Raw genomic sequence first — 288,358 nt, 5'->3', positions numbered from 1 at the left:
TTTACTAGGGATTTGAAATGTCAACAAAATTATTCAAAATGCCCTTTGATTGAGGAAAAATAATTTGCAAGTGCCACAGTGATTAGAACAATACATGATTGTCTTCTTATGTACCCTAAATTGTCTTTGTGAAACAGGGTCCAGGAGGCAGTACAAATGTATTACGTTCTTCTATGACACTAAACTGCACACAATTAGTGCTTTTTTTTTTTAAATGCTTCCTGACAATTCCCCCTATTTTATTATATTTGTAAAAAAGAAAGGTCTTGACCAAATGAGTTTGGCTAGTATTAACCAACCTTATAGAAAGGCAATGATAAACAGCAAATACAATTATCAAGACAATCACCAAAGTTACAGTTCTGGACCCGACGCTGTGGGTAATACTTTGAAACCATCCTTGTGGGTCTAGCCCGGATAATTTGTTCAGCTAAAGTTTCCAAATTAGTGGAAGAGGGCAGTACTTTAGAAAAAGTTTGAAAGATTTTCTTTTGCAGTAATTGTACAATCACAGAGTCATTATCATGTAAATGAAATTTGATTTGTTTCCAGTTGTAGGTACTATGATTGAAATGAACAGGAGTAACACAAAATTGGCAATTAATACAAGTTGCAGATTAAATTGTAAGTGGGACACAGGCCTGTATAAAATATGACTGATTATAGCGCAAGAAATAGTTACTGTGACCACGACTGGCCTCTGCAAAATGTCTAGTCCAAGTTTCAAGTTCTCTGGTGCTGACAGCAAGTTTCTAAACATCCCATTGTTCAGGCCCAATTTGTTTATCGAGGATGATTCGAGGAGGAGGAGGTGATGCCGTTCCACTGTCAAACCAGCCAAGAAGTCCTTTGTCATGGTAATGTTTCAACATAGCGTTAGTAATCTTTTACATAATGTTTTTTGTTCTTTCCCTAACTCTTTCCCTAAAGTTTCAGTAGTAAACATGGTTCACAGACAGAAAAAGGGCAGCAATGTCTGAAAGTCTTCTTCTGGAGGCAGGTCAAAAGCCCAAGTTTGTCAGCCAATGTTTATGCATAATTTTGCTGGGCCCATACACAAAGGAAGGACTTCATAACCTATAAAAATGTTAATTAGTTTTCCCTCCTCCCCAGGGTGTGAGGGTTCCAAGGAGGGGGCATATGTGTGGAGTCACTGATTGATACAATCATCTTTTCTCTGTCTACTTTATGATCTGTAATAAAAGGGGGTTGGGTAAGTAAGCCCAGTTAAGTTTGGGAGAAACAGGCTAGCAGGAAAATGTATTCAGGACTCTGAGGCATTCCCTGTTGAGAGACCAAATTTTCAGCTTCATTAGTAAGGGTTTTTATCTGTCCCCAAGAGGGGAGGTCGTAGAGTTGATGCCGCCAAGGGCGGTGCTTTCTGAAGATCTTTAGAGCCACCATGGCCCGTATTGGAATTTTCTACTTCCCGGGATTCTTGTTGTTTCATCTCCATTTTGAATGCTGGGGGCCCACTTGGGTCGAATTTTTCCGAGGAAAAAGTTTGTTGGGTCCATCAGCCTCAATAGGCCCTGGGGGTCACTCCGTCCGAATCTTGCCACGTGTACCAGAGTCCCTGTTTCTGGGCGCCACTTGTTGGTCCTTTAATGGACCGGAACCTCGTGATCCGGAGTTGGCGATAAGAAAGTAAGAGAGGGAAAGAGGCTGATAGCCCCTGGTTTACGCGGAAAGCCAACAGAGTCCTGTTCTTAGGGCTCGCGCTGCTGCACGTAGGCACCAGGTGCCCTCTCGAGTGGGTGAAGGCGCAGTGTGCGTTCTCGAGAGGGTCTTAGAAGCCCGGGCAAGAAAGTGAGCTCAGGGGGCCTCCGTGCTCAAAGAATTAGCCTGAAGTAGAGAGAGAGAGAGAAAGAAAGAAAGAAAGACACGGGGACCCAAGCTCTGATGGAGCAAAGGTCCAATTAGTACTTTTCAATAGTTGTTAAGCCATGTCTGCTTTTGGGGGCTAAGATGAAGATCTCTCTTAGTAAATGTCACATTGCACTTGAAATTACATGGGTTATTTCCAAGTATCTTTTGATATTGATTTCTGACATAATTCAACAGTGTTAAGAGAACAGACTCTGTATGATTTCAATACCTTTAGACCATGAAATCTTTGAACCTTGTTTTATGTCCCTGGATATGCTCGAGTGCCTCCTAGTTTATAGTCTATGGGAACTTGAATAGAATTTGTATCCTACTCCTGTGTGAAAATTATATAAATCTTAATTACATTTAATTGGTTCACAGTGCTTTTCAGGTCTACTATATCCTTTTATTTCTCTGTATATACATTGTATTAACTTTTGAGAGTTTGCCATTGAAACTCCCAAGTAAAAATCTTAATTTACCTAGTTAAAAAAATAATTGTAATCTGAAAGAGATGGGAATACCAGACCACCTGACCTGCCTCTTGAGAAACCTATATGCAGGTCAGGAAGCAACAGTTAGAACTGGACATGGAACAACAGACTGGTTCCAAATAGGGAAAGGAGTATGTCAAGGCTGTATATTGTCATCCTGCTTATTTAACTCATATGCAGAGTACATCATGAGAAACGCTGGGCTGGAAGAAGCACAAGCTGGAATCAAGATTGCCGGGAGAAATATCAATAACCTCAGATATGCAGATGACACCACCCTTATGGCAGAGAGTGAAGAGGAACTAAAGAGCCTCTGGATAAAAGTGAAAGAGGAGAGTGAAAAAGTTGGCTTAAAGCTTAACATTCAGAAAACTAAGATCATGGCATCTGGTCCCATCACCTCATGGGAAATAGATGGGGAGACAGTGGAAACAGTGTCAGACTTTACTTTTTGGGGCTCCAAAATCACTGTGGATGGTGACTGTAGCCATGAAATTAAAAGACACTTACTCCTTGGAAGGAAAGTTATGACCAACCTAGACAGCATATTAAAAAGCAGAGACAATGACAAAAACCACTACAATATTGTAAAGTAATTGGCCTCCAACTAATAAAAATAAATGGGGGGGGGATGAAAAAAAAAGAAATAAATAAAAAAGCAGAGACATTACTTTGCCAACAAAGGTCCGTCTAGTCAAGGCTATGGTTTTTCCAGTAGTCGTGTATGGATGTGAGAGTTGGACTGTGAAGAAAGCTGAGCGCCGAAAAATTGATGCTTTTGAACTGTGGTATTGGAGAAGACTCTTGAGAGTCCCTTGGACTACAAGGAGATCCAACCAGTCCATCCTAAAGGAGATCAGTCCTGGGTGTTCATTGGAAGGTCTGATGCTGAAGCTGAAACTCCAACACTTTGGCCACCTCATGCGAAGAGTTGACTCATTGCAAAAGACCCTAATGCTGGGAGGGATTGGAGGCAGTAGGAGAAGGAGACAACAGAGGATGAGATGGTTGGATGGCATTACCAACTCAATGGGCATGAGTTTGGGTAAACTCCGGGAGTTGGTGATGGACATGGAGGACAGAATCGTGCTGCGATTCATGGGGTCGCAAAGAGTTGGACATGACTGAGCGACTGAACTGAACTGAACTGATAGTGAAACCAAATGTAACCTTGTTCTGTATTTTCCAAGTTTCCTGTAAATGAGTTATCATACTTCCACAATTTAAAAATATAAAAGTTAAAAAAAAAAAGCCAGATGCTGGGCATGATATATAGAATGACCTCTTACCTAAATTACAGAGATAATCATGTATGTATGATTATACTTACAGAGATAATGTATGTATGATTAAAGAGATGACTGGATATTCATAGACATATTAATGGTATATTATAAAAGTATATATTATAACATATATAGAAGTAGAGCATACTTTTTTCTATAATGCTTGAATTTTCTCAATATGCAGGCAACTAATTTTAGAAAAATATTTATATGCAAAGATAAAACTGATTATAACTTGAAAAAATAGTCATTATGCCATTTCTAAAACAATAAAATCTAGTGACCATGCTGCCTGGTCTGCAGCACATCTCATATGTAAGCTCCCCAATGTGTTGGTTTAAATCTATATAAGGTATTGAAATTACAATGAAAAAGTTCTAAATGCAAAATCATCCACATTCAGCCATTTGGAGAAGCTCCTTTATTAAATTTCTCTCTAGCATCAGTAAAATCATGTGTGCAAAGTCTCATCCATTTTCAAGGGAAAAGATATTCACCCTTGGTTCATAAGGCTGGCCACATAGCCCTCCAGTCCTGCATTTAATGACAACCTGAGAATTACAGAACGAAAAAACTGCCGAATCTCTACTGAGGCTCTTCTAAGATGGGGACCAGAGAGATGCGGATAACTCAGGGTCTCAGATGTGATAAACAGTTAGAGGCAATTTCACAAGTCAACTCTAGAAAGAATAATAAATCCAGGAAGAGATCAGCTATAACATAAGCATGAGATTACTCTCAAGCTGTAAAAACAAAATCCAAACATTTTCCCACCTTCACTTTTATGAAAGAAAGACTGTTGATAATTTGAAAAGAAAAGCATTGCAGTTTCTGAAAATTTAAATCCCAGACTTTCCGCTCACTATGAAAGCAAAAGTGTTAGTCACTTAGTCAAGTCCGACTCTTTGGGACACTGTGAACTGTAGCCAGCCAGGCTCCTCTGTCCATGGAATTCTCCAGGCAGGAATACTGGAGTGAGTTGCCATTCCCTTCTCCAGAGGATCTTCCTGACCCAGGGATTGAACCTAGGTGTCCTGCATGGCAGGCAGATTCTTTATCATCTAAGCCACCAAGGAACACTCCCCAGAAAAGTAAAATATGCATTAGAGGCAGATTAAAAATCAGGGCTTTAATCTAGACCATAGCATTCTCTTTGCAGGAAAAGGAGAGGAGCATCTTTCCCTACATGCAACTGTTCAGAGGGTGCAGTCTTTAAATACATGTTGGACATCTGTTGATTTCGCCTTTTTATTTCTCATGTTCATGTTAAGAATGACCCAAATTTCCCGTGAGGAACTGTACCTCTGCAATACTGAGCTGTGTGATTTAGGCAAAATTGACACATACACCCCACCACCATCGCCCCCTTTAGCAATCAACTAGGTCACCAGGAGGGACGAAGGAGGCAACTAGCTACCACTGTCTTCATTCTGCTTCTCAAGGAAACCACACACTCTCTACAGGGAGATCCTCTGGGTTAGAGGAAGCACCCCCCGCCCAACCATGAAACTGAGCAGGACCCTATGGGACCCTCCCAGATACAAATTCTTTCTGTGTCCCTTGTTTCTTGTTTGTAGGAAAGAGGCTTCAGCCTCCTAGACCTTCCCTGAGTTCTAAAGGGTAGATTATTTTTTCTTAAATGGATATTTTGTCCCAGTTAAGTTACATCCAGTTACTGGACTAAATAACCCAGGTCTAGCCTGTCCCAGGTGCTAAGGATGCTGTTACCTTTTCATTATTATGTACATCCCTTGAGGAGAAACCAGAACCCTGCCCCATCGTGGCACTACTCTTTCTTGACTGCCTCTCCTTTCTTCCTGCATTCTCTCACTCCTCTAATTAGTACTAAAACAACTGTTTGCATCTGCCCTTTAGAACTCAGGGAAGGTCTAGATGCTGAAATATTCTTCCTACAAGCAAGAAATGAATGGCACAGAAAGGCTTTCCTGCCCAGGGAGGCTCCCACAGGGTCCTGCTTACTTTCGATTTTCCCTTCTCTGTGATATTCTTTAATCTTTAGGGAAACATGTGCCGGACAAGAAAGGGAATAAAATTTTGGATAGAGAGGTTAATTATAAACTCAGCAGAGGAACTCAGTTTTAGAGGGACTCAGTTTCACTCCCTGATCTCAATTCAGGAAGAGTCCAATGCGGAGAAAGGAGAAGACTGTACTTCCTGAGTGGACTAAGTCTTCAGCCCCACAGCACGACAGGTCCCTGGAGTCACGGGATGGAGGAGAGGTAAGAGCTTAAATCAACTATAACATTCTACCCAGGACGAGACAAGCTGAAAGGAAGTAAAGTTAAGGAATTTGCCCAAGATTTTATTAAAGGGCAGGAAAGAAGAAACTGACAAGGTATGGCTAGAGGCAATGATGGAAAGAAATAAAGACAATTTCTTGTTTATATCCCCACTGATTTTGACAGGTTACAGATTTTTTATATGAACAATAAAACCACAATAGCACAGAAAAGCAAGAAAGGCCATCTAAAGGTAATAAAATTTTTTTAAGCCCAGGAAGATAGCAGATAGAGCAGTAAAAATCAGAACTGAGAACATCTACCCACAAGAGTCCTGAAACAGTGAGACTCACCCCAAAAGCCATAGAAAATTTCAAAGTGGAGAAGAGAAAAGCCAAGCAGGAGTTGGTGGGGGTGGGGGCCGGGGGTGGGGGACACAACCAGGGAGATTTATCAAAGAACTGCATTCAGGGGACTTCCCAGGTGGTCCAGTGGGTAAGAGTCCTTGCTCCCAGTGCAGGGAGCCCCCGATCTGATCCCTGGTCAGGGAGCTAGATCCCACATGCCTGCCACAACGAAGACCCCGCAAGTCACGACTGAGACCCAGGGCAGGCAAAATAAATAAACACTTAAAAAAAAAACTGCATTTGGAATTACAGTGACAGAAAACAGATCAGTGCTTGCCTGGAGCTGTAGAGGAGGGTAGGGATTGATCTCAAAGAGGCACAAGGGAACTTTTCAGAGTGATGAAAATGTTCTATATCTTCATGGTAATGGTAGTTATGTAGCAAAATAGGTACGCTTCAAATTGGTACTTTTTATTTTAAACTATAACTTAGGTATAAATACGTGAAGATCAACCAAATGAGAAAAGCAAAGACTGTTCATTCAGAGCTTGCAGCCATCATCACTAGCATTTGGCAGAAACTCAAAAAAACAGGCAAATGTGTGGGAAAGCTTTATAGTGGGGGAGGGGGGGAGGGGGGAAGAAGGCTTCAGGTGTGCCCTGAGTGGTGGCTTTTGCATAGAGAAGAAAAATGCATACCATGGAGGCTGTTACCCCACTGATGCTTGCTAACAGGACTGACCCAGAGTCTATTGGAAGTTAAGAGTCAGCAGAGTTAGAGCTTCCTCCAGCAGAAATGGGTTTGGATGATAAACACTTATAAGCATGGGAAGGAAATGGCTCAGAGAACTGAGTGAGAAGGAATTTAGGATAAGAATTCAAAAGGCAGATAGAATTGTACTATTTGAAGTGAGGTCTGCAGTCCATTGCTTCCCAAGCGGCTCAGTGGTAAAGAATCCACCTGCCAATGCAGGAGACCCAAGAGACACAGGTTTGATCCCCGGATTGGGAAGATCCCCTGGGGAAGAGAACAGCAACTCACTCCAATATTCTTGCCTGGGAAATCCCATGGATTGAGGAGCCTGGCAGGCTACAATCTATGGGATCGCAAAGAGTCAGACACAACTGAGCGACTGAACAACACAACAACTACAGACCATCTATGTAAGTATCACCTGGGAACTCATTAGCAATACAAATTCTTGGGCCGTACCCCAGACCAACTGCATCTGTGGGGTAAGGCAAAGGATTTGTGATTTAACAAGCTCTCTAGGTGACTCTTATCCACACTGAAATTTAAGTACCAGTGTAGAGAACAGTCATGTTTCCTGACATTCTCCATGGGAGGGAGCAGAAATACACCCTTATGAAATAGAGTTGAGGAAGATTCAAGAGGAGCCTACAGATGTGTAGTTGGACACTTGGACCCAGAAGTCACTTTGGTAAAGAAAAGTCTGTGAGGGTCACAACACCAAAGGCTCAGCTGCACTGAGATGCTTGGAGTCGATATAGTTTGTCGTTCAGTCGCTAAGTCATGTCCGACTCTGCAAGCCCATAGACTGCAGCATATCAGGCTTCCCTGGCCTTCACTATCTCCCAGAGTTTGCTCAAACTCTTGTCCATTGAATTGGTGATGCCATCCAACAATTTCATTCTCTGTTCCCCCCCCTTCTCCTCCTGCCCTCAATTTTTCCCAGCATCAGGGTCTTTTCCAATGAGTCAGCTCTTCGAATCAGGTGGCCAAAGTACTGGAGCGTCAGCTTCAGCATCAGTCCTTCCAATGAGTATTCAGTGTTTTTTTCCTTTAGGATTGACTGGTTTGATCTCCTTGCTGTCCAAGGGGCTCTCAAGAGGCTTCTCCAGCACCACGATTCAAAAGCATCAGTTCTTTGGTGCTCAGCCTTCTTTATGATCCAACTCTCATATCCGTACATGACTACTAGAAAAGCCATACCTTTGACTACACAGACCTTTTTACCAAGGCGTAACCACTCCTGGAAAAGATCAGACTACAGAGACTTGTGTGCAGGACAGAGAATGAATCCAGGTCTTTTAGCTTCCAGAATGAGCCACACTGCCCAATAGCCCTAAGGAGCCCTCTGCTGTGTCTAACAGGTGACAAACTGGGTTCATACTTGGTATAACACTCTGAAACCAACATCGGGATACAAACCAAGGCTCTAACTATCAATCAACTCAATGGTATTTATGAAAAATTAAGGTGCAGTGTTTTATAAATGTTAAACCACTATTTGGCTGGAACCACTATTTAGTTTAACAGCTCTCTTTATTCTCAAGTGCAGATTCTCTTTTGCACCCAGTTTATTAGGAAAGATAGACAGGATCAGGGAAATTTCCCTGACAATGATCTGCTCTCACTCTGAAGACACTCTTAATCAATGAGCTGACAACATAATGGACTGCTCCTTAGATCTGTCGAAAATAAATACCAGCCAAGTGAGGGGGCTCTTCCTGAGCCTGAAATCAAGAAAACCACCGAGGAAGATGTGAAAAAAAGCCCAGAAGCTGCAGTAGATCTTCTTATAAAAGAACTGTCTGGGTGATGTACTTGATATTTCACAGAAGACAATCAGCAACTTTGAAAGCAAAACAAATTTCATTTAGGGTTCTTTTATACAAAGAAAAGAAGTAACAAATTTGGCGTTTTGATAAGGTAGCCTAAAAGAATACATTCAAATCATATATATGTTTTGAAGAGGAAGCATCAGTAAATTATTGCTGAGTAAACAAACCATCCCAAAACTCAGTGGCTGAAACAGTAACAGCTATTATTTGCTTACGCACCTAGGGGTTGGGGGAATGACTAGTCTAGTCTGTACTTAACTGAGACGGCGCTGCTCCACGTGTGTCTCTCGTGCTCCTTGGACCAGTCTCCCAGTCCAGGGACAGTCTTCTGTTTGGCCTTGGCCAAAGAGATTAAGTGGAAACCCAAGATCACTCGGCCTAGGCACAGACCTGGCACTGTCACTTCTGCCCCATTCTCTTGGCCAAACCAAAACACATAGCTAAAGGCAGTGTCCAACGGCAGGGAAATGTGTTGCACCTTCAAGGAAGAAATTCAAGGTCACATGGCAAAGGGCATGGATACAAGTGAGGAAAGAGTTGGGGTCAAGTGGGAATTCCCTGACGGTCCAGTGGTTAGGACTCCACACTCACTCCACACAAGTTCCATCCTTGGTCAAGAAACTAAGATCCCACAAATAGCACAGACAAAAATAAATAAATAAATAAACATTTGGGGTCAATAAAGCAGTCTACCCTAGGGAATGGCACATTTTTCTCATCACGCATATTAGTTGAAATTTCCCCCAGGATTGTACGTGGTACCTTGATTTTTTTTTAATTATGAAACTATTAATTTAAGGTGACAGGAATGCACATGGCTCTGAACTACCTTTTTAGTCTCATCTCCATGAATTCCCAGGTTTGCACAAACCTTCCACTGGAACCCAAATGGCCAAACTATTGATTTCCACATATACCCTATAATTCTATTTCTTCTTGCCTTGGAGCAGTGGTTCTCAGAGCGTGGCTCATTATATATATATAGCAGGTCGTCTTTATCCATGCCTCTGTCAGTGAACAATTAGATTACTTCCATGTCTTGGCTATTGTAAATAGTGCTGCAATGAACATTGGGGTTCATGTATCTTTTTGGATTATGGTTTTCTCTCGATATATAGACAGGAATAGGATTGCTGGATCATACGGTAGTACTAATTTTAGTTTTTTTAAGGAACCTCCATATTGTTCTCCTGGAGAAGGAAATGGCAACCCATTCCAGTATTCTTGCCTGGAGAATCCCATGAAGAGAGGAGCCTGGTGGGATACAGTCCGTGAGGTCACAAAAGAGCTGGACATGATTGAAGCAACTTAGCAGCAGCAGCATATTTTTCTCCATAGTGTCTGTACCAATATCCACCAACAGTGCAGGAGGGTTCCCTTTTCTGTACACCCTCTGCAGCATTTATTGTTTGTAGAATTTTTGATGATGGCCACTCTGACCAAGGTAAGTTTTAGTTTCAACTCAGTGTAGCTCTGATTTGCATTTCTCTAATAATTAGTGATAAGAGTAGAGTTCTGAAGGAGAACTCAGACCTCAGGTCATCATGGTCAGCAAGCTCAGTCCAATTCCCATGTGCCTGTCAGAAAAATGTGAAGACATTTAAGAGCTGCAAGTCTCTTTGAGGACATTGTCTCCTGGTCTTACTCCTCCTTTCAGTCAGCAATCCTCAGTCAGGTCAGTCACTCAGTCATGTCCGACTCTTTGCGGCCCCATGGACTGCAGCATGCCAGGCCTCCCTGTCCATCACTGACTCCTGGAGCTTACTCAAACTCATGTCTATCGAGTCGGTGATGCCATCCAACCATCTCATCCTCTGTCGTCCCCTTCTCCTCCTGCCCTCAATCTTTCCCAGCATCAGGGTATTTTTCAATGAGTCGGCTCTTCACATCAGATGGCCAAAGTATTGGCACCTCAGCTTCAGCATCAGTCCTTCCAATGAATATTCAACACTGATTTTCTTTAGGATGTACTGGTTGGATCTTCTGACTGTCCAAGGGACTCTCAAGAGTCTTCTCCAACACCACAGTTCAAAAGCATCAATTCTTCAGTGCTCAGCTTTCTTTATGGTCCAACTCTCACATCCATACACGACTACTGGAAAAATCATAGCTTTGACTAGACGGACCTTTGTCCAGAAAGTAATGTCTCTGCTTTTTAATATGCTGTCTAGGTTGGTCATAGCTTTTCTTCCAAGGAGCAAGCATCATTTAATTTCATGGCTGCAGTCACCATCTGCGGTGATGTTAGAGTCCAAGAAAATAAATCTCTCAGTGTTCCCATTGTTTCCCCATCTATCTGCCTTGAAGTAATGTGACCGGATGCCATGATCTGGTCCCATCACTGTCATTCATTTTTTGAATGTCAAATTTTAAGCCAGATTTTTCTCTCTCCTCTTTCACTTCCACTAGGCAGCGAGCCTAGTCCTCAATATAAGAAGGGGAGCACTCCGGACATTCAGCTGTCATATGAGTGCTATATGAGGACATGGTAATTATCAATACAAGCATGAATGAAAAGTTAAATTATCCTAGGTAAAATAATCCTCATCCAGGAAAGATAAAGGTCTAGAGCTTTCTGAGCTGACTCCCAGGCCATTGATGTTGTTCACCTTGGTCATCCTGTACTGTTAGTTAATTTGACTTCGTTGTGAATGCCCCAGAGGTTCAAGATAAATAGATGGTGACTCATCTAAAGCAACAAGGAAAATTAAAATGCCCCTAATTATAAAGGAATTTGAATTTGCTGCACCTAAGAATTTAGAGACTAAACTCTTATTTAAAATCATTACAGAGATAAGGTTTGTGAATTTAACCATAATTACTTTCACTCGATTCTAAAGAAATGCTCATTGTAAAGGTAGTTTTTGTAAAGAAATCATTACAGGTCGGGGGAAAAGGTTTAATCACTGTGCACTTGGAGACAGAAGATTCATTTGCTGGCAGATAATACAGGTGCCAGGACTGAATTTCTAGGGAACAACATAATTCTACTTTTTAAAATATTTATCACGGCAGTTCTGTGGAAATATTTACACCTTTCTAAAGAATGTCCAGACACTCGGAATTGAAAGTAACAGAAAAGGAGATGGTAATCCACTTTCCATTTCGCAGGATACAGGTTGCAGGTAACAATGTCAAAACTTCCGTAAGCCTTGTGCTTCCAGAAAGCAGTGATGGTTGAGAAATCCCACCCCCAACCCTGTGTTCTGGAAAAGGCCTGTTTACAAAGATCCAGGCTTCTTTAGCATATTTCAAGATACCACCCACCTCCAACCTTCCTTTATGACTCCCCTATTTTATAAAACCCTGTTTTTCTCCCTCTTCTTACCCTCATTAATGAACATTGTCCCTATTGCAATATCCTGGATGAAACCACCTCAGCTGTCCAGGGAATTTTGTCCTTGAGAAAAGAGTGAAAATCTGTCTATACAACTGAAAATCACTGAGTAAGTTGTTAACTCTGTGTTTATCAGGCACCAGACTGGGGTTTTATTAAATAGGGGAGTCATGGAGATATTAACACAAAGCTGAAGGTTATATTCCATGAGTCATCTCAACGTTCTATCTAGACCTAACTCTGAACCAACGTATTTACAATCATTTTTCAACTAGATGTTTTGCTGTAGGTATAGGCTTCCCCGGTGGCGCTAGTGGTAAAGAATTCACCTGCAAATGCAGGAGACTCAAGAGCCGGGTTCCAGCCCTGAGTCAGGAAGATACCCTGGAGAAGGAAATGGCAACCCACTCCAGTATTGTTGGGTGGAAAATTCCATGGTCAGAGGAGCCTGGCAGCCTACAGCCACAGGGTCACAAAGAGTCAGACACAACCGAGCGCACACACACACACGCGCACACACACTCACACACACACACACACACACACTACGCACTAGAAAGCTCAGCTCTCGGTTCTTCTAAGACTGGAGTGGAGCACTCCCTGATCTTATTAGACTAACCAAAGACAAAAGTCCTTCCAGTTTATGCCCTTCTCTGGTGTGGACTCCTGCCATCTCCTGGCCAATTTGCTCACTCAACACCACACCTGCTCAGGTTTGCTCCAAAGGAAGCGTTGCCAAGGCTCCCTGGCAACCATGTGACCATCTAACCTCCCCCTGCCGGGCCCTGCTGGTGTCTGGTTGGTGCGAAGGACAGAATTCCCAGAACAATTAAGGTGATGATTCTATTCAAGCTATTGTTATAAGGAAGATGTCCACTGATAAGAAGCATCTCAAAGGAACAGATGGAGGCCTGGGGTTTTCTAGCCGCAGGGAGACAGCAGAATCATCCTCTATTTTCATGGGAGTCATGGGAGGAAGTGTGGAGGTAGCTCTTGCCATGGAATATGCAAGAGTGGAGTGGTCATTTACAGTTACTGCTTTTTCAGAACCCAAAAGGCTGGGAGATTTCTCAATCAGCACTGCCCTACGGAAGCCCGGGGCTCAGACACAATTCACCACCATCACTGAGTCTCCACCATCTCACCAAAAACTAAGCCCCAACTCTGTCAAGCACCCTTGCAGGTCACCATGTGCTGAAGCAAAAACAATTATTTTATAAACAAAAACTGCCAACCTTCAGACAGCAATGCTACGATTTTGTTACCAGAAAGGGTCTGCTGCCCAATGCACTTAGTAGTCAACACTATGGCCCTTGCTTTTGAGAAAAGAGAAGGCTTTATTGCAAGGTGGACCAGAAAGGAGACAGGAGGTAGGACTCGAGTCTGTCCCCTGATCTGGGGTTCGGTCAAACTTTTGGGAGTTAGGGAGGGAGGCTGGTCTGGGGAAGCGCTGGTGGGCGGGTTATGATGAGAGGGCTTTGGAGCTGGCCACCTGCGGTTAGTGTGAAAAAGGGGTTCAACACCAGATCTTCTTGGACAACAGACCCTTCTCTCCTGAAAGGGATCCAGGCTCAGGCTCCAGTAAAGTTCTGGTCCTTTGGTTCCTTTGTGGGGAGAAACTTCTAGGTATTAATTAAGGGCAAAACTTTCTCCTCTGCACCTGCTTTGGCTGCATGACTTGCGGTTTTCTTCTGTTGTCCCTGAAAAACAACTGAGTATCTCGTTAGAAACAGGATAGAGCCAAGTTGGGGTGGTTCTGCAGTTATTTGGGGGGGGGTGCATTGGAGCTTGGCTAATTAATTGGCCACCCTGAGAACAATTTTTCAGCAAACTAGCTTTCAGAAAGTGGGACCTCTTCCACACAATGCTCCCTAGGATTGCACAGTCACTGGTATTTTTGTCTCTCTTCTGAAGCAAATGCTGAAGTCCCTGTGGGTCCTGACTACCTTTGCCAGTCCCCAACCCCCCATTCTTACCCCAGAGCCAGGGAGCCCTCAATAAATGCCAGCTGAGTTAAAATATTCTTTGATATAAATCTACCATCTATTCATCAAGCAGAATCATTTTCAAATAGTTTCCAGCTCTGAAACTCTCCAATACATCCATGTATTCAAACCTTACATCCTGGAAGGAGATAGCACCCAGAGGGCTGTTGATTCTCCCAGGTTTCCCTGGCTCGCCACCCGTGGTACTGAGCTGGTCCACACTGGGTGTCAGAGCAATACTCCCTTATATCACAACAAAGGCAGAAAATAGAAGAAAAACAAAATCCACAGCAGAAGTGGGAGTAGAGGCTCTACAGCTTTCAGGGTGGTGTGATTGATCAGCAAAGCCCCACATGTAAAACCCAAAGTTTAGACATCTGTGTTTCCTTAGGACAGGATGAGAACTCCCAAGGGGCTGTAACATCACCTCCATCTCTAGGAGAATGTCACACCACGTGGAAAGAAAGAGGCTGTCAGTAGCCACAGTGGGCTTGGATGGGAGAGACAGAGAGCTCCAGCATCACACAGTCATGGCAAAGATTCACTTACAGAGGAAACCAGAAGGAAGCCAAGCCAGCCACAGAAAGCCAGAGTCCCTTAATCTGCAAGGAGATCAAACCAGTCAATCCTAAAGGAGATCAGTCCTGAATATTCATTGGAAGGACTGACGCTGAAGCTGAAGCTCCAATACTTTGGCCACCTGGTATAGAGTCAACTCATTAGAAAAGACCCTGATGCTGGGAAAGACTGAAGGCAAAAGATAAAGGGGGCGACAGAGAATGAGATGGTTAGATAGCATCACCAATCCAATGGACACAAATCTGATGGTGAAGGACAGGGAAGCCTGGCTTGCTGCAGTCCATGGGGTCGCAAAGAGTTGGACATGACTTACGGCTGAACAACAACAACGATCAATACAAGCACAATCCTTCAAGCCACCCCACGGTAACCAGAGATCAATGGCAAACATAGCAAATGTCATTAGATAAGACCATATGGAAAAAGAAGAAATTCTGAGTTAGACCCAAATTATTTTTGTAACCACACAGGCTATAAGGGCTATTGTCTTTACTCCTCAGCAAGGATAACTCCTAATATACACCATCAGATTCCACCCTATAACATTTGTGAGATGGAACATACCAACAGGTGAGGGCTGGACAAAACTGAATAATAAAGCTTTGACTCGCAATCTCTGCAGTAACCTGCCCAGGTCGGTTAGGACGGGGTCAGCGATCACCAACTTCCAAGTCAGGACCAACCAGAGAAAGCTGGAGATCGGAATACACCAGGACTTCCCTGATGGTCCAGTGGCTGAGACTCCACACTACCAATGCAGCGGGCCAGGGTTCAATCCCTGGCTGAGGAACTAGATCCCACATACCACAACAAAGAGTTCACATGACATAACTAAAAATTCTGCATGCCTCAAGTAAGACCCGGCACAGCCAAATAAATATTTATTTTAAAAAAAAGAAAAAGAATATGCCACCCTAAAATACTCCACTCTGTCACAATGATTATTTTGAATTGGGAGGCAAATGAGAATCAACAGGTCCAGAAAGAAACCTTCCCAGACCTTCTCTTATCTGACAAAAAGCAGAAACTTTTGAGAACTTGAGGATGCCATAAATCCTCTCTGCCAAGGAAGTTTTATGGCCATGAAGAAGACAGAAAGTTGGCAGGGGAATTTACCTGCACATAAGACCCATTATCTTCCATTAGTTCCCCCATTTATTTACCTTCCACAGCTGATACCTTTAGAAGCCTAAAACCCTTCTCCTTTATCCTGTTACTTCTCAGATTTATTGTTTCTTTTTGAAGATGCTGTATAAGACCAAGTTCTAACCACTCTGAGTTACCCATCGCTGAATCTTCTCCCACGCGATAATAAACTGCTCCTGTCTTGTTAATTTGTCTTTTGTTAGTCTAATTTACAGAAGACCAGTCAGAAAATCTAAGTTGGATCAGAGGAAAAACATTTTTCTCCTCCCCTACCAAGCTTCTCAAACCAATTACTTAAGATGCTTGCTTCTAGTTAGCCGACCTCCAGCTTCCCTGAGGCCAACATCCTGCAGTCAAAACACACATAAAACCTTCTCCCTTTCTTCACTGTAAAACTTTCCTGTTCTCCTGCCTGCCTTGGAGTCTCAGCCAGACACAAAGATGGAGGTTGACTTCTTGCCCGCAGCAAGCTTTGAAGAAGTAGCCTTTGTTCTCATTTGAGTGGTCTTCTTTATTTCTGGCTTTCCCTGGTGGCTCAGCTGGTCAAGAACCCACCTGACAATGCAGGAGACTCAAGAAATGAGGGTTTGACCCCTGGGTCGGGAAGACCCCCTGGAGTAGGAAATGGCAACCCACTCCAGTATTCTTGCGTAGAAATCTCCTGGGCAGAGGAGCCTGGTGGGCTACAGTCCATGGGGTCACGTAAGAGTCAGACATGACTTAGCAACTAAACAACAACAGTTATAACCGGGAAGGGTTAATTTTAAATATATACTGGATCTGTTCTGTGACTTAAACCCTTTTTTGTTATTATGAGCATACATAATGGCCTGCTCAGGGAGATAACCTGCAATAACATATTGCCCTGCCTGAGGCTTGCCTTTCTAGGGAACCAGGTCCTGACAAGATGGTTATTTTGAGGCACTAGCCTGCCATCTTCTTGGGCATCTGGCTCCCCGATTAAAGTCTCTTCCTTGCCTCAAACCCTCATCTCATGGAACCATTGGCCTGTCGTGTGGAGAGCAGAGCGAGCATGGACTCAGTAACACAATGATTTCGATAGTATATGTGAACTTTGACCTGTATAGCTCCACCCCTACACCATCTTAAAGCTGCTGTGAATGGAGGAAGGGGCTAGAAGCTAAGGGATGCAGAAAGCTCTAGAAGTTGGAAAAGGTGCTGCAACTAAAGCACAGCCAAATAAATAAATAAAAATAAATTAAGAAAATAAAAGAAAGTAGAACTTTGATATGGCTAAGAGACATCTCTCCCTCTAGCCCTTTACAAATACCCAGCTGTGCAAAAGCCACATTTTCTTGAGTTACTTTTACACCAGCACTAGCAGCTGATTGTGAAATAAAGTTTTCACTGTTTCCCCTAAGTCAAAATGAGTAGACGGACTTCCCTGGTGGTCCAGGGACTAAGACTTTGCACTCCCAATGCAGGAGGCCCAGGTTTGATCCCTGGTCAGGGGACCAGATGCCACACGCTGCAACTAAGGCCTGGCACAGCCAGATAAACAAATATTACAAAAAAAAAACAGAGAGAGATAGAGGTGAAAGCAGAACTGGGCTCACCCACCAATTAAGGGCCAGGAACTGACAGTGACTCAAACACGTGCCCCAGTGTACTTGTCTATTTGAGTCATTAATAGATCTTATTTTGTATGGTCATTGTGAGGTCTAAGTGAGTTTATACAGGTCGAGAGCTTTGGTGAGTGCCTAGCACATTCCAGGGCTCTGTTACGATTGCTATTTCAGAGTACAGGCTTGTTAGCCTAACTTAGACGTTAGTCACTGTCATAAAGACCTCAACCAAAGCATTCCTCTGAGTTCTGCAGACTTGCACATGTGGGCTAGATGGGCCCTACTGAGCAGGTAGCACTCTCTCAGGGGAATCCTTCTCTGGTTTTGCCCAGTATGAGCACAAGTCTCTTGAATTCATCTCAGTTTGACTTAAATCTCTCGAGGCATGCTCCATATCACACTAACAACTGGGAATGGAAAGCATGGATGGTCTGTCTCTGGGTGGCTGAGTCAAAAGTGGGACCTGCCATTAGACCTGGGGATTGGGAAAAGAAAAGCATTCTGACCAGAGTGAGAAAAGAATGCGTTCTGTGTGTGTCCTGGAGTGGCATGTTCCTCTCTGTAACACTTGATGTTATGGGTTGAATTGTGTCCTCATTCCAAATGTTCAAAAGCTGGAGTCCTAATCCCCAAGACCTCAGAATGTGATCTGATTAGGAACGAGGGTCTTTGCAGATGTACTTAGTGAAGATGAGGTCATACTGGAGTAGGGTGGGCCCCCAATCCCACAGGACTGGTGCCCTTTTAAAGGGGAAATTTGGACATAGGTCTGCACACGGGGAGGATGCCCTGTGAAGACTGGGGTTATGCGACCACAAGCAAAGGAAGTACTAGATGTTCAGAGAGAGGTCTGGGGCAAACTCTTCCCCAAACTGGCAGATGTGGCATGGCTATGCCATCATTTTGACTCCAGACTGTCAGTCTCCAAAAAGACAATGTATTTGTGTTGTCCTGAGCCACAGTTTGCAGCACTCTGTTGTGGCAGCCCTAGGAAACAAATACATGTGTAGAAAACCTGTGCTGTTGTTTTTCAGTTGCTAAATTGTGTCTGACTCTTTGCGATCCCATGGACTGCATCGAGCCAGGCTCCTCTGTCCTCCACTACCTCCCAGAGCCTGCTCAGACTCATGTCCTTTGATGACATGTCCGGTGATGCTGTCTAACCATCTTGTCCCCTTCTCCTCCTGCCCTCAATCTTTCCTGGTCTTTTCCAATGAGTTGGCTCTTTGCAGTAGGTGACCAGCCAGAGTATTGGAGCTTCAGCTTCAGTTTCCAATATTCGCTGGATCAACATATTCCTTCCAATGAATATTCAGAGTCGAGAAAAGCTAGGTTGCTGCAAAAAGAATCTGCCTGCAGTGTCATAATGTACTATCTGAGGCCCTGTTCCACTCAGAGGGTGAGAATTAATAAAAACATGAAATAAAACTTGTCACCAGCCTTTAATAACCACTCCATAAAGCAGGACTTCCCGTTCCTATAAATTGTTGATGGGAATGTGCCCTGATGCAGTCTTGTTGGAGGGCAGTTAGACAGTATCTATCAATAACACACACATCGTTTTGACACAGAAATTTCATACACAGGACTTGATTTTATACACATGCTTACATTAATTGCAAAGATCCATGCACACAGATATTCAGTGCAGCATTTGTTGATAATAGCCAAAACATGGGGGAAAAAGAAACTCCAGGTCCTTTAGCAATTATGACACACCCACACAGAATAATATGCAGTGGATAGGCATTCCCAGAACAATCTCTATGCTGACGTTTAAACTCTCCAGGCCTAATTGTTAAGAAGGGAAAAAAACATAGATCAATAAGTATAGCATGTAACAATTCGTGTTTTTAAAAAACGAGAATTTCCTGGCGGTCCAGTGGTTAGGACTCCGCACTTTCACTTTCAGAATTTAAAGGACCAAGGACCAGAGTTCAGTCCTTGATCAGGAAGCTAAGATCCTGCAAGCCACGGTTTGATCAAAAAAACAAAAGAGTACCAAGATGTTAAAGATGGTGGGGGAGGGAAGGGAAGAGGCGTGACTATAAAGTGCAACACGACTCCATCTTTGCGGTGATGGAACAGTTCTGCATCCTGACTGGGTGGTGGTTACAGAAACCTACACAAGGGATCCAATGCCACTGAACCACACTGTACCAATGTTAATCGCCTGGCTTTGATATAGGGGTGTAGGGTGGAAATTTTTTTCCTTTTTCCCCTCTAGGTTCTTTGGCTAATCTAATAACTGAATATATAAGTCAGATTAACAGGAGAAAAACAAATTTAATTTTGTGTATATGGGAGCTCCATAAAAATACAAGACTCAAAGTGGCCGAAGCAGGGAACTTTTATATCTTTTAGACAAAAAAAAAACAATAATTTGTGGAGAGCTGACAAGACAAAGGGGTTCGAGTTTGGAGTAGTAAATTAGTGAAGAAGTAACAAGCTTTGTTCAAGCAGCTTTCTCAATTCTAAATTTCAGTCTCTGGTGGTAAGGATGCCATCTACCCTCTTGGTACCTTTCACAGGGGGATGAATTTCCTATTTCCAGGGGAACTAAGGAGGTCAGTGTCCTTCTTGCACCAGCTGTTTCCTAAGTAACTTGAATTCAAAGTAATCAATATGATCAATATGCCAGAGTGGGCATACTTTGCAGAGGCATATTCTACTCCCCATCAGGAGAAACTGGGTTAGGGTACAGAAGACATCTCTGCACTGTCTCTGCAACTTTCTATGAGTCTAGTGGTTTCAAAATTTTTCAAAATTTGTAAATAAAATAAACAAAAAATCATGTAGGACATTAGAAAATAACAAAACTATATACATGAGTGTGTATACATATAAGATATGAATGTCTATCAATGCACAGGAAACTGAAAGCAGGGCCATCTATTGTTGGTATTCCTTAATTCTGGGAGAGGAATGGAGTGAATAAGGCATTTTACTCTACAATTCTGTCAACTTTAGTATTGATAGAATGTTTTAAAGTTACTTTTTCCCTAAAAAAGTATGTCTTCCAAAGGGCCCTTTAGTTATCCATCTTTGAGGAAGAGCACCAAATTTTGTTTTCCATTCCAGAATTTAAAATAAAGCAAGATAGGGGACTTCCCTGGTGGTCCAATGGCTAAGGTTCCATGCTCCCAATGCAGGGGGTTCAGGTTCCATCCCTGATTAGGGAACTAGATCCCACATGCTGCAACTAAAGATCCCAAATGCCACAGTTAAGACCTGGCACGGCCAAATAAATATTTGTTTTTTAATAAGTAAAAGCAAGTTAAGAAAAGAAGGGAACATCTGAAATTGACAACCATCACTTCACATGCCAGCTCTTTGGAGTTCAGTGAACAGTGGGGCTTTTATCAGTCCCACAGAGAGGGGATTCAATGCAAAAGAGAAGGAAATAGCCAGAGGTGCCCCAGCCCATCAGCAACACACAGGCCTCTCCTAGGGCATCTGTGATCATGAACTGCTCCCAACTAAAGCTTCCGTGTGCATTATACTAATTGAGAAGAACAGGTTTGTTAAAACAAAATTATGCTAGAATCAAGAAAGTGGAGAACTTGTTTCAATCTATTTCAAAGAAGTTGTTTGGAGGGACTCCTGAAACCAGCTGCTTACAGAGAAGAGAAGTTCTCTCTTTGCAAGACAATCTATAGAGCCAGATTTGGGTTATTACAACTCAGGGCTATACCGTTTCCCTTTTCAGGACCTCAACACTTAGTATTGGTAAGAATTTCCCTTTGGAAAAGTAGATTTTTTTCTGGAAGAATGATGGAGGCATAGGTGCTCCCACAGCACCACTCTTTTTATTTTCACTTGTTCCCTAATGATTTGATACCTTATGGATGGCTGAAAACCCTCAGAACAACTCTGACTATCAAACCAAAAGATGGCATTCATTGTACAAACAGGGCATTGTCACAAACAAGGGGTCAAAACAGACAACTGACCACACTAGACAAGGGCTACCCAAAGGACTGAACATCAACCTTTCCAAAATCAACCTTTTTTCCTAATCATTAAAATAATTTATTGAGCACCAACTGGCTATATGCCACATTGATCACCAAGATATGACCCTTGCCCTCATCATTTCTTTTAACTGAGATCTAATTCACACAGCATAAAAATCACTCTGCTGCCTCCTGCTTTTAAGTATAACTTTTATAATAGCCAGGGCTTCCCTGATGGTTCAGAGAGTAAAGAATCCGCTTGCAATTCAGGAGACCTGGCTTCGATCCCTGAGTTGGGAAGATCTGCTGAAGGAGGGCATGGCAACCCGCTCCAGTATTCTTGCCTGGGGAACCCCCATGGAGAGAGGAGCCCGGCAGGCCCCAGTGATGGGGTCACAAAGAGTCAGACACGACTGAGCGACTAAACACACGCAGATGATACTAACCAACTCAGCGCATTTACTCATTGAGTTCCCTAACAGCATACTTTGCGACCGAGCCATTTTAAAGACGGCAGTATGATGCTTCCAGTTCAGAAAGCTCAGACAACCAAGACTGTCCTGTGTCCTGACCAGGCCTCCTGCACCAGGCCCCACTGCCTCTCAGCCCCATGTCAGGTCTGCTCCCACCGCTCCCGGGCTCCAGCCGCACAAACCTGCCCTCACTGCCTTCCCCACCAAGCCCTTTCTGCCTCAGTCCAGACTCCTGTCATTGCTCCTTCCTGAAGGCTCCTCTCCCAGACCTTTGCAAGGCCAGGGTCTTGTTCAGGTCACAGCCTAAAAGTTCCCTCCTCGGAAGGGCTTTCTCACCTCACCTAATGTGGTGAGCTCCCCTCACCTCTTCTTACCCTGTCCAAGCCCTTAGCACAGCTCGTCATTATTTTTTTTATTTATTCATTCACTTACTTCAAGGCTCTCTATCTCCCATCCAGCAGATAGCAAACTCCAGGAAGGCAAGGAATTCGCCTCTATTAATACTTAGCACAGTGTAGGACTCAACAATGCACACAGTGCATGAATCTGCTTTCAAGGTTTTCCTAGCTAAAACTAGGGCTTCCCCAGGGCTCAGCAGTAAAGACTTCACCTCCAATGCAGGAGATGTGGGAGATGCAGGTTCAATCCCTGGGACAGGAAGATCTCCTGGAGAAGGGCATGCAACCTGCTCCAGCATTCCTGCCAGGAAATCCCGTGGAGAGAGGAACCTGGCGAGCTACAGCCCACAGGGTTGCAGAGAGTCAGACACGACTGACGACTGACGCGACTGAGCCCAGCTAAGACTGACATAAAACGCTGGGGCTTTAGGAACTTCCCTTATGGTTCGGGGCTAAGATTCTGCACTCCCCATGCAGGGGGCCCAGGTTTGATCCCTGGTCAGGGAACTAGATCCCACATGCCAGAGCTACAACCCGGCATGGCCAAATAAATAAATAAAAATAACTATTAAAAAAAAAAGACTTTGGGACTCTAATCAGTCATTAGCCACATGTTACAACAGATCCTGGATTGCTCTCTAAGGGAAAATTTGGCCCTGCCAACAGGTACTTCTGTGACCCACCTCCATGGGCGGGCAGACCAGCCTCAGCACAAGCACGTGTCCTGGTCAGACTCCCAGTTTTCTTAAGAGGATGCCCATCTCATCTCCACAGCAAGGAATTGGCCCTGGAAGGTTGGTTTGTGCTATGTCTCTACTTGTCAGAGAGAAAACCATCAAGCTCAGTACTAGCCTATACTTAGCAACCTGAACTTACCTGCAAAAAGTAATATTGGTGAAAGACTGCTTAGAGAACACACCGCCCACTCTTTCCTTCAGTTTTAAATGCAACCTTTTAAGTCAGCCAGATCTTTGGAAAGAATAATTGAACCATTTTTGCTTCCCATATACGAGTTTTTACTAAACTATATTTTTTCACTATATTTGACCTACACTGAAAGACACTATGAAAAACAACCCTGGGAAGCTCATCATTATATATTATTATATATTCCATGTGGGTGTTTTTGAGGATATTATTTGCTACATCACACTGGGCCTCGTATTGAAGACCCACAGGAGAAATGTCTCTGCTCTCGGTAACAAAAATAGCTGCACTTCTCCGAACCACTGGTTTGCTTTTAATCTTTTACATGTCATGAATCTTATTTATTCCAGAGCTTTAGGGGTTGAGAAGCTCAGCCACACACTTGGGATCATAACAAGGGCACTTTATGTGCAAACCTCACCTTGGGTTTCATTGGGTCTTTCATATCCTTATTTTCCTTTGACCTCAATTTCTTTACTCATCTTTTTTTTTTAGTCTTGTTAAACTAAATGTATTGTTATAGAGATTCTAATATCTTTCCTGGAATAAGGCAGGCATCTACATTTAAAAAGTTCAGATTTGGGCAGGTTGCTACCATGTTACACAAAAGCAGTGGTATGGGGGCCCATTTGGGTAGCCTGACTTAAAATGCAGACCTCATAGCATTCCTGGGTTTGGTTATGAGGTTCCCAGAGTCACCCTCAGGACTGCTGAGACTCAGCCCCGAAGAGAAGTCATGTTAGTGGGGCTGAGTTTTCCATCTGTTGTGTAAGAGATGTTCCATGATGTCAAGAGCATAGAAAGCACACAGTGGCTTCCAACATGAGGACCAAATCAACACTGTCCTTGGGGTCCTCGCCACATCCATGCCACACTGTTCCATCATGAGAGGCAAGTACACCACACGCTGAAGTGTGAGCTGCACCCAGGACCTCAATGGTTCCCACAGCTTCCACCAGCAGCCACACCCTCTACGGGGCTAAGTCCCTGAATCCGAACCTGGACAGATCTGCAGGGTAGGAGCCTTGCTGTCCTCCTCAATCCAGGTTGTCCCTCAGCTCAGACACAAAAATCTCTCCTCCACCACTTCCAGTCCCTAGCCCTCTGCCCACCCATTATTACCCATGCCCAGACATGTCTGAACACCAGGTTCATCTCAATGTATACACACACACATACATGCGTGCACACATGAGCATGCATGCACACACACAGATGCACATACTTCTGAAACTTAAGTAATGAGAAAGAACCAAGGGAAAAGATTACAGGATATTTGGATCAGAAGGGTCAAGAGGAAGGAGATCCATGCAAAGAAAATGAAGAGAAGAATAAATATAATAACTTGAATGACTTTTACGAGCCTTAGAAAGGACAATAAGTTCTTCTCTTCAAATGCCAGCAAAAACATTCCAGCCTCTATTGGTATTCTGTGCAGCAAAATTTCTTCCTAGAAAAAAAACATTCCAGTCTCTATTAAAAAAAAAAAGCCAAATCATAATTTCATATGGTCTAATTCCTCGTCTAATTGGTTTCTGCCTATGATCACTCTTGAGGGATTGCCCTCCCCTCTCCATCCATAGACCTGCAGCGGCAGTGGTCATGTTCATACAGAAAGGCCTCCCTCCAGGTCCCCAACCACAGACCAAAAGCCTCTACATCAGGGATTTGGCATGAAGACCAAGAGGGGCCACCTAGCCTCACTAAGGTGGGTGTGGGGAGTTGGAAATCGCAGCAGATGTTGGCAGCAGCTTTCTACATACTCGGTTCCTGGCTCCAGTCTTTGTTGAGACCCAGTCAGGTCCCTTTTCTTGGGTTCTGTCGTAGATCCCAAGACACTTCCAAAGAATTCTATCTGCTGAAACTAGCTCAAACGATTTTTATTATCTGCAGCTAAAAGAATATTAATTAGAAGACATCTAATGAGCCAAAGATGATTGTCAGAGGAACTTGAAACGAAAATAACAAAGGATAATAAATAAACAATACATGTTAGATGGGTGGATTGATAGATAATAAACCAAATCTGTGTCTATAAGGAAGCAGAGATGCTGGAGGACCATGGGCACAGAATTCTCCTGCAAAACTGTTAATATCAAGATGACAGAAAGGAGAAGTTACCCTAAGAATGGAAACCAGCCCTTAACAAGTGTCTTGTGAACATGTAGAAAGACACCCCCACTGTCTCAGGAGTGGCCTCCCTTACTTACAGCTCAAAATGCATTCATGCTAAGTCGCTTCAGTCATGTCTGACTCTTTGTGACCCCATGGACTGTAGCCCATCAGGCTCCTCTGTCCATGGGATTCTCTAGGCAAGAGTACTAGAGTGGGCTGCCATACCCTTCTCCAGGGAATCTTCCCGACCCAGGGTTCAAACCCATATCTCATGTCTCCTGAGTTGGCCGGCAGGGTTCTTTACCACCAGCAACACCTAGGAAGCCCTACAGCTCAAAAGCTCCCAAATCTCTCAGCTAACAGCTCTCTTCCTGGGAGGAGCCTGAGATGACACAGCAGATAGGAAAATGCTTCGCAAAGCAGCAATGTTGACAGAAATCAACATTTATTTATCATGACCTCATTTTCTTATTGAACATGTAGAAGGACAGAGAGAGAGAAACTAATGAAAGAGAATCAATTTTCTAAAATTGAAGCAAAAAATTAACAGTACCCAAAATCTTGGCCTCATGGTTCCTATGTGGAAAGCTTTCCTGTGATTTCCTGTTACCTACATATGGAGTCCAAGGCTTGAAGATGTGTGGTCCCTGCCACTTGGCCCACGTCCTCTGCCATCCCCCCAGCCATCCCGCCAGCCTTCCCCCCAGTCACCAGGGACACCAAATGCTCCAGTTCCCCTGCTCACCATGATGGTCCTCACCCCTGTTCCCAGAAGTCATCTCCAGCACATCTCCTTGCTCAGTGAACTTGGGGTTTTTTGTCTCCTTCTCTCTCTCTCTCTTTGAATCACTTTGGTCTTTTCACTTCAAGTTCCTCAACAATCAACTTTGCCTCTTTAGAGGATTCTTCTTTGTCCTGTCAATTCCTCTTGAATTTATTGCTTCTTTGTCTCAAAATCATAAAAGCTGCTTGCTTTGGCCACTTCTTAGGTCATATTTCTTTAAGACTTCCATGTGCAGGAACTAAAATTAGTTTCTTTTTCTCCTGTTAATCTGTCTGGTTTAGGTGTACCAACTCTCTACTCCCAATGTGTCCTGCACAAAGTCAGACCATGAGCTCGCTGGGAACAGGAACTCTGCCCCTAGAGCCAGTGCTTTGTGTGGCTGATCTTAGAAATTCCATAGATGTTTGTTGGACGCACATGTGAATTGTCAAAAAGGTAAATTCTTGCTGGTAACCTATGTAATCATTATTAGTCATTGTCAACCATATTTTATTTTTAATTTCTGATCACTGTCAGCTATATTTTTTAAATTTCATTTAAATTTTTAAAAACATTCTTGCCCATGAAATTCTATTTCTCAGCAGTCAACTTCGGTCAGTTTCACACATTTTCATCCTGCTTAGAATCTCTGGCACCCCTTCTTCCAGCAAAGCAGACAAATTCCATTTGAATTTGCAATTGCTCCATTCATCAACATTATGCTGCTCTGAAATATAAAGCTGCACTCACTATCATGGTCTTGATGCTACCTGGTGACATGAACGCTTAATTCTAAATTCTCATATATTTCAGGTGGATTTTTTTCTCAAAGAACTGAACTTGAGTGACATGGTTGGCATTTATTTAAATAACAATAATATGGACCTTTTACTGCACCCTTAAGTAGCTAGGCCTGGGCTGAGCATTTTATGTGTACCACCTCACTTAATCCTCACATTAACCCTTAGGAATTATTGCCACCTTACAGATGAGATTGATATTTAGAGAGGTTAAGTAACTTGTTCAATGTGCTGCAGATGCTAAGTGGTAGAACCCAGAACCAAGGGCGTCAGATTAAAAATCACCCACAGTCCCTACCAGTGGGTGCCTAAGAAAGAGACGGACCGAGAATGGCGTGATCAGGACCCAAAAGGATGGTAAGAAAATTGAATAAAAACAAGGAGCTACATTTCATTATGTTCCCATGCACCTTTTTCATTGCTCTAAGAATATTTGTGTCTTTTGTTACTCTCTTGTTACCTGTCATAAAGCTGGAAACTGGAACCTGAGGCTAGGAGTGAATGGAAGAGCATTTATTCCTTGCTTCTCCACTGGAATTTGACATGAGACCATATATCTAAGACCACATTAGGAATCTCCTGAAAGCAATAACGTTGCAAACCAGATTACCAGCAGTAAAGCCAACCACCTTGGGGTTCATGAGGTCTGTATTCTCTGAGACAAGGATGTAAACTATAAATCACCAAGACTCGAGAAGATAATGAACAGCTCTTGGGGGCTCCCTCTGGAGGCAGATACAGAGGCACTGTTCTGTGCAACCACACTTGGGCTTCCCATGGCCACATGCCTAAAAATTCCATTGATGCTCTAACAAATGGCCAGTGAAGATTCTCTTCTGATTAACTGACATAGAGTGGTTTAAAAAAAAATCTGAATCTGAGCATGCAATCTGCCTGACTGGTTCTTATTAACGTGAATTTCTCCATTGGGTCAGAAAAGCAAAAGTTTTATAAGTGCTGAGTCCAGGTATTTTAAATGAATCAAAAGAGTGTATCAAATTTTGATGGCAGAAAATAGGTCAGCTCTTATCTTTTTGTTTTTTCAAGGGAAAGGTCTCAGTGGTAAGGTCTTAGAATATGCACCCCCCCTCCCCCACTGAAAAGTCAGCCATTGGAGGACTCAAAACTGAAGCCTAAGGATTCCTCCATCTTTGACTTCTTATCAGTATAAGTGAGTGAGAGGAAATGCAGTTTATTTGTAGAATTTCACTGTGGATTGTTTCAGGAAAGCTGACTTGATAAAAATCTATTGAAAAGTCTACTGAATAAAGACAAAGGTTTTGTGGCAGGCAAGAATACATATGAAAAAAAAATGTTTTTCTACTGAATTATGGACGATTTTTTTTAGATGGTAACTATTAAACAAGGTTCCCTGGTGGCTCAGAGGGTAAAGCAACTGCCTGCAATGCAGGAGACTCGGGTTTGATGCCCTGGTCAGGAAGATCTGCTGGAGAAGGGAATGGCCACCACTTCAGTAATCTTGCCTGGGAAATCCCAGGGACAGAGGAGCCTGGCGGGCTATAGTCCATAGGGTCTGAGCAACTAACACTTTCACTTTCCATGAAGCAAGGCAGGGTTGGAAATATTGCTAATCAGTGTATAACACACCTTGTCCAATCAATCTTGAGGACCAAAGTGAGTCAGGGCAAAGCCATTCCAGGCTCCATCACAGACTAGCCAATTACCAGGAACACGTTTCTCTTTCCATCTCCGACAGAACTATCGGTACTCCCTCGCTGTGTGTACCACGGAGTGAGTCTTCCTCAAAGAATCCTGCCATCATGTGAGTTGCCACATTAGTGCCCTAGGTTTCTAATTCCAAAACAAAACATTCAGCCACAGGTGAGAACAGCCAAAATGTCCATGAACAGATGAACAGATCAACCAAATGTAGCAGATCCATACAATAGAATATTATTCAATAGTAAAAATGAATGGAGTTTTAACACATGCCACTATGTGGATAAACCGTAAAATTGAATGGAGTTTTAATACACGCTGCTATGTGGATAAACTTCTAATAAAATATTAGAATAAACATTATTCTAAGTGAAATAAGCCACAAAAATGCCGCATCTTATATGATTTCATTTATATGAATATAGAGTAGATAAATCCACAGAGAGAAAACGCAGAGGGCTGCTGCCAGGATCTAGGGAGGGGGAATAGAAAGCAGCTGCTTAATGTGTCTAGTATTTCCTTGTGGGGTGATGAAAATGTTTGGAACGAGACACTGAATATACTAAATGCCACTGAATTTTTCACTTTAAAATGGTCAATTTTATGTCCTGTGACTTTCACTTCAATCAAAAAGAATTTTGCAATAAAACAAAGATTTTACTTTATGTCTTTTAAAGATGTCATATGGAAATTTTAATACAAAAGTAAGAGGACAGTGTGATAAATGCTTCTAATAAAACCAAAATTATGAGAGCAGGCCTCTCATCCTCCACAGCACTCAAAAGTGAAGCATAAAATCTTCTGGAAGGGTCATAATCTTCTGAGGCGATATGAATTTAATCAAAGAACTATGCATTTAGTGGAGCAGGAAAACTCTCAGCCACAATATTCTACTTTTCTATATTTTTTTGCAAAAAAAAAAAAAAAAACTTCAAATGGCAACACCTCCAAGAAAGTTCTTTCTTTTGCTATGTCTATCTCTTGTTGAGCCAGCTGAGGGTGGGAAATCAAAGCTGTCCCCCCACCTTAGATGGCTCCTAGGGTTCTTGCAAGCACTGGGCACCATAGAGCTCACAAGTTTATCTTAAGTCATAAACCTGCCTCTGTACTCTGGGTGCAACCTCGCCACAGAGAGAAACCTGAGCTTTAACTAAATTAGGGAATCTGAGAACCCTGGAAAGTTCACTTTGTACTGGCTGTTTCAAGCTTCATAAAATTTGCTTTATAGCATGCCTACACAAAACTCTAAGGAAAGTTCTATACAAGTGCATCAATTATGAATCCCAGGCTACTCATCTCATCTCTTACCTCCCCACCAAGTAATACCCTGCAGTGTGAAATACTTGACTTGTAAAGTGATTTATCAGAACTCTAAAATAACTCTGCTGACCATAATCAGAATGGCATCTAATTGATTTAAGTATGTTCAAAGCCAAATCAGTGGACGAAAGAGTGGGTGTGTTTTCTAGTCGAATTCTTCCCACATAGAATGATCTGGGAGCATTATTAGAACTTGCAGCCATTTCTCATACACACTTTCCAAGTCAAATATTTGCACAGGACAGTCACTGGAAAATAGACATATCTGAGGACACAGGCAAAGTAATCCATAAGCAATTACGCAAAGTTGGAAGCAGGAATGCAAACCTGAAAACTACACTGTGCAGCATCTTCTCTTAGAAATCCCTAGATATTGGGGGCGGGGGCAGGGCAGCAATCTAATTTATCAGCTTTGATAGGAAAACACATGTGATTATTCTAAAGACTCCTTTACTTAGGGGCCTATTTTCAGCAGATGTGGGCACAGATTTCACTATAAACCACACACTTCCGAGATGTTTGGGTTTTCTGACCAAATCTCCTACTGTTATCTTCCTTGAGAAGCAGGAAGGAAATAAACCAAAAAAATAAACATTCATACATCAAATTGATAACTAGATGATCTGTAACCAAAACAAGCCCTGAAAACTGGATACCACTATATTTGTCTTCCTCCGCTCACCCTAGAATATTCTGCACATCTTTGTAGGGGGAAGAAATCCATCAAAATAAGATACTGACAGTTCATCTCTACTTGCCTCCAGTCATGAACACAGCGTTCTTCTCTTTAAATATCTCCATTCACATCAAGGAACATGAGAAAGACAGAACTTTGCATTTAGATGCTTAAACAGAGATGGACAATCTGAGTTTATAAACTCTCTGGAATTTCTTACAATATGTTGTATTTAACTGCAACACCTAAAGAGATGGTTAAACGTTTCCTCAGGCTCTTAGAGAGACTAAGTTCCAGACTTCTTATTTTATTTTATTTTTTAATTTTTTTTATTAGTTGGAGGCTAATTACTTCACAACATTTCAGTGGGTTTTGTCATACATTGACATGAATCAGCCATAGAGTTACACGTATTCCCCATCCCGATCCCCCCTCCCCCCTCCCTCTCCACCCGACTCCTCTGGGTCCTCCCAGTGCACCAGGCCAGACTTCTTATTGTAAAAGGCTCCCACGAGAGGGCTTCCGTGATGGCTCAGTGCTAAAGAATCCACCCGCCAATGCAGGAGACACGGGCTGGATCCTGGTCCAGAGAGATTCCACATGTGGCAGAGCAGTGTGGCTTCCATAGTGTAATGGTTACACGTTCGCCTAACACAAGTGGCAGAGCAGCTAAGCCTGTGCACAACTATTGAGCCTGTGTCCCAGAGCCAGGGAACCGCAACTACTGAAGCCTGAGCGCCTAGTCCTGAGCTCCGCAGGAAGAGAAGCCACTGCAATGAGAAGCCAGCGCATCACAGCCAGAAAGTAGCCTCTGCTCAGCGCATCTAGAAAAATGCCCGCATGGCAATGAAGACCCAGCACAGCCAAAAATAAATAATTTTTTTTTTAAATAAAAGGTTCCCATGAGAAACTGAATGAGCAGAATCTAATTTGATTCAACCCAAGTTGCCGCCATCTTCACCATTTTTAGAATTTCATTCCATTCAACCAAATTTTGTTATCCCTACAATGTGTCAGAATGGAGGGTAGGGCAGAGAATCACCGTAAAATCTGAAACCAGGTCCCAGAAAAATAGGCAAACATTGTACAAGAGAACTCACGATGGGAAGAAACCACCTCAGGAACGTTTTACAAAAACAAAGCTTGCTCAAGCTGAACTGGCCCACTTGAGTTCAGATGGATTTTAGCTGGAATAAACCTCTTAAACCCTTCATCTTTCCTGAGTTTAAACTAGTGTTAGAGAGAAAACTATAGGGTCAAAATGGCATCACTTGTGCTAAAGCCCATGATGCCAAACTTACACCGAATACCTGACTTAATTGCAGTTTCAAACTTCCCCAGAAACATAATCTTAATCAACGCTTCTGGAATGTTCCAGTCAGCACCAATGAGGTAATCTGTCATGTGGGGGCCTTCCATCCTTCCCCTCACCCAGCAGAAGAGGCCATCTGTTCCATAAAATCCTTACCATTTCCCTCCCCCTCCTCTCAGAAAAGATGTCCTGGCCTAAAAACAATCTTTGCTCTTCTCTTGCTAACAGCCCCCTTCTCCCTATGAAAACCTCCCATTCTGTACATCCTTCTCCGAGGGTGCTCCCAGTGGCTAGATGGAATGCTACCCAGTTCATCAGTCACTCAATGAAGCCAATTAGACCTTCAAACTTACCCACTTGGATTCTGTTTTTAACATGTCACAGAGAGACATAGCATTGTGAGAAGGTTAGAAGTTAAATTCACATCACGTGTATGCAGACACTCACAAAACTAAATTCAGTCATTAACGTATGGTGGTCCCCAAGACTCTAGTCCCACGTGCAGCTTTTTGACAAGTTACTGCTGATTCGTCTCATGTGATCCCAAGCAGAACCAGTTCTGTTCTCTAGACTCTGCTCTGGCTAGCTTCTGTTTTATCCATCAAACCCAGAAAACATGAGTCAGATTGACATGGGCACTGTTTCCAAGATCACGTTTCAGCGTGGAGAACTCAGGTCCCCCTCCTCAGCAGGTAGGTCCTACCGAGATCTCTCCCATCCCCAATTCCAATGCATTTCTCTCACTTGCTGCTGAGAGACCGTTTAGGCTTAGAGATGCTCAAGTTCATCAGAAAGCGTCAGAGCTCGATGGGGACCCCAGCAGTGCTGCAGCTGCAAAACACACACTCCTAGACCTACGCCATCCTAGCAAGCTATTGGCCCATTTTACAGTTAGGAAAACAGAGGTATGTATTTGTCTATAAATGACTTAATCTCTCACAGAGGCCAGTTCTTTCCATTCCTCCATAATTGTTAGTCATAACAGTGAGTCGACCCCAAGGCAAAATTTCCAGATAAGCCCCAGGCAAGACGGTCAGCCTGGCTGCTTGCAGTTTTTCTCCCCCTCACCCCATCCGATCCCTCTCACCTTTCCTCTTTCTTCGCACCCCCCACCCCTTAATCAGTCACCAGAAGCTCATTCCTTAAGCAGATCCTCTGGGCTCTAAAAACTGCCCCAGCCCCTGGTGTGTCCTGACGGGCTCCGTGGGGCACACTCTGGGTCACTTCACAGGAAGCAGAGGTGCCCTTTTCCCTCCCTCTCCCTAAGTAAAGCGTGTGCACATCCTCGCCATAGCCTTGGAGACCACGCCTTCAGATTTGTGTGTCTGTCTGTCCTTACCATTCCTGAAGGCCCTACTAATGGTGCCAGGCCAGGCGCTGGGGGCTGACGCCAGCCAAGCAGGCCAACGAATCCCCTCTGTGCATCTCAGCTGCTGGTTTCAACCTTGCTCCTGCCAACCTCTCCTCAGCCAAATTCCACACGAGGTATTAGCTTCTTTTCTCTGCCTCAAACCCCGAGGGAGCTGTTAACAAACGGAGAACTGCTCAGAGAGCAGCAGCCACAGGCCAGGGAGACTGTGGAGCTGGAGGACTTCCAAAGGGGCCAGACTCCCAGGGGGTACCTGGAGTGGGGACACTTCAGGGCCAGCATAGGGGCAGGCCAGGGCCTCAGCTGCCTGCTGGCAGGCCAGGGCTCTGGCACTGTTGGCAGGCGCAGGGCTGAGTCTAGAATCTTATCAGGACAGCTTCTTAGCCAGAAATATAGGCGGCAAAAATTAACTATAATCCCTGTCGGTTTCCACTCTCAACACCATGCTCTTTCAAAGGCTCCCTGCAGAGGTAGCCGTGTTTCCCCTGCTCCCAGTAACAAGCTCTTCAAAAGCCCCCTGCAAGGTAACTGTGTTCCCACCAGGGCTGTGTATTCCCCAAGAGGCCGCGGGCGATGGCCAAGATTAAAGTGAGGTGTTGAAACCCAGTCCCCTCAAAGCTGAGTTTATGACTCAACTCCCTGTCTAAAATTTCGTTCCCTTTCTTGTCATCTCTGATCTCAACCCTGAGCTTACTGAACCTAATCCACCAGACAGATGACTAAAATTGCTCTTGTCCACACCACCACTATTGTACTAAAATTGCTTTTGTCGATAACATCGTTAATGTGCTGAAATTGCTGTTGCAGATATCGCCTTTAACCACAAACTCGGGTTGCTTCTCCAGGTCAAGATGAACTAACAGACCCCCAAGCCATGGACCACCTGGCCAGAGAATCATAAACCACAGGCAACCTGACTTCAAAATCTCAATTACAGAAAGTCATAGAAATGTCACATGATTGATCCTGGTCTCTTTGTTCTTTCCCTTTTGAAGAAAAAAAATATCTTAACTCAAAGACCAAGTTGGAGTGGATCTGAGGCTTGTTGCCCACTCCCTTGCTTGGTGTGCTGCAATAAATCCTGACTTTGCGGCAGACTTTGTGGCTGTCGGAGTCTGGCTTTTTGTGCTGCAGACGCACAAGCCCTTGCTTGGTTTCAGCATCAGAATCAACCCTGTGCCTTAGCAGCTGGGGATGAGGCTGCCTGCATTCAAGTTCAGCTCTGGCGCCATCTGCTGGCCGTTCTGTGCATCGTCTCGTCTCTGTACCAGTAAACGGGATGATTGTTAACAGCAGCCCCCTAGTGGGACTGAGGGGCCGTAGGATGAGCTCAGGGCTTAACAACCCCTCCTATCAGAGCAAGAACTAGAGACAAGATTTGCTATTTCTATCTTTTCCAGTTTCTTCTAGCAAACTATGTGTCAACTGTGTCCATCCAGTCACAAGACAGAAGTACATTTTGCTTAAAGGCAGGCAGCTAAGAATGAGGTATTCTCATGCAAACAATTCACTGATTCCAAAGAGAAAATACGGTTTATTCACAGATATGCAAGGTCGAGATGAAATAGCACGATTTATCGGAACTCTAAGATGCTTGGGACTCCCCTGGTGGTCCAGCGGCTAAGACTTCACACTGCCAGTGCAGGGGGACTGGGTTCAATCCCTGGTCAAGGAACTAGATCCCACATGACACCACTAAGACCCGGTACAGTCAAATAAAATAAATAAATTTTTAATTTAAAAAAAATTAGATTCTTAGCCTTGGTTGCCATTTTCAGACAAAATCCAAAATTCTAGTTTTGTTGATGTGAGGAACATTCATTTCATTGGTCCTCCTGAAGGAAAGCTGTGTCCATACTTTAAAGAAATCTATATAAGATTCAACCTTTTCTACCATATTAGTAAATGGAGAAAGAGCAACAAAACTGAGGACAAGGAACAGTAACTATACCCTTGGTAACCCTCTGTTACGGGTTGAATTATGTTCCTCCTGCCAAATTCATATTTCAAGTCCTAATCCCAGTACTTCAGAAAGCAACCTTACTTAGAGTCACTGCAGATTTAGTTAGTTAAAAGTCAGGTACCAAGCAAGGAGAACAGATTGCTCATGCCCAGAAGACCTAGCTCCCAGTGGCTTTCAGGGAAGAGTTTTTTTAATTTTTAGTTTATTTTTAATTGAAGGATAATTGCTTTGCAATGTTGTGTTTGTTTCTGCCAGACATCAACATGAATCAGCCATAGGTATACGTATGTTCTCAGGGAAAGTTTTTCAAAGGCAACGTTTAGGGTGAGGGCTGGAGGATGCATGGCTTTCTTCTGATTGGTTGGTGGTGAGGGAACACGGTGGTGTTTCAGGAATCTTAATCATCAATCTGGTTCCAAACAGTATGGAGTCCACAAGGTCAGCATGTAGTCATCATCCTCCACCCGAGTGGGAGGTCTTAGTGTCTGCAGAACAACTCAAAAATCTGCTTTAGATTGTTATGAAATCTCTTGAAGAGGAGCTTAGACTCTGTTTCATTATCTGAACTGTATTTTGTTTTTCAGTTTTTTAATTTTTTTCTGAAGATTTCTGTAGACAAATATTTTATTTCTCTTAGATAAATATCTAGGAGTGCACGAATGAATCACAGGATAAGTATATGATCAACATGATTAACTTTTAAGAAACTGCCAAACTGTTTTTCAAAGTGGTGTTTCCTTTTGTACAACGTATGCATGTGTAAGATCGCTCCATCTCCTTTCCAACACTTGGTGTTCTAAATCTTTTTTTTTTTTTGGCCATGCCATGTGGCTTGTGGGATCTTAGTTCCCCATCCAGTGATTGAACCTGGGTCCACAGCAGTAAAAGTTCAGTTTCTTTAAATTTTTAAATTTAATTTTATATTACATTTATCTGAACTATTGTTTAAGCTATCGTTACTTTTCTTGCTTGACTGATTTTCCTTTGTTTCTGCATTCCCTCACTTCCCTAGTTCATAACCTGTTTAAGTTTGCTCTCTGGAACTCAGGGAAGACTTGGAGACTAAAGCCTTGCTTTTTTACAAACAGGGAACACGGGGCGGGGGGGGGCTTTTGTACCCAGAAAAGCATCATAGGGTCCTTCTCAGTTTTATGTCCTCCAGAGCTGTGAGGCAGTTTCTGTCTCAGCCACCCCGTTTGTGCTACTTGGTTATAGAAGTTCTCAAAAATGAATGCACCCTTCCACAGCCAAAGAGCGTAGAGGTTGTGTGCAAGGTAATGCATAACACTGAGTGGTCCATGGATATAAATGGACCTGTTCCACCAGGATTTGGAGGTACCTGCCCTGGGCGGGGTGCTGCACTGGGTCCTGGGGTTGCAATGGTCCCACCACACAGGCACTGAATTCCCTACCCCCCGTGTGAGTGCTTGGAGAGGATGGGGGAGCTGTGAAGACTTTGATCATGGCCCAAGAGGGATCTGCACGTAAGCAGCAGCAGCTGGACGTAACTGAGGGAACCAGAGGTGGCCAAGGCAGCAGATGCAACATGATCAGGAGTCTGGCAGGGAGGGAAGAGGCTCCTGCCAGCTTTCTATACCCACGACAGTTGAAGCTGAATCCAGCCTCACCTCCATACCCCAGCACCGAATTAAGTCTCAGAGTTTTGGGGTGAAGTTAGAAGAGAATAGCTTTATTGCTTTGCCAGGCAAAGGGGGCCCCAGCAGACTAATGACCTCAAAACTGCATGTCTCCAGATCTAGAGAACAGACTTATGGACATGGCAGGAGAGTGCGGGGGGTGGTGGTCGGGAGAGGGTGGGATGTATGGAGAGAGTAACATGGAAACATACATTACCATATGTAAAATAGCCAATGGGAAATTTGATTATTTGCTGTATGACCCCAGAAACTCAAGCCGGGACTTTGTAAAAAACTAGTGTGGTGGGATGGGAAGGGAGGTTTAAGAAGGAGGTATACCTATGGCTGATTCATGTTGATATTTGGCAGAAACCAACAGAATACTGTAAAGCAATTATCCTGCAATTAAAAATGAATAATTAAAAAAAAAACCTGCATGTCCCTACTTGGAAAGCAGAAGTGTAGGAAGCGACAGAGACTTAATGATGCCACCAAAGGAAGCCCTATGTCTGCATCTCTTGTTATGTAAGATAAGAAGCTCCTTAATATTGAAGCTTTTGCCATTTGCAGCCAAAAGTGTCCAGTAGGTTCGACATGAAGCTAGCCTCCTGCCTGCCGAATGTCACTTGAGGGCAGAAAGTTTTTTGGGGATGTGGCAATGTGACCTCTGTACTCTTGCAATGACTCAGACAACTGGACAAGACACTCTTATGTTATTACAGCGCTCGTGTCACCCTGGGGAAAGCACATCATTCTACGTCATTCCTTTGTTCTTAGGATTTCAAGAAAAGTTTTCTTTTGTAAATTCATATGAAAATGATAGTGGGTCAGAATAGGCTGGCAGGAGGGTGTTGAGTCCTGCCCCAAGGCCACAGAAGCAGAGTCCAGGACCAAGGTCACCTCTGAAGCTGACTGACCCCTTTGTAACCTTGCCAGAAGCCCCCTGATCATCACTAACAACCTTCCTGACTCCCAATTAAGTAAAGATGCCCACTCCAGTAAATACCCTATAGCATCCCAACCAGTCACTTAACACCAAACTTCTAGCAGAAATTTGCTTTGTCCTGAAGCTATAAAAATTGGCTATTAACCCACGAAAACGGTCAGCTTTCCCTGGCCTGTCAGGAGGTTGGCCCACTGCATTTGCAGGGCCCATTTTATCTCTGCTCTTTGTTCTTAATAAACTCACTCCCTTTTGAAATGCTCTGTGTCTGGAAATTCTCTTCCAACCCGCGCTCGGACTGCATCAACAGAGGGAAAGAAAAATAAATGAAGTCAGAGCTTGAACCCACCTTTGTGGTGATCCAGAGCAAACTGGCATCTCTACACGGCCTGGAAGACAGGAGCCGTCCCTGCCCACACACGTCACTACTTGCCAAGTAAACATAGGCGCATTGGAGCGAACTTGGCTAAGCCCTCGCTTTCCAGGAGACAGCGTTCCCATGTTAGGGTAGTTTCTCACAAAATCCTAGAACCTCTTTAAATTGTGTTATTTTAGGGTCCTTAGGCTGTGAATGACTGGAAAATTATCTCAAATATGTCTCATGGCTCATGTGAGAAAGCCAAGGAAATCAGAGTCGGGGTATAAAACCCGAATGTCATCAGGACTGTCTTTTCTCTCTGCTTTTCTCTGCTCCTGGGCTCCACCCTCTCAGGCAACCTTCTCTACAAGGCTGGACTCATGATGCCCAGCAGCTCGGCCACAATTGTCTCAAGCAGAGAGCAAGAATGGGGACTTCCCTGGTGGTCCACTGGTTAAAAATTTGCCTTCCAGCGCAGGGGTCGTGGGTTCCACCCCTGGCGGGGGAGCTTAAGATCCCACATACCGTGGGGTAGCTAAGTCCGTGTGACCCTACACAGCCAAGTACATAAATAGATAAATACTAAAAGAAGAAGAAAGTAAGGAAGAAAAGGGTGGAAAAAATGATGTTCCCCAAAGCTTCAATGCGAGACTCCGACTGGCTCAGTTTGGGTACAGTGATTATCATTGGACCACTCACCATAGGGAAGAAGGCGTGGTGGGTTGAATTCTGTCCCCAAAAGACAAATTCAAGTCCTAATTCCTGATATCATGAGAATCTGACCTTGTTTTGAAACAGGGCCTTTGCAGATGTAATTAAGTTAAGAAGAGGTCACACTGGATCCGAGTGGTCTCTAATCCAATGGCCAGTGCATTTATATGAGGGAAATTTGGACACGGACATACACACACAGGGAGAATACCATGTGAAGAAAGAGGCTGAAATGAATTTGTAGATGAATCTACAAACCGAGGCATGCCAAGATCACCAGCACCTGCCAGAAGCTACGGCGTCCCAGGTGGGGCCATGGTCAAGAATCTGCCTGCAAATGCAGGAGGTGTGAGAGTCACGGGTTCTGTCCTTGGATCAGGAAGATCCCCTGGAGAAGAAAATAGCAACCCACTCTAGGATTCTTGCCTGAGAAATCCCATGGACACGCTGTGGTCCATGGGGTCACAGAGTCAGACACGGCTGAGCACACACACACACAAACACACACATGAGAAGCTGCATGAGAGTGTGCAGCAGATTCCCCTAGGGCCTCCCAGGGGTGCCAGCCTTGACAACATCTTGATTTTTGACTCCTAACGGTGTTATGGTAAGCCACCTGCTCTGTGGTATTTTGTTAGAGCAGTCCTAAAAACTCATACAGACATGTAGAACCCAGATTGATCAGGGACCCATGGTGGGGGGGGTCAGGAATTTGGAGTACTATGAAGGGCAGCCCCCAATACACAGTTGGAGGAGAGAAACGTCTGTACCCCAAAGAAGGGGGAGGTGCTCCATTAACAGAAAGTGAAAGTGTTAGTCAGTCGTGTCCAACTCTTTGTGACCCAGTGGACTATAGCCCACCAGGTTCCTCCGTCCATGGAATTCTGCAGGCAAGAATACTGGAGTGGGTAGCCATTCCCTTCTCCAGGGGATCTTCCCAACCCAGGGATCGAATTCTATCTCATCTCCTGCATTGCAGGCAGATTCTTTACCATCTGAGCCACCAGGGAAACCTCACTTAACAGAGGAAGAGGGAGAAGGGGCGGGGCAGACAAGAACATTAACATACGCTCTCATCAGCTTTGACTGGATTTCTTACAGGTGAAGAGAATGCAAAAAATGTTTATTCCCTCTTCCAAAGACGGTACAGATTCTTTGTTCCAAAGTCAAGAATTTACCAGCCCCTGCAATTTGAACAGTTTTATTCTTTAGATGAGGATTGAAGTCATCTGATTTGCTTTGACACTCAGGGAGTTCATGGATTCATGCAGTCATGCAATTCTGCTGTAAGAAATGTTTTATTAATTACACAAGGTAGATAAAAAATTAAAAGCTAAGTTCCCGTGATGCACATATTCTGTTTCAGTTACCTATCAGCTTTAACCTTTTATTTCAGCCATAAAATTCAAATTATGTATCAAATGAAATAAAGATCCATTCCAATGAATTAAAATTAGCTGTCATTTTAACATGCTCTTAAACCATTTTTAATTGATAACTTGCTGATATTAAATGGTCAGTTCAAAGATGGAAAAGTATTACTTATAAAGAGTAATCTTCAAGCGGACACTCTCAGATGGCCTGATGCTTAAAGATTCTATTTCAAGGCAGGCTCCACTGCAGTTAGAATTCTAACGAACCCCACAGAATCCTTTAACAGCCTAGGTGGCAAGGAATGTTCCCCACCACCAGGATCACTTTTTTTTTTAATTCCATTGCAATTTCTCTCAAAAAATGTATTTTTTATAATTGGAGGATAATTGCTTTACAGTGTTGTGTTGGCTTCTGCCATACAATGCATATCAGCATAATTATATAAACCCCCTCCCTCCCCACTCCCATCCCACTCCTCTAGGTCATCAAGGCTCACTTTCAAAGTGCAGAGCTTGCGAGTCAAAGTTAAAGGTAAGGAAACGAGCATGTGACTATGCATTCAAATCAGCCAACAAGCACAGAATCTACTGACCCCTCACTCATGGTAGCTGATGTGCCATGTGTCAGGTGCTGCTATATGCAGTTTGTGGGTATCAGTGAGTTCTCATGACACCTCTAGAAGTGATAGTATTGTTCTCCATTTTACAGAAGTAAACTGAGAAACAGTTTTACATGACTTGCCCAGATCACGTCACTAACAAAGTGCAGAGCACCAGGATTCTAAACCAAATGGGCTCCAGAGGCCAGGATCCTCACCTGCCCAGGACACAGTGGCCTTACCTGCTGCCTTCAAGGGGCTCACAAGATCTTCGAAGGAATAAAACCCATCCACGTGAAATCATAGAGACCTTGATTAAATCACTGCAGTGCTTGATGGCACGGGGAGAAATGGTTCGTACAGAAATCATTCCTGCCGATCAGTGAGGTGTCTGACAACCACCACAGCGGTCAGGGAAGGTGGGAAAGGTGGTGGCTGGGCCTGGAAGGACAGACTGGACTGGGTGTAGGGGAGCAGGATTTGGGCGCTCACAGCCCAGAGAGAGTCCCAATTTGTCTCTTCTTTGTCACAGAACAGACTTATCCGTTTCCTTTCATGTCACACAGGCCAGAAGTCACAGGTCACCAGGAAACAGGACAAAACCGTCCAGATGAAAAGCTGCAAACCCTTTCAGCAGGGTCACAAACTCATCCTGCTTTTCCTGAACTTCCCTGGTTTCCACCGAAGTCCTGAGTTCCAGAGATTCTGTGAGTCCTGAGCAAATAAGGGTGGCAAGTCAGATTCTAATCAGAGAAAGACAGCTTTTTGAAAAGAAACCGTTTAAAACAAAGCCTGTGCCATGCACTTTTTACACTAGGTAAGGAAACCCCTCAAAAGATTAAAACTGTGGAATCCCACCTCCTCTGGTCACTGCTACATAGAGGCTGTGGAATCTTAGAATGGTCACCTCACCACTCTGAGCCCAGCTTCCTCACCTGCAAAACTTAAGGTTTGAAGTTGGGTGAGCTTCAAGGTCAAATTCGATGCTAACAACCAGGCTAAAATTCTTTTCTTTTTTTGGCCTCACAGCATGTGAGATCTAGTTCCCTGACCAGGGATCGAACCTGCACCCCCTGCACTGAAAGAGTCCAAACACTGGACCACCAGGGAAGTCCTAGCCTGATATTCTTGAGTTAACATCAGTGTTGGGGAGAGCGCCCTGGCCATAAACACACACACACACACCCTATACAAACACACACCTATGCACATCTATACATAGTTTTCTTATTTAGGGGGAGAATCTCATGCTGTACATTATTTTTCATCTGAGATACAAATTCATTGGAAATGCTCTCTAAGATAAATTAAGGTTTCTCTTTTCACCACAATTCTTTCAGAGTTTTAATATTTCCTAATTTTACTTAGCCGTCTTAATCAATTTCACAAACAATGATGGGGGAAATGCTCTCAGAATAAACTGGCTGATAACAATCAGAAGCTAGTTTTCCTGAATGGTAGCCCTTATCGCCCAAAGCAAAATTTGTGTAATAGCTTGATTGCTGAAGGAATGCGGTGCAGGACAATTCAAGTCAACAAAAATCTATTAGCACGTAGACCAAAAGGAGGTGCAGCTCAGCAAATCGGACTGAAGTATAAGCAACTCAACTTCAATAAGTGGAACAAAACGGCTGTGAACACTCCATTTTCCATGTTGATATTGGGGAGGGGGGCAGCTGACTCTCAGGTAACTTGCCAAACAGTAAATCACGCAACCCACCCAGCTGTCCCGTGCGCCCTGCCGTGACACTCTTGCTCTGTGTTTTCCGCTGGAACCCAGGGTCAGCTTGGTTAATCAAGTCTTTGTCTCCTGAAATAGACCATATGCTCTGGGGAATAGATTCAGTCTATGAACACTGATGCCCTTCTGACCTGACTCAGCTTTGTGCTCGGCTTGAGTTCCACCTGCTTCTATGGAAGGCAGGTGGCAAATAAATGCACAATTATGTCGTCTTCTCTGCTGAAACTGGGATGCATCTCAGGTAAGGGTCACACTGTCAATCAAAAGACAGGAGAATGGGATCCTGGGCATCTGGTATAAAATCAATAAATATTTCTTCTTTTCACATCAGCAAGAGGGATATCCTGTCTTTATAAGAACTAGTCCTACAGAGAGATGACAACTTAACCCCTAGCAAGCCATCTCTGATGGGCAGCAAGCATTAACTTCCTGCCATTTTATATCTCCGAGTTCAGTGTCAGTGTCTCAGGTCTGATTTGTTTTGTTGTTGTTATTGTTATGGAGGAGGAAATAGCAACCCACTTCAGTATTCTTGCCTGGGAAATACCATGGACAGAGGAGCCTGGCGGCTACAGTTCATGGAATCACAAAGAGTCAAACAGTGCTGGGCAACTGTGCACATATACACACACACACACACACAAAAGAGGGTTAATGTCATAAAACTTACAAATTAAAGAAAACAAAAAAAAAATTTTAGGGTTTGGGTTAGGCAAATATTTCTTAAGTAAGACACAAAAAACACAACCGATGTTTTTAATGTTTTAAAATTAATAAATTGGACTGCATCAATATTTAAATATTCTGCTTCAAAAGCCATTTTTTATTGCTAAGACAATAAAAAGACGAGCCACAGGCTGGAAGAAAATATTTACAAAACTTATGTCTACCCAAAATATATAAAATAATTCTTACAACTCAATAAGAATAAAACAAATGGTCAAAAAATTTGAATAGACACTTCACCAAAGAAGATATATGAATGGGAAGTAAACACAATTATCATCAGGGAAATACAAATTAAAATCACAATGGAATACCACACACATCCAGCAAACAGCTAAAATTAAAAAGACTGACAGCAACAAGTGTTGATAAAGGTGGGGAGCAAGTTGAACTCTTACAAATTGATGGTGGAAGTATAAAATGATATGTCAGCTTCTTATAAAGGTAATGTACAGCAACTCCAATCCTAGCTGCTTACTCAAAAGAAATGAATGCATATTTCCACAGAAAACATGAATGCAGATGTTCAAAGTAGCTTTATTCATGACAGCCCCCAAACTGAAAACATCCAAATAGCCATGAGTAGGTGAACAGAGCAACAAATTTTGATATACCCATACAAAATACCACTACTTAGCAATAAAAATGAACACACTACTAATACACACAATATAGATGATTCTGAAAAATATTATATAGAATGAAAGAAGCCAGGCACAAAATACATATATCCTGTGTGATTCCATATATGTTAAATTCTAGAAAATGCAATCAACTCTAGAGTGATAGAAACGGATCAGTAATTGCCTGGGGCCTGAAGTGGAGACAGATTGACAATCAAGGACAAGGAAGTTGGACGTGGTGGAAATGTTCTGTCTTGATTTTTTGGTGGTTATTTGTATACATTTATCAAATTCACCACAATTAAAACCGGTGTGCTTTATTTTATGTAAATTTATGTCAATAAAGTTGACTTTTAAATAAAAAGGGAGGGACAGGAATTGCCTAGAAGAGACATTAGCATATACACTGGCAACAAATTGAAGTTTTCTTCCCAAGATAATCAGAGAACTGAGAGGAAATTTCTAAAAAGTTAACCTTTCATGATTTCAGTCAATGTTTTTAAATGTCTAAATGCAACTCTGAAAACACAGTGAAAAACACTGCCCTTTATAATTTCAACAATCTCTAGAAAGCCTTTTCCTTAAATCCATTTTGGTTCAGATTTTAATTATCAGCTAAGGATTTAGCAGGAATTAGGTGGCAATCATCTGAAAGGATAAGCTTTATAGAAGCAGAACAGAAGAGAGGAAAAGGCTATGGTTTCACCAGAAGATTCAGGAGAACATCCCCATGAGCTGTGGCAATGAGGCAAGTGAAGGAGCTGCAGGGAGGAAGAGAAAAGGCAGAAGGGTCCATCCTCTCAGGTGCCCAGCCTCTGGGTCATGCTCCTGGAGTTGATCCCTTTGTTTTCCCACGGGTCAACCCGGGCAGTTCGGGGTGAAGCAAGGACCTTGGCAAATGAGTGGTCCAGAGAAAACAGTCCCAGTGACCTAAGACGATGTGTTCTCTCAGACCCACCTCTGTTATGTACGAGACTTCAGGTTGAAAGTTCAGGTGGAGAGTCTTGTTCCTTAACCTAAAAACTCAAAGCTATCAGGCTGCTAAATGTGTTTTATCCTCCTACTCAAACAAGCACACTTTCATAATGACAAAACCTAAAGCACGTATAAAGTCAGGTTTGGGTGTTTTGTTTTGGCCACGTTGCGAGCCGTGTGCAGGGGTCTTACTCCCCAGTTAGGGATGGCACACACACCCCCTGCAGTGGAAGCACAGTCTCAATCGCTGGACTGCCAGGGGAGTCCCAGAGTTATGCTTGTATATGCCTGAAAGTTGGCAAAATGTCAAACACAGCTGGAAGTATTATTTCCCAAATCAGGATGTTCAATTAATGCTCTAACATTGATAAGTCAGAAGGATATGCGTTATTGTTAATTACCTTTTTTTCATAACTTTTTCTCAACTTCATTTCAGGGAAATCACATTTCTACAATTTTCACGTAATTTCTGTGCTATTGATAACAATGACCTAAATGATTAACTAATCAGAATGTAATAATATGCCAACGTACAAAATTGGGATATCTTTTCATTAAAAATACAAGTTAAAAGAAAACAATAAAACGTTTAAATTGAAATTATTTTATGCTTTTAAAATAGGGGTTTTTTCCCCTAACATATTCCAAAGTGTTGGGGGGAGGCATATGGGCAAAAATAAAATTTTTAATCAATGAAGATAAAAATTTTAAATCAAAAGTACTTATAACTAAGGTCATTTAATTTTTTGAAAATGTAATCAAGGCATATTAAATATATATTATAGAAGTAGAACTATTCATAATTTTAGCATTCAATTTCCATGCAGGTGCTTATATAAAAAAATAGACATCATGCTTCACTGGTTGAAAAATAATATGCAGTGCTTTGAGCTTCTCCAGTGGCTCAGATGGTAAGGAATCTACCTGCAGTGCAGGAGGCCCAGGTTCAATCACAGGGTAGGGAAGATTCCGTGGAGAAAGGAATGGCAATCCACTCCAGTATTCTTGCCTGGAGAATTCCATGGATGGAGGAGTCTAGCAGGCTACAGTCCATAGGGTCTCCATACTTTCCCTTTTTCTTCATGCATTGTTTTAATATTGCAGAATATTCTCCAGTTGTCATGTGTAACTGCAAATACCATGCTAATTTATGATACCCCTGGAACCAAGGTTTGGAACACAAAGAGAAGAAAATGAATGTTGGCACTACTGGTAAACAATAACTCTTTATGCAAGAATCTACTGTAAGTTAATTAATGATAAATTAATTAAATTATCTCTTCTTTACCTCAGCGCTCTGCTGCTCAAATCTTTATGTAATAAAGCAGCTCCCACGCAGGCAGCAACACAAGCCTCACCCTTCCTGGCATTTGGGGGCGGTTGCCTTTGTTCAAGGGCAAAAGACCTGCAGAATCTTTTCCCATGGACCTGAATGGAGCTCGTCACAAAAGCAGATGCTTGGGTTTTTAATTAGCATTAGATCATACCGATCCTAAGTGACAAAGCTGCCCACATGTTCTCTAAGATGCAGGACTGTCTAAAACACAGGGCTCAGGGCAAGATTCCCTCTGCCCAGGTCCAAGGGCAGCCCTGCTTATGATATTTGTCTTAAAATTTTAGTCAATATATCTGCTTTTAAGATCTATTAAATTCCTTTTTAATTATACAAGTAACGTGAACATATTTCCTTATTGCAAAAGTATTAACACATTAAAGATCTGGCTACAGCCCAATTCATCCATCCACCCCACCCCACTGTTAATAACTACAACTTCAGTACAAGTCATTCTAAATGCATTACATCATAGTAGTAGCTAACACTTTTGACATATTTACACTGTGTAAAATATTTGCACATATTTACATTGTTCTAGGAATTTTATGTCCATCACCTTTTTTAATCCTCATAACAACTTCATGAGACAGCTACTTTTAGTTCAGTTCAGCTCAGTTGTTCAGCCATGTCTGACTCTTTGGGACCCCATGGACTGCAGCATGCCAGGATTCCCTGTCCATCACCAACTGCCAGAACTTGCTCAAACTCATGTCCATCAAGTTGGTGATGCTGTCCAACCATCTCGTCCTCTGTCGTCCCCTTCTCCTGTCTTCAATCTTTCCCAGCATCATGGTCTGTTCAAATGAAGCAGTTCTTCCCATCAGGTTGCCAAAGTATTGGAGCTTCAGCATCAGTCGTTCCAATGAATATTCAGGATTGATTTCGTTTAGGATGGACTGCTTGGATCTCCTGGCTGCCCAAAGGACTCTGAAGTTCAAAAACTTCACAGTTCAAAAACATCAATTCTTCAGCACTCAGCTTTCTTTATGGTCCAGTCCAAATCTCACATCCATACATGACTACTGGAAAAACCATAGCTTTGACTATACAGACATTTGTCAGTAAAGTAATGTCTCTGCTTTTTAATATGCTGTCTAGGTTTGTCATAGCTTTTCTTCCAAGGAGCAAGCATCTTTTAATGTCATGGCTGCAATCACCATCTGCAGTGATTTTGGAGCCCAAGAAAATAAAGTCTCTCACTGTTTCCATTGTTTCCCCATCTATTTGCCATGAAGTGATGGGACCAGATGCCATGATCTTAGTTTTCTGAATGTTCTTTTAAGCCAGCTTTTTCACTCTCCTCTTTCACTTTCATCAAGAGGCTCTTTAGTTCCTCTTTGCCTTCTGCCCTAAGAGTAGTGTCATCTGCATATCTGAGGTTATTGATATTTCTCCCAGCAATCTGGATTCCAGCTTGTACTTCATTGAGCCCAGCATTTCACATGATGTACTCTGCATATAAGTTAAATAAACAGGGTAACAATATACAGCCTTGATGTACTCCTTTCCCAATTTGGAACTAGTCTATTGTTCCATGTCTTGTTCTAAGTGTTGCTTCTTGACCTGCATTCAGATTTCTCAGGAGGCAGGTCAGGTGGTCTGGTATTCCCATCTCTTTAAGAATTTTCCACAATTTGTTGTGATACACACAGTCAAAGGCTTTGGCGTAATCAATAAAGCAGAAGTAGATGTTTTTCTGGAATTCTCTTGCTTTTTCAATGATCCAATGGATGCTGGCAGTTTGATTCCTCTGCCTTTACTAAATCCAACTTATATCTGGAAGGTTTCAGTTCACATACTGTTGAAACCTAGCTTGGAGAATTTTGAGCATTACTTTGCTAGCGTGTGAAATGAATGCAATTGTGCAGTAAGAGTTTGAACATTCTTTGGTATTGCCTTTCTTTGGGATTGGAATGAAAACTGACCTTTTCCACTCCTGTGGCCACTGCTGAGTTTTCCAAATTTGTTGGCATATTGAGTGTAGCACTTTCACAGCATCATCTTTTAGGATTTTAAATAGCTGAACTGGAATTTCATCACCTCTACTAGCTTTGTTCGTAGTAATGCTTCCTAAGACCCACTTGACTTTGCATTCCAGGATATCTGACTCTAGGTGAGTGACCACACCATCATGGTTATCTGGGACATTAAGATCTTTTTTGTATAGTTCTGTGACAGCTACTTTATATCCATATATTCTTGTATTTACTTATAGAGGATCTGTAACTGTGTGTGTGTGTGTGTGTATCATGCTAAAGGCTTAGTCCTGAAACCTATTTTGTTGTCTTAACCTCAGAAGGGACTTCCCTGGTGGTCCAGTGGTTAAGACTCAGTGCTTCCAATTTAGGGGCATGGGTTCAATCCCTGGTCAGAGACTAAAGATCCCACATGCTACACTGTGTGGCCAAAAAATACTGATAATATTAATAAGGCAAAATATATCCTGGAGACTTACTCATGCAAGGACATTTAGATCATACTTTCTTTCATAATAGCAAAAGGTAACAGCAAAAGGTAAATGTTAGTGAAACTTGCTTTGGGAGGAAACAAAATTTTCCAAAGATCTTCAGAATGTCCCATTTACTGAGATTTCTAATTTTTCGTTTTCTAATTAGCTTCAGCTTCTGAGATCCACAGGCAATTAGCCACCAGGTGGAAAGTTAACAGCACAGCTGGCCAAGGTAAAAATTTCCCTGTGCAAACATCCAATTTGCTGGGCATCATCTTTCTCCCACCAGACAGCTCTCTAAATGAAAGAGCAAAAGTCCCACCAGGCTATTTCTGGATGATTTTCTAATAAACACATAGAATTATTCTACACAGGATCTAATAAATACAAAGGAGCAAAAATTATAATGTCCATACAATTATTCCCTAATTAAAGAAGCTCTTCTTACACTGGACTAAATCACCAGCCTCCTCGCTCCTCTCCCAGAGCCAGCATCTGGGCACCACCAGCCATTCTCTGGTGTGTTCTGAACCGTCCAAAGAGCCCTGTGGGCCACAATACCCTCTTCCTTGGCCCCACTCCCACTTCCTTCTCCACTCCCAAAATAGGTAAACCACTTCCTAAGTGTAACTTTCAACTTGGTGTTGGGAGAAAACTGGTATATTTCACACTAAAAGTGAGTGTCTGATACTTCCCCTTTCAGAACTGTCTCAAGATGACTTGTTTTTTTGTTTGCTTGCTTTTTTAATTCTCTTTGGAATATAGTTGATTAACAGTCCCATTAGTTTCAGGGATACAGCAAATGAATCAATTATATATATACATATACCATTCGATCTTAGATTCTTTCCCCGTATAGGTAAGCATGGCTTGTTTTAATCCAAGTCCTCTATTTGTGAATTGAGACTCATTTGAGGAGACATTTAGGCACAGAGAGAAGGCCCAAATACTTCCTACTCTTTATTGTTGTCAGTAGGAAAGATTAGCTCATTAATATTTAGGATGCATCAAACAAGTTGGGCCAGAGAGTGGTACAGAGTGGAGCTCAACATAAATAAACAAATAAAATGAACATCATGAACTAATCAAGGCTGCTGGGACCATAAACCTGCAGGCAAGAGATGAAAAGAGAAATGGAGCACAATACCCAGAGATTTAATCAACATGGATATTTTTATCCTTTCTTCTTTGCAGTAGCAAAGTAGAAATCAACCCCTTTATAAATCAGGGGTTTGGTCTTTAGCATGCTAGAGCTTATCTCTTTCTTCGTGAAAAGAAGTACCAGGATAACTTTTCTATCACTTATTTGTCTCCAGATTCTCATTGAGAGAGTCTCCCACTGTCACCCAGAGTCAGTTAGGAAAAGAAAATTCCTGAACATCCAGCCATGCAGGTCCTGTCTCTGGCAATTCTCCATGGTTTTAAGGCTCTCTCACCCTTATGCATGGCCAGGGAGGGGAAATTATCCCTTCGACCCCTCTTGAGTTCTTGTGGCTGCACTAATAATAAAATTGACACAAGGCTGATGAACAGGAGAAAAGAGAAACTAACATTAACTTGGGTGCATGGAGGTCTTACAGAAATGGGGCCTAAAAACTAGTCAAGGCAGGCAGCTTTTAGACTTTTTGGACAAAAAAACAATAAACGTGTAAGGAATTGACAGGACTAAGAAACTTAGGATTTGGAAGCTTAATGAGTGACCAGTCTAAATAGAAATTGGACATGGGGTAGTACATTAGAAGAATTACTACCTAGCTGGGTAACATGGACACTTCAGTAGGGCTCTGTGACAGAAGGACCAGGAAGGAGGTGACTCAACAATACCTCAGGTTTCTTCCAACTCTAAAAATTCTGTGATTCTACATGTAGCCCCTACCTAACCAGCTAGAATCAAAATACTCTTCCAGGGACTTCCCTGGTGTCCAGAGGTTAAGAATCCGCCTGCCAATGCAGGGGACATGGGTTCAGTCCCTGGTCCAGGAAAATCTCACCTGCCATGGAGCAACTAAGCCCATGCACTGCAACTACTGAAGTCCAAGCACCCTAGAGCCTGTGCTCCACAAGAGAAGCCACCACAATGAGAAGTCCATGCACTGCAACTAGAGAGCAATCCCTGCCCGCCACAACCAGAGAATGCCTGCACACAGCAATGAAGACTGAGCACAGACAAGAATTAAATAATTAATTAGTGAATTAAATAACTGCAGCCCATGAAATTAAAAGACGCTTGCTCCTTGGAAGAAAAACTATGACCAACCGAGACAGCATATTAAAAAGCAGAGATGTTACTTTATCAACAAAGGGCTGTCTAGTCAAAGCTATGGTTTTTCCAGTGGTCATGTATATATGTGAGAGTTGGACTATAAAGAAAGCTAAGCGCCAAAGAATTTATGCCTTTGAACTGTGGTGTTGGAGAAGACTCTTGAGAGTCCCTTGGACTGCAAGGAGAACCAACCAGTCCATCCTAAAGGAAATCAGTCCTGAATATTCATTGGAAGGACTGATGCTGAAGCTGAAACTCCAATACTTTGGCTACCTTATTCGAAGAACTGACTCATTGGAAAAGTCCCTGATGCTGGGAAAGACTGAAGGCGGGAGGAGAAGGGGATGACAGAGGATGAGATGGTTGGATAGCATCACCGACACGATGGACATGAGTTTGAGTAGTCTCCGAGAGTTGGTGATAAACAGGGAAGTCTGGCATGCTGCAGTCCACAGGGTCGCAAAGAGTTGGACATGACTGAGCGGCTGAACTGAATTAATTAAAAAAATAAAAAGCTCTTCCAAGTAAAAATATATGACGTACTTAACTGCAAAATGCTTGATAACTTACAAACTTTTTAAAGAATGAAACTGCATCCTATTCAGGTGATGCTAAAGACAATAGAAACCAAAACCTCATTTTCAAGTGCCATAACCTAGAGTTCCTCTAAAAGATTCCCAGGAGAAATGTAGAAGTGCTTTTTCTCATTATACAGACCATCATCCTGAAGTCTTACACATACAGTTTGGAATATTTGCCTTCAATAATCCCGAGCTAATTTATATTACTTTTTAAAGTACCTTTCTTTGTGCCAAGTCACAGTGAGAAATAGTGAAAATAAATGCCTTTAAAACTGTACAGAATTTAAGTGTTTCTAAGAACAGCCTCACCTTCAGCCCATTCTGTCCAAAAGTACAGATCTTAAAAAGCAGTACATTTCATAGTAATTATTGCTTCACAGTGGGATTCGCCAAGCATTTCTTTTAAACAAGCTCTTTTGTGGCATGATAAATGAAATTTTATATATAAACCACTATCTTTTTGTTTTGTTTTGTTTTGTTTTTTTATAAACCACTATCTTTACACAACTTTCCAGAAACATAAAACAATAATGTGTGCATGTGTGCATGCTAAGTCGCTTCAGTCATGTCCAACTCTTTGCAACTCTATGCACTGTAACCCACCCGGCTCCTCTGTCCATGGGATTCTCCAGGCAAAAATACTGGAGTGGACTGCCTTGCCCTCCTCCAGGGGACCTTCCCGACCCAGGGATCAAACCTGCGCCTCCTGTAGCTGCTACATTACAGGTGGTTTCTTTACCGCTGAACCACTGGGGAAGCCCAAGACAGGAACAGCTAGTATTTGTTCAATGCTTCATTTGGTAACAGCCCATATCCCTGGTGTGTTTTGGCTTATTAATCTTAAGAAACTCCCAAGCCAGGTACTATTTTTCCCCACTTTAGAAGGGAAAAGAATGGGCTCAGAGTGGTGGAATAAATCTGAATTCACACAAATATAAAGGGGTAGAGTCAGGGGTCCAGAGCCTGCACTACTATATAAAACAAGGTACCTCCAACAACAGAACCTAAGATACTGCAGGTAGTAAATCAGAAGCTAAGGTCAACGACTGACTGAACATTCTCTTCAGGCTCCCCATGATGCTAAATCATTGGGATTACCTATATTAATCTTTGAGGTCTATCTAATCCTAATCAGATTGAAATTTTAAAGTTAAAAGATAGTATCACCCTGGGACCTCTTTGGTGGTTAGGAGTCTGCCTTGCAATGCAAGGGAAGCAGGCTTGATCCCTAGTCGGGGAACCAAGATCCCACATGTCACAGGGCAACTAAGCCAGGCTGCAGCAACCACTGAACTCACACGCCCCACCAACAGGTCCCACAGGCTGCAACTAAGGCCCAACGCAGCCAAACAGAGAGACACACAAACAGTATCAGCCTGCTAGACCCAGGGAGACGCCATTAATTCACAGTTTCTCATGACGCGGTCATTTCCATTCCATGTGTATGCTTTTTGCCATATTCATGTATCACTCAAACTATTACTTACTTAATGCGTGTGTGCATGCATGCTAAATCGCTTCAGTCGTGTCCGACTCTTTGCGACCCTGTGGACTGTAGGCCATCAGCCTCCTTACTTTCATTTAAATCATCTACTTTATTTCAAAGAGTTATACAATATCTGAATTCATTGGTTTGGTGTTCTAGTTGTATTTTTTTCAACTACTTTAAAATAAATACATAGCCACCTAAACTTTAAAAACCGTTCGTGTTTCTCCTAAGATTATTTCTTGCTATATTTTTGGCAATATACATCACAATGGAAACATGCTGCGATTGAAAACCTGAGGCTTCTGGAACTATGATAGAGATAAAAGATAGCAACAGCAAGGTCATTATTGGCTGCTGACAGGAACCTTGTACTTAGAGAAAGTTTTTACCAATAGACACAAGTGCAAGTACAAATTCAACCCATCCATCTGTGACTTTTAAACCCTCATCAACTGTCATGAAGAACTGTGAAGAAAAATATGGTTCCAGGAAATAGTTTTTGTAATCCTCTAAGATATGGTTTGCTCTTATATTAAACATAACACTGCATAGCTTTTAGAATTAGATCTTATTAAACTCTACCCCACCCCACCCCCCGCCTGCATTAGAATTTTTTTTCTAATTGTCAGATATTGGAGTTGACTTTGGAAGGGAAACTTCCCACTGTTTTATAGAGGACAGGATTTCAAGGTCTTCACTAATCTGGGAACTAACTTACTGACACGTGGCGCCTCTGTACTTCTGTAAAAAGAAACTCCCATAAAAGAAATGGATTTTATCATTGCATGTCATCCCAGTGACAGGAACATAAAGGCATGAAGCCAGCGACTATGGCAAATTCCATTCACTCATTTTTCCTCTCATCCTTACAGAATCAGACTTATTCTTACATCTTAGAGTCTTGAGAGCCGATTAATCCCTCAGAAGGAAAAGATGATGAGCCAGAAAAATAGATGAATCAATAGTTAGTACTGACAGCTTTGAGACCACAATACATTTCCCGTGGACCTTGCAGGCAGTTTTAGAATGTACTGAGGAAGTAGGAGAAAGACATAGGGGGTGGGGAGCAGGTGCTAGGGAAAGCATCTGATGTTTTTCCCTATAATTGTCACCCTTATTTCATGCAGAAAAAGGAGCTTTAGACTCTAATAATGGAGAAAGGAACTATACAACCTTGTAATTTTGTCACATACACTACCATTTTACTCTGCTCAAAGAGATAAATAGCACCATAACACTCAAATCACGTAGGCTTGAATTTATGTTAGGGAGGTAAGCATGCCCACTGATATTTCCATAAGAAGTTTAATTTGGCCTCTCTTTACAAAACCACAGAATTTGTTCCTTAAATGAAATATCTTTAGCATACATTAAAAGCATCTTCAAAACAGTCACCTTTTGTTTTCAAGTCAATCCATGAGCCCTCTTAAAGAGTAAACTAAAGCGTGTTTAAATAAATACTCAGCTGATTGGCCTATAAATCACATGAGATAGCAAGATAAGAACTTTGGGATTTCAGAGAGAGATTCTCTGAAATTATGAAAAAACAATGTAACTCGATGGGGAGGTTGGAATATAGTCCTACAGCGCCATGATGTCAAATGCTAGCCCACAGATGTGGGTTTCTCCACCTGCCTAGAGTTTTGAAAAAGTCAGTTAATTAGCTGCATTTAACAATTGGGACAGCACGCAGAAAAGTGTGGGTTTCCAACTACACTGCGCTCCAGAAGGTCAGAGAGAGGGAGACAGGGGAAGCGGGGAGGGGCGGGGCGGAGGGTGCTGTTAAGTCCAGCTGATGACAGAATTAAGAGAGCGCTGGGAAGTCCCAAGTTCTCCTGTCAGTGGCCGAGCCAGCGTTAATATTGCCACGACCCTTCTTAGCAGGTGGGTAATGTCCGGAAGCAACATGTTGCAGGAGAGATGAGACGGGCCAACTTCTTCATGCTTCCAGACACCACCAAAACTTTTCAGACACGTTAGAAGCCAACTATCTTTCCAGAGTTTCTGGGAGGTTGTTCAAGTACAAGTTTGGAATTCATGTGAATGCTGCTGCTGCTGCTAAGTCGCTTCAGTCGTGTCCGACTCTGTGCGACTCTATAGACGGCAGCCCACCAGGCTCCTCTGTCCACGGGATTCTCCAGGCAAGAACACTGGAGTGGGCTGCCATTTCCTTCTACAATACATACAAATGTGCAACAACAAATGTTCAGATATAACATAGCTTTCATTTCTTTAAATCAACTTAAATACAGGTAGCATCTGCAAAGCCGACCATGGTCACCACACAGAGGCTCACTGTGACAGGGTGGGAATTATTGAGCCTGATGCCCTGAACAGGGAGGGTGGGGGTGGGGGACCCACCCTTGCTCCCAGGGTCCTCTACAGACATCCCTGTGAGAAGCTCTTTGTCCCAGAAAGTGGACAGTTGCTCTCATCCAGTATGCTGGAAACCATCCCATTCATGTTTAGAGGCCAGTCCCATGGTTGAGCCCTTATGGGCTGTGATTCAGAAGGGCGCTAGCCAGCTATTGAACCAGTGGCCTCAGTACGTTCAGCAGGGTGAACTCACTAATTGAGCCAATCAGGCACCAGGACAGGAAACTGGAAGAAGATATTGGAAATCTATGGCCAAGTGGCTATGAGAAAGAATAGATAAGTAAATAAAATAATTTGCAGGGAGCGTGAAGAATATATCTAGAAAGATGCACACCAGATATCCACATTGACCTTCCATGAGGTGGTTGGGGAGACCATCAGCTCTGCTCGAGTTTTCTACAGCAAGCCTGCATTGCTGTCATAATTATAAAAAGTTTCCAAATAAAATATTTATAAAACATTAAGTGCATGATATTTATATAATATATGCCACATGTAGGAATACGTGCATAGATAAAAGCTTATCTCTGGGTGGTGGAATGGTGGGTAATTGTTTTTTTCTTTATAATTGTCTGTATCCTCCAACTTTTCTACTTCTATTGTCTGGGAAAAATAAGTAACATTAACAATAAGTTCAAAGGTACATTTTGTATCTTAAATCATCTCTGAACTACATCCTCTCACTGCTAAAAATTTTCATTAAAACAGAAAGCATCCATTTGCCCCCCCTCACCCCACTCCAGTGATTTTCCAATCTTGTGTCCCCTCTTGCAACGTGTCATCATTCACAGCTATCCGCCTCATGACATCTGCTGACAGGGCCAATGAGTGACAACTTTCAAACAAAAGCCCCGCATTAAGACTGGCTCAGAAGTAAACATTTAAAGGCGTCTGACTCATGGCCATCATTGGGCTCTGTTCCTAGTCCCAAATGTCCACAGCTGCTGCGTTCAGATCATGACTGAAAGCATAAGTCCTACCAAAGATGACTACAGACCATCAGGTAAAGAGCAAATCCTCCCCCGGATAAGTCCTATTTTGTGAGAGCCCCCAGTCAGGGGTTGTTGGAGTTTCAAATGGCTTTATCTAGAATAGATTCTTGGTAAAGAGTATATGATAAGCTTACACTAGATAATATGGATATGATAAGTATATGATAAGCTGAAGCTCCAGTACTTTGGCCACTTGATGCGAAGAGCCGAGTCATTGGAAAAGACCCTGATGCTGGGAAAGACTGAGGGCAGGAAGAGAAGGGGGTGACAGAGGATAAGACGGTTGGATGGCATCACCGCCTCAATAGACATGAATTCCAGCAAACTCCAGGAAAGTGAAGAACAGGGAAGCTTTGTGTGCTCCAGTCCATGGAGTCACAAAGAGTTGGACACAACTGAGCGAATGAACAATGAAAGATAATATGGCTGAAACACCCACTACCCTCATTTATGAAAACTGTTCCTGAGCTTGTCCTAAATCCTATAAACTTCTGACACATGTTTTGGTGTAAAACATGGCCTATGGATTCTTGGGGAAATGTTCCCCCAAACTGTTTAACACAGAAAAATTCATACATGCTAAGACCTAATAACAGAGTATTATAGTAACTATATACCAAATAACAGAAACATACAACCACAATAGATTCTGTACAAAGGGACTTGGTGGAATGTGTCTCATCACATTAAGGATGTGGGACACAATGGAAGAATGGAAACACACACACACGTTCACTCCAAGCAATGAAAGGCAGCTGGATGACCCCGAGACACAGGAATCATGCGCTTTGGACCCACACTCCCTCCACCCACAGTCTCTTTGGATTATAAAAAGTGGGCTGCATTCACGTCCCAGAGGCTGTGGCCAGGTCATGCCCAGACAGTGGAGACAACAAATTATTTGCATCTAAGTGCAAAGGGTACAGTCCAAATTTTTAAAAATCTAAAGAGCAGTGCCATCTGGCAAAAGCGATTCCCCATCTTGTGCCCTCCCCATCTATTCTCTTACCCTGGAGCTAGAAAAGGAAGGCAGAGAGCTGAAGAGGAAGGGAGGGACCCAAAAAAGCCTGGCTTTGGGCTCTGCTCCCAGAAGAGAAGGTGTTGAAGGCTGCTGGCGGAGACCCAGATGGATTAGAAATCCCAGAGTGGAAAGAACCGAGCCTCACCTGTCCCACCTGGAGCACTGGGCATCTTCTGCTTTGTCCCCTGTGCTACAAAGCCCAAGAAATAACCACACAGGGAGAGCAGCAAGAATGGTCAGGAACTGAGAGGGTCCTCACAGTCCCCACAACCCTTCCAGAGATCCAGGAAGGCAAGAGAAAGAGAACCGTGCTTTCAAAGAGCCTCCAAAGTGAGTGGTCAACTGAGCCCTCTTCCCTGTGAGTTCAGGGCTTCCCATGACACCACAAGCCTGGGAGACACTGTGGTAAGAGTTCTCCCGTTCCAGCTGAAAGAGGGTTTTATCCCTAGTGACTGAGAGTTGACCAGGTCCTGGAAGATCCAGGGAAGATCCCAAGGGACCACCACAGGGTCTGAGGTTATTAACACTTTGCTTGGGCCCCTTCTGGGACAGTGAGAGGCTGTCAGAGGGCCAGGGGATCTACTGACACTCACAGGTGGGCAGGAACCTCTAGGCGAGCCAAGCTCACCATCCCACCATTCCTGCCTGGCTCTGGCCCTGCTACTGGCACTTCAGCCAGAACGGGACTGAACAGGAACCCAGGGGGTGCGTACAGTAGGTTCCAGGCCAACTGAGAGACTGTAGACAGGTAAGTTACCTTCTCTGAACCTCACTTTTCTTGACCATCGGAAGGGACACAGTCTCCTCCCAGGTCCTTGGTGAACCACATAGAAGGCCTCAATAAATGGCAACTACTACTTCCCACCCTGAACACCAACTGGAATTCTCTGTATCTTTGCCACAAAATCCTTACAAAGATCGTCAATGTAGCAGAGTGTTTGGCCAAACACTATTTCACTTAAGCCCATGGCTTCCTCTCTCCTCAAGTCTGCATTGAACAAATTTGCACATAACTCTTTATTTGCCTTATAAGTACATAGGAAATGTATGAGGAAATATTTTTAGAGACTTACTTCAAAAGGTGCTTAATAATGTTGATCTTACTGCTTACCAGGCATTTTGCAGGTGTTTTACAGACATCATCTTATGACCCTAAGGGGTCCTCATGTTATAAATGAGGACAAGAAGGTAAGTATTATCACCTGTGTCTTACATGTATGTAAACTGAGGCCATTGAATCACAGGAAGTTGTCGTTAAAAACAACAACAATCATAGGTAGTGTTTGTTAAATATTTATTATATGCCAGACACTATTTTCTTTATATACAAATTAAATAGATATATAAATATAGTTGTGTGCCTCGCACATACTAAGCATTAAATGTGTGTTAAAGACTTAATATTATCAGGAGTTTTCACTTAATCTCCTCAACCACTCGTAAGAAGTGGGTACTCTTATCCCATGGGAAATCAGGACACAGAGAGGCAAAACAAATTGCCATGATCTCATGGGTCCTGAGGGGTGGAACAGAGATTTGAACTCATAGAGCCAGATCTCAGCTATCACAGTCTTTTGCTCACAGCTGGGAAATGTAAAGGTAGAATCTGAACCCCAACATCAGTCCAATCTCACATCTCCCATCCATCTCGATAATTCATTTACCTAGAGAGAGCTTGGTCAGCCTCTTTGTTCTGCGTGCAAGCTGAGTGCACACTCACTCCATCTCCCCAGGCCCTCTGGAATGTCTGTCTGCTTTGCCCAAATCTAAAGGTAGCAACTTTGTGCCAGACAGACAAGCAAGGTAAGGCAGGCAGTTAAGGTACCATGAATACCAATATCCATGGCCATCAAACCCTAGAGTAATGCTGCTCTCCAAAATTCAGACATCCGTGGGACTTCCCTGGTGGTCCAGTGGCTAAGACTCCAAGCTCCCAATGAAGGGGGCCAGGGTTCAATCCCTGGTCAGGGAACTAGATCCCATGTGCCACAACTAAGACCCAGTGCAGCCTAATCATAAATAAATAAAATTATTTTTTTAACTTAAAAATTCAGACATCCTAATATCTAAAGCACATGTAATTTGCTCTCCTAATAGATTATGTGAACCCTCCCTCCTTCAAACTCTCAGAGCATTTATTGAACTCTCTCATGGAATTTCTCTCAACCTGGCATATATTATGGTTATTTAAGAACTTCTCAACCTTTGTGGGCTTCCCTGGTGGCTCAGATGGTAAATAATCTGCCTGTAATACAGGAGACCCAGGTTCAATCCCTGGGTCAGGAAGTTCCCCTGGAGCAGAGAATGGCTACCCAATCCAATATTCTTGCCTGGAGAACTCCATGAAAGAGGAGCCTGGTGGATGACAGTCCAGGGGGTTGCAAAAAGTCAGACAAGACCAAGGAACTAACAATTTCAACCCTTCTAGAGTTAAATGCCTTGAGAACTGTATGGTTGCAAAACAGATCTGGCTTCTGTGTAAGAAACATCTCCAAATAACAATGGCTTTAAAAAGATGGGAGTTCGTTTTTCTCTCATGTAATGCTGCAGGGGCAGTGTGGGGGCTGGAGGGCAGCTCTGCTCCACTGTGTCATGCAGGGATCCAGGCATCTGCCATCTGTGACTCTGCCATCCTCATCCTTTATCTGTCTACAATGGCTCTACATCTTGTCTACACTCCAATCAGTAAGAAGGGGGAACTGTGGCAAGGAGAAAGGAAGTCCCTCCCTTCTAAAGGCAGAACCGAGTTAAAAGTTCTTTCTTTATCATGACTCAGGGAACTCAAATCCAGTGCTCTGTGACAACCTAGAGGGGTAGGATGGGGTGGGAAGTGGGAGGGAACCTCAAGAGGGAGGGGACATGTGTATACCTATGGCGGATGCATGTTGATGTATGGCAGAAATCAACACAATACTGTGAAGCAATTTTTATCTTCCAATTAAAAGTAACTTTAAAAAAGTTCTTTCCCTGGCAAAGAAAGGGAGAGCCTGTAGTGAAAAAAAATGAACATCTCAAGGGACCATGTCATAGGAAATATATTCAAAACGATGTTATGTGCGTGCAGACAACATTTTTTCATCCATCAAATACGTGTAAAATGCCACCATATGTCAGACACTGAGCTAACCCCTGGGAGTCCAACGCAAGGCATTTACAAGCAATGGGTGAATAAATGAATGAGCCCTTTTATGGAAGAGCAATCTGGAGGAAAGACCATGAAAATTTCATGAGGGCAAATAATTTAAAATATGGACACAAGTAATTTCTTCCCACAGTAGGTCATAGATAAAAACAGACATATTTAAAGCTGAATTTTCCATGACTTGCTGAAAAATATGGAAAATCAATTATAGAGAAAGTGAACAAATAGACCTGATTTATTGGGCTATGCTGCCACTAGCAAAATATATTACAGAATCTCAATCCTGAATTTTTATTTTAATGACTTTTTCTGTGTTTTGCTCTGAAGCACATTTTTGCTTTTTCCCTATAGAAAATATACAGAAAAACAAAAACATAAAATGGTCACTCACTGCACTTAGATAAATAAACAGGTCTAAAATCAAGTTCTTTCTGTGTCTTCTATAAGATAAACATTTGAGGAGTTTAACCTGGGAGAGGAGCCAAAAGTTCAACTCCAACTTATATATTTATAGGCTTTAATAATAATGTCGGTTGGGCTGCCACTGGAAGGCATTTTCGTTTTCAGCCACAGATATCACCAGTTCGGCTTATCTCATTTCCCAAATTCCATTAAGATAGAACTTCCCAGGTGGTGCCATCAACCCTCCACCTCTCCCAACCGTGAAAAAGTCCAACAAATGATTTGCAATTAGCATTTTAACCAAAATGTGAGTAGTAATATAAATAGTAATATTAAAGAGTGAAATCTTAAAATTCAAATGTAAAAGAGATGGATGAAAATTCTGAAGTGGACTAAAATGAAACAGTATTTAATTAGAATAAAGTTTTCTGTGCTCAGGCTTTAGGTTTCAAAGAGGTAGAGGTGAGTGCTAGGAATCTGTATTTTCTTCCCCAGTGTTGTTAACTTGCAATGCTTTTCTCCACATACGTTGCTCCTGAGAACCTGACTTCAATTCTCCTTCCTCTCTTTGGCACCTAGACACACCCTACTTATTCAGTGTGCTGTTTCTAAGAGGGCATCTGCTGTGCCCATTTTAGCATCTTCCTTCCAACTGCATTAGGCTTGACTGAAAGGAATAACTCATAAGCATTAAATAAAAGCTACTCATCTGGAGGAAGCAGAGTATTGTGTCTTTGAATTTTGCGGTTCTCATCTTCTGTTAATTGCATGCTTATTTATTCTGCTATGGTAGTAAAGTATTTGGTAGTGTGTGGCAAACAGTTATTATTTGTTTAGGACTTACTCTAAGAAGGCACAATCCTAAGTCCTCTGAGGACTATGGAGACTCGATCATTTGTTTAAAATGCTTATGGGGCATCCCTGGTGGGTGAGTGGTAAAGAATCCGCCTGCCAGTGCAGGAGATGTGGGTTCGATCCCTGATTCAGGAAGCTCTTACACGCCAGGCTGCAGAGCAACTGAGCCCATGAGCCACAACTCCTGAGCCCACATGCCGCAGCCACTGAAGCCCGATGCCCTAGAGCCCGTGCTCCGCAACAAGAGAAGCCTCTGCCGGGAGAAGCCTGTGCACCACAACCAGGGAGTCGCCTCGCTCTCTGCAACCAGAGAAAAGCCCATGCAGCAACGAAGACCCCACCCAGCCAGAAAGAAAAATAAATAAGCAAGATTATTTTTTAGAAATGCTTATGGGATTTCCCCGGTGGTCCACGGGTAAGACTCCATGCTCCCAAATGCAGGGGGCATGGGTTTGACCCCTGACTAGGGAACTAAGATCCCACATGCTGCGGGATGTGGCCAAAAATTTAAAAGATTAATAATGCACCATTATCAGTTTATTAATTGTAACAAATGAATCATACCAGTGTAAGATGATAATAATAATGGGAACTGAGTGCTGGATATAAGGCAACACTACACCATCTTCTCAGTTTTTCTGAGATCTCCTAGATGCTCTCCCCAGCGTGATGCTTTTCAGCAGCTACCCCTGCCCTACCTTGGCAGAAAATGGGAGGTTTATTCATTTGAATGGGTATAAAAAGATGGGGGCACCAGCCCTAGTGGGGGGACAAAGTAAGATACTGTAAATAAGACTGATCTATATATTAATGTTGAAACACTCAGCTCTCCTCCCTGACTCAGAACCCAGGGGAAACCAGGTTTCTAACCCCAAGAAGGAGAATTTAAAATTCTGGCCAATTCAAATGAAAAAGCATAAAGACAGTTAGGAGAGAAGGAGGAATCCCCAATTAAATGGTCCTTCCACCCATGGTGAGGCTATCAACAAGCACAGTCCCACAGGGGTTCTTGGTGTGTCAAGCTTAAAAATAATTATCAGATATTTGAGTAAAATCCTTAACATGAAAGACACCAAAAATAAAAAAAATTTTTTTAAAAGACACCAAAAATAGTAAAAAGTAGTTTAGAAGAAGTAGACACTCTAAGAACAAAAGCTTCAAAGCCACATTTAATATTCTTGGAGCAATAAGAGAATAGTTTATCTCCATAAAATTAGAACAGGAAAAAATGGGGTTTCCCTGGTGACTCAGCTGGCAAAGAATTTACCTACAATTCGGGAGACCTAGGTTCGATCCCTGGGTTTGGATCCCCGGAAAGGTCCCCTGGAGAAGGAAAAGGCTACCCACTCTAGTATTCTGGCCTGGAGAATTCCATGAACTCTATAGTCCATGGGGCTGCAATGACACAGACATGACTGAGCGACTTTCACTTTCCCTGAGCACAAAGAAGAAAAAAGTGGAAGGGGGCCTCTTGGAAGTTAAATTTTTAGCAGCCAAAATGAAAAACTCAGAAAACAAACTCCAAAGGGATGAAAAATATTAGAGAAGAAGAATAGTAGACCAGTCCAGGAGGTTCAACACTCACATAAGAAGGGTACTCCCAGAAGGAGAGAACACAAAAACCAAAGGGGAGAACATTAACTTATTTATGTTTCAAGAACATTTTTCAGAATTTAAAGAATGAGTCAGCGGGTTGAAAAGACAACTGACAGTGGATGCAGATAGACGCACACCCAGACACAGGATCGTGACTTTTTGGAATATGAGAGCCAAACATAACCGTTCCACACCCTCCTTGCCAATGACTGGCTCAGGACAGGGCATGCAGTGCGATGCTAGCCGCTGAGACATGAAGGGAAGTATGCATCCGCTTTCTGGGAAAGTTCTCTCAATAACTCACATAGATCCAGGAAGAAAGATTCCCTTTTGATGCTTCTGGACATTTGGAAATGCCCTAGCCATCTTCGAACCACAGCCTAAGAGGACACATATTTAGTAAGTGGAAGAGCTAGGTCTCAAGTCTGCCTCCAAATCCCATGTTCTATCTTTTTTTAATAAATATTATTAGGCAAGCAGCATGTGGGAATCTTAGTTCCCCTACAAAGGATTGAACCCATGGCCCCTGCAGTGGAAACGTGGAGCCTTAACCACTGGACCATCAGGGAAGTCCCAAATCCCATGTTCCCATGTTTTTAGCTCACTGTCTACACTGAAAGACTATCCACAGAAAATAGCCTGAGGGAAAAACTGTATCTCCTAGTATATCACAGTAGTTTATACATCAAGCACCTCTAATTAGCTCACGGTACTTTTCTAGAACCTTTGCAACTTGAATTTGTATACTTACTAGTACTAGAAAGTAACTCTAGATCATAAGTTCTCAAATATCAATAACCTGGAAGTTCTAGTAACAGCAATTATCAGTTTAACCTACAACTCATTCAAAATGTCATCTAATAAACAAGTATAATAAGAAGACTTTCTCACTTTCAAGTTCATTTATTTTCATGCCAGATAGTAGACACAGATATTAAGTCTCTGGCTGGCTAAAGCAACAGTACTAAAGAGGCCAAAGTCATGAACCTGAACTCCAGGTAAAGCAGTTTAATTATCTTCACCACTGACTTCAATCAGTAGTTTTTCAAACAATGAAATGTGACTCTAAAACAAGAGGTGAGCTTTATCATGTGACAAAAAAAAAAAAAAAAAAAATGAGGTGGTCAAATTGGGGATGAGGGATCATCCTAGTCCTGCAAAAAAAAAAAAAAAAGAAATGCCAGTAGTTAGAAAGCATCTTTAGGAACAAAGGGAAGCTACTGTGCTTTATGGCTCAGTCTCACTGAACCAAATGATGTCAACTGCTTCCTATGGAATGATGATAAACTGACACCTCTGCCCAGGTCACCCTTCTAGATGCCAAGCCTTCATAGCCAACCACAACTCTACGGCTCCTCCTGAAGCTCCCATGGGTATCTCAGCCTCAACACAGTGAAAATAGGCCTAGACTTTCTCCTTCCCATCTTGACGAATGGCACCACCACGCAACAAGTTGGGAGACAAACCTTAGAAGCACAAGCACGCCTTGCCCCCCCAACAAATGTCTGCACATCCTTTCTTCTCTCTCAGTGTTTCTTCACTTTTACCCTCTCTCTAGTAACCCAAGCTAGGCATCTCTTTCCTGTTCTATTTCAGTGGCCTTCTAAATAGTCATTCTTTTTCTAGTATCTTCTCTCTCCAATCTCCATAGTTACTAGAGGTATACTAAAAGGCAAGCCTGATGAGAGGGAGCAAAGGAGGAAAGTGGAGAGGTGAGTGTGTGGCCAATCAGGCAGGCGACATGGGTGTGTGTGAAAGTTTTAACACAGGGGAGTGACATAAACATGAAAACTTTTTTTCTTTTTTTGCTGTCAAATGGACACAGGGTCTCATTTCTATTTCAATTTGTTTTTCTAACTGATGTTGAGCATCTCTTTGGATATGTATCATTCATTCAGGTTTCCTCTGCTGTAACTTGCCCATTCATGTAATTTCCCTTTTAATTCTTTTTCTTAATTTATTTCCCTTTTTCTAGACTGAGTTTTAGATGTTTTTCCCTACACTCTAGAAGTTAATTGCTTTCCAGTCATAGATGGAGCACATGCATATTACCAGCTGTCATCTATTTACTTTGATGATATCTGCCTATTAACAGCAGTCAAAAAGTCTGTTTTAAATACATTTGAGTCTATTGTTTTCTTTAGTGTATACGCTTTGAGCATCCTATTAAGAAATCTTCCACCACTCAAGGTCACAAAGAATTAGCTACATTTTTTTCTATAACATAGCACTTTTATCTTTAAAGTTAGGTCTTTAATCCACCAGTAGTTTATTTCTGTATATAATAGAGATGAGGATCCACCTTTATCTCCAGATAACAAGCCAAGATTGTTTACCAAATAATCCATCTTTTCCCTAGCTCTATAAACTACCAAAATCCCATTTATACAGGGTCTATCTCTAGATGCTTTTCTGTTCAATCGGGCCTGGTTTTATGTCTGGTTCTGTAATATATGTTACTATCTGGTAGTGTTAGTCACCTTTCTTTGCTCTTTTTGTCCCCAAGATGTCTCAGCTATTGAAGTTTTATTCATCTATCTAATTTGCAGAATCAGTTTATTAATTCCTCTCAAAATACTCTTGGAATTTTATTTGGAATCACATTGAATTTACAAATTAAGTGAAACCAATAGTTTTATAATGTTATCCTATCCACAGCTCTTCATTCATTTACGTTTTACTTTATATTGTCTAAAAGAGTTTCAAACTTTTCTTCATAAAGGTCTTGAGGCTATTTATTATGTTAATTCCTGGAAAATGTACAGGTTTGTAGAGCTCTTTTTTTTCATTTTATAGTGAGTTATTTCTAGAGTAAGAATGCTACTAATATTGATTTTGTACCCAATTTCTTTCAAATTCACTGAGATTTTCTTTGTGCTATGGTACATAAATCACTGTGTGCTTATTCTGTGTGTGCCCAAAAGATTGTATATTCTGTGTTGCTTAAATTCATCTTTGTTAATCTGAGTTAACTAGTCATGTTATTAAACTCTTCTATACTTTTTCTGCTCAATTTATCAGTTTTTGAGCATATGTTAAAATCTCCAACTGTAATTCTTGATTTATATACCCCTCACCTTAATTCTACTGTATTTTGCTTTATATATTTCAAGGGTATGGTATTAGGGGCATATGTCTATAATCATTAGATCTTCTTGGTTTATTGTGCCTTTCTTCAGCATGCAACACTTTATCTCTGGTGTTTTTCCATAAAATCGTTTTGTTTCATACTAAAATTGCTCCTTGAGCTTTATCTGCCTCGTTTATCTCTTTTCATCTCTTTCTTTTCAGTGTTTCTGTGTCCTTCTGTTTCAAGTATAATTTGGTGGATAATATGTCACTGGATCTCGGGATTCTCTCATCCCAGAACCTCTGACTTTGGCAGTCATCCCTCTTTCACAAGACTCTTGCTTCTCAGAGGTCTCTTTTTAAGCATTATTTAAACCTTTTATTTAATGCTGGGGTAGAGCCAATTAACAATGCCGTTTCAGGTGCACAACAAAGCAACCCAGCCATACATATACACATATCCATTTTCCCCCAAACTCCCCTCCCTTCCAGGCTGCCACATGACACTGTTCTATACAGTAGGTCCTTGTTGGTTATCCATTTTAGATATAGCAGTGTGTACATGTCTATCCCAAACTCCCTAACTATCCCTTACCCCCATTCTTCCCCACCCCGAACCATAAGTTCATTCTCTAAGTCTGTGAGTCTGTTCCTGTCTTGTAAATGAGTTCATTAGTATCATTTAAATTCATTTGTTTCATTTCTTTTTAGAGTCCACATATAAAGGATATCATAGGATATTTCTCTTTCTCTGTCTGACTTTCTTCACTCAGTATGACAATCTCTAGATCCATCCATGTTGCTGCAAATGGCATTATTTCATTCTTTTTCACGGCTGAGTAATATTCCACTGTGTATGTGTACCACAGCTTCTTTATCCATTCCTCTGTCAATGGACATTTAGGTGGCTGCTCCTCAGAAGTCTCTTAATGGTTCTTCTGCGTTCACCATTATTCCCTTAAGACTAACTATTCCTCGGCTAGTGATGGCTCTCTGGTAGGGAGAATAAGCCCTACCTTGCGCTTCTGCAGGTGAGTTGGAGATACAGGCAGAGAAGGTCCTAACTGGGGCTTTCCAAGCGCAAGCAGTTCCTGCCTGGCACCCTGCAGGCAGGCAGTGATAGGCGCTCTGGACACATGGCGGTGGGCACTCAGTCAATCAGCATGTTTACCTGCCTGCTAATTTATGAGCTGATTTAGACTTTAGGGTTTCAAACAACCCGAGTTCTGATCCAGCCATATAAATCAAAGGTTTGCTAATTGCCCTGATTCACTCAGGGTGATGTAAGAGAGAGAGAAAGCCCAAGTATAACCAGTCCCAGTCCACCATGATTTTGGCTTCCTGCCCTGAACCCACCTCTCCCCTTTCTCCCAAGAGTTTAGGGTCAGCTGTAGAAAGTTTTGAGCACCAGTCCCTCCCTAATTCCTCTCAGCATCTCCAGGGTCAGATTCAGAAGTTGTTGGTTTCCTTGACCAGAAAATAAATTCTCAATAGTCCATAACAGAGATGTGCTTTTTCTTGCAAGATACTGTGCAACTGTTTGTTGCCTGTAAATCAACTTAATTTAGATATTTAGCCTCTCCCATGGTCAGGCTGGTGGGAAAATACAAACTCTATCTCTCTTGATTTTCAAAAGGTGACCTATTCACAAGGTTTAGGAACAAAAAATATACCTAAAAAGTGATACTGTGAAAATCTTCCCATTCCCAAATATAACCACTGATAATGGTTTGTCATCATTCCAGAGTTTCATTATACAATACACACACACACACACACACACACACAAACAAGGGTAAGAATGTATTATACATACAAATACAAAACACACAGTCTTACTGCTCACTTTTTTCTGCAAAGGACAGCATACTCTATAATCTAACCAGCATTTCACCTATGTTATTTCACTTAACTATCTGGGAGATCTTTCTCTACAAAAAGGTCGAGCATCTTTTTTACAGCACTACAATCTCACACGGTGTGGAGAAGTGTGATTTATCTAAGCATTTCCCACTGATAGACATTGAGGTTGTTTATAGTCTCTGCCATTACAAACAATGCTGCGTTGAATAATACAGGACATTTAAATGAAGGTGAGAGGGAGGGAAAAAGCAGCCGAGGCATTGCATATTGTGACTCTTTCCCAGTAATTTCTTTCTCCACTAGGTGACACAGAGGGATGGGATAGGGAGAGAGGTGGGAGGGGGCTTCAGGATGCAGAACACATGTAAATCCATGGCTGATTCATATCAATGCATGGCAAAAACCACTACAATATTGTAAAGTAATTAGCCTCCAACTAATATAAATAAATGAAAAAAAAATTTCTTTCTCCTGTTGCTGCTGCTTCCTGCTGCATTTTTATTTTCCTGGAAGCTACATGTGAATGCTTGATTGCAGTTTCTACATTGTACAGGGTCATTTTAGCAGTTGGAATTACACAATAAAATAGAAAAATGTACATTTTTGAGTAGCAACAGCAGCAGCAAATCTTGCATTTGTCCAGTGCTTTCTGCAGCCACAAGTGCTGAGACAGCAAGCTGGTGGGGGCTTTGAAAGCTCAACACACAATGACAGTCAACTGAAGACCCCTCCTTTCTGCCACAGCAGTCAAAGATGCCCAGGGTCTGCTGGTCAGGCCGTACTTCCAAGGGCTACAGAAACCAAAGAAGGCACACATGAATTTTATCCTTAATGTGCTCTAGCTTTCAAAAACCCACTGGCATAAATACATTAAAGAATTGAAAGCAAAGACTCAAAGTGCTATTTGTTCACCTACAATCAAAGCAGAGCTATTCACAATAACCAAGGTGTAGGACAACCCCAGTGTTTACTGACAGATGAATGGCTAAACAAAATGTAGTATGTACATATTAATACACTAGGATGTTTTTCAGCTTTAAAAAGACCCGACAAATGCTACAATATGGATGAACCCTGAGGACATTAAAGTGTTAGTTGTTCAGAGGTGGTCAAGGCTTCATGACCCCAGGGACTGCAGCCTTCCAGGCTCCGCCATCCATGGAATTCTCCAGGCAAGAATACTGGAGTGGGTAAGCCATTGCTTTCCCGCAGGGTATCTTCCCCACCCAGGGATTGAATCTAGGTCTCCTGCATTGCAGGCAGATTCTTTACCGTCTGAGCCACCAGGGAAGCCTGGACATCATGTTCAATGAAATAAGCCAAACACAAAAGGACAAATAATGTATGTTTCCACTTACATGAGGTACCTAGAGTTATCAAATTCATAGACACAGAAAGCAGAACAGTGGCTGCCAGCGTTTGGAAGAGAGTGGCAAGTTACTGCTGATGGGTACAGAGTTTCAGTTTCACATGATGAAGAGAGTTCTAGAGATGGATGAAGCCGATGGTTGCACAACAAGGTGAAAATATTTCATGAGACAATACTACACAAAAAGTGGTTAAGATGGTACATTTTATGTTAGGTGAATTTTGCCACAATGTTTTAAGCATGTGAAGAGTTGGGGGAAAAAAAAACTATTAGTAACCTCTTGATTGATGTCAGTCTTTTTGTATCAGCAACTGTAAGTAGAGCCGTTTCTGATCAAATCATTTCTCCGTGATCCTTTTTCCCACAATCAGTGAAGGGAGTCATGCAGAAAAGATTTTATCGTGAAGATGGTGGAAGTGAGACTGCAAGTTAATATTAATCGAGCCCCCACTGAGCTCGGCACTAAGCTCAGCTTCTTTATCTTATTTGATCCTTATTAAAGCTCTGCAACACTATCTTCATTTCGCAGGTGAGAAAACCGATGTTCAATAAATATGAACAAAAAACAACTGAAAATTGTTAGTACTCATAAGAGTGAAGAGTTAGGCTACTGACATGAGATTATGAATAATAATCAATACTTGCCTGTGTACTAACAATATCCAACTGGAAATTGTTCTTTAAAAAATCATCACATCCGCAGCAACAAAAATTACAAAATAGTGAGGAAACATCGCAAAGAAATATAACTGAGAGAGGGACTCAGACAAGGGGATAGAGTGAAAAATGCACTTTTTACCTGGTGCAGCAGACTGAACATGTATGTTTCCCCCAAGTCCATACGTTGAAATCATAACCTCCAACTTTCTAAACAAAGGTCTGTCCAGTCGAAGCTGTGGTTTTTCCAGTGGTCATGTATGGATGTGAAAGTTGGACTATAAAGAAAGCTGAGCGCTAAAGAATTGATGCTTCTGAACTATGGTGTTGGAGAAGACTCTTGAGAGTCCCTTGGACTGCAAGGAGATCCAACCAGTCCATCCTAAAGGAGATCAGTCCTGAGTGTTCATTGGAAGGACTGATGTTGAAGCTGAAACTCCAATACTTTGGCCACCTGATGTGAAGAACTGACTCATTGGGAAAGACCCTGATGCTGGGAAAGATTGAGGGCAGGGGAAGAAGGGGACAACAGAGGATGAGATGGTTGGATGGCATCACCGACTCAATGGACATGAATTTGGGTGAACTCTGGGAGTTGGTGATGGACAGCAAAGCCTGGTGTGCTGCAGTTCATGGGGTCACAAAGAGTCGGACACAACTGAGCAACTGAACTGAACTGAATGTGATGCTATTAGGAGGTGGAGCCTTTAGAAGGTAATTAGGTCATGAGGATGGAGCCCTCACAAAAGGGATTAGTACCTTTATGAAAAAGACCCCAGGAAGCTCCTTCACCCCTCTGACATGTGAGGACACAGTGAGAAGACAACCATCTACAAATCAGAAAGTGGGCTCTCACAGACACTGAGTCCACGGACACCTTCATCTTGATCTTCTCAGCTTCTAAAACTGTGAGAAATACATTTCTGTTTATCATACACCCAGTCCATGGTAGTTTATAGCAGTCCAACAGACTAAGATATCTCATGTTACTTCCATATAATTTTATATTCATGGGACTTCCTTGGTGGTCCAGTGGTGACAACTCCGTGCTTCCCCTGTAGGGGACATGGGTTCAATCTCTGGTTGGTGAACTAAGATCCCACAGGGCATGATCTTTTGCAGTGAAGCCAAAAATAATAGTAATTTTATATTGTATTAAAATGAAATTTCTGCCTAGTAAAAAAAATAAACGATGCCGTGGGCCCAAAGTAAAGACCTCTCCAGGTTGCTGTGAAGACCAAATGAGATCCAGCACAGTGACGGCTTCTCCCAGTGCCTAATACAATTAGTGCTCTGTGAATGGAGATTTCTCTTAATTCTGTGAATGGAGAGCCAAATATCAGACAAGTTGATGCCAATAGTGATTAGAAATACTCCTTGAGTGAGATTTATTTTAATTTCCAATTTTATGCAACAATTTTTTGTGTAAATATGTATTTACCTAAAGAGGAGGAACACAATGAGAATAAACTATTTTGTAGTATAATAATTATAGAAAATGTGTATGAGTTCATATGCATATATTAAAATGCATCAGTCAAGGAGTTAACAGTAATCAGAAGACAGCTGAATCAGGAATACAGGATCCAAATTAGTGGAATTGTTATTAAAGAATTTTATAATAGAGAAAGTGCTGTATTTTATGCATTGATTTTTTTTAGGGCAGAAAGAGGAACCAAATTTAAATTGGGTCAGGGTAGTAAGAGTGGCAATGTTAAACAATCTAGGTGGTTTATTTGATCTTATCAGGATCTGATTTCTCTGGTTTTTCAGAAACTTTTCTAACTTCAGTGTCACTTCTTTTGAAAGATGAAGCTCACCAACTCTTGTACATACTTAAAGAGATTAATTTTTAAGCTCTCTCCTCTGATATAAAATGTATACCACCTCCTCTCCTTTCATGTTACTTCCCACTGGGATGAGCCAGGCACAAAAATCTGAAGAAGCCTCAGCTATTATTAAGGAAGGAATATGTGGCTGCCAATCAGCTTGAAGACATGGGTGGAGGAGATTTAAAAATAAACTCATTCACTAATTCCATTAATTCCTGTATGTCAAAAACTTTACATCCATGAACTCATCTAATTCTCATAATACCCCTAAAAAAAGTGTAAATAACCATTATCATCTTTATTGTACATTTTAGGACTGAAAAGCTTCAAGAAGTGAGATCACATGATGAGTAAGTGGTGGAACAAAGATAGGAAACCTGGGAATTCCCTGGCGGTCCAGTGGTTAGGACTCCACGCTTTCACTGCTGACCAGTTTCAATCCCTGGTCACGGAACTAAGATCCCACAGGCTGAGTGGCACAGCCAAAAAAATATGGGCAATCTGTTTCCAGCCCCTCAGTGGGAGACCAGCCAGGGCACGTTAGGCACTGAGCATTTCTCCCCTGGGGTCACAGACAAAAGTGCAGCGAGAGGAGAACTCCACCCTCTGGGTGCACAGAGACCTTAGCAAGGTCGAAAGCTGGTCCTTAGAAATTGTACCCCAAAGAGAGATGTGTCTGGTGAGAATTTAAAGGCAAAGCTCTGAAAAAAAATAAATAAATAAAGGCAAAGCTCTGGAAGCAGTTGTGGAAATTCATAGCCACGGTGCTGCCCACTGAGGTGAAGACATTCTTGCCAAATAGTGACTGAAGTAGTGATTTTAAGCCACCTAGCATTTTTACCAGAAGGCGGCAATGGCGCCCCACTCCAGTACTCTTGCCTGAAAAATCCCATGGACGGAGGAGCCTGGTAGGCTGCAGTCCATGGGGTTGCGAAGAGTCGGACATGACTGAGCGACTTCACTTTCCCTTTTCACTTTTATGCATTGGACAAGAAAATGGCAACCCACTCCAGTGTTCTTGCCTGGAGAATCCCAGGGACGGGGTCGCAGAGAGTCAGACACGACTGAAGTGACTTAGCAGCAGCAGCAGCATTTTACCATAATGTGCCTTAGTGTGTGGTTTTCCTTGTTTGTGTCCAGACAAGGGTTTACAGTGTTTCTTGAAATCATTCACCAGTTTTGGAAAATCCTCATTATCTCTTCAAATAATGCTCTCTCTGTCCTCCTGGCTTTGTGGACCCCAATTACACATATTTAGATTTTCTATCATATTCCATGTATCTCTTCTTACACTCTTTCCTGTGTTTTCTATCTTTTTCCTCTGTGAGTTTCAGTCTATTTCTTTCTGACCTTCTTACAAATCCACTATTCATCTCTTCAGTTATGTCCTACCTGGTATGAATTTCACTACTGAATTCTTATCTTCCATTACCATAGTGCTCAGTTCTAGAATTTCCATTCAGTTATATATATGTGTGTGTGTATTTAGTTAGAACTATATATAAAGTTTATATATATATATATATATTTAGAACTATATATATATAGTTCTCTAAATTTGTTAGTCACTCAGTCATATCCAACTCTTTCAGCCCCATAGACTGTAGCCCACCAGGCTCCTCTGTCAATGGAATTTTCCAGGCAAGAATACTGGAGTGGGTAGCCATTCCCTTCTCCAGGGAATCTGCCCAACCCTGGGATTGAACCTGGATCCCAGATTCTTTACCGTCTGAGCCACCAGGGAAGCCCAGTTCTCTGAAAGAAGCCTCCAAATTATCATCTATTTCTTGACAATATTAATCACTGCTATTTTAAATCTGTGTCTAAGAAACTCCAATGTCTAGATGTACTGTAGGTCTGTCTTTTCTTTTCTTTTCTTTTTTTTTTTTTTTTTGGTTTTTAGTGATATAGATTAGTTATCATGTATGAAAAACTATACAGAAAATTTGAAGCTCTATGATGTTATCTGCCTTCCCTGAAAAATGTGTTTTGCCTTTTGCAGGCAGTTTGGAGAGGGGTAGATCACTTTACAATCAAGGATTAAGCCAATGTGAATCTGGGCCATAGTCCTTGTGAGGGCTGCTTTGCTTCTATTTCATCCCCATCTGAAGGAATAGATTGTTAGAAGTCCCAGTTGAAATGTTGGGGGTATTTTTCAGAATCCCTTGTATGCCTTAAGCTATAAATGTGTCTCTGCAGTCATAAGAATGCCAGAGTGCTCACCTTAGTAGTATCTCAACTGGCACTTTCTGCTTCAGCAATAACCTCAAGGGGAGAAGTGGCACCAAATGTCAGCCTTCCCTTCTCTCTGGGGTCTTGGTCCCTCAAGTCCTTGCTTCTTTGGTAGGTCTCTGATACCTTCAAACACTTTTTCCATATATTTTCTAGTTGCTTTTAGTGGGAGGATTGGTGTACAATCAGCTAGTCTACCATCACTGAAAGTGGAAGTCTTCTTCATGGCATCACAACTGAAAAACGTGATGAGTTGGATGATAAAAATTGGGTGGGGAAAAAAGCTAAAAAGGAACAAGAATATTTTGGAAGATATGATTGCTTGGTGAGCGACAACATTAGGTGGGTTACTCTGCTCCCCTTCTTCCCTTCTCATATTCATAATTTGGATTTAAGGCTTTTAGAATGTAAATAGAGAGCCTGAACAGATTTGTGAGGAAACAATACACTAAAGCCAATAATTACGTGTTCTGAAATTAAAGTTTTATGTTCAAGGGCAAATTTCATTTTTTTAACTTTTTATTTTATATTGGAGTATAGTTGATTAGGGTCTTCCCTGGTAGCTCAGCTGATAAAGAATCCTGCCTGCAACACAGGAGACCCTGGTTCGATTACTGGGTCAGGAAGATGCCCTGGAGAAGGGACAGGCTATCCACTGCAGTATTCTTGGACTTCCATGGTGGCTCAGATGGTAAAGAATCCACCTGCCACTCAGGAGTCCTGGGTTCAATCCCTGGGCTAGGAGGAGGGCATGGCAATCCACTCCTGTACTCATCTGGAGAATCCCATGGACAGAGGAGCCTGGTGGGCTACAGTCTATGGGGTCGCAAAGAGTCGGACTTGACTGCGTGACGAAGCACAGAACAGAACGTAGTTGGCTTACCGTGTTGTGATAGCTTCAGGTGTACACCAAAGTGAGTCAGTTATCCATATACATTTATCTATTGTTTTTCAAATTCAACAAATTTCATTTTTAAATGAGTAAATAAGTGAAATGCACAAACACTACAAAAGAAATTTAAAATATTGCTGACATTAGCTACATAAGTCAGATCAAGTTCTAAAGTAAGATATGTGTCCCAAATGAAAACAAATGAATGCAATACAAATCATACACACAGCATAAACAAGACAATTCAAAACTTACTGAACTAGGAAGTCTTTCCAGAAGATTCTGAAGGGTCAGAAACTGGATCATTAGGTTTACATGATCATATATGCAAGCCATACTTAAATAGTATCCACTGGTGAAACCAGTTTGTGGTTTAGAAACAATTTACCCCCTTTTGATTAAAGAAAAAACTGGCCAGAAAGATAAACACCAATACAGTATACTAACACATATATATGGAATTTTAAAAGATGGCACCAATAACCCTATATGCAGGACAGAAAAAGAGACACAGATGTATAGAACAGACTTTTGGACTCTGTGGGAGAAGGAGAGGGTGGGATGATCTGAGAGAATAGCATTGAAACATGTATATTTTCAAGTGTGAAACAGATCGCCAGCCCAGGTTGGATGCATGAGACAAGTGTTCAGGGCTGGTGCACTGGGAAGACCCAGAGGGGTTGGATGGGGAGGGAGGGGGATGGGGGATCAGGATGGGGAACATGTGTAAATCCATGGCTGATTCATGTCAATGTATGGCAAAAACCACTACAATATTGTAAAGTAATTAGCCTCCAACTAATAAAAATAAATGAAAAAAAATAAAAATAAACCTTTAATAAAAAAAAGAAAAAACCGGTCAATGTGTTCTAACAAAGGAATGCCTTCTAGAACTCATGTTTCTCATCACTGTCTCATTTTTTTTTAATTTAGTTTTTTAGCAGAATTAATTTGGGGCTGAAAAAATAGAACCACCACTTTACTAGTAGCTAAGTGACTGAGTTAAATCTACTTGAAACATACAAGTTGGAAGATACCAAAACTACCATTCAGGAAACAGAATCTTGAAGGTGATTTTAAGGTCGAAAAGCAGTTGTATAAAGATTCAAACAAAGTCAAGTGAACAAAGTTTTATTTCCTTAGCTACTTCCTATATTATTTGACCTCTGAGACACCTTACACAGGTTCAGTGATTGAATTTAAAATCTAATTCACATGTTCACGAAGCTTCCTCTGAAAGGAGGTTCATCAAAAGGCTCATCACCAGGGGCTTCCCTGGTGGCTCAGTGCTAAAAGAATCCACCGGCCATAGCAGAAGACACAGGTTTGATCCCTGATCTCGGAAGATCCCACATGCCTCGGGGCGACTAAGCCCGTGTGCCGCAGCTGCTGAGCCTGTCCTCTGGAGCTGGGAGCCACAGCTGCTGAAGCGCACGCGCCCTAGAGCCCACGCTCTGCAACGAGAGAGGCCACGGCAATAGGAAGCTCCGGCACTAAAACTAGAGAGCAGCCCTCGCAGGAGCAAAGACCCAGCATAGCCAAAAATAAATGATTCATTTTTTTAAAAACAGTAAAAAAAAATTGATCTATCTGATCAACCTCTATAATGTTATGTATGGTGTATCTATCTATACACACACACACATATACATATGTATATGGAAAACTGAAAACAACAAAAAATATCAAGTAAAAATTGATTTGACTTTATGGAAAATTGTTCCCATAACAGAAAAAATTCAAAAAACAGTAAATGAGAAAAGGAAGTTCCAAATATTATAATGTGATCCCATTTTACTAAGGAAAAATGCAAAATGGTGAGAGTAAAATATGTGTGATTGTTATTTTCTCATTTATGCTTCTCTGCATTTTCCAAATTTTCAGTCCAACACAATGCCAAGAGCTATTTCATGTTTATAAATTTTAAGGCCTCGTGACAATTGCCTGTGCTGACAAATAATGTACTTCCACACAGAAACAAAATAACACCACAGACAGAGAACTGGACGTTGAGGGAGAAGACTTGAGTTCAAGTCCCAGCTTCAGCGCTCACTCCTCTGAGTCACTTCAGAAAAGTTACAGCCCCTCTGGGAATGTCGGTTCTCTCATCTAATTAAAGATGGAGATGCTCATCCCCAGCTTATCTTCCTCCCTTCATTAGTGCAAATATCAAATGCAAAAAGTTCATGGAAGTCTTATGTCAAGAGGAAAGTGAGGTTCAGCAAAAGGAGTAATGGTAACTATTAAAGCTGCTTGTAAAGTTTTTTATGGATCTGACTCAAGTTTATAAAGTTTTAAGACTGTATTTTGCACTGGAAAAAAAAAAATCCATCATCACCACCACACCTGTTCCCTCAGGTGGGACAAATGCAGGATCCTGTAACACCAAAGCAGGAGAGTTGGACAGGTAGGTAGTATCAGCCCACACGGAGAAAAAATAAAATGTTTTCACAAGTCACTAGAGTGAAGAAACAGCTGTCCTGGGTCCCCAGTGGTACCTTATCGACAGTTACATGAGGCAGAAAAAGACAAGGGAAGGATACTGTGGGAGACACAGCCACACGTGAAGAACAGGAGAACTTTTTTTTAGATGATAACACACTCCTCTCTCTTCCAAATCCACTAAAGAAAAGAATATTGGTCGGCAACCTCCAAGACTTTGTCCAAACATTGGAGGAAAACTAAAAGCTTAAATTTTCATCTCATTTCTTAAAAAAATTTTCTTTTCTCTACTCTGACCACAATGCCATCAGTTACTTATAATGTGATCTTGGATAGGTCACTCCATACTGCTGATCTCAGTTTCCTTATCTATAAAAAGGGCTTATGCCATTCTGATGCCACAAATGCCAGAGTCACATATAAAGAAGCTCTTCTCTTTGGGATTCAAAATGGACACAAATGAACTTGGGCTCAGGAGACTGCAATGCTGGTGTTGTCACTATCTGCGACCCTGAGCAGGCCCCCTCCCCATTCTGATCCTCAGATTGCCGAGGACGTGTTAGGAGGATTCCTGTGCCCCCGGCTCCAGCCACAGTTCAAGCTATGCACATCCCCTGATCTCCAGACGGGGCTACTTGTAGCTAGCATCATCTGTGCTAGGACAGCGACCCTGTCTGAAAAGCTGACCTTGTACAGGTAGCGCTGCCATCCTGCCTGGCAGCGATACAACTGGGCTGTTCTTATAGTGACAGAAATACAGACTTAAGTCAAACTGTCCATGGGCTCTTATTGTCTAATAACTCTTCGTGGTCAAAACTAGAAATTTGTGAATTTCCAAGTCTTCTTCCCACTTCTCCTCCAACTTCTTCCTAAACTGACCATGTAATTTTGTTTAAACTACCCTAAACATTTGTATCCAGACTTTCACTCTATAACTCTCCCAGGATGAACAATCCAGGATATATAAAGCTTTGTCCATTTTTTTAAAGATTTTGTTTCTCAGAGTGAAATTACTGGGTTAAAAGGTACAGACCATTTTTAAGGCTCTTGATACATATTACACCAAATTGTCTTCTGGAAAAGAAGTATCAGTTGATATTTCTGCCAGCAATGGATGAGCTTTCATGCCAATTTTTTTTTTAACTTTGGCATTATGAGCAGTTAAAAAACAAGTCCCTTCTTTTATATTTTAATTTGTATTTTTAAGGTAAGTAATGAGGATGAACATTTTATTTCAAGTGTATGAGTCTGTTTTAGTGACTTATCTGTTCATGACCTTTTCAGATATTTTAACTTGCTAAAAATTCATCAAAAAAAATCTGTGGAGTAATTTCTTCCACAGCTAAAAAGAATGAGACAGTTAATTCCAGACAAAATTAAAACTGTGAAATTTATTAATGTGAAATGAACATTTTAGCCAAATATTGTTAACACATACATGGTTTATAGAAATTAAAGCATATATACTCTTATTTTTGTGAAATGTTTTCTTGACTTAAAGCAGTTTTAAGAAAAACTGATCTTATTCTCTACTTCGCCATACTAAATATGTCTTATGAAAAACGGTGTCTTTTCTTTAGATGTGACACTCTTAAAATGAACTAAAATTCAAAAGCAAAAAAATAAAACAACACTTTAATGTTGGTTGGGATCTGCACTTTGCAAAGCTAAACAACAGCTATAAAATAAAAACGTCTTTAAATATTCATTTCCCTTTGGGGCCTGGCAAGTGCGAATTTCGTTCCAGCTAACTGCACACACTCACTCTTGCAATTCAAGAAAGTTCTTCCCAGAACTTTAAGATATGCCAGGAGGAGACTTCATGCTCCTTTTTCTGCTCCAAAGAAAGTGATGACAGACGTGACTCTACAATCCAGCCAGCAGATTGGATTTAATTCTCTGCAGATAAGCAGCACATGTTCAACTATCAATGCCCAAGGATTCAGAAACCTTCATCTTTACAGATTTCATCTGGAGGGGACTGAGAGTCAAAGTCACCCATTCAAAACTCATCGTGTACAGTCGAGGTAAACTCTCATTTTCAGTTGGCAAAATATTGTCATTTTCTAGAGAATAAAACTCCACAGGCCCCAGACAATAGGAAGTAATGATAGAGCGAGATAATCACACACAGTCATCCAAAGACCACAGCCTGAATAGACTCAGGTGTTGACAAAACTGACTGGGAAAAGAGGGAAAAAAGTGGAGGCACTGAGGGCTTGATTGAAATTTGTTGAAATGAAATTTGTTGAAAAATGAAAAGTGGCATCAGAAAATGAATTTTAACAGAAGTTCAGTGAAATGTACTTGAACTAAAAGAAATGAGACACAACCTCAAAAAATGAACAACTTGCTATTCCAAGTGTATGTTTTGAATTATAAGACTGAAGAGCTGGCCTACCGAATGCCGAATAAAATAAACTCCCTCCCTCTCATACCCATGACCTACCTAAAGAACTTCTGATATAAATGACAGAAACTTTCAAAACAGACAAGTTAGGAATTTCTGGATGGTATCCAGAAAAGTCTACCTAATAAAAGGTATCACAGATACTATTTAAAGAAACTAAGTATTTTGACCTGAGATAATACTTTGGGGAATGATACTTTGGGAAAAATTACAGTTTAAAGAGATGGGAATACCAGACCATCTGAACTGCCTCTTGAGAAATCTGTAAGCAGGTCAAGAAGCAACAGTTAGAACTGGGCACGGAACAACAGACTGGTTCCAAATAGGAAAAGGAGTACGTCAAGGCTGTAAATTTTCACCCAGCTTATTTAACTTATATGCAGAGTACATCATGTGAAATGCTGGGCTGGATGAAGCACAAGCTGGAATCAAGATTGCTGGGAGAAATATCAATAACCTCAGACATGCAGATGGCACCACCCTTATGGCAGAAAGTGAAGAAGAACTAAAGAGCCTCTTGATGAAAGTGAAAGAGGAGAGTGAAAAAGTTGGCTTAAAACCCAACATTCAGAAAACTAAGATCATGGCATCCGATCCCATCACTTCATGGCAGATAGATAAGAAAACAATGGAAACAGTGACAGACTTTATTTTGGGGGGCTCCAAAATCACTGCAGGTGGTGACTGCAGCCATGAAATTAAAAGATGCTTGCTCCTTGGAAGAGAAGCTATGACCAATCGAGACAGCATATTAAAAAGCAGAGACATTACTTTGCCAACAAAGGTCCGCCTAGTCAAAGCTATGGTTTTTCCAGTAGTCATGTATGGATGTGAGAGTTTGACTATAAAGAAAGCTGAGCACTAAAGAATTGATGCTTTTGAACTATGGTGTTGGAGAAGATTCTTGAGAGTCTCTTGGACGGCAAGGAGATCCAACCAGCCCATCCTAAAGGAAATCAGTCCTGAATATTCATTGGAAGGACTGACGCTAAAGCTGAAACTCCAATACTTTGGCCACCTGATGCAAAGAACTGACTCATTCGAAAAGATCGTGATGCTGGGAAAGATTGAGGGTGGGAGGAGAAGGGGACGACAGAGGATGAGATGGTTGGATGGCATCATCAACTCAATGGGCATGAGTTTGAGTAAACTCCTGGAGTTGGTGATGGACAGGGAGGACTGGCGTGCTGCAGTCCATGGGCACAACTCGCAGAGTCAGACACAGTTGTGCGACTGAACTGAACTGAACTGATACTTTGAGCGGGGCGGGGATTTTATAATGTACCTTTTCACAGGAAAAGTTAGATGCTTTTTTTATTAAATAGGAGGAACAGAAAGCATTAAATCCAGATCCTTAATATGAATATGAACTTCCAGCCTATAAAGGACACCTCACCAGGTAACTGCATGTTTAGAACCATGCACCTCCTTCCCTCGCCAGCCACTTGCTGAAATCTACACATGAAGCCTTTCTCTTACCTGACGGATGCCCACGAGGGTCAAGATGTAGCTGTGAGATGAGAAACTCACGTTCCCGCTGTGTTTGGGGAGGGGTGCAGGTGGATGGAGCACAGTGAGGCAGAGGCAGCAAGCCTCAGGGAAGAGGAGAGGAAAGGCATTCTTATCAGCCTTTCTGTGTCCTGGGGCTTTGCCTCCCTTCCATGCGGAGGCTGGAATCCCGTACTTGTCATTCTTCCCTGTTGAACGGTGCTCTTTGAGTTAAGACACCTGCGGCCAAACCAGGGTAAATGTTGACTCAACATCACCGGGGAGCACTGGGGAAGCCGCCCCACTTAGGGTTTCTGGAGTGCAGAGGTTTTGCGGAGAAGGTGGGAGCCCAAGGCTCTGGTCTCCTGCAGAGGTCGGGAAAAGGAAGAGCAAACTGGGAGAATGAATAGCCAGCTTGGTTCATCCTGAGGGAGCGGCAGGAAAGGCGGCAGAGAGGCTGGGGCAGCAGAGAGAGGAGGACAGGAAATTCTGAACCAGAGAAAGCCCCCAACAGGGATCGGGGAGGGCAGAGGGCGCTGGAGGGCTGCACGGTGTCTCGGGGGCCTGGGCTAAAGGAAGGCCAGGGTGATGGCAGTGAGAATGGAGAACCAACCCCAAGGCAACATCTAAAACCTGGGACCGGTCACTGAGACGTTCAGGTGGGCACACGAGCCAGGGCACCTCTACACTCTTTTTTTAAGGACAAAAGGCCATCTTTCCATTTATTTCTCTTTTCAGTTCAAAGGGTAGTTATGCAAACATTTAGGTCTTGTTCAGACCAATATTTAGGAATCTCCTCTAATATGAAAAAGAAAAAGCATTCCAGGTGCAAACAACAGAAGCAAATTATAATCCACATCTCCTAAAACTTACCCTTTTCTTTCTAAGGATCCTTTGAAAATGCTTTTGCTTGTGGGAGGGGAAAAAAAAAAAGCAGGGGGAGGTAGTGTTGTGACTACCTGGGTGTTTCAAAAAGAGACAATTTGCAAGTATCTTTCTATAGTAGAGATCTCCTTCTATTTTTGAGTCTTAAGTACACTTTATTCTTCCCTGCCATTAACTGTGTGGCCCTGGCAAGACAGCTAGCTTCTGTGAGCCTCGGTTCTCTCATCTGTAAAATGGAAGAATAAACCTACTCCCGTGGGGTTTCTGTAAAGATATGAAAGAGCTTGCATGACGCCTGAAACACAGTTCACACCCCGAAGCAAATTCCTCTCCCCAGTTCTATTCTAAGGAGTAACGTTCAGAACTATTACAGCCTCCTCCACGTGAAGCTTCTCCAAGAGTGAGAAGTGCTCTCCAAAAGTTTTTTACCTCCTGACTAATAAACATTCCTTGGAAAGAGAAGCAGGCAGGTCTCAGAGATACAGCTGGGCACAGCCTCTGAGAAGGACAGGGAGAAAGGAATGCCTCTTGGTTGGCAGTGAGCACTTTCCTATATTCCAAACCATGTTCCTTTCAGCAAGAGTGAATGCCAGCAAGTGACTTACAGAAAGAAAAAGCACCACTAGAAATGTTGTCTTCAAAACAATTTTAATGAAAACTGTACTCAATACGTTCAAACAGCTCTTATTGTGTTCCATGCACAACCTGCTCTCTTCCAGTTGCCCCACTGTGTGATGCCGTTTCCCCGCTCAGGTCTTTACACATCATGAATGCACTTTCTCTCTCCACTTGGCCCTGGCTGCCACTGCTCACCTGTCTCTTGGGTTACAGCGAGGCGGACCCTGGCACCACCAGAGGCGAGGGCAGGGGTCCATCCCTGGCAATTCATTACACATTCTCCACACTGTGGAGTATATGAAAATCTCTACAGTATAACTTCCCAAAAGTCGATCTTTAATAGGTTGAGTGAAAGAAAAACACGGTGGGTCACCCCAGGTACACTGATCCCACCTGTCCGTGAACCTGAACTGCAGCTCAGCCCCTAGCAAATACGCAGCACTGGCCGCAGTCTCCAGGATGCGTCCGCTAATCCCTGGTCTGTTCTGCAGGTCACTCTGAGGTTTCCTGTAATAAACATATACCGTGACCGCTTACTGTCATGAAGTGTGAATACTGTCTAAACACATTTCACTTGCTTTCAGACTTGCAAGCAGGAAGCATTAAATGAAGAGGCTGCACTGTCTCACGAGCGCCCACTAGTGTTAACAACATGAAGTCATTCTCAGAGCTCTATGGGGCCAACGCTGCGTGCATGCCAAGTCACTTCAGTCGTGTCTCTTTGTGACCCCATGGGATGTAGCCCGCCAGGCTCCTCTGTCCATGGGGCCAATAGGTTTGAGAAAATCTGCAGCAGAGTTTGTGTTTTAGAGTAGAAAAATAAAATATCAGGGAGAAAAGAAGGCAGAATTTAGGAAGGAAAACATGTTTTTTCGATCCTTATACCAAAAGTGGAGATTCCCTGGTGGCGCAGATGGTAAAGCGTCTGCCTACAATGCGGAAGACCCGGGTTCAATCCCTGGGTCGGGAAGATCCCCTGGCGAAGGAAATGGAAACCCACTCCAGTACTCATGCCTGGAAAATTCCATGGATGGAAAAGCCTGGTGGGCTACAGTCCATGGAGTCACAAAGAGTTGGACACGACTGAGCGACTTCACTTTAACTTTCACTTTCATGCCAAAAGGAGTTAAAGAATCAGGGCACGTAGAAGTTATTCAAAAGGGCTTTCTTAGTGTCCCACTGACCTGCATGCAGACAGACTCATGAGCATTCCCACCCCCCGCCCCTAGCCCATCCCAACCGGCTCCACATTTCCTGTATCCTCCCCAGTCACCTGCACCTCTAGGCCTCACACCTGCTGACACCTGGCGTCTGCGGAGGGCGCTCAGCCTTCCTGGCATCCCTCAGGGACAAGAAACCTGGCCAAGTACAGCCCAGGGAGGACTGCACGTGGCACAAAGACAGGGGTCTTCCCTGAGTCTGAGTGCTCATGATAAAAAGAGCAACAGTAGTGATAATTAGCTAATGTTCTGAGTGCTTACTAAAGCCCAGAACCACTATACTCTCTTTACTCATATTTTTGTTTAAGCCTCACAACTGTGAGGTTGAGGAATTTCAGGAAAGAGGAAACTGACCAGTAACACTTTGCCAAGAGCTTAGGACAAAACAACCTTGCGTGGGTCCCACAGCTAAGAGGTAGAGAGAGAGCTTGGACACAAAAGCAGGTGGGCAACCAGAGCTCTTAAACATACTGTCAAGATTCTGGTAAGCTCACTTTAGAGGTGAAATACCAGAAAAAGACTAATACCTGTTGTAAGTCTTATAGAAATAGCAAGGAGACAAGTCAACTGACGATCCATCCGGTGCTTTGCAGGGAGACACACAAGAGCAGAAATGCCATGCCAGCACCTCAGCTCGTTGTTCAGTCTCTCAGCCACGTTGACCCTTTGTGACCCCACGGACTGCAGCATGCCAGACTGTCCTTCACCATCTCCCAGAGCTTGCTCAAACTCATGTTCATGGAGTCGGTGATGTCATCCAACCATCTCATCCTCTGTCGTCCCCTTTTCCTCCCGCTTTCAATCTTTCCCAGCATCAGAGTCTTTCCTAATGAATTGGCTCTTCGCATCAGGTGGCCAAAGTATTGAAGCCTCAGCTTCAGCATCAGTCCTTCCAATGAACACCCAGGACTGATCTCCTTTAGGATGGACTGGCTTGGTCTCCTTGCAGTCCAAGAGATTCTCAAGAGCCTTCTCCCAACACCACAGCTCAAAAGCATCAATTCTTTGGTGCTCACCCTTCCTTATGGGCCAACTCTCACATCCATACATGACTACTGGAAAAACCATAGCTTTGACTAGACAGACACTGTCAGCAAAGTAATGTCTCTTGTTTTTAATATGCTACCTAGGTTTGTCATAACTTGGAAAGGAACTAAATTCCATCAAGTCGCCTTAGAGGACCTGCCCTGGGGAACTATTAATAACTCATACTAACCAGTGCCAAATTATTGTCACAATGAGAACCATTAACTTGGAGCAAAATCAGAGCATTCAGTGTCTGCAGCTCAAGGCACCCTCTTCCCAGACGGGAAGATCTACATGGAAAACAAGTCACCATGAGAATGCTGTTCAGTGAAATGAGGCTCAACACTAAGGAAGTTAGATGCCTCAAGTCAAAAACCTGAAACAACAGTAAAATAAATACCAAGACCGACAACGCTGGAATTTCCAGGACAGCCCTCATCTCCAGCACTCTATTTACAGTGCTGTGAGTTGCTATGTTGAATAGAGCATCATCCCTGTGAGGATAGTGCTGTCTATGCTTTATGTCCTCATTACCAAGGGTCTATGTAAAGCACACCTTTCCAGGAACATATTCAAGACTTACCTCAAAAACCAATATAATCTGTCAAGTTTTCTTTTATCAATACTGAGGCCACACTCTGGTTTTGAGAAACATCCTTATCTGGTGAAATCACAAAACACACAGGCCCGTCAGTCTTGGAAGGTAACTTTCCTCTTACTACGGCCACGTTAAGAAACCAGACCTATTTCACACTTGATAATATACATGTTTCAATGCTATTCTCGGTTCATCCCATCCTCACCTTCTCCCATGGAGTCCAAAAGTCTGTTCTATACATCTGTGTCTTTTTTTCTGTCCTACATATAGGGTTATCGGTACCATCTTTCTAAATTCCATATGTATGCATTAGTATACTGTATTGCTGTTTATCTTTCTGGCTTACTTCACACTGTATAATGGGCTCCAGTTTCATCCATCTCATTAGAACTGATTCAAATGTATTCTTTTTAATGGCTGAGTAATATTCCATTGTGTATATGTACCATAGCTTTCTTATCCCAGAGGGATGCAATGGGGAGGGAGGTGGGAGAGGGATTCAGGATGGAGAACACATGTAAATCCATGGTTGATTCATGTCAATGTATGGCAAAAACCACTACAATATTGTAAAGTAATTAGCCTCCAACTAATAAAAATAAATAAAAATCATATCTTAGGAAGCAAAAATAAAAGAAACCAGACCTAGGTTATCCTTATCAGTTTTACAACTCTTTGACCTTCAATTTCAGACACTGACACTTTTCGACTTTAGTCCCAAACTCTGCATATGAAAAGATTTCAGGATCAGTAGAGACTTGACTTCCCTCATCAGAAGAAAATGAGAGCATCAAACCAGGTTAAGGCTGGGTAGGAGGATCCTAAGAGAGGACAAGCTGCTGGGGAAGAGGAGAGGTCAGGCTTTACTCAACAGCTATAATCTCATCTAAAATTTTTAAATGGGGAGCTTTCCTGGTGGTCCAGGGCTTAAGAATTCACCTTTGCGGTTCAGGGAACACGGGCTCAATCCCTAGTCTAGTAAGATTCCACAAGCCTCAGAGCAACTAAGCCCGTGGGCAGCAACTACTGCAGCCTGAGCACCTAGAGTCCATGCTCTGCAACGTGAAGTCATGACAGTGAGAAGCCCTTGCACCACAACTAGAGAAAGCCCAAGAGCAGCAACAAATACCTGTGCAGACAAAAATAATAAATATATTAAGAAGAATTCAAAATTAAAGAAAGTATGTAATTTGTGAAAGGTTTGGTCTGAACAGTCATTCTAAGGTCTCTATTTAATTCTACTTCTAATTTTTAAAACCGTTTTATTCACAAATATCTGCAAAGTGCCTTACTTTGTGACAGGACCGTGCTAGGCAGGGTGGCTGTAACAGTGAACAATACACTGATAAAGAGAAGCTGCCCTCAGACCTACTTACTGCTTTGACTTTAGGTTTTTTTTTTTCTTTAAGAAACTGAAGAGGGATATAAATACACGCCCCCAAATTCTACTTTATATCTTCTAAAGTGTTAAAATCGCAAGATTCCTAAAACTGCACTGGTGTATGTTTCTACTATGGACACTGGTTCAAGTGTTTCTTCTCCTCTGCTCAATGTTCAGAAGATATAGGTTGAATAATACAGACAAAACCAGTTGTAAGTTGAAAAATCAAACTGGATTTTATTAAAATATACATAAATAACTCTTTATTTTTATTTCATCAGTTGGGGAAGTTAGGAGGAAATTAAGTGAAAAGTAATAGCACTGGTGTCGAGAAATGAAGGCCAAAAGGGAGTGGGTGGAACTGTACTCCAGCCCAGATCTGCCACCAGCAGCCTGAGAAAGGCATTTAGTGTCGTGTCCTTGGATGCAGAATAAGGTTGTGGAAACGATGCTCTCTGGGGTCAGCTGCAGTTCAAAACCTCTACTGTCCTAATTCTATTATTAGGAGCAAATGCTATAGTTAGACATTAGCTATAAAGCAGGAGCTCACAATGAAAAGTAAATAAACACTGAACTGAAAGGAACCCTTCTAAGGAAGACAAGAAAACTACAGAAGTTTTCTGCTTTAGAAAAATGCACTGATGCTACTGTTTTATTCACACTAATATATATACACAAAAAATGTGTATCATATGTGACTTTCAAAAAATTCTATGTTCCATGAGAACTATGTAAACAGTGTAAAATGTTCCTACTGCATAACAAAAGCAAATCAGCATTCCCATGTAGTATTAGGAAAATATTTAGATAATCTGAAGTTACAGTAAAACAAAGTAAAATATCACAGAACAGTCTTTTCATGAAATAGAGCTATAGTCTAGAAGTTCATATAGTTCATACTTTCCAATACTTTGGTATAAGTGAAATTAATAGAAGGCCAAAAAACCCAAAACCCAAAAAAATTCTACTGTGGTTCTCATATTAACTGCAACTTCAGCAATAAGGCGATTGCACAGCTACCATAGTTGATAAAATGGAGAAACTTCTTGCTTGCTCCCCGCTGCTAGCGGAAGCGACGCTGGGAAAGAATTCACAGGACTTCCGTGAAGTGAGAAGCGTCTCACTTCCTCTCACCACTCTCATCCCGGTAACGGCCTGGAAGGCTCCAAGGCCACAGTGGAGCTTGGAACAGCAGTGATTTTGGTTACTTCCGCTAACAAATACAAATAACCCTGCATTAAAGCAGCCCAAACTATAACTCACATTTAAAAAGTTGAACATAAACCTTTAAAAAACTGTATTATTATAGTTTCTTGAGAAGTCTGTAGAACATACTACATTAATTTAAAAATGCAAGTTTAATAGACCACTAACAATAGTTTAGGAAAAAGAAACAACCGTTTGCATGCGACAAATATTCTTCATTGACAGCACATATTACTTTGACAACTATACAATTAAACTGATCTGAGGAATTTTAAACTGCATCATTTTAAACATTTCTTTTTCTCATCTACACAGTCCAAATGCGGTACTGATTTTTTTCATTGTCTTTTTGTTCTGCATTTTTCTTTAAAATGAACCCCTACATCTGAGAATGACAGCACAGGAACTGTCGATGCATCACTTCTCTATCAGCCAGCCCAGGAGAGGACTGGGAATGTCCTCTGAGGATTTTCTCGGCACTGTAATTTAGACTGCAAGCTTCTGTAAAGACAAGAGAATCCTGAAAAGAAAAGAAGAATCCTCGGTCAACTTTACAGACTTTACAGATATAACACAAAAACTCAATGTCATTCCTTTCTGAAATGAAAGAACACACTGTCAAGCAACAAACGAACACTGCAAACTGCCTGAAGAACACGGCCCGTGAACACGAAGTCCTCAGACAGGCCTTCTTGAGGGACAGAAGGGCATCAGGGAGTGTTCAGTGAGGTCAACTAGCTTAATAATCTTCATAACAAAATGAGTACAAAAAAATAAAAGGCAAAACATAAAGTGAATTATCTGTCAGGTTAATCTGAGGCTTTTTAAAGAGTGATTCTAAAATTAAAGGACAGAAAAAAAATTCAGCAAAACTGTCAATGCTTGAATGAACCATGTATAGAAGGACTGTTAAGATTTTAAATTACTTTATAGTGTCAGTATACTGTTAGGAGCTAAGCTCTTGCCTAAGTTTTACAACCATGTATAAGAAGAAATAAAACAACTGCAATGAACAATCATGTGTAAGATGAAAGGGTCTTAATTTTTCATAGCAGGTGATGATGTCACAGTCCTAGAACTGTTTGTTTGGATTTTGTTTGTTCTGCTTTGTTTTGTGCAGAAATAATGTCAGGGGGATTTAAATCATTTCAAAATTCATTTAGAATAATATCCAAGACTATGGTATACTAAGAAAGTGGACTATCAGATATTAAAAACTTTCACTGAATCTAAGACATTGTCAATTGTAAGATGCAACATTGTTTTATGCATCATGCAAAGAAAAGGTGCCCAGGGTAGGGAGTCTAAAAGGCACAGAGACCCTCACAAAAAGTGGGGATATCAAATCCCAAACAGCCTCAATGAGGGGTAAAAATATAATAATAAAAATAATAATGCTTCCTCCAGAAAGAACGCAAAGATGCTGCAGACCACTTCCCTGACAACAGGAGGGGGAGAAATTCCTTGACACTGACCTGGTGCCTCCGCCCCCACGAGCCTGCAGATTTTATGACCTGAGTGCACACCACCAGCACAGGTCAAGAAAATCTCAAGCAGAGAAGCTCGTTCCCAAAGACTCAGACTAGCAGGCCCCGTGACTGGCAGAAGAAAACGCAAACCCTCTCAGGGAGAACTCAACTTTCACTAAGGCAACAGCTGCTTTTTAAGATGCATTCCAGATGTAAAGATGCTGAGATGCAAAAAATACGTAACTTGAAATCAGTAAAATATGGTAGACAGATAAATAAGTCAAAAGAAGAGATGTCAGAAAACCCAGAAAACAAATATTGGGTGTATGGATTAAAAAAAGTCAAAACAGCACACGTAAAAAACATCAAACCAACAACAAAAAGGTACATTATTCAATATATGGCACAGGCAAAAAAGATTAAATATTTAAGAAAAAAGTTAAATTCCTCTCTATACCATATCCTTCAAAACTATAAAGTCAGGTGAAAAAACAAAAACATATAAAAACTAAAAGAAAATAAATGTAATTACCTAAGTAATATTAAAAGACTGGCCTTCACATTTTTAAAACATGCTCCCTGATCCTACCCCCAAAAAATAAAAGGGAGTATTTATTTATTAGAAGGCAAATGCCAAACTCAAAAAAAACTGTAATGACAAAATGTTAATTTCTTTAACTATCATAACTATAAATCAGTAAGAAGGCAAAAATATCATACCCCCCACACCTCCAGAAAAAAGCATAAAGGTCAAAAACAGGCAATTGACAAAAAAAGAAATGGCCAGTTAAAAACATTAAATATGCTTAATTTCACTAGTAACAGAAATGCAAAATGAAACAATGATGTAAACAGCCTCTGGGCTTCCCAGGGGGCGCTACTGGTAAAGAGCCCCTCTGCCAATTAAGGAGACAAAAGAGTGGAGAGTTTGATCCATGGGTGGGGAAGATCTCCTGGAGGAAGGTATGGCACCCCACTCCAGTAATTTTGCCTGGAGAATCCCATGGACAGAGGAGCCTGGAGGGTTATGGTCCATACGACTGCAAAGAGTCGGACATGACTGAACTGACTTAGCATGTACGCATAACAATTTCTAGCTATCAAATTAGCAAAACTTTAAAAAACAGCAATACCCAATATGGACAAGGTGAAAGAAAAACTAGCACTTATCTTGACAGCAGCTATGAAACTTCTGCAACCCTTCTGAAATACAACTTCCCAATAAATACAGATCAAAAATCTTTTTAAAATGTGACTACTCTTAGATTTAGGAATTTATGCCAAGCAGTCAGAAATGCACAAAAGTAGATACAACTACATGTTAAGAATTATTTACAACAGAGAAAAATTGGAAAATCACCTAAACATGCAACAATGGTAGATAAATTAAGGATTTTAATAAAAAGAACTATGAATGAAATACAACTATTAAATATAATGCATGTCTGGTATGGCAAAAACCACTATAATACTGTAAAGTAATTAGCCTCCAACTAATAAAAATAAATGAAAAATAAATAAATATAACGCATCTCTGAAGCACTGTTCATGCTAGTAAACCCATATGCCCAACGGTAAGGAATGGTTAAAACAAACTGGTGGAATCACTAAAAAGGATGAGGCAGCTCTTTTGCTCTGATATATATTCTGTCTGAGATGATCTTCTTCCCCCAGATATCTACCTGGCTCAGCTGCTTCAATGACATTCTATCACTAAGGATGACCCCTGCCATTTTACATACAACAGCAACTTGTTCCCACCTCAGAGGTATTCCCTCTACCCTTATCCTGATGCTCTATTTTTAACCATCTGACTCACTTCTATTGCTCATTTACTGTCTGTCCTCCCCTAGAGGAAAGAAGATCCTTGAGGGCAGAGACTGTGTGGTCCAAGGCTGTTAACCTCAGGGCCTAGGCACTTAGCAGGTAAGTAAGGTACTCAGCAAGAGATGGAAAGATGCTGGGTGGGTGGACGGATGGACAAATGGATGGGTGGGTGGATGCGGGAAAATCACAAAGACACAAAGGTAAGAAGAGTGGGTAAAGCTGGTGGTGGTCAGAGCGGGGTTCTCTGGCTTCTCTCCGAAGTGTGAGAGAGTAGGGTCACGGTCAAGGGCTGTGGGAAACGTGAGCAGAGAGAGGAGCAAAATAACAGTCACCTCAGTGTGGGGAAGGGAATTTACCAGCAAAAGTGTGGCAGAACAATACTGCAGGCTTGACTGCCCACTGGATGCTTTGGTCATAGATTTGAAGCGAGTACGGTTAGCGCAATTGCCTGACTTTTCTCTGGCCATGTGCTGCTACTTGAGTGAGGTTCAGAGTAAGGGTTTACTAGGATTTAGGTTTTGCCAGGTGAGTAAGAGAGGAAGAGAAAGACATGGGACTCCCCTGGTAGTCCAGGGGTTAAGACTGCTCCCAACAAGGGGGCCCAGGGTTGATCCCTGGTCAAGGTCCTATGTGCAGGGTGCAGTCAAAAAAAAAAAACCTCAGAATGAAGCCTGCAGAATTTATACACGCAATAAAGATAAACTCACACTGTGAAGCTGAAGTCCAATCAATGCTGGGGCTGTTCTGGACTAATGTTCATTGTTCGATAAATTTCTTTAAGTAATAACAGAGCAGTATCTTCTGATTCCCTTTTAAAAAGAAAAGCACATTTACTTAAGAGATAATGAGAAATTAACCTCTATGCATAAAGGTGGAAAGGCAGCTTTGGTTCTATTCAACTTTACCTAAGGAGGGCAAATGAAAACAAAGTTGTATAATCTCAGAGCTGTCCTTAAAAAATGGATAAAGACTGATCAGCAACAAAACAGCTGTGCTGCCGTTCCCCTTGGTGACAGAGGATATATGTAAGGATGGCATTCAAAGTCCCTACCATTACCACTCTGAAATGTATCCCAACAATATGTGCAAGTACCAAAGGTCTTTGGTCAAACACAGGTGACATGCTGCCATCTTGTGGATAACTAAGCTAAGGTGGTAAAACACTGATTCTGAATATATGGGCATTCAAATTAATATTCCGTAACAAATGGTAATTCAGCAAGAATCCACGGACTGCAGTATGTGCTGGCACATGAACACTATCAGAGGCAGATACTCACCAATAGCACAAGTGACTCTGAAGAGCGAAAAGATACTCATTAAAACTCTCTATCGGCTTTTCCTGAAGGACGTAGTCGATTCGACGGCCTCCATTCAACATTCCAACCTTTCCTAAGTAGTCCTCATCCTTGGAAAAATCTGGACTTTCAACAATCTTTTCTGCTAGAATTCAAACCATTTCAATATCAAAGTCAATCACTTAATCATTATCCTCTGACTTTAGCTGACTTTCTGGGCTCAAGAGAAAATTGCTTGACACACGCAGCAGCCTGGGGAGCTACCAGGCTCACTTCCCATTCCTCCAGAGCCAGGGGAGAGGGGCTGGCTGCCCGGGAGAGAGGACAGACAGCCAAGCAGCTGACAGTTTTGAAGAAAAGGGGTGAGAGAGCATTGTAGAGAGAAAGGAAACAGAATTAGAACCTGAAAGAATCAAAGACGTCATGGCACAGCGAGCTGACACTGCACGTACAGTCTACAGTGACAAGTCAGACAAACCAGGAGGGTTCTGCTCACAGGGGCCACTCAAACGCCTGAATACCAACTAGTTCTCAACTCTGACACTCCACTCTGGCCTTATGAAGCTCAACAAGATTTAAAGCCTGTACAGTAAAACCCGGGCTTCCCAAGTGGCTCAGTGGTAAATAATCTTCATGCCAATGCAGGAGATGCAGGAGACGCAGGTTCAATCCCTGGGTCAGGAAGATTCTCTGGAGGAGGAAATGGCAACCCACCCCAGTATTCTTGCCTGGAGAATCCCATGGACAGAGGAGCCTGGCAGGCTACAGTCCATGGGATTGCAAAGAGTTGGACACGACTTAGCAACTAAACAGCAGCAGAGTAAAACCTGCAACTATCAGCCCAAAACCCAGTTTAAAAAGAAAGGATGACATGCATTTTGAAGTAGTTTGTCCAAACAGATTTTCCTTTATAGGAAGAGCCTCTACATTTCAACAAAAAGGACCATAATGGAAAAGCATCATCAAATAATTTATGTGTGCTTTGTTCACAAATAATTTTTGCACTGGAAAATGCCTTAAATGTCAAATTTACCTTCAACTACTTGCTTTTCTTCTTCTTCTTTGATCTGATTAGCTACCTTCTCCAATTCTTCTTGCAACTGAGTTGAAGAGGTATGAGCACGGGCAAACTCGTTTAATGTCTGCCAAGCACTTTTCAGAGAGCTAATGAAACCCTGCTTCAAATCAGATCCCATACGAGAGAGACTTTCTTTCAACTCTAAGGAGATTAAGATGACATAACAAGGTATTAGTTACTGGGTAAAATTCTGCACCACAAAAATTAAAACACAGGTTACACTATTCTCAAACGAGATAAGACCTCTTATTCTTCTCTTAAATGTCAAATACACGGGAGTTCTCAGACAAGAACTCTCAACATGTTAAAATGTTCTGTGGAGTCTTATTCAATCATTTTTTTAATGACTAAACTTGATCCAGCTTAAACCTATACATTTCCTCTCTCCAAAAAAAGAAAAAAAAGACAGAATTCAAATACCATAAAAATGTATAAGCACATTTATGGACCTTTTTTTATACTATAAGTCAAAAAATGGGCCCACAAGACTAAAAAGATGACTGTTTTTCTAATATGTATTGGTGAATGGTTTTGAGAATTTGAGATTCTGATATAATCACAATTTAAACTAATTTAAAGATGAAGAAACTACTGCCCCTTTACTTTTTCTACTTTTGTCTAATAAATAATATTTTAATTCAAAATTTTAAGAATATCAAAGTATCAAATTTCTCATTTTAACTTCAAAAGTTAATTATGTTTGAAAAGCATAATGCAGGCTTAAAGAAAAAAAAGAACAAAAATTTTAAGTAAGAGGGCATGATCATTTTTCCTTCTTTTAAACCTATGAATAAGAAGTAATATACACCATTAATAGGCATAAAAGAAACCTAAACCCTACTTGGAACTATTATCAATCCATTTTGTCCAATAAAATTTTTTTAAAAGAAAAAGTTTATTTATAGTTACCAAGGAAAAAACAGCTCACTTGACTGAGCATCAAAATTTATTTCTTGATGGTTTGGTCTTTAGTTCAAAAATTACTCTGCTTCCCAATTCCAAAAACTATTACCAAATTTTATCAAAATGTATGCATCTCACTTTATTACCAACTTCCCCCATTCCTCATTATATCTTATATCAACAACTAGAATATTATCAAGAAGAAATCATCAAGGAGAAGAAACTCTTTCATAACTTTATAGCTGCTCCAAATATTTAGTAAACAGGTTCTGAACATAGTAGGCACTTAAATAAGTAAGAGCTTAGTGTTAAAATGCTCATAACTTATTACAAATGACAGGAAGAACATAAATCATTAAATGAGAGATCACAAAATGACAGGAAGGAAAAAGCATTGGCTTTTTACCTAAATGAAGTCTTTTCCTGCCTTTGTGATGTGGAATGAGAACTGCCTTTAGGTCCAAATCTGGTACAATCATAGGTTCTAATCGGTACGCCACTGGATCAAGCTATAAACAGAAGAATTAGAAATTTATGGAAAGCTGTTTTGAGTTATATATCTTAGTTAAGTGAGCAAACAGATAACTGGCAAACCAGAGATTTTTATTTTTTTTCACACCTTATTCAAATACTGGTAATTATAAGAAGACTTTTCAGTTTGTGAAGAAAATTACTTTGCAAACAAAGTGAAGGAATCATTTCCTTGAACAAAGGTTTTCTGGTAGAAAAGTTTATCGCAAAGTATCAGACTGTATTTTTTAGGTCAGAGGGCTGAGTTGTACAAAATCAAAATCAGTATTAATTCCTACGAATCTGAGACTCTACCAGGATAGAGAGGACTAGTGCTTTGTCTTCTTCAAAGCAGAAGTAAATGCAAGTCACTCACTGGGTGATAAATATTGAAGAATCCTTTGCAGGTAGGAAGCCTGTAGTTTTCATCTATCCTATCCACTCCTCGAATAGTGAGAAACATACCAATTGGAGATCCCAAGGCAAAGAAAATCTCTGGTTCAAAGTCTAAGGCGCTGTAAACAACAGAAACCTAGGAAGAATCAGAAAACAATGAAAGACAGTCATTTCAATGTCATGAAGTACAAATCTCAAAGGTTCAACTGAAACTGCACTTGATTAAAAGCACCCCAACACGGACGATGCTGTCAGGTGTGGCTTACGATGCTACTGATCACTGTGATGGACAGCTGCTGCTGGCACAAAATGACCAAAAAATTTCCCTCTGAAATCTTTATCCACTATTACATCCTCTGACTAGACTTTCATTTATTGTATAAAGCATAAAATATATAGTGTACAGAAGTACCAACTCTATGTCAGTTATAAATGTGGTCAAAACTGCAGACTCCAGAATCAAACTGCCTGGGTTTGAGCCCTGACTCCACTCCTCAATGTGTGTCTTCAGGCAACTTTCTCAATCTCTCTTGCCTCCACCTGTTGCCTCATCTATAAAATGGGAATCATAACAATGCCAAACTCATAATGTGGTTGAAAAACCACACTTAATAACCAAATCCACATAAGGTGTTTGGCATATTTTAAGCAACCCATGACTGTGACTTCTATTATAACCACCATCCTCATTCACTGCGCATGTTTCTCTCCATCAGAAAGATGATTTATCCCCAAAGAGCTCCTGTGTGGGGGAAGCACACATGTAGCCTTTCAGCTCACAGAGAACTGTTAGTGTAAGAGAAAGCACCCACATTCGGACAGCTCTCTCTAGTTTACAAAGCTCTTGTTTGCTGCTCAGTGACAGAACATGTGTCTTCATCATTTCAGTATCCTGAGAATGAAGAACAATGAATGGCATAATCAAGGGTATTACAGAGGTCCACTGAGAGCAGAGGGCATGGCAGGGACCCTCATGCCCACGTATCAGACAAAGACAGTGAAGCCCAAGTAGGTGACGTCACTTACCCAGGAGCACACGGTGAGTAGCAGAATGACGTGACGTCTAACCCCAAGTTCAAAGCTCTTTCTACTAACTAGGCTGCCCCTCTAACAAAGTCTAGACTTCACAACCCTTGGTTTGCCCCTAAATTTGCAAATTCAATAGTTTCTGCTACTGATGGGGACCACAAAGAAGGTGCTCTCAAGATTATGCATCTTGCCTCAGTTCCAGAAAAACAAATAAGGTTAAAAAAATTATAAACTGGAAAAAATATTTACATGAAGGGACCAATATCCCTAATATATAAAGAATTCTTCAGTACCAGTAAAGAGAAAAGCAACCCAATAGAAAAATAGGTACTCTAGTACATCATCAAAAAAAAGCATTAAAAACAGATGACAAAATATCTAACCTCTCTAGTGCTCAAAGAAATACAGTGAGATAGTTAGCACAGATATAAATACTAAAAAAAAATTTTAAACTTCTATTTGCATGTGAAAAAATTATTTCTTTAGAAGAAGTTATAAAAGTAAGAATACGACATTTTTAAACAAGAATGATAGTACTAGCAAGGGAGAGGAGAGAGAGGCAGTCTTATAAGCTGCCAGTGGGAGTACAAACTTTCCAGGAGCAAGTAGCAGTAACTATTAACATTCTCGTGTTCATGGCTTTTGGCCCAGCTATAAATACTTCCAGTTATATAACTGCAAGAAAGAATAAAAAATGTTCACAGAAAATTGATTTAAAACTGTTTATCACTGGATTGCTTAATAGAGTGAAAAACTGCCTACAGGTCTAATATTGTGGATTGAATGTGTTCCCCCAAAGAGAACTGTACCAGTACCTCAGACTTTCTTTGGAAACAGAATCATTACAGCATTAAGGTGGGCCCTAAATTTATAGTGTCACTATAAAAAGGAGAAACCTGGACACAGAGAGAGGGAAGTGAAGTGAAGACAAAGGGAGGTGGCCACGTGAAAATGGAAGAATGGGGCGGGGCGGTGGGGTGAAGCACATAAACCAAAGGATGCTAACAACTGCTGGCAAACCATTGGAAGGGAAAGAGGCAGGGCAGGGTGCCCCTACAGGGCTTCAGGGGGCAGCAAGGACCTGAGTCGTGGACTTCCAGCCTCCAGAACTGTGAGACAGTAAGTTTATGGTGATTAAGACCACCCAGCTTGTGACTGTTTGTTATGGCAGCCTATTTAAAAAATGGGCTTTGTGTTGGGTAATTCTGCCCAACTGTAGGCTAATGTTAAGTGTTCTGAGTACATTTAATGTTTAATGTTCTGATGCTGGGCAGGTTAGGTGTATTAAGTGCATTTTTGACTTTGGGTATTTTCAGGTTATAATGGGTTAATCAGGACATAACCCCATCATAAGTCAAGGGAGACCTGTATAATGTCCTAGTATTTTCCATTTTTATTAAAATAGATATGTAAATATATCCTCAAGAGTCCAGAAGGCCTTGTTCAAACTGCTTATGGTAATTAGTCATGGTTAAGGAGATTATGAGGTTTTTTTTCCTCTCATCTTTTCCTTAATCAGTATTTCCTGGCTTTCTGGCATGAATGATGCACATTGTGGATTTCCACAACAACCCTCTGGCTAACAAAGGAGATGGCATGTGACCTGGACTGGGTCAATCAAACCATTCCCCACTCCCCAAGCAATAAGAATTGGTCCAGAATGGACTGAAGACTCAAGTCAGGTCTTGAGTCTCAAGTCAGAAACTTCCTTAAATTTCTTATCTGGACCTATTAGGTAGATTCCTTCACATCTATGGTGATGAAGCTATGAAGAGGGGAGTCCAGAACCACCAACACCCACAATTCCACGTTCACAGAGGCCAACACTTCCTAGGAGAAGCAGGCGGTGAGTGTCCCAGTGATGGGGAGGCCCTGGTTCCACAAACCTTCTACACTCCAGCCTTCACATGCAGCTGAGAAAGTATGTCCTTTCTTTATTTCCTAGACTCTGTTCAGGTTTGCTCATGCTTTAAGAAGACATTTTTGTGGACTTTCCTGGTGGTTCAGATGGTAAAGAATCCGCCTGCAATGCGGGAGACCTGTGTTGGGAAGATCCCCTGGAGTAGGGAACAGCGACCCACTCCAGGACTCTGGCCTGGAGAATTCCATAAACAGGGGAGCCTGGCAGGCAACAGTCCATGGGCCCACAAGAAGTTAGACACAACTGAGCAACTTTCACTTCACTGGTGACCCAGTGGTTAAGGATCCACCTTGCAAGCCTTGCAATGTGGGGAACGCAGGTTTGATCCCTGGTCAGGGAATTAAGATCCCACAGGCCATAGGGCAACTGAGCCTGCCAGTCGTAACTACTGAGTTCGTGCATTCTGGAGTAGGCAAGCCAAATAAGTAAGTTAAATAAATAAATAAAAATCCTTTTAAATGCAAATTTTATGAATGAATTAGGTTTAAAAGCTTGAATAGGCTATATCAAACATCCAGCAATATTTTCTGCCTTCTTTAAATTAGTCATGAACTCACTTAAGAGATTAGAACCATACAACTATAAGTATATTGAAAGTAACCATTAGAACCATACAACTATAAATATATTGAAAGTAACCTTCTCTAAAAAGATTTTAATACTTTTAAGCCACTGTGAAACAAGTTTATCATTAAATGCAGCATTATCAACTACTTGGTAGCCTTTTACAGAAACTATTTCCCTCAGGAAAGAACTGTGAGTAGTAAAAAAGTTTAAGCATACTCTGAAAATAATTTTCTATCACCACTTCTATTACTAGTGGCTGAGACAGTTAACACTATAAAACTGAGGGGTGAAAAGACTTAGAGACAATTTCAAAGGCGAAGTGATATGTTCGGTACACATTCAATCTCTTATTTCTAACATTATGAAAGCAAGCCGTTTTTATTAAGAGAAAATCAGTTTTCTTCACCCTCCCCTGAAAAAATTGTTGAATAAATATTTAAAAAATTTAAAGTCACCCAAATAGCCCAGGCAAGTGATTCCAACATAAACCACACAGCCTGAGTCAGTGTGTTGACTTGCCTGTCCAGTGCCAACTTCAAAGGCCTCATAATCAACACGCACAGAGGAGACGGACGCTCCCAGCGGGAGCCTCCTCTTGGCCTCGTTCGCGTCTGAGGGAGGAGAAGCCATGTCTTTAGCTTTCTGAGCACTTTCCTCCTGTCCTTTTGTCGACGTGGCCACCACTGCCTTCTTTTCCGATGCTGCTTTTTTCTCTTCCTGTGAAATACCAAAATTTCATAATATAACTAAGGGAAAAAAGTTATCAGCTATCACTATGAAATATCCATATCAATATTAAGGAATGATTAGTAGCTTCTTAGGCATAACAATGAAGGCATTGTGGTTAATTAGAGAAATGTCCTTTTAGAGACACATAGTAAATATTCAAGGAAAAAAATGCCATGATGTCTATAAGCTACTTTAAAATTCTTAAGAAAAAGAAAATTAAGAACAAAGAAAAATGTGGCAAAACAGCTACAATTAAATCTAAATATTAGCTATTATTATACTCTGTGCCATACACTTCTTATATAATTTAAAATTTTAATAGAAATTTTTTTTTAAATGCCAACTTCTTCCTTCATGATCTCAACTTTAGCCAGATAATTTAGAAGTACTTTATGTAACTGTAAAAATATACTTCCTATAAAGAGGTGTAACTTAAGAAATTTATTCATTCAACATGCTTATATTCTTACGTCTGTATGAAGCCACTGCTAAGTTTTCCTCAAAAGCATTCTGGGAAGAACACATTGTGGTACATTCATACAATGGAATAATTGTTCAGAAATAAAAAGGAGTAAACTGCAAATAAAATTACAACTTCATGGATCTTAAAAACATTATTTTGAGTAAAAGAAGAAAGATACAAAAGAGTTTTCAGTGTTGGTTCCATTTATATAAACTTCTAGAACAGGCAAAACTATTCTACAGCGATCAGATTCAGAAGAGGAATTCTCTGGCAGGAGGAGCTGATCAGAAAGCAGCATGAGAGAACTGAGTGACAGAAATGTTCTATTTCTGATTTTGGCTGGTGATTACACAGGTGCAAAAATTGTCAAAGCTTATAGAATAGAACTCTCAAGACCTTCATATTTCATAAGTAAGTCAGTAAAGAAAATCTTTGGGAGCATCAACACAACAGGTGTACCACTACAGGAATGAGACAAAATCCGCCCGTGCTGGTTTGTGATCGCGCCCCAGGACAGCGGCAACAATGTCAGGGGAATGTGAACGGCCATCACGGTGGGTCTGACTTCCCACGGGCACAGGTCTCAGAAGTCCTCACTCCCAAAGCTATGAATGCCTGGGCAAGTCTCTGAACATTACTGACACTGCCTAAACCCAACAGCTAGTCTAACTGCCCTTGTCCATCAGTGAATTCCAAATACCAGGAAACCTGGAAACAGGCCCAACTGGTTAATTCAAAAGATGATATAGCAAAAAGAAAGCTCTCCGCCAGCCGTCTGGGAACTGATCCCACCATGAAGGTCTGGGTTGGCCTCGTTATCTCTGCCCTTTGGAGACACCACAGGATTAAACCTAAAACACAAACTGAAGAATGTGACCAACGTTCTTCAGTTTAAATTTTCTTTCTTGCTTTGAAGTACTTCCCATTATAGTCATATAACTTAACAATCTAAATTGCTAAGAGAACTGTCTAAATAGATCCTAAACAGTCCTACTGCAAACTGCTGTTTTGTTTCCCTCTTAGACACAGGCAGTAACGTGAAAACAAAGTGAGCCCACATACACATACTTGACAATCAATATCCCCAGCACTAAGAATTATTTCTTTTCAAAGGAAAATGACTAAGATGGCTTACAAAGGGGAAAGAAAAGTTCAGGTCACAAATACTTGATCTCCTTATTAAAAATAATGGGCTAACTTTTCAGTTACAGTAAATCAACAGGATGCACCATTTTATCTCATTATTGATCCAGCAGTACCTTGTTAACGATGAAAAACAGAGCGATCAATGGTAACACAGCTGAGAAAGTGTCATGGTTCATTCAGAGGCAATTATTTTTGAATTTAAAAAATAAGATGACTTTATAGGTTTTTACCCCTTTCAAAACATTCTTGTAAGTGCCATAACTGATATATCCAAGTTACTACAGGAGCCAAACCAAACTCCTTCTAGAGATTTTTCAGGAACTATAAACAGAACCTTTTTATCCTTTTTTCCTTTTATTGAAACATAAAATCAAGGACAGATGCAGGGCCTCGCAATCTAGCTTCTCATTTTTTGCCTGTTTTTACAGGCCTGTGCTTCACTGACATGCACATGCAGACGAACGTGCTTACACGTGGAGAACACAGGCTGGTGTCCAGTGTGGACACACTTGTGGGGTCCTGGTTTTGGTGTGACCATGTGCTCACCAGAGATGCTGCCTCTCAACTCAGTCTTCATCATCACCTTCAATCAACCACCACAGACACTATCCTGTGTCTAAAATGTGTTTTGAGTCTCACCCTTCTTCTCCATTTCCTATTATACCCCAACCATTTCTGAGTCACCGCGTTATTACAGTGGCTATGCTGAGACTCCCAGGAGCCTCTAGCTTCACCCCTTCCCACCCCATCCCCACACTGCAGCCAAGTGAGCTCTGACACGCCAGCCCAGTCACGGAAGTGCCCCGACTGCCCCACTGACCCACAGCAGTGGCTCTCCCGCAGTGTCCCTCAGAACTGACCCAACGCCTTTACACTGAAGGAATCAATGTCTAAAAACTCATTTATTATTTATTATAAGCACATTTGCTCATGGTTGACATTTTATAGGGATTTCCCTTATAGCTAGGTTGGTAAAGAATCCACCTGCAATGCAGAAGACCCTGGTAATGTGGCTTATAGCACATAGCTTTAAATTTTAACATTTCTGAAATAAAAAATTAAAATTTAGACTAAATTTAGATTTGGTACTAAATCATAATTGTGACAAAAATTAATAAGCAAGTCAGCATTTCATGGTGTTAAGTTTAAAAAGGACCATGCCTTTCACGGCCATGAGAATACACTTGAGGACCAGCTGCCACTTCCGCCGTTCGGGCCTTTGGGACCCTCTCCCCTACCCTATTCTCAGTCCCCTTGCTGTTTCCACTGCAGAAAAATACTTGCCCCCTCCTGGAAAGCCATTTCCCCTGACCCCACTCCTCCTTCAAGTTCATTCACCAACACCTGGGGGAAGTTTTCCCTCACCAGCCCCGTCCCTTCTCCCACGGCCAGGCCTCACCTGGCTCTGACAGCAGACAGCACTGTCAGAGGACCGATACTTCCTTTGTGGTCAAATCTCTCCCTCTAGTTAAGACCACAGACCATACAGTTCATCTCCAGATCCCAAGGATCCAGCACGTGCCTGATGCAAAAGATACACTCAGAAAATGCTGAACTCAACTGCTTAGCTAATCACAACTCTGTCCTAAGACTTTATAATCTTATTACACATAAAGGGGCATATTAAGTTCTTTCCAAAGTAAAGAACCACAGACGTTTAAAAGATGGAAGGGTCAATGAAGACCATGTTAATTAATATACAATACAAACAAAATAGCTACCTTAAATGCTAAGTTTACAGAAAATCTCTATATAGTTAACTTAATGAAAATTAAATAAAACGAGTTATTCCCAATTGTTTTACTTCTTCTGAAATGCTTTTTAGTTGTTGCTGTTACTGCTGTGTTTTGGATTGCTAACAATTTTTGCTTCTTGGTTATTATTTAGTGAGATGTATGTGTGTGTTCTTTTTATCTCTTTAGATGGTGAGAAGGATTAGAAAGACAGAAAATGAGCTAATCTTTATTGGGTGATTAGCTATACATGCATGGCTTCATCCACTCTGCAATCCTGTAAGGAAGGCATTATCACTCCCACTGTAGAAATGAAGGAAACCAAGGACCAGAAAAGTTAAGCAAATTGCTCATGAATACACAGTTAATGAGTAGGTGAACTGGAAATTAGAGTCACCAGCTCATCTATTTGTCTAGGACTTCTCCAGTGTTGCACTGGGAAATACGCACATACCAATTTAAAAACTGCAAGTCCTTTAACCCGAACTATGATCAGCCCCAGGAAAACCAGGATTTAATTAGAATTTAAACCCAGTTCTGGCTGACTCCCACATCTGGGCTTCCATCAACTCGATTACTGTTCCCTTGGGCAGGGAGCACAGTAACTGGACTAACCATAATGGTATGAACAAAATTTTCCAAAATATAAACAAGCTAGTCAGACATAAGTTGTGTTTTCTTTTAGGAGCAGAAATGAACCTTACCAGTTTGACAGCTTTATGTTTTACAAAGTTAGCTATCTTCTTTCTGGGTCCAAGTGGTATCCCCATTTCCTTCAGATCATCCACTGTACACATAAGCTTTAAAAGAAAACAGATAAGCACATTAGTCAATCTAATGATACATGAACTGAAACTGAAAAAAGGGAATTTGAAAAGAAACTGTATCATCTAAGGTAATTGAATATCTTAGTCAATTTAATTTTTTTACCCCCAACCTAAGTAATTTTTAATTATGAACTAATTTAGGTGGTAAAATCTTCAGCCTCCACATCTAAATCATTCTCTTAATTTTTAAAAGAAAATACACACATGGTTGTATAGTATCAAAAGTTATGTCAAGCATAAAATGAAGTCTCCTCCCTCCACCCACCCCAACCACCCAGTCCTCTGAGCAGATACTGCAGGCAACTTGTTCTCCATCCAGAGATATCTTATGTATACACAGCATCTCGTGTATGACTTATGACTTTTTCCACGTGTGTGACTTATAAGCATCACCAACTCAATGGACATGAATTTGAGCAACTCTGGGAGATAGTGTAGGACAGGGAAGCCTGGCGCGCTACAGTCCAAGGAATCGCAAAGAGTAGGACATGATTTAGTGACTGAGCAACAAACCTATACACAAACAGGTCTGAATTTTGGTCTTTTCACATAACAAACCTGAGAGATCATTCCACACCAATCCCTCTGGCACTGCCCCATTCATTCAATAGCTGCAGGGTTGGTCACTGTGTGCATGCACCATAAACGATATCACTGGCACCCTACCAGTGAACACAGGTATTCCTAAGGTGCTGCTATTACAAACAGTGCTACAGTGAGTATCCTTGGAAATACTATGTATTTTTTCAAAGGAAATACCCTTGGCAATGAAATTGCTGGGCTAAGTGTATGCATTCTTTTTATTTTAAAAGATAGGACTTCCCTGGTGGCCCAGTGGCTGAGACTCCACGCTCCCAATGCAGGGTACCCAGGTTTGATCCCTGGTCAGGGAACAAGATTCCACATACTGCAACTAAAACCTGGTGCAGCCAAATAAATATTTTAAAAATAATAGATATTGTTAGACTGCCCTCCACAGAGGTTGGACCAATTTATGCTCTTACTCCAGTATGTATTAGTACCTATTTCCTGTTATCCCGGCCACACAGTGTATTAATATCAAACTTTTAATATTCTTGCCAAACTGACAGGTTAAAAAAATCTCACTGGACTTGTAATTCATATGTTTCTTGAGTTTCTTGATAAGAAGTTGCTTCTTATTTTATTTTCCATATATATGTTCATATCCTTTGCCTATTTTCCTATTGTGTTGATGGTCTGTGTGTAGTTAATTTGTAGCAACTTTGAATAACAAAGAAATAAATGTTCTGTCTATAAGGTGTGCTCCAAATTATCTTCTTAACCTATCACTGGCCTTTAGATATTGTTTATGGCATACCCTACCACACAATTTTTTTTTTCCTTATGGCTTGTGGGTTTTGTTATACTTAGAAAAGTCTTCCCGGATTATTTTAAAAAAAAAAAAGGTCTCCTGATTTTTTTCAATTTTTTAAACATTTAAGTCTCTGTTTCCACTGTGATGTAAAAGGGTTTAAATCTTAATAATTTACCATCTCATACACAGGAAAAACAGTTTCAGACAAAAATGAATCAAACTATCATCAGTACCAGAGATTCCATGTCAATCTTTTCCTTTTCAAAAGTGCTAACATATTCAGAGAGACTGAGTGCTTCCAGAGTTTCTTGCAAGGTCAGGACTTCTTCATTTTCAACATCGAGGTCACAAGACTCATCCAGCGTCAGCTTTGGTTCTTCGGGTATCTTTTTAAAAAAAAGTTGGGAGAACATTACAAAGTTCAGAAAAACTCCCATAAAACATCTTCTGATTTATGGAAAAATCTTAATTCTGTTCCATACATAAATCATAATTTTTGGCAGTTTGTTATTCCAAGTTTGAATATTTAGAAAATTACTAAAATTACTAAATTTGTATGCCTCCATTTCCTACAATAATTTACTTCACATTTTTTAAACAAACCATAAACATTCTATCACATTTAAATGTATACTCCATAAGGAAGACAAGTGAGAAACTCAAACGAGCTCTATGGTTCCATCATACTTGTAAACCTCAAGTTTTGTTACATAAAATCAGTTCAGATTTTGAAAAGCTCTTTGGCTCAAACTCTAAATCTAGATGTTAGTGGGCCATACCTGCTTTTCCTGAAAATGTGGTTGCTTCAAAACTCCATTAGCAACAGCTAAAGGCACAGGAGACTTTGATAAGCTCAAATCTTTTTGATTAGACAGGATGTCAAACAATATTAAAGAGCCTTAAAAAAAAAAAGAAGCATTTTGCTTTTTTGTTTTATAATGTATTAGGTGCTTCTATAACACTAAGTAAATTCTCCTACTCTTTTTGTTCAAAGTCCCAAGTGCAAGTCACGTAAAGTTAGATGCTAATCAAGATCTGATAATCTATATTCTTGCTTTACCAAATAGCAGAATTAAAATATAAAGCATTCCTAGGCAACATGAAAGGTGAATAGCAAAAGGCAGAATGTAAATTCAAACCATTCACTTCTACCCTTTATAAAATTGAAAATCTGTAATTCTAGATCTTTAACAAACCATGTTAAAACAGTGATGACACAACAAAAATTGTACTTTAAATGTGGAAATTTAAAAGTTTCACCTAAGCTGTGACCAGCAACGGAGACCCCTCCTCTGAAGTCAGGGTTCCGACTCATGAAGAGTGCATACAGACGGTTTATCTCCAATCCCACTTTCTCCACAATCGTCTGACAGTAGGTGGGGCTGTTGTAAAATAAAATGTCCAGCAAGGTCTCATTGGTAAAGTGACGAAATCGACCAATACTTGGTAAAGTGATTTTCTTAATATTCCTGTTTAGAAAGAAAAAAGTATACTTAGTAACCACCTTAAATATGAGTTTATAAAAGTTTTTATTTTGAATCCTGAAAATACACTGAGGAAAAAAAAAGCCTCACAGACAATTATGAGTTGATTTCAGAGTTTCTGTAAATAAATCAAGATAAATCAAAAACGTTATCAACTTGTGCCTATAACTATATTATGAATTTGTGGATTCTCTAAAGTTATCATAAAAAAAATAAGTAAAATAAAGTTATCATATAAAATAAGGCCAAAACAAAGACCTTTACTTCATTTTTAAAGAGCAAAGCCTACCTTTCATTTTTCTTCCAATCTACTGGAAATCAGGATACTTGACAAAAATTGTGGGTGGCAAGGACAACAGAGAATGTAGCAAGAAACTAAGAAAGGAGTTTAAGAGAATGAAAGTCTTTCCTGATCTGAGATGGTCATATTTCAGGACACAACACAGCATATTTCAGGAACACCCAGAGAGAAAGAAAACAGCCCCACAACAGGGCCTCAGGTCAGTTCAGTCGCTCAGTCGTGTCCAACTCTTTGAGACCCCAAGGACTGCAGCACACCAGGCCTCCCTGTCCATCACCAACTCCTGGAGTTTACTCACACTCAAGTCCATTGAGTCTGTGATGCCATCTAACCATCTCATCCTCTGTACAGGGCCTCACATGATAAAATGTTTGTAGGTTAGTTTTATTAAAACACGTGCCCTGAAACACCATGACGTCCACTAAAATCCAAGTATGTTATCAGCTCTGCGTCCCTGGCAGAAATACTTCCTAAGTCTATGGTTCCCAGCTGGCAGCAATCACAGTTGACTGGAGGCCTTTTTGGTTGTCACAGGGCCCGGTAAGAGCTGCCGGCAGTTAGTGGCGTTTAGACTAAGGACATTAATCGGCCTACAGTACACACAACAGTCTTTCATGACAACTATCCTGCCAGAGAGTCTCCAATGAGAAACAATCATCTCAACCAGCAGCTCTCAACTAGGGGCAACTCTGCCCCCAGGACACATCTGGCAGTGACTAGAGACATTTTTGGTTGTTAAATCAGAGGTGCGGTTGAGTGACTCTTATCTGGAGGGTAGAGGCCAAGGGTACTGTTCAACATGCTACAATGTACAGGACAGTCCCATGTCTGAACCACTATAGAAAAAAACCCGCTATAAGTAAGTATTTTAAAACCAGTTTAAGTTTGTTAGATTCTCTTAAGTATTTGCAATAGAAATATACACACCACATACATATATAATCAGTCATGCACACATACAAAGTAGCATATAAACTTAACAGCATTTAATCATATATAACAGCAAATATACAATCAAAGCATTTTAGTGTTACTTGTTGAAGTCATAATAAACTACTTTATACAATAGTTTAAAATTTGAATCTAAGCCTGACTAATCTGAAAACCAAGTTATCAAAATCCACAAACCTGTCAACACCTGTGGCATCTCCACCCAAGGAACTGTGCCAGTGAACTGGAAGGAACTCCACTCTGCTTACTTTCCGATCATCTAAAGATTTCTTGAAATGTGTCTGCAGCAATTTGAGAGAAACCACTCTAAAATCATCCACTTAAGAAAAAAAAATCGGGGAAGACAAATGTGCTTGATTAAATTTTACTACCTTGGTAAGCAGTAAGCAATCACCTCAATTATACCAGTATTTTTTGTAACACTAACTTTTCAAAGAAAAAAATGACAAAATTTAGTTCCGAAAAGAAAAAAAAACTTTAAGAAGTTCTTCCATTATTTTACAGAAATAGATAAATGACTGAAAAATATTAACTCAACTACCACTACTGGCAGGCAGAAATGCACTGTAGGTAGACTCTGGAATCAAATTAACCTGCTCCAGAACCTCCCAGACTGAGACACAGGAGAGGTTAACTCATACTCTGGGCCTCAGTTCCTTACCTAATAGTAAAGAAAACAGTAACAACACCTATACATCAAAAGCTTATTATGAGGGTTAAATGATACAAAACATGCAAGATACTTGGCACGTACCAAGTATTCAATAAATATGAACTATTACTACAAATAAAAAATAAAATTCATAGCTTTTTATTTATGTAAAACAAACAAATTCATAGTTCTTTTAAACAACTTCTCACAACTAATTCACCAAAAATTAGTTCAACATGTAGGTGTTCCTAGTAGCTGAAAGTGTTCAGGCAGAGGCTGTCAGAAGGGCTAAATTATGTCCAAGATCCCTGCTCATTCTTCACAGACTAGGATTTTATGAGTTACAAATGTCATAAGAGCAAAATAAGTACAAATTAGTATCGCCCAGTGATCAGTTCCATCTCCTCTGACAGTACATCAGCCAACAATATATAGCTGAAAACACTTTAAAATGAAGGCTTCAAGTTCTTCTAATAGTTTTCAAATCATTTCATGAAATAAAGTGACTAACACTTACCACATTCAATAATGCTTCTAAAGCGCAAGTCACACACAGGTCCAATGCCATGTACCATGAACACCAAATGGTCAACCTGAGGCATTTCTCCTGCAAAAGACAGACAGACATGCACACATCCATACATACAAACATACACAAGCTGGAGACTAATTTAGGTTTTATTAAACGAGTAGCAATATTCAATATCCCTTTTGTCATCACAAACTTGCCAAAATTAGATGAACAAAGCTCAAAGTCCATCTTGGCATAAATCAGTGAACTAGACCAAGGAGTGGAGAAAGCAGCTCACTGGAGAGGCTATGAGCCAATAACAACCATCAGTTTTGTACCTCCAGAAGCTCCATAACCTTGTCATTTCTCCAGAATTGCCCAGGGCACTAAGCCCCATGTGGAGAAGCAATCTGCCAATATAAAACTTACAATCTTTTCCCAAAATCCTTCTCTTTGTTAGATTTATACACACTATAATGAACATTTTCAAGCTAAATCCACTATTTTACTCTGATTATCTCATTCAGATTGTAGATTGATTCAGATTGTTTCATTTCATTCACTATTTTATTCAAATATAGCAGGTAATCCTAATAAGTGTTTGCTTTTCTCATCATTTTGAAGTAGAAAAGTTTACAAATGATCTTGATCCTAAAAGATTATACACACCATCAGGAATTTCATCAAGGTTATCATCAATTCCACGCTTTACAACCCTAGGCCTTGTCTGTCCATCTTGTGTGGTCCCCCATTCATCAGGCACTGAGGAAGGTTGGAACTGAACAATAACCTTCAAGATACAGAGAAGGATTATGACAGAGCTCACTACCAAATTCATTTCCACTATAAATTAAGTAATTTATTTCAATACACGATAAACTATAGTATAGCTTATAAATCAAGTACTTATACTGCTCCTCCAAAATCACTTTTCTAGCAGTTTTGCTGGTGTTCAGTAACCATTAAGATTAAGCAAGTCAATACCATTATTTCCAATGCTTATGTTGAAAAATAATACAATTAAATGAGAAGTAGTTTGTCTTGATTTAAAAATATAACAAATTTCCAGGTTTACATGTAAGAAATTAAAGAAAAGTTACCTGCAGTAAGGAATCTTTGCTTTATAAACACAAAATCCTCTAAATAAACAGTGCAAATTCAATTTCAATTTCAATGTCAAAAACAGACTTACCTACCACTTTTCAGGAAGACATACACTATTCTGTTAAATCAACTGTATTTAATTTAGTCATATGGAAAAATCTCAAACAACCTAATCTACTATGTAAAGGAATCAGAAAAAGAAGAAAAAATGAAGTCCAAAGTCAGCAGAAGGAAAGAACTAATTGAGAAAGGAAATAAATAAAACAGAGGCCAAAATAATAAGAAAGAGCAATGAAACCAAGAACTGGTTTTTTGAAAAAGATAAACAAAATTGGTAAAATGTTAACCAGGTTTACCAAGAAGAGGGCACAACTAAACAAAATAAGAAATGAAAAAGGAGAAATAACAACCAAAATTCAACACCCATTCCTAACAAAACTCTCATCAAAGTTGGTATAGAGAATATATCTCAACATAACAAAGGCCACTTATGAAAAAACCCACCACTAACATCATACTCAGTGGTGAAAAGCTGACAGTATTTCCTCCAAACTGGAAACAAGACAAAGATGCCCACTGCCGCCACCTCTATTTAACATAGTATTGAAAGTCTGGCCACAGCAATCAGATTAGAAAAAGAAACAAAAGGCATCCAAACTGGAAAGGAAGAAGTAAAACTGTCACTATTTGCACGTGACATGACAGTGTATACAGAAAATCCTGAAGTCTCCACCAAAAAACTATTAGAACTGATATACGAATTCAGTCAAGTGGCAGAATACAAGAATTAATATACAGAACCCTGTTGCTTTTCTATACACTAATAATGAACTAAAAGAGGAAGAAAAAGAAAAAATCCCGCTTAAAATCTCTTTGAAAATAAAATACCTAGGAATAAACTTAAACCAAAAAACTTAAAAGTTCACAGCAGTACTAGTTACACCAGCCAAGATATGGAAGCAACCCAAGTGTCCATCAACAGACAAGTGGATAAAGAAGATGTTGGACACACACACAGATATAGACACATACACACACAATGGAATATTAGCCATAAAAAAGAACGAAATTCTTCCATCTACAGCAACATGGATGGACCTAGAAAACATGTGCAATGAAATTAAGTCAGAAAAGACAAATACTGTATCACTTATCTGTGGACTCTAAAAAATAAAACAAATTAATGTAAATAGAAAAACAGACTCATAGATTTGAAAAAAACACAAACAGCAGAGCAGTTTAACAAGTAAGGGGAGGGAGAGGAATGAGGCGAGACAGAGGCGGGGGAGTCAGAGACACAACCCACCATACAAAATAGACAAGCTACGAGGACGCACTGCACAGCACAAGGGATCACAGACATCACCTTGTAATGGCTTCCAAAGCAGTGTAACATCTATAAAAGTACTGCGTCGGAATGCTGTACATCGGAAACTAATATACTGTGTAAATCAACTGTACTTCAATTAAAAAGGTAAAATGCTAGTTTAACATCAACCTCTCCCTCCCCCCAGAAAATGAATGCATGTAAGGTGGTATGCAAAGTTTTGTTTGTTTATTTAAAAACAAGAGTTTAAAAAAAAACAGTTAAAAAAGAGTAAGCATGGTTACCATTAAGAGGCAAAACTAGGGGAATGTAGAAGTAAAAGGCTTTTATTTTTCATTTAATACCTTTCAACACTTTAAATTTTGATGGACTATGGGTATGTTTTTATTTACTTATTTCAATACACCAGTAAGGACTATAGTGGTGGTCAGAATATAGATTATTTTTTTCTTTTACATTTTTCTGTAATAAATAGCCTATGTTCTGAGAAACTACACATGCATTGTGCTAGATGCTTTTGCACAAACAACCCCACTTCATCTAAAATATGACCCTAGAAGATTGTTGCAGTTGAGAGACCTGGAGCTTAGATTAAGGATGGTAAATGGAGCAATTTGAACACCACACCCGGTATCTTTAAAGAAACAAGAAAGGTTCCTGGAGACAATATAAATAAAAAGAGGAAAAATGTATTTTTACTGTAAAGGTTGAAACAAACCACTCTCAAGGGCAAGGTAGGCAAACTATTGCCGCAGGTCAAACCTGGCCTACCACTCATTTTTATAAGCAAATGAAAATACTGAAATATTGTTTTACTTGAAATATTGTTTGTTTTATTGAAAATAGCCATGCCCGTTGGCTTACATAATGCCTAAATACCAATAATCTTTCAGAGACTACATGGCCTACAAAGCCTTAAATATTAACTCTCTCACCCTTCACAGAAAAGTCTGCTCACCTTGGGTCAAGTATAAAAACCTGTCAAGCTTAATTTCAATGATGCATGCTAAGCTTTAGCTAACGTGCTACCATAAACAGAAACTTGGTGAGAGAAATTTAAATTTCATTTATTTTTCTATCATCCATGCAAGGTACTTGTTATATCCCTACTGCAGAATAAAAATGAACACTTATCAAACATATTCAGCAAAATAATAATTTTTTAAAACCTAAACATTTTAATATCTTAAACAATATCACTACCTTTGGATTGTGCATAACAATTGTCTCTCCACTTGGAAACTCTAATCTTCGGTGCCACTGATTTGTGGTTACAGCTTTCTTATATTCAGCCTACAACGGAAACGACATACAATCCAATAAGACAAATTTGTGTCACAGTCCACTTAACAGAGAGTGTGGAAGAAAATTATTAACAATGATAGTAATAAAAATAACAATCGCAGATCTCATTTACTAAGTGGTTACCAAACTTAACATTTTACATATAGTACCTCATTTGATTAACTGCTTTTATTCAGCCCTAAATAACATTATCCCCATTATACAGAGGTGAAAACCAAAGTTTAGAGTTGTCTATTAATTTCTGTTGCTGTTGTTGTTCGGTTGCTAATCCAACTCTTTGCAACCCAACAGACTGCAGCACACCAGAATGCCCTGTCCTTCACCATCTCCTGGATTTGCTCATATTCATGTCAGCTGAGTCAGTGATGCTATCGAACCATCCCATCCTCTGCCTCCCCTTCTCCTTCTGCCTTCAACCTTTCCCAGCATCAGAGTCTTTTCCAATGTGTCAGCCCTTCACATCACGTGGCCAAAGTATTGAAGCTTCAGCATCAGTCTTTCCAATGAATATTCAGGGTTGATTTCCTTTAGTATTGACTGGCTTGATCTCCTTGCTGTCCAAGGGACTCTCAAGAGTCTTCTCCAGCATCAAAATTCGAAAGCATCAAGTCTTCAGTGCTCAGCCTTCTTTATGGTCCAACTGTCACATTCATATATGACTACTAGAAAAACCACAGCTTTGACTAGACAGACCTTTGTTGGCAAAGTGATGTCTCTGCTTTTCAAGACACTGCCTAGGTCTGTCATAGCTTTCCTTCCAAGGAACAACAGTATTTTAATTTCACAGTTGCAGTCACCACCCACAGTGATTTTGGAGCCCAAGAAAATAAAATCTGCCACTGCTTCCACTTTTACCCCTTATATTTGCCATGAAGTGATAGGACCAGATGCCATGATCTTAGTTTACTGAATGCTGAGTTTTAAGCCAGCTTTTTCACTCTCCCCTTTCATCCTCTTCAAGAGACTAGTTCCTCTTCGTTTTCTGACGCTATTAAAGTGGTATCATCTGCACATTCGAGATTGTTGATGTTTCTCACAGCAATCTTGATTCCAGTTTGTGCTTCATCCAGCCCGGCATTGTGCATTATGTACTCTGTAATATAAGTTAAGTGAGCAGGGAGACAATATACAGCCTTGTTGTACTCCTTTCCCAATTCTGAACCAGTCCACTGTTCTATTGCTTCTTGACCCAAATACAGGTTTCTTAGGAGACAGGTAAGGTGGTCTGGTTTTCTCATTTCTTTAAAATTTTCCAGTTTGCTGTGATCCACATAGTCAAAGGCTTTAGCTGAGTCAACAAAGCAGAAGCGGATGTTTTTCTAGAATTCCCTTGCTTTCTCCATGATCCAACAAATGTTGGCAATTTGATCTCTGGTTCCTCCGCCTTTGCTAAATCCAGCCTGTACATCTGGAAGTTCTCAGTTCACCTACTACTGAAGCCTAGCTTGAAGGATTTTGAGCACAACCTTACTAGCATGTGAAATGAGAGCAACTGTATGACAGTTTGAACATTCTTTGGCATTGCCCTTCTTTGGGATTGGAGTGATATTTTCCAGTCCTGTGGTCACTGTTCAGTTTTCCAAATTTGCTAACCTATTTGGTACAGCACTTAAACAGCATTACCTTTTAGGATGTGAAATAACTCAGCTGAAATTCCATCACCTCCACTAGCCTTGTTCATAGTAATGCTTCGTAAGGCCCACTTGACTTCACACTCCAGGATGTCCAACTCTACGTGAGTGACGACACCATCATGGTTATTCAGGTCATTATAACTTTTCTGTGCAGTTCTTCTGTGTATTCTTGCCACGTCTTCTTAAAGGATCCCCTTCACAGATCACAGCCCTGTCCCGGCAAAGGGGCTTGCATAACTCAGTGAGGCATGCCATGCAGGGTCACCCAAGACAGATGAGTCAGAGTGAAGAATTCTGACAAAACATGGTCCACCGGAGGAGGGAACAGCAACGCATTCCAGTACTCCTGCCAGGAGATCCCCATGAACAGTATGAAAAGGCAAGAAGGGACAACAGACAGGTTTACTGACTTGTTTGTGGTGGTGGTTTCACAGGTGTGTGGATATGCCCAAACTTTCTGAATCAAATACATATCATAAATATGTATAGTTCACTGCCTGTCAATTATACTTCTAATGCTACCTGAAGCCCACTTGACTTCATACTACAGAATGTCTGGCTCTAGGTGAGTAAACACACCACAGTGGTTATCCAGGTCATTAAGAATTTTCTTGTATAGTTCTTCTGTATGTTCCTACCACCTCTTCATAATCTCTTCTGCTTCTGTTAGGTCTTTTTCATTTCTGTCCTTTATCATGCCCATGTATGAAGATGAATTAATTTAATGTATTTCAAATATTTAAATACTCAATTATTAAGAAAATTTTAACAAGTAACACTATTATGTAAAGCAACATTAACCACCAGTTTTAAGATGGTTAAAAAGTCTGACAACATCTATTCCTATTCTTATGTTTATTTTCATAAACCCTTTAACTGAGTATTAATTTGAAAAACATCCATACACTTGGCATGTATTAGTAGCAGCAGATCCCAGCAGCCTAAGTTCTTTTGAAGGTTTGATACAATATCTTATTATATTAGATCTGTAATGTTCCCCTGAAAAACATTCTATCTTCAGACACTAAGACCACAATTAAATGCACTTCAAAAAAGATGACACTAAAAAAAAAGATGACACTAGTTAAAAAGTAGTCTTCTTTGTGAATAGGATCAAGATGAGGTGTCCTGTAAATAAAGTCTGCTCCTCTGTGAGAGGTGATACATGAGGCTCCAATGTATAAAGAGTCTATGTGTTTTAAAGAAAGGCATAAAAGAATAAAGCCCACGTACCTCTAGCTTTTCACTGAACTCCTCTGTATAGGGAATAAATCTGCTGTCTGCGTCGCCTTTGTAGAACCAAGTACAGCGTCTCACTTCGGCTGGCTCTTCTTCCCAGTACACGGCTTTCCGCATCCGGTCATAGAGGTAGACATCGTAGCGCCCTCCATCAGTGGCAAGGACCACACTCTCAGGGTCTGGCTGGACTGGAGAACGAAGTCCACATGTTAACTGAACAGTTACAAGGTAGATTTAAAGTAATAAATAATGAATGTGGTGACTCGTCTAACATTAAAGACAAAGAACGAAGCTCATTTCTATTCAAAAACAGAATTTTAAAATTATTATGTCCATGGCTGATTCATATCAATGTATGGCAAAAACCACTACAATATTGTAAAGTAATTAGCCTCCAACTAATAAAAATAAATGGGGGAAAAAAAGAAATAAATAAAATTAATATGTGCTGCTCAAAATGATGACTCTTTCTTTTAAGTGGAGAAGACATAACCAGAGTAAATTACAACAGCATCATGAAATAATTCCAGTAACTGGTAGGCTTTTTCTCTATATACCAAAGCAGCAAATGCTCCATGAACATACTTCTAAAGAATAAGTGATTTTTAAGTCCTAAGATGAACTATCTTCAGGATAAACAAAAAAACCTATTTCTATAGTGAAAACTTCTCAGAGTCTTAACCTATTCCTGTTCACCGCCTCAAGAGATGGATGTTCTTGCTACAGAAAAAAAAAAGAGAGAGAGATGTAGTTATAGCATTTTTAAAACTCTTATCTGAAGGAACAAGAGTTCCATAGAAAATGCTTTATAAATGCCCTATGAAGTGAAAGTTAAAGTTGCTCAGTAACAACCGACTCTTTGTGACCCCATGGACTATAGAGTCCATGGAATTCTCCAGGCCAAAAATACTGGAGTAGGTTGCCTTTCCCTTCTCCAGGGGATCTTCCCAACCCAGGGATCGAACCCAGGTCTCCCACATTGCCTCTAGCTACAAACAAATAAAGGAAATAAGAAAACTGACACCTGGATTATATGAACTACTTTATTTCTTGGATTTAAAATACACAAAAAATTATTAAAACATGTCTTCAAATACCTTACTCAAATAACCAGGAACTTAATAATACAAGTGTATTATTGAAAGTATCATTACCTTAAGGTACAGAGGCTGGTGAGGTCTACGGGATTAAAGAAAGTGACATTCATAAAAAGGAGGCCATGGATACTTATTCTTCATTCCACTCTTCCTCAAATCAGATACAAATGATGCAGGACCCACACTTACCTGAATTATAGATTTCTTCAAGATTCAAAGAGTCAAAAACACTGAAAGGCATCCATAGTTGTTTGTATTCTATCTCCTTGCAGTAAAACCAGTGGGGCTGGACAGGTTCATACTGGTTTTGAAGCAAAATAGGAGGTGGCGCTTGCACAGGGGGCCCCGCAGGTCTGGCAGGTGCCTGCTGCTGGACTGGAGGGGGCAACCCTGCCTGCGCCGAAGGAGGGCTCTGGGGGGGACAAAAGACAGGACCATCAGTCAGTCCAAGGAACAATTCTGTGTATGCTGCAGACCCAAACTGACATTAGTAATAATTATCCTTAATATTTCTCTAGACAGCTATTTAATAACTAAGCTCCAGAGCAATTAAATTTTTTAAAAAATCTTAACAAAATCCCATGCCAGCTGGGAAGTAAACAGGGTTTTCTCACACTGATGGCAAAGTAAACTAATACCTTTATAGAAATCAATCCAGCAGTATACCTCCTGTCATTTACTTCATCTTTAAGACACGCATAATCCTCGAGAATTCTGTGGCAGTCCAGCGGTTAGGACTTGTTGTTTTCACTGCTAAGGGTCTGGGGTCATCCCTGGTCCGGGAAGTAAGATCCCACAAGCCATGAGGCATGGCCAAAACAAATAAAAAATAATGCACATTCCCTGACATAGCTATTCCATTTCTACGAATTCATCCTAAAGACGTAACTGTAAAAATGTACCCACAAGGACATATACTGAAAGATTACTTATAACAGACAATCAGTGGATACAATCTAAAGACCTACCAGAAACCTGATTAAACAGATCATCTTTTACTCATATACTGGAATTCTCTACAAAGATTAAAAATGTTTCAGAAAAAAATCTTAACCTCTAAAATATGTTGACATAAAAACATATATAATGCTTGTCAAGGAAAAACTATGTTTATCTAGAAAAAAGGTAAGAAAGACATAATAACTAAAAACAAGATTTTCTTGTGGCAATTTTTACTCATTTGGCTATTAGTCATTTCTCAAATTTTGTGCAGTAAAAATACTTTTAAAAGCAGAATACAATTATTTTTTAAATTTTATTAAAAAATGATTTCAAAATATTCCATCAATGTTAAATTTACTGAGGTTGATTACTGTAGTCAAGCAAAAGAATATTCTTTTTCTTAGGAAATAACTAATACACACTAAAGTATCTAGGAGTAAAGAATCATAATGTATATAAGTGAAAGTCTCTCAGTTGTATCCGACTCTTTGCGACCCAATGGACTACACAGTCCACAGAAATCTACAGGCCAGAATACTGGAGTGGGTGGCTGTTCCCTTCTCCAGGGGATCTTCCCACCCCAGGGATCAAACCCAGGTCTCCTGCATTGCAGGTGGATTCTTCCCCAGCTGAGCCACCAGGGAAGCCCTATAATGTATGTAACTGATCATCAAGTGTTTCCCCCAAAACTGCACATATACAGCTTGAGAAAGGAACGGGGGAGGAGAGAATGCTCCAAAACGTGTCAGTGTGCAAGTTCACGAAGGAGAGAACAAATGTTCATGACAGGGAATCTGGGTTAGAGTACTAGCGTGTTCTTTGTCCTATTTTTTTTTTTTTTAATTTTTGCAACGGTTTACTTAAAATTATCATTTAAAAAAATTTTAATCAGAACTCTTCAAAATTTTATCAGCAAACAAGTATACTAACTTATATTACATGCTACCAATCTGCTGAAATCCACCATTACCAAGAGTTTGTGTACTGGTATGATTAAGATTAGATGGTAAAATGAAGCCTATTCTCTATCACCACTGACTACAGTACCATTATCCCTGCCACACTGGGTTCTTAAGATTCTTCCTTCCAATCATTTCCCTTTTTCTTATTCACTTCACTTCCCTTTGGAAGTCAGCTGAATAATTGGGAGGGTGGGGGGAGCATAAAGGAATTTCATAAAATCTACCCAACGCAAAAGTTATTCCATCATCTATCTGAGGTAGTCTGTCTAGATCCAAACTTTATAAATGTAAATAAATTATTGGAGTAATCAATTTTAGTCCCAGTAATTGAGCGTTTTGATCGAACAGTATAATTTAAAAAAGAGAAGCCGATAATAGTTTTGTCGACTCTCACACATCTCCATACGACATTTGTTACTGGTATCTTACATTAAATCTGGTAATACTGGCATACAGTTACTGCATTTAAATCAATTATTACTTCCATAAATAGAAATATAACCTAAAACGTGAACCATTCAATGAGCTACTTTGAAAAGATTGTTTACTTCAAAACATTTGGCTTACCAAAAAAAAAAAAAAAAAACCCCTCTGAAAATAATTTGTCATCAAAGCACAGGTAAAAATGAGAGAGGGATTAGAATCACAGTGAATATAATTTTAAAATTATATATATCAAATTTATAAAGATATAAAAGCATGTCTTCATACCAGTGGCAAAGATCCTGGAGGCACCTGGTACATCTGAACGGGGGGTGCGGAGGGTGGAGGATGGGAGGGATGGGCTGGTGTCTGGCACTGCTGCAGCTGCGGTGGTGCAATGTAAGGATTAGCCCTGCTGCTTATAGCCGTGTGGCGATACGGATTGTATCCTTGTTGGGGTGTTCCTTGTGGTGGGCTCCCAAAATTCGAAGGAGGGAGATTACTGGGCTGAGAAGGCAGGTAAGGATTTATTCCCATTTGTGAAGCAGGTGGAGCACCATATTGCGCCTTCGAAATGGATGATGAAAATGCATTCGACACATCTTGGGATCCAGTTGTAAAAGGCAGAGCCGTTGGAGGCTTGGAGTAGCCTGATTGTCCAGCTGATGCTGCTGCAGTTGTTAACGGGGACTGTCCAATATTCCCAAAAGGATCACTACTGCTTGATACCTGAGAGAAGTAACTAAATGTCTGTGGGGTAGATGTGTGAGCAGAAGTCTGCCCAAGGAAGCTGTCCTCCTCACCCACATCGGTGGAATCCTCTGCAAGGGAACAGGAGGACACACAGTTTAAAGGGATGCTGTTACTCTGTGGATAAGATTCTATATGGCAGGTCTAGCAATTATACCTCTTATTTTGTTGTTCAAACTTACACTTCTGCCCTAAAGACAATAATGAAAAATTTGCTTTTCTTTTTTTCTTTGAAATGAAAAACTACAAAATACCAGTAAGAAACAACAAAAGGAGGGAAACCTTGCAACTCGTTCATAAGCTCACCTCCTAGGGACAATCACTGTTAATGCTGTTAATACGTTGATACATACCTTTCCATACTTTTAAAATAAACATAAATAGTTACATACTATTTATTTGGTAGATATGTATAAATTATGTAGACATATTTGTTTATAACCCTGGTTTCCTGCATTTCTGCAGATTCTTTACCATCTGAGCCACCAGGGAAGCCCATATTTGTATATAGGAGAATTTTTCAAAAATGCAAGCAAAATTTGTACCTACTAGTTTTAGATGTTGTTTTGAATGATTTTTTTTCCTAGTAAGAAACAATTCAAACATTATTCCGCTACCCAAATACACAGAACTTTATTTATACAGCAACGACAAGAAACTCAAGTACAGATATTAACTCTGTTGACAAGAAGAGGTGTGTCAGGGCTCTTACCTACAAAGCACTCATTATACAAGTGAACATGAGGTGATGGCATTCCGGAGGCAAAGTAGGTCAACCATTCATTACCATCCCTAAAACCACACAGTATCACAACCAGGTAACTCGCCATTAGAGAATGACAATCACTAAAAAGAAGTCATTTCTAACAAAGGGAAGGTCTCCTCACTTCCCTTTGTCAAACTTGATCTTCACTGTGGGTATTTTGGCACCAAACTATATTATTTTATTCTCTCTTTCGCTACCAAGTTGTAAAATAATATTTTCCTTCTACACGGCCTAAAAAGTTGTCTAGTTTTCCTTAGAAACTCTTATAAGAGTCCTTAGCTTAGAACATCACCTTTCTCTTCTCAATCTTTTCTTTCTCCCATCTCAACCCCTTATCTTCAAATCTCTCTAACCTCCCACCACTGGAGACATACAGCAGATGAGAACGGTGGACCCCTTCCCAACACATAGGCAGGCTGTGGTCCCTGTCCTTGAAACCTGCCAAAGTGTGACCTTTCAAGCTCTGAGCTCCTTCCTGACCTCTACTGCTGAATGTGGCCTTCAGCTGTTAGGCTGCTCCCAGTTATATTTCCCACATCAACTTAACTGAGATACTCCACTATTCAAAATACCCCTCTGAACTGTTTCTTCGTAATTAAAATATCACTTCCTGAGCAAGGCCCCCTCTCTGCTTTTATCATTCTACTTCTCTGATACATTTCCAGTTCCTATCCTCTCTCCTCATTCCCATGAACCTCACCTGGACTCAGACTTCAGTTCATCTCTCAACATCTGAAAGCAGGGGGAAAACCTCTGTGGTATCCTTCATCTTTTAAAGCAACTTGGGATCAATCTGATATAAGAAACTTTTCTCTGATTAGCATCATTTACAAACAAAATACTGATCTCATCAAGCTTCCAGTCTCACCACAGGGGCACTTTCTAATTACATGTGGACACCTTTGGCATTAAGACCCGTATCTTTAATAAGCACCTGTATACTTGTGACACTCCCAACTCTGTCCCAAACTGAGACTGATCGTATGTGTCCCAGTACCTATTTTCCAACTGCTTCCTCAGTACTTGTGGCGGGTTCAGACACATACATCTCAAGCTTAGTAAGCCTAGACTGTCATCTTAACTGTCCCCCTTCATGTACTCCTTTTACAATCTCACCACCTCAGCGGATGTCTACCAACATCCATCCAGACAGGAAAACCAGAAACCTCCTCTCTGAGACTCCTCCCTCTCTTCCATTTAATCATTTAGATCTTCAATTAAAGAAGTACAAGTATCTACTGTATGCCAGGTGGAGCTGTATCTTGGAGCTGAAACTGAACAGATAAAGAGCCTGCACACTGGACAGTCTGGCCCTCAGTGAGTCACTAAGTCCCAACAATTTGATGGTGTAAAAATCTTACTTCTGTTTCCTGCTCTTCACATCCCACATGGCTGACCAGGGCTAGAGTGCCACTCACTCCTGCCTGAATCACAGTGGTGGACTGACTGGACACTTCTGCTACAGTCAGCTTTACTCCTCTGGTGCAATCTCAGAAAACTCCAGTCTCTCTGAAATACATCTCTAATGTCACAGCCCTGTTTAGAACCCTTCAAGGGCACCCACACACCACACAGGATGTACTATGAACTCCTCAACGTGCTGTATGAGGCCCTTCATGACATGGTTCCCCCACTAACCACTTGAGCCACTCCCCTGTATTCACTCTAGTCACATGGACTTGGGGGGGGGGTGGGGGTGGGGAGAGGTGGGGACTGGCCAAGAAGGAAAGAGTTGGAGGGGAGAGAGAGAGAATGTGAGCACCTACCTCGAAATCCCACCAAATCTGCAGGTTTCTCTCACACCTCCAGACTTTTCCATATGCCTGTCTCCCCAGACTTCCTAATTTCTATGTATCCTTCAACACTCAGCTCAAGAATCACCTCCTCTGTAAAGTTCTGAAGGTCTAAGGGATGTCCGCTCCCTGGTCAGTCAGCCTATCAATCCCTCTTTCCAACCATCACAAACCTGGACCACAACTACCTACACAGCTGGGTACAGTGTCTGTAAAACTGTGCAGTCATTGAGGACAATGCTATCTGCTCCTCTGTCTCTCTGACACCTGGAACAGGGCCTGACAAACAAGCTGCTCGATCCAGGTTTGCTGAGTGAATGAAACTGCTTCCTGTATGTCTCTTTCACTGACATTGATTCATCACTGCTTCCAATGCCACAGGTTCTCCTTTGGTCTCCGGAAATTCACTGAATGGACTTCCAATGATCAACTCTTTTTTAAAGACAGAAAGACTTTTGTTAAAGAATTTCAGTTCTAAACCTTATTAATTTTCTTATTACAAAATAAACCATCTCCAAGAAACAACAGCTTTCAAGACAGGTAAGTTACCCTGTACTTGACAAGGAAGATGCTGCTGCTGCTGCTGCTGCTAAGTCACTTCACTCATGTCCGACTCTGTGCAACCCCATGGACTGCAGCCCACCAGGCTCCGCCGTCCCTGGGATTCTCCAGGCAAGAACACTGGACTGGGTTGCCATTTCCTTCTCCAATGCATGAAAGTGAAAAGTGAAAGTGAAGTCGCTCAGTCGTGTCTGACTCTGAGCGACCCCATGGACTGCAGCCTACCAGGCTCCTCCGTCCATGAGATTTTCCAGGCAAGAGTACCGGAGTGGGGTGCCACTGCCTTCTCCAGACAAGGAAGATGTTTACCATCTATTGACAGTGACAGGCACAAACAAAATATTTTAAAGGAACATGAGCATGAACCAAACATTTGTGAAGCAGAGGATGATAAGAGAACCCCATGTACAGCCTTATTTATTTCTGCAACCTCCAAAAGCATTCTGCTCCAGCCATGCTGGTCCTCCACCAAAAATGGCAAGGTGGAACTTTTCAGCCACACTATCATAACGAGACATATTCCTAACTTCCACCTTTTCACTCATTCAACAAGTTTCTAGAGAAAAAAATCTGCCTACAGCATACCAGGCAGTGTTCTAGGCATAAGCTCCTGCTCTCACGGAGCTCACTGTGCTAGCAGGACAAGATAAACAAAGATGTGGACATGTCAGGTGGTAAGCACCAAGAAGAAACATGACACCAGAGAAGAGCCATCACGTACTGCCCGGGTTCGCCCCTTTTCACCTCTCCATGAAACTTTCCTTGGTCCTCCAAATAAGAATAAATTATTCAAGAGAAAAATATTCACAATTTTCCGAGGAGCTATGTGCTGGGCACTAAACAAGATTCTAGAAATAAAAAGGTAAATAAGTCATAGCTGCAAACTTCATATAGCTCATAGTCCAAATAAACAGGCAGACACGCTCACTTTACAAACGTTTACGCAACATGATGGGCCAGACGCTATATTCAGCGCTTCACAAAAATCAACTCAATTCTCCTGACAGCCCTGGGAGGCTGTACATGTATGGAAAAAGAAGCACAGAGAGTGAACTAACATGCCTGAGATCACACAGCAAGTTATTGCCAGGGCTAGGGTCGGAATACAGTCGGGGCTCCTAAACACCAGCTCTGGGTTATGCCGCATAATCATGAAAACGCAATCTCCGTAGACACTAATAAAGATATGTACAAAGTGCTAAGGTGCACATAGGAGTGGGTACCTAAGAAAACAAGCAAGAGCTTCTAACAGAAAATGAAAAAAAAAAAAAAGAAAAGAAAATGAGGCACGGCCTTGAAAGATGACTGTGTTCTATACCTCTGCTTTGCAAGTATTACGAGCGTATCCGAAGAGACAGTCTACTATATCCGAGGAGAGGGGGCACTAATTTATTTTACCTTCTCTGCAAGCGCCTGGCTGACCAGTAGATGTTCAACAAAAACGTGAGGAATGCCAGTGCAGGAGTGCCCAGCACTTGACCAGTCCCTTCGACGAAGAGCTTGGCCCCCGCCCCCAAGACCCCAAGCTACTCAAGTCTGGCCACTAACTGCCCTGAGAAGGTCGTGGAGGGTCGGATCCAGGCAAAGGAACAACCTCCTGTCCGACCCTTCACCTCAGGGCCCCCGCCCACCCTTCCCAACCGGATCTCCCATCTCCTTACTACCTCCGGGCAAGAGCAGGGAGGCCGAGGCAGCGGCGGCTTGGGTGACTGGGATAAAGGGCACGTTGAAGCTGAACTCCGTGGCCGAGGAGGAGAAAAGTAAGTTAGTGCCCGACGAGGAAGCCGAGGCGGCGCCGCCGCCGCCGTTAGGTTTCCTCTCGGCCATGGCTGCGGTCCACCGTCCGTTACACGTCTACGGGTGGCCGGTGCGGAACCACCGGCCGGAAACTGAGCGCTGTCGGGGCCAACACACTTCCGCACTTGCGCACAAGGACCGGAACTCCGGGCGGCCGCTCAGCTTCCCTTTGCCTTCTCCAACGGGGCCGCCAGAAAGTAACATGGCGGCACCGGCTTCGCGCCCGGGTCCAAGCACGTGACACCTTCGGCCACTGCCCGGGCGGGGCCGAAGAGGGGGCTGCAGCGTGGGAGGTGGGGTGCTGCTGTTCGTGAATCCAAGTACGAATCGACACTGCAAGTCTCGGGTTGCGGGGGGCGCTGTGTGCTTCCATAAAGTACCCACGGGAGCGTTTAACTAGGTAAGATTTTGAGGAACTGCGAAAGCCCGCAGGTGTAGGTAACAGATTGCTAGCAGCTGACCGAGGGAGGACTAGAGATGTGTGGGCCATTTGTAGCCAAGGTATAGACCAACTCACCCACTCTGACCAAATATCCGCATCTTACCCATCCACTTTCTGCACTGAACTGAATTCTTGTCATTGGTCCAGAAATTGAAATGGTAAAACTTAGTGGATACTGTTACAGAAAATACACCAGAGGATTTCTCATTTGTTAGCTAATAATGTCTCGTGAATGCACGATCTGCAGAGAAACCCCTGTAGTTTTTACCTGCTGCTGCTGTCTGTTGGAGAATAAATTTTGGATGGTTCTTTGTTTTCACCAGAAGGGGGGGAAAAAAAAAGAAATGGTAAAACTTTTGAAGATTTTTAAGCCAAAAAGCGAAAAGAGGGAATTGATGTTTGGGTGTGTGACTTTTTAACAGCTTTCTGTAGCGTCGGTGAAGGTTTAGTGGCTAAGTCGTGTCCACCTCTTTACCTGTCTACAATAATCTGACTAGTTTAATCCTAAAATACACTGTGGATAATTTGGATATGATCATCTTTCATATAGTTAGATTATGAAAGAAAAAAATAACATAACTTGGAGGGTGAGAGAAAGCGATAGGAGAAACCCCAAAGAAAGCTATGAAATAATGGAACTATCATGTCCCTCAGCTGTCACCAGTTCAGTCGCTCAGTCGTATCCAACTCTTTGCAACCCCATGGACTGCAGCAGCCAGGCTTCCCTGTCCATTACCACCTCCCAGACCTTGCTCAAACTCATGTCTATCGAATCGGTGATGCCATCCAACCATCTCATCCTCTGCCCTCCCCTTCTCCTCCTACCTTCAATCCTTCCCAGCATCAGAGTCTTATCCAATGGGTCATTTCTTCAAAACAGGCAGCCAAAATATCGGAGCTTCAGCATTAGTTCTTCCAATGAATATTTAGGACTAATTTCCTTTAGGATTGACTTGTTGGATCTCCTTGAAGTCCAGAGGACTCTCAAGAGTCTTCTCCAACACATCAAGAGCCTTCTCCAAGCATCAATTCTTTGGCGCTCAGGTTTCTTTATGGTCCAACTCTCACATCCATACATGACTACTGGAAAAACCATAGCTTTGACTAGATGGACCTTTGTGGGGAAAATAATGTCTGCTTTTTAACATATTACCTGTTTATTACTTAATTTAATAACTAGTATGCTTACTGTCTAAAAAAAAGGAAAGCACTGAAGGGTTCCGTGGGTGGTTGGTACATGTGACTAGGCCACCCAGGTTTGTTAACTGGCATTTATATGGAGGAGGAGTTAACTTTCCGTATCTTCATGACAGGCAGTGGTACAAGGTAAAGCAGGGTGCCCACCAGGCTTCCCAGGTGGCACTAATGGTAAAGAACCCATCTGCCAATGCGAGAGACGTGAGACGTGGGTTCGATCCCTGGGTGAGAAAGATCCCCTGGAGGAGGGCATGGCAACCCACTCCAGTATTCTCGCCTGGAGAAGCCCACGGACAGAGGAGCCTGGCGGGCTACAGTCCATGGGGTCGCAAAGAGTCAGACACGACTAAGTGACGTAGCATGCATGCTGGCATGCACCAGGCTGGGAGGAGGTGTCAAGTCCTTGAGGATACAGTTCTGGGTGACAAAAGATATATATCTCAAAGGGGCAGAAAGAAGATTTATAGTTGGGACTTTCTAAAGTAACTACTTAAAGGAGATTCAGGGGCCTACATACCTACCACCTGGTTTGGGTAGGAACTGTCAATTCTCCCTGCATTGTTGAACTTCCTCATGCAGGCATTTTAAGGGGGACAGGGTTCATCCTGGGGACATGGCCTTAAGCTGTTAGTAGCCATGGCAGAGTTTGGTCAAGGGGTCTTTGCCATTACTGTAGGTGGTCAAGGTGGTGTACTAAACGCTGGGGATACCATGGTACATAAGATAGACACAGGACGTTTCCTTCTTGCAGCTTACAGTCTGGTCAAGAAGACAGACACTAAACACAATAACAATAAGGTGTGATGAAAGTGATACTGTAAAATTTCCAAAAGTGTCTTATGTGGAATATTGACACCATCAGGAGAGGGAGTTGTAACCTTTCTAGGGGAGGGATGGCAAGTATTTAGAACAATCAGACCATCAACAAAGGGCTCACCTTGTCTGGAGCCACATGAAAGACTTTCCTGAAGGAAACATACTTAAGTTGACACCTGAAAGTGAATGAGTAGAAGTTAACCAGAAAAGCTGGCGGAGAGGTGTTGGAGGATGTGGTAAGAGACAATTAACAGATAAAATTACAGTATGTAGGGATGCCTTAAGATGCCGTATTTGAGTGTAATAAAAGAAACCTGAGTTAGAGCATGGCTGGAGCCCAGTGAGCAAGTGGGAGAAAGCCAGGAGATAAGAATGAAAAGTAGATCAAGGCCAGCTGATACACGGTCCTTACAAGTTAAGAACAAAAGGGACTGAAAGAAAGGCTTAAAGGTGGGTGGAGAAATAATATTTGTTCTGCAGAAAGTTCACTCTGACTTCAGTGTAATAAAATAGATAAGGAAAGAGCAAGCCTGAGAGTAGAAAGAACAGTTGGCAGCCTGCTGCAGTGACCAGCTGAGCAATGATGGTGATTCAAAGTAGAGCAATTGCAGTCGGAATGAACAGAAATAGGAGTGATTTCTGGGCAAAGATGTCAGACTGAGCTGCTGGATCTTCATTTTCTTCCTGAAACTCAGTTGAAAGCACAAATGGGTTTGTTTGATTTGTTGTTGTTGTTGTTGTTGTTTGTTTTTTTAGGCATACACCCATATGGATGAGGAGAACGTGGGAAGATTTGACAGCAACAAGATTTTGAAAGGCACCAAAAAAAAGAAAGGGCAAGTAGAAGATGATTTAGCCAACCAATAATGGGGAGAGCTCAAAGGCAACATTATTTGCACCCTAGGATCACCAAAAAGTTTAGGACCTGATAACCTCGGGCACCTCTGGAAGTGGCAGTCCAGTGGAAAACAGAGGTCCTGGAATTAGGAGAATTGGAGAAAACTTTTTAAACAGATCCCCCTCCCCCTGCTCTCAGTAACTAGACTACTGACCATCCCCCTTAAAGGAAAAAAGACTGAATTTTCCTTCTGGACAAGGTAAAACAGAAGGAAGATTAAGCAACTATGTACATACTAAGTAATAAAACACTTCCACAACCCTAGACTGTAGTCCATCAGGCTCCTCTGTCCATGGATTTCCCAGGCAAGAATATTGGAGTTGGCTGCCATTCCCTTCTCCGAGGGATCTTCCCCACCCAGGGATCAAACCTGGGTCTCCTGCATTGCAGGCAGATTCTTTACTGTCTGAGACACCAGGGAAGCCCAAGACAGGAGGAAGATTGAGCAAATATGTACATACTGGGTAATAAAACACTCTCTTCCACAATCCCACCCCCATTTTCCACTTAGCTCCCAAAACAATAGCTGCCAGGTCTTCAACCTCTCAGCAGGAGGTTAGAAGACTCTTCTTGGGGTTGTGTGAAGAAACATCTAGAGATAATTAAATCAGGGCTCCCCAGTAAGACAGCCCAGGCAGCATGTGCTGTGCTCACTTGTTTAGTCACATCCAGCTCTTTGCAATGCCATGGACTGTAGCCCGCCAGGCTCTTCTGTCCATGGGATTTTCCAGGCAAGAATACTGGAGTGGGTTGCCATTTCCTCCTCCAGAGGATCTTCCAGACACAGGGATCAAACCTGCGTCTCTGGCATTGGCAAGCAGGTTCTTTACCCCTGAGCCACCTGGGAAGGCCAGGCAGATCACCCCATAATTTAGCTCACAGTCAGCTAGCCCAGAATTCCCCTGCCACTAGCCCAAATGTCTCTTCTTGGCCACTGATTTGGACATCTAGCCTCAACTCAGCTCAAAATGAACCCTGAGTGCTCGTGAGCCTCTGGTACTCTTAGTATTTGCTCCTGCAAATGCACCTCCCGCAGTCAGAGCTGCTGCGCCTGCCGCCCTGTGGGCAACGCCAAGTGTGCCCAGGGGTGGGTCTGCATAGGGGCAGCAGAGACGGGCTGCTGCTGAGCCCGATGTTGGGAGAGCCTGATCCCAGATGTAAATAGAGAAACACCTACAAATCTCCACTTACAATTTTTTATCCTACTACCCAGACCCTCTTGCTACATTCCTATTTCCATGAAATATTCATATAAATATTTTTATACAAATTAATAATTTTGAACTGTGGTATTGGAGAAGACTCTTGAGAGCCCCTTGGACTGCAAGGAGATCCAATCAGTCAATCCAAAAGGAAATCAGTTCTGAATATTCATTGGAAGGATGGATGCTGAAACTGAAACTCCAATACTTTGGCCACCTAAGGTGAAGAACTGGCTGATTAGAAAAGACCCTGATGCTGGGAAAGAATGAAGGCAGGAGGAGAAGGGCACAACAGAGGATGAGATGGTTGGATGGCATCACCAACTCAATGGACATGAGTTTGAGCAAGCTCCGGGAGTTGGTGATGGACAGAGAAGCCTGGCATGCTGTAGTCCTTGGTGTTGCAGAGTTGGACGTGACTGAGTGACTGAATTGATTCATATAAAAATAAACTCATCTAGACAAAAAATAACCACCAGACCCATTTACCTGCTCTGAGCTCCCAAACACCTTTTTAGTCCCCACACTTTTTTTTTCAGGCATTCATTCAGCAAATTCTATTATGCGAACTTGCCCTTGTGCCAGACATGGGGGATACAAGGATGGCCAGACCAGCAGAGTCCTGACAGTTCACACACTAGGGAACAGCAACCCTCTCTTCCATACTCAGGTCCACCGGGCAAGGCACAGGCGACCGGAGGGAAAGTGTGCTAATTTCTGATCCAGGGAACCCAGAGCAACAGGAGGACAAAATGGAACATAAAAATGGAGATACCCAGCAATTAGATAGATGGCTCTAAAACTGAAGAAAGAAGTCCGGGCTTAAAATGAGATGTAGGAGGCATCAGTTCACATGTGACTGATTTGGAATTTGGGGGTAGTGGGCAAACAGCCTCATGCTCTGTCGATGTCAGAAATGGCCATTCTTTTGGAGGAGGGTTTGTGTTACTTTCTATACAAGGTGACATGCTGGGTATTAATTCAGGCTGACAGGTATGATCAGAACAAGCACAGGTGGGAGGCAGTCCCCACACTTTAAGTATATTTATCACATGATTGAGAAGAGTCATTAACCTGAAAAGACAGTGATCCAAACATAACCCACAAAAGGAACAGGAAATGGTAATGTAGAAGAAATAACCCACACAGGAAGGCAGGGACTTTTAAAAAATCTATCGGTAATATCTTCAGAGGGATCTGCAACCAAGAAACAGGATCAGGGTGCTGTTTAAGAAAGAAAAGAAATATTTAGGGAACAATCAAGAAAGTGAGTATAAGGAAAATAAATACAAGAAATTTTCTCAAAAAGGAAAACAAAAAGACAAACAGATGGAAGCTAGGCAAGAAACCTGAGAAAATTAGAGTACCAGGCAAGAAAAACCAGTGTTTGTATTTTAAGAGCTCTGCTAAAAAAGACAGAACATGCAGGGGAGGGAATCATCAAGAACAACATTTATATCCAGAAATGAAGGATACAAAGGCACTCCCTCTGGGTACAAGAAGAGCTGAGAAATACACTCCACACTTGGGTAGCCACAATTCTGGTGACTACAGTTCTATAACAAAGGAGGAAGAAGGTTTTGGTGGGCAAATGACAATTGCCATGCCAGCCATCCCTCTGGCCACCATTTACCAAGCCTTCTTCCCAAATGGAACATACTCATGCCCCAAGGGTGGCAACCAGCTGCCTTCAGCTTAAAAGTCCAGGATCTCTGGGCAGCTCAGCTTTTCCCAGTGATTCTGGATGTGGTTCCTCAGGAGCTGTGACTACAAGACACTCGACAGAGGGTTGTGCAGCAAGAACAGGGTAACTGCAGTGGAGACTCCCGCTAGGAATCAAAGAGGAATGGAAAGCACAGTAATCCCTGTTTCATAGAAATGACTGAGTCCTGCTAAGCAAAAACTGAAAACACCCCTGCCCTGACAGTGGAGAATATTTGTGGTTAGTCCTGGCTGTCTCTGGTTTGGTTTTCTGTAAATAACCCCCCACCACCATCCACAGTCCTTACTGGCCCTGGCTTTGCCCTCTGGGGGGCTCCTCCTTGACCGTGGTCATCCAAGGCCATAAGTGAAGTGGCATTGGGAAGTACATCCTCATTAGGGGCAATACAGCTTTGGCAGTTTACTTCCTGTTGGTATGAGTTTGAAGCCTGAGACTTGCTTTCAGGCTTGAACAGTTACAGACTCTTTCCGGCCAGACCCTGGTTTGCTGTTTCCAGTAAAGTAACTTCTGTGTCTGACCTGAGCTCTTTTTTTCTCTGAGCCCTAACGGTGGTTACTGTGGCTTCGCTGATAGCTCAGTTGGTAAAGAATCCGTCTGCAGTGCAGGAGACCCCAGTTCAATTCCTGGGTTGGAAAGATCCCCTGGAGAAGGGATAGGCTTACCTACTCCAGTATTCTTGGGCTTCCCTTGTGGCTCAGCTGGTAAAGAATCTGCCCACAGTGCAGGAGTCCTGGGTTCGATCCCTGGGTTGGGAAGATTCCCTGAAGAAGGGAAAGGCTACCCACTCCACTATTCTGGCCTGGAGAATTCTACAGACTGTGTAGTCCATGGAGGTCACAAAGAGTTGTTCACAACTGAGTGACTTTCAATGATGGTTAACTTGAGGTCATTTAAAACCAAGCTACAATCTTGATCTGACCTTTGCTATGAAGCTAGATTCTTTAGTTTACCTGAGAAGTCTTAAAGGACTGATTCTTGAAAACACCTTTGAATAAATTCTCCTTGAGTTTGAATACCACATTGATTGTTTTTTTTTCAATCCAGGAAGGCCGCAATTTCTCCTGTGCTTATAGCTCTCCTGATCTTGTAGCTGTTCCCACCTGTGGTTACTAAGCATTAGAAATGTGGCTATTTGAATTGAGATGTGCTATTTGAATTGAGATTTTGAAGAATTAGTTTAAAAAAGATAATAGTCTTCACATGGATTATTTGTACAGATTACAATATTTTTATATGTTAGGTTAAAGTGAAAGTCGCTCAGTTGTGTCTGACTCTTTGTGACTCCATAGACTATACAGTCCATAATGGAGTGGGTAGCCTTTCCCTTCTCCAGGGGATCTTCCCAACCTGGGGACCAACCCGGGGATCGAAGCCAGGTCTCCCACATTGCAGGCAGATTCTTTACCATCTGAGCCACAAGGGAAACCCATATTGGGTTAAATATATTGTTAAAATTAGTGTTACCACTCTGTGCCAGAGCAATGGCTGTTCTTTTTCTCTCCATTGAAAGGACTATTTATTCTTTTAAATGTATTCAGAAAGTCAGCTCATTTTTTTTAAAAAAAAAGTGTTACTTGTTTCTTTTTACTTTTTAAAATGTAACTTTTAAATTACATGTGTGGTTTGCACAATACATCTGGAAGACTGAATACACAGTGATCAGACCGCATTTAACAATAGAACCCTGACCCATATCCTCTGACAGTAGAGCAATGGGTTGCTAAGTGCCAACTTTCCTATTTGTTTCCCTCACTCCCCAGAAAATAGGGATGGTTAGAAATTCATCCTTGGAAATTCCCTGGTGGTTCAGTGGTTAGCATTTGGCGCTTTCACTGCAGGGGCCTAGGTTCAGTCCCTGGTCAGGAAACTTAAGATCCTGCAAGTCATACAACATGGTCAAAAAATAAAGCAAATTACTCCTCCCTTTTGTTTTCTAAGAAAGGGCTACCTATAAAGGACCATCTTGCTCTTGCACATACCAAAATAAGACTAACTCCATCCTCAGTGACTCTTTTATAAAATCTCCAATTTTAACTCTTTAAAATGTTCCTGAGGGAGGTCACTGGTGGTCCAGAGGTTAAAAATCTCCCTGCCATTGCAGGGGATAAGGGTTCATCCCTGGTCCTAGAAGATTCCACATGCCTTGGGGCAAGTAAGCCTGAGAGCCACAACTATTGAGCTCACATACCCTACAGCCTGTGCTCTGTAACAAGAGAAGTCACCACCGCAATGAGAAGCCTGCACACCGCAGCTAGAGAGTAGTCCCCACCCACTGCAACTAGAGAAGCTTTGTATACAGCAACCCAGACTCAGTGCAAAAAAAAAAAAAAAAAAAAACACCTCTCCTGAATGTGTGTTCTCTCTATCGACAACAGCCTGAATAAATGATCTTCTGCATTCCCTGGGGCATTTTGTCTTTCATCTGTTGTCATCCACTATCCAAGCACTAAACTAGAGCCACGTTATGCAGTTTCTCTTTGTTATGGTAGCACATCACTTCTGAAAATAATTTCTTATTTAGAGTATTATTTAGAGTAATGCTAGCAGCTGTAAAAAAAAAAAGCTATCTCAGAATGCAATGTTTATATGAAAATCTAGGTTGGCTTTAGCACATGGTCATTCTAGACATCACCATCCCATCCATCAGGAGAGAACAAAGAACATATCCAAGGCCAAATTCTTAAGAAATCGAAGTGGAAGTTCCAGATACACTTTTCCTCATGCTTCTTTGGTAGACCTAGTCATATATCCCTGCCTAGGATCAAAGAAGCCTGGGAAATGTAGTTCCTAGCCAAGCAACCAACCTCCCCTACACTTCGTAGCTAGGAAATGCAGTTCTTCCTAGGACAACCTTTCCACAATCCTGAAAGGAGAAAACATTTTTTTTTTTTTTTTTTGGTCATCCTTGCGCAGGGGCCATGCTAATCTTCTCTGTATCGTTCCAATTCTAGTATATGTGCTGCCGAAGCGAGCACGAGAAAACATATTTTTTTGAAGTCTCAAGGAAAAGATGACTCCTAAAGAAGAGAATCTTTAGGATAATGGTGGTGGAAGATCCTAAGAAGACAGTTTAACACCAGCAGTAGAGGGCAGCAACCAGACTGAAATAGGACAAAGGACTTTGGGGAAAATGTCCAAGAAAATAATGTATATAAAATACCTGATGTGACTTCCCTGAGGAAGTGGTTAAGGATCCACTTGCCAGTGCAGGGGACACAGATTTGATACCGGCTCCAGGAAAATTCCATATGCCATGGGGCAGCTAAGCCCATAATCACTGACGCTGCTCATGCTAGAGCCTTTGTTCTACCACAAGAGAAGCCACCACAATAAGCCCACATACCTCAACTAGAGAGGAGCCCCCGCTTGCCACAATGAAGACCCAGAGCAGCCAAATTAAAATTAATTAATTAAAAAATACTCAATGTGTCTATTTAGAAAGGAGATTTAGACAATTGATGGAAAGTATGCATTATCCATTCAGCAACTATTTATTGCACATCTATGACGTCAGACACTGTTCTAGGAACTTGGGAACAATACAGCATAAAAACACCAAAATCACTGCTTCAAAGATCTCATGACCTAGTGGAAATTTCAGTGCAGCTGAGGTTGAATTCATGCTAAGTATATAGAAAATAAGCAGATGTTTAAAAGAAACTTTTACCCCATCCTGGAGGCAATGACATTCAATTCTTTCTGCTGATTGTTTCAGTATTTCTATATTTTCAAATAAACATTGTCACTTCTGATTTTTCCTTTTTTTCCTTTGAATTATGTGTTGACTTCCCAGGTTTAAGATGAGGTTTAAGTCTTCTTTATCCTGTCACATATATGAATCTTATACATCCTCATCCCCTTAGTTAAATTATAATGTTGCTTAGATGAATATTCTAATTTAACATTATTATGCTGTTAAATACTCTTGAGAGCTTTGTCATGGCATAAGTTGTGACTCTTAATTTTCTATTCAAGTTTTTGTTTTCCTAGCCTTAAGATTTGGAATAATTTTCCCTCATGCCTTTCACCTAGCTAACTCTTATTTATCTTTCAAGTCCTAGTGAAAATGTCACATTTTCAGGAAATCCCTGAAGGATCCTTTCCCCAAAACCCTCTCTCACTAGACTAGATGGTACTATTCATTCCTTTTATAGAACTTCACTTTTTCTTCCCTGGTACCTATCATGGTTGTAAGTGGATAATTATTCAGTAAGAAGTCTCTCACTGAACTGTATATAACACGAAGGCAGTGGGTCTTTGTTGCAGTCCATGGGGGCTTCTCTTGTTGTGGAACACAGGCACTGAACAGAGTGTGTGGGCTCAGTAGTTGTAGCCCACCAGCTTAGTTGCCCCTCAGCATGTGGAATTGTAGTTTCCCCACGATGGATGGAACTTGTGTCCCTGCATTGGAAGATGAACTCTTAACCACTGGACCATCACAGAAGTCCCTTAATACCCTTCTTAAAAATACAGACTTAAGAGTGAGGGAAGTGTGATTGCCAGCAGTGGGAAAAAAAATCTTGCCATGGAGAACTACTCTCATGGACCTTCCCTTGGCCTTTTAAGTTTTCATAACCACTCATTAGTAGTGTCAAAACATCTTGCCACAGGAAAATTAGAGGGTGAAATTATTCACATTATAAAGTAATTACATTTCAGTAGGATCACAGTGTCTCTTAAAGTTAAATCTGAACAATTGTTTATAAATCACTGAATACAGAGGGAGAAACCAAAAGCTGAAGTGTTCTTAGCCACTGCTGAATTGGTGTCCAGCTACAATTTCACATACAACAAATTGAAATTATTATACTCTAAAAGCAGATGTCCATGACATACATTTAATTTGCATTTTACTGGCCACAGAGCTAAATAGGAGATCTCTCTATTCAATACCAGGAATCTCGAGCCTTTCTCTGCTAACTGAATGAATGCAAGAAGTAATGCCAAAGATTTGAAACCGTTTTCTCAGCTCACCTAAACTCATAAAAGCCAGATGTATAGTATAATATGCCAATCACAGTCATTCCCTGGTATCAATTGCAGGGAATTGGTTCCAGGAACACATATCTGTGGATACCAGAGTTCCTTATGTAAAATGGTAAGAAATAAGACAGACGACCCCGCGTGATCAAGTCTCCTTGGCATCAGTTTCCACATCCGGGGATTCAACCAGCCTTGCCCACCAGATTCAGACGAATGTAATTAGTTCACAGTGACAAATACAAAATAAACCCTTTTGCCCTAAAGAGGGCTTGAGATCTGAGTTCAGTTCTCCAGCTCCCCACTTTATAGATCGCATTCAGATCATCCTTCTGTTAACACGCTGTATTTCAGGTTATGAGAGGGAGGTTTTTCTCCAATATATTCCAGATCTAGGGGCTGTTTCATTACAGAACTTGGATATTTTCCAAATTTCCTCATTCAAAGGTTACTATTAACCACATCTTTTCTGTGTACTGATGCCACTGTCTTGATCCAGTCGAGGGAAGACTTGATCTAGTGGAGGAAAGTCACTACATAGGGTTTCTAGCAGGGAGACAAACAAAAGAGTTGACATTGGCCAAAAAAAAAAAAAAAAAAAAAGCACCAAGAGGCGGGACGAGGCGGGCTGACACCAGAGGCGACGTTACCTTCTAATTTTGCCCAGAGAACTTTGAGGTCTCTTTGCGCTTGTGCTTTCGGACTGTTGCGGTCTCCGACCTGCGCAAGGCCTCGCCACTGTAAACAGATAAACCAGACTTAGGGAGTTTCTCCTTTCGAGTCTGCAGAGGGACACCGAGCAACACGCAGCCCTCAAGCCACCACGCGGCATGCTCGCGATGCCGCGCCTGCCCTTCCTCTCGCCCGTCTCCAAGATGGCGACCGCCCCGCCGCCGCGGCCCCGCCCCGCCGAGCCCCGCCCCCCCGGAGCAAGGCCGCCCCGCCTCCCCGCCGCGGGGCCGCGCCGCGCGCCCCCGCCGCCCCTCCCCGCACGAGCTCCACCCAGGTCGCCGGCAGCGCGGTCGGCGGCGGCGGCGGCGGCGCCTATTTCCCGCCATTGTGCGAAGTGGAGGCTGGGGGCCCGCACGCGCCGCCTGCCTGTCTCCGGTAGCGCTTCACAGCCGCCGCCACCGCCGCCGTTCCCTGAGGCGCGGGGAGGCCGGGCGGCCCGCGCCGCGAGGTTTCCCCTGCGTGGGAGGGCGCGAGCGAGGAGCGGCCGAGCCCCCGACGAGGAGCAGCGGCGCGCGGGACGCCCGGGCCGCGCCGGCTCCGGCCCGTCGGCGAGATGCCCTGTGGGGAGGATTGGCTCAGCCACCCGCTGGGCATCGTGCAGGGCTTCTTCGGTGAGTGGCGGCGCCGAGGGGCGGGCGGGGGCCGGGCGATCCGCCGAGTTCACTGAGCCCCCGGGGCCCGAACCCTGCCGCGCGGCCCCCATGCGGGCCGCCTCGAGGGCTCGAGCGGCCGAGACGGTCAGCCGGGCCTGCGCCGGCCGGCGCTCGGCAACCCCCTCCCGCCCGGAGACTCCGGGCCGCGGGGGCCCGGGCCCGGGCCGCAGGTGCCTCCCACCTGCCCGATTCGCGGCTCGCGAGCGGCCAAGGTTACGCCGCCTGGAGCCGGCGGCCGGCCGTGATTGACGGCCTCGCTTCCCCCCTCGTGGCCCGGCGAGCGGACCCCGAGCCCCGCGTGCGGCCGGACTCTGAGGTGGGGGGTCCTCGAAGCTTTCGGGAGGACCCGCAGAGATGGGCTGAAGGGAAAAGCACTTTGCCTATGGGAAGCCCGCAGGACATTTCAAAACTTCCGGTGTGTGGGGGGAGTGCTTGCTCGCTCGCTCGCTTGCTCGCTGCAGAAGTTGGCTGTAACTCCTGTATTACACACATCCTCCCTTTTCGAGATAAGATTTAGTGTGATAACTTCGATTTTTTTCCGTTAGGACACCTTTAAAAGCTGTCTCGTCTCCCCATCTCCTCTTGGGCCAGAGCTAGCAAGAAATGGTGAACGAACTCAAATGCGTTCCTGCATAGAAAGAGCTTAGCATGTGGCAGGCAAGCTCAGGAAATTTCACTTGCAGTCAGGGTTAATGCCACCTTTCGGGTAGGGTACACTAAGGAAGATTTAGGTCTGGTTGCCGTTCACTAGGCGTTTTGGCCCCACCCCGCATGTCTTTTGCACTTCGGAGTGGTGGAGGCAAACCCAACCAGGAGTCAGTGTGTAAGATCAGAACACCTGACTTGTCAGGAGGTAACTTGAACTCGTAAAGTGGCCGTCCTCACTTAAGACGTTGTGGAATATTAGTGTGAACGTTTATTAAGAAGCGAAATAATCCCCAGCAGCCAAAACGGATGGCAGAAAATGTATTTATCGCGGGAAAGGCTCACTCAGCAACTCTTTATTCATTTTCCTTGTAATTTGAACTTGATCAGTTATCTGGTTTCCCAGGCTGAAACTAGAGGCAGCAAATTAGGAAAAGCCCTGGGTAGGCATCCAGATTGTAGCTAGTGAACACTGACAACCTATTAAAGGAGAAATTTCAAACTATGTATATAGTGTTTAAAAAAATTTTTTTAACTCCCTGTATATCCACCCAGGACCCTTTTCAAAAAGGGGCATAGGTCTCTACTAAATCCTGGTAATTGATGCTCATAATGAATACTAGAACCCATAATTGATTTCCAGAATAATGGCCTCAAAATGTGGAGTGAAGATTAAATTGCACAGTAGGTTTAAGAGGGTTCAGACACAGAGACGCTTTTTAGGGAAAATCATTCAAAAGTAAGTTTTGGTGCTTAATTGATGTTTAGAAAATTTATGAGAAATATCCCTGTCCTAGTCTGGCTGGATAAGTGAGATGATTTTATATTTGGTATATATTTGAATGTATTTGTGTCAAATTTTGTCTCCTGCCTGTAGGACCCTAAGAGGCAAACAACTCATTATAGTACAGAAGGTGTAATTTGGAAATAAAACGCTGGCTCTACAATATTTTGTGAAGGTTGTGTATTGTTGGTGACCTGGACCCTGTTGATGTGTTTTTCCTCTAGAATGTCTTATTCTCATACAGGTTGTGTCTTGCAGAGAAGAAATTAATCCTGTCTTACAATCATATGATATTTTTGTAGAAGCTACTTTGGTGTATAATGTATATTTTTGCTATATTTTCCTATTATTGTGAATGTATGGGATTAGATAGCTTTATAATAACAACATTACAGGTATATTTGTGTGAGAAGTGAGGTGTTAAACTTGTAGACTCTTTTTTGTCTAATAGGAAATTGTTTTAAATCCATTTTTCCCCCAGAGAGAAAAGTAATACTCATCTGTTGTGGTTTGTGAGGCTTTTTGGCTCCACCTCTGCCCGGCTCTGGTGTCTCAGCAGTAAAGAATTCACATGTGACGCGGGCAGCCCTGGAGACGAAGGTTCGATCCTTGGATCAGAAGATCCCTTGGAGGAGGAAATGGCAACCCCTCGCCAGTATTCTTCCTGGTGAAATCCCATGGACCGAGAAGGCTGATGGTCTGCAGTCCATAGGGTCGCAAAGAGTCAGACACAACTGGGCAGGCACATTGCCCAGCTCTCAGGCCTCATCACTGTATTCCCCCTCACACTGAACCTTCTTTCAGTTCTTTGATCTTGAACCGCGCCACTAGGCTTTCTGCATAGGCTGTTTCCTTTGCCTGGTCACCACTTCCTCTCCCACTTCTAGTTTCCTGGCTAAATCTTACTCTTCTTTGGGAACCTGAGTTAGGTAACTTCTGCTTCATCTAATTATAGGATCCTGTGAAGCCTGGAAATTAACTTGTAAAGTGTGTTGTTGAAATCACTCGTTTCCTGGGTTCCTTGGCTATGTTTTAATCGCGGGGATTTTAGGGTGTATATCTGTTTTATTTGCCTAGAATATACCTGTACATTGAAAATGCTCCATGAGGGATTTTCTGGTGGTCCAGTGGTTAAGACTCCACAGTTGCAATGTACAGGGCAGAGGTTCAATCCCTGGTTAGGGGACCAAGATCCCACATGCTCCTCGGCCAAAAAATAAAATAAGATTCTTTAAAAGAGAGTGCTCCGTGAATATTTGTTGAGCAGGGGCAGTGAAAAGACTGATTAATCAATAAGAAATGGTGTAAACTGGGGTGGTTACTGTCACCACAAATCTTAACTAAAGACAGTTTTGGTGGACATTATATTGGTTTAGAGAATACGATCACACCAGGTATGAATTACTTTCACATGCAAATCCTAATTGTTTTTTCTTGGTTCAAATAAGAAACTTTGAAATTCTCTTAGTGGCCAGTCACATCTATATGAATCATTATTCATCTTTGTGAACTAATGCGTATTTTGAATTTGTATCTGCCACATTACAATTGTTCATATGTAAATTTTTCCCTGTAAGCTTTCATAAAATGCTTTTTCTGTCTCCGTTCCAGTTTCTAAAAGATTTTATATACAGAACATTGAGGTCCATAGACTTAAGATTTAGAAATACTTTATTGAGCTCTGTGTGTGTGTGTTAATCGCTCAGTCATGTCTGACTCTGCGACTTCATGGACTGTAGCCTGCCAAGCTCCTCTGTCCATGGGATTCTCCAGGCAAGAAGACTGGAGTGGGTTGCTGTTTCCTTCTCCGGGGGATCTTCCCAACCCAGGGATCAAACCCCTGTCTCCTGCATTGCAGGCGGATTCTTTACCTTCACACCCACTGGGGTTAGCACATATTGAGCTCTATTATGTGCATAATGCTGATGGCTTGGTCCCCGCAGTGATTGTTCATTAGTCACCTGTAACAACTTGCTTCCCTTAAACAGAACCAGACATCATAAATGAGAAAGAAAAAAAATTGCATACTTTTTTCTTTTAATCTTTTTTTTTTTTTAATTTTAAAAAAGGGGAGAAGGAAATGGCAACCCACTCCAGTGTTCTTGCCTGGAGAATCCTGTGGGCAGGGGAGCCTGGTGGGCTGCTGTCCATGGGATCGCACAGAGTCGGACACGACTGAAGCGACTTAGCATGCATGCATTGGAGAAGGAAATGGCAACCCTCTCCAGTGTTCTTGCCTGGAGAATCCCAGGGACACAGGAGCCTGGGTGGGCTGCCATTTGTGGGGTCGCACAGAGTCGGACACGACTGATGTGACTTAGCAGCAGCAACTTTCAAACAAGAATCTAAATTTGTACTGGATTTCATTTCTTAAAAATAATGAACTAAATAAAAATTTAACTTAAATTTTAAACAAGGAATTTTTTTTCACTTAATAACTGTGTTAATTTCAGAATAAGTAGGAATGCTTATCAACTCAGATGTCTTTATGTTCAGATTGTTGGTTGGGTCAAGATCATTAGTTTCAGTTATATTCAAGGCACTTTGGTCATATCTAACAGAACTAGAATTAGACTAGCACATGAAGAAAAAGGTCATTGATGTGTGGAGGAGAGAAGGGAGTAATATCTTATCACTAGCATTTTAGAGAATTTAAAGCAATAGTAAAATCATCTAAAAGTCTGTCTGCTTTTTTATTGTCACCATGATTCTAAACCAACAGTTCACTCCTTTTTGTCTGTACCCACCTTGGACATTCCTACCACCTGGCCCTTGTTCGGTTCAGTTGTTCAGTCGGGTCCAGCTCTTTGTAGCCCCATGGACTGCAGCACACCAGGCTTCCCTGTCCATCACCAACTCCCAGAGCTTACTCACACTCATGTCCATTGAGTCAGTGATGCCATCCAACCATCTCATCCATCCTCTGTCGTCCCCTTCTCCTCCCACCTTCAGTCTTTCCCAGCATCAGGGTCTTTTCAGATGAGTCAGTTCTTTGCATCAGGTGGCCAAAAGTATTGGAGTTTCAGCTTCAGCATCAGTCCTTCCAATGAATATATTCAGCCCCCTGTTAGGCCGTTGAAAAAAAGTAATTTGTTTTAAGGCTATAGAACCCAAAGGCAGGGCAGGTGGTTTGGTAACCCAAGAGACTACTGAGTGAAATTGGAAAGCTAGCAGAAACCCAACCAAACGCACACCTAGGTTTTCTCCCCTAGGCTATGTTCATCTCTGCACACAAACTTTACCTTTCTCTAGTCCAGGGCTCCCAGTTTCACTTGTCAGTTCTAACCTGCTTGAGCTAGCATCTTTATTTTTTCCAAAAATATTTTTTTGGCTGTGCTCGGTCTCAGCAGCATACAGGACCTTCAGGATTTGTTGCTGCATGCAAGTCTTTAGCTGAGGCATGTGGGATTTAGTTCCCCAACCAGGGTTTGAACCTGGGCACCCTGTATGGGGAATGCAGAGTCTTAGCTGATGAGCCAGCATCTTTATCTTAATCCCAGGTTTTAGGGTTAGAGGATCTGCTTGGCCCCGTGTAGAGTCTGGTTCACTCATGGTCCAGTCAGCCGCTGCCAGGGCAGTGTTCTGTAATGGATGGTCACAACTAGTGAGGCCCACACCTCAGCACTGAGGGGAGTTCTCAGGGAGGAGTGGGTTGGAGAGCCATAGCAAAAGGCATGTATGTGTGTATATATACACACGTACACACACACACACATATGTATAGATATATACATGTGTAGTATATGAATTTTTAAATTGAATAGTAACTTGCATATGGTTAAAAAAAACAGCGTTACAGTATAAAATGAAGGGTAAGCGTGTGCTGCTCTTCTCCCACCTGAGGGTCCCACTTTTTTAGCTTTTTCTGATTATAGTTCCTTTCTTTTTTTGGAATTAAGATATAACATAAAATTCACCATTTGAAAACGTACAGTTCAGTGGTTTTTAGTTTAATCATTGTGAGTGTGCAGCCATCAGCACATCGTTACCATCACCCCAGAAAGAAGCCGCATACATGTTAGCAGTCACTCCCGATTGCCGCATCCGCCATCCTCTTAAAACCACTCATTGACTTCTGTCCATGGTTTACCTAGTCTGGACATTTCATGTAAGTGGAGTCATGCAACTTATGGCCTCTTATGTCTGGTTTCTTTAACTTAGCATAATGTTGTCCAGGGTCATCCGTGTTGTAGCATGTGTTAGTCCTACATTCCTTTCCATGACTGCACATAGTACTCCATAGCATGAATATGCCGTGTTTTGTTTATCTGTTTCTCCATAGGTGGACACTTGGCTATTGTAGATGGTGCTGCTTTAAATACACACGGTTTTTGTGTGAATACATGTTTTCAGTTCTCTTGGGAATATGCCTCGGTGTATGATTGCTGGGCCATATAGTAATTTCATGTTAGAACTTTTCCCCAACGTATCTGCACCATTTTACATTTCCACCAGCAAAGTGTGAGGGTTCCAACTTCTCCAGTCCACTTCAACATTTGTTGTGACCTGGCTTATTAATAATAGCCATCCTAGTGGGGGTGAAATGGTATCTCATTATGATTTCGATTTGCATTACTGTAATGTAATAATATGTTGTATCTGTTCATATGCATATAGGTCTTTTCTATATCTCATTTGGAGAAATGTCTTTTCAAATTCTTTCCAGATTTTTATTTTTTGACCACACCATGCAGCTGCTTCCCAAATCTTAGTTCCCTGACCAGGGATTGAACCCATGCTCTTGGTGGTGAGAGCCCAGAATCCTAACCACTGTGCCTCCAGGGAATTCCCCTTTGCAGATTTTTAAATTGGGGTTTTGTCTTGTATTGTTGCATTATAAGGGTTCTTTATATACTATATTCTGTACATAGACCCTTATTAGATATATGTTTTAGAAATATTTTCTCCTGTTCTATAAATTGTGTCTTTGCTTTCTTGGTAATATCTTCTGATGCAGATTTTTAATTTTGATGATGTCCAATTTATTTTTCCTTTAGTTGCTTATGCTTTTGATGCCATATTTAAGAAACCATTGTCTGATGCAAGCTCACAAAGATATATATCTGTGTTCTTTCTTAGAATTTTGTAGTTTTAGCTCCTTACATTTAGGTCTTGGATCCATTTTGAATTAATTTTTGTGGATGATATGAGGTAGGGATTCAAATTCATTCTTTTGCATGTGGACATCTAGTTGTCCCAGCACCTTGTGTGCGCGTGTTTCAGCTTTTACCAGTTTATTTTGAAGGATCTCATGAAGTGCGCAGATGAAGAGGGACGTAGGGCAAGGTCTGGCAGGGCCCCTTGTGGACAGCTTCTGTCTCCATGGAACTTGGCTGTGCTAACTTCTCAGCATGTGATTGCCTTCACCATCCTGGAAGCTCCCCAGCACTTTTTGTTGAAAAGGACTACTTTTTCCCCACTGATTCAGGTTGGCAGCTTTGATTTTTAAAAAACTGTGTGTGTATGTGTGTGTATCAGTTGCCCATAGATGTATAGCGTCATTTCTGAACTCTCAATTTCATTCTATCGATCTGTATGTTTACCCTTCTGCCAGTACTGTGTTGTCTCAATTACTGTCGCTTTGTAGCAAGTTTTGAAGTGATGAAGCATGAGTCCTCCAACTTGGTGGTGGTTCTTTTTTTTTAAAGATTGTTTTGACTTTTCAGAATCACTTGTATTTCCATATGAATTTAGAATCTGTCACTGCTGCTAAAAAGGCATTTGGCATTATGGTGGGGATTGCATTGAATCTGTAGTGCATTTAGTTCTTTGGGTAATAGAGAATAGTAAAGATTTCAGATTCTAAAGCCAAACTGCTTCTTAGGTATGGGGCCATACCCAGGGCATTTAGCTCTAATCAATTTTTAGTACTTCTTTTTTTTATACTACAGAATTATTTTCAGTAATAATCATGAAATGAAGCTATGTGCAGTGTTTAAGGTAATTACATATTTCAGATTCAATCTAGACATTGCTTCTATCAACTTCTTCCTCAGCCCTGCTCATTTTAGAATTTTTTTGTGGTTGTTGAGTTCTCTTATCACGATGTTGTTTCGTGTTGGTATGGGTACCACACTTTAGATTTGAGTAATCTTGTATTAATTGTATAATTAATGAATTTTTTGTATTAAGAGAAACAAGTTTCTGTAGACAAAAAAGCTCAACTATTTACTCAATAGTGTTTATACCTACTAAATAGTTTGAATTTTGGTCTTTCAGTTGTAATTCAATATAATAATATTGTATATAAACAGTTCAATTATAAATGAATTTTGATAAAACTGAAACATCTGCAAAAGACACAAATTAGAAATCTTTCCACTGAGGTTACTAATATTTTCTTGATTCATTCTTTACTATAAAACAAATAGCTATTTAAGAAAATGTTCTGTGCTTAATTGCTCAGTAATGTCTGACTCCTTGCAACCCCATGGACTGTAGCCCACCATGCTCCTCTGTCCATGGGGATTGTCCAGGCAAGAATACTGGAGTGGGTTGCCATTCCCTTCTCCAGGGGATCTTTGCAACCCAGGGATCGAACCGGAGTCTCGTGCATTGCAGGTGGATTCTTTACCAGCTGAGCTACCAGGGAAGCAAGCCCTTAAGAAGAATACATTTCTGTATTAAGGTACAATTCGAATTCGGTAAACTGTTCACTTACGAGCAAAATTTGCACCTACTGCACCTCTCACTTCATACTATTTCACTGTTTAAAATGTTAAACCCAAAAAGTTGTTCAAGTAGTCCCGTGGAAGATATAATTGAAGTAATTCAAGTTCTCCTTCATCTTTACAATCACTGGGTTATTCTTTATTTGTTTAAAATCTTTCATATACCTGTGGGACTCTAAAGTACCATAGGGTCTGGGGATGCTAACTCTTCTAACCAAGTTTGGACTATTCTGTGCCACTCAGAGGGCTTCCCAGCTGGCTCAGTGGTACAGAATCCGTCTGCCAGTGCAGGAGATGCAGGTTTAAGCCCTCAGTTGGGAAGGTCCCCTGGAGAAGGAAATGGCTACCCACTCCAGTATTCTTGTCTGGAAAATTTCCTCAGGGAGAGGAGCCTGGCAGGCTACAGTCCTTGGGATCGCAAAGGGTCAGCCACGACTGGGCATGCACACACGTACCACTTAGAAATTTACTGTCAAGACAAACGCATGCGGCTGAGTCTATTTTGGGAGCTAAGTATGTAACAGAGGATGAGATGGTTAGATAGCATCACCAACTCAATGTACATGAATTTTGAGCAAACTCTGGGAGATAGTGAAGGACAGAGGAGCCCGTCCATGGGGTCACAAAGAGTCAGACACGACTTAGTGACTGAACAGCGACAACGAGATGTAACAGGTTCTTTAAATAGACTCTGTAGAATGTGATATTTATTAAAGGATAAATAGTAAAAATGTAGTAATTGCAGCCCTTTGGACTGTAGGCCCTCCAGGCTTCTCTGTCCGTGGAATTCTCGAGGCAAGAATACTGGAGTGGGCAGCCATTCCCTTCTCCAGGGGATCTTCCCGACCCAGCGATTGAATTCGGGTCTCCTGCATTGTGGGCAGATTCTTTACCGTCTGAGCCACCAGGGAAGTCTGTGTTAAAACTCAGCAGTAGTCACAATTGTTTAGGATTTATACCAGCAAAAGATTTTCAAAGGAAAAATATTTTATCACTGACATTGTTTAGAATGGTTAATTCATAGTGATAGTAGAAGTGGAATGGACTTTAGTTGGTTTTATTATTTTTAAATTCTTTGCAGGAAGGGTATCTCCTGTTGCTAGCACTTAGGCTACACTATTCCTACCACTTCTGTAGTAGGTCACTGCTTGACCCCTCTACTTCCTAACCTTGAGTGTGAACATGTCAATTAACCTTTCTTTACCTCAATTTTATCATCTGTAAAATGGAAATAAGAGAATCCTTTTTTTTTTTTTTTTGCCATGTCCTCCTCCAGAGGAGGCTCAGGGATTGAACCTGCGTCTCATGTCTCCTGCGTTGGCAGGCAGGTTCTTTATCTCTAGTGCCACCTGGGAAGCCCTTGTATGAAACTGCCAAACTGTGTTCCAAAGTCGCTGTACTGTTTTGAAAGAGCAGATACCATTAGAGGTGTGTGAAAGAATAATACAGACAGGAAAAGAATAGTACAAACAGGTCTACGGATATAAATTCAACAACTTGAATGAAACAGACCAGTTCTTTAAAAAATACACTATTAATTTCCTATTTCTGCTGTAATAAATTACCACAAATTTAATCACTTAAAACAAAATTTTTTTTATTGTAATGTGGTTGCTTTACAATGTTGTGTTAATTTCTGCTGTATAGGAAAGTGATTCAGTTATATATATAATATATATATTCTTTTTACTGTTCTTTTCCATTATGGTTTATCACAGGATACTATATCTTTTTGAACTATGGTTTTGTCCCAGTATAGCCCAGGAGTGGGATTGCTGGCTCATGTGGCAACTCTAATTTTTAGTTTTTTTGAAAAACCTCCATACTGTTTTCCATAGTGGCTACACCAACTTAACATTCCCACCAACAGTGTAAGAGGGCTCCCTTTTCTCCACACCCTCTCCAGCGTTGGTTACACAGATTTATTATCTTAACAGTTCTAGAGGCCAGAAGTCTGATGTGGGTGTCACTGGGATAAAATCAAGTTGTCCATAGGTCTGCCTTCCTTTCTGCAGCCTCTAGGGGATACTCTATTTCCTTGCCTTTTTTACTGCTTCTGGAGTTTGGCTAATTTCTTGTGTTGTGGCCCCCTTTAGTCTTCAAAGTCAGCAACAGCAGGTCAAGTTCTTCTTGGATCTTAGTTCTCCTCAAATCTCTATATGCAATATATAATCAAACTGAAACTTAAACATCAAAATATAATCTGATAGAAATTTCATCAGTCGTTTTGAAGTGTTCCTCAGAATTACTTAGAAATGTTGAGAATCTAGAACAATCAAGACAAACTTGAAAGCAAAGATGAAGAACATCACTACCTAATTTTAAGACTCTCTATCAAGCTATAGTGATTAAGACAATATGGTATTGGCATAAGGATAGACAACTTATCAGTTTAACAGAATACGGTAACCTAAAAACAGGAGTTGAGTTTGACAGTAGTACCACAGCAATTTACTTACTTATTTTTAAAAATCTCATCTGTTGCTGCTGAGGGCCAGCAAGAAGACTTTGCCCAATTACAGCATCTATTTCTCATCAAAGATGGACTGGAACCATTCTAGTTTGCTAATTCTATAGGAGGAAAGATTGACAGTGTATCAGTTAAATTCCTCTTCTTTAACCATGGTTTTGTGGCTTATGTTGAGTGAGTGGTTATTTTTTGCATGTTTCCTCCTTGGTAATTGTGTGACAGTTAATTGTTACTCTGTTTGCCAAAGCAGTTTACCACTAGAAAGTCATTTAAATAAGGCTGGAACAAATATCTTTCTGGAAAAAAATGAGCCTTGATGTCTATTTCACACTAGAAACAAAAACATTAATTTGGTATATGATGCATATTAAAAAGATTGACAAGACCAAGTATTGAGGCAGAACATTGGACCTCTCATAGGCTGTTGGTGAGAGTGTAAAAGTGTGTGTGTCTTTTCTTCCTCAGTTCCTCCGACCACTTAAACTAGGGCGAGAGAGTGCAGGGGTGCCCACGTTCAGACGGCTGGGAATTCATGAGAAATATGATAGTGATAGGTGCTCAGCAGGATTCTTGGTTGCCCGTGGCCCAACTCGATTCTGCATAAACCAAGGAAGATTAGCACATTGTTTCAGGTAACAGTACCTTAGTGGGCTAATGTCTGACTCAACTACAGCCAAATACTTCAAACTATCTCTGTAGAATCGCCCTCTCTACTCCTTTCCCCTGGGGTGGCTTCGTTTTCAGACAGACCTCGGTCACTGTGGCCACAGGCAGCTGTGGGATTTGTTGGACCCAGCTACTGAGCCTTATACCTGGGGTTGTCCTTGGCTGAGGCCCCCCCAGCCTGATCGTCAGGTCCACCCTGGGGCTGAGAGTGCGGGTGCTGTGGCTCCTCCTCAGAAGAGGCACTCACTAGAAAAGGGGAAACGGGTGCTAGTCTTGCGAAACAGCCTGTTTTTCTCTATGTTTTGTCTATTCAATGTTTATTTCTCTGACTCCAGTAGCTGTGTCCCAGGCCCTTGCTAGAGTCTGGGAGTATAAAGGTGAATTGTTTATGAACTCAGAGCAGATCTGTAGCCTGGCATTGAAAACTCGGTGATGTGTTTGGTCTCATCTTTTGTTCGTTAGCTTTCTTCTTTTCCAGCCACTTTGTGCTCGCGTATTTGAATTTCTGGTATGTCCATCCTTGTCTTTGGCTTACTATTACTGTTCCTTCCCCCAGAATGCCCTGGGTCTGCAATATGCCCACCCCTCAGACCTCAACATGGTTCCGTTCTGCCCCTCTTCCCAGGCCTGGCTCAAACACCACCTCTTTCAGAAGCCTTCCCTGAGATATTTTGACCTTCATTATTTTCTCCTCTTTGCTTTTGCCTGTTGTTCTGCCCATAGCTTATCTTAGCTCTCATGTGCTTGCATGCGCCTCCAGGAGATCTTCCCAACCCAGGAATCAAACCCGCGTCTCCTGCATTGGCAGGAGGATTCTTTACCACTGAGCCACCTGGGAAGCCCTGTCTTAGCTCTGAGTTCCTTCAATTCTAAGGATTCTGATAGCACCTGGCAAGTGCTGGGCATAAAGTAGGCTTAATGCAGAAGGGGTAGTTATTGTACTCCTGAGCATTTTGGAATTCTCTGTTGCAGTCTTTAAATTGTTCAGCAATACCAGATGTTTTGTTTAACATTTCATAACATGTAAGTTACTTCGAAGTAACTTGCTGCTTCCTAGTCACTCTTTGATGTAACTTCATCACCTGTGATGTGGTGTATTCAACCTTCTTACCCAGATGTAGTCAGAATAGTAGTGTTGGCGGTCATGTCTACTTGTAGGTCTTTTTAAACATCCATTTTGACTAGAAGCAGAAATACCCAGTCTAGTCCCCCACCCCCCACCCCGCATTCAGTGATCCTTTATTGGCATGCATTTAGTAGAGCAGTGCTCAAATTTCAGGGTGCATCAGAATCACCTAGAGGGTATTCTAAAGCATGAATTGCTAGCCGTCACCTCCAGAGTTTCTCATTCAGTAGTTCTGGGATGGGCTGAAGACTTAGCTTGCGAACAACTGCTCAGGTGGTGCTAGTGTTGCTGGTCTGCGGAGCTACACTTTGAGGACCAGTTTACTAGTAGTAGATTTAACCCTTGGGGGCTTTGCTGTAGCTCAGTTGATAAAGAATCCATCTGCAATGCGGGAGACCTGGATTGAGACGATGCCCTGGAGAAGGAAATAGCAACCCATTCCAGTAGTCCTGCCTGGGAAATCCCATGGATAAAGGAGCCTGGCGGCTACAGTCCGTGGGGTTGCACAGAGATGGACATGACAAAGTGACTAACATAGGCACAGAAGGATTTAACCCTCATTGCAGTCAGTCACTGAAGGTGCTTGCACCACCATGAGTGCTTTTTAATAACTATCCTTTGCTCAGTTAAGTGAAAGCATTAGGAATCTCTGCTACAGCAGGTGTTAGCAGGATCTTATGAATGTTTCTAACAGAATCAGCTACATAACAAATAAAGACAAGATTCCTTTACACCACATTTCCATAGCACTTGTGTGATGTATATGGTACCTGTGCGTTGTTGGAAGTATTGACCATCTCTGGTTAGATAGTTCTAATTCATGAAAACATGCGGATATATATTCCTGGTTTTGGAGTTGTTTTTTTTTTTTAATGTTGATTCACTTTTTAGTCTTGGCCAATTCCCATAATTTTTCAAAATCTGGTTTCTTATCTTTAATATGACATTAAAAACACCTTTGTCTTATTTTGCAATCATCATTGCAAGAGGTGTGCTGAATCTTAGGAGCAGGGCAAGTTTCATGAAAATTACTTGTTTGGTCCTGAGGTGTCTCCTGTAGATTGCTTACTAGAGGGGAGAGGGGGAAAGTGACTACTGTGGAGAACTTGGCTGGCACTTTTACTGGGTGGTGAAACTTAGCGTCGTGCATGAAGAGAAGATGGGCATCTCCTGTCTAAATGAAGCACGTGCAGCTGCAGGGACACTGCATGCGTATGCAGCACTCTGGTAACGTGTAGCCGCAGTCTACGAATGACCCCGTGAGGAACAGTCTGTTTTTTTATAATGGGTTTGTATTCTTCATTATCAGCGTCATAAAAGATAAAGATTGAGGAACTGTTCCGGAATTAAAAAAAAGATAGCAGAAAGCAGCATGTGATTCTAAACTGGATCTGTACTGAAGTGGAAAAAGTATAATAAACAATAGTGTTGGGTCGAGAGACAAGTTGGAATATGCGTGGTAGACTCGATAAAAAGTATGGTATTGATTTTGAATTTCCTGAGATTGATAGCAAGTACCGTGGTTATGTAAGATAATCTCCTTATTCTTAGGAAGCACACTGTACTATTTAAGTGAAAGTCACTCAGTTGCGTCTGACTCTTTGCAGCCCCATGGACTATGCAGTCTATGGAATTCTCCAGGCCAGAATACTGGAGTGGGTAGCCTTTCCCTTCTCCAGGGGATCTTCCCAACTCAGGGATCAAACCCAGGTCTCCTGCATAGCAGGTGGATTCTTTACCAGCTGAGCCGCCAGGGAAGCCCAAGTACTATTTAAAGGTAAAAATAAATGGTGTGTGTATCATGTAAGCTCAAGTGAGAAAAATGTGGGAGAGGGAGAGAGAGCAAGCAAATAATAAAGTAAATGGGGGCAAGGGTACAGGTGTTCTTTGTAATTTTCATTGTGACTTTTTGGAAGTTTGAAATTATTCCCAAATAAAAAGTTTTTTTTAAAAAAAGAAGATGAACTTGCTCTGCTTTCATTTCAGGGTAATTGTAAAAACTTTTTAAATCTGTATAAAAATGTTCTCACGGAGTAGAGTGCTTTTCCAGTGATGGTTCCTGTGCTGCTTTGTCTGGGGCCTCATCTCTCGCTGTGGAGGAGCTCTCAGGAGATGGCACCCGAGAGCCTGCAGGGGCGGCCTCACCCCACTTGTAGTTCCCAGCCCCCTGCAACCCGGCAGCTTCTGGTGTCTTGCACAGTGCTCCCAATAAGGCACCCTAAACTAATGTGTCAGCAGTCTTTTATTATGGATTGTACCTTCAGCTTTGAAAAGTATATTTTTCTTTCAGCTCAAAATGGGGTTAATCCTGACTGGGAGAAGAAAGTAATAGAATATTTTAAGGAAAAGCTGAAGGAGAATAATGCTCCTAAATGGGTAAGCTTATTGCTGTTTGCTGGGGGTGGGTGGGCGGGTGAGGGTTGGGCAGACTTCCAATTTCTCACAGTAGTGATCCACATATAATTTAAAAATATATAAATTAACGTGTACCGCCCTCTGCCTTAAGTGCATATGTATTAAAAGATTTTGGTCTTTTGCAACTTAAATTCAAGCAAATAAATGCTTCTATACCGGCACCTCTAGGTGGCAGTAACTGACCGTGGGGAAAAAAGGTAGCTGTGAGCGCTTTGATGATCTTTTATTACCTTCATTTTAAAGAATTACTTGTACAAGTTTTAAGAGAAGAGCTCAACAAAGCAAATGCCTTTCTGCTAATTAGAAAGTGTTCTGAAGGAAAAGCATTCTTTGACATTATAATCAAATGTGATCATACAAATTGAACTTGCAAGAATGCAGAAAGGACTTTTGTTCAGCAGTCGTGTCGTTGACTGTTGAAATGATTTGGCTCCCTGATAGTGCCTGATTTTGTATGTGGGGTGGTGGGTGGGTCGGTGGGGAATGGCAGTTTGTCTGGATATATATGTGTATGTGCTTAATTAATGTTTTATATACAGACTATCTTGACTTGATTGTTTTCCTTTAAGGTCCCATCACTGAATGAAGTTCCTCTTCATTATTTGAAACCTAACAGTTTTGTGAAGTTTCGTTGCATGGTTCAGGATATGTTTGACCCTGAATTTTATATGGGAGTTTATGAAACTGTTAACCGAAACACAAAAGCACGTGTATGTATTGCTTTTTTCTTGAAACTTAGTGTTTACAATTAGTAGGATTAGCTTTGTCCTTGTGTTGTCTATGGCAGTTTTGACTCTGATATGTTGATATAATACTGTTATTTTTTGTTTTGGTCATAGGTTCTTCATTTTGGAAAATACAGAGATGTAGCAGAGTGTGGGGTATGTATACTTAAAATATATAAAAAACTTTTTAATGAGCATTTTTTTCCTGGGCAGAGAATATTATTTTCCTTTGGTTGACCATAAATTTACTTACCTTGTATATAAGTTAGTTCTAAGAAGTCATGTGAAATGTTTTGCTTATTTGCCTTTTACTTGAGTTTCTCTGATATGATTTTTTTTGATCTTCTAAAAATGCCTTAGAAGGTGGAATATTGTAAATGACAAAGTTAATTCCTTTCTTTTCCTAATATCTGTACTGTATACTTGCTTTTAAAAACTACTTATGATAAGTTCTTTTAAAATAAGAAGTAGAAGAAAAATGAAAGACTATTACTTTAGGGCTTTGCATGCGCTTAATTTTTTTATACCTTTTTTTTTTGGCCATGCTGCACAGCATGTGGGATCTTGGTTCCCTGACCAGGGATCAAATCTCCACCTCCTACATTGGTAGCAAGGAGTCCTAACCGCTGAACTGCCAGGGAAGCCCCTACACGTACTTAATTATGTTTGATTAAATCCTGCCCTCTTTTCCTGGGAAGAAAAAAGTAGACTTAAGCCGTCTTTGATAAAGGGAAGTAATAGAAACTCTCCTACATATCAATAATGGGAAAGGGAAGAAGAAAGAAGACAAAATCCTGGAATAAATATTCTAACTCAGCAGGCTGATCTGTATGGAGGAATGGCCCTAATTAGGAAGGTTTCTGTAGAGAGAGAAATATATTACTCTACACGTAGAGTAATGGACTTGTGAAAGATGAATTCCTTTAATCTTCTGATGACCTCCAGGTCTCCCAGTGTCTTTTTTCTTTTAAGGGTGTTTCCATGACATACTAATACATTGTTGTGGTGAGTCTACTGAGTCAACTTTGTAAATGTTTCCTGCATTCCTGTTTATGGAGCCCTAAGTTACATTAGGCTGATAAATTAATACATAATTTTTCTTCTAGTACACGATAATGCAGTGTCTCTCTAACTCAGTAGTCTCAGCAGCTGGAAATGGGAAAATAAAATAGATGAGGGTGTCCATCTGTGACACTCCCAAAGGCAAAGAGTTTGTGCTGTGTTGCTGAAGAGTCATAAGTAAGAACACCATGCCAGGAAAAGGGGTCTTTGGCCTTGGAAAGAAAGAAGCAAAAGCCAGCTTGCTTGTGCATACCATCGCAGACTCAGTTGACGTCTCTGGGATTCTTTCTTTTCTTTCTTTGTTTTTCTCTTACAGGAGAGAATATAGATTTTGTTTACTTGTAAGGGATTTTTTTTTTTTTTGTACTGTAAAAGTAATATGAGTATGTTGAAATAATTTCTTTATAATATTACATCTTGGGTCCTCTACCTATCTGTGCTTAAGACTTTCTAAGTATATTTGAAACAGAGAATATGCCTTTTGTAAGGAATAATATCTGATTTTTAAATCTCATCTCAGAGCAGCCTCGTAAAAAGTATTTCATTAAATTCCTATTTGATAGGCTAATGCTAATAGCATTCCTGTGAGAGAGAGAGTGGAATTACCATGAGTGTTGTCTTTGAAAAAACGTTAACAAAACTTTATTTTAGGAATTTGATTTTGTAACATAGGGTATTATGTATTTTGGATTTGAAGGAAGGTGCAGTATTAATTGGGCTTCCCTAGTGGCTCAGACGGTAAAGAATCCACCTGAAGTGCAGGAGACTTGCATTCAGTCCTTAGATTGGGAAGATCCCCTGGAGGAGGGCATGGCAACCCACTCCAGTATTCTTGCCTGGAGAATCCTCATGGGCAGAGGAGCCTGGCGGGCTACGGTCCATGGGGTCTCAGAGTCAGACACAACTGAGCAAGAGTTTGTGCTGTGTTGCTGAAGAGTCGTGAGTAAGAGCACCATACCAGGAAAAGGGGACTTTGGCACTGGAAGGAAAGAAAGAAAGAAAGAAAAGCCACCTTGCTGACACATACCATCTCAGGCTGTACACACTGTATTGATTATTGCATTTGAAGTGATTTTATATCAGTTTTCTTTTCAAAATTGATAGTTTGGATTTAGTAGTTGCTTGTTAGTTAACTCAATATGAAGTATTCACTGTGATTTTATAAACAACCTGAAAACATAGTTGCTAATTTTTTTAAGTTTTTTAATAAAATTATTAAAAATAAAATTTTGTGAACATCACAGCCTCAGCAAGAAGTTGATTTAAACTCTCCACGAACTACTACTTTGGAGAGGCAGACATTCTACTGTGTTCCAGTGCCTGGAGAATCTACGTGGGTAAAAGAAATATCCTTTATCTCAGCCTTCTTATGTGTTGAATGCTTTCTGATAATTTTCTTAATTGAAGAGACCACAATTCACTTTTTTTTGTTTTTAAGCTTAGTCTTTTTACCTCAATGAAGTTAGCTGGAAAAAATAATTCTTTTATTCTAGATTTGTTTTTTTTTAATATATTGAGGTATAGTTGGTTTACAATAGTGTATTAATTTCAGGTACAACATAATGATTCAGAAATTTTGATAGATTTTACTTCATTCATATTTATTATAAAATATTGCCTGTATTTGTGGTGCTATGCAATATGTCCTTGTAGCTTATTTTTTGTATACATCAGCCTTCTTTTAAAAAAATATTTTTATTTTAACCAAGCTACCAAAGTAGTAAGTAGTCTTTTATTAGTCTTAGAGGTAGCATAATTTTAGCATAGTCTCCAGGTCATGGAAATCTTTCTTTAACCCTTCATTTAACGCCTATGTTAATGCCAACCAAGCTCGAGTCAGTCCTTCAACGTCTTACACTCCCAGCCGTCACAAGAGGAGCTATGAAGATGATGAAGATATGGATCTGCAGCCCAATAAACAGAAAGACCAACATACGGGTGCCAGACAAGCAGGTAGCGTATGCCATTCCGCTTCCTGGAGACTGCTCTCTCGAAGTGGATTCGTATTCAGAATTCATAGTTCTGTAATGTAGCTGTAGGTTTAGGAGCTGGCAGTGATTTGACAACTTTGCTTTCAGGTTTACCAGAATTATAGACAGTTCTGAGAGTTTTAACAGTGACTCTCTGCTCAGTCTGTACTTCATAGTTGAGCAACTAGGCATCACTTGGAAGTCCCTACTCTGCTGTCAGGTGTTAAGGGTATCAAGTTGGAAGCTAGAAAAGGGCTTTTGTGTTTCTTCATATATATTTTTTATCTCAGCCTTTAAGTAATATGAAAGCATAGTACTCTACTCTAAAAATGACTTGTTTGTATCTGAAAACATCCTTTTTTTTTTTTTTTCTTGGATTAATGATGAGATTAACTTATTTGGAGGAAATACGTGAAGCACATTGGAGGAAAAACGTGAAGTTTTGTTACGCTGGATTACTTATTCCTAAACTTTAGAGCAAATAACCCTTAGAATAGCCACAGTTCTGTTTTTTCTATTTAAGGTAGGTTTGTAGTAGTTTATGTATTAAAATATAATTAAAATGCAAGTAATTCTGATTATACAAGGAAACCAAAAGTTAAAATTTTCTAAGAGAATTTCAAAATTGGTATATATCATTATTGATTTGCCAATCACAGTTGTTTTGAGCAGTGAATTCCTTCATATGGTAGGTAGATAAGTTTGTCTTTATTTCTCCTTTTATGTCCTGTCACTTCTTAAAGGCAGAGGAGGTAAAACAAATTAGTTAATTTAATCTGAAGAGTGGGTTGAGAGAACAAATATAGCAATCAATGGTAAACAGAGATTTACTACTGAGTTTCATTTAACCATAGATTATTCTACTTTATAAGTTCATATTACTGTATTTCTTTAAGCTAAGACATATTTTAATATTTTAAAAACTGGAATGTTTTACACCAAATATATACAAATGTAATAGTATTCTTTCTTTTTCTCTACTCACTCCCAAATGTTTATTAAAATTAATGGTGCATCATAATAATAACCTAAATACATATTAGAATCCAGGACATACGGTAATTCTCTTTCTTAACATTTAAGCTGTTGATGCTTCTTTCTATTTCTTGCCCCTTTTGTTTGAATGTCATACTTCAGGGCTTTAGAATACATTTGAGTGCATTAGTTATGTAAAGTTTTACCTTGTTTGTGTCTTCCCTTGTGTTTCAAACAGTAGAGAATCTGCCTGCAATACAGGAGACCTGGGTTCAGTACCTGGGTTGGGAAGATCCCCTGGAGAAGGGAATGGCAACCCACTCCAGTATTATTGCCAGGAGAATTCCACGGACAGAGGAACCTTGAGGGCTACAGTTCGTGGGGTCACAAAGAATTGGACATGACTGAGCGACTGACATTTAACCTTGTTTGTTGGTTTCTAGGCAGTCTATCAGACTGTGTGTGTGTGTATGTGTGTGTATATCTTTTTTGGAGATAAGTATAGATTCACATGCACTTACAAAAAAAAATAATATAGAGATCCTGTATATATCCCTGATGCAGTTTCAAGTGGATCAACATCTTATATAACATCTTGTATAATTATAGTAGAATATCATAACCAGGTAATGGATATTGATATGGTCCATAGACCTTACTCAGAATTCACATTTTTACATGCACTTATTTTTGTGCATTAGTTTCATCACATATGTAGATTCATGTGACCACTGCCACGTCAGGATACAGAACAGTTCATTACCTGGATCGCTTATGTTGCCCTTTTATAATCACTTCTGCCTCTCTGCCTCCCCCGTTGGCAGCGACTAATTTGTTCTTCATCCCTATAATTTTGTCATTTATGAATGTTATATAAATGGAATCACACAGTATATAGACTATAGATTAGCTTTTGTCATTCAGCATAATTTCCTTGAGGTCTGTCCAAGTTGTTGCTTATATCACTAGCTTACTCTCTTTATTGCTGAGCAGTATAGTGTGGTATGGCAAGCTGTATTTTAATTCTAACTAGTTACCAGTCCTAAATTGTAACTACTTTAGGGGTATAAGCTATCTTTAAATGATCTTTGTAGCCCCAACAATTAGTCTGATTCCTGGTACATAGTGCAAGTTAATAGTTGTTTGGTAAATAAGTTTATTGCTATGTGGTTTTATTCTGCTTAGTAAGTAGAAATAAATATATTCTATCAAAGTGTTTTTGTTGTCTGTAGACCCATATACTCATTGGGTCAAAGACGTTAAATAACCCTATTAAATATTAACTTTTAAAGTTACTTCTAGGAGATTTGATGGGGGCGAGGGCGGGAATCTGTTGCTGTTTTATTGTGGGGGGGGTGGGGAGTGATCACACTTCCAGATCTTCATCATCTTTGTTCCCTTTGTAGGTCAAAAGAGCTTCTAGTGTGTGTTACTTCCTTTAAAACGGCAACAACTTGAAGTTTGCAAGCTCAGAAACATCATTTCAGTCAAATGCAAAAGGCTGTTTAGGAATGTTCTTTATCTCCAGGAAGCCTTCGAAATGACGATGTGCAATGCTGTCCCTTTGAATTTAGGGAATGTTGGTGGTCTTCAGTGGTGTGGCGAGCCAAAACGTTTAGAAACTGAAGCTTCTTCTGGACAACAGCTGAGCTCCCTAAACCTCTCTTCTCCTTTTGATCTGAATTTTCCATTGCCAGGAGAGAAGGGTCCTGCATGCCTCGTGAAGGTAAGAAAGTCTTTGACGGGTCTGATGCTGACAAAGATGTGCTGAGTGTCTCAGAAATTAAGACAGAAAAGTCTTAGCATTTGTGTTAGCCAGTTTTCTCTTGCTGCTGTAACAAATTGCCACAGATTTAGGGGGCTTAAAGTAACAAAATTTACCAGCTTAGAGGCTTTAGGTCAGAAGTCCAATGTGAATCTCACCCGGGATAAAATGAAACTGGCTGCAAGACTGGTTCCTCTCTGGAGACTCTTCCAGCCTTTTCCAGCTTCTAGAGGCTTGTGACCCCTTCCTCCATCTTCCACGTCAGCAGTAATACAGCCAGCCCTCTGACCATTTTCTCATAGTCTCACCTCCCTCTGGCCATAGGTAGGAGGATTTTATAATTTTAAGGACATGAGTAATTAGATTGAGCCCACTCATGCAGTCCAGAGTAATCTCCCCATCTTAAGGTTCTTTAATTTATATTCCCTTTTACATGTAAGGTAACATATTCAGGGATTCCAGTGGGATGTGGATATGTGTATGGCAGGGAAGGGCATTATTTTATGTACCACAGCATTGTCTTTTTTAAAAAAATGAATATTTCAAATAGAAGTGAAACAGCGTTTAAATTAATATCTATATTCTTCCTGAATCATTTCTAACTTACTAATTTCTGCTTTATTTTCACCATTCTTTCTTTTCTTATCAATTAGATTTAAAATAAGGTAGAAGAAAATCTGTTAACAGTTTGTTCCCCTATCTTGCTTATTCTGGTTTTTTAATCCTGAGCAGTGAACAAGTGATACAAGTTTCAGAAACGATCAGTGAGAATTTCCGTTCTTAATTGTTATGGTTTAAAGTTAAATGGTACCTCGGCTATGCAGCATAGGAACCAGAATTAGCGTGTTTTTCCTTCTGTGCTTCTCTTAGGTCTCACCAGTAAGAGGCTGTGACAGTTTCTAATGTCCATCTTGATAGACAGCTTTGAAGGTTTGGCTCTTCATTGTGAGAAGCCTCATGGCCATTTGAAGTCTGTGTCAGTGCTAATACTGCAGAGTTTGAGGTTAATACTCAGTTTTCCCCTTCTCTCTATGTAGTTAATATATTTTGAGATAATTCATGTTTCTAGTTTTAGTTCATCGCTTGGGAAAAGCTTTTCTCTGAAGTAGTGGGAAAACAGACATTGGTCAGGAGTCCCGTGTTTTAGTTGTTAAACTTACTTGCTAACTAGCAAAATGGCTTCAAGTAAGAGCCTTACCTCCCTTGGCCTCCATTTATCAAATAAAGGAGATGCTGTAAGGTTCATTTTCTGATTATTATTACTTCAAGGCTAATATCTTATGCTTTTTTGATGTCATTGAGTCCTAACTGTGATTTTGTGTGGCCTCTTGTTAGGTCTATGAAGACTGGGATTGTTTTAAAGTAAACGATGTTCTTGAGTTATATGGCATACTCTCTGTGGATCCTGTGCTAAGTATACTGAATAATGATGAAAGGTGAGTCTATTTTGTAATAATTTCAACTTTGAGAAAAGTTGGAGGATGATTATATAAAGAACTCCCTTTTCCCTTCATTCAGATTTACAGGTTGTTAACACTTACACTCCATTTGTTTTGTCATTCATTTGTGCTTTTTTTTATATACATACATTTTTATACATGTGTAGTTTTTGGAAACACTTGAGTAAGTTGCGTATGTCATATCCTAAATACTTGCTGTGTCCGTATTTTCTGAGAATAAAGACCCTCATATATAATCAGAGTATAGCTACAAAGTTTGGAAATTTGCCGTGAATACATAGTACGCTAAGCACAGTCCACGCTAAATTTCGCTAGGTGTCTCAGTGCTGTTCTTTCTGACAGTCTTTTTCTTGGTCCAGGACATAGGATCACTCGTTGCATTAACCTGGAGTGGTCTCCAGCTCTGAGTTGTCCTTCAGGGCCTTGATACTTTTCTTTTCTTTTTTTTTCCTGTCCTTCAACACATTGACACTTTTCTTGACACTATGAGGAAATTCATTTCTCATAGTAAGGAAGGCACCAAGGTTGACACCAGCATTTAGTAAGGGCCTGTTTCCTGGCTTGTAGATGGCTGTCTTCCTGCTGTGTCCTCACATGGCAGAGCAGACTCGCGAAACTTTTGAAGGGTACAGACAGTTACTTTGTAGGACGTCTGTCCCTTTGGGTTTATCTGATGTTTCCTTGTGATTAGTTTCCAGCTGTGCATTTTGGGCAGAAAACTACAAAGTGATATATTCTTCTCAGTGCATCATGTCTGGAGGTACAGTGTCCTCTTACTGGTGAAGTGCTTTTTGATCACTTTGTTACATTTGGTACACACATGTACTTGCATATACCTTTATCATAATATGACATAGGTAGGTAGCCTGAAATCTGTCGTGTAACAGTTTATGACGAGGAGGAGCATTTTCTGTTCTCTCAGAAGTACAGGTGGAACTTTCCTCGGCTTGAGTTCTCATTTCATTTTCAGAGACGGATGCTATTTTTACGTGTGTACAGCTGCTGCCTCTGGGAACTGAAGCTCTGTCATCTCTCGGCAGGGACGCCTCTTCGCTGCTGGACCCGATGGAATGCACGGACATGGCTGAGGAACAGAGGGTGCACAGTCCTCCTGCCTCCTTAGTGCCAAGAATCCATGTGGTCTTAGCCCAGAAGCTGCAGCACATCAACCCCTTACTGCCTGCTTGCCTTAACAAGGAGGAGAGCAAGACCTGTAAGTGTAAGTGCTGACGCCTCGTGACCCAGACACTCACCCGGCATGCGGGAGCTGCATTTTGTGAAGCTGTCGGTCAGATGCTCAGTCATCAGCCAGCAGTCACCATCGCTTTGCCCATTTTCCTTTGTGTTAATTCTCTTCATTAAAATGAGTCCACCCCACCCCCCCCACCCCCCGCAAAAGATACACCCCTTTGTCTTGTCTTGGCAGTCGGCATCACTCACGGGCCAGTATTTGAAGCCCCTGCTAGTTGTCTGCTGACGTGCAGTGCTTCGTCCATAGTTACTTTTTAGCCAGAGAGACTCGAGAGGACCTGGTGTGTGGGCTGAATCTGGTCACCCTTCTCTCTCCAGTTGTTTCCGGTTTCATGTCCGAATTGTCTCCAGTCAGAGCAGAACTGCTTGGGTTCCTCACTCATGCCCTTCTGGGAGACAGCTTGGCCGCTGAGTACCTTATATTACATCTCATCTCTACAGTGTAAGTGCTGTGTTCCTGGGAGTTTGGTGTTTTGTTGAGAGGGACAAGAGGAAGGTTTCTGAGATAATTTGTTTTGTTTATTAGGCTTCATCACCAGATGGTTTTTATTTGTTCAGTGCAACAGCTGTTACACCTAATCACAGATATTCCTTTTTTCAGCTTTTCTCAGGGTCATGTGTACATTTTGATTGTATCTCCTTAAATTTAAGAGCTAAAGCTAGGTATAGAACCTAGCTGATGAGTAAGATAAGCTGTCTTGTCACCTTTGCAGTCTGTAAGTCCTCTGTTTATACATCCTGAGGCTCTGTCTGCAAGGCCCACTGGCTGCACGTCTCACTTGTTACTGACGTGAGCCCCTCTTCCTCTCACCTCACTATAGCTCTTTGTTTTCCAATTTCAAAGTAACATTCGTTGGTACCTTCAGTAAGTTCCAAGAGCATAAAGAAGAAAGCAGAAATTGTCTGTAATCTCACCACTTAGAGATGGTATCAGTTAACAGACCTTGGTAGCTGATGATATCATCTTTTTTTGTTTGCATATGTATACCTCCCTACTTGGGTCTCAGTTATATTCTGAATAGGTCATTAGCTTGCTTTTATCATTAATAAATACTAAACATTCTCCCATCATAATTCTCCTTGAGCCTTTTAATGGCTGTACAGTATATTTCATTATAGACAGTTGTACTTTCCCCCTAAATGTTAGGCTTTTCTAGTTTTTCTCTGTTTAAATAACTCTGTAGTAAAAATGTTTGTCCTAATAAATTTTTCCTCAGGTAGGATTTGAGACAGTGGTACATAATGGTTGAATGCATAGATACTGGAACCAAATTGGCTGTGTTCAAGTCCAGCTCTACCACTTCATGGCTGTATGAACGTGGGCATATTATATAAAATGCCTCACATTTCTCATCTGTAAAATGAAAATAATATTACCTACCTCAGAGTGTTTGGGAATTAAATGATAAAGTACTTAGAACAGTACCTGGCACATGGTAGAAGAACAATACCAGCACTTAAGTATTGGCTATTATTTTTATTATTGTTTCTGTTTTTTAAAAAAAGCTGATCAGAGTAATCTGCTTTATTTTTAATGACAGTATTAAGCTAATTTTTCTTTGTTTGCTTTTGATGGGGATCAGGAAATCACCTGAGTGTCTTATTGGTTGATACCTTTTATTTTTTTCTAGATATACAAGAAGAGATGTTCTTCCACTAGGAAAATTTACGGTTAACTTGAGTGGTTGTCCACGGAATAGTACCTTCACGGAACACTTATATCGAATTATTCAACATCTGGTTCCAGCAGTAAGATCAATATAAACACGTGTTAGAAACCTAAGTATACTTTAAAAGTCCATCTAATGGTCTTTCATTCAACCCAAATATTTAGCTTTTAGATTTTAATAGATCTCATTAAGGGGAAACAAAGCCTGCCCAGTTTCATAATTTAAAATGTACTTACTGCTAAACATTTCACTTTTCCTTTGTTGCCTTAGCATGAATTTCTTTGAATAACAGTTAGTACAACTGTAGTAATTCCTTTAACATTGTACTCTCTTTTGATGCCAGTTTGTTTGTACAATTTGGTATCCTTTGTATGCTTTAAAATTTTAGATGTCAATTAACTGTAAATTGTAGGAGTATAATTCTTTTTAGTTGAGGAAATAACTTTATCTCTGCTGCCCAAGTTTAATTCCTGTTTGAAAGTCAAGCTAAACTTTATTTGCCAGGGCATCTGGAATGAAGTGTTTGTGTGGTGGTATGATCTTAGGGGAATAGCTTCTGATTAGTTGTGTGCCTGGCAATGCTGATCACACCTTACTTTGGAGATTTAAGAGATTGAAGTAGATCATTCATTTAACCAGTGTTTATTCAGTGTCTTCTGGGCCCTTAAGAAACACAGCAATAGACCAAATAGACCAGCATTCCTCACTCTCCTTGACTTACTTTACACTCTTAAAAAATCATTGAGGACTCAAAAAGATATTGTTTGTGTGGATTGTTTGTATCCTCAGTTTACCATGTTAGAAATTAAAAACATACTAAGATAGTCATTGAAAACAAATCAATTATATATGAACATAAGTAAAATGTTTTTGTGAAAATAGCTGTTTTTCCCAAACAAAAAAAAGTATCAGGGATAAAAGTGACATTGTTTTAAATTTCTGCCAGTCTCTGTAGTATCTGGGTTAATGGACAGCTGCATTGGCGTATCTGTTTCTGCATTCAGTCTATTGTAACATGATGTTTTGACTGAAGTATACGAAGGAAAGCTGGCCTCACACAGATGAAAAAGTAGTTGGCGAAGGAAGGACTGTTTTAACAGCCTTTTCAGATAACTGTAGATGTTCTTTTTGGATATTCTGATACTGAATGAAAACTGTCCATGTGGTATTTTCTTCAAAAAGAGTTGGAAGTGTGAAATCTGAGATCTGATCAGTGAGCTTTTTATAAGCCCTGCTGTCGTAAATTCGTTGGTCTCTCTTGCACACTGAATGGATCTTTTATCTGGGATTTTGACCTCATGAGACCCCGTAAACGGGTCTTAGCAAGCTTCTGGCGATATCTTTTTTTTTTAAACCTCTAGGTATTTGAGATACATATACCAATATATATCTCAGTTGTCTATGATTTGTTTCTGGTTCACTAGTAAAATAAAAATTATTCTCCAGGAATACTGAACAGGACATTTGAGAATAAAGCAGCTCATAGAATCAGAGAAATTCTTCCTTAAGAGAGGGAAACTCGCTAATTAGAAAACTTCTCTTTGCAGTCTTTTCGTCTGCAGATGACTATCGAGAACATGAACCACTTGAAGTTCATCCCCCACAAAGACTATGCGGCCAACCGCTTGGTCAGCGGGCTCCTGCAGCTGCCCAGCCACACTTCGCTTGTAATTGACGAGACGCTCCTGGAGCAGGGGCAGCTGGACACAGCAGGTGTGTGCGCGGACGTCCCCACCATGTCTGCGTCCCAGCGAGGCCAGGCTGGGTAATGGTTTTCTAAAAATACAACTGTGAACAAGGGCAGATTCACACTTCACAGATACTTAAGATAAAGGCTTGCTCTGTGAATTTAGTTAAAGCTTATATGGTAAACAAAGAAGTCGTGTACATCAGCTATGTTTTATGATGGTATGAACATTGTACCATGATACAAGGAACTAACATAGCTTTTTAAAGGCTGCAAGGGAGGAGGCTTTGCCTTTAGTCCTATATTATCTCAAAAGAAAAGTTGTAGAACAGACCTAATAAAACATTTTTCCACCAACCAATGTGATTAAACTTTTTTCCCAAATAGTCAAAATATTTAGTAGATCAAATGACTTGAACTAAGTGTTATGCTAGTCATCAGTTCAAGAGGTAAACATAGAAAAAGCAGTGTTAGACTGGTAGAATTAAGGCAAAAATGAGTATAAATTCATTAAAATTCAATAACCTCATCTCTGTATAAAAATTGTTTTGGTCCTGCCAGATTATTTTAGCCCTGTGAACACATCACATACAAAGTAATCTTTTATTGGGAATTATTTTATGTCTCAATGCACACCAGATGCTTGATGATAAATTTGGGTGGGGGGGTGGGGAATCTTGGCTCCAAAAATATGTTTTATCTGTCTTGACAAATATTGTCTGTGAACCCTCTTAGTTAATGGTCATTTAGAAAATTGGACAGTGCCTCTCATACTTTTTTAAAGCAGTAGAAATCTCCTGTCTTATTATCAATGTCAGCAAAACTAATTTAAGTAATTAAAATCAAGCGACTGAAAAATTATTTTCTTGCTTTTGTAGGTGTTCATAATGTGACTGCCCTGAGCAACCTAATAACTTGGCAGAAGGTGGATTATGACTTCAGCTACCACCAGATGGAATTTCCCTGCAACATTAATGTTTTTATTACTTCAGAGGGGAGATCGCTCCTGCCGGTACGAAGGGTCACTTTGAAATGGAGGGCAGTTACTGGACTTTTGCTTTGTTTCTTAGCACTGCTTATTATTAATAAGCTAAACTTGTTTCAAAATTGTGGCTGATTATTAATGAGGAAATTGAATATTTTGGTTCTCTGGGATGAACACCTCATATCTAGAAAGAAAATCACAAGGCAAGGAGAGAAAGCTGTTGGCAGCAGAAACCCCCACATGTGGGGAGAGAAAGCAGAAGCTGTCTGTAAATGGCCTGATTAACATCCAGACCTTGGTTCTTGTTGCCTTTGTTCCACTGTTTTCTGCCAATCTTTCGTGAGAAATATTTGAGAGTTCCATTTAGAATGTTGCTAATCAGCCTAGTAGTTACTTCAGCGCTTCATGGAAAAGCACTTTTACTTTTGAGTCTTTTTATGATGAGAAATTATGCCCAGTTGCTTGAAAGACATCTAGCAGCTCTATATAATGTGCTCACCCGTGATGTATGAGGAACTGCCTGTGAATGAGAACAAGGTGGCCCAGTGGTGAGTTCCTGTGGTGAAAGTGTGATTTGCTTTATGTGGTGTCTAGAAATACAGTTCAGTAAGATACAGAGAACATAGTCCATGACGAAGGAAACATCTAAAACATTTTAATTAGCCACTTTGTACAGATGCACTCTCTATATGCTTACTGATACCACTGAGGAAACAAAAGTAACCAAGAAAAGGCTTAGCTTTGGTAATTATTGCTGGGTAGTTACAGTGCACATAAATTAATATTAAAAAGTGACATCCCCCTAATAATAAATCATATTTCCTATTTCCCTCAGGGATCTGATAGAGCTGAAGCATCCCCTGAAATTTTAGATTAATTTAGGAACTTGGAAAATACTGTGTGCTGTTTCTCTTTTTAGGCAGACTGCCAGATCCACTTACAGCCACAGCTAATGCCACCAAACATGGAGGAGTACATGAACAGCCTTCTCTCAGCGGTGCTGCCCTCTGTCCTGAATAAATTCCGCATCTACCTGACCCTTCTGAGGTTCCTGGATTATAGCATCTCTGATGAAATAACCAAGGTGTGTTTGGGTTAAAATAAAGGACTTCTCTGTCTTAATTGGAATAATCGATTTACATTTACTGTAATTACTGATAAGGTAATTTTGCTATTTGTTTTCTGTGTCATAATGTCTTTTGTTCCTCTACTGTCTTTTGTTTGAAGTAGATATTACTAGTGTACAACTTAATTTTGTCTTCTATGATACAAATTTTTTTTTGTTAGTAGTTGCCTTGGGAGCTATTAACATCTTAATTATGATAATCTGGGATTAATTTAGGATTAATGCCAGTTTACTTATAATAGTATGCAAAAGCTTTAATCCTTCATAATTGCATTCCTTCCTTTGTGCTTTATTATCATTCAGATTACCTCTTTATATTGTATGTCTGTCAACACATTTATAATTATTGCTTTATGCAGTTGTCTTTAAAGATATTTATACTACCTTTTGTATTTACCTGTGTGGATACCCTTACCAGTGATCTTCACATGGATTCGAGTTACTTTCACTTCAGCCTGGAGAATTTGGATATTTCTCAGGGTTTTTCTGTAAGGGAGATATGCTTGTGCCAAATTCTGAGTTTTTGCTTATCTGGGAATGTCTTAATTTCTCCTTAATTTTTGAAAGTCAACTTAAATATGCTGGGTGTGGAATTCTTAAGTTCATAGGCTTGTTCTTTCAGCACTCTGAGTAACTCCTCCAGCTGCCTTTTGGACTTTGTGATAAGAAGTCAGTTTCCAGTGAGAGGATTCTTTGTACATTACTGAGTCATTTTTCTCTTGTCATTTGAAGATTCTCTCTGGCTTTTGACCATTGAGCTGTGATGTGTCTAGATGTGGATCTCTGAGTTTATCTTACTTGCAGTTTATTGAGTTTTTTTGGATATGCAGATTAATGCACATTTTGGGAAAGTTTTCAAGACATTTGGTAAAAATTTGACCATTATTTAAGTTTCTTCCTTCCCCTTTTTCCCTCCTCCCTGGCATTTCCAGGTATGTATGTGGTACACCCGATGCGTCCCACAGGTCTTTGAGACTCTGTTCAGATAATCTTGGTCATCCTGTCTACAGATACTCTGAATCTTCTGCCAGTTAAATTCTGCTGTTGAGCCTTTCAAGTGAATTTTTAATTTAAGGTGTATTTTTCAACTTCAGAATCGGTTTGCTTTTTAAATAATTTCTCCTTATTGATATTTTGTTTGATATCATTCTCATGCCTTCAGTTCTTTATTCCTGGCTCCCTTTAGTTCTTTGAATATATTTAAAACAGCTGATTTAAGGTCTTCGTGTAGTAACTCCAATGTTTCGGTTTCTTCAAGACTTTCCCACGAAGCGGGCCAGGCATTCTTGTTTCTTTGTGTCTTCCAGTTTTTGTGTTGAAAGCCTGGTGCTTTAAATAATATAATCTGGCACCTCTGCTCTGGCAGATTCTCCCTTGCCTTAGGGTTTGTCATTGCTGTTTGTTGTTTAATGACTTTTCCGAATTGATTTCTAAAAGTCTGTATTCTTAGTTGTATATGGGCACAGAAGTCTCCCTCGGTTAGTTCAGTAGTCAGTGATTGGAGAGAAATTTAATTTACTTAGATGCCTGCAAGCAGTCTCCCAGTATAAGCCAAGGGCCTCTGTGTCCATGGTGGGGCATTTAGATCTTCAGCACTCAGCCATGCAATTCACAGCTCTGCCCTGGCCTTGCTTTCTGCTCGCACAGAACCTCAAGGCTGTTGAGGAAAGAGCTTATGGCCTGCCTGCTCAGGCTCAGATCTCCTGCGCACGTGCACAGCCCTGTCACGTGTATGGCCTTGTAAATTCCTGGTGGTCAGGGGACATACGGACATTTCATGCCTCGATTTTCTTTTTGATGGTTTTGGTTAGCCTGCTGTTTGTCCCATCTACTATCCAGTGTCTGGGGCAGCTGAGGTGGTTGATAACTGCTTCTTATTGTTTCTGCTAAACACTCAGTGGGGGGTGGGGTGGGGTGCAGGGAGACAAGCTGTTCACACTGAACAAGCTCCCAGTCAGGTGAAGTAAAGACAGCAAGACAGTAAGGCAATTATTCTTCAAAAAAAAAAAAAAAAAAGACAGCCTTGCGAATGTGTTCTTCCTTGGAACCACCAGGCAGTCAGGTAATGACAGTTCTCTGGGAATGGTGCTTTGATAGAGCTCCAGCCACACCAGCCTCTCCAGTGGTTGCCAGACTTTTCATGGCTGCTTGGAGATGGGGAAGGGAATAGGGCAAATTTAAATGCCTCAAAGCACAATGTTCTTTGGTCTTTCTCTGAGAACATGCTCCCCAGTTTGTTTCAGGGATCTGGTTAATTTCTAGTATTGAAGGAGCTGATTGTCATCATTTTTGCCAGCTTTCTTGTTCTCTTTAGTGGTGGGGGAGTTTTCAGAGGTTCTGACTTGGCCAGTTTTGCTGACATCTCTCTTCCCTGTATTTAAAGGCATCATGTTTGCTATGCAAATTGCTGGCTTGTATGTGTCTGTCTGACCTTCTCAAATGAGTCTTGAGTTTTGTTATTTTGTTTCCAGTACTCTCCTCAGTGGTATAATTTAGGTGTAAAGTTTGGTTTTTGGTCCTTTTACCCATACTGTCTCATTTGTCCAAGGTGCAGGGCTGACCTTATTTTCACATCGGGCAAGGACAATCTTACTTTAGCTTGGTAAAGAATCCTTTTCCCAAAAAAAAAAAAGAATCCTTTTCCCTACAAAATGCAAATATCATTTCCTCATAAGGAATAACTTCAAAGTTCATTTACTGTTTTGATAAAGGCAGTTGAAGATGACTTTGTGGAGATGCGCAAGAACGATCCTCAGAGCATCACTGCTGACGATCTCCACCAGTTACTCATCGTAGCTCGGTGAGTCAGCCCCTGTCCACTGTTGCCTTTTCAAGGACTTGTGGCCTTTTCAACGACTTGTGGCTAATTCTCCTTATTTAGGATAAACTGAGGCAGACTGACAAAAATGGAAATGAACTGTCCCCTTCTAAAAACCCCCTTTTGAAATGGCTCACGGAGGGGGAATTACATTTGGCCAGAGATTGCTTCAGTGAACAAGGCATGCTCCTTGTTCTCCACTCAAAGGGAAGAAAGTGGAAGTATCAGCCACGCAGTTGTGTCTCTTTGCAACCCCATGGACTGTAGCCTGCCAGGCTGCTCTACCCATGGAATTCTCCAGCCAAGAATACCGGAGTTGGATAGCCATTCTATCCTCCAGAGGATCTTCCCGGCCCAGGGATCGAACCCTAGTCTCCTGCATTGTGGGCAGGTTCTTTACCATCTGAGCCACCAGGGAAGCCCCACTCAAAGAGGGGCTCACCCTCCAAATCTGACTCTAAAAGGATTCCTCTGCAGAAGTCTTAACTTGGCTATTGAGTTGGGTAGCTAACAGATGGTCTTGTCTCCCACAACATTTTTAAAAAAACTTCTAAACCAACAGTTTTTTTTTAAAGGCCTTATTCTAGGTCTAGAGTCTAATTTGTTTCCGTATTTCAAACCAGGTTTCTGTCTCTCAGTGCTGGTCAGACTACGCTGTCAAGAGAACGATGGCTAAGAGCCAAGCAGCTGGAGTCTTTAAGAAGAGCCAGGCTTCAACAGCAGAAATGTGTCAATGGAAATGAACTTTAAAGGTCTGACACCTATTAAAGAGTAATGGGCAAATTGTAGCCACATTATTGTAAAATTCAAATACCATTTATATCACATTGTTTTGTAGATAATTTGTATCAAAGAAACTGATGACTTTTCCTGAAATCACGCCTGGTAACATCTAAAGTTTATATAATATTCAGTAAGGGCTTTTACCTTACTGATTTTATGGAGCTTTTGAATTTTGTTTTATAATTATATAAATTAGTAACAATGTATAAAAATGTATTTGATATTAAAAGTTTAATATTGATGATGTTGCTGATATACATTTCCTTAGTTTCCTTGGCTTCAGCTAAGTCATAGGCCAGACTCTGTTGAAATAAGAAATGTGAACATCACTTGAAGAAAACTGTTGCCAATTCCAAAGTCAAAGGAATTGTTCACTTCAGATTTTTGTCTCTCCAATGAACAGTGGGTCTGAATATGTATAGTGGTCCATGTTTGGGGAATGGAGCATACTTGCCATTAATTCACACATGTAGTATCATTTCCCAGACATTTGACCACACCTTTTTTCCATTTATTTAATAGTTGTTAACAACATGCAAACCAAGTCTTTAAATGGTAGTGGTTCCCGGACTTTTGGGTTTCATGGACCAGCAGTATTTCCAAAAATTGTGGGGGATTGAGAGTTGCCAATTTATTTTGCCAAGTAATCTGAAAGAAGTCACTGTATTATCACTTTTTTTTTCCTATAAAAGAGCAGTCTCAGAACAAGAGAGAGTCCTTTAAATGGAATAAATGTAGCTTTTTTTGAAAGGAAAAAAACCCACTATAATTGTCCTTATTTTTCTCATTTCACTCCAGTGCATTTGGGAACCACTGTTTATGGCACTCACGTAAAGGGAATGCTGCCTGCCCTGTGAAGTTGTTTTGCCCAAAGAGGAAGAGAACAAAATAATTTAACTTTTTAAAGAATGCCTTCTTCAGAAAAAAATGGGTTTTTATTCTTTTCCTAATAAATGTCATTTAGTTGCTTTGATGATTACCTTGCATTTTGAACTTATGTTTATCCATTAGTTCCAGATGTATTAGATCAACTAACATTATCTGCTAGTCCAAGAATGCCCTGATAAAATTATATGTAGGTAGGTTATCACCAAATTACAGTTTTAACAAATTTTTAAAGGAACAAAAATATTATCCATAGCTAAAGCAAATTGATACAGCATAGTAGTTTAATTGTGGCATCCAGAATCTTTGGAAAGGTTAGAACATTACTTTTTTAAGCTACCACTGGTTACATATAAAAATTAGTTTCTTTAGTCAGTAACATAGAAACATTAGAGATCAGTTAAATGATTACTTAAATTTGGCATCCCCCTGGTCCGAGGCCTAAACTAAGAAAACAGGGTCAGCCTTGAAAATGGGGAGCAATCTACTATGCCTCATGAACTGAAGTGGAAATTATTAGTTCTTTAACTTTTCCTAAACTCAAATCTATTTTTATAAACTAATGTAAATAACCTGTTTATACTTAGAATTCTAATTGGTTTTCATTTTTTATAACTGGTAGACTAGACTTTCCTTAAACTTTTAGGAATAAAGGCTCAGCTGGACTTGTGAGAATAAACTTCAACAGAGTAGATTAGTCACCTTGTGTTTACTGCGCCATTGTGGACTGTAATTTACCAAAGAGAAGTGCATCATTTGCCTGGTCTTACAGAAAAGTTCCCCTGAAAGGAAAACCCTCTTTCAAATAAATAAAATTACCAAATTACTAGTACTTTGGGCTGTTTTTCATGAATTATGAGACTTACCCCATGTGATCTTCTGTGTGGAAAATCATTACCAGAGATAAACTTCACTGAGATGATACAGCATGGTGTCCCCCGACCCCGAGGGCCCACTCAGGTAGAGGTTGGTACTCTGGGCTTCAGAAGTCCTTTTCTCCATGGGGACAATTTGTTGATCTAATGAAATATTAACCTGATTTGAAACACATGGAAACTGAATAGGCATCTGTATTACCCTGACTGGATTTAACCATCACCTCCTTAATTTTAGTTTTCAAAAATCTCTGTGGAATTAATTTCCTTAGAGCTTAAAATACATTTTTATCACCTGACCTTGACTTTATTTTCTCTCATGTTGTAGGACACCTTAATAGTTTCAAGAAAAGATGGTAAGAGAGTTCATGTTCAGTTTTGATGTTAGCTTTTAAAATCATAACACTTTAAGAATGAAGTATTTGGAAAGGCTGGGACAAAGAGTTTCAGTTATAGCTAACTTAGTAACCTTTGCTTCTGAATTCTTCAGTCTGACTTATATCAAACCGTTATCTTCAAAATGTTATTCAAGGAATTCTCATACACATTGTCTTAATGATATTTTATTTTAAATAGTCACAACATCTGACACTTCAAAAAAAGATACCACTAATAAATAACAAAAGTGGAATTACTTATCAAAGTTAAAACAGACATAATGTTTAGCTGAGAATCACTTCAACAGAGTAAGGCTGTAAAGATACCAGACAAACCAATACTTGTTTGGAATAAGATGTGCAACTTTCTTACTGCATGGGCTTACAGACAAGGCCCTGGTTCCACATGGTCAACGTTACAGTCGTGCTTCAGGCTAAAATTTTCAGTAGTTTTGAGAGCCTATACAAGATGTTATGGATTACACCTTGCAAAAAGTTACAACTTGAAAACTTCTTTCAAGCTTTACTAGTATCCAATGTGTATATTTTTAGCATTTCTGAAGAGAGAACAAAATTAACAGGTGCTGGTATTCACATCTGATATCTCAGGTTTCATGGCAGACAGGTCTTAATGCTCTTAGACTTTGGGGTGTACAAGGTAGGAATATTTTAAATTTACTTAAGTAGAATGTGGGGGAAATTAGGATCAAACGGGCATACATTCCTTGACTCCAGTGCCATTAGCCCTAACTCTATAGGGAATGGTTAAGTCATCAAAAATTAAACCAATAGTTTTTAACATTAAAATGCTTCTCCATACTAGTAACACTTAAGAGTCACTAAACTAAGAATTTACCTTGTAGCGGTTAACACACAGAAATGAGCTGACAGAACAGTAACAATTATGAACAATGCTACTCATCTAAAAGGATCCACGTCCACCCTTTGAGTCTACTTCATACATTCTACCCACCCACCCCACTCCAAAAGGTTTCATATTATTATGTCCCAAAGTAATCTATTCCTGAATTACTTATGAAGAGACAAACTGCCCTGTAGTGTATAAGCTACTTAGGTCCTATTCTAGGATGATGCGCTTCCACTGTCCTAGCTCTCAAATTTGGAAATCTGTTCAGGTTCAGTCTTGTAAAACCTTTCCAAACTAACAGAATTTGTGATCCCAAGATTCATATATAGTACACGCTCTGTGACACCTCTTTTTTTGAGGGGGTTAAATAAAAGTCACAGGATTATGTGTGACTAAAAACTAAATCTGAATTATTCGTGTCTGGCATTGTGTAAACATATTTTTAAGTTCATTTTGCTGGACTTCATTAACTACTTCAGGATCTGCAGGGCTCTTCTGAACCTTTGCCACTGCAAAGTTTATCCCCTGGGTTAACCCAGCCTGCGTAATGTTAGCAACCTGGACCATAGAACTTCGAATCTTTGCAAAAGGAGAGACTGCTCTGCTGCTACAGCTCTCTGAAGGAGAAGGAGTTACATGAAGCCCTCTCTCAAGTTCAAGCGTGCCAGATTCAGAGCCGGGGGTCTTTTGAGATACAACTGAATGCACTGCTTCAACTGACAAAAACTGTGGGCCTGCTGCAGAAAAAGACACGTCTAATTGAGAAGGTCGAGAAGGTAGCTGTTCCGTCGATTCAAACGGAGTTTCTTCGCTAGAAACTTGATTGGTCATTTGATTTCCTTCCTCACTAGCTTGCTGAGAAACAGAGCTGGTTTCAGATGGCTGGGTCATTTTGTTTTGTGCATCTTGAACGAATCTGTGGCAGTAAATATCCACAGGCTTGGCAAAGCCAGTCAATGTGTGTATGTTGTCAGCAGAAGGACTCTTCTTCAAAGAAGACTCATGGCCTTTTCCAAGCCCATTGTCATGAGCAATAGTAACCTCTGAAGGAACATGAATACTGATATCAGTGCTGCTAATAGACTGGGATCGACTGCCTAATCGAGGTGCTGAAGCAATAATACCACAACTAGGAAGAACATAGTCTACTGGCCCTACATTCTCTAAAGAGTTAGTTAGCTGCCTGTCTTCATCAGACTTGGAATTTGTAAGGAATTCATCAGAGTGATATGAGTCATTATCTGAAGACATTTCCCCTTCTGACTCTGCCTGGGCTTTATTATCCATCACACTTGTGTTTTCCATGGTTTCAAGACTACTATCTGATTTCCAAAGATTTACTTTTAAGTTTGGTTTTAGAAAGTTAACTTTCATTTCAGGTTTTGTGAAGTTTCCTAGCTTTCGTAGACTGCCAATGTTTACATTGGATTTGGTCTGTTTCACTTTTTGATTTAGAGATGAAAATTTGCTCATTAAAAATTTTTTTCCCTGGGCCAAAGAGCCTTGGTTTTGAGATCTGATGCCAATGATGTCTTCATGAGGTTTACTGCTCTTCCTACAGATTAGAAAAGAAAAAAGTTAATTTCCTATGGAATCCAATATGGCAGTTCCAATTATTAATGTAAGTGAAAACTCAAGTTGGTCTCAATTCCTTAAAAGTAGCATACTGCTAAATGATAAACTAGATAACTCCTTGGACTTGATGCTAGAGCATTAATGTCCAATACAAATGTGGGCTATATACAATTTTATTTGTCATTTCAACACATAATTAGTATTAAGAGATGATTAATTAGGTATCTTCATCTTTCTCAAACTGAAGTCTGAAACAGCCAAGGAAGAGCATTTTATAACAGGGCAGCAGAAGCCTTTGTTAAGTGACACTGATGAGCCATCCGCAGGCACTGAGAGGGAACAGGTGACATGCTATGTGACCTTAACCCCAGGTCCAAGCAAGCAGGCCACTGACATCTCCAGCTTGAGCTGTCTTTCTCAAGCAGGCCACGTGGGGTACTGAAGAACCACCCTGGAGGAACACCACCTCCACAGTATCTTCATCCCACCTCTTGAAGCTCTTCACAGTAACTGGATGAGTTATGTTGAGTTCTCTTGGACCAGACATTCTGTCTTTACAACTGATCCTCATTTGTGATGGCATGCTTCCTTCAACTGTTCTCCCTGGCATTCAGAGAGGAGGGGAAGCAGAGGAGGAGGCAGGGAAGCCTAACGGTAGCCTCCACCTGTTTTTGCATTATTCTGAGAATTTGTTTCCCCAAAAACCTCACACCCAAAATTTGAACTAATCACATTTCGAAACAGCCATATGTGGTGACTCAACTACAATTTGGGGGAGCATAGATCCACCACATCCACGATCTAAACCACCAGCAAAGGACTGACTATAAATGGATATTTACAGCATTTTAACTAAAGCCGGTCTACACACATTGCACTTTGCTTGAATTCAGGCAGAGAAGGGAGGGGAAGGAGCTCCATTTCCTTGTTTCCCGTGGGTTATCTGAATTTGAGAAGACTTGGGACATTTAACATAAATAACTTAGTGTTTTCTCCTTAGCCAGCCCTCCTGGCTGCAAAAAATGAGAAAAAAAGGCAGTCCTATTTACCACACATCTCAATACACAGGTCATACAGGATCACTGGTCATGAGAATATTTCATAAAAATCATGTTAAAGAGTTATTGAATACACTACTGCTTTTTTAAAAAGCTACTGAAGAGGGAGGGAGGATCGGGATGGGGAATACATGTAACTCCATGGCTGATTCATGTCAATGTATGACAAAACCCACTTCAATACTGTAAAGTAATTAGCCTCCAACTAATAAAAATAAATGAAATAAATAAAATAAAAAAGCTACTGAAATAATTATTTCTAACAGAAGACTCAACAATTTTTCTTTAGATGACCAGATTGTTCTTTCTAGTGAAATTTGGACCTTAAAACCTCATTAGATGGAAAACCCACAAATTTAAAATGTAAAATAATTTGTTTATATGCTTTCTTTCCCCAAATTAAAAAACCTAGTGTTTAAAACATATTGGCTGGTTATTCTCTCTAAAACGTTATTTAAATTTGAATGCTCAGGAGTTTTAAAACATATATCACTTTTGACCATAATTTAAACAAAATTATTACTTTTTGATCCACAAAAATATGATCCTTCCCCCTCTAAATTAATCAACACAATATCATAATGTGATTTCCCTCCTTTTTGCAGATACTTTAAAAGAAGTAAAACTAATTTTCTCTGGAGAATAAAAGACACTTCTGTGCAAAGTGGTATACTTACCTCTCAAGCTTTTTCTCTATTATAGGTACATCTAATCCCATGGCTTGCTTGGTGATCTGCAGCATCTCCGCAATGCACTGAAGGGTATCTGAAACCCAAATGTAATTGCTTGCCACTTTATCAAAAACATTTAAAAACTAGCAGTTCTAACTAGAACTCTAAATGGAATTTTTAATCTTCTAATAATAGTTTGTTATAACTTACAAAAATATACTACTTGTTCTTCACTCCCCTCACTAATTCAAAATGTTCTAAAATGTTAACAGAAAACTAAATGAACAACAAAGGAACCAAATCAATTGGAATTAAAAGTTTATTCGGGAACTCTCATCTGTCCAAACACTGTGCCAGACACCGAGACAAGGGGCACGAACAAGACAGGCGCTGTCCCTGACTATTATCCAGGAGGCAGATGTGGCAGGAAAAGCCATCACACTCAAACGGCCAAACACACTGAGAGTTCCCACAACAGAGTCCCTTGCCCAGACTCTCTCATCGATTCAGTGTCCCTGCACTGCTGGGAACAAAGCTGCTATTTCAAGATCTCAATCACAAAGGTATTTCTCCTGATCACTCACTTGTATAATAGTACGTACAGTCCCCAGTTCCACGTGGGCTTATAAAAGCAGGTAAGTTAGAACTGAATACTTTCACCTCTATTACCTTTTCCATCCTCTTCTGGGTTGCGCATTACAGCTCTCAGTGTGTGGAAATAGCCACTTGCTTCTTTATATCTGTAGTGCAATCGCATGCAGGAGAACTTTGGCTTACCAAAAAGAGTGGGTTCAGGACCTAAAGACCCAAATGAATATATGTTAATCTTTCATGTAACATTCACTCTCTTCTGTATCTTCAAAATACTGATATTTTTGATATTATCCAAAATACTTCAAAATACTGATCTTTAAAACATTGATGATTGAGTCATCAATCATTTAGCACTTTTATTCATCTGAATAAGCACACACACTTATCATGATGACTTGGTCTAATAAGACGATAAATAAAAATTCTTCAGTCTCAAATATTTAAACTTTCTAGACCCCAGGCTTGATCTTCACAGGACGAGTAATGAAAGAAACAATTATTATTAGACTATATCCACCACTCATCTCTAAAATATAGAAGGGAATCTTAAGAAATGGACTACTTAGACCACTGCTTTCTGATTCCAATAAGATGTTATACCAGTTGCTTAAGTAACAACCCACTCTTGGAAGAAACAGTATTTGCTTTTTATGACCTGGTTAATGTCTTAAAAATTTACCTATTTCTATTTTTTCCAGGTCTTCTAGACTTAGCCGTTGATACTGGTTTACTTTGTCAACTTCATCATCATAACTAGACAAAGGGAAAGGGAATAAGAAGAGGATTAAAATCAAAAGCACATTTGGCTGGTCAGCTGAGGCATAATAGCAACAACCATTATGCAGGTAAAGTCTTCCACAACACAATACATTCTGAGGTAAAGAGTTAAATATTTTAAAAACTAGATGAAGTGTTATATACACACACACACATATATATAGTTCAATAGCTAAATGAAAATCAGTGTATAGATCTTACACTAAAAGAAATCAATTACAAAGCAAAATTAAATTCAGTTTTACAAAAGCTCTTACAAAAACTAAAACCAACAAGCCTAAAACTTAACCTAAAAGGAAAGCAAAACACATACTGAAGCTGTGTATTCCTGATTTGGCAGACAAATCTGATATCCCAAATAGAAAACGATCAATGCCAATAGGCACCTGGGCCAAGGACTGAAAAATGACAGTTCATACCAGACCAAAAAGAAAGTGACTATGTATTTGAAAAAAATAATTCTGGTTAAGGCTGTGACGAAGTACTTGTATTTCTGCTAGTGGCATTGTTAACTGGGTGTCATTTCTAAGGCATATAAAGTCATAATTCATCATATCCTTAGAATCAGAGAAGTGCATGTGTACACATACACAATTATCTGCACACAGCTGTCTCATTCATCATAGCAAAAAATATAAAAGTATTTTAATGCCTAACAATGGGGAAACACTTAACTATGGTATCATAATAAAAAGTCATGGTATACGGTCAATTACAGTAAAAATATGTAGAATACATCAGAACTTGAGATCTGTAGGAGATACTATCAAATACTCAACACTATTATAAAAATACACTGACTATAAATAACTAAAACCACATTTTCAAATTGATAAAAGTCAGAGTGATGTAACAATTATGTAAGATAAAGGGGTTCAGTGAAATTTCTTAAAATATATAGCAAAACTAGATTCTTAATTTTTTGTGTTACAAAATCTAAAAAGGATATTTACTCACATTAAAAGAGAGTAAAAGCTTTAAATCAATAAGCAACTTACTAGGCCACGTAGTATGCCGAGTTAGAAAGCAGTAACAGCACATCCACATCTCTGTGAGTAGCATCAATGAGGCTAAACAAACATGACACAAGCAATTAAATACTTTCATTTTCATCTACATTTTTTCTATAGCAGATCCCCTTATGATAAAAGATTGGTGGGGGCTAGGGTCGGGGGAAAAATCAAGTAATCAACGAGTCCTGCTTCTGAAGTTAAATGTACACAGTCTATCCACTTGGAAATTAAAAAAACCAAACCAAACCAGGAACACAGTTTAGGAAGGTGGGGTAGGTGGAGGGAAGGACTGGAGCTGAGGAGTAGCCAAGGAGAAGGGAGGGTTCAGGAAAAAAGGATAATAGTATGTGGGGAGGAGGGGGAATTGCATGATGGTGGAGGGGGTAAGGATTGTAAAGAAAGGAAAATATCAGGCTGAGAAAAGAGAAATTATCTAGATCATCTCACATGACCTAATCTTCAAGTTACACTGCACATTTACCTTATGTTTACACTCATGCAGAATGTATCCTTTGAAAGACTTTTACGTAAATACATTTATGTGCAAAATAGAACCAAGCCCAAACTATTTTGCTTTTTTTTTAACTACAGATTAATTTACACAGCCTTTAGATAATGAGTAAACATTTCTTTATTCTAAGTCCACTTTGCTCTATTTTATCTCCACTCTAAAGTCAAATATCAGAATAAGGGTTAGAAACAGTACTGATGAACCATTAGACCAAATACTAATTTTTTAAAAAAAGATCAATATATGAAATCCACAAATACTCAACAGGTAACATGGGCAGAATCTGAACTCAACCTTTTAATCAAATATTCATCTACTATTAAAACAGCTTTCCAATCAAAAGATGAAAATTAATCTGCACACTTATATTGGTTCTCAAAATTCCACTGCTTAAGTAGATATTTCTATCTTAGAATAGAAATACCTTAGAATTTCATAGCTATTTGCAAAAACTGACCAAATGCTACTGGAAAACAATAGGGGGAAAAATGGCTAGTAGATGGAATTTAAAGTTAGGTACATAATCTGCCTAAGAATGAGGTCATTGTTTAACAGGTACTGCAGAGAAAATTTCACCAAGACCTTAAATCGCAGTATTTTACATCAGGGGCATCTTGTTGCACCATAACTGGAACAATCTTAATCTAAAATAACTGACCTCAATTTTCGCCAAAAATAAGCCCCCCAAATACAACTAATTAGATTGAATAAGTCAGAACCCAATTAGTACACAGATTGATCCAAAATACGAGCAACAACTTAACCAACCAAGCAACCGGCAAGAGAAAGCCATCTATTCCACGATCTTGGCAGCCTCACCGAGAGTAACGCAGACGCACAACTCAGTTTCGCGCACTGCTGCTTACCTGCACTCTTAGAACCGTCGCTTGAGCCAAGCCATAAAAATTTCGTCACGACACGTAGTTTACTATGAAAAAAATCTCTACACCTACTAAGTAGTGCTACTTTATCACAGCGTCTATTTGGACACGAATATTTACACTGGTCAAACATGATCTCAGTCAAAAGCATTACGTCTAGAAAGAAAAGCACTTGGCACGTCACAGGCAATCGAGAAAGAAGTCAGCCCTCCCCCCACCCGCATTTTTACTTAAGTATAAGCTGCAGTAAATACTTAATTTCCCTCCCCACCACCCTCTGCCCCACTTAAAGAGAAATAAAACCTAACCCCCACTTTTTTTTTTTTAAACACAGATGAAAGAAAACCCCTTTCGGTGCTCCCCCGCCCCTCGCCTGCAGCTCGGAGGGAAGGGCTACGCTACTCGTTTTTCTCTTCCCGCCAGTCAGGCATGCCCTCCTTCCACACGATGAACACAAACACCGCCAGCACCACATGCAGCCCCACCACCGCGACAATGGTCGCGTAAAAGCCACTGTCATCAGGGGACATTAACAGGAGGCTTTGGAAGAGCAGCAATTTGCAGGAAAAATACAACCCCACAGGAACTTTAACCATCAGTCCTGCAAAAAGAAGAAAAATCTTGAAAGTGGTCGCCAGGCTGCCGCCTTCGGGCTTGGGCTCGGCAGCGTTGCCGGCAGCATTGCCTGTGGCGTTCGCCTGCCGCTGAGCGGTTGGAGGCCGGTGGGAGCGCGGCATCTGGTCGGTCGGTCGGTCGGTCGGTCAGTCAGTCCGTCAGTCCGTCCGTCAAGCAGTCGAAGCTCAGCCAGAGAAACCTACGCCAGACCTCACGCCTGCAGCCACTGCGGCAACTGCAGCGCGGCCGCGCCAAGTCCCGCCCCAAACACGGTGCACTTCCGCCGCCCACGCTCGCCGCGGTGTGCGCCCAGTGCGCAGGCGCAGCACGTCCAGCACCGCCCACGTCCGGAGGAGGGCGCGGCCCCAGCCATCCCGGAGGGAAGCGGAGGTGGGCTCTGGCCCCGGCCCGGGTCCGGGGAGGGCCACTGGCGGGAGTCTGCGGCACCGTGACTAAGCACCTCGCCGCACTGCCGTGCGCCTGAAAGCAGGTTGCCGCGCGCCTCGTGAGTCCGCTAACACGGGTACCAGGAGTCAGCTGCTCTCAGTGTAAGAAAATGCGAGTCCGAGTTGGACAAAATTAAGAGTGGGCTTTGTGCAGATGCTGAAGGGCACTTGGACGGTTCCCCAATTTCCTGTCACATTAACGATTCCTCCTCCAGCCACAAGTGCACCACCCGGCGCTTACAGGCTGTCACCTCAGTCAGCTCTCCCCGCGGCAGCGGCGGCCGCGTGGACGGGAAAGGGTGCGGGACGACCCATGAGGTCTAATCTGTGTACGCCAGCAGCTGTCTGCGGGGAATTAACTGAGCTGTGCTCGGGGGTTTAACATAAAAAGGCCCGAGGGTGGGCTCCAGGTGGCTGGACAGTTCCAGCTGAAGCCCTGGGAGAGCAAGGAAAAGGGAAGGGCAGCCATTCTTGCTGCCTGGGCAGGACTGAGCATTTATAAACAGTTCCCCGTAACTGTTTTTCTGCCGTATGTTTAAAATTAAACAGGACCATAACTGCAGTGAAGTCAGTGAGGCACTGGTTTCTGGCGCAAAATTTATGGGGGTGCCAAAAAAACCCTGACATCAACGAAAGTTTTTAATGCAGTATTTTCAAAAAATCAAAATTAATGCAAACATACCATGATAAACAAAACATCCAACATATGCATGAGACAAGTGCTCAGGCCTGGTGCACTGGGAAGACCCAGAGGGATCGGGTAGAGAGGGAGGTGGGAGGGGGGATCCATGTAAATGGGGATGGGGAATACATGTAAATCCATGGCTGATTCATGTCGATGTATGACAAAACCCACTACAATATTGTAAAGTAATTAGCCTCCAACTAATAAAAATAAATGGAAAAAAAATCCAACATTTCAAATAAAGATAAGATCCAACTCTGCAACCTGTCCAACCCTGTCTCCCTTGTCTCATCCTAATCCCAGCTCCGTTTCAGTGAAGCTTTTTTGACAAAAACATGTGGCCCAACTCAACAACAAAAAAAGAAACCCAGTTTTTTAAATGAGCAAAGGACTTGAACAGACATTTTTCTGAGGAAGACATACAAATATCCAAGAAACCCAAGAAAAAATTTTCAACATCATTTATCATGAGGGAAATGCAAATCAAAACGCAATGTGACAGTACTTCACATCCACTAGGATGACTACAATAAAAAACATGGGGGGAAAAGGAAAAAAAAGTGTGGGTGAGGATATGGAAAAACTGGAACCCTCCCACATTACTCGTGGAAATGTAAAATGGTGCAGCCAGCAAAGAAAGTAGTTTGGTGGTTTCTTAAAAGTTAAGCATAGCAGCCTGACAATCTCCCCTCCTCCGTGTACACTCCAAAGAAAAACAGGTGTTCAAACAAAAACTTGTCTCTAAGTATTCACAGCATCACTGTTTGCAACAGAAGAGCCAGAAGGTGAAAACATAAATGCCCAAAAGAAGAGTAAAGACAAACATGGTCTATCCATACAATGAAATACTATTCAGCCATGAAAAGGAAGGAAGTTCTGCTACATGGCACAACACCCATGAACCATGAACCATTACGCTAAGTGAATGAAGCCAGTCACAAAGGCCACATAGTACATGATTCCGTTTATATGAAGTGTCCAGAATTCACATATCTGGAGAGAGAAAAGTAGTAGATTAGTGGTTGCTTAGGGGATGAGAGTGGGGATAGAGTACAAGGATTCTCTTTGTGGTGATAAAAATTTCTAAAACTGACCAAAATGATGGTCTTACAATTCTGAGCATATTCTAAAAACCACCCAATTATATACCTAAAATGGATGAAATGTATGCTATATGAAGTACATCTCAATAAAGGTATTTTGGGGCTTCCTGGGTGGCAGCAGTGGTCAAGAACCTCCCTGCCAATGCAGGAGACACAAGAGACACGAGTTCGATCCCTGGATTGGGAAGATCCTGGAGGAGGGCATGGCAAGCCACTCTAGTACTCTTGCCTGGAGAATCCCACGGAGAGAGGAGCCTGGCAGGCTACAGTTCACAGGCTCACAAAGAGTCAGACACGACTGAAGCAACTTCACACATACACACACACACACACACACACACACATTTTTAAAAACTATACATGCAGCTGGAGGCAGACAGGTGCAAACTGCTGCAGCCCCAAGCCTGAGGGACTGAGGCCACCACAGGCTGTCCAGGATCTGAGCCTGAAAAGCCACTCCCACAGTTACTCTTGCTGTCCTCAACCAGGGGCCACCTGTTCTGAGTCCACATCTCTGACTCAGTAGATAGACTATACAAAGGCTCTCTAGCAACTTCAGATAGACCAATGGCAGATTTCCAAACATCTCCCTTCAAGAGAAAGGGAAAACTATCCACCATCCAGAAAACCTTTAAGCCTTGCAAATGATAAATACCAGTAGCAAATTTAAATAAATTTTAGCAGTAATAGGAAGGATGATAACCACAAAGTATCTCTCATAAGAAGGACGGTTCTTAAAGAACTGTCTAATCAAGATGGTGATATAGGGACTTCCCTGGTGGTCTAGTGGTTACAAATCCGCCTGCACTGTGGAGAATACGGGTTGGATCCCCGGTCGGGCAACTGAGCCTTCGCGTCGTAACTACTGAGCCCTCGCTCTACAACTGGAGAGTCCGAGGGCTACTTTAACAAAAGCTCCCATGTGACACAACGAAGAACCCATGTGGCAACTAAGACCCAAGGCAAAAAAAAAAAGGCAAAGAAAAAAAAAAAAAAAAAGGCAAAAAAAAAAAAAAAAAAAAAAAAAAGACCCAAGGCAGCCTAATAAATATCAGACAACAACAACAAAGAAGATGGAGACATATAATTAACTTTGGAAATTCAAATGGGCAGAATACCTCACCTCTTAAGAGTCCAAAAATTGCATCCGTACATTCAGTACTATCAAAGTGAAATAATCCATGAACTTGAAGTCATGGAAGGACTCCGTATGAACCTATGATCAGTATCATTTTTTATTCATTATCATATATGTAAATACTCCCTTGCATTCTATTGTTCTTGCAAACTTGTTTTATGCCCCTTTTATTAAAAAACATATGAAATGTAAAAGAAGATAAAATCTAAATAGAGCCTTTTACTCTCAAAGCTTGGTTTAGAATTTTCTGAAGTGTTTCTGATTCATAATATTGAAAATGATCATTTTAGATTTTAGCCTGAAAGCAAGCAATCTGGTGGATAAATTTAGATCCTGCCATTCAGTTGATATTTTAAAGAACCACTTGAAACTGGATGGTTTCTGTTTAAAAAAGAATGTAGAGTATTAGTCGGCCTATTTATTTTATGAAAGACCAGGCCCACTTAACAACCCATCAAAGTAATTAGCATCATTAAACCTCCTGGTGCACTCAGCTCTGTGTATTAATACAATAAACCTAGCTTCTGGGGCATGGGTGGGCTTGGGGGCAGGGGAGGACCCATGAAACAAGCTTTGAATTGTAGTTTCACAATTTGGGTTTTTAACAAATCAGATATTACATTATATCTTACCTCATTCCTGAGTTTTTTAGTGCCCCTCTAACAGCCGAGTTGAGTGCCTCGCCAGCTTGCCTTCGTACCAGCCCTGTATTTGAGAACTGCCATGCGCTTCGCAACCATGCACACAGCTTTATGGACGACTGCTAGCAATCATTAGGACAGCGTAACATCAGAAATTTAAGCACACTGGGCACCAGGACACCGCGCCAGCTCACCTGGGGTCACAGTCAATGAGGGCCCAGCCGCCGTGGAACTTCTCGTCGCCAGGCAGCAGCAGCTTCATGTAGCTCTGTAAGAGCTGGCTGATTAGCTCCTGGTGGCTTCTCTGATTCTCCTTCTGCAGAGCTTCGTGCTCTTTTTCCTTGGTGAATATGGAATAAAGATCCTCTGTCACCGGAATGCCTTGCATCAAATCTAGAGTAGAAAGTGTTGATATCTATCATCATCTTAGTTTACTAATACATTTTTTAAAAGCAAAAGAGAATACAAGACCTAAAACAATAACACTCTAATTTTAAAAAATAGGCACAAATCTTTGTGACCTTGGACTAGGCATGGTTTTTCTTGTTTTTTTTTTTTTTTTCTTTTTTATTATATGAAACTAAAGTCACAAGCAACAAAAAGACAAACTGGACACCATCAAAATTAGAAACTTTTGTGTTTCAAAGGAAAACGCCATAAAAGTTAAAAGGCAACCCACAGAGTAGGAGTGAATATTTTAAAATCATCTATAAGGAACACGTATCCAAGAATATATAAAGAATTCCTGAAAGTGAAAGTTAGTTGCACAGTCATGTTTGACTCTTTGCAATCCCAGGGACTGTAGCCCGTCAAGCTCCTCTGTCCATGTGATTCTCCAGGCAAGAAAACTGGAGTGGGTTGCCATTTCCTTCTCCAGGGGATCTTCCTGACCCAGGGATCGAAGCCAGGTCTCCTGCATTGCAGGCAGATTCTTTACCAACTGAGCTACTAGGAAAGCCCTACAACTCAATAATAAAAGAATTATTATTAATTATTATCAGTAATAAAAGAATTCCTACAACTCAATAATAAAAAGACAAATAAGCCAGTTTTTAAATGAGCAAAGGAACTGAACAGACAAGTTAACTTCTTCCTGGTGTAGGATGCAGCTCAAGGCTTATTGACAAAATCATTGTAATCCCACTCCTTACACATGTTTGGGACAGTAAGGCTAGAGGCTTTTCGAAGAGAACTGCCAACCACTGGCCTTTTATGGAGAAGCAGTGAGCCCAGACTGCTACTAACTAGCCCTTCTCTCTCAAACTTGGAAGAGATTTAACTTCAGGGTTAGGATGAAGCTGATATTATTGATGGTCAAAACGAGAGAGGAACAAACTCTGGGTCCTCAGTGACCTAACTGAATTGCTAGATCAACCAACAGAAAAAAATGTACCAATTTTTCCTTGAAAAAACTGCTAAAATCCAATTTTCCTATCAGTACATACCATATCTGGAGCAAACGAACCAAACTTAATCACACCAGACTTCTCAAATTCCTAAATTGCTTATGGGTGGGCCCTACTATTTCATATATAATAAATAATTAGGTTAAAAAATTAGGATTTTAAAAATATTCCTAGAGACCATATGACAAGCTATTATGTTTGGTTCTAGTCCATAGAATACTTTAATCCTAAAAGGTAATATTTTCATGGAAATTAAAGTCACATTAAAAAAAATATGCTGTGGCATGAATTCCACTGGGCAATCCACCCTCCATTTTTTCTCTTAAATAATGATAAGAATTGGTTAGGATAGTCTGATATCCTAAAAACCTGTTAAATCATGCTTATAAGGAAGGACAGTGTATTTGTCCAAAGCAAGAACACATGATAAACATTAGACAAAAAAAGAAAATCATTTTGTTTTATCTCTCAGGCTTGAGTAATAGGAAAACAGAATATGGAGTTTTTACTTGATGAGGTTTTAGGGCACTATATTCCATAATCCAGGAGCAACAACCTTGCCTTCTGTTACATGAATAACAAATTGACAAATATGTATGGAAATGAGCAGTTTCTTTTGCTGCTCCAGCCTAAAAAATTTGTCAGATTCTAATCTTGTAAAAATTTGATTTATCAGGTAAGATGTTCAATGTAGAAACACAAGTGTATTATAAAACATATGGATTATATTAATGAGACTGGTTACTGTAAAATGTTAGTCACAGAAAGTATAACAAATTTTAAAGAAAGACCTTTGTGTTCCTTACCTATAACAGCTTGCCTATAAGCATCCTTAAATCGATTCAGGTAATACCTATTTGCCGAGTTAACACCATCTTTCATAACTCCTGCTAACTTCCTTTCTCCTGTCCTTGTAAAGTCACCCTGTCAAGAAAAAAAGTCACTCTGACAATTTATGCAAACACAAAAATGTTCCTGAAGTCAATGTGGGTTTTTGATTCAAGACTGGAATTCTACAGGCTTTTACGATTTCCAAATAATGTAATTAAAATATCTAGTAGTATTTGACTCAGATCCAAGCCTGGCAAACAACTAAACACGCTATTGGTGTTATCCACCTTCACAATTAGATAGTGCTTTAAGGTAAAGCCATTCTTGGCAGTCTGTAGAATATCTAGAATTTATAGGTCAAAACTTATATATAATAAAACAAAAAGATTTTCAAGCCTCCAACAGGTATGATATTCAAAACACACAAATATCTGATGTGAGAAAATGTGGCCAGTTCCCTAGAGCTTATTACAACAATATTTAACCTGTGTATGTGGTTGAGTGTAAATACAGACAGAGCAGGTTTCCATACCTTGCTGCACATTACAATCCCTGTAGAATGATCCAATGAAGATTTAATTGTTTTGTTTCTCTTGGTTTTCACAACAAAGGTGTCAGAGCAAGTCCCTAGAGAGGTAGGGAAAGCACAGTCTCTTTCTTCCCCCATCCCAACCCCACTATTTCCATCCAATGCAATCTTAGAAATAGGCCCTGTCCTAAAAGTGACAATTTAGGAAGAACATGTTGCCAGTTGGTTAGGTCATCCACAGAAAATATTAATTTAGCAACAGGAATCTATTATGGAAAAGAGAGACATGAATGCTGCATCCAAAGAATTTTAATATCAAAGGAAAAAAGTATTCCTCTTTGTCCAGCTTTGTATAATTAAAAAGTACCCTTGCATAAGTTTAAGGTATACAATATATTTTGTGTGTGTATATAGTATTGTTAATTATTGTCACCATGCTGTACTTTAGATCCCCAGAACTTATAAGTGAAATTTTGTACTCTGACCAGTCTCTCCCCATTTACCCCATCCTCTGGTAACCATCAATCTCAGTGTTTCTGTGAGTCTGACTTTTTAAAATTCCACATATAAGTGAGATCATGCATTATTTTTTTTTATTTTGGCTATGCTGCGTCTTTGTTGCTGCACGCAGCCTTTCTTTAGTTCCTGTGCACAGACTTCTCTTGTCGGAGAGCATGGGCTCTAGGGGCCAGCGTCAGTAGCTGAGGCACACAGGCTTAGTTGCTTCATGGCCTGTGGGATTTTCCTGGACCAAGAATTGAACCCTTGTCCCCTGCATTGACTGGCAGGCAGATTCTTAACCACTGGACTACCAGGGAAGTTCAGAGATCATGCATTACTTGTCTTTCTGTTTGCCTGATTTCACTTTTTCACTTAACATAATACCCTCAAGGTTCATCCATGTTGCTAAAAATGTCAGGATCTCCTTCTTCTTTTAAATAAATAAACTATTTATTTTTGGCTGTGCTAGGTCTACATTGCTGTGTGCAGGCTTCCCATTGCAGTGGCTTCTCTTGTTGTGGAGCATGGGCTCTAGGCACCTGGGCTTCAGTAGATGCGATTCACAGAGTGGGTTCTGGAGTTGTGGCAAACGGGCTTGGTTCCTCCTTGGCATGTGGGATCTTCTTGGACCAGGATCAAACTTGTATGCTTTGCATTGGCAGGTGGACTCCCTACCACTGAACCACCAGAGAAATCCCAGGACTTTCTTCCTTTTATGGCTGAATATTCCATTATATATATATATAAATTTGTATGACTGCTTCCCTTGTCAACATCTTCTTTAGCCATTTATTTGGCATCAGATGCTTAGGTTCTTCCCAGATCTTGACTACTGTGAATAGTGCTACAATGAACAAGAGTACAGGTATTTCTTCCAGATATTGATGTCATTTGCTCTGGATATATATTTATAAAATAGGATTGCTGGATCATATGTTCCATTTTTAATTTTCCATTTTTAATTTTTTGAGGAACTTCCTTACCATTTCCCATAATGGCTATGCCAATTCACATTCCCACCAACAATGTACAAGGGTGAGCTTTTCTGCCAACCTTGTTATCTCTTGCCTTTTAGATAACAGCCATTCCAACAGGTGATAGCTCACTGTGGTTTTTGTTTGCATTTCCCTGAGGATTACTGACACTGAGCATCTTTTTATGTACCTGCTGGCCATTTGTATATCTTCTTTGGAAAAATGTTCAAATCCTTTGCCCATTTTAAAATCAGTTGGTTTTTTTGGGGTTTTTTTGCTATTGAGTGACATTACTTCTTTACATATTTTGGATATTAACCCTTTCTCAGACATATGGTTTGCATATGGTTTTCTCCCATTCCATGAGTTGTCTTTTCATTCTGTTGATTACTTATTTTGCTATGCAAAACATTTTTTGTTTGATGTTGTCCCACTTGTTTATTTTTACTTTTCTTCCTTTTGATGTCAGTCAGAAAAATTATTGCCAAGGCCAATGTCATGAAATGTTTCCCTATGTTTTCTTGTAGGAGTAAAGTTTCAGGTCTTACATTTACGTCTTTAACCTATTTCAATTCAATTTTTGTGAATGGTGTCCAGTTTAATTATTTTGCATGTGAATATCTCAGTTTCCCAACACCACTTAGTGAAGAGATCATCATTTCCCTATTGACTATTCTTGGCTCCCATGTCAAATTATTAGTTGACTGTACACATGTGGGTTTATTTCTGGGCTCTCAGTTCTGTTCCATTGGTCTTTGTGCCTGTTTTTATGCCAGTACCATACTGTGTTGATTACTACAACTTTGCAATATAGTTTGAAATCAAAAGTAGGATGCATCCAGTTTTGTTCTTTCTCAAGATTGCTTTGGCTGTTAGGGGTCTCATGTGTTTCCAAATCAATTTTAGGACTGTTTTTTCTATTCTATTAGAAAATGCCAATGGAATTTTGATAGAGATTACACTGAATCTGAAGATGGCTTTGGGTAATATTTTAATACTAATTTTTCTAAACCATCAACCTGGGCTATCTTTCACTTATCTGTGCTTTCAATTTCTTTTATCAATGTCTTAGTTTTTAGTGTACAGATCCTTTACCTTCTTGTTTAAATTTATTCCTTAGTATTTTATTGTTTTTGATGCTATTATAAATGGGATTGTTTTATTTCTTTTTTAGATAATCTCTATTAGTGTATAGAAACAACTGATTTTCATAGGTTGATTCTGTATCCTGCAACTTCACTGAATTAATTATTAGTTCTAACAGTTTTCTGGTGGAATCTTTAAGATTTTATTCAGAATTTTTTATAACAAATGTTTTGAGGTAAACTATTTACCTTGAGGGAAAATAACCATAAACCTAATTTAAACTAATTCAACCACTTCCTATTGCCAACAGAGGGAGTATTTAGTGACCAGTGATTGTATTTACATTTACATTAAATTCTGTGAAGATCAGCTTGGTAGGATCCTCAAAAGATTTTATGTAAAACAATCACAAAAAGATAATAAAACATTTCTTCACCCTTTACTGTGTGTCAGGGAATGATCTAAGCTCTAATGTATTAACTCATATAATCCCACACCACTTTTTTTGAAGTAGGCCTAGAATTATTCCTATTTTATAAATGAAGAGACAGACACAGAGAATTTAAGTGACTTGCCCACAGTCATAGAGCTAGTAAGAGGCAGGGTTGGGATTCAAATTTAGAGGAGGCAAATTATACTAGGGACCCAAATCCCACCAACAGACATGTTTTATTTTGTCTGTATAAAGTTTTAGAAACCAACTATTACATACAAAAGTCCAGGTTTCCAAACTCCCTTGAAAACTGGGAGCTCTGGCAACACTGGGCCTCTACCCCCATTAGGAAGTAGCAGAACAGCACCTTCCTGAGTCATCATATGCTCTCTCTCAGGTACACACCGCCCATCTCTCCCTTTAAGCTAATGAGTGGCCAGTTCAAGTCACACGACTTGGCACCTGCAGGAATTTGGAAGTGTGACCCCTGCCTTACCCAAACATTCCAGAGTCAACTATGTAGACCTACCACCTGAAACCCACATGCTTTTCCCTCAAAAACCAAATTGGTTTTAAACCACACCCTGTGTCCCACAGAATGACGCACAGATGCTGGCTACAGATACTTACCTTCAGAGCAGCTGTCCCAGCATACTGTCTGCTAATGGAGTCACCATTGTTGGCCCACATTATCTGATAAATCCGATTGCATTTCACCGGTAATGGCTGCTCTGGAGGCATCACACCTAATTTTTTCAGCTAAAATGAATACATTGGTAGATTAACTGCAGATAAGCCAGGAAACCATAGCATAAAACATATACTGCAGAGAAAGGAAGCATATGCATATACAATTTAGGACCCTTCAGGAAACGTTTTCAGACTTTTTCAAAGTAAAGTACCACTTGAAAGACAGCTTTATGAACTGCTACCTCTGAATAAATAGGATAAAAAATTCATACTGTTCTGGTGTTATTTTTAATGTGTAGACTCATACTATTGTACCTTTCTTTTAAATTTGGCTATGAAGTGAAGCTAACTATCAAAAAATCATATAGAAACAACAACAATATTAATAGTAGCAGAGCAGTAAGTGCTCAGTAAAGGTTAAGTCTGGTGCCATATGCTAACAGCTTTCTAAAATAAACGATCTCATTTATTCCTCATAACAAGTCTATGCAATCAATACTGTTAGTGCCCTCGTTTTATGGATGAAAGGAAAGAAGCCTGGAAAGGTTGAGCTCTTTGCATGGGGTCAACATCTAGTATGTGGTAGGGCCAGAGCTTGATCACCAAAGCCTAGCTGCTTCAATGCAACAGAAGACGACTTCCTCTAAGGATAGTCACAAGGCTCTATCAGGAAAACAAAACAAAACACCATGCTAGGAATATCAACCTTGGGAATTCATTACCCAGGTGTTGGAAGGATGAAAGATCTAAAAGGAGACACAGCGGTAAGAGATATGATAACTACAGGAAACAGTTGCTACCAGGAGGGTTGGGGCACAAAGGGAAGAGGCTGGTTCTGTGATGCCAAAGGACTCACAGCCCCAGAGAGGGTGCTGATGATGGGAATATAACACAGGTGAACAAACTTGTCCCTTTTCCTCCTTCAGCCTCAAGTCTTCTTTGAAAGCCCCTACTGGCAGAGCCTGACATGGAAGCAGGTGGTCGAGCAGAAAGGTGGTGTGCAGACCCCATGCCCCAAGAACAGGCGAGAGGGTGTATAGCTGAGAGAAAAAAGTAAATGACTACACAGTGCCACCCACTACATTATTAAATTTTGAGCCTCACGTTTTTGAAATGAGTACTTAAGAAAACACCACCTGATTCAACTGATTTCTAGCAAAGGTTGTACTTTCCAGGTTTTAAAGCAACAAGAATGGTTGCATGCTGTAAATGTTCTATGGCAGGAAGATTTTAGCTACTGTTTACAAGTGAAAAAATCAGAAATGAATATTTACAATCCAGTGGGCTCCAAATTACCTGTTGTTCCATGACCACTCGTGCAATGGCCGCTTGGACCACATTGGTGCGATCCAGGCAGTCCATGCAATTAACACGAAAAATCCCTTCTTGTTTACATATTACTCCAGCTTGATCAACCCTTTTCAAAAACAGTATAGAATTACTTTACAATAGGAAATACTTTAAAAGTTTTCAAAACCAACAATTCTTTACAGTATAATGATAACAACAGCAACACTGGTTATCTATTTGCTTGGAATATCATGTGGCAGGCATTACTGAGACCTTTGTAGACTTTATTGTTAATTTATACAATAACCTGACAAGGAAGATATTACCCTCATTTTGAAAAAAAACAAAAAACTAAGATGCAGAGTGATTTTCCTGAGTCATACAAGTACTAGGCAGAGCTGACACAAACCCCAGCTATGCTTTTCTACACATTTAAAACCAGAAGGCACTTTAAAACAACATCCTGTTCCCTGCTTTTTTCCTTCAAGCAGAAATGCATCTAAATGAGCTTGTACAGACTAATTCACTCTACCACCTAGGGTGGAATCGTGAAGCTTGCCTCACTCATCTAATTCCTCTGGCCACCTGTGGCCTTAAAATCTAATCAAATGTTCTCTTCTGTCCTTTGAGCCAATTTCTCCTTCCTACTCCTCCCTCCTCCTCCTCCTTCCTCTCCAACAGTTTTTAAATGTCTCAAAACTGAGACCAAATACCTCTAAGCTTTCCTTCCCATGTTAGGGACCAAGAAGAAATGTAGAGGACAGAGCATTAGAAGGAATTAAATAACAGTCATAGAGCACTTTGCTCCATTTTGCCAATCATCTGACACCTTCCTGTTCAAAGCTAACAATACCTAACAACTAATACTTTTCAAAAGGAGAGTAGGAATCTGGAAGTGAAACAAGAAAAACAAAAATTCTTTCCCAGCCTTCTATTATTTTAATGCTTACTGGTACTAGGCAAGAACATATGATTTGACAGACCAAGAGTTTGTCAAACTGATTTCTTATGAAATACCTACCAACACCACTTCATGTCAAGAATAATGTCATGAATGGCATCTGTTAGTGTTTGGACATTCTCAAACTTCATTCCTCTGCTAAAATACATGCCAAAAGAAATAAAAACATCTTTAAGAATATTTTTTAAGCTTAAGATATGATATCTAAGATTGCTTAGAAAAATTAAAATTATGAGATTAATACTACTTTATATGGGAAATTATATAAATATTTACAAGTAATCTGCATTATGACAGAAAATATGCTTAAGAATACACTGAAACACATCACAGCCACTGGAAGCTTCCTTCCCCACCGAAGTTTTCAATACCTAGGTAAATGAACCAAAACTAGAGCCAGGCTTATGACAAAAGAAATGTGCTTTCAGAAAACACACAAGTTAAAACTACCATCAACATGATCGTTGCTTTCCAGATAACTAGTGAACTGATCCCAAGGGAGAGCATTACTACTAACGGAGTATGAAGACAAGCCAGCAGGATGGGTTTTAACTAAGGGAACGCTATTACTTCTGCCAGGCTCAAACTCAAGCAGAAAGATAAAGCTCCATTAATTAAGTGAAGGATAAAAGGAAAAAAGGAATTCTAAGTCTTGAAGTCATTTTGGAACAAAAAGACTGAATATTTCAGGAAGAATTAACTTTTATTAATTTTTAGGCAAAATAAAACCAATATGAAAATGGAACTAAGAAATGATCGTCCTCTCCTTTCTAACAATGAGAACAAGATTTTCTCCCCAATAAAAAAGAGAAGAAAAACTAAGGTCTCTGTGGCAGCAACTACTACACATGCCGAACCTGATCAAAACTCATCTCAGGAAGCCACCTTTTTTTTTCCTCTTTCTTTTTTTTAAATTATGAAAGTATGATAACACATTTACAGGAGACTTGGAAAATACAGAACAAAGTTACATACAGTTCTACTATACATTACAATTCTTTTAAGTAGAGAAATTAAGATTTTTATTTGGAGTTTCAATATCAAACTCTCAAAAATTAATAGAATGAATAAACAGAAAAGTAGAAGGATACAGTTACCCTGAAAAGCACTATGAACCAATTCAATATAATTAAGATTTATGCAATTTTTCAGGAAGCCGTCTTACCAGTGCTCATGGAAATCAAATGAAACATAGGTGAGGTGTGAGTTGTTAAAGAGCAACACTTGCTTCAGGTAAGCATCACCAATTATTTTCTCTCTTCCTGCCTGGTCTACCAAATTAATAATAACCTGTGAGAGTGGGGAAAAACAAAAAGTTCAGTTAATCAGACCTGGGACTCATGATTTTCACTGAATTTATTTAGAGTTATGTTTTAGAAATATTTTGTACCCATACTTAGAAATTAATCCACTCAAGCATCAGTTTTTTCCCCTATAAAATTAGATTTTCATTTGTTACACTTAGGTTTATGAGAATTTACATCAATGGCAAAAATAGTTTTACACATTACATACATGCAATAACCTGTTAGATAATGAAAACAAGTTCCTTTATGATATTTAAAATCTCTAGAATAATCTTTAAAGAAATATACAAGACCTACATGTTAGACACTACGAAACGTTGCTGAAACACATAAAAGAAAACCTGAGTAAATGGAGAAAGACACCATGGTGCCAGATGGCAAGATTCAATATTGTAAAGATGTCAGGGCTCCCCAGGTTAATCTACACACTCAACAACTCCAGTCAAAATTCGAACAGGATCTTTGTACAGACTTGGCAAGTTAATTCTAAAGTTTTTCTGGAAAAGTAAATAATATGGGAAAATTTTTGAAAACCAATAAAAGACTTGTCTCACTGAAGAGCAAAACATAGGTTAAATCTAGTGATTAAAACTCTGGTATGAGTGCAGAAAAATGAACGACTCAACAGAACAAGACAGATGGCCAAGACAGACCTATGAACACAGAGGAATCTAAGCTATGATGATATCATTCACAGAGAATATGAACTATACTATACACAGACTATACTGTAGATACTATATATTACTATACTGTAATATACTATAGTGGCATACTATAAATGATAATGGGATAACTGTCTATTTACATGGGGGGGACTTAAGTTAGCCCCTTCATTATATATAAAAGAAATTCTAGATGCATTAATGATCTAAATATTTTTTCAAGTTATAAAAAAGCAAGAAGAATGTTGGCATGATTTTTCCCTAATTGTAGGATGTCACAGGACTTTCCAAGCATAATAAAAATCAGAGAGCATAAAGAAAAAGATGGACAGATGTGACAATATGAACATTTAAAACCTCTGTGTACCAAATGACAGTATAAGCAAACATTAAGAAAAACAGAGGACCACCTAGCAGAATAAACCTGCAACACAAAAACCATTAAAATATAGAGTGCTATAAATTCAGTAAGAAAAATACAGGTAAAGGATTCAGAAGATATTCACAAGAGAAAACAGACAAATAGCCAATATACATAAGATTTGCAACTTTGTTAATAATGATATGTAAATTTTAAAACAGAAAACCAATTTTAATCTATAGACAAGCAAAAACTGAATACTACATATGGACAGCATGGTGAATATGTGGAGAAATGGGTACCAGCTCTCGCTGCTGAGAGTATAAGCTGGAATGATCTTTTTGCAAGCAACTAAGTGGTGGGTATCAACCTAAAGTTAATCTAATGTGTGATCCCTTGGACTGCAAAGAGATCAAACCAATCAATCGTAAAGGAAATCAGCTCTGAACATTGATTGGAAGGACTGATGCTGAAGCTCCAATACTCTGGCCACCTGATGTGAAGAACTGACTCATCGGAAAATACCCTGATGCTGGGAAAGATTGAAGATAGAAGGAGAAGGGGACAACAGAGGATGAAAGGGATGGCATTACCAACTTGATGTACATGAGTTTGAGCAAGCTCCGGGAGTTGGTGATGGACAGGGATGTCTGGCGTGCTGCAATCTATGGGGTCGCAAAGAGTCGGACACAACTGAGCAACTGAACTGAATGTTTGATCCAGCCATATCATTTCTAAAAATTCAGTCTATAAAGCACATACATATTTCAAAATGTGTAAAAGATGTTCTCTAGGGAATTTTAGAAGAACAAGCAGAAACTATATCCTAAAGGTCCACCAATGGAGAACTGGTTGAATAATAGCCATCAGCTACTATGTGAAAATAGTTGCAGAACAGTGTATATGGTATAGTTTATAGCCTTCTTTTGACTTAAATTTCAAATGCAAATATATGCACGTGTCAAGATGTTTCTTTGCTGCAAATAACAAATCCCTGACTCAAATCTCATGACAGAAGTCTGTTCTGAACCTCAGAAGTCTGGAAGTTGCATGGTTCTGGAACTTCTTTATTCAGTAGTTACCAATACCAGCTCTTTTGTTCTACCATCTTTCACGTATTGATCAATCCTCAAGCTAATGAACTAGCCTGGATAAAGCTGCAGCAGTTACCAGTCAAATCCAGACACAACCACCACAGAGGGACTGTGGGTTCCTGCATCTCTTTTTACATACCTCAGTATTACTTCAATTTTTATAACAATTAGGTGTTACCACTGTAAGTAGGTGATACTACTTATCGGCTCTGTTGAGCTTAATCGTGTCTGCCTCTTTTTAGCCCCAGGGACTATAGTCTGCCAAGCTCCCCTGTCGATGGGATTTTCCAGGCAGGAATACTGGGGTGCATTGCCATTCATTTCCTCCTCCAGGGGATTTTTTGGCACTTGACTCAGGGATCAAACCCGCATTTCTTGTTTGGCAGGCGGGTTCTTTACCACCAGAGCCACCTGGGAAGCCCACAATACTACTTTAACTACACATACTGCAAATACATGAAATTTTTTTCAGATTGTAAAAAATTCAAATGTGGATAAGGTCACATCCTTCCTGAGCACACCTAGTCCACAGCTTTCCCTGAAGGTAACTCCTGCTACAAGTCTGAAGTGTACCCTTTCAGGTCACCTAAGCACGTCCCTTAAAAAATGTGCATGCCATATGTAAGTGAGAACACACATATATATGGAAGAGAACTGCATATGTATAAACGGCACAGTTTTGTTTTGTGGGATTTTTAAGTGGTAACATGCCATATGCTGTTATATAGTTTTCCTCTCACTCCACTATATGATTTTAAGATATTTTCACATTAGTACACACAGATGCATCTTAACATTTTTAACTATTTGTATTCAACATTTTAGATATGCTGTACTTTATCCATTGAATGCCTAATGAACAATTAGGGTTTTTTAAATGCTGCAATAAAGGAGGTTTACACATGCCTCCTTGATTAAACATGTTTCTCTCAGGGAGATTTAAGTTTTTTGTTTAATTTGTATTAGAGTTATGGCTGCTCCACATCCTCGAGAAAACTTGTATTTTCATCTTTTTTATTTTAGTTATCCTAGTGTGTGAGTGGTGATTTTAGTTTGCATTTTCCCAATGATTAACAAAGTAGAGTACCTTTTCCTGTTTATTGTACTTGGACTATCCTTTGTCATGTAGAATCTTCTCAGGTCTTTTGTGCAGTTTTCTTTTGGGTTGTACACCTTTTATGAATTTGAAGGCATTCTTAATGTACTCTAGATATAAGCCCTTTGTCATATATATCTCTTCTGCAACTTTCTGAATTGCCTTTCCATTCTCTTAATGGTGCTTTTTAATAATCAAAAATTTCTTTATTTTAGTAAAGTCAAATTATCAATTTTTCATTATGGTTGGTACTTTTAAAATCTCATTTTATTTTAATAAATAATATACCACTTGTAGTGTTTTAATATTGAAAATATATGATAATTCAATAAAGTTTTCATAAAAATCAAAATTTAGTAAAGTCTACTTTTTTATTACAGTTAGTTCTTTTAAAACCTTGTCTAAGATTCAAGGTCAAAAGATGGTCTAAATGCAATATTTTCCTTTAAAAGGCTTATTGCTTAACCATTCATATTTAGATCCATATCTATCTGGAACTGATTTCTGTATATGGCATGCAGGGCCAAAAAGCAAATTACTATACTAACAGGATAAGCATATTTCATTTTGATTGATAATACCATTCAAAAGTGGCCACAGCAATTTATGCTCCTCCCAGCGAAGTGCTGCTGCTGTTCAGTTGCTAAATCATATTCAACTCTTTGCAACCCCGTGGACTGCAGCACGCCAGGCTTCCTTGTCCTTCTTTAGCTCTCGGAGTTTGCTCAAATTCATGTCCACTAAGATGGTGATATCATCCAACCATCTCATCCTCTCTTGCCCACTTCTCTTGCCCTCAATCTTTCCCAGCATCAGGGACTTTTGCAATGAGTCAGCTCTTCACATCAGTTGGCCAAAGTACTGGAGCTTCAGCATCAGTCCTTCTAATGAATATTCAGGACTGATTTCCTTTAGGATTGATTGGTTTGACCTCCAGCAATGTGTGGCAGTTCTCATTTCCCCAGTTAACCTGCCTTTATTTCTTCTTTTCACACTTTATATAATTGTTTCCAAAGCGAGGATTCCCTTTTTATTTCCCTGCTGGGACGGTCTTTGGGACTACAAAACATTTATATATTAATTTTGCAAGAACTAAAGTCTATTCAATATTGAGTCTTTCCGTCCAGGAACATGGTATTGTCTCTCCGTTTATTCAGGTTTTCTTCTATGTTCTCCAGTAGACTTCCCCTCCCAACACCCGCCTCCCCTCATATATATGTTATCTTTTTTGTATGTTCGATAGATTTTAGGCTATATCTTCCTGTTTGTGCTGTGGTTATAAAAATGCATCCCATGGCATTATACCTTCAGACTGGTCACTGCTAATAGATAAGAAGAGTCACAGATGATTCTATATTAATCTATATGAAATCTGGTCATCTTGTTGAAATTGTATTCACCCAACAGTTCTCAAATGATTTTGGTTTATACGTTCACATATCTACATATTGACTGTATGAATACATAAGAAAGGTTTGCAGAGAAGAAAAGATACTGAAGGATATTTCTAATTGTTACCTCAAAAGGTAGACCTAAAAGATGCCTTTCATATCTTACTCTAGATATATCTCAGATTGTGATAACTGATAGTAGACTAATCTCATCTAAAAACAGTCTAAAATAGCTGACTCAATAATTGTTAAAGAATACTCTTAGCTTATGTGTTTCTTAACTTCATGACAAATGCCATTTTACTTAATTATGAGTTGTATGTTGTTATCTTCATTAAACAGATGAACAACCATTTCTAAAAATATGAAGGAGCACTTATTACTACAGATGAAATCCCACCTGTTTTTTGTAAATTTTCAGTTGTTCTTCGAAATGGGCACAGAAATAGGCAACCGTGTCCTTTTCACCTACAAAGAAGTGATACAAAATCTATTTTTCCTTCCCATGTTTAAGACAGAGCTTAGTGTCTATTCCATCTTTACTCTTCCTTTAAACACTAACAGCCCAAATGTAACTAAGAATGTCTAAAACTAGTATTTTAAAATGAAATGCTAAGCTGAAGATTTGATTTCTCTTTTTTCCCCAATTAGACTAAACTGAAACATACTGAAGATGACAACTATGAAACCATGGCATTTATTTATATATTCAACCAACTTGTCAGAAAAGGTTTCATGTAGTTTATAATAAATTAATAAAAAGGCCTTAAAGCAATATTAAAAATTAAAGTTTGCTGAAGTCTCATGAATTAAGTTTTGAGTGAAAAGTATTCTGTAAACAATTTTAAAATCAGCCCCTTTGAGTAATCTAATTAGATTAATATGATTTAGCTATTCCAGTTAAAATATTTCAAAAAATTAAATCCTTAATATTTCAAACAACAAATCTTTCACAGAAAACATCTGAAAAGAGATTCTACCTATTCTGCGAAGACACTGTCTCATTAAGGTATTTCCTGCTTCCACACATACTGGCTATATTTACAGTTTTCCAAAATTAAGCACTGTAATAAAGTATTCTTCAAAGAAACAACAAATTAAAATCTGTGAAATAAGCTATGTGATGTTCTACTTTGCAATTTTTTATTGTTAATTACTTATATTGTCAGCAACCACTATTATTAATGCTTTTGAGATTATTATATCACTATTAAATCTCAGTGTACCAGCTACTGTCTTAAATGAACTATCTGGCAAAATAAATCCAAACCTATGAAGTATCTAGGATTTTAAAAACATCTCCTCTGAAATCATCGTTTGCAAACCAAATAACTGACAGGCTTACTTCTGTCCAGCCGAGGTCTTGGATTGTATCTATACCCAACCTGACTCCAGAAGACCGGCACAGAGCCTCGTGTCTGAATAAACGACAGAGTGTGATTATGCACATGAATTAACTGCTCAGTCTCCACATAATTTGCAACATTTCCATTCTTATCCACTCCTCTTCGCTTATAACGCATTCCTAAAAAAAAAAAAATTAAAACAGCAAAAATTTTAAAAATTAGTCTGGTTTGGGGGAGAATGGATACATGTATATGGATGACCAAGTCCCTTTACCATTCACCTGAAACTATCATAATAATTGTTAATTGGCTACAGCCCGATACCAAATAAAAAGTTTTTTAAAAAATTTGTGTCTTTCAGGATAGCCTTGGGGATCTAACATGCAACTGTTAGGCAGCACAGTATCAACTTACCCCAAATCATTCCTGTATTCACCAGTGTTTTTTAAAAGTTGAAGCTAAGATAATGCCTGTGAACTGAAAGAGGAGGGTTTTCCCAAAGGTGCTCGCACTAAGGATTTATTGCAGTGATATAGGCTGTCAGTAGGAACAATGGTATTTAGAAGCACATCCCAAGTGACTTTCTGCTCTTTTCCACAATATACCTCCTTTTCTTTCCCCTTTTGTTAACACTCTCCCATTCACTTCTCTCCAAAAAATTGGTCCCCAATTACACCACACTATTGAGAGTCACTGAGCACTTTGAAGCTGTTTTTCCAAATCCATTATTTCCATTAGCATTTCAATTCATCTGCAATGCTCCATTCTCGCCTGGATCTGATTTGCACACTATTACAGCCCTCCACCTACCTGCTCTGTGTCTACTTCGGCGTGAAATGAGAGCCACTAGAAATCGTGGGTGAATGTCATCTACACAGGTGGACTCCTGAGGCGGGGTCTCTGGGCTGCTTTTCTCATCATCAGATGACTCATTATAATTAACCACAAGCTCTTCAATCTGCACAAAACCTTGGATGATGGGGATGATCCAAAAGTTCACATCTCGTGTCTGAAAATAATATGAACACCATGTTACTTCTATTCTGTACAGAACTGCTACTTCCTTATTCCAAGCAGTGGACATCACAAACTTGCTAGCTTATTAGAAGCAGAAATCTTCCATTCTTTAACCATATTTTCTGCTTATTAGAGAACACTGAGGAAAGAAGGGAGGGATGGGGCAGAACCTTTCATTTCCTTTATGGTGGTCATTCAAGAAGAGCTGTCTGAGGGGGATCAGAGCATAGGAGCTAGATGCTGGGTACAAATACAGGCACCACCACTTACTCCCTCACTCAGGAGAATGACTTAACCTCTCCAGGCCTCCAGACATTCTGCTTTGTGAAATAAGACAACAACCTCATAAGGTTACTGTGAAGGTTAAATGAGTAAAATCTAAAATGCCTGCCTGCTTATAGTAAGGATTTAACAAATGTAGCCAATACGGTTATTCCTGTTGGTATAAAAAAAGATATAGCTTAAAGGTTGCTTTTCAACTCACAATTGTATTAAGCCTTTAGTAAAACCAACTTTGATCACTTAGTTATGAAACACAAAGGTCTATTCTACTTTCTAGTTTAGACAAAGTCTTGCTTTGTGCCCAGCTAAAATCTAAGCAGTCAATGAACCAAAAAAAATCATTTCCATAAATATTTTAAAAAGTCATCCAATGTAATTAGGTAAATATTAATTAATTATCTCCTCTTAGTCTTTGAGACTAAGAATACTCAGAGAATTTCTCAACTGACTGTATCCGGGGATAGTAAAGGATGAAAAGTGCTCCAGAGAAGTTGTTCTTTGTCCCTCTTTCGCCCCTGTCTCCATATCTGTATCTACCCTTGATACAGATCTCAGCATCAACTTCAAATCCACCCTTTTTTTCACAACCATATCTTCCAAGTCCCCTCACAGTTCTGTTTTATGGAGCCTGTAAACAGGATCTCAGGAAGGTGATTAGAGTTGAAAACAAGTGAGGAGAAGAATCTATCCACATTCATTATTTTCATTACCATTCTCATTATTTGTAATTTTGTTCCAGCAATAAATGCAAATGAGGAAACAGGAACATTTAATCACTGTGATTCCCTAGCGGCTCAGACAGTAAAAGAGTCTGCCTGTATGCAATGCAGGAGATCTAGGTTTGATCCCTGGGTCATGAAGATCCTCTGGAGAAGGAAATGGCAACCCACTCCAGTATTTTTGCCTGGAAAATCCAAAGGATGGAGGAACCTGGCAGGCTACAGTCCATGGGGTCACAGAATTGGACATAACTGAGCAACTTCACTTCACTATCTCACTAAAGGAAAACTGGGCTTCAACATTTCCAATGGATAAAAACAAAATATCTTTTAGAGGAACTCTATGGATATTAGTTCCATAGCTTTAAATTATGAATGTCCTATGGGAACCTGCTAAAAATATGTCTGTAGCCATACAGTTGAATTGTGAACTGCCTTAAAACAGTACCTTGGTTTTCCCTAGCTAAATGATTCCCATTCTACAGGGTAAAACATGTGAGTTTTTAAATTTCTTTTAGTACAACTTAAAAATATTTGCTTAACAATTATAACTACCTTAGAATATTTCAGAAACAACTACTCACACCAATCTCAGTAAGGTCTTGTATCATATATTTATTCCAAAAAAATCGGTCATCAACCTGAAAAAGGTAGAAAACAAATAGGTCAGAAACATGCTGTTTTAGTTTTCCCACAGAGGCCAAACAGGTCCATAAATGGCTCTGGGGGCAAACCCTGCTCTGAGATGTGAGGTGTACCTTTTGCCAGAGGGGACGGGGGTCCTTCTCTCCAGCACTTTGCCTCTGCACAGAATTGGTCAGGTCATAGGTCAAGCTATAGTAAAAGGATTCTGAGTCCATGAACATCTTCAGCAACTCCTCAAGTAATCTTCTCTCCAGCTTCTCCTTTTCTTTACTTTCCTTAACCTATAAGAAATGTATCTACTATTACTGCAGGAATTAAATGCAAGGCATTATGTGGATACCACACAACTCCCTAGGAGAAAAGTGAAAAATAATCCCAAGGATATGCAGAGACAGTGCTTTAAGATGATGAGTAGTCTGAAAATAAGTCTCGTAGCAGGAAAGTCGCCCCTCCATTTAAAACTAATCAAAGATGAATTCCAAGCCCATATCAATCAAACTCTTACTTTCTTTTTATTAGGAGCAGACACATTGGATTTAATATGTGTAAAGGTCTTCAGTAGAAACTTTGAGTCATCAGGAGATGGTATAATCTTCTCTGGTTTGTTAATTCCAAAATGATGCTTCTTACAGAGCTACATAATTAGAAAGAGAAAGAGGATTCATTATTACTAATATCCGCTTGCTAAATGTTCTAGCATGAGAGCACAAGTGTAGCTACTGCTCAAGCATCGTGGTTAAAACCTCAAGAGCAAGTAAAATGACCAAGTAGTCCACTGATATTAGAAAACACAGCTGTGGTTTCAAGGATCAGAAAGCTACAGCAGAGCACAAGCCAAAAATACAGTGCAGGATATACTTAGGGGTTATAGTAAGCTCTTATCTAATATAACTGAAGGATTAAATGCTCTGGTTGGGGTTCATTAATGCTTTAAAAACTGGCATCTGAGATTTCCCAGATGGCTCAGTGGCAAAGAATCTGCCTGCCAATGCAGGAGCCTCAGGAGGCTCCTGGGTGGAGAAGATCCCCTATAGGAGGGCATGGCAACCCACCCCAGTATATTTGCCATGGATAATCCCACGGACAGGGGGGGCTGGCGGGCTACAGTCCACGGGGTTGCAAAGAGGTGGACACGACTGAAGCGAATTGAGCACGTACAGGCACACAAGATTAAAATTAGTGCAACATACACATTTTCTGTGCTCTAGGAACATTTCTTTACAGCAATCTGTGCTAAACATTAGTGCTAGTTAATGGAGTGTTTGGGGTGAGAAGATGTCAAGAGTCTGCTCTATTAGGAATCTTAAAACCTGGACATTTCAACTACTCTTTCCCCTTCTATCCTCACACACACTGATGAAATCAACATAAAAACACATCCGTTGGGTCCAGAGATTAAATTTGGAGAACCAAAAAGTTGGAGCCGCAGGAAATGAGCAGTCTAACCCACAAAGGTGAGGAAGAGAATGGAAAGGTTTAGGCAAGAGAAAGGCACAAAGGTTCTAGAGACGACTATCTGGTTAGAGTTGAGTATTTTACATATAATTTCATGTGATTCAACACATAAACCAAACATTCTGAAGGGGACACATGGATTCTATTACTCATATGCAGACTAACTCCAGTTTTTCAACACACTGGTTTTATTGCTGTACTAAGTGGCAGAACCCTGTTAGGAGGTAACATTTACTATATGCTTATTATTAGTAGTGTGTTACTAACAAAATCCAACCAGTCCATCCTAAAGGCGATCAGTCCTGGGTGTTCATTGGAAGGACTGATGCTGAAGCTAAAACTCCAATACTTTGACCACCTCATGTGAAGAGTTGACTCACTGGAAAAGACCCTGATGCTGGGAGGGATTGGGGGCAGGAGGAGAAGGGGACGACAGAGGATGAGATGGCTGGATGGCATCACCAACTCGATGGACATGAGTTTGAGTAAACTCCGGGAGTTGGTGATGGATAAGGAGGCCTGGCGTGCTGCAATTCATGGGGTCGCAAAGAGTCGGACACAACTGAGCAACTGAACTGAACTTACAAAGTAACTATTACTAGATAATAAACAGGATGAGAAAAACAAGGAGAGCAAAAACTAGTCCCAGTCTTTTCTTTTTCTGTAATTATTAATTATTTACTTTTGGCTGTGCTGGGTCTTCACTGCTGTATTGAGGGGGGGGGGGGGTACTATCTCTAGTTGCAGTGAGCTGGGCCTTCTCTAGTTGTGGTGCACAGGTTTCTCATTGTGGTGACTTCTCTTGTTGCAGAGCACAGGCTCATCCCAGACCAGGGATTGAATCTATGTCCCCTGCCCTGAAAAGCGAATTCTTAACCACTGGACCACCAGAGAAGCCCTAGTTCAAGTTCTGATAGTAAATTATCCTTTTAAAAAAGGAAGGAGGCTGTTCTGGTCAAATTGGAAGTGGAAACTGATAACTGAACCAAGAATTTAGATGTAATGCAATCTTATGGGTTTTATGTCTTTTTAAAGCTCTGGTTATCAAACACTCAATTTACATGGGTTTCACAACATGACTACAACTTTACACTCCTCCTGGCCTACCAAGGGAAGACAAGGGAACCAAAGGGCAAGTAAAAAAGATCTACACTCATCCTGCTGAAACCCGAACTAACTTAAATTTTCCTCCAAGGGTTTCCTGGGTGGCTCAGAGGTAAAGAATCCACCTGCAAAGCAGGAGCCACAGCAGATTCTGGTTTGATCCTGGGGTCAGGAAGATCCCCAGGAGGAGGGAATGGCAATCCACTCCAGTATTCTTGCCTGGAGAATCCCATGGATTCTGGAGGATACTGGAGGGCTACAGTCCATGGGGTCCCAAAGAGTCGAACACGACTGAAGCAACTTAACACACACACAAGCAAAACTAACCAGATCATGACATGATGGGGAAGGAGAGAGAATCAAGAATATGGATGTTGCTCCAGCAATTCTCTGTTCCCTTCTTTCTGCCTGATCACTCGACCAGCACGGAAACACACTGATATTTCTCTCCTCTAACACCTTCCTGTGCCAGCTAGGATCCTACTTCTTTATAACCCTCACTGCCTCCAATTCCTCTCCTCTGTTCTCTCCCCAGCCCACTGCAACTTGGCTTTGGCCCCCACCACTCCACCTTAACCTATCTTCAGTGTGACCCAGGGTGGTCTCCTTGGCTAAACACAATGGTGGGTTCCTGGTCCTCATCTTAACTGCTCAGTAGCATCTGACACAGCTCCTCTGTCCCTCATTCTCACTGTCTCACCAGACTTCCACTGGCACTCTTTACCTCTTTTACTGGTTCCTTCCCAACCATTTCACTTCCTAACATCTTGGCACCTCCAGATTCAGTCCTGTCTGCATTCACTTGCTCAGCAATTTCGTCCAGTCTCCTGGCTTCAAATACCATCGACACACCAATCCTTCCCTCTCAACGGTATATTTCTAGCTCCGCTCTTCTCCCAAATTCTAGAATCACAAGTGCCAACATTTCCATTCTGATTTCCATCAGGCACCTCACACTCAACACATTCAAAACTAGACCCTCATCTTCCCTCCCCTGCCTTCATCTTCTGTGGCTCTCTTCCCTTTGCTTACTCCACTCCACCCACATCAGCTACTTGCTGTTCCCCACATGTCAGGGCTACTTCCACCTCAGGGCCTTTGTTCTAGCTGTCCATCCTCTTCCCAAATGTTGTTCAGTCGCTCAGTCATGTCTGACTCCTTGCAACCCCATGGACTGCAGCATGCCAGGTTTCCCTGTCCTTCACCATCTCCCAGAGTTTGCTCAAACTCATGTCCATTGAGTCGGTGATGCCCTCCAGATATCTCCCGAGATATCTCACCATAATTGCCACCCCTGGCACTCCACCCACCACTCTTACTGCACTCAATTTTTATTTCCCATAGCGTCGATTACTTTTCAACATAAGACATAACATAATCATGTTAATGTTTATTGCCTGCCCACATTCACCAGAGACCTTTGCTTTAATGACTCATCTCTCCAGGGGCCTTAGCAGTACCTGGTACAAGAGGTCACAAAAAAAAAAACCTTTGTTAAATGAATGAATGGGCTCTGATGTTACAAATGTGAAGTGGTAAGCTCCAGATTCACACATAGGTCAGAAGAGTAGTCTTGGTAAACCATCACTTTCCTTCTTCCATGAATACACCTCACACCCATTTGATGTTGGTTAGCACAGAATTCCTGGGATAGCCAAGAAGCTCTGTTAGTCCCCTGTTGCTGCTGCATTTTCTTTTTTTAAAAAAATCTGAAAACATGCCTCAAACCCAGTTATAAGTTATTACAATTTTAATATGCCAACAGAATATTATGCACCTGTCAGATACAGTTATTCCTTAAGAGCATTCAAGCCAGCAAGATTTTCCCCCAGGAATATATCAAAGATGATTCTAAATATCTAGCTATTCTAAAGTAATCTTGTAGCAGCACACCTAGCCTGCACCCACACTCTCCTCATTTGCAAAAGGACGGGAGTTGTTTTTCTCTGCAAAGCTAGCTTCCCACTGTCTCCCCTTAAGGATTAGCACCTTGTCCTGTCATTCACTCCCCTTTACTCTATTGCAAACTCTCTCTACTAGCCCCTTTCCTACCACCTTTTAACACTACTGAAGTTTAACCGAATCTTTTTTTTTTTTAATCATTCCTCAACCCTGAAATCTCTGTGCCATAGTCCTTGGAACTGTGAGGATGCTAGTCTGATTGGGGTAGATCAAAAAGTGACAGCCCAATGCAATTCCTGAGGCAGAGTGAAACAAGGACACCCCCCCCCCCACTCTGAAAAGGACAAGTCAAAGAATGTGGCAATAATGATCACTTCCTGCTGTCTCTTCCTCTGGTCACCATGAAACCCATCTCTCTGGGCTCTCACCAGACCTCTGACTGTTCCTTCTCTGTCGAGCATCTCTATCTCTCAACATGATGGTGGTTCCTGACGTTCCATCCTTAGCTCTCTGCCCATCCTTCATGTTCTGCTGAAAACATTTCATCCTCTATCCCCTAGAGAAGGGAATGGGAACCCACTCCATTATTCTTGCCTGGAGAATCCCACGGACAGAGAAGCCTGGTGAGCTACAGTCCGTGGGGTCGAAAAGAGTTGGACACGACTCAGCGACTAACACACACACACAACCTCATTTTAACTCCTACTATGTTTAACTCCACATTTCTAACTCCACTCTTTTGCTCTGAGCTCATGACCCAAAAATACAACATTTCCCCACTACTGGCACTAGTCTCTCAAATTCAGCATCTCCAAAACTCAACAACGCCAATTCCCAAATCTTCTACCGTATGCCCTATCTCAGGCAATACCACCAACTATACAACTTAAGCAAGAAATCTTCGGAGTCATCTTCCTTTACTCTCCCTGATAAAGTCTCTTCTATCAATCCCAACTATTTCATGCTGATTGCTATTGTGTTAACTCAGGTCCATATCTTTTGCCTAAACCATTGCTTCTCAAGGGAGGTGCTGCTGGCTTAACAGACTGAAGAATTCTTTTATGCACAATCATCCCACTTAAAGCAGAAAACCTAACAGCCACCTTTCATGAACTGGGGAGTCCACTCCAGCACCAGGCTTCAAGTACTGAACAGGGTTCCAGGCTTCGGTTTAGTTCCCTTTATTGTGTAGAGATGGCCTGGAGAAGGGAATGGTTACCCACTCCAGTATATTCTTGCCGAGAGAATCCCATGGACAGAGGAGCCTGGTGGGCTACAGTCCATGGGGTCGCAAAGAGTCACGAAAGACTGAGTGACTAACACTTTCACTTTTTTTCACTGTATAGGGACCAAATCTCCACCCACCACTGCCTGCTTATGGATCCAGAGCCTAGGAGGCCTGTGGCCTCTATATGACCTACTATTCCATTTTTGGTCCATGAAGATAAGATGCAGTTTCCCTCTAGGCCTGGCAATGTCTTCCTTGTTTTTCTTTTCTCTTTTTTTAATCTACACTCCTCCTGGGCTTGGAACAGAGTTGACAGAGGCCCAATATCCCTTAACCTCCTTACCAACAACTTCTAAAAAATGCTAAAACTTGAAAGTTTATTTTTAAAGTTTGCTACAAGTTCATCTAATGATAAAATAAACCCCAAAGAGACATGAGGCTACTTATAGTTATCATTTACCTTCCTCAGAATGAATATTTATATGATTCTTTAAGAAGTATGAATGCATAGTATTGTAGGGTAACATCCCAGACTCACTGTCCATATAATACAATACATGGAATAATCTTTTAGAAAGCCCTCAAAACCTGAATTGTAAAATAAATACAGTCCCAAAGTTTTCAAATAAGGATTGTGATCTGCATAGCAAAGCATAAAGTCACCACACCATCTCTCTTAAAGTTGACTTTTCTAAAGAGAAATTTAAAATTACTTTAAACATAAAAATTTTCAATGAATATTTTAGAATTGCTCATATATATAGTTAGTGGTAAAGAATCTGCCTGCCTGCCAATGCAGGAGATGCAGGAGACCCAGGTTCGATCCCTGGTTCAGGAAGATCCCCCGGAGAAGAAAATGGCAACCCACTCCAGTATTCTTGCCTGGAAAAAAATCCCATGGACAGAGGAGCCTCACGGGCTACAGTCCATGGGGTTGCAAAGAGTCGGACACAACTGAGCATTTGTCAGTGACAGTCAGCATATATATATAGTTAACTTTAGAAAAGAAGGCATGACAACTCATCTTATAAATTTATTTATTTTTAATTGAAGGATAATTGCTTTATAACATTGTGTTGTTTCTGCCATATATCAACATGCATCAGCCATAGGTATGTTATAGGCATACATATGTCCCCTCCCTCGAACTCCCCTCCCACCGCCACCCCACCCTAACCCTCTAGGTTGCCCCAGAAGCCTGGTTTGAGTTCCTTGAATCATACAGTAAATTCCACTGGCTATCTGTTTTACGTATGGTGACGTATATGTTTCCTTGCTACTCTCTCCATTCACCCCACCCTCTCCTCCCCCCCGACCCCCGCACCGTGTCCACATGTTTGTTCTCTGTCTGCATGTCCGTTGCTGCACTGCAAATAGGTTCACTATCCTTTTAAAGGTTAAGTTCAGTCCTACCAAGAAATAAGAATATAGAAAATAACTTCTTCTCGAAATTCCTTCCAGTCCTAAAATGCTCTGTTGAGACAGAGCTCTTGGGTTATAAGGTACAGCGTGTACAGTAGGATCGCCTTCCCTCTTCCAGAGGCCCAGCCAGCTCTGCACGGTATGTGCTTAGGCCCGTGTCACAACACGGATACACACAATCTCAAAAAGAAAACCACAACCACAGTGCTCCCCTGGTATTTCCACTGCTCTAAACACAGTTCACAACCAAGATTAAGGGCTGATGTTGCTGCTGCTGCTGTATAGGGAAAGGAAAATAAATGATTTTACTTTATAAGTTGATATCTATGTCCATCAGGAGCTAAAATTTTAAACAGATGTCTAATGGGAAACCAAATATGGAAAATGATGCAGTTATCTATTAAAGCAATGAGATACAGCAAATAAGATATGCAGACATGGAACATAAGCCTATAAAACTTTAAAGGATGTTTTTCCAAAAGAAAGAATATCTATGTTCTCATCTATTTGAGCTCCAAAGATTCTTCATATCCTTGCATAAATCTTTTCTTTTTGAAATGGCACACTGCTTTGAAAAACAGTCTGGGAGATCCTCAAAAGGTTAAACACAGAGTTACTATGTAATACAGCAATTCCATTCCTAGGTATAGAATTTCTTTTTCTCACAAGAGAAATGAAAACAATGTCCATCAAACACTTATACACAAATGTACAAGTTTTGTTATGTACAGAAACTTGTATATAAAGATATAGCAATATTATTCACAAATAGCCCCAAAGTGAGAACAACCCAAATGCCCATCAACTGATGAAAGGATAAATAAAATGTGGTATATCCATACAAAGGGATAAAAAGAAATTAAATACTGACACATGCTACAACAAGCACGAACCTTGAAAACATGGCGCTAAATAAAAGAAACTGGGCACAAAAGGCTACATATTTTATGCCATGTAGAAGAAATGTTCAGAATAGGCAAATTTATACAGACACAGAAAGTAGATTAGTGGTTGCCTAGGATTTGCCTGGGGTTTGGAGGAAAATGAGTGACTGCTAATGAGTGCAGGGTTATTTTTAGAGTCATGAAAATGTTCTAAAATTAATTGCAGTGATGGTTACAAATCTGTGAATATACTAAACACCACTGAATTATGTGCTTTAAATGGATGAACTGCATAGTATGAAAATTATTTTAAGAATTGGCAAACATAATAAGCCATACAAGGAAAGTAAAAAGTCAACTGGGATAGAAAACTAGAAATTCTATTAATTCCCAACTCTAACAAAATGCTTCTGCTCCAATGACAGTAGACAGATGAGGTCCTAGAAAATCTGAGAACAGTGACCACAATAAAGAGCCCAGGGGTCCTGAGGGGAAAGGTAGAAAGCAATGGATATTGAAACACAGACATAGATATCCAAATTATAAAGACATACTAGAAGACCTAGGCTTCCCTGATAGCTGAGTTGGTAAAGAATCCGCCTGCGATGCAGAAGATCCCGGTTCGATTCCTGGGTTGGGAAGCCACTGGGGAAGGGATAGCCTACCCATTCCAGTATTCTTGGTCTTCCCGTGTGGCTCAGCTGTTAAAGAATCTGCCCGCAATGCAGAAGACTTGGCTTCAATCCCTGGGTTGGGAAGAGCCCCTGGAGAAGGGAAAGGGTACCCATTCCAGTATTCTGGCCTGGAGAATTATGGACTGTATAGTCCATGGGGTTGCAAAGAGTCACATATGACTGAGCGACTTTCACTTTCAAGAAGACCTAAGAGTCAGCTTCTTAAAGTCTTATGTGCATAAGATACATATGGTCATGAAAAATAACAGGAATTTTTTTAACTAGCAGAAGTAGGAAAAATATGCAAAGATGCAAAATATAAAAACTACCCTGAAAATTTGAAATATTGCTCCTCCAAAGAGCTGGAGACAAATGGAAACCAGGGGACATATGTATACCAATGGCTGATTCATGTTGATGTATGACAGAAACCAATACAATATTGTAAAGCTATTATCCTTCAATTAAAACTAAATTGTTTTTAAAAACCAGAATATTGACAGTGATCGTTTCTATGTGGGAGAATATTTTTCCTCCTCCTCAGTTACAATTTACTATATAATCAAAAATTAAAGACCCACAAAAATTTATCATACTTCTAAATGCTCGTTTTAACTGGCGTTATATGGAAACTAGAATAAGAATAGCAAAGATTTAAATTAACATGTCAGAAAATAAACAAACAGTTCGTGATTTTCAACAGAGCTGTTCTTTGCCCTTCTATTGTTCACTGTTGTAAAACTTCATTAACAGAAAACAGGATGAAAGGAAGGGGAAAAAAGGCTTAAATGCAAATTTCTAAAAATTATATTCTCTTGAGAGAAAGCCATGCCAAACTATCATTAAATTGGGATCTGGAAATACTTTATCTATAATCACGTTTATCCCTAATTAGCAAGGGTCATTATATGTTTCCAGCTCTTAACACAGACTGTTCTTTTAGTACCCTGGCAAATGCCATCACTCAGACTGTCCAACAGTACTGTAAAAACACTCAGCTATGTGGGACTATCTCATTTTCATTTGTATGTGAAGATGATCTCATTCACTTGAGAGTGTCAAGAAAGAAAAGGAAGTCTTCAGAATGAAGACATTTAAAAAGCTATCATCACAGTCACTTTTTTTTTGTTTTAAAATTCCATTAAATGTTATTTCCTGAAGATTCCTCTACCTCTACCACCCACTATCTACACAATAGTCAGCTGAAGCTCCAATACTTCAGCCACCTGATGCAAAGACCCAATTCACTGGAAAAAATGCTGATTCTTGGAAAGAATGGAAGCAAAAGGAGAAGGGGGTGGCAGAGGATGAGATGGTTAGATAGCATCACTGATTCAAAGGACAGGAGTTTGAGCAAACTCTGGGAGATGGTGAAGGACAGTGAAGTCTGGTGTGCTGCAGTCCGTGGGATCGCAGAGTCAGACACGACTTCGTGACTGAATGACGACAAATCTCAAATGATACAGACTGATGGCCACAAAAAAGCATCTTCCTGAAAAGTCCAGCAGGCGTCCCATGCAGGCCTCTGGACAAGGACAGGTCATTTCCCCAGAGCTGGGGGTGCCAGATCTTCAAACTTATGACTAATAAGTGACCAAGGTGCTGAGGAGCTGATCCCTGCTCTAAATCTAACTGCCCGGGCCCCCAGCTCACTGCTCAAACCAGCACGCTGCCCAAGGAGTGCTCACCCTCAAGGCCAAGACTGGCGACAGGAAGCCATGCTGATCTTTCCATTTGTCAGCAGTTATCCAAAAGACACAATTTACTGACTTAATCAATGGATACAATTTATTTTAGTCTGCTCTTTGCTAAAATAAAATGCAAACAAAAACTGCAAACACTTGTTTTTAACAGGCCCAACTGCCACCGAAGTTACTTGTCTGAGGATCAGCAATAGTGAATAGTATTCTATCTCTGCTGCTGCTGCTGAGGCTAAGTCGCTTCAGTCGTGTCCGACTCTGCGACCCCAGTCTCTAGTACCAATCAAAGGAAATAAGTACTCGAATCTTTTTTTTATTCCTATAACAGACTATCAGTGTCCTCCTAAATTCATTTTAATATTGGTTTGTTAGACTGTCAAACTTCCAGAAAGATCTGAAGCACAAAAATAACTATATTGTTATGGCATACCCTGTTTTACTGTGCTTCACAGATGCTTTAAAAAAAAAAAAAAAAGTAAGAGGTTTGTGGCAATCTCGCAATGAACAAATTTATTGGTACCATTTTTCCAGCAGCATTTGCTCACTTCATGTGTCTCATATTTTGGTAATTTCCCACAAGATTTCAAACTTTCTCATTATCATATTTGTTATGGTGATCTTTGAGGTTATTGTGAAAAGACTGACTCCCTGAAAACTCAGATGATGGTGAGGGCTTCTCTGGTAGCTCAGATTGTATAGAATCTGTGTACAATGTGGGAGACCTGGGTTCAATCCCTAGGTTGGGAAGATCCCTTGGAGGAGGGCATGGCAACCCACTCCAGTATTGTTGCCTGGAGAATCCCCATGGACAGAGGAGCCTGGCAGGCTGCAGTTCATGGGATCACAAAGAGTCAGACATGACTGAGTGACTACGCACACATTTAGTATCTTAGCAATAGTATTTTAAAATTATGTATTTTTTTTAAGCATAATGCTCTTGTACACTTAACAGACTATAGTGTAATATAAACATATCTCGTATATGCACTAAGAAACCAAAAAATTCATGTTATTATAATTATTTGCTTTATTGCAATGGTCTGGAACCAAACCCATAGTATCTCTAAGATATGCCTGTATGTATTTTTTTAAATAATTTAACCCTGTCCCCAAATTTCTTTCCCAAAAGTTCAGCCTAGAAAACACGTACTGCGTTGTGGGGCAGTGGACACGATGCTACCTGTTACCTGCAGTTCAGGTAACAGGGATGCAAGTCCAGCAGAGGGACACAGGAACAGACAGCCTAAGTCCAGGTCCAGATACAGCGCAAGCCGGCTGTGTGATGAATCCTTGCTAAGCCTTCTGTCTTCACCCGTGCAACATGGATTATAACAGTGCCTACTGCATAGGATGGCCCAAAGGACGAAATATGATTATCCATTTAACCCTCAGGGCCTGTCTGGTACATCACATAGTGATCAAAACAGGCCAGGACTGTGACAGTGTGGTGACACCCCTAGATGCCACATCCCCATACTGATAGTAGACATGATACAAGTGCTTTCATGGGTTATTTCTGCCAGTGTGGAGACAAACACTGGCCCTGGGCAATCTCATGATCTTGGCCCTAACTTATTCAACTTGTGGGCTTGGGTTTTAGAAAACGAAAGTCTAAAAGGTCAGTGGGTTTTTTCTTTTTCTTCTTTAAAAAAAAACAACCCAACTTAAAAAAAAAAAAAAATACTACAAGAGAAATATAGCTTTAGAAAAATTTCAAGACATACAGATAAAAGAAGATACAGTAGAAGTTAAACCTAACCTTCCTGACTCTGCTCACCCCAGATCAGTTTTCAAATTGTGCTATACTGACTCAGATGGTCAAGAATCTGCCTGCAATGCTGGAGACCTGAGTTCGATCCCTGGGTCGGGAAGATCCCCTGGAGAAGGAAATGGCAACCCACTCCAGTATTCTTGTCTGGAGAACACCATGGACAGAGGAGCCCGGTGGGCTTCAGTCCATGATGTTGCAAAGAGTCACACACAACTGAGTACCTAACACACACAGGGGTCCCCAGAAGCAGAGGTGGGTTTCCAGCAAAGGCAAAGTAGGAAGGGCCTCAAGGAGCAGCTCTTCCCCCATCACCACTTCAACCAGTGCAACTCTGCTTCTATGCATCTTACATGCTGGTTTTCATAGATTTTAAAGCAAAGGTTCCGCACCAAAGTTTGAAAACCACAGGACGCAATTACTCTAAAGATACCCAGCTCTAGAACTCTATGATTCTGGTCTATTAAATCAAATCCTCATTGTAGCCATTATACCTATATCAAGTTGCCCTGCAATTTCCTGAAACTTCACCCTTACCTCTAGCTCAAGATCCTGAGGTTCCATTTCAGAAAGTGATAGTACAGCAATTTTGGTAACTTTACAGACCTCATGGTCTCCTGGAAGTTTGCCCACCAAGGCCTTCTGCCGAATTAAAATAAGCCACCATGGAAGATCTGAAAGAGAAAAGGCATATTTAATGTCCGGTTTCTATAAAGTACTACTGTCCTAGCAAGCCGAAGGTGAGTAATACAGTATGCAAACAGCACAATCCTTTGGTGAAAGTGAAAGTCAAAGTGGCTCAGTCATGTCCATCTGCGATCCTCCAGATGCAGGAATTCTCCAGGCCAGAATACTGGAGTGGGGAGCCTTTCCCTGCTCCAGGGGATCTTCCCAACCCAGGGATCGAACCCAGGTCTCCCGCATTGTGGGTGGATTCTTCACCAGCTGAGCCACCAGGGAAGCCCACAGTCCTTTGGTAAAGAGCACAACAAAGATAGAAAAAATGGCCCTAAAATCTACGAAAAGATGTTCAATGGAGATGTAAATTAAAATGCTTTGATACCATCCTCGCCCATCAGCTTGAGGAAAATAAAAAAGTGTTGCTACGACAGCACACTGACAAGGCTGTGGGAACAAGGCACCCTCACAGCTCTTGTGAGAACACAGATACGACTTTTCCAGATGTCAATTTTACTATAACTAACACTAAAATATACCCACTTACCGTTTAACCCAGCACTCCCACGCTTGTGAATTTACCCTGAAGATACATCTCAACAAAACAAAAATATATACACTCAGATCTATTCACTGCAGCAATCTAACTGCAAACTACTGGAAACAACTTGAATGCCCAGACAAAGAATGGTTGAATAAACTATGGCACATCTACGCAATAGAGTGCTATAATGAAGCTACAAAAAAGAATTCAAAGCATTCTATAAACTGATAAGGGGATAAACTGGATATACTATTCACGTATTAATATCTTTACTGATATATTAATATTATTATATAATAAGATATAGTATTGAATCAAAGCACAATGGAGTAGCTAGAGTACACTACCCTTTCTATTAAAAAAAAGAGAGAGAGAGAGAAATATATTTGCTCATTTGTATAGAAAAAGAGAGGAGAGAGAAATTAGAAATAATGAGATTGGTTACCTAACAAGGGGTAGGTGGAAATGAGAGGGAAGGAAGAGAAAACAGGAATGAGATTAAAGGGACTGGAACTGACAGCTCTCCAAGTACACCCTTTGACATACTTTCTGACTCTTTGAACCACGATAATGTTTTACATCTCCTCAAAAATAAATGGTTCAAATTAATCAGAATACGGAGGGAACCCAAGATGAAATGCAAAGAGTAACCCAACTCTGCTATAAATGAAAAATGTAACCCACTGTAGGAGACAAGGAAGAAATAATCTACATAACTTTGAAAAACAGTATTTTGTAAAGATAAAGACAAAAAGAACTGTATACAATATTGTACTCTGATAAGCAAGTTATTTGTCAGAAGAATATGGGTTAGCAACTCCAGAACTATTTCATGTGCACACTAGGACTGAGTAAATAAGTAAACATATTGATGAAAGTGGGAGAGAGGTATAAAACAAATTAAAGCAATACTTAATAAATATAAGAAAGAAAGGAAAGAAAATGCCTACAGGCCCAACAGTTATCTTTTCAATCCAAATTTCTGCTTTTCACAAAAGGTTTTTATTTAAATGAGAAATAGTCTATGAAAGCCAGCATGCAAAAGCAATTTTTCATTTTGAGATTATACTCTTTAAAGATAATACCTAATTAGTACAAAAAAAAAAAAAAAACTATTGAAACAATGTTTCAGCAATTTCTTATTATAGAAAAACAGCATGGTGGATATATATTGTGCTTATGAAAAAAAAAATTTTTTTAAAGATACAGTATTTTAATTTCTTTCATTTTTCTCCCAAATACTAATCCACTTTCATTTTAGGCATAGTGCTTTGGAGATGTGCGTTAAACATTTCATAAATGCAAGAGTTTGGAAATGTTTCATAAGTCTTTATAAAGTAGGGTGGAAATTCACTCCTAAGTTTCAAGGCTTTTATAAGTATTTCATTATTCATGATCATTAAACTTTAACCAAGGACCCACCATGTGCTGGGAAGTACGTCAGGCACGGATTAAGGTTACCAAGCATTTAACACACAGTAAACCTAACACATGATAAAGCACATAATACACAGTACACTTGAATGTTAATACAGTCTGTTGAGTAAAAGGAAGCCCTTACCACAAATCTCTTAACCTTACAAGAACAACTTTTATTTTACATGAAACAATTTAGAGTGTTGGCAGAGGATAAGACAAGCCAACATTAGGAAGCCCTCTTCCTAGTTTATGCTTTCTTGTCTTCTTATTAACATTATGAACTGCAATTTTAAAAAATTACAGCAATGACAAAAACACAATGTACATAATCAAATGTGATAAATGTCTTTCTCATATGTCATCTAATGGCATAGTACCAAAAATAACAAATTTCAAACACAGAGGTTTTACCCCATATATAGACTCACTTGGGAAAACAAAAAGCACGCTTTTTACACAAAAATGCTGGTATTGTCAATACCGAAATTCAACTTACAAACTTAAAAACACTTAAAACATTACAGATTTAAGTTCAAAATACCTGAGGGTTATGATGAAGATTAAATCTGAGAAAATACAATGTAAATTATCTCAAACAACAAGGAACAAAATTTATAAACAATAGTTCCCTTTTCAGAAGAGCCTCAATGTGTTCTGACTTAGAGGTCAGAACTCAGACTCAAATTTTAGCTCCACTATTTATCATGTACTTCAGCATAATACTTAACTGTTCCAATTCTTGGTTTCTCACCTGTAGAATGGGGGAAAATTGCCTATTTCAAAGAGTACCTAGGAGGATTAAATAATTTTTATACTCCATATTATTCAGAGTTAATGTTTACCAGGTAGCAAAACATACTGTAAAGCTATGGTAAATAAAACAATGTGGTGCTGGTACAGGAATGGACAAATGAGTACTAGAAAAGAACACAGAAGACAGACAGAAACTCACGTAAAAATGGGCATCTAAGTTAAAGATGATAAAGAGGCGGAAAGTATGGGATGTCAATAACTAGTGTTGAAATGCACACTGAAGTACCTGCAGACAAATGTATCTATCCGGAATCTGCTTTGAAATAATTTAGATGCTGGGAATGTGGGGATCATGAATAAAAACACCTTTTTGTAGTTGACTTGCAACCAGCTCTACAAATTGCACTGGGTTAATGTCTCATTAGTCTTTCACTATACAATTTCCTGCCTTGCTGTTTTCAGTCTCACACACTGATCAAAACAAAAAAACTAAAAGTAAGACAGACAAGAAAATTGATATACACTAGTTATAATCTAAGTAACTTGGGATGATGAAAATACACTGGAGTTACATAGCAGTGATGGTAGGATAATACAACCTTATGATGATACTAAAACCCAGTGAGTTGTGATGTTAAAAGAGTGAATTTTATGGAGTGTGAATTTTATCTTAATTTTAAAAAAAAGCTTCTAAAGAACAAAAAAAACTTGCTAGGAGTCTAACTTACTAGAACAGTGAATAAACTAAAAAGTATACTTTCTGCCAAACACAGAGATATAGGTACTTGATATAGTGTTTAAAGAAACAAGTAAAATTATCATAATGGAAAGAAAATGAAAAACTTGAATTGGACACTAAGATACTTCTAGGTTGATTCTAGAAAACAAAACAAAAAACCTCTTGGGAAATAACAGCAATCTGTATTCCTGTAATTATTTTGTCGTAGGTGAAACAAACACAACAGTAAACACACAGAAGCCTGAAAACCCAGCAAAAATGAGTATGTTAGTTACAGGGTGAAATGATCCAAATATATTTTCCCTAGTTTGAATTTTAAGCTAAGAAAAATGCAAAAGTATAGCATCACTATTGTTTAGCAGTCTCTATCCAGTCAAGCACAATTTTGTAATGAAGCATTTAAAAGCACCAAAGGAGGTTACTGCATTAATTTATATCACCTACCAGAAAAAGAAACTTAGCTTAATTAAAGCCACCACACTGAGATCTGGATATGTAGTATAACCAAGGGTCAGAGGTAATTTATTCTAGCAAGGTCTTTTGGTATAAAGATATTCCCTCAACTTTTAAAATATATTACAATGGGGAAAAAGGTCAATTATGTAACCCTAACTCCTTTCAAAAAAAAAAAAGACAAAAAATGTGACTTCCCCAGCCAGATAAGAAAACTAACTAGGAAGTGATTATCTTGAAAAGCATGACCAATTTGAACAAGTAAAACAATAGTTCTGGAAAATATTCAATTGCTTGCTCTATACAATAACTGACTCAGTTAAATTCGGGTAAGCAACCGCAGGAGAAAGATTTTTATTCAAAAAACTTTTTTTTCTAAACTAAAATTAGGGACTTCCCTCACAGCTGAGTTGGTAAATCAATTGCCTGCAACGCAGGAGACAGGTACAATTCCTGGGCCGGGAAGATCCCCTGGAGAAGGAAATGGCAACCCATTTCAGCATTCTTGTCTGGAGAATACCATGGACAGAGGAGCCTGGCAGGCTACAGTCCATAAGGTCGCAAGAGTCGGACACAACTTATTGACTAAACCACCACTGTGTGAAAATCTTTTCTCCCTACTCACAATCTCTAAGTACTGCATCTAATATTTCTCAACACGGCTATGAATTCTACTGACATGCATCAATAGAAAAGATAAGCATTTGATCCAACAATGCATGTCTAGCAATCCTTTATTTTTATTAATGTTAACCATACAGAAAATAAAGGAATACATTCCATGTGTTTAAAAATGTAAACAATACATATAAAATTAATATTCCCTTTCAAGACTATTTCCCATTCCACGGAAATTCTTTAAATCTAATCCTAACCCCATTTTATGAGTTCTCTCATATGAGAAGACTGGCAGAGAAAGGGAACAACTGGTTACCATTGCTGGTATTAGTCCTTTCACTCTTACTTGAGCTTAACAACGACTTTTTAAAAATATTTACTTATTTATGGTTGCATTGGATCTTAGTTGTGGTGTGTAGGCTCAGCAGTCTCAGCTCAAGGGCTCAGTCACCCCTCAGCATGTGGGGTACTAGTTCCCTGACCAAGGATCAAACCCACATCCCCTGCACTGGAAGATGGACTCAACCACTGAGGAAGTACCACCAATGCATAATTTAAACATGCATAATTTAGGGAATTTCCCAGCAGCCTAGAGGTTAAAACTCCAAGCTTCCATTACAAGGGCCATAGTTCAGTCCCTAGTCCAGGAAATAAAATCCCATGTTCTTTGAGAATGAGCCCCTAGCAGTTTTTTTTTTTTTAATGCACACAGCTTTATCTAGTCTTTTCAAAGCATTCAATTTAGCCTTCATAGAAACAGGAAGTCATTCCTTTTGTATTTACAGTTGATGGGTTTATTTAGTTATGTAATTACAGTATCAAGTAAAACAAGTATGAACAAGTGTGGAAATAAACACAACCCATGATCTACCAGAAGACAGAGGGCTTCCTACCCAGTCTCCACTAGCCATCACCATCCAACCATCTACCAATACATTCCGCAGAGGCAGAGAAAATGCTGGTTAATCTTAAGTGAGGTTCAATTAAAAGAGCTCCTACTGACAGAAATACATATGCAGTACATATTCTCTGTGCCAGACACTTGAAGTGAGTGAAGTATCTGTGTGAAAATAATTTTGATTTTGTTTTTTTTTTCTCCTTCTGGCTCACCTTTTTTCAAGACTGTTTTTCATTTGAACCGGTTCAGTGGGATTTTTAAGACTCAAAAATAACATTTCTTCAGTACTCAGCCTTCTTTATGGTTCAATGCTCATACCCACACACGACTACTGGAAAAAACCATAGCTTTGTCTATATGGACCTTTGTTAGCAAAGTGATGTATCTGCTTTTTAATACAGTGTCTAACTTTCCTTTCAAGGAACAAGAGTCTTTTAATTTCATGCTGCAGTCACCGTGGAGCCTGAGAAAATAAAATCTGTCACTGCTTCCAATTTTTCCCCTTCTGTTTGCTATAAAGTGATGGGACCAGATGCCATGACCTTAGTTTTTTTTAATGTTGAGTTTCAAGCCAGCTTATACACAACAGAATTTACAATTATATACACATGCCAAATTACTAACATTTATTTACTACATACTCCAAAGTCCTAACATAATATTCAATAACCAATATTTAAATTCTTGAAGAGCTTCTGCAGCTTATGCCTCTAGTAAGAGCTTAGAGTCCGCGTTCAAACCAGACGAATGAATCAGAGGATGGAAATGTGCTGCTTTGAAGGAAAAAGAGAATTAGGAAAGACAATTTTAGTTGGCTCACTTTTCCTTTCTTCTGTGTCAAGCTGACAATAAGAATACTTAGGTGTTTCTCTGCCATTTCAAGCTGACACTCTGAACTAATAAATTTAAGCCAAATGACTCACTGCTCCTTTTATACGTTAAGGCTTGCCGCTGCTGCTGCTGCTAAGTCGCTCAGTCATGTCCGACTCTTAGCGACCCCACGGACTGCAGCCTACCAGGCTCCCCCGTCCCTGGGATTTTCCAGGCAAGAGTCCTGGAGTGGGGTGCCACTGCCTTCTCCGACGTTAAGGCTTGGGTGCTTACAAATTTAACACTGCTTTATCTTTCTGGTGACTTGAACTCAGGCTGGCTTGGAAATGTATATCTGTTTATGCTTCTTGCCTTAAAGTCTGTTTTGATATTATGAGCACATCAGTTTTCAGTAGGTTAGCATTTGCTTGGTTTCTCTTTTTTCCATCCTTTTACTTTTGGCCATTCTCTATACATATACATATACCTAAGGTATTTGTCTTAAAAGTAGCTTGTAGATGAAATTTTATTTTTCCATTATGAAAAGCTTTGCTTTTTAACTACTAAGTCTATTCATGGGCTTCCCTGGTGGCTCAGTGGTAAAGAACCCAACTGCCAATGCAGGTGTATTCTTGCCTGGGAAATCCCATGGACAGAGGAGCTTGGCAGGCAACACTCCATGGGATCACAAAGAGTCAGACTTGACTTAGTGACTAAACGAGTCCATTTATATGTAATGTTACTGTTGAAATATTTAAGAATCATTCTACCATCTTACCATTTCTTCATCTGTTCTATATACTTTTTTCCCTTGTTTTCTTGTGGATTGAGTGTTAAAATTATTATTCCATTTCCTCCCTTTATTAACTTTTTACAATCTTTTATTATTCTATTAGTGATTATACTGTAGGGTCTGATAACATGAGCCCTAACTTACAAAAGCCTAATGTAAAGAAGTACTTTTGCCAGTTCCTGGACAGGGAAAGGCCCTGAGAACATCAGTCTTTTTTAGCTTACCATAGTTACTATTATTGCTGTGTGCTTTCATTCTGTGTTCATTTCAAACCTCATATAAAGCTAACTTTGTTTAAATTTACCAACATTTACTCTTTCCATTGCTTTATGTTCCTTCCAACATTTCCGCACTCTTATCTGGAATCATTTTCCTTTTACCTGAAGAACCCCTTATTTATTTTAGTGCAGATACTGGTGACGACAAATTCAGCTTGTTTGGCTCAAAATGTCTTTTTTTCCTTAGTTTTTGAAGGTACAAAATTCTAGACAGGCACTTTGAAGGTATCATTCCACTGTCTTCCGGCTTCCACTATTCCTACCAAAGTTTTACTGAATGCCCTTGAATTTAACTTTTCTGTAGCTTTTCTTTGGCTGCTTTAGGATGTTTTCTTTGACTTCAGCTTTTATCAGTTTTACTATGAGATGCTCAAGTGTGGTTTTCTTCATATTTTTTCTCTCGCAGTTCAAAGTATTTCTTGATATTGTGACTGTCAGAAACAATCTCTGACTAGTTTCTCTTGATTTCATTTTTTAAAATGTGTGAAGTATCTTTAAATGATCTGTTATATAGCACAGTAATACAGTATGCATTCTAAGAGAATCTAATCATTGGGTAATATCTTAATGGCTTTGTTGTTGTTGTTTAGTCACTAAGTCATTTCCGGCTCTTGTGACCTCATGGACTGGAGCCTGCCAGGCTCTTCTGTCTACGGGATTTCCCAGGCAAGAAAACAAGAGTGGATTGCCATCTTATCTGCAGGGGATATTCCTGACCCAGGGGTTGAACCTGCATCTCCTGCACTGGCAGGTCGATTCTTTACTACTGAGCCACAATAGCTTATCTCAAGATAAATTATGTTCCAATTTGAAGGATCCTGCCTTTTTTTTTTTTTAAATAAATCTTTGGGTGCTCACTTTGGCAGCACATATACTAAAATTGGAACGATACAGAGAAGATTAGTATGGTCCCTGCACAGGATGACACACAAATTCATGAAGTGTTCCATATTTTCAGAAGACAAGTAATTGCATATTGGTTAATAAAGATATGAGATAACATTTTAAAAAATAAATAAATAAATTTTTGGTAGGAATTTAAATTCAGTCCACTGTGTGCATAAAACCTATTGATACCTATTGCATAAGCTATTAATTGGCCATTTAGTACTTTTAAATGAATATAAGCATAAGCCTATAGATTTTATGTAACTTTATGCTTAGATGGCAAAGAATCTGCCTGCAATGCAGGAGACCTGGGTTCAATTCCTGCATCAGGAAGATCCCTTAGAGAAGGGAATGGCTATCCACTCTATTCTTGCCTGGAGAATTCCATGGACAGAGGAGCCTGGCAGGCTACAATCCATTGGGTCACAAAGAGTCGGACATGACTGAGCAACTAAACTGCATGAATTTAAATTTCTACTAAAAGATATGGATTCACAGTATGTTTAACATAATTTTCTGCTTTCTATTTAAGGCCATTTCTATTTGTTTAAAACTACAACAAGAAAAATACTTTTCCTAATAGAAACAGAAATAAAGTAGTATATTCCTTTGAATATATTTCAAGGAGCATCATACACCATTGTACATCAAGTAAGTAGAAATACAAAAAATACTACCACACAACAATGCTGTTTTTTTCCACTGTCAGATATCTGTAGTTAAAAGTACATCATATTGGGCTTCTAATATTCTCAGTGACCAAAGAGCCAATCATTAATTTGTTCATCTTCCAAACATAGTAGCTACTCAGTGTTTTTTGATTGATTGCTCTATTGCCTACTAAAGTGTCCTAAGTCTGCGCATACAGAAAACCGAAAGTGATTCATACGGAGAGTGTCTGGGACATGAGGTACGTTTATTAGCATCCATTTCAAAGGTACCAAATGGTGCAATCAGAAGCATATTCAGCTTAACCTACGAATTCAAACTCAGCCTAATAACAAAATCCCTAAAAATGACCTGCCATAAAATTAATCTATTATAATCTATAAAAATATAAAGGCTTTTCTATCTATAACAGTCCTAGAAAACTAAAAACATCTAAGTATCAATGGGCAAAATGAGTTTCTATTACAAGAGTACATTTTCCACATAACTGTGTCTTTCTCTTGTTAAAGTGCAAAGTAAGATGTTTCCTTACATGTTTATTTAAAATGTTAATCTATTACATACTTTCCTACCTATTAAACCCCAGCATACTAAATATAATTGGGGTTATTTATGGTGAAGGTTTATCATCATGAAGCTAAACTACTGTTTTGAGGAGTGACAAGTATGCTGTGAGGTCGGAGGTTACAGGCCTCTCTGCTTGAGGGAACACAAGCCCACAGGCTGTAGCAAACCTGAGAGCCAAGTCAAAGTCAATTAGATGAATAACCTTCATTTTCTGCCCTGGATGGTTGATACTGGTCACATCTAAGTAAGTGAATCTTTTTTTTTTTTTAATCAAAAATATTCTTTTTAAAACACAATTAGACCTGGTAATAATTTGACTGTAATCAGTTCAAAATGTTGAGGAAGATAAAATGTTCAATAAGACAAAAATCTTAATACGAATATAAAGGAGGAAATAATATAAATATAGGAAACACCTCTCTAGGTGGCCCATACATACACTAAGTCACTGTTACCTTTAAAAGGTTCTTCTCTTTATGGAGTTAAAAACTTTTAATATCACTGCCATAGAAATCACTGAGAAAACAACTGGAGTTTAAGAACAAATTCCTTTATAACTGGACAGCAGAATGACAGTGAAACAGAAGAGGCAAGCTGGCCTACCTCTAACGTTATCTCTCTGCCTGAGGATATAAAAATCTGTCAGTTACAGATATGCTCTGAACTAAGCAGCAAGCTTGTCTGATGCCCTTGGGAAAGCTCAGAGCTGTGGGTCACCTTCCTGTGTCTCATTCAAGCACTGCTCCTACCAGGGAGGTGGAACCATCCACATGAAGGAGACTGGAGCGCAGATCAGGGACAAGGGGGGTTGATGGGAAATTCTGAAGCATAAAGTAATGGAGCAGACAGAGCAGAGCAAAGAGACGAGGGAAGGGGTATTCAGCACCTCAGTACCTGAGGGGAGAGTAGAAGGAAGACAGAAGCAAAAAAGAGCAACCAGAAGATGCCAAAGAAAGGAGCCCCTCACCGCTTAGCCCACCTGCTTCCAAGACCCAAAGCTATTAACTGAATAGATCAGTTATAACTACAGAGGAAGAATCTTTTAAGGTCACAACATGAATCTTACCTCCAAAATTCATGAGTTCTGAGACCCTCATGAATCAAAGTCGCTCAGTTGTGTCCGACTGTTTGTAACCCTATGGACTATACAGTCCATGGAATTCTCCAGGCCAGAATACTGGAGTGGGTAGCCTTTCCCTTCTCCAGGGGATCTTCCCAACCCAGGGATCAAACCCAGGTCTTCTGCATTGCAGGCGGATTCTTTACCAGCTGAGCCACAGGGGAAGCCATGAATGAAAAACTGAATATAAAATGACTTTTTAAATTTCATTTTAGATTATCCTGAAATGTTACATGACAAATAATACTGTTTCTTTAAGATTCTTCCCTCAAAGTAACTTTAGAACTGAAAAAAGTCACCTTTAAGTTACCAAAAGGTAGATTAATTATTAAAATCAGAAAAAACCAGAAGTAATGACAAAAGGATACAAAACAACTATTCTCTGACTTAAATATTTTCAATGGCTTTATTAAGATATAATTTATATACCATAAGATTCACTGATTTTAAGTATAAACAAGCCAATGATTTTAATGAATTTATAGTTGTGCAACCATTATCACAATCCTTACATGTTTCTATAATATGAGTCATCAGTAGACAATAAAACAATCTTCTCCCACAATGCAACTGTACACAATGAAACTCGTATTTAAACAGAAGTACCATCTAAAGGCCGTGCCCAAGAAGCAGGCCTTAAGCAGGGACCCTGCCAGGCTTCTCTTGCCTTTTCTCTAGTGCCCCTGAGGAGTGGGCCTTTCTACTGGCTTTTTAGGAAAGTACAAAAGCAATGCTGGTGACATTCCATTCATTCACACTGTAGGTATAAACATATTTCATATCACTGAGTGTCACAGCAAAGTCTCCATAGATAGCAAGGGACCAAACTCAAACTTTTAAAATCATATACATAATACATTGTACCATTTTAAGGATCTCGATGTCCTCACCACTTTAAAAGTGGAAGAGCAGATGGTGATACTATTTTACTGAATGGGAGAGACTTGAGTGAATTGTGTCTGTAGCTGTTCAATACTAGGAGTAGTAATTCTCTTAATTACTAAACGAAGAGCCTCTATGGCTAAATAAATCAGTATTCCTGACAATTCTCTCTTCAAACTAGTTCTGAATATACTGTGGATATATTTGCATTTTACAGTCAGATATTTCACACCCTAACAAGCTTATCTTTGTGGAGCTAATGATAAAAAATCCATCTGCCAATGCAGGAGACCTAAGAGACACAGGTTTGATCCCTGGGTCGGGATGATCCCTTTGGGGAGGAGATGGCAACCCACTCCGGTATTCTTGCCTGGAGTGTACCATGAACAGAGGAGCCTAGAGGGTTCCAGTCCATGGGGTCACAAAGAGTTGGACACGACTAAAGCAAATTAGCACCCATACATGGACAGTCTTCAGGACACATACCCACAGGGGATACATTCAAGGACTCTCAGCAGACGCCTGAAACTGCAGACAGAACCAAATCTTATATACACATTCTTTTGAACATTAAGGTCATTACTAAGTAAAATAAGTGTTACGTGAACACAGCACTATGATACCAACAGCCAATCTGATAACTCAACCAATTATATGACTAAATGGGCTGGAAACATACTGGGTGGATACGCTGGACAAAGGGATGACTCATGCCCCAGGTCGGAAGGCACAGAGATCTCATCGCACCACTCAGGACACCATGCAATTTACAACTTGTGAATTACTTCTGAAATTTTCCATTTAATATTTTTGGACCATGGCTGACCACAGATAACTGAAACTTCACAAAGGGAAACTAGGGACTGGGGTGGGGCAGGGGGAGGACTACTGTAGATTTTAAAGAGCTTTTTAAATCTACAAGCAATAAATGCTGGAGAGGGTGTGGAGAAAAGGGAACCCTCTTACACTGTTGGTGGGAATGCAAACTAGTACAGCCACTATGGAGAACAGTGTGGAGATTCCTTAAAAAACTGGAAATAGAACTGCCATATGACCCAGCAATCCCACTGCTGGGCATACACACTGAGGAAACCAGAATTGAAAGAGACACGTGTACCCCAATGTTCACTGCATGTTATAATAGCCAGGACATGGAAGCAACCTAGATGTCCATCAGCAGATAAATGGATAAGAAAGCTGTAGTACATATACACAATGGAATATTACTCAGCCATTAAGAAGAATACATTTGAATCAGTTCTAATGAGGTGGATGAAACTGGAGTCTATTACACAGAGTGAAGTAAGCCAGAAAGAAAAATACCAATACAGTATACTAATGCATATATATGGAATTTAGAAAGATGGTAACAATAACTCTGTATGTGAGACAGCAAAAGGGACACAGATGTATTAAACAGTCTTTTGGACTCTGTGGGAGAGGGCGAGAGCAGGATGATATGGGAGAATGGCACTGAGACATGTAAATTATCATATGTGAAATGAATCACCAGTCCAGGTTTGATGCATGAGACAGGGTGCTCAGGGCTGGTGCACTGGGATGACCCAGAGAGATGGGATTGGGAGGGAGGTGGGAGCGGGATTCAGGATGGGGAACACACGTATACCCATGGCAGATTCAAGTCAATGTATGGCAAAACCAATACAATATTGTAAAGTAAAATAAATAAATTAATTAATTAAAAAGAAAAACACCAGAGCTTTTGTAATACATTTAAAACCTCCAGCCTTAAGCCATCTTGGGGTCTTCCCAGGTGTTGCTAGTGTAGGATACATAAGAGAGGTGGGTTCAATCTCTGGGTTTGGAAAACCCCTTGGAGAAGGGCATAGAAACCCAGTCCAGTATTCTTGCCTGGAGAATCCCATGGACAGAGGGGTCTGGCAGGCTACACTCCATAGGGTTACACAGAGTCAGACACAACTGAAGCGACTTAGCACGTTAGCCATCTTTCCAAGGTTATCTGTGTGATGATATACTATCTCCTCGATGGAGGACATTCCTACGGAGGTGATGTCTGAGTTGAAGTCAAAACTATTTCAGTAGGATAATTTGGACACGGTCAGGGTGGGGAAAGTGAGAGGGGAGCAGTTGTTGGCAGAGTGAGCCACGTGCAAAAAGATCCCTATGACTGAGAAAACGCATTTCAGGCCTCAATTGAGACATCACTTCCTCAGGGATGCCTTCCATCCAGGAACCCCATCCCCACCAGTCACACCCCTCTGCTATGTGCTTCACAATATCCCACATTTGTCTTCTTCAGAAGCTTAAGTTTAATGATAAAACTCTGATCGGGCAATTAATGTCTAGCTCTTGAATTTGACTGTATGCTCCTGGAAGCTTTGCATTTTGCTCACCCTGTAGCCCCCAGCATACAACAGGCACTCTATAAATATCTGTTAAATAATTATGTGCTGAATATTTTTGAATAGCCACTGAACAGGAGGATACAGCAGTGAGCACAACAAATAGCCCCTGTCTTGGAGCTTATCCTCTAGAGAGGGAAGAAGAATACAAACAGAAAAGAAGAAAACAAAAAATTAACGTGTCATTACAACTGTGGTAAGATCTGACCATCATTCGAACTTCCTCCTGGACACTACAAGGAATAGAAGACAATGATTTTTCATGGAGCTTTACTTTTCCTTCATCTATTTAGCACATTACATGTTTCTTCGACTTTCTGTTCCTCATCCTAATAAATCCCAATCGATCAAAGCAGAGTCAGACACCTTCAGGCTGTCAAAGATAGACTCACTAGACCCTGGCTGAAAATCTACCTGTCTGTAAATGTCTGGGAGAAGAGACCTTCCAAACTGAAGAAAGGCCAATAATTCTAAATAGTTTGTTTTCTAGGCACCAGGGTTAATAGAACAATTTGAGGGGCAGAGCTTGCTATAAAAGGAAGGGCAATTATCAGCAAAGGATTCCACAACCAAATAATACTTCTCAATTCTTTTCTACCACACATTTTTCTAAATGGGCACACAGCTTATAAAATACAACCTTCACTGATGCTACTAATATTTCACTTCTAAAAATATTGCTTTTATAATCCCCACCATGTCGTCTTTAGGTGACATGTTAGTATCATTAAAGTTTCAGTAAACATTAGTGTTACTGGAGAAAACAGTCTAAGTTTAACATTTATTCAAAATTATACACTCAGAACATAAGTGTTCTCTAGTTATGTCTTACCTTTAAAACTAAGGAAAAAATAATAATAGCTAGCATCTACTGAATGCCTACTATTATCAGAAGCCATGCTAAGCACTTAACGAGAGTTTTATTAACTTACGATAACCATATCTAGGTGGTGTCATCACCCAGCAACTGAGGCTTGGATGAATAACCTGATCCAAGGCAATCATGTGACCTCAAGGTTAGTCCAGTGCTGGGGCCAGTGCCTACCCAGTGATATTTGGGGAATGGCCTATTCCACTGTAAAATAAAAGGGCAGATGCAAAGGTGAGAATTCTCTTGGACACGCTTTTGTAGTGAGCATTCCAGAGGATGTTAGGTTCTTATTATGGATTGAATTAAGTCCCCTTAAAATTCATTGTGTTAGAATCCTAAGCCCCAGTGCTTCAGAATGTGAAACTGTTTTAAAGACTGGGATCTTTAAAGTTGTAATTAAGTTAAATGAGGTCATTAGGGTACGCTCTAATCCCTAATGACCAGTGTCCTTATAAGAGGAAATCTGGAGACAAACACAGAGAAAATTAATGTGAAAATGATGTGAAGACACAAGGAGAAGATAGCCATCTACAAGCCCACAAGAGAGGCCTCAGAAGAAACCAACCCTGATGACACCTTGATCTTAAGACTTTAAGCCTCCAGAACAACAAGAAAATAAATTTGTTTAAGCCCCCAAGTCTGAGGAACTTTGCTGCGGCAGCCTAGCAAACTAATGCCGTTCCGAAGTCACGACTGCTTGATGACAGTCACAGCTCACCCACGCCGCTTTTATACTGTCAATGACAACTGTTCAAGCACACTCCTGCTCCCATCTCACCAGGCAAGAACAAAAACTCGTGCATTAATATGGAGAGAATAAGTAGGAGGGAGAAGGGAGGGAGAAAGAGCTTAAGCACAGACATTTTCTTCCCCTCATCTCCTACCCCCAGAAGGTAAGATGCTCCCGTGGGAAAGTGCACTTAAGAGTGATTATTTCAGTTCTAACACAGATCAGGAGCACACTGCCCAGTGGGCAAGTTGATAGTGTGGTCAAAGCAAGAGCTTAGGTGGGACACAGGGTGGGGAGGAAAGAAGGCATGCCCAGGACAGAGGATGAAGAAAGAGAAGGCGGCAGGATCAAGATGGATGCGCAGAGCATGGGAGCCGGGGGTGGAGTGGTACCCAGGGTGCGGCTGGAGTTCTCTGGGTGAGGGAAAGAGCATCAGGGGGCCCAGAAAAGAGATTTTCCTTTGTTTTTTCCCCTGTATCCTTTCTTAACAGACAAACCTTAGAAGTGATGCGGCAAGAGGGGGTGGGGCGGGGGGGTGGGGAGTACAGAGATTAGGAGCATGAAAAACTTCCCCAGCCCCATTTACTTCTTTTTAATATTTTCTTTATTATTTTCTCTCGTTGACTCTATTCCCTCACTTTTCCCTCTTCCAAAATGTCCTACATGACAGGTATCTACCAACTTCTTTTTGGTCCAAAGAAAGGCATGAGGTACAAGGAGGGAAAGTGCATGTAAACAGGGGCTGACCACAAAAGACCATAGGAAATGCTCCCACCCTCCTAACGACCATAATTTCACTGCATCAAACTCACCAACCAGTAGCATATTTGTACATTGCTTTCGGAAATGACTTTGAGTTTGTTTGCCAAGTTCAAACCCTCCTGCTTTGACTGACTGTCCTGCTCAGAGTAGTGGGCGTGTTCGAACTTGTGCCCAGGGGAGGCCCCTGACTCAGACTGAGCCAGAAAGGGCCTCCTCCCTCCCTAGGGTCTTAACTAGAGAACCAGTCAATCTCCAGAAGTTATAGGGTACATCAGATGCTGGTTGGCTTGAGGGCTAAGGTCGGTCTGAGTACCACATAAAGACAGAAATTTCATCCCACACACACACAGAAAGCCAAAAGAAGAGAAGACTGTATAAGAGATGTACAGGGAAAAGTGACGGTCAGAGACTATCTGCCACAAAATGTAATCTCAGATCCTGAACAAATCAAGTTTTGTTCCCTTGAATTCTAATAAAAACTTGTTTGCATAAACTGATAAGTTTGTATTTGCAACCAAAAGAACTGATAAAATAGTGATAATTTACTAAGCACCTTTAGGTATATTACCACACATGAAACCCACAATACCCTCAGGAAAAAAAGTGAGCAGTTATTTTTACTCTTGTTTTATAGTTTACTTCCCTGGTGGCTCAGACGGTAAAGCATCTGCCTACAATGCAGGAGACCCAGGTTCAATCCCTGCATTGGGAAGATCCTCTGGAGAAAGAAATGGAAACCCACTCCAGTACTCTTGCCTGGAAAATCCCATGGACAGAGGAGCCTGGTAGGCTACAGTCCACTGGGGTCGCAAAGAGTCACACACAACTGAGCGACTTTACTTTCACCTTATAGTTTACAAGCAAGTAGCAAAATCACTGCAGATGGTGATTGCAGCCATGAAATTAAAAGACGCTTACTCCTTGGAAGGAAAGTTATGACCAACCTAGACAGCATATTAAAAAGCAGAGACATTACTTTGCCAACAAAGATCTGTCTAGTCAAGACTATGGTTTTTCCAGTGGTCATGTATGGAATGTGAGAGTTGGACTGTGAAGAAAGCTGAGTGCCAAAGAATTGATGCTTTTGAACTGTGGTGCTGGAGAAGACTCTTGAGAGTCCCTTGGACTGCAAGGAGATCCAACCAGTCCATCCTAAAGGAGATCAGTCCTGGGTGTTCATTGGAAGGACTGATGCTGAAGCTGAAACTCCAATACTTTGGCCACCTCATGCGAAGAATTGACTCATTGGAAAAGACCCTGATGCTGGGAAAGCTTGAAGACAGGAGGAGAAGGGGACAACAGAGGATGAGATGGCTGGATGGCATCACCAACTCGATGGACATAAGTCTGGGTAAACTCCGGGAGTTGGTGATGGACAGGGAGGCCTTGTGTGCTGTGATTCATGGGGTTGCAAAGAGTCAGACACAACTGAGCAACTGAACTGAACTGAGAGGGTCTGGGGCATTGGGGGCCCCAGTGAACTAAACTCCTGGGATGCAAACCCTTGCGAAGCCCCTTTCCATGTTGGTTCTGGGTTTGCCTGTGTGACCTCCTCTGACCAATGGGATATTAGCAACCTCTGATCCAAGCAGAGGTTCGATAAGCCCTTCTACACTGGAACTTGTCACCTCAGCACCCTGAAAGGATGTCCAGGTATCCAGGAGACCGAGAGGTCCCAAAAAGAGGCCTTGTGAGATGAGCTACATGGACAGAAATGCCACATGAAGGAAAACTAAGATGCTCCAGGCAAACCCCTAGCTGAGTGCTGCCTCTCAGATGACCCTGGCCAACAGACAAAAAGGGCAGAAGAGCCATGCGTCAACCCACACAACTTGAGATACTATAAACTGTTACTGTTTTAAGGCTTCAAAACTTTTGCGGCAGTTTATTACACAGCAACAGATGAAACAGATGTTATGTAATTTCTCTCATATCTCAAAGCTCTAATAAATAAAGCTTGAATTCAGGTCTCTTGACTCATGTCAGTGATTTATTCATTGTTTCAAGATGTAACTGAAATTGGAGAAAAATAACTCAAAAGTTTCATACGCTTCACTTAAACAATAGAAAATGAATTTTAGTTCAGAACATTCAACTGTGAAATTATCCTGTCAGCATATAAATGAATTAAAAATATACGTATGTAAATGTGGACAGGTAGGAGAGTGTGACTAAAATACTTATTAGCATGTTACACAATGTCTAAATGCTTTTCTCCTTTGTATTGAAAGAATTTAAAACTACCAAAGACAGAATGTACAAGAACACTCACAGTGGTCTCATTTCTAATGGTAAAAAAAAAGCCCAAAAAACAAAAATTACCCAATGATGGGCAAAAGGACAACTTATGATATAGTAATACAACAGTGAAGACAGGAACTAAAGTTTCATATATCAAAGTGGACAAATCTCAAAAAGTATCCAGTTGTGTGGGTAGGGGCAACAGGTGAAAGAACACAAGTGGCTTAATAACATTTATACAAAATTTCCAAAATACAAAACTTAGCAACATATTATTTAGGGATATATATGTAACAAAGGCAATAATGAAAATCAATGGGCTAATAAGTACAATATTCAAAATCACAATATTCAAAATCCCTCTCGAAGGGAAGAGACACTTGGAGAAAGGCAGTGAGAGTTCCAAAGACATTGGTTTCATTTCTTAACCTACGTGGTAGATAAATGTGTTTAATTTACAACAAGTATACTGTGTATCGGTGACAAATAGCTCTTTGTGTCGATAAAATATTTAACATTTTTTTAAATAAAAAAATTAGCAAAAGGAAATTAAGGCTGTCTATGGCAGTTTGTGCTTTATATTCAGAAATCAACCTGGCTTCCAAATGCACAATAATTTTACCTTAAAAGACTTTTTAAAAACATACAAAGGTGGCTACACTCCTGACTGCACAGCAGTAATAGCAAAGCTTCCTATAGCTCTTAACTCACATTAAAATCGATAACAAAGGAAAAATATATATTTAAATTTCATGCTTAAAATATTTCAGTTAGTCCTTTTCATGACTTTTTGGGACCTGCCTATGTAACACCTACCTTTTAACAAAATTCCCTCTGAACTCAGGGCACAGGTGCCTGTCCTTCCAAAGGAGGGTCTGGTGAATGAACTAAACCTTCCATCAATCTGCCTTCCCTGGACAGGACTCCTAGAAGCACCACACTGGGTACTAACTGACCCTTTCTCTTCCCTGCCAGAGTTGACTATATAAGGAATAGACAGCTGACCAAAGCCGCTCAGTCCCGGTCTGCCACCTGCCTACCTCTCCAGCCTTATTCCCACTATCTTCTCCCTCAAAACCACTGAAGTTGGTGTATCTGTCAGAGCACCTAACACAATTAACAAAGAATTATACATTTATTTCAGTGATTAATCACTAATGTCTAGTCTAACCTCTTAAACCGAAAGCTCCATGAGGGTGGGAACAGGTCAGTTTTTGCTCACTACTGTATTTCACCAACTAACACAATTCCTGAGAGTAGGCATTTAATAAGTTGTTGGGTTTAACAGGAAGAAAGGATTTTAATATTATGCCTCCTTTCTCTAAAACTTTATAGGCATCCCTTGGAGATACTGTACATTCAGTTCCATACTAGTGCAATGAAGCAAATACAGCAATAAAACAAGTCACACAAATTTTTTTGGTTTCCCAGTGCCTATAAAAGTTGTTTTCACCAAACTGTAGTCTACTAAGTGTGCAATGGTTGTCTAAAAATGTACATACTTTAATTAAAAGTACTTCTTCGCTGAGCATATTGACTACCATGCAGAAAAGATAGGTTCTTCAGCAAGTGGTGTTGGAAAAGCTGGACAGCTCATGTAAAGCAATGAAGTTAAAACACACCCTCACACTATACACAAAAGCAAACTCAAAATGGTTTAAGTATAAGACAACACTATAAAACTCCTAGAAGGGAACAAAGACAAAACATTCTCTGACATAAATCATGCCACTGCTTTCTAAGGTCAGTCTCCCCAGGCAATAGACATAAAACCAAAAATAAACAAATGGGACTTAATTCAAACTTATAAGCTCTTACACAAAAGGAAGCCATAAACAAAATGAAAAGACAATCTACAGAATAGAAGAAAATATTTGCAAACCGTGTCCCTGACAAGGGCTTAATTTCCAAAATACACAAACAGCTCATACAACTCAGTAACAAGAAAACAAACAACTCAATCAAAAATGGGCAAAAAATTACCTTAACATTTCTCCAAAGAAGACATACAGATGGCCAGTCGGCACTTGAAGAGATGCTCAACAAGGCTAATTATTAGAGAAATGCAAATCAAAACAATGAGGAACCACCTCACACCAGTCAGAATGGCCATTATTAAAAAGTCTACAAATAATAAATGTTGGAGAGTGTGTGGAGAAAAGGAAACTTTCCAACACTGTTGGTGGGAATGTAAATTGGTGCAGCCACATAGAAAACAGTATGGAGGTTTCTTTAAAAACTAAAAATACAATTGCCACATGATCCAGTAATCCCAATCCAGGGCACATATCCAGGGAAAACCATAATTTGAAAAGATACATAGCAATGTACCAAAGTTCAGAGCAGCACTATATATAATAACCAAGATATGGAAGCTACAAACGCCCATCAACAGATGAATGGATAAAGAAGACGTGGTATATAGGCAATAGAAAACTATTCAGCCTTAATAAAGACTGAAATAATGCAAAAGAAACTAAAGAGACCATATCAAAAATAAACAAAGCTAAAAGCTGGTTTTTTGAAAAAATAAACAAAATTGACAAACCATTAGCAAGACTCATTAAGAAACAAAGAGAGAAGAACCAAATTAACAAAATTAGAAATGAAAATGGAGAGATCACAACAGACAACACTGAAATACAAAGGATCATAAGAGACTACTACCAGCAGCTCTATGCCAATAAAATGGACAACTTGGATGAAATGGACAAATTCTTAGAAAAGTATAACTTTCCAAAACTGAACCAGGAAGAAATAGAAGATCTTAACAGAACCATCTCAAGCAAGGAAATCGAAACTGTAATCAAAAATCTTCCAGCAAACAAAAGCCCAGGACCAGATGACTTCACAGCTGAATTCTAACAAAAATTTAGAGACGAGGTAACACCTATCTTACTCAAACTCTTCCAGAAAATTGCAGAAGAAGGTAAACTTCCAAACTCATTCTATGAGGCCACCATCACCCTCATTCCAAAACCAGACAAAGATGCCACAAAAAAAGAAAACTACAGGCCAATATCACTGATGAACATAGATGCAAAAATCCTTAACAAAATTCTGGCAAACAGAATCCAACAACATATTAAAAAAATCATACACCATGACCAAGTGGGCTTTATCCCAGGAATGCAAGGATTCTTTAATATCCGCAAATCAATCAACGTAATACACCACATAAACAAATTGGAAGATAAAAACCATAAGATTATCTCAATAGATGCAGAGAAAGCCTTTGACAAAATTCAACACTCATTTATGATTAAAACTCTCCAGAAAGCAGGAATAGAAGGAACATACCTCAACATAATAAAAGCTATATATGACAAACCCACAGCAAGCATCACCCTCAATGGTGAAAAATTGAAAGCATTTCCTCTGAAAGCAGGAACAAGACAAGGATGCCCACTCTCACCACTGCTATTCAACATAGTGTTGCAAGTTTTGGCCACAGCAATCAGAGCAGAAAAAGAAGTAAAAGGAATCCAGATAGGAAAAGAAGAAGTGAAACTCTCGCTGTTTGCAGATGACATGATCCTCTACATAGAAAACCCTAAGGACTCTTCCAGAAAATTACTAGAGCTAATCAATGAATATAGTAAAGTTGCAGGATATAAAATTAACACACAGAAATCCCTTGCATTCCTATATACTAACAATGAAAAAAACAGAAAGAGAAATTAAGGAAACAATACCATTCACCATTGCAACAAAAAGAATAAAATACTTAGGAGTATATCTACCTAAAGAAACAAAAGACCTATACATAGAAAACTATAAAACACTGATGAAAGAAATCAAAGAGGACACAAACAGATGGAGAAACATACTGTGTTCATGGATTGGAAGAATCAATATTGTCAAAATGGCTATTCTACCCAAAGCAATATATAGATTCAATGCAATCCCTATCAAGCCACCAACGGTATTTTTCACAGAACTAGAACAAATAATTTCACAATTTGTATGGAAATACAAAAAACCTCGAATAGCCAAAGTAATCTTGAGAAAGAAGAATGGAACTGGAGGAATCAACCTGCCTGACTTCAGACTCTACTACAAAGCCACAGTCATCAAGACAGTATGGTACTGGCACAAAGACAGAAATATAGATCAATGGAACAGAATAGAAAGCCCAGAGATAAATCCATGAACCTATGGACACCTTATCTTTGACAAAGGAGGCAAGGATATACAATGGAAAAAAGACAACCTCTTTAACAAGTGGTGCTGGGAAAACTGGTCAACCACTTGTAAAAGAATGAAACTAGAACACTTTCTAACACCATACACAAAAATAAACTCAAAATGGATTAAAGATCTAAATCTAAGACCAGAAGCTATAAAACTCCTAGAGGAGAACATAAGCAAAACACTCTCCAACATAAATCACAGCAAGATCTTCTGTGACCCACCTCCCAGAATATTGGAAATAAAAGCAAAAATAAACAAATGGGACCTAATGAAACTTAAAAGCTTCTGCACAACAAAGGAAACTATAAGTAAGGTGAAAAGACAGCCCTCAGATTGGGAGAAAATAATAGCAAATGAGGAAACAGACAAAGGATTAATCTCAAAAATACATAAGCAACTCCTGAAGCTCAAATCCAGAAAAATAAATGACTCAATCAAAAAATGGGCCAAAGAACTAAACAGACATTTCTCCAAAGAAGACATACAGATGGCTAACAAACACATGAAAAGATGCTCCACATCACTCATTATCAGAGAAATGCAAATCAAAACCACAATGAGGTACCATTACACGCCAGTCAGGATGGCTGCTATCCAAAAGTCTACAAGCAATAAATGCTGGAGAGTGTGTGGAGAAAAGAGAACCCTCTTACACTGTTGGTGGGAATGCAAACTAGTACAGCCACTATGGAGAACAGTGTGGAGATTCCTTAAAAAACTGGAAATAGAACTGCCATATGACACAGCAATACCACTTCTGGGCATACACACCGAGGAAACCAGATCTGAAAGAGACACGTGCACCCCAATGTTCATCGCAGCACTGTTTATAATAGCCAGGACATGAAGCAGCCTAGATGCCCATCAGCAGACGAATGGATAAGGAAGCTGTGGTACATATACACCATGGAATATTACTCAGCCATTAAAAAGAATTCATTTGAATCAGTTCTAATGAGATGGATGAAACTGGAGCCCATTATACAGAGTGAAGTAAGCCAGAAAGATAAAGAACATTACAGCATACTAACACATATATATGGAATTTAAAAAGATGGTAACGATAATCCTATATGCAAAACAGAAAAAGAGACACAGAAGTACAGAACAGACTTTTGAACTCTGTGGGAGAAGGTGAGGGTGGGATGTTTCAAAAGAACAGCATGTATATTATCTATGGTGAAACAGATCACCAGCCCAGGTGGGATGCATGAGACAAGTGCTCCGGCCTGGTGCACTGGGAGGACCCAGAGGAATCGGGTGGAGAGGGAGGTGAGAGGGGGGGGATCGGGATGGGAAATACGTGTAACTCTATGGCTGATTCATATCAATGTATGACAAAACCCACTGAAAAAATAAAAAATTAAAAATTAAAAAAATAAATAAATAAATAAAGAATGAAATAATGCCATCTGCAGCAGCATGGATAGACCTAGAGATTATCGTAAGATAAATAAGCCAGAAAGAGAAAGGCAAACACCATATGATATCACTTACCCATGGAATCTAAAATATAACACAAATGAACTTATTTACAAAATAGAGAAAGACTCATAGACTTAAAAAACAAACTTATGGTTACCAAAGGGAAGAGGAACAGGAGAAGAGTGGCCTAGGAGTTTGGGATTAGCAGGTACAAACTTCTATATATAAATATAAAATAGATAAGCAACAAGATCCTACTGTACTATACAGGGAACTATATTCAGTATCTTATATTAACCTATAATATAAAAGAACATGAAAGTGTGTGTGTGTGTGTATATATATATATATATATGCATAACTGAGTCACTTTGCCATATACCAGAAACTAACACTGTATATTAACTATCCTTCAATTAAATTGAGCCTTTAGTGAATCATAACAGTAACAAAGATCACTGATCACATGTGATCAAAATATAGTTTGAAATATTTTAAGAATTACCTAAATGTGACACAGAAACATGAAATGACCAAATGCTATTAGAAAATTGGTACCAATGTATTTGTTGGACTCAGAATTGCCATAAACCTTCAATCTGTAAAAAAAAAAAAAAAAAAAAAAACACAACATCTGCAAAGGACAATAAAATGAGGGATCCCTGTATTTTTGTTTCTCTTATACAGATGAAGAGGAAAAGTTAAAATTTTACATAACCTCCTTCTCCTTCTGCCTCTATAACTCAGCTCGCCCGTTGCAAAGTCTAGATCACATAGGTCACGTAGTTTCAGAAAGTGGGGACTTGCAATACTAGGAACTGGAGTTTATCTCACTCACCCTTGTCAGGCTCTTTGCAGTCGCCCAGCCCCTGCAAACCTGCTTAATCATGCCTGTCCAGGTCAGGCATCCCCCTTCCCCATCTTGACCACTGTTTCTGCGTGCACAAAACCCCTTAGTTTAAACCAGCCTATTAACAGTTAGTGTTGCCCACTACAGTTTTTCTATAAAAACACTGTAATCCCTTTGTTCGGGGCTCAGAACCTGGAGTGTTAACTCCTCTGGCCCGCTGGCATAATAAACCTGAGTTCTCCAGCTCCCCGAGTGTGGTGCTTGGTCTCTTGAGTACTGGTTTCTGCAACACGGAAATATACCCACTTTGGGTAGATCCAAAATTAAGGTAAAGGAATCAAAGCCATTACAGAATCTACATTTATCCTCAAAGAAGACAATGTCATAGAATGCCACATTAAATTTAACAAGCTTAAAGAGTTTATAGAAACATACCTGAATGAAGCTGAATTTTTCCAATAACACCTTCTACCAACCCCAAACAAATGGGATTCCAGGCAAGAAGCAGATCGGTAGCTAAAATAAAATAAGAGGCAGTCATGAGAAAATATTCATTGGAAAACATTAAAACAGTATCTTTATAGAGAACAAACTAGTGGTTACCAGTGGGGAGAAGGAAAGGAGAAGGGACAAGATAAAGATGAAGGAAGGGGAGGTACAAACTACTGGGTGTAAGATGGGCTCAAGGATGTATTATATAATACAACACAAGGAATATAACCAATATTTCCTGACAACTGTAAATGGAAAGTAACCTTTAACACTGTATAAAAATAAAAAATTTTAAAAAGAAATGTCACAGAAAAGTCACAAGATGATTTAAAACACAGTGTCTTTAGCAATGTATTAAAAAATGATCAGCAACCCCAAAGAGCAGGTATCAACACCCAGAACTGAATACAATACTAGCAAGCCATTATAGAGAAGCATTAAATCCTAGGCCTGAGTAAGTCCCCTAACATAAGGACAGTTACGGGGAGATAACTGACATTCTAAAACTCTACTTGGATGGGAGGCAGTACTTTGGCGCCCTGCAGTGGAGGAAGGAGGCTGGTACAATATAAGAGGGCAGAGAGAGGAGTTATCCAAGGTCCTACTGCCAGAGCCAGTCTCAGATCCAAAGACAAGGCCTGAGAAACCCCCACAGAGATGTCCACTTACTGAATCACACTCTGGAAAATCTCCTTTCCCGAAGAAGCTAACACCAAACAAAGAAATTCGGAAGGCGAGTTCTCTTTCATGTGACTTCTACGGCAGCAACAACAGGAGTCACTTCTATTTACACTGAGTGCCTACTATGTGTCAGGCATCAGTCAGGGTTTCTCACCTGAACCACAGAACCAGACAAAGACTTGGATGACTGCATTCTCAATTCTCCCAAGGATGGCAGATCATTTCTACCATTCTAGACACACAGACGAGAAGCTAATTCATTACACACAATAGATGCCTGAGGACGTTAGGGCTGAATTCTGTTGTGGAACCCAGGCTACAAAAGGCTGTTATACCCATGGAGATAAAGGTAACGACAGTGGTGGCTCAATAGCAGGAAAAGATCAGCAAGAATGAAAACAATATTTCTCTCAGCAGAAATTTTAAATTACATTTTAATTATTACCATTTAAATTCTATTTTAATGAAATGTATAATCAATCTGTAACTCATGTGGGTAATTACAGAAGACTTAATAGTCTCCAAATTCATTTGAGTTTTGACTATTGTATCTTGAATATCTTTGTTATTAATGATATATTCAGTGGGAGGCAAAAAAAAAAGTTGACTTCTGTTTTTATTGCAAGAATTAAAGTAAAATAGAGAAATAATTTTTTAAAGGCTATTATACATACTATCATTTCTAATCCTGATAACTCTAGCAGTTAGGTATTAGGAGTCCCAAATTACAGATGAGGAAATGGAGCCTTAGAAAAGCAAAGTGGCCATATCACACAATGGGCCAAGGACAGAGCTGCAATTCAAAGCCAGGTCTGCACCTCATGGCCTGTGCTCTTAACCATCCAAATACAGTGCCTCCCTCAGAATCTATACATATATGAAACTAATCAATAAGACAATATTTACATTTTAAGTAACATGCATTCTTATTATAAAGTAATACACTATAAGATTGGAAAAAATACTTTATCACTTCCATCGTGTCACCCAGAGATAATATTATTTTGCTACATTTCACATCATATATCTGTGTACGTATCCAACTGCAATATTGTGAATATAACACTATATGCTAACTTTTTCTTATAATATTTCATGAGTATTTTCTAACACCCTTAAAATTCTTCAAATTTATAACTTCACAGATGTTTAATTTTCCATTTAAGGAAGCACTTTCTCACTCTTGGGCATTTAAGTCATTTCCAGTTTTTCCCTATTATAATAAAAAATGCTGTGATAAATGATGAACATTATGCAAGTATTTTATTTGCTCACTAATTAATAGCTTTAGGACAAATTCTTAGGGATGAAATCAGTAGGTGAAAGCTTTAAAAAAAAATTAAAGCTTTCAATACTATCTATAAAGGTTAAAGACCAAGTTAGATTTCTGCCAGAAGCATATGAAAATGCTTCTTACGTTTGCCATCATTTAGAATTTCTTTTGTAAATTTTGCTATTTTGATGGCACCCATTGCCTAAATGATGTTTCTTTTCATTGCTGGTAAGATTAAACATTTAATTATAAAACTGGCTGCTTATGGTTCTTCTTCTATGATTTCCTTATTCAGATTGTCTAAGAATTTTTTTTTATGTTCTTTATGGATTTATGAGTTTTTATATTAAGGACACCAACTCTGACATGTTTGTAAATACTTTCAATTTTAAATTTTTATACAAATCATTTTCATTATCCATCATTTTTTCACTTATTATATTATCAATTTGTTCCTTAGTGGTAGTAGTGTTAGTCGCTCAGTTGTGTCCGACTCTTTGCAACCCCATGGACTGCGGCCTGCCGGGCTCCTCTGTCAGTGGGATTCTCCAGGCAAAAATACTGGAGTGGGTTGCCATTTCCTTCTCCAGAGGATCTTCCCAACCCAGGGATCGAACCCACGTCTCCTGCATTGCAGACAGATTCTTTACCATCTGAGCTACAGGGAAGATCACTAAGTTGTTCCTTACCTGTTATCAATAATTTATTAATTTTCCCTCTTTGTTAATTTATAAAAATCTAACCCTAACTCTGGAATTCATGTTGGTGTATAAACTAAAAGGATCCTGATTTCTTTTCAAATAACCAGAATCCCTGTCAGGCAGGCCACATCTCAACCTCTGCCAACACTGATGCCCCTGCTAAGGAAAGAGCTCCAGCTACTCATAATCTCACCCTGACCCCAGATGAACAAGCACAGTTGCAAGGATTCTATCCCTCAGGTATCAAATGAGCTCGAGGAATATGGAGGAGGATGAAAAGTCAGAGCTAAAGCAGTCATGGACGGTTACACAGAGGAAGTGGAACTTCAAGCATAAGGAAATCAGAAAGAATGATGTGGCAGAAAGAAAGTACAAGATTTGTTTTGGAATCCATCCCTTCACTGGGGAAATATTTATCAGGTACATTTCAGGAACCAGGCACTGAGAAGATATAAAAATAAAGGAGCAAACAATATAGATCAGAAAACCAAGGAGCACGGTGAGTATGGTAGAGATCTTCATTGGGAAGACTGGAAAAAGTACACTGAGGCCAATACAGAGAGACTTGAATAAAAGACTAATTAAGGAACCTTACTTCCTGGAGGCCTTGGCAGGCAAATAATAACAAAAGTAAAACAGGCTGCAGCCAGGGATTAGCTGACAGCACTGAAAGGAGGGGGAGACTACACACAGGGAAAGGTGCTAGATGACTATGTACTTACTACAAGAGTGTTGGCTTGAAAGGATATGATAGTTGGGGAGCAGGGTGGGCAGTAGGTGAAGAAAGTACAGAGGAGATTAACATGAAACACCTTAAAGGAAGCTACACAAAGGACAGGAAGAGGGTAAACTTACAAATGACAGTGAAACAGCTATCCTCAGTAGAGAGGGATAAGATGAGGACGGAGATGAGTAAGAAAGAGCAAGGCACAAAAAGCAGGGTATATAGTAGCTGGGAGAAAAGGTGGGTGAAAACCTCTTAACTCAATAATACCCTTTTGCACCTATGGTATTTTGAACCGTTTGACTGTATCAGCCATTGAAGAACATTAAAATTTCACTTAAAAAAAACAAAAAAAACTATATTTTGTGGTCTGACTAAAAATAATTATCACTGATAATCTTTGCGATCCAAAGAGAGAACCAGTTAAGCTCATTAAGACTGAGTTCATGATGGGATGGTCAAGGGGAAATGTCTAGGTATAAGAACCAGAGGAGAAGGAAGGAAAAGAAAACAAAAGAAAATGAAATCAAAAGTACAGGTATAAGCGTTAACCCTGGGGCAGGGGGGTAATATTACTTTTTACTAAGTCTGGAAGAAAAGATGAAAAGGCTAAATATAGAAATGGAGCTGAGAAGCAGATGCATGTATCGAATGGCCTTGACTCAGTAAAAATAGGAGTCAAAGTCATCTTTTCTATAGCAGGAGGAAGGACAGGCAGAACAAGAGGAGCACCAGATGCTAGGCATGATGAAGAGAATCCAGAAAGTCAGTTTGTAAACGTTCTGTGTGTATTTGAAAAGCATGTATATTTGCTTAGTGTTCTCAAGAAAAAGGGCATCAATTCAATCCATTAGTGGGTCATTTTATCAGTTTTGTATAAAGAGATCAGCACTAACAGCAATGAAACAGAAAACAGAAAAATTGTACCACGTAGAAACATTTCACAAAACTTTTGTTTCTGGCACATACACACATATGTCTGCTCAGGTCAGAATTTTAAAAGTATTTCTTACTTCAAACATGAATACACTATTAAACTCTGGGGTAAGGACTCATTGTCAACTTTGTTATTTTATTCAACTGCTCTATGTACTTGCTAATTATTTGACTGCTTAGCCTAGTATTGACAGCTTGAGAGGGTGTTTTGTTTTGTTTTTTTAAATCTCATGCTTTATGTATTCCCCCGTCCCGTTTTTCCTCTGTAATTTTTGCGTTATATGTTTTGAAACTAGGTTGTCAGGCATATACAGATTCAGAATTATGGTATCTTCCTGGTGAACTGCTCTGTTCATTAGGAAGTAATAACTGCCTTTATTTCAAATAATGCCCTTTTGCCCTAAAGTCTAGTCTGTCTAACTAAGATCAATATTGTAAAAGAAATATATCAGGCATTAAAAAAAATAGGTACATACAACACAGAACACTGTCAACCCAATCATATTACTTCTCCTACATCCCACAGCCTGAAAAACAAGTCCAAATTCCTTGGAAAAGCTTGCAAGGCTGTGCATGGGTTGCTCCTGTCTACCCTCTTCCTGCCTCCCCACCCCCAGCATCCTTCATCTTCCAGAAGTGTCCGAGGGCTGGGCCTGGAATGTTGCTCCCCACCCACTTCAGCCTGCTTTTCATTCCTGACTCAGAACAAGGGTCACCGGTGTTCCCTGACACATTCCCCACTCCACCCACCCAGCGGAGCTGATCAGGCTCTCTTTTGTGAGCCCCCTGGACCATGCTCATATACCCATCTTGACTTATCATTTTGGTTTAATGCACCTAATTACTGGTTTGCCTGTCTCTCTGACTGAACAGGAAGCTCATCAAGAACAGAAAATTCATTGAGACCTGGTCTCATTCAGCTTTATGTCCCAAGTGCATGATACATACTCCACAGGCTTCAAAATGCTGAACGGACAACTGAACATATGACTCAGAATGAAGAAATAGGTTGGAGTCAGATAATTTGCATCGAATCACATTAGAAGGGTTCAGTATCTGAAGTGGCAAAGTGAAAGTCATCTGCAGTATTTCAAACAAACATAATCATGGCTGGCAGAGGTTAAAGTGTCCGATACTAACTACCCATATCGTGAAAACCGAAACCCCCTTTCTCACACTCACTCCAGTGCTCTATCATACCTCTAATACCATAAGCTTCCCTACCAGGTGTAATTACTCAGATATGACGCTCTCATTTTAAAATTCTATGGAGTCTTCCAGCTCACCACCATCATTCCAGCTGCACAAGCCAGAACCTGGGAGACATTCAAAGTGCTTTTCTTCCTCACCAAGTCCTGTTGACTCCACCTCCTCGTACCTGATGTTTCACTTCTCTCCAGCCCCACTCTGCTGTCCTTGTTGAGGACCGAGACCTCCACCATCTGGGTCATGAGAAAAAGCCCTGGGGAGCCTCACAGCCAGCAGATTGTTTAATACATAACAGGCACTCACATATTTACTGAATGCAATGAAGACTCTAAAATGGTTTGGTATGGTAAGGCCCTAAGGTAAAAGGCAGGAAGCTGTAAGAATAAGGCTGAAAAACCAAACAGGGACCAACTCAGGAGCACCACAGACAGTAAATTCAGGAGCCATTTCCTCCAGAGAGGGCAGATTTGCATGTGAGATTAAACTTTAGGGCCACTATGTAGAGAGTGGACCCAAAGGGGCAATCCTAAAGCTGGAGATCCAGACGACAGGAGTGTGCACAAGGGCAGTCTGCTGCCAAATCTGGAAATGAAAGGCTGGACAGAGTCAAGAGATTCTACATGATGTGGGCACAACCTGCGTTCCATGTCCTGAGAGAAAAGTCCTACTAGCTCTACTGCAGTCTCAGAACCCCTTTCAATTTTAGGTTCCTCTTTCATAAGCAGGAATCCATCTAACTTACAGGATTTTCATGAGGATTAAATGAAAGAATTATGTGAAAGTACCCAGCACAATGTCTGGCACATAAATGTTCAATAACTTTTACCTCAAGTTGGGAAATGTATATGCATTTAAAATTCCAGGTCCCTATCACTCAATCAATCTCTCCATAGATTTTTACATCAAGGGTCTACATATGGCTTTTTTTTTTTTTAAAGGAAAGGATATTAAAAAAAAACTTCAATAATTTTTTTTGCATTAAAATTTATGGTAAGGCCATAATCCATAAAGGCTTTCTGAGAGTAATAAAGGTTTTATGAAATATCTCAATGCTTATATATGCCCCCAAAATTCTGTTTCTTCAGAATGTGAAACAGATACAGGGCTCTGATGAGCTCAAAATTAGGCATGCAGTCTCAGTCCTAGCAACCCAATTCAGGTCCAAATGGCAAATCAAGCATGACTGCCAGCTTCCTCCCCTCCCCAAAGTCCCTTACACTGGAGAGGAAAAATTGAGAAGAGGGAGAGTCTAAACAAAGGTTGAAACATTGCTTGGGAAAAAGACACAGACATCAGTTCAGTCGCTCAGTTGTGTCCAACTCTTTGCAACCCCATGGACTGTAGCATGCCAGACCTCCCTGTCCATCACCAACTTCCGGAGTTTACTCAAACTCATGTCCATTGAGTCAGTGATGCCATCCAACCATCTCATCCTCTGTCGTCCCCTTCTCCTCCCACCTTCAATCTTTCCCAGCATCAGGGTATTTTCTGATGAGTCGGTTCTTCGAAACAGGTTGCCAAAGTACTGGAGTTTCAGCTTCAGCATCAGTCCTTCCAATGAATATTGAGGACTGATCTTTAGGATGGACTGCTTGGATCTCCTTGCTGTCCAAGGGACTCTCAAGAGTCTTTTCCAACACCACAGTTCAAAAGTATCAATTATTCAGCGCTCAGCTTTCTTTATAGTCCAACTCATACTGGAAAAACCATAGCTTTGACTAGTCAGACCTTTGTTGGCTAAGTAATATCTCTACTTTTTAATATGCGACAGACATCAGTAGACTTCAGTTATATATGTGAAAATAGCTACTGGTCTGAAGTTCTGAGAAACAACACAAGAATGAAAAACAGGATGGGTAACTTTTAATCAGCAACAGAAAGACATCTGAAAAAATTCACACTATCCAAAAAACAATAAATAAATAAATAAATAAAACAAAACTGATACTACCCAGTGGAACACAGCAAAAGGTGATAGAACCAGAAAAAAAAAAACAAAAAAGACTGAGAAAAAGCACAATAAATGGAAAAGATGAATAAAAGGCAGCATTGTTGTTATTAATTATAATAAATGTAAAATTTCAACTTACCAATTAAAAGATTCCTAAGTCTCAAAAAGAAGACTATCAAGTCTCAATTTTTCTATCAATTTAATTCTAGTCTATTCTGTTTACAGAATATACTTTTCAAAAGAAGGGTTAGGAAGCAATACATTTGTTGCAGCAGATCAATTACACAGCTGTTGTTTGTGGAAGGATGGGATATACGCCTGCAGCCTAGCACAGGGTTTGACGCACAACAGGGACTCATTCAACAGTTACTGAACCAGATAAATAGGTGAATAGAAACAAGCATGAAAGAGTGAATTGGAAATCTTCTCCCACCAGTCGCTTATTCTCTTTGACTTTTAATAAGACTAACATCTTAAGTTTTTACTGTTTTAAAAGACAGTCCCTCAACATTGTTCTTGATTAGAGAAACCCAAATCAAAACTACAATGAGGTATCATCTCACACTGGTCAGAATGGCCATCACCAAAAAATCTATGAACAATAAACACTGGAGAGGATGTGGAGAAAAGGGGACCCTCTGCACTATGGGTGGGAATGCAAATTGATACAGTCACTATGGAGAACAGAATGGATATTCCTTAACAAACTAAGTATAAAACTACCATATGACCCAGCAATCCCACTACTGAGAATATACCCTGAAAAACACCACAATTCTAAAATATACGTGTGCCCCAATGTTCATTGCGGAAGGATTTACAATAGCCAGGACATGAAAGCAACCTATATGTCCATCGACAGATGAATGGATAAAGCAGTCATGGTACATACATACAAAGGAATATCACTCAGCCATAAAAGGAATGAATTTGAGTCAGTAAACTGAGACTGATGAACCTAAACCTATTACACAGAGTAAAATAAGTCAGAAAGAGAGAAAATAAATATATACGGAATCTAGAAAAATGTTACTGGTGAACCTATTTGCAGGGCAGAAATACGGACGCGGATATAGAGAACAGATTTGTAAACACAGTAGCAGAAGGAAAAGATGGAACAAATGAAGAGAGTACCACTGAAATATATACATTATCATGTGTAAAACAGAAAGCCAGTGGGAAGATTCTCTGTGACAACAAAGGGTGAGATGGGGGAGTGGGAGGGAGGCTCAGGCTGTACTTACAGTTGCTTCGCACTGCTGTTCAAGAGAAATCAATACAACATCGTAAAGCAATTATCCTCCAATTAAAAATAAATATTAAAAAACAAGAAAAGTCCCCAAACACAAATCCCTGCTAGGTGGGCACTCTTAATAATAAAAGAATTTCTCTTTCAATAAATATAATAAATGATGAACATGTGATTTCTCACAATGAAAGACAACTAAGATTTGGGAAACTTTATGTTAAAATCTCTAAGAAGTGCTCACAGTTTCTCACGCCAATAAAGAGACAAGAGACAAGCCAGTGGAGCAAGGCCTGAAGCAGGCTACATAACTGGCACAAGAAGGGAGGCTAAGTGTGTCTTTTTGAGCTGCTACGACTTTACGCCTGGTACAGTGTCTGACACACAGACACTTCAAAATGTGTGTAGTTTTTAATCTGTTACTAAGGAAATAAAAATAAAAGCACTAGCAGAGTGTTCACATAGAGACCAGTATAAACCATATTGATCTAAGCATATGTAGTACTTCAGTTCAGTTGCATCCAACTCTTTTCGACCCCATGGACTGCATGTAGTAATTTAGATATGCTTATTAATGGACACCCTGTCACCATTATTAATGGTTACTCCGGAGGCAGAAGACATGTGAATGGCAGGGAAAATGGCCAGTAGGCTTGTCCTTCCACAAAGAACATCCAGGTAATTGATCTGCTCCAACAAATGTACTGCCTTCTAATCCTTCCTTCAAAAGGCATATTCCAACATGGCACGCAATTTCAAAAGAGAAACATTTGAAGTTTGCAAAAAGGTTTTAAATTTTAGGATTATCAAAATTACCTAGCAAAGAGTAGAGTTGCTTACAAATTACAAAAGCATAGGGTTTGAGAAATAACGCCAAATTTTAATTAGTGAAATTAAAGGGACATACACCCAAAGACATAAGTATTTCATCATAAGCTCAGTTGTCTGACCCATTAGGTCAACATTTCCACTTTTATTTCAGATCCCATTTGGCAGTACATGGCTTCTATTTTCATATGCCATCCTCTTCCTGGTATACAGAAAACAAGTGATTAAGTACTGTGTGCTTGCAGAGAGCATGAGTCACTCATTCCAAGAGCCATAACTGATGTCGCTCCCTGAGCCCAAGAACAACCCTGGGTTTTGCACAGCTGCTGAAGTTTATAGGCAGTTTCTCTTGTGTCAAAAAAAAAAAAAAAGGTCCAAGGTATGCATATATAATCTGACCCAAGTTTCATTTCCTGCTAAAGACAAACAGTATTATTGCTCTGAAAAGGCAATTACCAACACCAAAATCAAACGGATGAGGGAAAGGGTTCTACAATGAGGAAGTAGAAGTTCTAGTAGTTAGCTCATCCATACTTTAATTCTCAAAATTTAATTAGGCCAGAAGAAAAGGTTAAGGAATCATTTGATTCAGCTGCCTTCTTATAAATGCAAAATTTGATATACATTTCTCTCAACTCTAACAGTAATTATTTTCCAGCATTCAGCAAGCTAAAGAGCTAATCCAATTTAGAAGTTCTAGCAGCTGCTGCTTTCCCAGTGTGAACTCCAGCTCAATGGCCCTGAATCCTGGCCATCATGTCATCATTTGGGAGCTTTATAAATACTGATACCTGGGCCCCACACCTGGAGAGTCTGACTCTCTTGGTCAGGGTGGGGCCCAGACATAGGTATTTTGTAAATTTCTTCCAGATGATTCTAAGGTAAGCCAGGTTGAGAATTATAGGTCAAACTGATTATAGGCTATTAGTCGGACTCTGCATTAGTAGCTTAGTTTTATCCTACCAGTCTGATTTAAAGATGATGCCTGTCCATGTACAACTTTGAACTATTTTCATAAAATTAAGTACCATAAACTGCAGAAAGTGCTCATAATACAGTGAACTGGCAAAAGCTGGTTAAGCTAGTATAAAAAAAATACATTTAAAAAGATAACCCTAAGGGAAAAATAGAAAAGGAAAAAAAACCCTCAAAACAGTTAAAAGATGAGATACACACCTAGAAAAGGGATCCTAAGAATTTCTAAACTTCTCCATTAAAACAGGGATTTAATAATTACAGTGCAGCAACAGGGCTACAAAGTTTTGATCATATTTGGAAGTGTTTTTTGGGGCAGAAGTTCTAAACAGACACATCTCCAAAGAAGACATACAGATGACCAACAGACATGTGAATAGATCCTTAACATCACTAATTATTAGAGAACTACAAATCAAAACTACAAGAAGGTATACCACCTCACACAGGTCAGAATGGCCATCATTAAAAAGTCTGCAAATAACAAATGTTGGAGAGGGTGTGGAGAAAAGAGAACCCTCTTACACTGTTGATTGAAATATAAACTGGAGCAACTATTACAGAAAACATGGAGGTTCCTCAAAAAACTAAAAATAAAGTTGCTATATGACCCAGTAAGCCACTCCTGGGCATATATCCTGACACAACTATAATCCGAAGGGCAGCAGCACTGTTTAAAATACCCAAGACACGGAAACAAACTAAACGCCCAGTAACAGATGAATGGTTAAAAAAAGATGTGGTATATATATAAATACCACAGACTACGACATGGATGGACTTAGAGATTATCATACTAAGCAATATCAGTCAGAAAGAGAAAGATAACAGAAATACCATATGACATCACTTATATGTGGAATCTAAAATACAACACAAATAAACAAATCTATGAAACAGAAATAGACTCCAACACAGAGAAAAGACTTGTGGTTGCCAGAGGAGGTGTAGAAAAAGGAAGCATTGGGGGTTTGGAATTAGCAAATATAAACTAATACATGCACGAATGTGGTTGTGCTAAGTTGCTTCAGTCATGTCTGGCTCTGTGCGACCCTATGGACTGTAGCCTGCCAGGCTCCTCTGTCCATGGGATTCTCCAGGCAATACTGGAGAATACTGGGGAGAGTTTCCATGCCCTCTTCCAGGGGATCTTCTCAACCCCACATCAAACTAGGATATATATAAGATGGATAAACATCAAGGTCCTACTGTATAGCACAGGAATCATATTCAATATCCTGTGATAAACTATAATGGAAAAGAATATAAAAAAGAATATATATATATAACTGAGTCACTTTGCTACACCGTAGAAATTAACAAAACATCATAAATCAACTATACTTCAATAAAAAATTATTTTTTTAGGGGGATTTCCCTGGTGGTCCAGTGGCTAAGACTCCATGCTCCCAATGCAGGGGACCCAGGGTTTGATCCCTGGTCAGGGAACTAGATCCCATATGCTGCAACTAAGACTTGGGGCAGTCAAATAAATAAGCAAAAATAGTTTAAAAAAATTTTTTAAACTCTACACTATCCAAACTAAAAACTGTTATGATTCTCTATTTGAAGTATAAAGTTCTAACTGTCACATCTCAAGAATAGACCTGGTGCAACTCAAAAAAAGGACAGAGGACAACTAAAGAAAAAGACTTAGGTCCTGAGAGGATCTGATGAATATATATAAGATTATAAAAGATGTGGGCTTTATAGTACATTCAGAATACCAGTATAGGGCACAGAGATTGAAAAGACAGTTTGGGAATAAATGAAGGGAAGTACAAGCTTAAATGACAACTTTCCCAACTCACTACCTTAGGAAACTGAAAATATAACCAGTCCAAAGAAGGTTTAGCTAAACTTTTGGATAACAAATTCATAATGCATCACCCAAGAAACATGGCAGTGTGTTGCGATGCACTCCTGACCTCTGCTCTCCCAAAAACTGTCCTTAAGAACAATATGACTTTCAGAAATAGGATTTGAGAGCTAAAGAAGAGCACAGAGGAGCTAACAATTGGTATTTTCCTTAGCTCATTTTAGAGCTGGTAACTGAGATTAAAATAGCATAAAATTAGCACTCTGAACATAAAATAGAAATAACCTTTGTCTCTGCTGGTGTTTAAATAACTTCCTAGCTTTTCCCAAAAACTGTTCAAAACTTATTCTCTTCCATCTAGGATTGTCTGTATAGTCATTCTGATACCATAGGTCCTTATCAACAAAAAGTTCTACCTTTAAACACACCATTAGGTCTATTTTAATTGACCTCAAGTCAAGAACCGCTTCTAGATCAAACAGGGGCCACAACAGAGTGTTCTGTGGGGGTGTGAGTACAGGGGAGAAGCTGCACTATTTCAATCTGGTCAGTTAGGCACTATTCATCCCCATAATTTTCTTTTTTTTTTTTTTTTTTTTTTGAGTACTTAATTAGAACTAAGGCCCTGTGCATACAAAGTTATTTCTGGCAAAGCAAAAAAAAAAAAAAATCCATTAAAGTTCACCAGTCACATAGACAGGTTCTTTCAAGACTTTCCACTCTTAGATAAGAAACAATCGCAGACTATTTACAGCTGGAAGGAACTTCATGGAATCAAAGAGCACCCTTCTTCCCATTTCTTTATTAGGGAGAAAAATACATTTTCATTATCTTGGAAAAAAGTAGAGGCTTTGAATGTCAAGACCCAGTTAAAATCTCCCACTAAACTCAGCTCTATCACAATATCTGTCACTCTGAGTCAGTTCAATTCAGTTGCTCAGCAGTGTCTGACTCTTTGCGACCCCATGGACTGCAGCACTCCAGGACTCCCTGTCCATCACCAACTCCCAGAGCTTGCTCACACTCATGTCCATCAAGTCGGTGAAGCCATCCAACTATCTCATCCTCTGTTGTCCCCTTCTCCTCCTGCCTTCAATCTTTCCCAGCATCAGGGTCTTTTCCAAAGAGTCAGTTCTTCGCATCAGGTGGCCAAAGTATTGGAGTTTCAGCTTCAGCAACAGTCCTCTCAATGAATATTCAGGACTGATTTCCTATTTAGGATTGACTGGTTTGATATTCTTACTGTCCAAGGGATTCTGTCACTCTAGAATCCTATGTGTGGCTTTCCCTTGTCGGACCACTACCTGGGCTAGGGCAGAGAGAGTGTTTTATCCAACTTTTTAGACAAGCACAATGCCTAGCAGTCAGATCTTCTATAAAGGTTTGTTGAAATAATAAGTAGATGACTTCACAGAATTTCAGACTTAATATAATTTGGAGGGAGAACAAAATAGAATACTAAATTATTTGTTGGGGTGGGGAGTGTTTGAAAGGTGCAAAGGGGGATAAATGGAGCTACAGGAGATGAATCCTGGAAGTCAAGAAAAACAAGTGCCAAGAGAGAGACTAGCAAATTAGAAACTCTGCCAAATTTTTTGGTCTGCCCACCACAACTGTTCCCTGGGGAAGGGGAGGGCTATTACACTGGAAATGGGGAGAAGACTGTTTATATCTGGCATAAAAACAATGTATGAATGACACCATGAAACATCATTAATATTATACATGAAGCATCATTAATATTATACATGCAAACTACTAAAATTAAGAGCACTGTAGCATATTTAAAATGTCCCAACATTTCAGTTAGATGTTAGGACTATTTCAAATTATGTATGTTGACCACTGTAGAAACTGGAATTTGAAGTTCAGTATAAGTAAAAATGTGGTTTCAAAGAATAAGATTCATAAATTTCCATAAAGATAAAGTAATGCACTTTGTATTTTTAAATATCCCACTATAAAGTTAAAGAAATTCAAGGTTAAATTTCAAAGAATCTGCAATTAAAATGAGGTAACTTAAAGAAAACACAAGGAATATTGACCTAACATCAACCTGTACTTCCTTCAACCAGCCTCAAAGAAAGCTGGCAGGAGAGGATGCTTTTTTGTGAATGAGAGCAGTTCCTTTAAGGGTCTCGCAGCAACAAAAAAATGAGTCATCTTAACAGAGCATAGGATTTAATTAAGATACTACCACTATGTGTTGTGATAGTACTATAATGCTAAATGTTCAGTGTTAACCCTCACCTTTTAAATACAACTTAAATATTACTTAATGTATTATCAACAGCTACTGATAATAAAGTAATGTATTATTTCTCTATTTTGGTAAACATAATCTAACTCAAACATTCTCAGCTCAATTATGGTCGGCTGACACATATGATTATGACTTAACCCAGCTAAGGAGTAATTTGTTAGAGATTCTAAGACATTGTTGGAGAAGGAAATGGCAACCCACTCCAGTGTTCTTGCCTGGAGAATTCCATGGACAGAGGAGCCTGGCAGGCTACAGTCCCCGGGGTCACAAAGAGTCAGACACGACAGTGATTTTCACTTTCTAAAACATTGTTGTTACTTCTTAGACTTGTGTTTGCTAGATTTTAAAAGGTTTTATCTTAAAACATATGAACAGGAATAGTACAGCATACAAAAAGATACACAAAGAAATAATAATACAGCTTATAAAGACCTAACACATTTAAATTCCCATAAAACCACACCAAGGTTAGACTATGGTTCTGAGAATACACTCAATACTATACTCAAATTAGTTTGATTTTCCAATAGCCTTGTATCTATCTGCAAATACATCAGTTAATTTTGTCATGAATCATAAAAACCATAATCAGCAACAAGCAATTTTTTTGACATAAGGCCAGCTAGAGAAAAATAAAAAATGTCTTTGGTTTTCATTTATTTTCATTAAAAACAAAAATCTGTTGAATCTCATAGAACTAAAATTCAGATTCCTCCCTTCCCTGAATAAAATGACGAGAAATTAGCATATTTTAAAAAGCTTGTTAAGACAGCAGCATTTTAGTCCTCTGTTCTTAAGTTCTCTAATCCTCTCAACAACCTCTTTGCTGCTCAAGATACATGGGATCAACCAGAAACTAGACTTTCTTCAATTCATTCCTACAATTTTTACAGAAGGCCAGCAGTGGGTCACGTGGAGGGACGCAGTAATGAATCTCCATCTCCATCTCCCTCTCCCTGAGTGGGCCGAGTTAGGCTGGCCAGATGGGACGAGGGAAGCCATGTGGCTGGACATCCCGAACAGCACCAGTGTAGTCACGTTCCGGAAAGACCAAGCTCTCTGGGCACCCTGGTTCCTGACACCTTCATGCTCTGCCCTAAAGACCTGCATATCGCCTCTCCTCTGAAGCCAGCCTTTGGCAAGTCCTGGTCTCTGCTGTCATGGCCTGGTCAGAACACAAGCATCTCGGAATCAATGATGCTACAAAAGTCCCACCCCTCTTCAGAGGTGGGTGCCCTAAAGCCTTTTTCTCCTCCATTCCCTCTCTGCTTTATGTGCTCTGAAAAGATGTCTGTGAAACTGGATCTGGAATTCTTGCAAAGCTAGACTGGGAAGGCTTCAGGTTGCTCATCACCAGCTGAAATAGTTCCCATCTAGTACTTATCAATGTTCCTGCTCCAAGATCTTCCCTCTATCTATTCCCTCCCCAACCCCCAAATGTTCTAAAAGCTTGAGAAACCTGATAAACTGACCATAACTGGAAAAACTAGTCAATCTATTAAAAAAAAAACAATATTCCCTGTAACTATATAAACTAGTTTTGCAAGAAAAGAGTCAGGACAGGTGAAACGTCAAAGAACCAGTAGTCCCATTATCAGTCTTTTACTGTCTATCGATCCATAGATCCTTCCTCAATGAGCATACTTTGGCATTTGAGAGGCTATTTTATTCTCTACATAGACTACACAATAATGAGTATGGTTATTACAGATATGTTTCAGATATTACCCATAAAAATATAAATCCCAGGGGTTCCCTGGTGGCTCAGTGGTAAAGAATCTGCCTGCCAACAAAGGAGACAGGGGTTCCATCCCTGATATGTGAAGATTCCACGTGCCACGGAGCAACTAAGCCCCTCGTAATACAACTGTGCCCAGGAGCCACAACCACTGAAGCTTGTGCACCTGGAGAAAAGCCCACGCAGTAATGAAAACTCAGCACGGCCATAAATAAAAATTATTAAATATATATATAAATCCTATAACTTTGCGGTCAAGAAGGTAGAAAGGTTTATAAAACATTTTTGTCAATATTGAGAAAAACTTGGCTTTGGAGTCAATATGGAGTGGGAAGTCTGGCTCTCCCTCTTATTCTTTAAACTTGGGCAAATTACTTCTCTGTCCCTGTAAAATAAAAATTAGGAAAAACTATGTTATATTGTGAGGATGACATGAAACAGTACACATACAGGACTTAGAACAGTGTCTGGTTCAGGAAAACACTCAATAAATAAAAGCTGCTGTTATTAGCTACTATTTTAATGTATTTATTTTAATTGAAGGATAATTGCTTTACAATATTGTATTGGTTTCTGCCATACATCAACACAAATCAGCCATAGGTATACATGTCCCCTCACTCTTGAATCTCCCTCCCACCTCGCAACCCTTTAAGTTGTCACAGTGTTATTAGCTAGTATTAATCTTAGCTGACAAAGTAGACAATATGCACAAAAACTTCCCTCTATCTGTAAAACTTGATTCTGAAAATTGTCTTCATTCACCCTACAAAGACTATTTTTTTTAAACCAAAGAAAGGGTGAAAGTTTTTGGAAAGAAGTGTTTTCTATTTTGCATATATAACAATAAATGTTAAATAAGTAAGTTTACAGATCTGTTCAATCCAACTGCTGACCTGTTAGAAATATAAAATATGGGGTAAGAAATGTTCAAGGTATAGACCCAGTAAGCTTTAAAAGAAACCGAAAACTACAGACACTAGAAAAAATTGGTATTCAACAGCAACAAAAATGGTTTAAAAGATTTTTACATTTAATAACTAATTGTTAAATTAAAATGCCCTATTATATTTTGTCACGGTACTTTGTGAATTTTTAGTAAACATGATGTTTTCAAAAGGTAAAGTTAAAATTTTTTCCAAAGTAAATACTAAACAACACAAAATGCTAAACTGAACAGTTTCATAAAATATAATTTTGCAAAGGAGATAAAATTTCTATTTAGATGTCAGTTCTGTAGCTAATCTCTCATTCAAAAAAGTTTTCATATTACATATTAAAAATAATTTCATTATCAAAAAAATAGGAAAAACACGAACGCATTGTTATGTTTCTGTGCATTCTAACAGATAACTAGCATCCCCTCCAATAACCGCTCACTGGTATTTATCAGAGTTTCATCTCTAAATAGTTTACATGCTTATGAATGTTATGTGTATGACATGCTCTGCCATCTTTTTGTGGTCACTTAGTCTCAAAATGAAGCAATACACAGCAGTAAATTATATAACACTGGTCTATCAGAACAACCTACAAGGACAAGTGGAAGCAATTTTAAGATTAAAGAGATAAGACCATATCACCCTTCCCCAACGGTGGACTGTATTACATTGCTTTTAAAGTCTTTAAATTACAGCCCTTATTCTCAGAGAGTGAAACTCCACTCTCAGAAGATTACTGAATGTTTACACAGTACTTTACCATTTTCCCTGGTTGAAAATAAAACTAAATACTTTCCTCTGGTGGCCATCACCCTGAAAGAGACATAGTGAAAAAGTGAAAGGGTTAGTCGCTCAGTCGTGTCTGGTTCTCTATGACCCCATGGATTGTAGCCTGCCAGGTTCCTCTGTCCGAAGAATCCTCAAGGCAAGAATACTGGAGTGGGTAGCCATTCCCTTCTTCAGGGGATCTTCTTGACATAGAATTCAGGTTTCCTACCGCCCTGAGCCACCAGGGAAGCCCCTAACCCAAAAAGCAGTTCTAAGTATGATCCCAGAGTACGCATTATCCTTAAAAGAATGGAAACACCAGAAAAAATATTCAACTGTTTAGAAGAAAAAATGTAAACAACATTAAAGAAGAAAATAAGGAATACCATCACAAAGAATTTTTTTTAAGTGATGTTAAATCAGAAAAACATCACAAGTGGAAATGCATCTTTCCTCACATTTATTTCCTTATTCAGCTGGACAGAGATTTTCCACCCCAGTTAGAAGATATTCAAAATAGGCCCTGAAATGAGTGAGTATCCTCATTAGGATATCCACAATATCCTATATTTATGACAATGATATTACTGAGAGAAAAGCTGGACTTAATTTAACTCGGTTCAACTCAACCAAAAATGCCTTCTGTGTCCTAACACTCAAGCTCAAGAGATACCAAGATAAGCAGAATAAAGTCCTTGCCTGAGGAATGCTCTGTCCACTGGGGAAGTAAGGAAACTGTTTTCATATGAAGCAGTAAGAGATACAAACAAAATGTGTACCAAGTGTATAAAACACCTGGAAACACAAAAAGGTCACCAATAATTCTGCCCCAGGAATGCAGACTATGGTGAGCACAGACAAGGGGTGGCATCCAAACTGGATCTTACAAAATAAGGAAAAGAGACCAACAGTAACAAACATTCAAAGCTAAGGAAATGGTCATTTTAACCTTAAATATCAATAATGATCCATCTGATGCCACTAGAAAAGAGTACTGTTTCAGGTTGTTCAATAGCCACAAACATAAAAATCACGATGTTCACAGGCTCGTTTGGTTTTATGACACTGCCCTTTAGAAACAAAAGGGAGCTGGCTAGTAATATATTCAGCTGAATAATCAATAAGAAACTATGAAAGATCGTAAATGCTTTAATTACAAACAATAGCAAAACTGACTGTAAAAGCAGAGGGAAATAATCCAATAAAATGGAGACTTTTAAGTTAGTGTACAGAGACCTGAAAAACCTCAATAATTAAAAAGCCATTATTCCATTTTTTAGTTGTTGTACAGTTGCTAAGTCATATCTGACTCTTTGCAATCCAATGGACTGCAACACACCAGGGTCCTCTGTCCTCCACTATCTCCCGGAGTTCGCTCAAACTCATGTCCATTGAGTCAGTGATGCCATCCAACTATCTCATCCTCTGCCGACCCCGTCTCCTTTTGCCTTCACTCTTTCCCAGCATCAGGGTCTTTTCCAATGAGTCAGCTCATTATTCTACAGTCATGCTTTAGAAAGGCTCTTGAGTACTAGAAAGGATAAACTATTTAAAGTCAAGAGCATGAGGTTCTTTATTTGCTTGCTATATGTACTTGAACACCTGAAGATCAAAACAGGCTTTTCTGAAAGATAATGGCCTCTTCCTTCCTCTATATTTTTGGTCTACTTTAGTCTGTGGTTGGCTATGTCCTAAGAAGTGTGATAAACTTAATTGCAAAGACTACAACCAATTTACTCAGGAAAAAGTTAATTTGCCTTCTGATAGGGACTTCGGATACATAAATGGTAGTTCAAATTACATGGCTTAATTCAAAATCTAGGCCCAGGTTTCCCTTAATTTTCCTTCAAGTCTTAAGCCTATATAGCCCACCTGAGCTTCCTCAGCTCAGAAGTATGGGTTTAAGTATTCTTCCACTAGAAAGGTAAGCTACTAGCCAGCACCCTATAAGAGTTGACTTACTTCACCTAAGGGGAGCAACTTATCCCTAATCAGTATCAGCATTTGTCGCTCAATCGTGTCCGACTCTTTGCAATCCCATGGACTGTAATCCGCCAGGCTCCTCTGTCCATGGGATTCTTCAGGCAAGAATAATGGAGTGTGTAGCCATTTCCTTCTCTGTGGGATCTTCCCAACCCAGGGATGGAACCCAGGTCTCCTGCATTGGGGGCAGATTCTTTACCATCTGAATCACCAGGGAAGCCCTGGAAGAGGGCTGACTTACTTCACTGGAGGGGAGCAACTTATCCCTAAAGCTATTAGGACTGGACAGGTTTCTGTGTACAAGAAATGAACACAAACCAAACAGAAAGACAAATAATTCACTTAAAGTTGTCTATTTAGAGGACTTATCTCCTTTCATGTAATTCCACCAGTTTGGTTCATCTCTATCAATCTTAGGGGCTGAGAGAAAAGGAGAGACTATCCCTAGAAATGGAGACAACCACACCCACCCCTATTTATATCTGCCTCAATTCACTATTGACACACAAGTGACCTAGAGATTTCCTGAGTGTTTTCCATGAAACACGTCAATTCTTGTCCTCAAAGAGGTACACCAAACAAACACTTAAACTGGCATTGTTTCAAAAACATTTCATTATGTACAAAGACCAAAAAAGTCAAACCCTCATTTTATAGCTGAGGAAATGAAGTGCAGAAAAGTGTTCTGTCCAGTGAGTTAAAGATGATGTCAAATTCTATCCAGCTGAAATAGTTAATTTTAAGCTCTTAGAATCCAAAGAGCTGGCTCTTTGACAGCCTAGGGAATTTTGCAATCTACCTTCCCTCAGTTTGCAATTGAAGCCTTTCCCAAACATTGGGGGCAGGGGTGGGGGGAAAGACCAGGCAAATGATCAAATCAGGAAAAACAGAAGAGAATGACTGGAGACTGGCCAAAATTAGCCTATCTACAACACCGTCTGTCTCAAGATTATCAAGAACCTTATCTGGATGCAGTAGTTTCTCTTCCATTCTGAATAGAGGAAATAAAACGTAATAGCAAGAAAATACACCCAAAAACTAGGGAAAAAAATAAAATAAACAACTAAGTTCTCCGTCACTGCTCTAGCAAATCAACCACCAGAGCTTCCAAGACAAGTAGTAGAACCTGTCAGCAAGTGTCTTGGGGTCCAATTCTCCTCTCTGTGACCTCCAGCAAGTTACTCAACCTTTCATACCTGTCTCCTCACCTGAAAATGAGGATACCACCACCTGCCTGGTAGGGTTGTTTTGAGGACTGGGAATAATATATTAAAGGACCAAATCCTTGGAAATCCTCCTATATATGGTAACTACTATGATATATACAAAAGGTTGATTTGTACTTTTGATACTTTACAATTCATACCACTTAATTCTTTATCTAGATTACACACGAGAATTACAGGTAAACTCGAAATGCTCTCGCGATTTCCTTAAAGAACTCTACTCTCTCACATCTCCTAAAATGAAAGATCTCTGCGGTGATTAGAAAAAGGGACCGGCAACCTCAACCGGGAGGGGCTACCGAGCTCCAGAGAAACCGCCCCCTGGACTGTCAGCTCTCTGAGGGCAAGGACTGTCCTGCTTAACTCACCACTGTGACCTAGTTTTCCTAACGCAAACTAATGTTGTAGAGTGAGGCATCTCATGACAGCTTACACGACACCCAAACACCGACCCACGAGACTGTGTCGCACAATATTGAGTCACACATAAACATTAAAAGTTGAACATTACAGATTAATTGTAAAACTAAAATTTTTTTTTTAAAGTGCTGTAAATCGAGGGCTTATGAGGTAATCAGAATGAAGTCATGCCTATAACGATAAGGGACCAGAAACACAGAGATGTCAACAGGGACTGAAGCTCCGGCAGGACTTTCTACGGGAACTGGCGCGACCGGGATTCGAACCCAGAACTTGCCGGAAGGAGGGTCAGAGGGCACTCCAAAGAGGAGACGAGACGGCCTTTAAGGCCAGGCGCACCTCGCCCGAACTTTCTGGTGGGCGCCCGCCCGACCCCGACTGCGGGCGCCTCGACTCAGGTTCCCCTCTCCCCGGGCAGCGGAGCGGATCTCGACGCGGAAGCGCGCTCGGAGAGACGAGGGTCGTCGGCCCTTTGTCCCCCGCGGAGGGCCAGGGGCCCGGCGAGCGCGCCCTCCCCTCAGGAAATAATGACAGATCTCGCGCCCTCGCTCGCGCCCGCCCCGCCCGCCACGGCCGCAGGCGGCGCCCGACCCGCAGCCTCCGGCTGAGGGGCCCGGCCGCGCCCCCTCATCGCCCCCCCCGCCCGCCCGCCGCCAGCCTCACCCGGCCGGAGCTGGAGGCCGCCGTCGCGGCGGCTGCACCACAGCGCGCGCTCGCCCTGCTGCAGGATGTAGTGGTCCTTAGCTTGGAAGAGCTCCATGCCGGCCCCGGACGCCGAGGGAGGCGGCGGCGGCTCGGGTGCGCCCGCGGCTCGGCGGCGGCGGCTAGAGCGGGCAGTCCTCGTCGGCCGGGGCCGCCCGAGCCCGCGCTTCAGGGAGCGGGCGGCTGAGGAAGCGCCCCGGCTGCCCTACCAGCGGGAGGAGAACGCGCCCCGGCGACGGCGGCGGCGGCGGCGGCTGCGGCGGCCTTGGAGGCCTCTCCGCGGCTCCGCCCCTTTCCCGGCCCCGCCCCCGGTACCTCCCCTGGCTCCTCCTTGCCCCATCCCCTTCCCGGCCACGCCCCCGACTTCCCCCAGGCTCCGCCCCCTCCCCGTTTCCTCCCCGCCCCTTTCGCCTAGTTCACCTTTCGGTTCCTCTTGCTGCACCTTTCCCGCGGCCTTCTTCACTGGCTTCTTCTGGCTTTCTCCTCCTGGTTCCTCCCTCGAGGCTCTTCCTCCTGCCTCGTCTCTCCCCTCCGGCCAGCCCCCTCCTCCTACCCCTCCTCTCAAGCCCCGCCCCTGGCGGGCCCGCCTTCCCTCCCCGGGCTGATACGGTCAGAACCCCTGGCCTGGTTGAGTGAGGCTGGCGGCGCCGCTACTCTGCGGCCTTTGGGGCAGTAAGGCCCCTCTTGAGACCTCCGCTCCTTCCTATGCTGGCAGGTTATTTGTTACTTTCACCAGCTCTGAGAAAAGCCAAGCCAAGTCCCCAAATACAGCCCGAAATCCCCTTGTTCCCGGGCCTGAGCTGCCCGCAGAGACCCAGACTTAGGAGAGCTGGGAAATGCGACCCATGGGGCTGGCTGCAGGAGTCTATCCAGAGCCAGACTCTCCTCCTCCGAGCGGGAGCGTCTTCTCTTTTGGAATTTCCTCTTAGAACCTTGTGACATTTGACAACAGCAAACATTCAATAAATGCAAATCAACAAGAAGCATGTAACAATAGAAATTAAGTATTAGCCCCCGCTGCTGCTGCTAAGTCGCTTCAGTTGTGCCCGACTCTGTGCGACCCCATAGACGGCAGCCTACCAGGCTCCTCTGTCCCTGGGATTCTCCAGGCAAGAATGCTGCACAGGGCTCTAATAACGAGGCGGAAGAAAGCAAAGTTCATAAGCTATCATGTCGCGAATTAAGCAGGATGCATGTGAGAAGACTTAATGTCATTTAAGTAAAAGGGGTCTAGTTTGACAAAGGATGAGATGTCTGGAGAACATCCTATGGAAGATGGAGGCCCTCCCAAGTATCTTTGATCTCTCTTGAAAGGCCAGGTGGTGTATTGAACAGAATGGCGCTTGGGAGTCAGGTCCCCAGTTCCATGTCCCATTCTAGGGGTGACCTAGCTGTGTGATCTTGGTAAGGCGTCTTGGTCTCAGATGGTGCTGAACTAAGACACAGTTTTATAAGTCAGTGAGTTTTTCTAGGCCTATCTCCTGCCTTTTCTAATGCCTTAGAAAGGAAGAAGGAAAAAAACAAGTAAAACCAAAAAAAAAAGGTAGAAGAGAAAGGGAATTCTTTTAACCTTCTGCTAGATAAAAGTGAGAGGGCCCAAAAGTAGGAAGTTCCAGATTACTAATTATTCCAGTCCACACTGATTTCTCTGTTGAATTTCCATAGCACATAAAGTCCCAGGATGACAAACTGTCCTGGAATCTCTGATAAGTACTATGCCTTTTGGACTGCCCAGACAGCTCAGTCTGCAGGTCAAAAGGAGTGATTACTATGGCTAATGAGGTGAGTTGGACAAAGAAGATAATGGCAGTAAGATGGTGAAGAATCGGTGGAGCCATCAATTTCAGATTTATTATTGAATTCCATCATCTGTTGACTTTCCTTAGCAACAAGGAGTAGATAGTGAGGAAGTCTTATGAAGACAGGATGTTCTGCAAATTACTTCATTATTTTTTAATCATATTGCCAGATGTGAAGAAAATAATACTACCGTAACCGTTTTGAAACAACTGATTAGTTGATTGAAACTTTCCCCGATGTTTTAAATCAGTGATTCCAGTCCTGGTTACTTATTAAAATCACCTAAGGAGTTTTTCAAATTTACCAATGGATCTCAGAACAATTAAAGCAGAACTTAGTCGAGAAGGGCTCTGGCAGCAGTATTTTCTTTCTCTAAGCTCCCCAGAGTATTCTGATGTGTAGCCAGGATTAAGCACCACTGTTTTAAATGAAATTAATTGGAAAAATCTGCCTGACAGCAGCTTAGTAGAACATACCCATCAGTCATCAACTAATACCCAGGAATGGGGTTTATGACCTGTATGTAAATCCAGGTTTAACAAGCAGAGCCCTTAAGAGAGAGAAACGCTGAAGATGCTCCTGGAATATCTAACACAGATGCACATGGCTCTCTTCCTCTCACTCTGAAAGCATGCTTGACTTTGGGGTAGCTGGAGCCCTGGCCTGGCCAAGCAGAGTGAGTGGAAAGATTTAAACACTGTGTCTCTAGTGTTGTCCCTCAGTTTCCGGCCACAGCTGCCTTGCCTTGTCCGCTAGAGACTTCCTGAACTTCGGATACTGTTTACCTGCCAGGTGCTCCCAACTCTACCAGACCCGGCTGGTCTCCCCATCCTTCATCACTCTCCTCCAACTTCCCAATTCTAGGCCTTCCTGCCCTTGAAGGATGCCACCCAGTTTATGGTAGAAGGTTCATGTGATGCTGTTTTTTAAATATGAATGATCATCATGTATATTATGTATCTTTACATGTATCATACATTTATACTAATTTAAGTATGTCCACTAGGAAGTTAGGTTCTAGCCTGTTCTGTGTGACAGTGTCTGTCTCCTTACTTATTAAAAGAGATGATCACTGAGGGTTCTTCCAGCCTTATAATCAGTGAATGTGAGGACATGTGTCCACATGGTTAAACTCACACAAATAATAATGGTAAATTACTCAACTCTGCTTATCCATTTGCCTTTCATTCTCACATTTACTGTTTCTAAGATTTGGGGGTTCTCATTAGATTCTAGTGTCCTATGGTGAAATTTGACTTTTAACATCATCTTCTGTCTACTTGTCTACAGTCTTGTATGCTGTTTGTCTACAAGAACATTCTTCAGTATTATTTGTACATGAGAAATCTTCCAAAGAAGATATATATATTTTTTAATGTATACTCTGCCTGCCAGGAGACTGCTGATTTCTTCAGTCAGTAGTTGGGACCATTAAGAGCCTAAGATACTCACAAGTCAAGTTTTCACATTTAACCAATCATCACCAATTTTTCCTGGATTTGACTGTCATATCTCCTCCCATAACTTTATGAAGGACAACTGGAAATTGTAACAACCATTTTGGAACTTTAACATATGTAATATTGTTCATTTGAGAAGCACCCGAAGAAAGTCCCTGAAGTCCCTCTCGAAACAGTTAACATTGGTCTAAATGAGAGATACTTTTGTTTAATAGAGAAGATCATCTCTCCTCCGTTGTTATACTTTGGGGGTTAATAAATTCTGGTTTTTTAATTGTACAGTCTGACAGACTTGTCAAGAACCCACATTATTGTTTAAACCAGTGATAATGCTTTTGCATGTGTGTCTGTGTGTGTGAGAGAGAGAGAGGAATGGGGAAGGGAATGAAATGTGTTTTCTGTATCTCGTCTTTCTCCTTCCAGAGGAAAGATAATTAGCCTTTTACAGTGATAATTTCATATTTGTCCAAAAACAGCTGTCTCTCACTTCCTCTCCATTATGCATTTATTTTTCAGTTTTAAAAATAGCTTAAAAATTAGAGAATTCTAAATAAGCTAATTAAAAAAAAATAAGGATACTGCTAAATAGAAAAGGTCCAAGTTGAAAAGCAGGACTTTAACGTATCCCATTTGGGCTTTTAAGGGGGAGAATGGGAGAGAGATTATGTTTTTATAAGCCCAGGACATTTCTGAAACAAAACACAGGAAGTGTGATTACTTCTGAGGAATGGGAATAGGGGTTGGGAGGGACACTCAGGAATGGCTTGAAGGAGAATAGAAACTTAATTTTCACTTTATATTTCTGTATATTCTTTTGATTTTTTAAATGTGTTTTTAATGCCTCAAATTAAAATACAGAGTTAAATATGTGTGTGTCCAAAATGTATTCTTCCACCGCACACAAAAACACATTTTTAGGTAACTTATTACCTAAGGATTTAGAACCTTTCGCCTTGACAAGTCAGGAATCCAGGGCACAGCTCTTTTTATTCTACACACACTACTTAATATTTTTGAGTTTTCCTAACACCTTAAATGCTGTCAAAGTGAGCTGTAGTTAAGTATATAAGCCATTTTTCTGCCCTGTATCCTCTTTTGAATAGAATATAAGGAAGAGTTTTTCCTTTAGCATCTTTTCTTAAACCACAGCAATAGCTGCGGCTTGTCCATCCTCTGCCAATTGTGATTCTCAAGCTGATGGCCTGTTGGGGACTTTACCACTGTAAATCAGTAGCAACCGTCAATAATGCCTTCTGTTAGATAGTCATTTTAAGGTTTTTCAGAGAAGGCTTTGGGCGGCACGTAAAAGCAATGGCAACAGGGCTGGGGTAGAGGTGGAATTGTGTGTGTGTACTTGGTCACTCAGTCGTGTCTGACTCTTTGCGACCCGATGGACTGTAGACTGGAGAAATTTGGTACATCTTTGGAAAAGCTGCCCAGTGCATTTTCAACCCATTGTTTCTTCTGCTGGTTAAATAATAATCGTTCACAGTGTTTCAGCTTTTCATGAGAGTAGCACTAGTGACAAGGAAAGGGTTTGGATTTTCCTAATACTACTCCATTCGTTTCCCTGAATTTTACATCAGTTCTTCAAAGAGCCTGCAGAAACACAGTGAAGGGTGTGTGTTGGGGGAAAGGAGGTTTGGGCTGCTCCCGACTGGGTGAGCGTAGGGAGTGAGGGGTATGTAGGGTTGGAGAGTGGGGGCAGCGAATAATCCAACGTGTTTTGCAGAGTCTCCAAGGTGATGTTTTTAATGAGGCCCATGTCTTCCCCAGTGCTCAGATGGTAAAGAATCCTCCTGCGATGCAGGCAACTTGGATTTGATCCCTGGGTCGGGAAAATTCCCTTGGAGAAGGGAATGGCAACCCACTCTTCTTGCCTGGAGAATTCCATGGGCAGAGGAGCCTGATGGACTACACAGTCTGTGGGCTTGCAAAGAGTAGGACATGACTGAGCGACTGAGCAACTGAACACGCTTGCATGGTGACTCAGGCTTATTTCCCGTAGAGAGGACTGGCCCTTCTTGGAGGGTGGGAGAGGGGGAAAAAATAGAAGGCTAAACTGGCTAGCTCTCCAACTGTGGGAAAAACGGGACAGGCTGGGGACACTCAGACACTAACAAGTCTATGCGATCACTTCTGCATGGGCCTATTTCTCCCTTGGGATTCTGTAAAACTATTTTTATTTTCGATGGGAAAAAATCATGGCCCATAAGCAATTTTATCTGGGGCTTTTACATTTAAAGGCCACTGACTAATATCTGGACTTTCCTTCTGTTGTGATTTCATGTTTGGAAATCTGGCTCAGAGGGGGAGAGCAAGCGTCAGGGAACTCTGCCTGCAGAGACAGACAAGCTCTGGATCTGAAGGCATTCCCTAAAGCAACACCAGCCCCTTGTTTCCTGCCGACCTGGCCTAAATTTGGAGCAAATTACTTACTGTTCTGCCTGTCGAGCTTGGAGCTGAGAAGTCCAAAGGAATGGAGAGAGACAGAAAGGAAGGATCCGTGTCAGGAGGCAGGCAGTTTAGATGAACTCTCTTGCCTTGTTCTCTCTCCCTTCACCCCCATCCTAGCCCCAACAGATAGCTAGCAGAGCCCTAGGTCCCTGCCCACTACCCCTTTTAATGGAAGCCTGATGTACTTGGGCAAATCTCCCAGCTTTCCAAGTCAATTTCCCTTATGTAGAATGGAGATAAAATATAAAACTGTCATAAGACAAATTGAGAGTAACATGGAAGCATACACATTGCCGTATGTAAAACAGATAGCCAGTGGGAATTTGCTGTATGAAGCAAGGAGCTCAAATCTGGTGCTCTATGACAACATAGAGGGGTGGGGTGGGGTGGGAGGTGGGAGGGAGGGGACTTATATATACCTATGGCTGATTCCTATTGCTGTATGGCAGAAACCAACAGAATATTGTAAAGCAATTATCCTCAAATTAAGAATAAATTAAAAATTATATATATATAACTTTCTTCAGAAGTTTATGTCAGGATTCAGTGAATTCGTCTTTGAAACGGTGTCCTAAGCTATAAAGTGTTAAAGAATTCTTATTGTATAACTTTTAAAAAATGTACTTTATGTGTAAAGCTTTCCCCTCTAGACCTCAACCTGAGAGATTTCTAACATATTACATATATTTTAACACATATATGATATACCTACTACGTATATAGTAACATACATGTGTCTGTGCTCAGTCATGGCCGACTCTGTCACCCCACGGACCATAGCCCTACTACCAAGTTCCTCTGTCCATGAGAGTATACAGGCAAGAATACTGGAGTGGGTTGCCATTTCCTTCCCCAGGGGATCTCCCCAACCCAGAGATGGAACCCGAGTCTCCTGTGTCTCCTGCTTTGGCAGGCAGATTCTTTACCACTGCACCACCTGTGAAGCCCATATATTAATATATACTAAAGATGAAATATGTTAGTATGTATGATTCCGATGCTCTTACCTCAAATGATTAACCTATACTAATATACTAAAGATTAATATATACTAAAGATGAAATATGTTAGTATGTATGATTCTGATGTTCTTACCTCAAATGATTAACATATACTAATATATTAATGGAAAATTAGTGGAAAATTCTGAAAGAGATGGGAATACCAGACCACCTGACCTGCCTCTTGAGAAACCTGTATGCAGGTCAGGAAGCAACAGTGAGAACTGGACATGAAACAGCAGACTGGTTCCAAATAGGAAAAGGAGTACGTCAAGGCTGTATATTGTCACCCTGCCTATTTAACTTATATGCAGAGTACATCATGAGAAATGCTGGACTGGAAGAAGCACAAGCTGGAATCAAGATTGCTGGGAGAAATATCAATAACCTCAGATATGCAGATGACACCGCCCTTATGGCAGAAAGTGAAGAGGAACTAAAAGGCCTCATGATGAAAGTGAAAGAGGCGAGTGAAAAAGTTGGCTTAAAGCTCAACATTCAGAAAACTAAGATCATGGCATCTGGTCCCATCACTTCATGGGAAATAGATGGGGAGACAGTGGAAATAGTGTCAGACTTTATTTTTGGGGGCTCCAAAATCACTGCAGATGGTGATTGCTGCCATGAAATTAAAAGACGCTTACTCCTTGGAAGGAAAGTTATGACCAACCTAGACAGTGTATTAAAAAGCAGAGACATTACTTTGCCAACAAAGGTCCATCTGGTCAAGTCTATGGTTTTTCCAGTGGTCATGTGTGGATGTAAGAGTTGGACTGTGAAGAAAGCTGAGCACCGAAAAATTGATGCTTTTGAACGATGGTGTTGGAGAAGACTCTTGAGAGTCCCTTGGACTGCAAGGAGATCCAACCAGTCCATTCTAAAGGAGATCAGTCCTGGGTGTTCACTTGAAGGACTGATGCTGAAGTTGAAACTCCAATACTTTGGGCACCTCATGTGAAGAGTTGACTCACTGGAAAAGACCCTGATGCTGGGAGGGATTGGGGGCCAGAGGAGAAGGGGACGACAGAGGATGAGATGGTTGGATGGCATCACCAACTCGATGGACATGGGTTTTAGTAAACTCCAGGAGTTGGTGATGGACAGGGAGGCCTGGTGTGCTGCGATTCATGGGGTCGCAAAGAGTCAGACACGACTGAGTGACTGAACTGAACTGAACTGAACTGAATATATTAATGATCAATATATACTAAGACAAAATATGTTAGTATGTATGATTCAGATGCTTTTACCTCAAATCTGTACTTTGAAATAAAAGTACAGATATTAATCATATAACTAGAAGAATGTTGGCCTTGATTTCTTTTAGGCTGCACCCTGCAGGCCTGCAAGCCTTGAAGTTACCCAGGCTCAAGACTGAAGAGAGATCCAAGAAACAGCTACAGGACATCAACAGTTTACTGGATAGATCTTACACATCTGAAAAAAAGGGTCCTAGAGTGCCAACCCCACTGTGGACAGTGAAAGGCAGGCAGGACAAGACAAGAATCTTTGTTACTCAGGGGAGAAGTACTTTGGTCACTCAGTCACTCGATTCTATGGACTGTAGCCCACCAGGCTCCTCTGTCCATGGGGTTCTCCAGGCAAGAATACTGGAGTGGGTTGTCATTCCCTTCTCCAGGGGATCTTCCTGATCCAGGGATTAAACCTGAGTCTCCTGCATTGCAGGTTGAGTCTGTACCAACTGAGCCACCAGGGAAGCCCCACTCAGGGGAGAAGGAGGCTACATTTATAGGGAGGATTGATGTCAGATTGGCTTATCAGTTACCAGGCAAACAAATGGCTGGGGCAGGGGCAAGCATGTAGACAGTTCCATTTAAGTCCTAAAATTAAGAGGATTGGATAATCACATGAGAGAAGCAGGAACTAGTCAAGCAGGACATGGACAGGGAGCAGGAGAACAGCCATCTGTCATGACCTAACCATACAATTCCCCACCAGAGACAGAGGATTTGCCCTGGGGCTAATAAAACTTCAGCTTCAAGACTTTTGTTTGTTTTAATATTCCATTTAAGTTATTCCAAAATAATGGCTCTGTTTCCTTGTGCCGTATAATATATCTTGGTTGCTTACTTATCTTACATTAAGCTTCAGGACTTTGGGGGCTTTCCTGGTGGCTCAGATAGTAAAGCATCTGCCTGCAATTCAGGAGACCCGGGTTCAATCCCTAGGTTGAGAAGATCCCATGGAGAAGGAAATGGCAACCAACTACAGTACCCTTGCTGGAAAATCCCATGGACAGAGGAGCCTGGTAGGCTACAGTCCATGGGGTCTCAAAGAGTCGGACATGACTGAGCGACTTCACTTTCACCTTTCAGGACTTTTGAATTTCATCCAAAGCCCTCTGCATAATTCTGTAGTCATTACTTTGTATTCTTCTTTATAAAGAGGACCCTCCATATGTTGAAAAGCTTCCGGTGCCACAAACCATGATCCCAACACTAGCATAAAAGAATGTTCTATGCTCTACATCCCAGGAGAATTTGGGACCTGCTCTTCCTCGTCTCTTGATTTGCCTTTCCCCCTTTGGTCATTCTCTTGTGTCACTGTAGCCCCTCCCCTCTTTCTAAATTCGGATATACTTTCTGTTACCCCAAAATCTCTCTCTCTCTCTCTTCTTTTCTTCCTGTTTTTTGACCATGCCATGTGGTATGCAGGATCTTAGTTCCCCAAGTCCAGCAAAGTCTCACCCCTAATCCTCTAATCCACTAACAGTTATGTAGCTGTTAACACACACATACAGTTCTATCAAGAGATAAATTTAGAGATCAGAAACAGTATGTTCAAGGATAGCACCATTCATCCCAAATAACTCAGAGAGAGCTATTCCCAGTTAAATGTGGAGCCCTTATCATATAGATAGCCCATAGCCCATATCAAATAGACCTTGGAAGAATTCTTTCATTCAATAATGCTAGGGTTGCAGATGTTCCAGGAGTGGATTCTGAAGTACTATTAATAGGAAGAAATTGTTTTCATCTTGTGATATTAGACTCGACTGTCTTTGGAAGAAACGTAACACTCCATGTACCTGGTGTACTTCACCTTGTGGAATTCAGAAGGAACCTGGGCACACATCACCTGGTGAAGGAAAGCCCTGGAAGCAAGCAAGGCACCAGGTCCTCCCTTGGTTCACAGGCACCCAGGCTTACTCCACCACCAGACCCCCAAACACAACCCAGAGCCAACAGAGGAACACTCTAAGTCACGACAGGATGAAACCTGAAGTGATGGGTATTTGGGGAGATAGTGTAGGTCCTAACCTGTTGAAAGGGTTGAAATTTTCAAAACTGGAGCTGGGAGACATCAGACAGGAAGGGAATTAAAGGAAGACAGGGGACTTCCCTGGTGGTCCAGTGGCTAAGACTCCATTTTCCCAATGCAGGGGCCTTGGTTCAATCCTTGGTCAGGGAAGTAGATCCCACGTGCTGCAGCTAAGGATTCGAATCCTGCAACTAACGATCCTGCATGCCACAACAATGACTCAGTGCAGCCAAAAGAAACAAATAAATATCAAAAAAGAAAGAAAGAAAGACAGGTGACAGACCCTCAAAAATGGGAGAGATGGAGAGGAGGAAACAGGTAGTGTCCATTCAGAGTATTCTCTGAAGGCCTAAACTGAGAGGCCTTGCCCTACCCACCCCAACCTCGAGTGGCAGGAGGACTAGACTAAGTTAGATGAAGGCAGGCTTCCAGCCTTACTGCTGGACCGCTTTAGGTTGCTTATCTGACATTTCTGTAAAAGCTCAGTCTAAACCCCTGTAGCCTGCTATACCGATATCAGATGTCAGAGCCTAATCCCTGGAACCTGCAAATGTTACTGTATATGGAAAAGTGTCTTTGAAAGTATGATAGGATATCTTGAGATGTAATTAAGGCTCCTACCCTGGACGACACTGAGGTGGTTAGAGAGGATCACTGCCTCAGTGCACCTGAATCTGAGCAAACTCCGGGAGACAGTGGAGGACAGAGGGGCATCTCGGGCAGCAGTCCATGGGGTTACAAAGAGTTGGGCATGACCTAGTGACTGAATAACAGCAAATGCAATCACATGTATCCTTCCCAACAGGGAAGTCCCATGATGAGAACTTTTAAGATCTACCTCAACCTCCTTCTTGATAGGGTACATGTGATTGCATTTGTTGTGGTATAGCTGGCTACAGGGGTTTAGACTGAGCTTTTACAGAAATGTCGGATAAACAACCTAAAGCAGTCCAGCAGTAAGGCTGGAAGCCTGCCTTCATCTAACTTACTCTAGTCCTCCTGCCACTCAAGGTTGGGGTGGGTAGGGCAAGGCCTCTCAGTTTAGGCCTTCAGGGAATACTGTGAATGGACATTATCTGTTTCCTCCTTTCCATTTCTCCCATTTTTGAGGGTCTGTAACCTGCCTTCCACCTGTCAATGCAGAGGATGGGCTTCCCTGATAGCTCAGTTGGTGAAGAATCTGCCTGCAATGCAGGAGACCCCAGTTCAATTCCTGGGTCAGGAAGGTTCCCTGGAGAAGAGATAGGCTACCCACTCCAGTATTCTTGGGCTTCCCTGGTGGCTCAGCTGGCAAAGAATCCTCCTGCAATGTGGGAGACCTGGGTTTGATCCCTGGGTTGGGAAGATCCCCTGGAGAAGGGAAAGGCTACCCACTCTAGTATTCTGGCCTGGAGAATTCCATGGACTGTATAGTCCACACGGTTGCAAAAAGTCCAGACACAACTAAGCGACTTTCACTTTTACTTTCACAATACAGAGGACATGGATTCGATCCCTGGGTCAGGAGAAGGAAATGACAACCCAGTCCAGTATTCTTGCCTGGGAAATCCCAAAGACAGAGGAGCCTGTCAGGTTACAGTCCACAGGTTGCAAAAGGTCGGACACAACTTAATGACTGAGCACACACACACATTCAACCCATTACAATAGCCAGACCCCTACGCACTCAGTGGTGGAATGACAGAGAGCTCTAGCAATCATCTAGCCTAATAAAGAAAGCTGAGCACCAAAGAGTTGATGCTTTTGAACTGTGGTGTTGGAGAAGACTCTTGAGAGTCCCTTGGACTGCAAGGAGATCCAACCAGTCAATCCTAAAGGAAATCAGTCCTGAATATTCATTGGAAGGACTGATGCTGAAGCTGAAACTCCAGTACTTTGGCCACCTGATGCAAAGAACTGACTCACTGGAAAAGACCCTGATGCTGGGAAAGATTGACGGCAGGAAGAGAAGGGGATGACAGAGGATGAGATGGTTGGATGGCATCACCAACTTGATGGACATGAGTTTGAGTAAGCTCCGGGAGTTGGTGATATACAGGGAAGCCTGGCGTGCTGCAGTCCATGGGGTCGCAAAGAGTCAGACACGACTGAGAGATTGAACTGAACTGAACTGAATGAAGGCTCATTGAGCTACAGCAGTTTGCCATAAGATCATGCAGCACACTTCAACATCAGACTTCCCAGAAACCAACCTTGGATTTTCTAATCCAACATGATTCCCACCACACCACCTAGCCTCTCTCTAATTACCTACCTAGGGACGATGCTATTTCATTCACAACCAACTTCAAGTATACACCTCACTCATCTACACACAATTGCTTTTGGCAGAAAAGACAAGCATGTCACACACTAAACATTAAAACCAGGGCTTCATATTTCAAATTTACATCTGAAAGATGTAAGAAAACAGTATAATCCCAAATACTTCCATTTCTGTACCTTTTGCTAAATGATAATTCTTCTCATAAAGGGAAAGATTCCTCTCAAAAGTTAGCAGATTTTACATCCCAAAGCAGCTTTCTGTATGAGAATATAGAAGATTCTTTATGCTAGAAGTGCAATAATCACCTCCTAGTTAGTGAAGCATTCTGATTCTAAATTTTTTTTTTTTAATTTACTTGTGTTTTGGCTGTGCTGGATTCTTTGTTGCTGCACAGGATTTCTCTAGTTGCGGGGAGTGAGGGCTACTCTTCATTGTTTAGGCCTCTGACTACAGCGGCTTCTCTTGTTGCAGAGCACAGGCTCAAGGACATGCGGGCTTCGGTAGCCGTGGCATGTGGGCTCAGCAGTTGCGGTTCCCAGGCTCAATAGTCGGGACATGGGCTGAGTTGCTCTGAGGCCTGTGGGATCTTCCCAGATTAGGGATCAAACACATGTCCCCCTGCACTGGCAGGGGGATCCTTTACCACTGAGTCACCAGGAGAAGCCCCTATAATTCTTTACATGTGTTATCTTATTTGAGACAATGGATACCCTCAAGGTATCCTCACGGAACATCAATCTGCAGTTTTCATTGACCATATTTATGTGTTGAAAGGAAGGGGAGAACTATTCCTGAGGGTCTGTGCTAGACACTTTCCCACGTACACAGTATGCAGTACAGGTGTGACGTTTCTCTCTGGGACCTGTAGAATACTTTCAAGCCATCAAGCGCTTGTCAATCACTACGTTTGTCTCTGCCTACTCACCTTCTGTATCCGTTTCCTGGTGCTGTAATCAGGTCCCACAAATCAGGAGGTTTAAAACAGTAGAAATCTATCTCTCCTGATGTTAGGAGTCCAAAATCCAGATGTTAGCAGGTCTATATGCTGTCCAGAGGCTTGGAAGTGCATCCTTCCTTGCGCCTTCGCAGCTTCAGGTGACTTCCGGCAATCCTTGACATTTCTTGGCTTGCAGCTACATGACTCCAAGTCTCTGCCCCCTACTGTCACATGGCCTTTCCCCCTCCACTTCTATGGGGCTCTCTCGGTTCTTCTCTTCTTATAAGGACTCCAGTCGTATGGGATTTAGGGCCCACGGTAACTCACTATGACATCATCTTAACAACTAATTATATCTGCCAAAAGTTCTGTTTCCAAATAAGGTCACATGCACAGGTTCCTCCTGGGTGTGAATTTGGAGGAGAGAGGGACACTGTTGAACCAAGTGCACTTGCCCAAGGAATATTTACAGATCTCTTTGAGACGGCTTGATTTTCTTTTACTGTCCCTGTTTATATGCTGATTCCTCATATCACTAAGAAAGAGCTACACAGAGAGTTGCAGAAGCCTGTACAAATTAATTGTATTGTTGCCTTCTATTTCTAGAAAGTCGAGATTTATTTACTCCTAAGGAAAGTCATCAGTCACCAGGGACTCAAGTGTGACAGCAACGAATTTATTGTTGTCATTTAGTCACTCAGTAGTGTCCGACTCTTTGCCAACCCATGGACTGCAGCCCGCCAGGCTCCTCCGTCCATGGACAGAGAGATTGTGGGTTGCATTTCCTTCTCCAGGGGATCTTCCTGACCTGAAGATTGAATCTGAGTCTCCTGCATTGGCAGGCGGATTCTTTACCACTGAACCACCAGGGAAGCCCTAACCGAACCATTAAAGTGTGAATATTTGCAGCCACCCCTCTCCCCTAGACCCAGGAGTGTGTATTTGTATACTGAGTATATGTTCTTCTTACCTGCACTGTTTCCCCTTCTCGACCCTCAAGGAGGGCCCCATTTCTGCAAGCCAGCTATATATGATGACATACTTAGAGCTTTCAAGGTTGTACCAAGCAGATCTCCAAACTGACATCTCACTGCCCTTCTCCTCCAGGCCCCTCCCACTGCCCTTCAAGCTGGGCTCCACTGGAGGGAAGGCCTTGCAGTCAGTGTCCAGCTCCAGGAGCAGTTCAGGCCGCCATAGCAAAGCACTGCAGACTGGGTGGCTTAAACACAGTTGGGTCTCTAGATACTGTCACAATCTGAGGACTTCAGCATAAGAATTTGGGGGGACACAATTCAGCTAATAACACCAGCCAAAGAGCTCATCATCAGCTATCTACTCTTCTCTCTTCTTCCCATCATCCCCTTCCCATTCTTGGGGTCCATCCAGTCATCCTAAAAGATGTGGACTCTTTTCTCTAAGTATAATGTGAAATATACAAAGTAATATAGACACATACAAACCAGATACTTATAACAATCTACCCATAAGTGATGGGGCTTCCCTCATAGCTCAGTTGGTAAAGAATCCGTCTGCAATTCAGGAGACCCTGGTTCAATTCCTGGGCCTGGAAGATCCCCTGGAGAAGGGATAGGCTACCTACTCCAGTATTCTTGGGCTTCCCTATGGTTCAACTGGTAAAGAAACCGCCTGCAATGCGGGAGACCTGGGTTTGATCCCTGGGTTGGGAAGATCCCCTGTAGAAGGGAAAGGTTACCCACTTCAGTATTCTGGCCTGGAGAGTTCCATGGACTGTATAGTCCAAGAGGTCACAAAGAGTCGACACGACTGAACTACTTTAACTTTCACTCATAAGTGATATGTTCTCTAAGGTTATTGGATAAATGAAAGTATCTATTGAAAATGATGATTTTAGAGACCTATTACAAGTATCTCACTGAGAAAATGGAAAAAAAATAGAGTTGAGAAATTCAGTTCCATTATTAATTAAATCTAAAACAACAAGCTTGCTGTCTGCTAAAAATAGCACAGAGTGTGAATGACAAGATGAGTGTGAATATCACTTTTTTTTTAAATCATAAAATCCTCAAGCATAACTAGCACCTAATGTGAGAAAGCATCTTCTTAAAGCCCATGAGAAAAGGTTAATGATGGGCCAAAAAAGAGGCTATATTTCAGATAAAGACTGAAAACCAAAGGGTCATGTGGTGGGGGGGGGGGGGGGGGAAAGAAAACCAAATAACTATTCATATTTCTCTTTAGGGCTCAAAGAAAAAGAATACTAGCAATGTCCTAGGGGAGGATTAACACTGAAGCTGAAAAGTAAGCACACAAAAATATTCTCAACACCAGGAGAGAGGAGTCCTCCTTCAACAGACAAAACAAAACCTTTTTTGGAATTAGAAAGTGAGACCAGAGAGTTAAGCACTAATATTAATGTAATTAAGCCACAGATCCTTTTTCAGGTCATTGGCTTAGTAGAAGTTCCAGGTTCTATATGACTCAATGTAAGTGGTGAGAGATGTTTTAAGAAAAAAAAAAAAAAAACATAAAGTCAGTTAAAAAGGGGTTAACAAAGTAAAACAGGGTTTCACATTAAAAAAAAAAAAAAAAAAAAAAGCCCACAGTACCAGGGATGTGTTTCATTAACACTCATCTTTACAACCTAACAAGTAAGGGAATGTATTCAACCAAAATATCCTTCTCAGACACAAGTCTATGAATGAATGGAAGTAAATAGCTGAGTTCCTGACAGAATGGAAAAATAATACCTTTGCTCAGCTGTGGAATCACCAATGACATCAGGACAAGAATTATTTATTGCCAGGTACCAAGGAGAAGATGTCTTAAGGGAAAGATATGAATAGCAAGCTCAAGGAAGGGAAATCGGTTTTTTTTAAAAAGGGAGGCAAAGGAAGATACTGTTACCTCTAATTTCCCACAGCAGTCTCTATAGAGTTCAAAATACTTAAAACATGCATTTTTATTTTGAGGTGGTTGTTGTTTAGTTGCTAAGTTGTGCTGGACTCTTTGTGACCCCATGGACTGTAGCGCTCTAAGTTCTTCCATGTCCATGGGATTTCTCAGGCAAGAATATTGGAGTGGGTTGCCACCTCCTTCTCCAGGGGATCTTCCTGACTCAGGGATTGAACCTGCTTCTCCTGCACTGGTGGGCAGATTCTTTTGCACTGTAACACCTGGGAAGCTCCTATTTTGAGGTAGCAGGGTGAAAATATCAGCAGCCTTCACAGATGATTTTGTGGTGACTGGCTTCTTCCGACAGGGTCTCCTGCCCTCGATGGAGCTGCACAAAAGAGGGCTTGTAGAGAAAGCATCTTGCTTTCTCCTGGGCTCTTACCAACTCAGCCATCTGAAAGGTTCCCCAACCCAAATGTATAACATCCTAGTATAAAATACTAAGTATTGATAATTATCTCCATCAGAAAGAAACCCCACATCTAGTGAGAGCAAGAATTAGTCCTATTCTATAGACAAGAGAACCGTGAACTTCCAGATGTTCAAGCTGGTTTTAGAAAAGGCAGAGGAACCAGAGATCAAATTGCCAACATCCACTGGATCATTGAAAAAGCAAGAGAGTTCCAGAAAAACATTTATTACTGCTTTATTGACTATGCCAAAGCCTTTGACTGTGTGGATAACAATAAACTGTGGAAAATTCTGAAAGAGATGGGAATACCAGACCACCTGACCTGCCTCTTGAGAAGCCTGTATGCAGGTCAGGAAGCAACAGTTCCACTGGACATGGTACAACAGACTGGTTCCAAATAGGAAAAGGAGTACGTCAAGGCTGTATATTGTTACCATGCTTATTTAACTTATATGCAGAGTACATCATGAGAAATGCTGGGCTGGAAGAAGCACAAGCTGGAATCAAGATTTCTGGGAGAAATATCAATAACCTCAGATAGGCAGATGACACCACCCTTATGGCCGAAAGTGAAGAAAAACTAAACAGCCTCATGATGAAAGTGAAAGAGGAAAGTGAAAAAGTTGGCTTAAAGCTCAACATTCAGAAAACAAAGATCATGGCATCTGGTTTCATCACTTCATGGCAAATAGATGGAGAAACAGTGGAAATAATGGCAGACTTAATTTTGGGGGGCTCCAAAATCTCTGCAGATGATGACTGCAGACATGAAACAAAAAGACGCTTACTCCTTGGAAGGAAAGTTATGACCAACCTAGCCAGCATATTAAAAAGCAGAGAATTACTTTGACAACAAAGGTCCTTCTAGTTGAGACTATGTTTTTTCCAGTGTCATGTATGGATGTGAGAGTTGGACTATAAAGAAAACTGAGCTCAGAATTGATGCTTCTGAACTGTGGTGTTGGAGAAGACTCTTGAGAGTCCCTTGGACTGCAAGGAGATCCAAGCAGTTCATCCTAAAGGAAATCAGTTTTCAATATTCATTAGAAGGACTGATGCTGAAGCTGAGACTCCAATTCTTTGCCCACCTCATGAGAAGAACTGACTCATTTGAAAATATCCTGATGCTGGGAAAGATTGAAGATGGGAGGAGAAGGAGACGACAGAGGATGAGATGGTTGGATGGCATCACTGACTCAATGGACATGAGTGTGAGTAAACTCTGGGAGTTGGTGATGGACAGGGAGGCCTGGCGTGCTGCAGTCCATGGGGTTGCAAAGAGTCGGACATGACTGAGTGACTGAACTGAACTGATAGACAAGAGAGGGGACAAGCAGATGTTATTTGGTCAATGTGTTTAGTTTCTTGGGGCTGTTGTAACAAAGCACCACATACCGAGTGGCTTAAAGCAACAGAAATTTATCCTCTTGCAGTTTTGCAGACTAGAAGTCTAAAATCAAGGTGCTGGCAAGGGATGTGCTCCCTCTGAAAGCTCTAGAGAAGAATCCTTCCTGTCCCTTTTAGCTCCTGGTGTTGGTCGGCAATCCTTGGTGTCACTTGCCTTGTAGATGCATCACTCCAAACTCTGCCTCTATTGTCACATGATGTTCTTCCAAGTGGGTCTGTGTGTCTGTGTGCAATTGTCCCTCTTCTTATAAAGGCATCAGCCATTGGATTGGGGCTCCAGTATGACCCCATCCTAACTTGATCACATGTATTGTGGGTCAATTTACTCAACACCACCAAAAGCCATGATTCTCCAAAGCAAAAGGGAGATTAACAACGTATTTATTGGTGAAATGGCCTGGAATCCCTTTCCAAATAAGCTCTCTATTCTTCCCATATCCTAGAATCATAAAATTCATGATTCTATGACTTAACACTTATTGTCCCAAGGAATCTATCTGTAATATCTTGTATGACTTTTCCATTACAAAAATTTCATATTCCTATCCCTAACGCTAATAACAGCGTTTTTTCAGAGAAATCTTTCAAAACGTGGTATTCTGTTCTAAACAATTCATCTTATTCTTTGAAAAGGAAAAAGAATGTCCATGGAGTGAAAACACATTCTAAGAATGATTAACCTTTTGGAACATTCATTCTGCATAAGACTCTGTGGTAAGCACCCTCAGTCTACCTAACATGATGCATACGAGCACCCCTATTTAGGGATGTGGGAAATGAGAGAGAGAGGACACAAGGAACTTGTCAAGGTCTCTGAGCCCCTCCGAGGATGAAGGAGACAGACAGATTCACCCTACTTCTGACCACAAGAGCAAGATAACTGGGACCGAGAGAGAGGAGCAGAGAGGATGGGAAAAGCCCAGAATAGATGCTTCCATCCTCCTTTCTGTACCAAGTGATGGTTTGCTCAGGGACTGCCGTTTCTGTTTGTGCAGTGTTGCCTCTGATGGACCAACAGAATCAGAGTAAGCCACTCACACAACAGCCTGCACCAGGGCCCCATTGTCATGCGGGTCAGGTGACTGTGAGCTAAGCTGAATTCCCCTCTGTACTGTGCTTTGTTGGAAGGCTGGAGGAAGTCGGGAAATGTAATCGTTCTGTCTTAGCCTGGAGGAGAACCGATAAAATTGAATGATTCATTCACGTCTGACCCCACTTTATCTCATTTTAGCCCACAACATTCTGTCTCTCTTCTCCTGAAAAACCATTTATTCACTCAATAACAACTATGTACTAGTATTAACAAGCTGAGAGCTCAAAGTAGCTACAGAATACCAGCTCTTGTTTTTTTTTCTTTAGAATTGCTTAGAGAGGCAAGTCATAGGAACTTCTGAAGATTTCATCCCAATGTAAGAGAAATGTAAATAACCAGACTTCTTCCTCTTTCGCTTAAAAATGAAGTTTCATATGATTTATATTTGCAAATCTTTTGAAAACATTATAGCTTCCATTTCCTCCTTTTTACCTTGTTTTACTTTTCATGCACGTGCGTGTGTCTGACTCTTTGTGACCCCCATGGACTGTAGCCTGCCAGACTCCTTTGTCTATGGAATTCTCCAGGCAAGAATACTGAAGTAGGTTACCATTTCTTTCTCCAGGGCATTGTCCTGACCCAGGGATCGAACCCAAGTCTTCTGAATTGGCAGGTGGATTCTCTACCTTTCTGCTGTTCTAAATTTTTGTATTGGCTCTTTGTCCTTGGAATTTTCCTTTCCCCTCATTTTCTTTTTTTATTTCTTGAAACAGTTTCCTAATTATCCCAGCTGTTTCACTCTCTTTTCCTTGTGATTCTCTCTAGAATCATGAAAGCATAGAAATTTAAGGGGGGGAGGGGACTTTTGGTTAGTTTAACAGCTTTATTTTATAGAAGAAGGGCCAAAGTCTACAGAATTTAAGGAATTTGTTCAAAGTGATGCAGCTAATTTGTGGGCAGACCTGGCACCACTAGAATCCAGGTGTCTTGATCACAATCACTGATTCCTTCTTTGTACCTAATTCCACATTCATATAAGAAATTTCCATATCCCTGCCATGCTTTCAAAATAAGGGGGGGAATTTTGGTGCAGTGTTACCAATAGTAAAAGTTTTGAAAAAGAAGGAAGTGAAATTATACCAACTCAAAAATATACTCATGGTATGCTCATAAATTTCCCTCATGAACACAATCTAACAATACAACACTTGGGTTGGGGAGGAGCCAAGATGGCAGAGGAATAGGACGGGGAGACCACTTTCTCTTCTACAAATTCATCAAAAGAATAACTGAACGCAGAGCAAACTTCACGAAACAACTTCTGATCGCTAGATGAGGTCATCAGGCACCCAGAAAAGCAACCCATTGTCTTCGAAAGGAGGTAGGACAAAATATAAAAGATAAAAAGAGAGACAAAGGGGCTAAGGACGGAGATCCATCCCGGGAAGGGAGTCTCAATAGAGGAAGTTTCCAAACACCAGGAAACCCTCGCACTGGTGGGTCTGGGGGAAGTTTTTGAATCTCGGAGGGCAACCTGACTGAGAGGGGAACAATAAATAAAACTCACAGATTACGTGCCTAAAAGCAACTCCCAGCAGAAAAGTACCCCAGACGCCAGCATCCTCCACCAGCAAGTGGGGGCAGAACGGAGAGGAGCGGGTGGCATTGCTTAGGGTAAGGACCGGGCCTGAGTGCCCTGAGGACAATCGGAGGGAGCTTTTGTGAGCTACCAACTTAAACTGTGGCACAGCAAAAGAGAGAGAGAAAATTAACCGGCCCGAACACACTGCCGGCCATTCGCAGAGGGACCGAGCAAGTCCAGAGAAGAGCTCGCAAGCTGCGGGCTGGCCCAGCCTCGCCGGAGGCAGGAGGCAGGGGGGAGGGGAAGGGGGCAGGCTCTGCCCCAAGGACTGCATCCCCTACCGCACTGCAAACAGGCCTCAAGTTTCTAATCAAAGACCTCCTGAGGTTCTGGATGGTCGACATCCGCCAGGAGGGTCCCGGCGAGACACAGGGTGCAGGCACCCGACCGGCGCAGGCGGGGACTGGGGCTGGGGACGCAGAGGGCAGAAGGTGCACGCACCCAATGGGCGCGGGCGGAAACTGAGGCTGGGACTGCGGAGGGGAGTGGGCGCGCCGCACCCGGGGAGAGTGCACCCGTCAAGTTCCTGGCTGCCTGAGCCGCTTGGACGGGGTAGGCACAAAAAGCGGGCGCAGCTTTTTGTTCCGCGCTTTTGTGGATCACCCCCGAGGGCTGGAACCGCGCGCAGCGCAGGGCACGCTCCACATAGGGGAGCCTGGAGCCTGAGCAGCGTAGAGGGGAAAGCAGCGTAGAGGGGAAAGCCCCTCCCCGGAGCGCGACGGAACTAGCTACCTGAATAAGAGACCACCTCCGCCCGCCTGTGTCAGGGCGGAAATGAGGCTCTGAAGAGACCGGCAAACAGAAGCCAAATAAACAAAGGGAACCGCTTCAGAAGGGACCGGTGCAACAGATTAAAATCCCTGTAGAAAACACCAACTTCACCAGAAGTGCCTGTAGATATCGAGAAGTGTAAGCTGGAACGAGGAGCTATCTGAAACTGAGCCGAACCCACACTGACCTCAACAACTCCAGAGAAGTTCCTAGATATATTTTTACCTTTTTTTTCTTTTTTCTCTTTTATTTTATCTTAGAATTCCCTATTACTCCCCCATTACTCCTTAACTTTCATTTTCATAGATTTTTATGACTTTTTTAATTGGGAAAAAAATGTTTTTCTTGTTTTTTCTCTTTTTTTCCTTTTTCTCTTCTATTTTTCTTTTTCTCTTATTTCCTTTTAAAGTCCTCTATTACTCCTCTACTACTCCTTAATTTTCATTTTCATTACACTATAACTTTACAAAAAAAAAAAAGAGAAGCCCTATTTTTAAACCGAACTTCATATATATTTCTAAAAAATTTTTTGTGTGTTTTGGTTTTTGTTTTTAATATAGTATTTTTAAGAGTCTAACCTCTACTCTAGACTTTTAATCTTTGTTCTTCAGTATATGATATAAATTGTGGACATTTAAGAATCCAGTATTCAGTTCCCATTTTTATTCAGGAGTGTGTTCATTACTCTCTCCCAATCTTGACTCTCCGTTTTCTACCTCAGAACACCTCTATTTCCACCTTTCCCCTTCTCTTCCCAATCCAATTCTGTGAATCTTTCTGGGTGTCTGGGCTACGGAGAACACTCTGGGAACAGACAACTGCATAGATCTGTCTCTCTCCTCTTGAATCCCCCCTTTTCTCATCTGCTCATCTCTATCTCCCTCCTCCCTCTCCTCTTCTTCATGTAACTCTGTGAACCTCTCTGGGTGTCCCTCACAGGGGAGAATCTTTCACCATTAACCTAGAAGTTTTATTATCAGTGCTGTATAGTAGGAGAAGTCTTGAGACTACTGGAAGAATAAAACTGAAATCCAGAGGAAGGAGACTTAAGCCCAAAACCTGAGAATACCAGAAAACTCCTGACTACATGGAACTGTAAGTAATAAGAGACCATCCAAAAGCCTCCATACCTACACTGAAACCAACCACCACCCAAGAGCCAATAAGTTTTAGAGCAAGACATACCACGCAAATTCTCCAGCAACACAGGAATATAGCCCTGAACGCCAACATACAGGCTGCCCAAGGTCACACCTAACACATAGACACATCTCAGAACTCATTACTGGGCACTTCATTGCACTCCAGAGAGAAGAAATCAAGTTCTACGCACCAGAACACCGATGCAAGCTTCCCTAACCAGGAAACCTTGACAAGACAATCGTCCAACCCCATCCACTGGGTAAAACCTCCACAATAAAAAGGAATCACAAACCTCCAGAATACAGAAAGCCCACTCCAGACACAGCAATCTAAACAAGGTGAAAAGGCAGAGAAATACCCAACAGGTAAAGGAACATGAAAAATGCCCACCAAGTCAAACAAAAGAGGAGGAGCCAGGGAATCTACCTGAAAAAGAATTTAGAATAATGATAATAAAAATGATGCAAAATCTTGAAAACAAAATGGAGTTACAGATAAATAGCCTGGAGACAAAGATTGAAAAGATGCAAGAAATGTTTAATAAAGACCTAGAAGAAATAAAAAAGAGTCAATTAAAAATGAATAATGCAATAAATGAGATAAAAAACACTCTGGAGGGAACCAAGAGTAGAATAATGGAGACAGAAGATAGGATAAGTGAGGTAGAAGATAAAATGGTAGAAATAAATGAAGCAGAGAGGAAAAAAGAAAAAGAATCAAAAGAAATGAGGACAACCTCAGGGACCTCTGGGACAATGTGAAACGCCCCAACATTCGAATCATAGGA

The 288,358-nt window shown here is 40.7% G+C and overlaps 3 protein-coding genes and 2 non-coding genes across 9 annotated transcripts; 2 read left to right on the top strand and 3 right to left on the bottom strand.

The window, feature by feature from the left end:
- Nucleotides 1–87,586: 87,586 nt before the first annotated feature.
- On the bottom strand, nucleotides 87,587–125,502 carry SEC23IP (SEC23 interacting protein). Of its 2 annotated transcripts, none has more exons than XM_065923445.1 (19): nucleotides 125,281–125,502; nucleotides 120,035–120,567; nucleotides 117,609–117,831; nucleotides 116,317–116,510; nucleotides 113,348–113,437; nucleotides 110,383–110,503; nucleotides 109,720–109,809; nucleotides 108,728–108,869; nucleotides 107,075–107,283; nucleotides 106,594–106,712; nucleotides 106,048–106,200; nucleotides 104,356–104,451; nucleotides 100,100–100,297; nucleotides 96,044–96,199; nucleotides 95,564–95,666; nucleotides 94,210–94,395; nucleotides 93,159–93,321; nucleotides 92,586–92,687; nucleotides 87,587–90,272 (listed from the first exon to the last, which is right to left on the bottom strand). In XM_065923445.1, exons 1-18 carry the CDS (start codon nucleotides 125,441–125,443, stop codon nucleotides 92,606–92,608), a joined length of 3,021 nt encoding a protein of 1,006 aa, XP_065779517.1. In that variant the 5' UTR covers nucleotides 125,444–125,502; the 3' UTR covers nucleotides 87,587–90,272; nucleotides 92,586–92,605. The 2 variants fall into 2 exon arrangements, with proteins under 2 accessions (XP_065779517.1, XP_065779518.1); XM_065923446.1 differs by having other exon boundaries at nucleotides 87,587–89,102.
- Nucleotides 125,503–134,563: 9,061 nt separating this feature from the next.
- Nucleotides 134,564–134,666, bottom strand: LOC136162088 (U6 spliceosomal RNA). Its single transcript, XR_010661938.1, has one exon. It is a non-coding gene; the product is annotated as a U6 spliceosomal RNA (small nuclear RNA).
- A 3,050-nt stretch (nucleotides 134,667–137,716) lies between these two features.
- Nucleotides 137,717–172,827, top strand: MCMBP (minichromosome maintenance complex binding protein). Of its 2 annotated transcripts, none has more exons than XM_065923443.1 (16): nucleotides 137,717–138,014; nucleotides 152,709–152,794; nucleotides 153,403–153,543; nucleotides 153,673–153,714; nucleotides 155,865–155,966; nucleotides 156,429–156,573; nucleotides 159,140–159,291; nucleotides 160,666–160,766; nucleotides 161,831–162,003; nucleotides 162,360–162,483; nucleotides 163,673–163,790; nucleotides 165,259–165,424; nucleotides 166,277–166,410; nucleotides 167,303–167,467; nucleotides 170,221–170,309; nucleotides 170,951–172,827. In XM_065923443.1, exons 1-16 carry the CDS (start codon nucleotides 137,957–137,959, stop codon nucleotides 171,075–171,077), a joined length of 1,923 nt encoding a protein of 640 aa, XP_065779515.1. In that variant the 5' UTR covers nucleotides 137,717–137,956; the 3' UTR covers nucleotides 171,078–172,827. The 2 variants fall into 2 exon arrangements, with proteins under 2 accessions (XP_065779515.1, XP_065779514.1); XM_065923442.1 differs by having other exon boundaries at nucleotides 137,718–138,014; nucleotides 161,831–162,009.
- A 1,422-nt stretch (nucleotides 172,828–174,249) lies between these two features.
- On the bottom strand, nucleotides 174,250–265,277 carry INPP5F (inositol polyphosphate-5-phosphatase F). Of its 3 annotated transcripts, XM_065923439.1 has the most exons (20): nucleotides 264,988–265,277; nucleotides 242,586–242,666; nucleotides 217,122–217,258; nucleotides 204,953–205,081; nucleotides 204,561–204,728; nucleotides 204,387–204,443; nucleotides 202,595–202,793; nucleotides 201,784–201,963; nucleotides 200,839–200,906; nucleotides 195,690–195,814; nucleotides 194,585–194,662; nucleotides 193,570–193,690; nucleotides 192,214–192,342; nucleotides 188,036–188,153; nucleotides 186,018–186,216; nucleotides 179,789–179,860; nucleotides 178,693–178,766; nucleotides 178,089–178,217; nucleotides 177,426–177,513; nucleotides 174,250–175,670 (listed from the first exon to the last, which is right to left on the bottom strand). In XM_065923439.1, the coding sequence occupies exons 1-20, from the start codon at nucleotides 265,082–265,084 to the stop codon at nucleotides 174,515–174,517; spliced, it is 3,405 nt and encodes a 1,134-aa protein (XP_065779511.1). In that variant the 5' UTR covers nucleotides 265,085–265,277; the 3' UTR covers nucleotides 174,250–174,514. The 3 variants fall into 3 exon arrangements, with proteins under 3 accessions (XP_065779511.1, XP_065779512.1, XP_065779513.1); XM_065923440.1 differs by lacking the exon at nucleotides 194,585–194,662; XM_065923441.1 differs by lacking the exons at nucleotides 217,122–217,258; nucleotides 264,988–265,277 and having other exon boundaries at nucleotides 242,586–242,655.
- Nucleotides 225,418–225,523, top strand: LOC136162078 (U6 spliceosomal RNA). Its single transcript, XR_010661928.1, has one exon. It is a non-coding gene; the product is annotated as a U6 spliceosomal RNA (small nuclear RNA).
- Nucleotides 265,278–288,358: the final 23,081 nt, after the last annotated feature.

This window comes from Muntiacus reevesi, chromosome 2 (assembly GCF_963930625.1).
Source record: "Muntiacus reevesi chromosome 2, mMunRee1.1, whole genome shotgun sequence".
Lineage (NCBI taxonomy): Eukaryota > Metazoa > Chordata > Mammalia > Artiodactyla > Cervidae > Muntiacus > Muntiacus reevesi.
This window is presented reverse-complemented; position numbering and strand designations above follow the sequence as displayed.

Bases quoted from the DNA above. Each gene is read 5' to 3' on its own strand.
- SEC23IP (XM_065923445.1), bottom strand. From the start codon at position 125,443: ATGGCCGAGAGGAAACCTAACGGCGGCGGCGGCGCCGCCTCGGCTTCC. The intron at 108,870-109,719 runs GTAAGTGTTAGT...TTTTTTCTTAAG, and splicing joins TAGAAGCATTATTGAATGTG to TGGATGATTTTAGAGTGGTT. The intron at 93,322-94,209 runs GTAAATTTGACA...TTTGAATTCTAG, and splicing joins AGAAAAGCAAGTAGTTGAAG to CAGAAAAGATTGTTGAAAGT.
- INPP5F (XM_065923439.1), bottom strand. From the start codon at position 265,084: ATGGAGCTCTTCCAAGCTAAGGACCACTACATCCTGCAGCAGGGCGAG. The intron at 217,259-242,585 runs GTATGTTTCTAT...TTTCTCTTTCAG, and splicing joins AAAAATTCAGCTTCATTCAG to ATCTTCCATGGTGGCTTATT. The intron at 204,729-204,952 runs GTAAGAGTTTGA...CATTTCTTATAG, and splicing joins CTGCTCCTAATAAAAAGAAA to GTTAAGGAAAGTAAAGAAAA.
- MCMBP (XM_065923442.1), top strand. From the start codon at position 137,957: ATGCCCTGTGGGGAGGATTGGCTCAGCCACCCGCTGGGCATCGTGCAG. The intron at 156,574-159,139 runs GTAGCGTATGCC...CTTTGAATTTAG, and splicing joins TACGGGTGCCAGACAAGCAG to GGAATGTTGGTGGTCTTCAG. The intron at 160,767-161,830 runs GTGAGTCTATTT...ATCTCTCGGCAG, and splicing joins ATACTGAATAATGATGAAAG to GGACGCCTCTTCGCTGCTGG.